The 288,358-nt window shown below is 42.0% G+C and overlaps 2 protein-coding genes across 4 annotated transcripts; one reads left to right on the plus strand and one right to left on the minus strand.

Annotated features, from left to right (window-relative positions):
- The first annotated feature begins 10,260 nt into the window (after nt 1–10,260).
- On the plus strand, nt 10,261–225,613 carry LRCH1 (leucine rich repeats and calponin homology domain containing 1). 2 transcript variants are annotated; one of them, XM_052649958.1, is made up of 19 exons: nt 10,261–10,552; nt 120,493–120,637; nt 143,331–143,457; nt 156,178–156,283; nt 161,557–161,693; nt 162,495–162,622; nt 164,594–164,657; nt 167,880–167,982; nt 170,517–170,644; nt 174,992–175,059; nt 176,640–176,726; nt 181,378–181,467; nt 181,567–181,603; nt 186,009–186,062; nt 186,825–186,897; nt 198,382–198,491; nt 202,631–202,768; nt 205,974–206,051; nt 225,033–225,613. In XM_052649958.1, the coding sequence occupies exons 1-19, from the start codon at nt 10,261–10,263 to the stop codon at nt 225,141–225,143; spliced, it is 2,076 nt and encodes a 691-aa protein (XP_052505918.1). In that variant the 3' UTR covers nt 225,144–225,613. The 2 variants fall into 2 exon arrangements, with proteins under 2 accessions (XP_052505918.1, XP_052505917.1); XM_052649957.1 differs by lacking the exon at nt 225,033–225,613 and adding an exon at nt 216,547–217,564.
- Nucleotides 225,614–243,497: 17,884 nt separating this feature from the next.
- ESD (esterase D) lies at nt 243,498–264,967 on the minus strand. 2 transcript variants are annotated; one of them, XM_052650163.1, is made up of 10 exons: nt 264,878–264,967; nt 261,658–261,706; nt 259,130–259,204; nt 258,465–258,553; nt 254,463–254,561; nt 252,904–253,028; nt 251,517–251,636; nt 250,717–250,815; nt 248,617–248,784; nt 243,498–244,536 (listed from the first exon to the last, which is right to left on the minus strand). In XM_052650163.1, the coding sequence occupies exons 3-10, from the start codon at nt 259,195–259,197 to the stop codon at nt 244,456–244,458; spliced, it is 849 nt and encodes a 282-aa protein (XP_052506123.1). In that variant the 5' UTR covers nt 259,198–259,204; nt 261,658–261,706; nt 264,878–264,967; the 3' UTR covers nt 243,498–244,455. The 2 variants fall into 2 exon arrangements, with proteins under 2 accessions (XP_052506123.1, XP_052506124.1); XM_052650164.1 differs by lacking the exon at nt 264,878–264,967 and adding an exon at nt 262,116–262,181.
- Nucleotides 264,968–288,358: the final 23,391 nt, after the last annotated feature.

Below are 288,358 nucleotides of genomic sequence, written 5' to 3' on the forward strand. Positions count from 1 at the left end.
ACTCCGTGGACCTGCCAGGCTCCTCTGTCCATGGGCTTCTCCAGGCAAGAATGCTGGAATGAGCTGCCATATCCTCCTCCAGGGGAACTTCCTGACCCAGGAATCGAACCTGCTTCTCTTATGTCTTGTCTTCTGCATTGGCAGATGGTTCTTTACCATTATCACCACTTGGGATCCCAGTAAATAGCTTATACCTCCTGTTTCTGCTTCCCTTGTCTTCTTCCAGTGTCTGCAGTCTGGATGTTCATAAGCTGCTCTGTATTTGCTCTCTCCAAGCATGGCTTTCTATGTCTCCTCTTTGCCTCTGGCATCTAATGTAAATGCAGGGTATAGATAGCATGTCCCTCCATCCACATCCAGTGCCTAGCACTGACCTGACTTAGCAGTGGCTCACGGAGAAGGCAATGGCAACCCAGTCCATTACTCTTGCTTGGGAAATCCCATGGATGGAGGAGCCTGGTAGGCTGCAGTCCATGGGGTTGCAAAGAGTCAGACACGACTGAGTGACTTCACTTTCACTTTTCACTTTCATGCAATGGAGAAGGAAATGGCAACCCATTCGTGTTCTTGCCTGGAGAATCCCAGGGATGGCAGAGCCTGGTGGGCTGCCGTCTATGGGGTCGCACAGAGTCGGACACGACTGAAGCAACTTAGCAGCAGCAGCAGCAGCAGCAGTAGCTCAGCAAACCTTAGCTGAAAACTGAGGCTCTGTCGCCTCTTCCAGGTATTTCCCATTCTGTGTCTCCTTGCATTCCAAGCCCTTCTCATCTCACCCCCCCATCACTGCAGCAATATTCTGGCTCACTTCACTTCTGATTTACCCCATAGAGCACTCTTCCTCAGGACTCACCAACAGTTCCCCAGGGACTATTGACCCAAGCTCCATCTTCTCAATGGATATTTTAAAAAATGTAATTAATTGCTTGAAAAAAAAAAAAAAAAAGAGTTCTGGAGTGGGTTCCCATTTCCAAGTGATCTTCCCGACCCAGGAATCGAACCCGAGTCTCCCGTGGCTCCTGGAAGAGCAGGCACCTTCTTTACTGTCTGAACCACCAGGGAAGCCCATGGATGCAGAAATGAAACGTTTAAACTGAACAAAAGGTACCAGAGAAAGATAAAATCTCTTTTCTACCCTTCTCCGAGCTTTCCTTCCAGGAGCAATCACTGTTGGCAGTTTCTTATACATCCTCGCCCGTCTTTGCAGAGATAGTTCGTGGATGCAGTGCTTCCTGATTGGCCTGCAGCTCACCATCGGGCCTGTGGCACCATCTTCCAACCACTTGGGTTGGGGAGCCCGTTGGCCTCCTGGACACTTCTCCCAGAGCTGGGCTCTACCAGACACACTCCTTGCAGCTTGCTTCAAGCTGCAGACCTGGAACTGTCCTTGTTCTCCCTCGATTGTCTGGGGCTGCCAGTGTCTGGGAGGGACCCTTAGACCACACGCCCCCTGTGGCTCCTGTGAGGAATTCCAGCATTGCTCACTGGAGTGAAGCTCCTTGCTGGTCAGGGGTCTAGTCTGAATCCCACTAATTCCTGACTTGGCTCTTTTTGCACCAACCAGAAACTGCCGAAAGTTCTAACTGGTTTTGCTTCTAAACCCACAGTCGGTTGCGCTCCCCATTGATATGGTTGCCAGGAGACAAGCCTGGGATGATACCGTTCCTGCTTTTGCAATGTCACTTCATCAAGAGGTCTTATTCCCGGGTCCAGGTCTGACCCCTCTTCAAATGATGCACTGGAATGATCTGAGCCAGAGTGCATTTCCTACTAAATTGGGGAAGAGCAGCCACTCTGGGACAAAACCCCTACCCCAGTTCTGCATCTGACAAGGCAGTAATGATAGCCTTGGCTTTGGAAAATAGCCCTGTAATGACAGCAAGGGTCTTAAAGCTGTCTCGAGGGAACATATAAATTACTGTTTTAGTTAGATGCAAAGTACCTTAAGTATAAATAGGAAGACTTTTTAGTTCCTTTAAAATCCACCTAATGAACAATAGGCCTGGAACGGTATTTACTGGAGGTGCTGCGTTAGTGACACTTGGCTTGTTTAAAATATTGATTTGGTGGTAAGTTCTCATCTATTATATACATAGTTATGCTATATATGTGTGTTATTTATTATGTATGTTGCTGCTGCTGCTGTGTGTGTTCTAGTCGTGTCTGACTCTTTGTGACCGCATGGACTGTAGTCACCCAGGCTCCTCTGTCCATGGGATTTCCCAGGCAAGCATACTGGAGTGGGTTGCCATTTCCTAATCCAGGAGATCTTCCCAACCCAGGGATCAAACTCGCATCTCTTGCATCTCCTGCATTGGCAGACAGATTCTTTATAACTAGCGCCACCTTGGAAGCCTCATTGTGTATGTTACACTTATGCTAACATATATAACTAAGCGGTAAAGCGTCTGCCTACATTGCGGGATACCTGGGTTCGATCCCTGGGTCGGAAAGATCCCCTGGAGAAGGAAATGGCAACCCACTCCAGTATTCTTGCCTGGAAAATCCCATGGATGGAGGAGCCTGGTGGGCTACAGTCCATGGGGTCACAAAGAGTCGGACACGACTAAGCGACTTCACTTTCACTTTCAAGCACATGTTAGACATGTTAATGTTATATATATTGAGTCAGCCAAAAGTTCGTTTGGGTTTTTCGTTTTCAGATCACAGAAAAACCCAAACGAACTCTTTGACCTATCCTATGTATTTATACATGTAAGTCATGTCTGACTCTTTTGAGACCCATGGACTGTAGCCTGCCAGGCTCTTCTGTCCATGCGATTTCCCAGGCAAGAATACTGGAGTGGGTTGCCATTTCCTTCTCCAGGGGATCTTCTTGACCCGGGGATCTTCTTGACCCATGGATCAAACTCCTGCATTGCTGGCACCCCAGAGATGTACGCCCCTTCTCCCTCTTGCATATTCACAATACATGTTAGCATATCAAAGTCTCTGAGAGGTCCTAGAGTAAAATAACTTCTAAACCTTTTGAACTCAAACTTATTTGGCAATGAAGCCCTTTATGCACGATTCCTGAGTGTTAGTTGCTCAGTCGTGTCCGACTCTTTGCAACCCAATGGACTGTAACCCGCCAGGCTCGTCTGTCCATGGGATTCTTCAGGCAAGAATACTGGAGTGGGTTGCCATCCTCCTCCAGGGGATCTTCAGAGGTACATATAGAGGATAGTGCTGCTTCAGTTTCTGCATGCAAGTTAAGCTATTTATTTGTAAACAAACAGCTGGTTCCCTTAAATATTTCATATATCCATTACACTACAAACTAATAACATAATAGGCATTATGTATACACCAATAAGCTAATAGAATGAATAGGTGAATTTTTAGAAAGATAAATCACAGTAACTGCTGCTGCTGCTACTGCTAAGTTGCTTCAGTCGTGTTCGACTCTGTGTGACCCCATAGATGGCAGCCCACCAGGCTCCCCCGTCCCTGGGATTCTCCAGGCAAGAACACTGGGGTGGGTTGCCATTTCCTTCTCCAATGCATGAAAGTGAAAAGTGAAAGTGAAGTCACTCAGTCGTATCTGACTCTTAGCGACCCCATGGACTGCAGCCTACCAGGCTCCTCTATCCATGGAATTTTCCAGGCAAGAGTACTGGAGGAGGGTGCCATTGCCTTCTGCAAAATCACAGTATAGCTATTATCTATTCCTATCTATTTTCTAACATTTATATAGTCACATCTTTAAAAAGTCAGTTACATAAAATACATTTCTTTATAAATCAAAGTCTAGTTAGCTGGGCCGCGTCTGTCCTTAACTGTCCGGTGACGTTTTCCCTAGTAGCCACTTAACAAACTTCCGGCAGGAACCAGAGGGTCAGCTGTTGGTCACTGATATTTTTTTCCTTAAGGAGATATCAACCTCATTAAGCCAAAGAAAGTCTTCTTATGACAGTTTCTCACCTGAGTGGTCCAAACTATATTTTCCTCCTAGCTTCTTTCCAAATGCTATATGTCTCATAAGCACTAGGTCAGAATGCTGTCTTTCTGCTACACAATTGGCTATATCATATATACATGTACTTTAAAAAATATTATTTAAAAATAATAAAAGTCATGCAAATTGGCATTCTATCCTAAGCCCAAGTATGTTTATGAACTAACACACAGGGTACAGCCCATAAAACCACTCATTCACAGATGGCTCCTCTCTGGTCATTCAGAGAGCCTCTTAGAGACTGCTATCTCGATGGCCCCGATTTTGTGGTTTTTCCATTTAATAGGAGTTGCCGTGGAAAGGAGGCCGTAAATAAAGACTCCCTGGTCAAGGACCTAGAGCTCTGCTTTATCTTGGAGAGAACTGTAAGAAACAGCTGAGCAGGGCCTGGCCACCACAGTCGCTTCTAAGGCTTTCTCGTTGAGAAGTGAAAATAAGCCCCTGTGAGGGGACTGAGGATTTTTATTAGGAGGTTGGAGTAGAAAGAAAGTTTTCGTCTGAACAATAGTCATCTGCGAAATATTTTTAAAATCCAATGGCAGACAATATTTTCTTTTGAGACTTAATGATAAACCCTGGAATGAGAACGCCTAGAAAATATATTAGATTATAGTTGGTGTGAGCAAAGCTTGAGAAAAAGCTTGAAAGCAGGTAGCTGGAGTGCAGTGTGACTAACTCTCTTTTAGGAAAACCAAGAATCTATTTAAAATGGAATACCAGCAACGTCCTGCTGTACAGCATAAGGAGCTCTGCTCAAAGTTATGTGGGAGTCTGGGTGGGAGGGGAGTTTGGGGAGAATGCATGGCTGAGTATATATGTATGGCTGAGTCCTTTGGCTGTTCACCTGAAACTATCACAATGCTGTTAACTGGCTATACTCCAATACAAAATAAAAAGTTTATTAAAAAAAAAAAAGAAAACCAAGAATCTAAGCAAGTGGTTTATAGACTTTTTGATTTCAAGGATAAGGAAAAAAATTCAATTAAAAAAATCGAATTTGAAAGCTGACTCTAGTAGCCCATTTTTCTTTATTTTTTTCCCCAAATAAGGATAGACTAATTTGGCAAGAATTTATTATTACCATTGTTTTATTTTTTCCACTAGGAAAAAAAATAGGAAAGCATGATGTCATATTTACATACACAGTTCAACATTTATATACAATTCTTAAAACTGAATGCATTTGGCTTTAATGAAAAACTCTGGACATTGTTCTAATTTTTCTCACGCAAGTTCGCTTTGTTAGATTATTGTTTTGGAATGCAAAATAGAATAAAATAATATCTCCTAAACATGCCAAGAAAGTATTGATAATCTTCAGAGAAATTCACATTGGTATTATTAGTTGCCTTATAATATAAAAATATCTCAGACTATATTATTTATTGAATTTCCTAGGGAAAAAAGAACTGAGCTCTGCATTTGATGTACTTAAAAGTTAATGAATGTACTTGAAAGTTAATGATGTACTTGAAAGTTAATGAATACAACCTACATACCCTGATCATTTACAGATAAATATTTACTGATAAATATTTACAGATACAGTACACAGAGAAAACTTCAGTACTGAGAGGGAGGGAGGGAGGTGGGAGTAAAAAGGGTGGTATTAATTAGGAAATATTCTTGGTTCTTTTTTAGGAAGGAGGGAGAAAACTGAAGCTGAGAGGTTAAAGAATAATATGAAGCAAGATAAAAGAGCTTTCCTGGTGGCTCAGACGGAATGAATCTGCCTGCAGTGTGAAGACCTGGGTTTGATACATGGGTTGAGAAGATCCCCTGGAGGAGGGCATAGCAACCCACTGCAGTATTCTTGCCTGGAGAATCCCCATGGACAGAGGAGCCTGGCAGGCTACAGTCCATGGGGTCACAAAGAGTCAGACATGATTGAAGCAACTTAGCACACACAGCACAGCCCTGATGCGCTGCCTTTGGAGTCAAAAGCTTTTTGTTATTTGCCTATAGTTTTGGAGTGTTTTTCCTTCACTTGTCAGGAGAGTCTGATGGATGCATTTATCTACCTGTGGTTGGAGGGGACAGTCAGGACTACGACAGATACACCTGCCTGGGCATATATCCAGAGAAAATTCCAATTTGAAAAGACACCCACACCTAAAAGTTCTTAGCAGAATTATTTATTAATACAATAGCCAAGACATGGTAGCAACCTAACTATTCCTTGACAAATGAATGGATGAAGATGATGGACACATATATACAATGGAATACTCAGTTGTAAAAAAGAATGAAATAATGCCATTTGTAGCAACATGGATGGACCTAGAGATTATCATTCTAAGTGAAGTAAGTCAGACAGAAAGACAAATATCATATGACATCACTTATATGTGGAATCTAAAGCAGAATGATATAAATGAACTTATTTATAAAACCAGACCACCTTTTACCTGCCTCCTGAGAAATCTGTATGCAGGTCAAGAAGCAACAGTTAGAACTGGACATGGAACAACAGACTGGTTCCAAATCGGCAAAAGAGTACGCCAAAGCTATATATTGTCACCATGCTTATTTAATTTATGTGCAGAGTACATCACACGAAATGCCGGGCTGGATGAAGCACAAGTTGGAATCAAGATTGCCAGGAGAAATATCAGTAACCTCAGATACACAGATGATGCCACCCTCATGGCAGAAATCGAAGAACTAAAGAGCCTCTTGAAGAAAGTGAACGAAGAGAGTGAAAAAAGTTGGCATAAAACTCAACATTAAAAAAATTAAGATCATGGCATCCGGTTCCATCACTTCATGGCAAATAGACAGAGAAACAAGGGAAAGAGTGGCAGACTATTTTTTTGGGCTCCAAAATCACTGCAGATGGTGACTGCAGCCATGAAATTAAAAGATGCTTGCTTCTTGGAAGAAAAGCTATGACCAACCTAGACAGCGTATTGAAAAGCAGAGACACTACTTTGCTCACCAAGGTCAGTCTAGTCAAAGCTATGGTTTTTCCAGTAGTCACGTACGTATGTGGACTATAGAGTTGGACTATAAAGAAAGCTGAGCACAGAAGAATTGATGCTTTTGAACTGTGGTGTTGGAGAAGACTCTTGAGAGTCCCTTGGACTGCAAGGAAATCCAACTAGTCCATTCTAAAGGAGATCAGCCCTGGGTGTTTGGAAGGAATGATGCTGAAGCTGAAACTCCAGTACTTTGGCCACCTCATGCAAAGAGTTGACTCACTGGAAAAGACTCTGATGCTGAGAGGGACTGGGGGCAGGAGGAGAAGGGGACGACAGAGGATGAGATGGCTGGATGGCATCACCGACTCAATGGACATGAGTTTGAGTGAACTCTGGGAGTTGGTGATGGACAGGGAGGCCTGGCACGCTGCAGTTCATGGGGTCGCAAAGAGTTGGACACGACTGAGCGACTGAACTGAACTGAACTGAAAGACAAAGCATGGTAAAAGGTTAGCTGCCATCATCCAAATAGTTGGTACAAGATTATTTGTGGACCATCCCAAAATGAGGCAATATTAGAAAACAAGGAGGAATAAAGACTAAGATAAAAGACTAAATATTTAGAACCTTTGGTTGCATTGACAGAAAAACCAAATAAAACTGACATAAACAAATAGCACAATGTATTATCAACACACTACTGGCTATCTCATAGAAACTAAAGATGTGACTTAGGAACAGTCAGAATCTAGGGTTTGAACAGTCAGGATCCTCTGATTCTCTGGATGTTCCGTCATTTGGTCAGAAGTCCCCTTCCAGAATAACCAAGATGGTTAACTGGGTTGATGTGATAACACAGCAGTTATCAGAAGACTATGTGCATGGTGTGGGGAGAGTAGAACAGGAAGAAGATTTTGTTTTCAGAAGAGATTTGTATCAAATAAATCAGAGATGTCCACCTTATTGAAAAAATAGTCAAGAAGCCAGATAGCAAGAAAACACGGCTTGATAGCAAGAAAAAACGGCTTGTTACGTTTCTTGACTGTATAAATAACCAAGATCAGTTTCAAGGGTAAAGTAACACTCCCTCCCCGCCCATTTAAATGAAAATTTTCTTCATTTAAGGACATCCTCTGAAAAATGTACCAAGAAATAGCAACCTGTAAGGCACTTGGCCTATTGCGCAATGCTTAATTACCTATCTTCATTGTGCACTCGTCATATGCAAAGAACTTTTCTGGATTCTGAACTATGGGAAAGAAGTTGCAAACATGACTAGGTCCCTCCTTCAAGGAGTTTACACTTTAGAAATCTGGAGAAGGAAAAGTTTAAAGCAAGCTATCATAACTAGATCAACCTAACATAAGGGCAGATTGCTATATCCCATATTTTCCTCTAAAAAAAAAAAGAATTTGTGGTCTTAAAATATTACACGATGCACCAGGATTCACAGCCTGAACTACATTTGAAGTCGGTCAGGTGTCCTCAACCATACCCTGCAGACTCATCACACACACTACCACCTGGATTTAGTTGAAGATTTTCAAATGAAATCTTTTTCTGTGTCTCTGTTTCTCACTGGCTTTTTGGGAAAAGACCAGAGAGGAAAGGAAACCTTAGGTTATTTTTATAAATATGCTTGCACATTCACCATCATCATTATCATCCAACAATGGCTAAGACTCCGAGCTCCCAATGCAGGGGTCCCAGGTTCAATGCCTGGTTAGGGAACTAGATCCCACATGCCCGCAACTAAGACCTGGCACAACCAAACACATAAATATTAAACAAAGAAAAAAATCTGAGGGGCAGAGGGGCGAAAAAGGAGCTGGTGAGAGGAGGTTTTGGCGGAGGATACCAGCAGGTGGCGCTTGTCTCCTCCTCCGAGGTTAGAACTTTGAACTCACCCTAGAATCCTGTAGGAATCAAGGGCTACTGAGCGCGCAGTCAGTGCAAGTGACATGGATCACGCGGTACTTTAGATCCATCACCTTTCCGCATCACCACTTAAAACACCATCTCCCCCTCCACCAAGGGTTGAATTATTTTCTTATTTGACCCGCATCCTCTTCCCCTAGCTAAGTCCCTCACAAGGTCGCTGCTCAAGACTTGAGTATAGAGCCTTAGAGAGTTGGAACCGAAACTTCAGAAAGGAGGGGGACTTTATTAACCTTCCAACTGTTCTACTCGTATGCTGTCAGAAGTTCTGATGCCCCTGGTGTTGGTCTGGGCAGAAGGTGATTTCAACTGCAGACTGGGACGTCAGCTCCCATGCCCCACAGGGGCTCGAAGAAGCTCACAAGGTCACCTTGACGAATACCTGTGCGCAGGCTCCAACCCGGACCAAGTTATTTTATAGTTGGGGTCGCTGCCTTTCTGACCCCTCCAGCTCCACCCAATTCCGGGCTCAGCCAGCCACAGCCAGCCCCTCTTCCTCACACGACCATGGGTTCTGTCCACCATAGAAACGACCTGCATCTTGAAAACTGCTTCCTTTCTGTGCCTGTACTTTTCTGCCATCGCTCAGAAAACCCGCTGCTCCACTCCTAAGCTGTTCGCAGCGGCGTCCAGCCCTGGCGTTTACAGAAGGAGCGCACCCCTGGAGTCCGAAGGCTCTCCTTTCAAACCCAGCTCCGCCTCTGACTGCCTGGGTGACCTCAGACGGGTTTCTTCACTTCCTCTGTGGGCTGACGGAAACAATTTTTCCGCTCACGGGGTCCCCTGGATTCCTGAGATCACGAACGCCGGCTACGGAGACCAGCGTCTGGCCCCCTGGAGGTGCCCAAGTGCTAGGGGCGGGGGTCGTCGGTTAGCCTGATCCTACCGTGAAACACTGCCTCTGGGGGTTGGGAGGGGACTCGAGGTCAAAGAATCCGAATAATTCGCAGAATTGAGAGAGCCTCTCGCCTACCCCGTGATCTCCCCGCGTCCAGCCCCAAGCGAGTACAGGGGCAGGCCGGCGCCGGCGCGCGGCCGCAGCCGGGGCCCGCGCCCGGGGCGGCGGAGGCAGGCTCGGGGCTGGACTGACGGCTCCGCGGGAAGGCGGAGCCGAGAGCGAGCGGCGGAGGAGGGGAGAGCAGCCGGGAGGAGGGCGCAGGGGCGGGAGGAGACACATGCGCGCTGCCCGCCGCCGCCGCCGCCGCCGCAGTCCTTAGCTTCCCGGGGACAGGAACCCTTCGAGACCGCGCTGCCACGGCCGCCTCCGCCTCTCGGCTCCCGGTTCCGCGCGCCTGCCACACCCTCCGCCCCTCCTCCGGCATCTCTCGGCGGAGCGCCGCGGGGACTCGGCCCCGGGCTGTCGTCTCCCGTTCCGGGGGTGGGGGGGGGAAGGTGTGACCTCCCCCCGCAGGAGCGGCGCGGCGGGGCGGGGGGGCCCGGGAGAAGATGGCGACGCCGGGAAGCGAACCCCAGCCTTTCGTGCCTGCCCTGTCGGTGGCCACGCTGCACCCCCATCATCATCCCCACCACCACCACCACGGAGGAGCCGGAGCTAGCGGCGGGGCCGCGGGAGGCGGCGGCGGCGGCGGGGGCTTCAACCTGCCCTTGAACCGGGGGCTGGAGCGCGCGCTGGAGGAAGCGGCCAACTCCGGGGGCTTGAACCTCAGTGCCAGGAAACTGAAGGAATTTCCCAGGACCGCGGCCCCCGCCCATGACCTCTCGGACACGGTGCAGGCAGGTGAGAGAGGGCCGAGCGCGGGCGGTGGGTGTGGGTGTCTGGCGGGCTGTCGTGCCTTCCCCGACGCGGTTGCCAGTCTGAGATCTGGCCTGACCGGGGGGTCCAGCGGCCCGTGCTGTCCCGAGGCAGGGACCCGCGTGGGCGGTCCGGCCCGAGGAGAGCGGGGCTGCTCCGGGCTGCCGAGCCCGCGGGCGCGTGGGTTCCCCCCTGCCGCTGCTGCGCCGGGGAAGTGGCCGCGGGGCTGGGACTTGCGGGCGCGTCGCGTGCGCGCAGTGGAAGTGGGAGGTTTCGGGCGGCTGCGGCCGCTTCCTGGGCCCGGCGCAGGGGCTGGGGACCCGGGCGCCGCGTCTGCGCCTCCCACCCGGGCGAAAGCCCTCTTTGCGCCGAGGCGCCGCCCGTCCGGGTTGGGAAGCCTCTAGACAAAGGTGGCGCGCCCTCCGCCGACCCGAGGGCACCGCCGCGGTTCCGCCGGGCCCCCCTCGGCGACACCACCGAGCGATCAGGCAGCTTGTGCCCGCGGCTTCCTCTTCCTGCGTCTGTGTGAGGAGGGAGCGGCGGCTCTGGTCGCGAAATTGAATTGCAGCCGCTTCGCCCGGCTGTCCGCTCGCTGGTTCTTTGCCTCCAGCTCACCGCCCACGCGGTTTGGTCCTGCCACCGAGGCTACCTCTTACTCAGTAATCCGATCTTTGCGGGGGCCCTGGAAGAGACGGCAGGGTATACTTAAAAAAAAAAAGTAATTAAAGTGCGCCGGTTTCCATCCGTGAGCCCGACAAGTTGTAACTCGCGCCAATGAGCATACAGCGTTTTCAAGTTATGTCATGTGTTGACATATTTCTGAGAGGTCGGCTTTCCCTTTGGTAGTTGGAGTTACTGGAGCAGGATCTATAAACAGGAAGGAGGGTGGTGGAATGCGATTCGGGCCTTGGGATCCTGATAGAACTGCCTGGGTTCCCCACCGTCTGGTTTCAGTTCTTTGGAGGAGGGTTTGTATCTTGCCGCCCAGCATTTCCCAGAGCAGTGGGTACCCCATTTGGGAACCACCGATCAGACCTCCTGGCGGTCATTGCGTCACAGGCCGAGTGTCAGACCCCTGGGATCCTGGATGGCTTGACTGTCAGCTCCAGATCCTGAGGGAGGGTGGAGGTGGAGAGAGGGGGCAGACAGTGGCCTTTTGGAGCTAGATTCCAGCGCTCCCCTCTTTAATTCAGTGGACGTTTATTAAGAGTCCTAATGAATATTTAGACAAGAATTCTGAGTTCACTAGAGGCAGAAAGCACTCTTTGGGGTCATTAAACTTTGCAGTTTGGATCTAGGGATAGTCAGGAATGGGCAGAAAGGAGGGAATTTCCAGAGTTGAGTTGTCAACAGCTGCGGAGATTCGTGATCCCACCACTTAGATGCAGTTTCTCAAGTGGAAGTTATTCCAAGAATTGCCTGAATCATTAACTTAGAAAAAAAATCCATTGTTAAGTTGGACTTCCCTTTTGCGGCAGATTTTAAGGTGAGCTATGGCAGGATTGGATATGACTGCCGAAAATGTAGCTGGCAGGATATTTATTTCATTGGATATGAAAATGGAGCTGGCAGGACCAATAACAATCTGTGTCTGTATGTTCAGAAGGAGGCACTGAATAGTGTTTCTCTGCTTCTGACGTTTATTTCAAAGTTGGATGAACTTGGAGTTCACCCTACTGGTGTTTCTTGGAGAAGACCGGTGCTTTTAAAAGCAGAGACCACCTCTTCATTTCAGACCTAACAGTGTGAAGCATGGTGGTGTTTAAAACACCATTTCCGCTGTCCACTCTTTGCTTGTTTGTGGTGAGCTGTGGTTGTGAGTTCTGCAAGTTTTTAATTTGAAACCTCACTTGCACATGTTTTGTGTGCAGAAAATGCTAACGAGTTAAATCTTGGAGGCTTAACCTTAGTGACAGTGAACTGAAAAGGTTAGTTCCTCAGTCGTGTCTGACTCTTTGAGACCCCATGGACTGGGCCTACCAGGCTCCTCTGTCCAAGGAGTTCTCCAGGCAAGAATACTGGAGTGGATAGCCATTCCCTTTCCCAGGGATCGGACCTGGGTCTCCTGCTTTGCAGACAGTCTTTACCATCTGAGCCATCAGGGTTAACTCCCTACGGACAAAGGCAGTGTTAATGACGGGAGGAGGAATGTCACTGGAGTTTGTAGGAAGTTAGGAAAACTCTTGAAGTCAAGAGTAGTCAATGTGACAGCTCCTTTACATGAAATTTCATGACCCAAATGTGTTAAAGAGTTGCTTGTGCAAAAACATTTTTGCCTCAGGTCAAAGCTGGGTGTAAACCGGTCGTGTTCTGCCCTTTGCTCTGTTTACCCAGAGCACTGTTCCTTATTTGGAAGAGCAAAACTCGAAATAAAGCAAGAGTTAAAATTACCTCCAGCGTGCAGTGCTGACATTTCCTGCATATAAAGAGTTTTAGAAGAGTGGAGTGTCTGAGTAGTAACATATACAATAAAGACAGTGGATTCTCTGGGGTTCATATTTAGTTTACAGAACATCTCTTAAAATCAAAAGGACACACAAAGATCCTTAAAGACCTAAGATGTAAAGTGGACTTTTTCATAAATTTTGTAAGACAGGGAGTGACAGAGAAAGCTTTATCTCCCTGTTCAGTTGTATAATTCAGGCCATTTGGTTTATGCCTTGTAAAAGTAACTCTTCTGGCAGCCACCCTAAGCAGAACTGCCCTCTTGGGCAATGTAGCTTGTCTGGCCAGGAGTTGAAAACCCAGATGTAAACATGGAAATATAGAAGCCCAGGGCTGCTCAATAGATGTTTAAGCTCTGTTAATCAAATGCATACATCCCTTTCATAGGAAAAAAACCCAACACTCTCAGGCCTTCCCCCTTACTTTGAGCCAGTCAGTTTATTCATATTTGAGTGCAAATAGTTTGGTTGTCAGGATCTAGACTTCTGGCCAGTGAGCTGGGGAAAGAAGGGCTGTGTGTTGGCACAGGTGACCCTGGCTGAAATGGAAGAAGAGCCACGATGAGCTCTCGGACTGGGCTCTGCATCACCCTCCTGGATCCTTGTGAGAAGCCCGTTCAGATCCTCCTGTACAGCTGGGGAGAGTTGAGTAATACATGCTCAAAGGTCATCGCTCTACTTCGATGCTAAACCAGGGATGGAACCCTGATGATTTCACTCTAGCATGTGTGTTCTTGACCATGGTGCTAGCGGTAAAGAATCTGCCTGCCAGTTTAGGAGACTTACGAGATGTGAGTTTGATCTCTGGAGGAGGAAACAGCAACCCACTCCAGTATTCTTGACTGGGAAATCCCATAGACAGAGGAGCCTGGGGAGGGCTACAGTTGCAGTGAGTTGCATGCGACTGAAGCGACTCGGCACACACGCACACTGGGAAGGGGTGGAGAGGAGTAGGATCCAGGAGGGTACCTGGAGGCTCATTCAACCAACATTGGTTCTGCAAGTTCCCACCGAGCACCGCTCAGTGCCAGGCACTGTTCGAGGCACCAAGGATACAGCAGAGACCAACAGAGACTCCCTTGACCCCTTCTGATGGAGTTTTCATTCTCCTTGTGGGTGAGGGAGGAGATAATTGAAGAAACAGGTTTTGAAGGATGAACTGGGAAGACTTCTAGGAGATGTACGCTATCTTGATTTAGAAATATGCACGCTGCCTTGTATTAAAGGTGACTTTCAGTAGCTTGTAAAATAGCACAAATGGTAGTGATAAATATGAACTGAAGCAGCAAGTCAGGTCTGAGAAAAAAGTACACAAATAGGTTCATTGGGAAAGCAGACTTTTTGTTGTTGTTGTTCTAGTGCTGATTTGTTAAATAGTGTCATTTGGGGATAAGGAGGTTCCAAAGGGTGTTTGTGTGACTGAAATGAAGTGAATTGAAAAGAGGAGTAAGAAAAGAAAGAGTCTGTCTGAGGCTGATTGCTGGAGGTCCTGGAAAATGAAAAGGAAAATCTTGGATCCGATGCACAGAACAGTTGTTGAAAGCTGGTCACATTAACGAGAGAGTGGGGTGTGTTATTGCTGATATCTTTTTTGGGGGTGGCTGGAAGCAGGAAAGGCGGTATGGGAAGTGCAGGGCCTGCCCAGGCAGGAGTACAGACGAGAAATTACTCAGTGAGGTCCTGTGTGTGCCGGTGCGGGTGCTGGACGAGGTGCAGAGAGTAAGACACCACAGGAGCACACGAGATGCCAAGTGACCTTTTTTAAAAGTAAAATCCCTGCGTCTTCTTTAAATATATATGTATGCATATATAATTTTTTATTTATGTGTTTATTTGCTTTCGGCTGTGCTGGGTCTTCGCTGCTGCACGGCCTCTTCTCTGGTTGCAGCAAGTGTGGGCTCCCCTCCAGTTGCCAGGCGGGGTCTTCTCGTTGGCGGTGGCCTCTCTCGTGGCAGAGCATAGGCTCGAGGTCATGTGGGCTCCATCGTTTCGGCTCCCGGGCACTAGAGCGCAGGCTCAACAGTTGTGACCCACCGGCTTAGTTGTTCCAAGGCATTGTGGGATCGTCCCAGATCAGGGATCCAACCTGTATCTCCTTCCTTGGCAGGTGGATTTTTTTTTTTTTTACCACTGAGCCACCAGGGATGCCCCCCTTTATTTTGCATCCTTTAATTTCGAAACAAAATATGAAAAACATGATACACAGCCTTCAATTTCCCCTGTCAAATGTGGGAAGGAACAGGGTTTGAAGTCCTGGTATCCTGCCTTAGACAGAAGGACAGAAATAAAACCACTGGACATCAGCAGAGGGGATCAGGTGGGCCAGGCCGCCGGGACTGCTGCTGGGGTGGCCACAGGAACTGGGAAGCCGTGGGGACCTCAAGGTGCGATGCTGGTGGCACAGATAGACATTGTCTGCAAAATTCAGAAAAAAAGGTCATTTTAGTTAAGCTGGCTAGGAGAGACTCTGCTAGCCTGAGGTGGGGTTTGGGTCAGGTTTTGTAGGCTGGCTTGGTTGTGGATGGAAGTCTGCATGCACATTCTGTGGTTGGAAAGATGGTGTGAACGTGGGGTGTGCCTGACAGTCTGAGATCTGCTGTGTGTACACGTGAGATGGGTGTTGAGGCCGGGACCTCTGGTCACGAGCTCTCACCCCGCCGTCACCGTGCAATGGGGTGACGCGGCACACACGGTGACGCGGCACAGGGCTCTTAGGACCCTATAGGGCACTGCGGATGGCTGGGGCCTGGGATATGTCAGCCTGTGGAACTAAGGCCCTGGTCTGTCTGCGACACCTCTCTCAAATATCTGCAGAGGCAAAGACTCTTCTCTGAGATTTGTGGCTTCTCTGTTGAAGCCTGAGTCCCCCTGCCCCACTCCCATTCTGTCCCAACTGAATCCTTGGGATATTAGTTTCCTTTAGTTACTGGGATGCACCCAAGACTTGATGAAATCTATCTGGTCTCAAAAACTATTCCGTACTTTTGGCCGTAAAGATTTTTCATTATGAATGTAATGAAACTTGAAGTCACATGTGTTTTTGTAGAACGTGATGTTCTTTTGTAGATACGCTTTGTTTCAAATTATGTTTCTGCTGTTGAACTGATTAGTCACTGTGCCGTAAGGATCATTTATAGTGGTAGTCACTCTCATTTAAGTGGCTCTGTTCATCACGTATATTCTGACTATTAATACTTCAAAAACAAGGAGTCACAGCTTTTCCTCCCTTTTATTATTGTTGTTGATCGGTTTCACTGTCACTAAGTTGTATCTGACTTAGTTTAATCACTAAGTTGTGTCTGACTCTTTGCAACCCCATTGTAGCCCACCAGGCTCCTCTGTCCATGGGATTCTCCAGGCAAGAATACCGGGCTGGGTTACCGTTTCCTTCTCCAGGGGATCTTCGAGGACCAGGGGCTGAACCCGTGTCTCCTGCATTGACAGGCAGATTCTTTACTGCTGAGCCACCAGGGAAGCCCCGGTTTCACTGTGGTTTAGTCTTTCAATCATGTCCAACTCTTCGTGACCTAATGGACTCTAGCTGCCCGGCTCCTCTGTCCGTGGGATTTCCCAGGCAGGAACACTGGGACGGGTTGCCATTTAGAGGACTTCTAGTAGTAAAAGCTGTTAGCGCTGCCAGGCCTCCGTGTGCCTGGTGGCTCTGCACCATAGCCACGCGTGCTCTCCCACGTTTGTGTGTGTGGCAGGAACAGTCTCGACAAACACGCCTGCATTCTCATTGCTTGCATCATGGGCTGCTCTTTATTGAAAAGGCAGGAACATGATAATCACGTTTCCAGAATAACAGCATACAACCACAGGCCATAAAACCTCTGGGGATTTTTGAGCCGTGCCAGTTTATAAAGGTCAGCCCAGGGTTTGATCTTCATCATTGAAAGTATTCCACCGGCTAATTTGTTAGTCACTGCGACATCTTATTTGTTTTTTTGGTGAGTGTCAGTTATTAGGCAAAAATTTGGCATAACCCCATTATTTAAACGTTTTAACCTCAATTGTTGACTAAGAATTTTTTTTTTTGAGTTCTGTTGCAACTTAAATTTTTCATACTGTGGTTTAGCAGTTCTTTGGTTTTAAGCATTTAAAGGGTAAGGTACCTTTTGAAATCCATGTTAGTGTTGATTGGTGCAGAGGTTAATTACCTTTGCTCTTGCTGTCCTGCTGATGTGAACAAAGGCTTAGAAGTTGCTAGTCAACTTTGTCATTACTTATCAATATTTAAACACAAGTTGCTTCCTTCTTTTGCGTGTGCTTTTCTATTTTTCCCCCTTTTCATATCTACCTATCTATATCTATTGACCTATCCATAGATATAACTATTTACCTATACCTATAGGTGTATTTATATACCTGTATTAATCGTTATATATCTATATACTTGGATGTCCCTGGTGCTCAAACGGTAAAGAATCTTTCTACGGTATGGGAGACTTGGGTTAGATTCCTGGGTTGAGAAGATCCCCTGGAGAAAAGAATGGCAACCCACTCCAGTATTCATGACTGGGAAATCCCATGGACAGAGGAGCCTAGTGGGCTACAGTCCATGGGGTTGCAAACAGTTGGACATGGCTGAGCAACTAACACACACACACACACAGAGATCTGTATACTTATATCTATATACATTTATATGTGTGTGATTTGCTTAGCCAAAAAAGAAAGCCCAACTATATTTACATATCCGATACTTTTATTTATGTACAGTTTATAAATAGTGTGGAGGCATTTACTATTGCTACAAATTTCTTGTTGTATGAAAGTTTTGTGGCACCAAATTTTTCATTTGCTATATAAATTTTTTTGGCTAGAGATAATAGGTATAAACACCTTTTATATTTATGCTGGGCGGCATTTACTCTCTCTTAATATCTTCCCAAAGTCATCTCCTCCTGGCGCTGTGTTATGTCTGCTTTTCCAGAGACTTGGTTATTTAAGTGGCAGAAATGCTATGAACTCTGCTAAAGGTGCTTATGGAGTCGTTGCTTGGGTCACATGACTTGAACTTTTGTCCGTGCCTCACAGAATTCTGTTTGTGATGCTACTTGCCGGATTTGGCTTAGCTTTTCGGAAAATTAGACTTCTGCCTTAGAAAGGCATTGGGGAAAAGTGGCCTGGGCTTAGGTCTGGTACTGCTACCACGATCACGATTTGTGAGCTCTTTCAGTGATGATGTCACTTGTTGGAATTCAGGTGATTTGGAGTTAACTGTGATATTTATTTCAAATATAAAATTGTGTGTGTGCTCAGTCGTGTCTGACTCTGCGGCCCCATGACTGTAGCCCACCAGGCTCCTCTGTCCGTGGGAGGATTTTCCAGGCATGAATACTGGAGTGAGTTGCCATGTCCTTCTCCAGGGGATCTTCCCGACCTAAGGATTGAACCCATGTCTCTTGCACCCTGGCAGATTCTTTACCAATAGCACCCCCCGGGAAGTCCCTATCATAAAAGGCTCAAGGATGTAAGACCTGAAACCCAACTATATTTACACAGCTGATGTATAATTTATAGGAAGTCAAGAGGCTTCTGTTTTATTGCTACTATTTTTTGTGTGTGGCGTGGAAGGTTTTTTGCAGCAGAATTTTCAGTTGCTATGATAGTTCAGAGAAGTTTTTGTGTGTATGTGGTGTGAATTGTTTAACCAAAAAAAGAAAAAAGGCAAGAAAGAAAAGAAAGAAAAAAAAGAAAAGAATGATCAGGATTCCATGTAAGCCTTAGGCCTGCCAATAGAGACGCAGGCCTGAATCGCGTCTGTGTTCTCTTCATCTTAATTTCAGAGTTCAGTAATATTGCTTCCATATACTGTAGTAAGAAGTCGTACATTTGGAAACCATCTGTTCCCACAAAGTAATTCAAAAATCGACTGAGATTGTTTACATGGATAGAAAGTCGAAGAACTGTGAGAATTTGGCTTCTCTTGCTTTTACTGCAAGCAAGTAGAAGTGAGATGCCTTTCTCAAAGTCAGATTTCTGGGTGTGCTCCTACCTTTTCCTATCTGGGTACTCCACTGGCCATAAAGGAGGGATACTGGGACAAAAAAAAAAAAAATTGGAGACAAGCAGTGTTTGGTTTGCATCATAGAAATGTTTTAATTTGGGGTTGCTGAGAAATTATTGCTCCTATATTCATAGGACATTGATACTGAGCCAGGTTAATTTATGGTACCTGGAACCCTTCCAGGATGTTCCAGGGTCATGCTTTATGATTTTGGAAATCTTTGATATTTGCTTTCTTCCTTCTGCTGTGCTACTTCAGTCTCTTTGCTGGTGGGGGGGCCCTAAGACCTTGTGACTCGAAACACAGTCCGTATCTCTCTGGCCCAGTGAGCCTTGAGGTTCCCCTTCACTGTTCTCCCCAGAGGGGCAGAGGGAAGCCCCATCTTGGTTATCTTAATCCTCTGGCTTCTCCTGTGGTCTTGCTTTTGACAGCTAACCTCTGCAGCTCTGGCCGTGGAGTTTTGCCACCCAAGGTATTCCTCTGATGTTCCTTTTTTTTAAAAAAAAAATTCTATGTATTTATTTTATTGGAGTCTAACTGCTTTACAATGTTGTGCTGGTTTCTGCGGTACCACAGTGTGGACCAGTTCTGTGGATGCATATGTCCCCTGCCCCTTGGGCCTCCCTCCCACCCCCATCCCACCCCTCTATGTCCTCATTGCCGCGTTTTCTCTCTGCAGGCAGCCACGATGTGTTCAAAGATAGCATCTCCCCTTGCAGACTGCCTGACTTGGCCTTCCTTCCCATTGCCCCATTTCCCTTTTCCAGGTCATTTCCCTCGCCCCCCCCTCCCCCTCCCCACCTTCTGCCCTGGAAAAGCCTGAAAGTGAAGTTGCTCAGTTGTGTCTGACTCTTTGCGACCCCATGGACTGTAGCTTACCAGGCTTCTCCATCCATGGGATTTTCCAGGCAAGAGTACTGGAGTGGGTTGCCATTGCCTTCTCCAGGGGATCTTCCCAACCTAGGGATCGAACCCAGGTCTGCCGCACTGCAGGCAGACACTTTACTGCCTGAGCCACCAGGGAAGCCCTTCTGCCCTGGACGAGTCTACTTAACCCCGCTCCCATTCAGGCTAGTCCCCAGCCTCCTCAAGACAGGGGGCTCCCTGGCAGCCCTTTCATGCAGATCTGAGCACAGAATCGGGCGCAGCTTTAAGACACTTTGGCGTTATTTCCTTATGGTGCTTTTTCGTTAATCATTGCCTTCCTCTCTGGTGCTTTCCCCATGCTTAAACTCTTTCCTCCTTGGCTGGCCTGTGAGGTCTGGCCCGGCAGGGATTTTCCCTTAGTTTTGTGTGTGCCCTCCATACGAGGGACAGAAAGTGCTAGATTAACATCAGCGCGCTGCTCCTCTCCTCTTTCCTACTCGCAGCCGTCTCTCAGTCCCTGCACTTTCAGTCCGTCATCTTGGATCTGCCGCGACGCAGGGTTTGCTGATCTGATGCCGTTTTTTTGGTCGTCACCTTCTTTTTTTTTTTTTTCACACCGCATCTTTTTGCTTCTCAGCCTTCGCCCCACTCTACTGGTTGGCTCAGGCTGCAGTAACAAAGTACTGCAGGCTGGGTGTCTTAACAGAGGTTTATTTCCTCACCGTTCGAGAGGCTGAGAGTCGAAAGTCACGGTGTCGGCGGGGCTGGTTTCTCCCGAGGCATCTCTCCTTGGCTTGTTGGTGGCCAGCCTGCCCCTGTGTTCCTGTGGCCTTTCCTCTGTCCTTGAGTGTCCCTGCTGTCTCCTTGTGGGCCCATATTTCCTCTTCTTATGAAGACACCAGTCACACTGAATTAGTGCCTGCCCATAACCCACTCGTATAGCGTTATGAGTGGTTATGCAACTTGAGAGGCCTCATCTCCAAATAGATCATGTTCTGAGGGACTGGGGCTTCACTGCACGACGATTCAGCCCAGCACACACTCCTCCTGGCCTGGATAAAGTGACTGTGCTGTGTGAGCCTGCCCTCCCAGGAGGCCTGGGCCAGGCCTGTCTTATTCCCTGCAGTAAATGTTTCTGAGTACCTGATGTGCTATAAAAGGAAGGGGCCACGTACACACTTAAAAATGGGTGACTCTGACTAAAGTCTGGGTCCCCCTTCTCCCCACCACCTCGCTCAAATTTAGAATCTTTTTGGTGGTTGGTGGGTCCCTAGAGTTATTCTTTTTCAACAGGTAAGATTATTTTCTTCAATGTTTGCCAAGTGTTTGATAAGCCAGATTACATCCAGAGGTCGAGTTGTCATGATTTCTGAGAGGGACAGGTGGGAGCTTTGTTGTATCAAATGTTGCTTGAAGTTAACAATTGAAGTGAAAGTAAACAGGTTTTGAGCACCTAGCAAGGGTAGCAGCTGTGGATGATTAAAAAAAAAAAATAGAGATATAGTTGTCCGTATAGATTTTGCAGAATTGGATAAGGACTAAAGTATCATTTGAAAGCACTGTTGTTGTTTTGTTGCTGATGTGTCTGATTCTTTTGCGACCCAGTGGACTGCAGCCCACCAGGCTCCTCTGTCCATGGGACTTTCCAGGCAAGAATACTGGAGTGGCTTGGCATTTCTTTCTCCAGGGTATCTTCCTGGCTCAGGGATCCAAGTCGAGGCTCCTGAATTGCAGGTGGATTCTTTACTACTGAGCCATCTGGGAAGCCCCGAAAGTACTGTATTCTCAGTAACTTAAGTGTCATTTTCAGAAAAAGCCTTTTAGTCCTTAGCCTAAGGGACTGTCTTCCCCATTGTGTAGCTTAGAGGTTAAAAATCAGCTCTCTTGAGCCTCAAAGACCAGGGTCCAAATCTTGGTATTGTCGATTATTAACTGTGTCACTCTGACCAGATAACTTAAACCAGGAGTATCAGTTTCCTGTTAACTGATGTCTTACCTATAAAATGGGAACAATGGATACTGAATCCTGCTGTGAAAACAATGGTTATAACAAGGATAGCAACGCTATTAAGAGCTTTCCTGTGCCAGGCATTGTTCCATGTCCTTTATATGTAAACAGATATATTAAATATATGTAATATATACATTTCCTCATTTAATGCTTGCTGAGTGTTCTGTTTTAACTGTAGTAGGAGTTCAATGTCTCCTTACCTTCCTAGCTGTCAGCTGGGTTCCACCCAACTTCCGATATCCAGTTGAAATCCACCTGCCTCTGAAATGCCTTTCTTGACCACTGTAGCCTGAAGAGGGAGTTTCTAGATAACTAGAAATCACCCCTTCACATCTCCCTCATTTAATAGCTGAGGACACTGAGGCTCAGAGAGCTTAAGCCACTTGCCCAAGGTCACACAGCAGGGTGGTGGGCACCTCCCAGCCAGGAAGCTCCCTCCCTCCTTAGATTTCTCAGGTCAGCCCCACCCAGACCATCCAGGAGGAAGGACGCTAAAAGAAAAAAAAATACTGTGAAACCTTTAATATCATGTGGTCCAAAGCTGGGGAGAGTAAGATAGGAAACGAAGCGCGGTTACAGATTAAACGTGTTAGTTCAGGATCTTACAGCATGTGGTTTGGAGGACATGCTTGGGCTCCATGTAAATTGGATCCCAAAGTACTGACAGACGCATGGGGCAGTCCCACCCAGATTCAGGCCTGGAGGTCCACAGCCGCCTGTCAGAGCACAACTTTTCTCAGCACTTGGAATCCATTTTCCTGTGAAAATAAAGTAGCAAGTGGTGGTTTGGCTCCCTTGCCAGTCCTCCCTTTAACCCTGGCAGAGCTGGGCCTTTGTGTTCACGGTGTTTTTTTGGACAAATGCAGACTCCCTTCTGATACGGAATTCTGCATCAGGATGTGAAACTCTTGCTTCTTGGCGATTGCTCTGAAATAGCGATTTCAGAGCAATGGCGATTGCTCTCTTCCCTGAGGCCATTCTGACCCAGTGTCAGAAAGCCCACCTCCCTCCCAGGCCCCTGGGTCAGTGGGCCCAGCAGACTGGCTGTCCCTTCCACCCGGTGCGGGGAGCCAGCTATGCGTGCTACGCACAGCCAGTTGTGCTGTGTGTGCGTACTCAGTCCTGTCCCCGGTTCTCTTTGCGATCCCGTGAATCGTAGCCCCCCAGGCTCCTCTGTCCATGGAATTTCCCAGGCAAGAATACTGGAGCGGGTTGCCATTTCCTTCTCCAGGATATCTTCCTGACTCAGGGATCGAACCTGCATCTCATGTGTCTCCTGCACTGGTAGATGGATTCTTTACCTTGAGCAACCCGGGAACCTCAGGTGGGCATAAGTCAGGGGTCAGCTCTGGGGCTCAGTGAGGCATCCAGACCTGAGACGAGTTGGTCTGGGAAATGCCCCGTGCAGGAGACGGGCAGGGATGGAAATGCTTCTCTGCCTAGTTGGTGCATTTTTTTACATATTATTCCCCCAAATTATTAATTTTAGAATTTGAAGCAAATTACTGAGTCTTGCTGAACTTCAGGTGGGTAATTTGTTTTAATGTTTATTTATCTGGGTGCGTAGGGTCTTAGTTGTGCCATGCAGGATCTTTAGTTGTGGCGTGTGGGGTCTAGTTTCCCCACTAGGAACTGAGCCCGGGCCCCTGGCACTGGGAGTGTGGAGTCTTAGCCACTGGACCACCAGGCAAGTCCCCAGGTGTGTAATTTGTTGATGGTGGAAATACTCTTTTCCAGATGCTCAACATCACTCATTATCAGAGAAATGCAAATCAAAACCACAATGAGGTAGCATTTCATGCCGGTCAGAATGGCTGCTATCAAAGTCTATAAACAATAATTGCTGGAGAGGGTGTGGAGAAAAGGGAACCCTCTTACACTGTTGGTGGCAGTACAAACTAGTACAGCCACTATGGAGAATAGTGTGGAGATTCCTTAAAAAACTGGAAATAGAACTGCCATACGGCCCAGCAGTCCCACTGCTGGGCATACACACCGAGGAAACCAGAATTGAAAGAGACATGTGTACCCCAGTGTTCATCACAGCACTGTTTACAGTAGGACATGGAAGCAACCTAGATATCCATCTGCAGATGAATGGATGAGAAAGTTGTGGTACATATACACAATGGAGTATTACTCAGCCATTAAAGAGAATACATTTGAATCAGTTCTAATGAGGTGGATGAAACTGGAGTCTATTATGCAGAGTGAAGTAAGTTAGAAAGAAAAACACCAATACAGTATATTAATGCATATATATGGAATTTAGAAAGATGGTAATGATGACCCTATATGCGAGGCAGCAGAAGAGACACAGATGTAAAGAACAGACTTTTGGACTCTGTGGGAGAAGGCAAGGGTGGGATGACTTGAGAGAACAGTGTTGAAACATATATATTACCATATGTGAAATAGATCACCAGTCCAAGACCCAGGGGGATGGGATGGGGAGGGAGGTGAGAGGGGGGTTCAGGATGGGGAACACATGTACACCCATGGCTGATTCATGTCAACGTATGGCAGAAACCACCACAATATTGTAAAGTAATTAGCCTCCAATTAAACTAAATAAATTAATTTAAAAAATACTCTTTTCCCTTCAGGGCTGTTGCGAGGAGGTGAGATACAGTCCCCAGAGCAGAATTTGGGTTTGGCTTAAGTGAGTGATCAGTAGATGTCACTTGCTTTTCTAGATTCCCAAGGGTTGACGTGTCATAGTTTGTCTTCAGTAAGATAAATAACTGGGTGTCATCGGCCTGTCATTGGCATAGTGGCTAAGGGCACACGTGGCTGGCTCTCAGTACTGGTTTCACAAGAACACGGCTAGTGCTTAACTTCCCTGAGCCTCAGTTTCCTTGTCTTGCAATGAGGGATCATAATCCTAGGATTATTGTGCAGAGGAAATGAATGAATATATGTGTAAAGTGCTCAGATCAATGCTTGGCACTGACATTTGCCATTATTATGATCACAGTGCGTTATCTTTAGAAAAGAGATTCAGTCTTCTAAGGCACAGAAAGACTAAATTCCTAGAAATATTGTGACATTAATGAAAAGATTGTGATATCCAGAAAGCTTCAGGATACCTGGTTGCACTGTGTGTAAGCATTATTTATATTCTTTTGACAGTCTTTGGAAGATGGTCGAGTAGGTACTGGCTCAGACGGTGAAGAATCTGCCTGCAGTGCAGGAGACTTGGGTTCAATTCTTGGGTTGGGAAGATCCCTTGGGGAAGGGAATGGCTACTCACTCCAGCATTCCTGCCTGGGAAATCCCCTGGACAGAGGAGCCTGGCAGACTATGGTCCATGGGGTGGCAAAGAGTCAGACATGACTGAGCAACTTAGCACACAGAAAGTAGGTATTATTTATTCTTCCAGAGCTAAATATTCAGATCTTAGGTGTAAGGAAACCCGGATTAGATGGTGAAATGGTTTTCCTTGGGTTGTGTTACTAGTTAAGTCGTTGAGCCAAGACTATATCTTCTGAGTTTTTATGTGTTTTCCATTCATTTCTCAAATACTTCTCCAAGGAGTGAGAACATGTCTGTGAGGACGCAGAGATTAAAGAATGAATATGTAGATTTCAACATGTGATTGCTTTTCTTACTTTCCTGGTGTCCAGCATCTGGTTTGAACTTTAATCAGAAGGCATTACACCCAAGGCCTGCTGATGATAGGTTCAGTATCACCCCGAAGTTACTGATAAGGGAACCAAAAGGGGAGATGGTCTGGGTCCAGGGTCCTTCAGGCTATTTCCTCTTTCAGTCCTGCCAATGGCCTTGCAAGGCAGGTAGTGTCCTTGCAGCCAGATGGAAACATCAGTTATGCAAGTCTGAGTACGTTTGCAGAGCCGGTAGAGCCAGAGCTGAAGCTGGAATCAGAACTCAGGCTGAAGAAGTGCCGGAGGCTCTTGCCATTAATAGGAGCGGAATCTGCCACCCCTGAAATAGGCCACTTTGGCATATTGATTATTTTGAAAAACTTTGCTGTTGTGGTTCGGTTGCTAAGTCATGTGCGACTCTTTGCGACCCCATGGACTGGTAGCCCACCAGGCTCCTAGGTCCATGGGATTCTCCAGGCTAGAATACTGGAGTGGGTTGCCATTCCCTTCTCCAAGGGATCTTCCTGATTCAGAGCTTGCACCCAGGTCTCCTACATTGCAGCCAGATTCTTTACTTTCTGAGCCACCGTTTGCTCAAATTCATGTGCATGGAGTCAGTGACACTATCTAACCATCTTGTCCTCTCCTGTCCACTTATCCTTTTGCCTTCTGTCTTTCCCAGCATCAGGATCTTTCCAATGAATTGGCTCTTCGCATCAGGTGGTCAAAGTATTAGAGCCTCAGCTTCAGCATCAGTTCTTCCCAGGAATATTCAGAGTTGATTTCCTTTAGGATTGACTGGTTTGATCTCCTTACAGTCCAAGGAACTCTCAAGAGTCTTCTCCAGCCCCACAGTTTTTAACTAAAGTTACTTTAAAAACATTCTGGCCTCCTTTGTCTCCCTGAAAACTAGAGCTAAACACCTCGTGTGAAAGAGATACCGAAAGAGACACAGAGATACCCTCCATAGCAAAGAGGGAAGAGAAGAATTCAGGGTGGAGATGGCTGTGTAAATAAACTTTACTTCTTCACTCATTTCCTACCCCAAGTCCAAACTCATTTGTCTTGTCAATTTTTAAGAGGTTTACTGGTTTTTTTTTTGAGGGGTTGGGCATCTAAAATATATATAAAACTGTCTGTTTTGGTTGCTTCTTTCAGTATCTTATATTTATGAGCTCCTATATGTAGGAAATTAGTTTTTTTCCCATTGTTGGATAGCAATTTAGTTACTAGGCCAACCAAGAACCTCGAAGGGAAGAAGGAAGTAAGTTTTCTTCTCCTGTGTTGTGTTCTCTTGTAGTGTCACTACGTATTTAGAGCTGGAGCTATGGATCCGTGGATGAGAGTTTTCGATGAGAATCAAGCCCAGAGCATTTTGATAGGTAGTCCCTGGGGTGACTCAGAGACTGATGAGTCAGATTCCACTCCAGACTCTCGTCTCCCATTAAAACGAGTGGATACAGAAGATCCAGGTGGATGCCTGGGGAGTTCTAGTCCTGATACTCACCAGTTTCCAGTGGCCAACTATCAGCTCCATTTCTAAGAATTGTGCTTTCCAGCAAGCACCAATACTCATTTAAAAAAAAAATCCTCCGACATTTCTATTATTTAAAAATTTAAGTACACATTCAGATTTTTGGTTTTGTTATGAAATTTTGTCAGACTTTATAGCCCATGACTTAATTGAACAGCCTATTTAAAATTTACTTGATTTTATTCCCTCCAGTGAGAAATGAATGAATAGTCTTCGAGTGAGTCATTAAGTAATATACTTTCTAGAGCGTTCCCTCTACAGTAGGAGTACTTACATTCTCAATGTTGGTTTTTTTTTTTAAATAACAATTGTTGAGTTGATTTCTAAACATGCATTTTATTTTGTAATGAAGATCCTTCAATGCATTAATTAGTTGCTTTTATAATCTTATAAATGAAATAACACAGCAGTCCATTTTGACTAAAATGGCAGCATAGCTTATGGCTAAATAACCAAAATTTTTTGTTAATGCAAATCAATCTAATTCAAAGGAATCTGATTGTACAATTGAAGGCAAACAGATCTTTCTTTGTTCAGTTCCTTTAGAAGGTGAGGATGATGATCTCTGCATGCAATTTAAGGCAATTATGTGTAGTTTTCAGTCTTTAGAAAGCCTGGATAAATCAAAGTTAATTTTAGTTGTACCAGTCCTTCCAGTGGCTATCGTCTTATAATAAACTTTCCGCCATGGTTTTTTCAGATATTTGCAATGAATGCTTTCTTGCGTCTGTGCAGTACTTTGAAGGGCACTATGCCATAACTTTATGTGTTCTAATATGCCAAAGTCTGATCTATTTTATGAAATTCACTTGGCAGCTGTGAAGACTTGCTGTTGCTCCCCCTCGCCCCCCTAACCCCTAAAGTCCTTGGAATCAGTATGTTAATGAAGACTTGATTTCTCAATATGAAATTTACACAGTGGGAGTTCCAAGGTAATGTGCCTTGGCAGTCCCCTTAATGTCTGCATTTTTAGAGAGTGAATGACAAAGACAGGCTAGCCCAGCTCAGCGTTTTCACCATCAGGCTGCCAGGGTCTTTCTGCGGTTGGTTCATATTTTCAGTGTGCACACCCTCTGGTCTCAGTGGCCTCAGAGGTTCTCTTAGAACCCTCCTCTTCTCTATCAGCCAGGTCTCCTTGATTGTGATCTCTTAACACAATTCGGTTGGACAAGCCCCATCACCTTTTTTTTTTTTTAATTGAATGAAAGATTCTTTAAATTCTGTAGTGCTTTACACTTTTCAAAAGTTTCATACCCATGACTTCATGTAATTCCATAATAACCTTTTTCTTCCCTACCCCTATATTCCCTCTCCCCAAGGGGACTCTTGCTTCTTTTTTGTTTTATTCACTAGTTGGTTGTATTTTTTTAGATTCTGTATGTGATATCATATAGTGTTTGTCTTTCTCTGACTTATTTCACTTAGCATAATGCCCTTCAGGTCCATCCGTTTTGCTGCAAATGGTAAAATTCCATTCTTTTTTATGGCTGAGTAGTCTGTTGGGGATGACCCAGGATGAGACGGCTGGATGGCATCACGGACTCGATGGACTCTGGGAGATGGTGATGGACAGGGAGGCCTGGCGTGCTGCGATTCATGGGGTCGCAAAGAGTCAGACACGACTGAGCGACTGAACTGAACTGAACTGAACTGAGTCTGTTGGGGACTTCCCTGGTGACTCAGTGGTAAAGAATCGTCCTGCCAATGCAGGAGACTCTAGTTTGATTCCTGGCTTGGGAAGATCCCCCAGGGAAGGAAATGGCAACCCACTCCAGTATTCTTGCCTGGGAAATCCCCTGGACAGAGGAGCCTGGTGGGCCACAGTCCGTGGGATCACAGAGTCAGACACGACTTAGCCACCAAACAACAGTATTCTATTGTGTATATATACACCACATCTTCTTTATCCTTTCATCCATTGATGGACACTTAGCTTGCTTCCATACTTTGGCAGTTGTAAATAATGCCACTGTAAACATTGGGAACCCCATCACCTTAGGACAAAAGACTTCAGCTTTCAAACATATCACTTTGTATGGTTCTGTGCAACACTCATTTCTCAAGAGAGCCTTAGGTCACTGTGGACATCACAAGAGGTGCTCTTATGGAACGCCCCTAAGTATCCTACAGACCAGGTTTTCTGGAGTCAGTCTGGTTGATACCATTTGTGCTGGCTTAAGGTATAATGACTGCTAAGTCACTTCACTCGTGTCGGAGTCTGTGACCCTATGGACTGTAGCCTGCCAGCCTCCTCTGTCTGTGGGATTCTCCAGGCATGAATACTGGAGTGGGTTGCCATGCTCCTCTCCAGGGGATCTTCCCAACCCAGGGATTGAACCCCATGTCTCTTACATCTCCGTCATTGGCAGCTGGGCTCTTCACTACTAGCGCCACCTGGGAAGCCCCTTAATGTATAATAGCACCTCCTTATAATGCATCCTGATTTGGATGATAAATTATGTGATCATGATACTCATGGAACCATAGGCACCGTGTTTTAAGATAAACTGAAATGGAGATGAGTAAAGTGACTTGCCCAGGCCCTCTGGTCACTGAGTTCAGTCAGGTTTAGGGTCTGAGCAGCTTATTCTGGTCATCTCCATCACCTGCCCAGACTGCTGCTCTTTGGTGGAATGACAGTGCTTGGCTAGTTTCTCTTCCTTTTTTTTTTTTTTTTAAGATTAATTTTTTTCAGTGTGGGCCATTAAAAAAGTCTTTATTGAATTTGTTACATAATTGCCTTCGCTGTTTATGTTTTTTGGTTTTTTGACCATGAGGCACGTGCAATCCCAGCTCTCTGAACAGGGATCAAACCCTCACCCTCGAGTTGCAACGCCAAGTCCCAACCACTGGACCGCCAGGGAAGTCCCTGGTTTCTCTTTTTAACTTCCACACCAAGGAGCCCTCACAGGAAGGTCTTTGGCATTTGTCGTTAATTTTAGTGGGCAAACACACCACTCATTTTAAAATCATGAAATATAGCATACATAGAAGAGTCTATACAAAATGTAAGCATGGCTTCAATGATGATAGTGAAATTGTCTTAGTGACAGCAGCAGGTAGGAAGCTGGGACTGGGGTGGGGACGTGATGACCTGGGGAGGTACAAGGGCTGATGCAGTTTCTGTCTTGAGTTAGCGGTGAATGCACAGGTAAGTATGCATTTGTCAGAACTCATCACACTCTACACGTAAAAAGGTTGCTTTTTGTTATATACTAATTGTACCTCAATAAGGAGAAGGAAATGGCAACCCACTGCAGTGTTCTTGCCTGTAGAATCCCTGGGACGGGGGAGCCTGGTGGGCTGCCGTTTATGGGATCGCACAGAGTCAGACACAGAGTGGCTTAGCAGCAGCAGCAAGGTAAACTGAAAATGCTTCTGTGTGCTCTTATCCAACTTGAGAAGTAGAACAACCAATTCCTCTTTAGCTCTCTGCTTGCTGCGCTATCCCTGAATAACAAGCTGTTTCATTATTTTTTAACTTTTCAACGTTTTTACTTTTTTTTTTTAATGTGGAACATTTTAAAAGTCTTTAATGGGCTTCCCTTTCGGCTCAGCTGGTAAAGTATCTGCCTGCAATGTGGGAGACCTGTATTCGATCCCTGGGTTGGGAAGATCCCCTGGAGAAGGGAAAGGCTACCCACTCCAGTATTCTGGCCTAGAGAATTCCGTAAGCTGTATAGTCCATGGGGTGCAAAGAGTCCGACATGACTGGTCAACTTTCACTCGCACTCTCATTGAATTTGTTACAGCGTTGTTTCTGTTTTATGTTTTGGTTTTTTGCCCAAGAGGCGTGTGGGATCTTAGCTACCCGACCAGGGATCGATCTTGCACCCCCCTGCGCTGGAAAGCAAAGCCTTAACCACTGGGCCACCAGGGCAGTCCCAATAAGCCGTTTGAAAACACAGAATAACTGGAGCTTTATGGCTGAATTCTCGCCTACTATCTGAAGACTGATGTTTCTCTGTTCTTTGACCATCATTTTCTTTATTTTGAAACAGCTTATTGACTGTCTATGTGCTGTGCTGTGCTTAGTTGCTCAGTCTTGTCTGACTCTTTGCGACCCCATGGACTCTAGCCCGCCAGGCTCCTCTGTCCATGGGATTCTCCAGACAAGAATACTGGAGTGGGTAGCCTATCCCTTTTCCAGGGAATCTTCTTGACTCAGGAATAGAACCGGGGTCTCTTGCATTGCAGGCAGATTCTTTACTGTCTGAGCCACCAGGGAAACCCAAGAATACTGGAGTGGGTAGCCTATCCCTTCTCCAGGGGATCTTCTCCACTCTCCTGCACTGCAGGTGGATTCTTTACCAGCTGAGCTACCAGGGAAGCCCAGCTGTCCATGTAGTCACTCTAAATCAAATATTCTAATTCTCTTTATGAGTGGCATTTTAGTTTATTGATAGAAAAAACTAAAACTGAGCTGACCTTCCGGGCATCCCCGGGATGGCGCTGACTGACGATCTCCAGGGTCTAAGAGCATTGCTGTGCACCTGTTGGGTGTCAGACACCCTGCAGACCTGATCACATTCTTCCCCTCGGGCTTCGGGAAAGGTGCCCAGATACCAAGACCCAGAGATGCCCAGCAGCTTGCCCAGGATTCCAGAAGCCAGGGTGTAACCCGTCCGCCAGACTCTAAAAGTATTTGCCATTCCCACCAAGTGCACTATCATTAGAAAGAACTGCCTTTTGCTGGGAGCCTTTTGGCGGGCTCCTTGCTTGTCCCCTGGAGCCTAGGACCCTATGATGAGGTATCACCTGCAGCCTTCCTTTGTGATAGCCCTGAGCCGGCTTGCTCCCCACTCTGCCTCCTTTGAGGCTCTTTCCCTGCAGAGCTCCCATGTCATTTGCTTTTGGGACCCAGCGTGCCCCTCCTTACCCACCGGGTTTCCCCTCACCCTTCTCACCAGTCTTTGTGGGTTCAGCTGCCTCTGTCTCAGTCCCCATATGTTCCAGGTTTAGCACCTCTATTTTGCCTTTGATCTTGTTTTCCCTTTACTCCTGGAGAAAGAAATGGCAACCCACTCCAGTATTCTTGCCCGGAGAAACCCATGGACAGAGGAGCCTGGCGGGCTACAGTCCATGGGGTTGCAGAGAGTCGGACATGATTGATCAACTGTCACTCACTCCCTCCCTTTCCTCTCTGCATGTGCCAAACAAAACACAACAGAAAACAGAACAATCAAAAAATCAGACTCCGGATTTCCAGTCCCTGCCAGTCACCCCACAGTCTTAACACCTGCCTCTTCTGTGATGCCCCCAACCACGGCCTCCCTCTCCTCACTCACCCCTAGCTTTTCTGTACTTCAGGATTTTGGTACAAGGGATTGAATTGATCCTTAATTGTTCTTTAACTTCATGTCCTTTCTCTCCAGTTATTGATAACAACAAGAAGAATGATAATAGCTTTTTTTTTTTTGAGTCAGGTATTGTATTAAGGATTTCTCTCGTTTAATCCCCCAAGTAATCTTAGGATGTAAGTACATGCATTCTCCCTGTTTCGCAGATTAGAAAATGGAGGCTCAGAAAAAATAGCCACCCATAGCTACTAAGTGGAGAAAAGTGAAAAAAAAAAAAAAAGGTTAGTTGTCGTGTCTGACTCCTTGTGACCCCATGGATTGTAGTCCACCAGGCTCCTCTGTCCATGGAATTTCCCAGAATGCTGGTGTGGGTAGCCTTTGCCTTCTCCAGGGGATCTGCCAGACCCAGGGATCGAACCTGAGTCTCCTGCATTACAGGCTGATTCTTTACCATCTGAACCACTAGGGAAGCCCAGAAACTGGGATTCAAATCCAGTTTGACTTGTGTGGTCTCATCTCACCCTTTAGCGACCCCTCGAAAATTCCTTGATGAGCATAGAAAAGAGAAAACATGGAGGACCGTTATTGTGCCTCTAGTATGGCATGTCCTAGAGGTGGCTTACTGTATTATTCTCCTGCTAAAAGTGAGATATTGTGGTCTCCAAAAACTGAGGCTCAGCTTAAATAATTTCCTCAAGGTCAAAGAGCTAATAAGTGAGACATCAAAATTAAAGCCGGTCTTTGGTCCCCTAGAAATACCACCTCTGGGCATGATGACCTCCTACTGTATGTCCCGTCTTTTATTCTCTGCAGGATGTTAGTGAAAGTTTCTGATTAGATTGATTGACCGTAAGCAGAGTTTCCTTTTATTCTGTTAGAAGGGAGCATGTGAGAAATAAGTCCACTGGGGAAGAGTAGACCCTGCAAGGGATGTTAGTTTTAGAGAAGGGACAGTGGAATAACAAAGGTGAGGTGGAATAGCTTCTCAAATGGCATGGTGCAACTGTAGAATTTTGTTTATCTCGAGAGGTGATTTTAAACCTTCCTGAATTTTACCCTAGTGGAGCAAGGTTGTCTGAAATTAAAGGACGGGAGAGAATGATTTCGTATTTCTGTTCTGAATTTTTTTTTCTTTTTTAAAAACAGGTTTATTTGAGATGTAACTCACATTCCATACAATTCCACTCATTTAAAGAGTGTAATCAGTGGTATTGGGCATATTCAGAGTTGTGAAGCCATGGGCACCATTTTCGAATATCTTCATCACCCCTGAAGAAACCTTGTCTCCACTAGCCGTCACTCCCCGTTCCTCCCAAGTCCGTCCTCACCAGCCCGAGGCAACCCATCACTAGTCTGTGATAGTGAATTTTGCCTCTTCTGGACATTTCATAAAATGGAATCATACAGTATGTGTTCTTTTGCGACTGACTTCTTGCACTGAGCATCACGTTTTCAAGGTCATCCATGCTGTCGCACGTATCAGTACATCATTCCTTTTTATTGTGGAATAAATAATATTCTGTTATGTGCATAAACCACATGGATAACATTCTTCAGCTGATGGATACTTCACTTGTTTCCCACTTCTTGCTGTTGTGAATAACACTGCTGTGAAGAGTTGTGCACAAGGTTTTGTTCGGAAGATCCTCTGTTGGTGGCTTTCTCTAATCAGCTGACTTCCTGCCCCTCTCAAGTACAGAATTAAACGCTAGTGGCCAGTTACCCTGGTTTCTTTCACTGGTAGATTCGGAGACTTTTGAAATTCTCCCTAGAGCTCACCTTTCAAATTAATTAACAACTAAAAAACTAAACAAAAAAGGATCCATTTATGTTCTAAAAATATGTTACAGTATGTTAGAATTTTGTTGATCAAAGCAAGCATCCTCTGACTACCCAGTACAGCTTGTGGTTAGTTCTTGTTTGTCTGGAGCTTCCCTGGTGGCTCAGATGGCCAAGAATCTGCCTGCAATGTGGGAGACCTGGGTTTGGTCCCTGGGTTGGGAAGATCCCCTGCAGAGGGGAATGGCTAAAGCTCTTCCATTCTTGGTGTTAGGATAAGTAACCCAGCGTGCAGAGGACAGGTCTGCAGCAGATGTAGCTCCTGGGTCTTGGAGTTTGTCCTCCACGTTTGTTTTTCTCAGCAGTGTTTCTGCTTTCTGCTGATTGCTGCATGCCAAGGGCACAGTTGGTGGTGGTATTCGCAGAGACGTGTGTTAGCGTGAGGGACAGAGGAGACTCAAGTGTGGACTCTTGAGCGATGGGCACCCCATCTGCCCTCCACACATGGCCCTTTGTACTCTCAGTAACTGGAGAAATGCTGGCTGTGTCGCTGGGTTTTCTCCAAGCCTGCTAGGGGTGGCATCTCCCAGGGCTGGCTGTGAGCTTCTTAGCATTCTACGTGGTGGGCGAGCTCTTCCATAATGAACCGCCGAGGGCTCACATCACCATGTCTTTGTCAGTGGCTTCCGTCTCTTGCTTGCTGTGACCATGCATGAGGTTTAAAACGATTATGGCTGTTTAGGCAAAGATCAAGGTCACATCTCTGCTCTGTCAGTTATTAGTTGGGTGACTCAGGGCCAGTTCTGAGCTCTGATTTTTTATCTGTCAAGGGAAGATACTAAAACTTATCTCCTGGGGTTGCTGTGATGATTCAAAGAACAATTTCTCAACACATGGTACTTGGCGCGTGTGTGTGTGTGACATTAGTAGTAGCTGTGCTTTGAGCTGTGGTGGCCCCCCTGGAGGAGCTATTTTTAGATAAGAGTGATCTGCTTGCTGTCTCCAGCCCCATCCAAGCTGGGGACCTGCATCTGTCTCTGTCACTAGTCTGGGAACATACCTCTTGGCTGATACAACCTCCCTTCTGCCAGTCCTCCGAGTCCTCTTTGCACCCGCAACCCAGGCACTGCCTGGGGACTCCCTGCTGTACACAGGGTGTCAGTGGTCCCGCCCAGCCTGGTGCTGGTCGCTTGTTGATGGAAGGTCTTGGGCTGTCTTGCACTGGGCTGCCTGGGTAGCTGCAGCTCCTCTGAGGCCGTGGCCCCCTAACCAGATACGTTTATCATCTTATATGAGCCATCTGGGGACTCCTGTAAGCACTGTGACTTTAATTTGAAAACCAGCATGTGATGTGGCATGGTGTCTTAGCTCTTGGTAAAGATAAAATGGGAGGGAAAGAGAAAGGGAGAGAGCGAGTGAGTGGGAGAGAGAGGGTGACGTAAAGGCCGATTCTCCTTAGAAATAGGAACATCTTAGGGTGAAGATGCTTGGTCTGCAGGGAGATAGTTTGGAAAATATATTTATGAGCATTATTTTCATTACATCGACTAAAGGAAAAGAGTAAACTTTTTCTAACCTTTCGGGGAGTAAGGGGAGTACAGGAGGCCGAATGAGAAGGCGGTGTACTGGGACACTGAGTATCCCAGTGAACTGAGGGTGAACTGAGGCAGTAAAACTTCGCAAGGACTTTAAAGGGCTTTTTAAGGTTTTTTTTTCTTTTTTTTTTGCTGGGCCAAACAGCATGATGAGATCTTAGTTCTGGGACTGGGGAATGAGCCTGTATCCCCTGCACTGGCTACATGGAGTCTTAGCCTTTATAAAGTAAGAAATGCTGTGCTCTTTTCTTCATTCATCCAGCAAGTGTTTATTATCCAGCACATGTGGGCTGCAGAGGACACGTGGGCTGTGGAGGGGCTGCCCCTTCCTTCTGCTCACGTCCCTATGTGATGAGGACAGCGACCCACACCATGACTTGGCCCTCATGGCCACGTCGAGGCTCCTGCTCTTCCACCTCCCAGTCTGGTGACCTCGGGCAAGCTCCATAATCCCTCTCATCTGTAACTAGAAATGATAATAGCACCTATTTCAGAGGGAGTGGAACATGTAAGTACCTAGAGCAGTGCCTGGCGTGAGGAACAGTCACTGCTAGTTATTATCTGAGTCTTCTTTATTTGTTCCCTTCTTTCTTATCATTCCCTCGCTCTGTCATCAGATGCAGGGAGAGACTGTTTTCCTTTTCTTGTTGTAACTAGTGTCCCTGGTTCCCAGGATCCCTGAAGTGAAGTGAAAGTGTTAGTCAGTCAGGTGTTCGACTCTTTGCGACCCCATGGACGCCAGCCTCCTCTGTCCATGGAATTCTCCAGGCAAGAATACTGGAGTGGGTTGCCATTTCCTTCTCTAGATCTTCCCCACCCAGGGATCAAACCCTGGGTCTCCTGCTTTGTGGGCAGATTCTTTTTCAGCTGAGACAGCAGGGAAGCCCCATATAACTACATATTGCAACCAGTTGGAATTTATTGTGGCTTACAGGTCCATGGGATTCCCCAGGCAAAACCACTGGAGTGGGTTGCCCATGGTAGGAGCTTAGTAAATATTCGAGCTCAAGAAATGAGTGAATGGATGAAAGAGTGAACACTGGGCTGGGCTGGCTGTTCCATCTACACTGGTGAGCCACATGTGGTGCTGGCCTTCATGGAGCTGGGGGTTAGTATAGTGAAGGGGAAATTGGAGATGTATAGTAACAGATGGTGACAGGGGGCATGCAGGCTGAGGCCCAGGTGGACTCTTTTGGATTATGTGGTCAGGGAGGAAGTAGCATCTTCAGACTATGTTGCGTGTGGCTCAGTGGTAAAGAATCCACCTGCGATGCGGGAGACCTGATCTCTGGGTCCGGAAGATCCCCTGGAGGAGGGCATGGCAACCCACTCCAGTATTCTTGCCTGGGAAATCCCATGGACAGAGGAGTTTGGCGGGCTGTAGTTCATGGGGTCACAAAAAGTCAGACACGACTCAGGGCCTGAGCACGCATGCATGCAAGCATGGTTGACTAATAAACGGGACCTCTTTTTCCCTTCCTCCATTTGGAGACCTAAAATAATAATTTGTGGCTTCCTTTCCTGACTTTTAAAGCATTTCTACTCTATTATTCCCTCTTCAAACAGATAAACTATTATCTGCATGTTCTAAAGTTTTTAAAAGGACGGCAAACAAACTTTTATGATTTAAGAGATTTTAAAAAGTCAACCCATGTAACTGAAAACTGATTATGAAACACTCACTCACTTGTTTACTTTTGGTTGCTTGGAATTAGTTTTTTTTTTTTTTTTTCCTATTTTGGTATACGGGTTATTTGTTGGTTTTCCTTCATCTTTCCTTTGTCTGTTTGGATAAATTCAGCTAGCAAAATTCTTTCTGGGTGCAGTAATAAAGATTTTGCTTAGTCTTAGGGTGAAGTTTACATAGTCTTAGGGTGAAGTTTAGATGTTTACAAGTACATTCTTTTCTTTTTTTTTTTAGAATTTAAAAATTTTTATTTATTTTTGGCTGTTCTACCTTTTTCTCTAGTTCTGGTGTGTGGGGGCTACGCTGTAGTTCCAGTGACTGGGCTTCTCATTGCGGTGGCTTCTTTTGTTGCGGGAGACCGGCTTTAGGCTTGCAGGCTTTGGTAGTTGTGGTGCATGGATTTACTTGCCCCGCAGCATGTGGAATCTTCCCAGACCAGGGATCACACCCATGTCGTCTGCACTGGCAGGTGGATTCTTGGCCACTGGACCACTAGGAAAGCCCACAAGTACATTCTTGAATGTTAGCATTAAAGTTTCTTTTGGCCAATGGATAGTGAGACAGTTGAAAAACATTAACCAAAATATGCCTGATGGGCAGGAACCATCTTCTTTTATTAGATGGGGGTCCTCATTAGGGTGGACTCTTCCATTCCTGTCCTGCCTTGGGAATGACTGACAGTGGGCAGCAGAGAGTCGGTAGAAGCGCTGACTCCGCGCCGCGTCTCCATCACCGCCAGCAAGAAGGACGGAATTCTCTGCTGCAGCCAGTACTTTTATAGGTATGGAGGCTAGCTTCAGCTCTGCACCCCAGACTGGTGAAGACTGACCATTGTATGGCTTAGCTTCTGGCAAGCAGGAGATGTGTGTGTGGTTAGCTAAAGAAAGAACCATGCTGGGGAGGGCTTTTCATTCATCTGCCCTGCACACAGAAGGTTCTCTCTCCAAGCTGGAGGAGACATTGCTCTGTAGCACAGACCTGGAAAACAGAAAGTTGTGCATATGTGTGTTTGGGAGGCGGGTACAGAGCCGTCTCAGTCCCGCGTTAAAAATCATCAGGCAGGGATTTTCAAAGTTTTGCCCAGGGCTGGTGATTTTCAGCTTCTTGTGTTGACTGTCAGCACAGTTTCTTGAACCCTGCCCAGTGCCTTGGAACAGTTGCAGATCACTTTGTGCTCAGGGAGTCCATTTAAATTGAATTGAAAGATTGAACCCATTTAAATTGAAAGATACAGAAACCATTGCCCGGTCTATATTTAGGTAAATTTATATTTAGGTATTTATATTTTCTTTCTCTCTCTGTATTACGTTTCTCTCGTGTCTATACGTTTTTCTTGAAATGCTTGCAGGAACCCCTTCTGGCTGAAATTAGAGAATGAAGCTGACTACTAAGCCCTTGAGCTCGTGCCTCTGGTGAGACAGCAGGAAATCTGCTGGGGAGTTCGGAGGGCACGAGGATAATTAGCAGAAGTTGAAGGAGGAAAACCCCTGTGATGCAGAACAGTATGACATCGAAAGTAACGAATATTTGACTTGGGAATGCATTTTTATTTTTGGCAGTGGATTTACCTCCCATGTTCAGCCTGGACTAACATTGGAATTAGTCCGCATTCCTGAAGCACATGCTGGTTGTGCGCTCAGTCGCTCAGTTGTGTCCGACTCTTTGCAACCCTATGGACTATAGTCTGCCAGGCCCCTCTGTCCATGGGATTCTCCAGGGAAGAATACTGGAGTGGGTTGCCACGCCTTCCTCCAGGGGCTCTTCCTGACCGAGGGATCGAACCCCCCGTCTCCGGTGTCGTAGGCAGATTCTTTACCACTGCCCACATGGGAAGCCCACATGCTGATTTTGGCTGAAGTCTGAGACATGCCAGCGACCAGGGCAAGGCCATCTGGGGTTTAGACATTTACCATGGACTTTGTGTTCATGTAACTTCTCCTTAAGCCGGAGAAATGAGAACTGAAAGGCATTTTCAGCGAGGTTCTCATGCACAACAGCCTGTTTTAATAATAGTGCTTCCTTAGTGTCAGCTTTAAATGAGAACATTGTTTTTCTTCTTCTGTAGGATTCAGGTTAAAAACTTGTTAGAATTCCCAGTGATCAGTCAGTTCAGTCACTTAGTCGTGTCCGAGCAACCCCATGAACCGCAGCACACCAGGCCTCCCTGTCCATCACCAACTCCCGGAGTCCACTCAAACCCATGTTCATTGAGTCGGTGATGCCATCCAACCATCTCATCCTCTGTCGTCCCCTTCTCCTTCTGCCCTCAATCTTTCCCAGCATCAGGGTCTTTTCAGATGAGTCAGTTCTTCGGATCAGGTGGCCAAAGTATTGGAGTTTCAGCTTCAACATCAGTCCTTCCAGTGAACACCCAGGACTGATCTCCTTTAGGATGGACTGGTTGGATGTCCTTGCAGTCCAAGGGACTCTCAAGAGTCTTTTCCAACACTGCAGTTCAAAAGCATCAATTCTTTAGCACTCAGCTTTCTTTATGGTCCAACTCTCACATCCGTACATGACCACTGCAAAAGCCATAGCCTTGACTAGATGGACCTTTGTTGGCAAAGTAATGTCTCTGCTTTTGAATATGCTATCTAGGTTGGTCATAACTTTCCTTCCAAGGAGTAAGCGTCTTTTAATTTCATGGCTGCAATCACCATCTGCAATGATTTTAGAGCCCAGAAAAATAAAATCAGCCACTGTTTTCCCATCTATTTGCCATGAAGTGATGGGACCAGATGCCATGATCTGAATGTTGAGCTCCCCAGTGATAGATTACTTTAAATGCCCTTCTGATAACGTGGAAGTCGTGGTTGGTGTTGAACTCGACAGGAATCATTGCATTCTTTTAGGCTTATTCTCTATATTTCGAGACCCAAGAGGATTTTCACTACATGGTCCCAAGGCTGCTGTTGGTGAGAGTTCTGAGTTTTAAAAGGTTGTCAAGCTTCCCAGGTCACTCAGATGGTAAAAAATCTGCCTGTAATGTAGGAGACCTGGGTTTGATCCCTGGATTGGGAAGATCCCCTGGAGGAGGGCATGGCAACCCACTCCAGTATTCTTGCCTGGAGAATCCCATGACAGAGAAACCTGGTTGACCACAGCCCATGAGGTCTCAAAGAGTCAGACACGACTGAGTGACTAACACTTTTACTTTCAAGTTTGGAAAAGTTGGGGAGCAGCCTGCTTGTTCACTACTTTGCCAAACCAGAATGAGAGGCTCCTTCACTGGTCCCATTGAATTCTGTACTTACCCTTTATCATATATATAAATATACATACCTCCCTTTGTTCCCCTTCTCTGTTTCTTTGTCCCAACACCCCAGCCGAGTGCCAGGCCCACATGGGCATTTGTGTCGGTTTTCTATTGCTTCATAAGAATTTGTCACAAAAGCATAGTGGCTGAAAACAGCATGGATTTATTATCTCACAGCCTCCCTGAGTCAGGAGTTAGGGCACGCTTTGCAAGGTCCTCTGCTCAGGGTATGCTGCTGCTGCTGCCGCTAAGTCGCTTCAGTCGTGTCTGACTCTGTGCGACCCCAGAGACGGCGGCCCACCAGGCTCCCCCGTCCCTGGGATTCTCCAGGCAAGAACACTGGAGTGGGTTGCCATTTCCTTCTCCAATGCATGAAAGTGAAAAGTGAAAGTGAAGTCGCTCAGTCGTGTCCAACTAGTAGTGACCCCATGGACTGCAGCGTGCCAGGCTCCTCTGCCCATGGGATTTTCCAGGCAAGAGTACTGCAGTGGGGTGCCATTGCCTTCTCCGGCTCAGGGTCTGATAAGACTGTAATCAAGGTATTGGCTGAGGCTGCTCTCATCTGAGTCTCCAACTCGTCTTCCAGGTTCGTGAGATTATTGGCAGAATTCAGTTCCTTGAGGTTGCAGAACTATAGAACTCATGGTGGCTTTTTTTTTTTTTTTCTTTTTTTAAAGAGAGGCACTTCTCTAGTGGTCTAGTGACTAATACTCCATGCTCCCAATATGAGGGTCCCGGTTCGTTCCCTAGTTGCGGAACTAGATTCAACATGCCGCAACTAAGAATTTGCATGCCGCAATTAAAAAAGACCCTGTGTGCAGTGGTGAAGATTGAAGACCCCACATGCTGCAACTAAGACCCGGCCCAGCTGAAGAAAGAAATACAGATAAATAAATAAGTAAATATTAGGGGAAAAAAGGGGCCAAGTCTCTGTTTTAAAGGCATCAACTGATTAAGGCTGCTGCTGCTACTGCTAAGTCACTTCAGTTGTGTCCGACTCTGTGCGACCCCATAGACGGCAGCCCACCAGGCTCCCCCGCCCCTGGGATTCTCCAGGCAAGAACGCTGGAGTGGGTTGCCATTTCCTTCTCCAGTGCATGAAAGTGAAAAGTGAAAGGGAAATCGCTCAGTCGTGTCCGACTCTTCGCGACCCCGTGGACCACAGCCCACAAGGCTCCTCTATCCATGGGATTTTCCAGGCAAGAGTACTGGAGTGGGGTGCCATCGCCTTCTCCATGATTAGGGCTAAATAAAAATAAATAAATATTAGGGGGGGAAAAAGGGGTCCAAGTCCCTGTTTTAAAGGCGTCGCCTGTTTAGGACAGGCCACTCCAGATTACCTTCCAGTCGATGAATTCAAAAGAACCCACCTGCCACAGTGCAGGTGACAGAAGAGACACGAGTTTGATCACTGGGTCGGGAAGATCCCCTGGAGGAGGGCGTGGCAACCCATTCTAGTATTCTTGCCTGGAGAATCTCGGACATGACTCAGGCGACTTCATGCAGGCGTGTGAGTCTTTCTCTGATCCCCTCTAACCACATGCACGTGCTCTTCTTGTTGTTTAGTTGCTAAGTTGTGTCCAACTCTTTTGTGACCCATGGATTGCAGCCTGCCAGATTCCATTGCCATGGAATTTTCTAGACAAGAATACTGGAGTGGCTTGCCATTTCCTCCTCCAGGAAATCTTCCTGAGCCAAGGATCAAACCTGCATCTCCTGCATTGACAGGCAGATTCTTTATCATCTGAGCAACGGGGGAAGGCCATGCCCATGCTGTATCCCCTTGGAATCCCTGGGCTGTGAGATGCATTAGGTGTATAAAGAAAGCCTTTCCTCCAGATCTCCTGGCTTCATTTCATATCAGTTGGCTGTAAGAAATCACACTGAACTGTGGTCGTCTGTGTTTAATTTGGAAGAGCACGAAGGATGTGTGCTGTGTGGTGCCCACATGGTATGAGTCTCCATGACCTAATACCGCCCTGCCCAGCCTTAGAAGCTTCCCCTGCAGACAATGGCCCTGCTTCCCTGACAGTTCCCAGGCGTGGGTGCCACCTTGTGTAAACATGGCTGCTTTTAGTGCCTGCAGAAGCTAAAGGATGACACATTAATAACAGCTGGAGGATCTCATTCAAATTCAGAGGAAAATAGATGAAGGCTAGAGTCTGGTAATGTCCAAACATAAGAGAGTCTTTGTCTCATCTCATTAACAATCGGATACATTCTGAGTGCTTTTCTGGATGGTAAGAACCAGCGTTTCTGCTGGAAGGACCACGTCATTCTTCTTCATGATAACCTACCCCTGTTTCTCAACTCTCCTTTCGTTTCCAACATATGTCGGTCCTTTGGACTCCGTTGAGAACTGAAGTAGCTTGGTGGCTGGTCCCCATGAGCTGGTGCAGAATTAGCAGTCACTCGGTTGGCTTTGGCTTTGGGAACGTCTGGAGTATGCAGTCAGATGCTAACATCCTGGGAGGTGGAGGCATAGGGCTTGGCCCTCCTGCCAGAAGGGAAGCACACTCCGGGGGAGCTCCCCAGGGAGAAGGGGTTGGCATTTACACTTTTATTAGTGATTTTAATCGAGGGAGCCACACCGCACCCTTCCAACTCTGCAGGGATAAAACCCTAATGCCGGCGAAAATGTCCTTGTTCATGAGCATGCTGAGGCATTTTCCCTAGGGTGAAGGGAGGGGACTTGCCCTGTGCAGGAGAAGGACAGGGTTTTCAAGAATTTGTATGTAGAATTTAGAATAAAAAACAAAATACACTGAAGGACTGTTCTTTTGAAACCCTGGTCCGGTTGACTCAGATGAACAGGAATGTTGTATGCTTGCCTGCAGCAGCTGATTATGGGCTGAGTTTACAGCCCAATTGGCCACCTGATGTGAACCTGCAGAGCACAACTTAACTGCCAGCCCTCATCAGTGTTCATTTCTTTAGCTCATCAGAGAAGTATTTATCACTATGGAAAGTGACTATACATGTAGCCCTCTAGAACTCCATGGAACAAGATGTCAATTTCAGATGGATTAATATGCCCTACGTCTTTTTGCCTATGGTTATTTTTTTCTTTCTTGGTAACAGTTTTTTCACATATGCCAACTTTTAGCTAGTTGGAAAGAAAATGATCTTCCCTTTCTGGCCAACTTGAGTAGAAGGTAGGGTTGGCTCCTTTTCTGGGGTTTATCATTATGGATCTGATGATGTGATCAATAAGGAGGTAATAACACCTCCATAGGCTAACAAAGTAGATAGTTTGTACTTTCTTCCCTTAATTACCTTTTCACCAGCTTCATATATTTCACAGTTATTTTTTCTGTAGGTTCATCCAAAGGCAGTTGCCTGCTAGTTTGTCCCTTTCTTACCGGAGCAATGTGAATATTGAAATAATTGTCAGTTAAAGAAGATCCAGTTTCAGAAACAGCTGTCCAGTTATTCATCATCTGGCAACTTAAAATGCGAAATATGAGGTGCTTGATCTTAAGATGCTCAGCATTGAGGAGAGAATGTGGAGAAAAGGGAACCCTTTTGTACTATTGGTGGGAATGTAAATTGATATATTCACTGTGGAGAGCAGAATGGAGGTTCCTTAAAAAACTAAGCGTAGGGCTACCATATGACCCAGCAAACCCATCGAGAAAGCTGCCATTCCAAAGACACATGCGCAGTGTTCATTGCAGCGCTGTTTACAGTAGCCAGGCTCTGTATCAACCTAAATGCCTATCAGTAGAGGACTGGATAAAGAAGGTGTGGTACATATACCCAGTGGAGTATTACTGAGCCATAAAACGGAGTGAAATTGGGTTATTTGTGGAGATGTGGATGGACCTAGAGACCGTCCTACAGAGTGAAGTAAGTCAGAAAGAGGAAAACAAGTATTGGATGTTAACACATACATGTGGAACCTGGAAAAATGGTAGAGATGATCTTATTTGCAAAGCAGAAATGGAGACACAGATACAGAGCACGAACATGGATGCCAGGTGGGAAGAAGGAGGGCAGAGGGATGAATTGGGATATTGGGACTGACATATATGTATACACTACTGATTCTATGTATAAAACAGATGACTAATGTGACCCTAGTGTCTAGCTGGAGAAGGCAATGGCACCCCTCTCCAGTACTCTTGCCTGGGAAACCCCATGGGTGGAGGAGCCTGGTGGGCTGCAGTCCATGGTGTCGCAAAGAGTCAGACAGGACTGAGCGACTTCCCTTTCACCTTTCACTTTCATGCACTGGAGAAGGAAATGGCAACTCACTGCAGTGTTCTTGCCTGGAGAATCCCAGGGACGGGGGAGCCTGGTGGGCTGCCGTCTCTGGGGTCGCACAGAGTCAGACACGACTGAAGCGACTTAGCAGCAGCAGCGGTGTCTAGCTCAGGGAACTCCACTCCGTGCTCTGTGGTGACCTGACTGGGAAGGAAATCCAAGGAAGAGGGGTATATGTGTACATGTAGCTGATGGACTTTGGTGTACAGCCGAAACTGACATAACATTACGAAACAACTGTATGCCAATAAAAATTAATAATAAAGAGTATGGCAACAGTGTTCATCTTGTGGGGCTTCGGGGTAGTTTGAGAAGACTCGCAGTCTGTACCTGGGCAAGGCAGGTCTAGAAGGAGGCTTCACCAAGGAGCGAAACCTCTCAGGCAAGCGGGGTGGGCCAGCGAAGCTCCCAGAGGGTTTTGGCATGGACGTCTGTTTGCGTTTCTAACTCAAGGCCTTTTTATAGCATTTCTTCCTCTGCCAGGCCCTCCTCCAACTGCCTCCAATTAAAAAAAAAAAAAAAATCAAGTCCCATCTAACTGAAATTCTTGTTTGTGAGTTAGCGCTGGAAAAGCTTTATAGGACTATTTTCAACAAAGAAGGAGTTTTAAAACTCATTTTATCACTTGTCTTCAAAGTATAAGCTGACTCTAGACAGTATCTAAAGTTCTTAAATCACTGAAAGGGTTTCAGTTATTTCACTCTTTCTTATAGGGCTCTTCTCTTCTCACTTCTTTCCCAGAATTGTGTTTTTAGAGTGAGGAGATGAAGTTATCTGAAGTATAATTTGCAATTTGCATCCTATGGGACAGTTGAGACAACACTAGCTAAACTGCTAAGAAAAAAGCAACCCGTGTCTTGTAATGCCAGTGTTTACTGTTAGCATACCCTGCTTTCTGTTTCAGGGGGTACTAACATTGAAACTGGGGACTTTTCGGCCTGGCTCAAATCTGTAAAATTGGTAAATCACCTGTTATTTAACATTTTGAAGTGGGGCTTGTTAGACGAACTTGTTTGTGAGACCAGAAAAAACGTCCCTTCACATTTTGCTATTTTTGATTCTATAATGTGCATTAATCAGTGCTGACATGGTGATAAAAGCTACTGTCGCCTGTCCAACCTTCCTGATGTGCAGGGCGGATTGAGATGGAAAAGCTTAAATATATGGGAATGAGAGCAGAAGTGACAGAGCTTTGGGATAAAGTTCTTTTTACGAAAAAAGAGCAGAGAGCAAAGAGAATTGGTTAAGAATTCTGTAGTTTTTAGCACTGGGTCAGTTCTGATGAAGCTCTAGGAAAGGGAATTTATGTACAAGGTCTGACTCTAGGCCTCTTTATTATTATTATTATTAATAGCAGCAGTAATATTTTCATGACACTTGGGATACTGAGGTATGTAGCTGGAATCCATCCTCGTGTTAATAGGTGTGTCACTGGTAAGCATCTAATAAGCATGGGCTCAGCTTAATGAAGTAAAGGAAAATACAGTCCCTGTGGCACGGTTGTACCAGAAAGTGGGTTCGTGTGTCAGCTCCCTGTTGACATTGGGAATCTTGCCGGTGAGGCTGTGTTTGCTTCTTTGCCTGCTGATTCTTTCATTGTCTCAGTCAACCCCACTGCAGCTCCATACCTTTTACTTCCTTCCCCCAATCCCCACCCCAGCCTCCCAATCTTCTGGGAGCTGAATGGAATATGGTGTTTTTGTTTTTGTTTTTTTGGTGTGTGCGTGTGTGTGTGCGTGCGTGCGTGTGTGCGTGCGTGCATGCGTGTGTGTGTGTTAGCTGTGCCAGGCAGCATGCATGATCTTAGTTCCCTGACCAGGGATCGAACCCGTGCTCCCTGCGGTGGAAGCATGGAGTCTTCACCGCTGGACCACCAGGGAAGTCCTTGGAATACAGTGTTAACCATGCCTCTGAAGCATCTGCAGGTTCGATCCCTGGGTTGGGAAGATCCCCTGGAGAAGGAAATGGCAACCCACACTAGTATTCTTGCCTGGAAAATCCCATGGATGGAGAAGCCTGGCAGGCTACCGTCCATGGGGTTGAAAAGAGTCGGACACAGCTGAGTGACTGACACTTCACTTCACTGAACCATCTGAGGGAAAGTGTGGGAAGGCCAGGGACAGAACGGAAGGCAAGGCAACAATAACAACAGCAGCAAAAGGGACGTGGGGGCTGGGGTAAAGGAAATGGAGCACGGAGGACTTGGAGGGGGAGATTAAGAGAGTGGTGATCAGTGAAGTAGCTCAGTCATGTCCAACTCTTTGCAAGCCCATGGACTGTAGCCTACCAGGCTTCTCCATCCATGAAATTTTCCAGGCAAGAGTACTGGAGTGGGTTGCCATTTCTTTCTCCAGGGGATATTCCCGACCCAGGGACTGAACCCAGATCTCCTGAATTACAGGCAGTTGCTTTACCGTCTGAGCCACCAGGGAAGCCCAAGAGAGTGGTTGGGGTAGGTAAGTCTCCCCAGCATCATCTGAGCAGGTACCACGTGCCAGGCATGGTCATCTCTGTCTCACTAGTATCCTAAACAGTTATTATTATCATCCTTGTTTTATTATTATTATTTTGATAGTGCCTTGTAGCTTGTGGGATCTTAGTTCCCTGACCAGGGATTGAACCCCTGGCATTGGGCAGTGTGTGTGAGCCCAGAGTCCCAATCACTGCACTGTGAGGGAATCCCTTATCCTCATATTAGATAGGAGGCATCTGCAGCACGAAAGGAAGTCATTTTTCAGTTTCACAGCAGCCCTTTCAGGGATCAAAACACAGCAGTCTTGGCTCCTGTTCATACCCCTCACCATTACACTGGAGTCAACAAAGGGTGGATGAAAATCACAGCTAAAGGTGGAGATTTTTCAGATTATTTCACCTCTCCCAGCCTCTACTCTTGCATTAGTTTTCCGTCTTCTCAAACCCAACTACTCCTGTCCTTCTTTTTGTTTTCGCATTCTCTCCATAATCGATTGCCTTCCCTTTCAGTTCGGTTCAGTCGCTTAGTCGTGTCTGACTCTTTGCTACCCCATGAATCGCAGCACGCCAGGCCTCCCTGTCCATCACCAACTCCCGGAGTTCACTCAGGCTCACGTCTGTCGAGTCAGTGATGCCATCCAGCCATCTCATCCTCTGTCGTCCCCTTCTCCTCCTGGTTTGATCTCCTTGCAGTCCAAGGGACTGTGGAGAGTCTTCTCCAATACCACATTTCAAAAGCATCAATTCTTCTGCGTTCAGCCTTCTTTATAGTGCAACTCTCACATCCATACATGACCACTGGCACAACCATAGCCTTGACTAGATGGACTTTTGTTGGCAAAGCAATGTCTCTGCTTTTTAATATGCTGTCTAGGTTGGTTATAACTCTCCTTTCAAGGAGTAAGCGTCTTTTAATTTAATTGCTGCAATCACCATCTGCAGTGATTTTTGGAACGTGAATGTAAACGTGAAATCGCTCAGTCGTGTCCGATTCTTTGTGACCCCATGGACTGTAGCCTACCAGGCTCCTCTGTCCACGGGATTTTCCAGGCAAGAGTACTAGAGTGGAGTCAGCCACTGTTTCCACTGTGTCCCCAGCTATCTGCCATGAAGTGATGGGACCGGATGCCATGATCTTAGAAGACTGGATGCCTTCCCTTTATATAATCCAGAAGAATTTTAAAAATTATTTGAAGAAAGTGGACACCTAGAAACTGCTCGTTCCACGGGACACTGGCAGTTTTAAATTGGAGTGCGCTTTAGATACAAAGGACCCTTGCTTGTGTGCTTACTCACACAGTCGTGCCCTACTCTGTGATCCCATGGCAAGCCAGGCTCCTCTGTCCATGGCATTCTCCAGGCAACAGTACTGGAGTGGGTACCCATTCCCTTCTTCCCCAGGTTCGTTCCTGACCTGGGGAACGAACCTCGTCTCCTGCATTGCAGGCAGATTCTTTACCATCTGAGCCACCAGCCCACAAAGGACCCTCATCACCAAGTTTTTCCACCAATGGGAAAACAACTGTTGTTGTCTTCTTTTTGTGCCATTTCATCCTCTCAGTGGCTGTGAGCAATACAAGACTCTCCGTGGTTGCATTGGGTTCCTTTGGATGTCTTCCTGAGGGGTGAGCCTGTTGCCTTTTGATGGAATTAAGCCATAATTGCTCCCAAACACTTCCAGAGATTTTCAGGCTCAAAATACAGTAATGGCTCCTACCCCAGCTCTCATACCACCTTATATCACAAAGCCTTGTGTTCTCAGAAAGAAAAATAGTGGCAGTTGTATTCAGTCAAAGGTGGAACCAGTAGCATAATACATTTTTCTGAAAAAGGTGTTATCCAAAACTCCACTTTGATCCAGGCCAGAGACCATCCAGTGACTGTGTCCCGCCATCTCAGATTCTCCAGGGATGGATCTTTTTTTTTAAATTAATTAACTTTTCCACCCAAACTTTAAACTTTTTGTTTGGTATTGGGGTGTAGCTGGTTAACAATGTTGTGGTAGTTTAGATGAACAGCGAAGGGACACAGCTATACATAAACATCCGCGGACGGATCTTAACGTCAAAAAAATAAATGAAAAACCTTTTTATTTATTTATTTTTTGCCAAACCACACGGCATACAAAATCTTAGTTCCCTGACTAGGGATTCGGGGATCGAACCTTCATCCCTTGCAGTGGAAATCTGGAGTCTTATCCACTGGACTGCCAGAGAAGTCCCCCCTCTTATCTTTTAAAAGCTACCAGTTCTCACATTATGCATTTCATTTGATCACTGCGAAGACAAATCAGTTCTAGCTTCTCTTAAAGATCTTGGTGAAATTTGCTGCAGCCACATGCCCATGTTGAAAAGCATGACTACTTTGTTCTTTTTTGGGTGCTATAGAATATATAGCCAATGAGAATACTGGCCAGATTAAAATGAACGAGGTTCACTGGATCAAGGCATTTTCCTTGCTGGATTAAGTCCATGACCTCTCACGTGCACTGGGGGTCCTGGTTGGAAGTATGGTGGGGTAGTTTTGTCTTCTTTGCAGTCTTCTGCCCCTGAACTCAGAGGCTACAGCATGAACTTTAGACTCCAAAGGACACCTTCAGATTTCTGGCTGTGTTTGCAAACATCAGTGTTGATTCTAACTCTGGGGTATTTCTAGTCTTTGGGGTACTGAGAATAACTACATTCCCTAGGTTTCTTTTCTATTTAATAGAATAAATGTTAGTGATGTGATTTGATCCAACCAGATTACTACAGACTTTTGACCTTGTCTTCCTTGGTAGCCCAGTTGGTAAAGAGTCTGCCTGCAAAGCGGGAGACCAGGGTTCAATCCCTGGGTCAGGAAGATCCCCTGGAGAAGGAAATGGCAACCCAGTCCAGGATTCTTGCCTGGAGAATCCCATGGACAGAGGAGCCTGGTGGGCTACAGTCCATGGGCTCACAAAGAGTCAGACATGACTAACACTTTTGACCTTAATTATTGGCTTGTATTTTTGTTCATGTTTCAACGAAGGTTTCTTGTTGTTGTTTTAGTCACCTAGATTTTAAATTCCATGAAGTTGGGAAACTTATTTTTCACATGTTTTCCCTTTGTGGAAAGGGAAGACTAATTTTCAGGTATTCTGTAGAGATGGTGTGGGTGGTGGCTAAGGATATGACCTGTGAAATTTCCGTATTTTATGCAGATCTTGGCCTGACTCTACTTGCTAGCTGTGTGGCCTTGGGCAAGTTCCTTAATATCTCTGGGCCCTGTTTTTCTGTTCTGTAAAATGAGGATAACAAAGGGATGCTGAAAGACTTAAGTGAGATAATCCACCCAAAGTACCTGACAGTCAACATTCAACAGATTGGAACTCATTACTCTTTCTATTCATGTTGTTTTTTTTTTTTTTTAGCTTTTTAATAGTAAACTGACGCACATAGAACAACACAACGATTTTCTGAATAGAGCAGCTAAAATAGTGAAATAAATCAAAACCTTATTATTCAAAGAATAGTCGAAGAAAACAGATGTTAAGCCTAAAAAGAAGAAATACAGAAGCTACGATAACTGTTTTCCAGTATCTCGGGGGAACACACGCCTTCCATTATAAATTTATTTTAACTATCAGACCACATAAGGTTGGAAACGCATAACATTTGTTAGTAAAACTTAATTCCTTTATCTGAAGTATGTATGATTTTGAAATTTCAGGCAATGGAACTTGTACTCAAAGACATGAGAAGAATGAAGATGCTTAAATTGTCGTCTGTTCAGTTCATCACTGGTGGAGTTCACATTTTAGTTATAGAGTGCCTTTCTTCCAGGGAACCTAAATTTCTTTACCCTCATAGCCTCATCTCTTCCCATAGTGTCCTGCTATGATAATCCTGTTTTTTTTTTTTTTTTTTAACATTTAAGATCTTACTCCCCAGTGTATATTCCCTGGACCAGCCTCATTAACATCACCTGGGAGCTCCCAGAGAAATGCAGACTCAGGCCCTGTCCCAGACCTCCGGACTCAGAGTCTGTTTTTTGTTTTGTTTTGGCCATGTGGCACGTGGAATCTTAGTTCCCCGACCGGGGATCGAACCTGTGCTCCCTGCAGTGGAAGCATGGAGTCCTAACCACTGGACCACTGGGGAATTCCCAGAGTCTGTGTTTTTAACAAGATCCCCTTATGATGCAAGTGCATGTTAAAATCTGAAAAGCATCTCTCAAGACACCAAAGTTAACTGTGTTTGGAATCACATGGCAAGCAGGTTTCCTGCCTAGTCAGGGTTTCGTAGCTTGTGCTGTTGAGAGAGCTGAGATGCCCAGTCTTTCTTTCTCACAATGCCCTCTGCCACCCTGGGGCTTCTGAGGATTCCTGTAGTTCATCTTTCTCTTATTAGACTTTGTAGCTATGCCCCTGTGTGTTTTAGCCTCTTAATATTTTGTCTCTTTGATTTCTTCATGTGCTCTTGAACTTCGAAGCTTTCTATACCTTACTTTTAATACGGTATTTCAGTCGGGTGACAATTTTATAGTCAGAGCCCACATGGTACATATTTAATAATGTCTTATAAAGCACCGCTTGTTACGAAAAAAAGCAGATGTTCTTGAGATGAGGCTGTAGGTAAAATATGAATGGAATTTGTGCCTCATCTGGGAACTGATGGAGAAGTATATTTTGGTCTGCTATAAAAGTCCCTGCCTCGAACTTCCTCCGTGCAACGAAGCCATGAAAAGCACAGGGAATTCACAATTTGCTTCACTACTGAAAAGTAAAAGGAAATTTATGGGGTAATAGTGACATTGAGAAGGAGTAGTTCTCTAAGAGAACTGCGTTTTTCATAGGTAACTGGAAACATTTCCAGCTTTTAAAGTGAACAGATGTCTTTTTCTCCCATGATTAGTAAGGTTTTGGAAATGAGTAGGAACACCTTGGTAGTGTTCCTGACATAGATTTCAAAACATTTTGGATCTACTTGTTAAGTACGATGTTTTAAAAGGCTCTGGCACTTGTATTTCTGCTACTCATAAGAATACATTCAGCATTCCTTTTTTTTTTTCTTCAACATTTCTGTAATTTGCAACAGTTTTGTAGAAATGAGTATGATCTGAGATGAGGGTTCTTGAACATGCTTTACCCACATAAGTAATTTTTGTTCTTTAGATTACATCTCTCTCTTTCTGGTTGTAACTGGATTTACTGGGGATAAGAATGAACATTGTCATTTTTCCCTCTAGGAATGATAAATGTAATTACAGTACTAAAAAAATCCTTTCCAGCTGAAGGAACAAACCATGAAGACTGTGGTTTAAGTCTTTGTAAATGTATTTTTCCCCCTTTTAAATCTAAACCATACATTTAGACTTGGTTGTGCTGTGCAGGTGTCCAGTTTTAGAGTTTCCGTGACTTTGTGATCTCCCAGTTCTCAGGCATGAATCAGTCCAGTTCTCCTGAGGGGAAAACTGCACTTTCAAATTTATTTTGACTTTTCAGTTTGAGTTTTTAAACCTTAAAAGGATTGTGCATTCTTCTCACCAGGATGACATGGTTATCACCAGTCTAGTATCTAGAAATAGCTTGACTTAGAGGAGATAAAAGTCAGTGGTCGCAAAAATAAAGAGATGGGAAGACAGAATGACAGACAGGGGGAAAGATTAGTGGGTATGACCACAGAGATGACACATTTTGCTAGACTCAACATTGTTATTGTTGCCCAGGAAGGTCTGAGGAAGGGCCACACACAGGGCCCAAGGTCGCCGGTCGCATGTGGTCGGCAGCCAAGGACAGCCCCCACAAAGGCCGGGGAGAACTCTGTTCATCTGTTTCTCCATTTGGCCAGCTTTGATTGAGTCCCTCCCTGGGCTTAGGAATTATATTACAGCTGTAAGAGTAAGTGCTGGGGGTCAGGATAGTTCTTGCCATATTGTGTTGTCTTGAGCAGGTTTTCCTAACTTTGAATCTTCCCAAGAAGAGACCTTGGGTCTCTCTTGGATGCTGTGTATAACGTGGTTTGTCTCAGCTTCAGCAGAGGGGCTGTGGGTCTCACTGGGTCTCAATTTCTTTATCAGGAAGATGGGGAGTTGGCCATTAAATGACGTCAGTAGTGGCTTCCAGCTCAGATCCTTGGGATGTCATGTGGCTTGTTGAGGATAAAACAGCTCATGACAGATCCTGGAAGAGGCTTGCAAATGCAGGCCTTTCTTTACCCATCCGAGTTTCTTAAGTCGTAAATGTTCAAACAACAGCACCTTGAGGAAGCTGCCTGCTGAAGGTGAAGCTTCAGATCTCCAGTCGCCCTGATTGTCAGGAGTGACAAACCTACACAGTGTATTAAAAAGCAGAGACATCACTTTGCCTCATGCTGGGAGGGATTGCGGGCAGGAGGAGCAGTGGGCGACAGAGGATGAGCTGGCTGGATGGCATCACCGACTCCGTGGACATGCGTTTGAGCAAACCCTAGGAGATAGTGAAGGACAGGGAAGCCTGGTGTGCTGCAGTCCACAAGATTGCAAAGAGCTGGACATAAGCGCCATCTCAGTCCTTGGCTCTGTGTACCACACTTCCTTTAGTCAGTGGAATGGTAATTCCTTGAAATGAAACCCCATCCTCAAGTTTGCCCTGTGCCTTCACAAGAGCCAGGTAGATTGCACTGCCCTTAGAATGTGCAGGTTGTAATGCTGATTAAGTGAAAAACGTGTTGAGGCTGGCAAGGGATTTCTGGCATTGATGGATTAAAGCAGATTAGACAGCCTTTCAGGACGCTTGTAATAAATTTACAGTATGTTAAAGACATTTAAGAAGAAGGATCGGAAGAAAATAAGGGAGTGGGAGCACATTATGGGTGCCTGAGAGAAAGTATTTCACTGAAGCTGAATTTTAGGTTGTCCTCAGCTTGTGAATGGACCTCTTAGTATGTGTTTTCTTTGGTAGTTTTGATTAGTTGGGAATTAGAGACAAATATTGGGCTTCCCTGGTGGCTCAGATGGTAAGGAGTCTGCTTGCAATACGGGAGACCTGGGTTTCTTCGATCCTTGCGTCGGGAAGATTGCCTGGAGGAGGGCATGGCAGCCCCCTCCAGTATTCTGGCCTGGAGAATCCTTATGGACAGAGGAGCCTGGTGGGCTGCAGTCCGTGGGGTCGCAAAGAGTCGGACACGGCTTAGCAACTAAACACAGCACGGCACAGAGACACATTTTAGAGGAGTGCATTGTTATTGTCATTATTTTATAGCAGTCTTTTGGTGGTAAGTTTCAATAAACGACGCTGGTTTTGTTGGTTAAAAGTTGAAACAAATCTGCCTTATTTTTAACGTCTGTGATAATAAAGACTCAAAACTATAACCTTAGCACAGATCAGAGAGCTGTGAGAAACAGTAAAAAATATATATATATCACTTTCATTATTAGGCATTGTGTATAAAATTAATAATCTCTTTCCTTTCCTATACGGGCTTCCCTGATTGCTCAGTTGGTAAACAACCTGCCTGTAATGCAGGAGTCCCCGGTTCGATTCCTGGGTTGGGAAGATCCGCTGGAGAAGGGATAGGCTACCCACTCCAGTATTCTTGGGCTTCCCTGGTACCTCAGCTGGTAAAGAATCTGCCTGCAGTGTGGGAGACCTGGGTTTGAGCCCTGGGTTGGGAAGATCCCCTGGAGAAGGGAAAGGTTACCCACTTCTAGTATTCCAGCCTGGAGAATTCCATGGATGGTATAGTCCATGGGGTCGCAAAGAGTCAGATGTGACTGAATGACTTTCATTTCACTTCACTCACCTCCTTCCTATGTCAATTGCTGAAATTAATCTTAGCATTTCTGTTTCGTTTTTAGTACCACTGAGTAGTTAAGAATTGGTGGGGCTGTAATTATTAGTGCTATGGGGATATTTAAGTATAATTTGATATGAGGAAATTAAAGGAATGTGCAAACTTGAGGCTGTGTTTTTCTCTTTGGGGTAAATCTAGTCATATATCTCTGTTAGAATTGTAAATGCCGAGTTATTTGATCTTTCCTGGCTGACTTGTCTTGGAGTAATTCACATTTACAACATGCTGTGTATGAAAGCGTGAAAACCAGAACCATACAGTTTCACTACCATCCACAGTCATGAAATGGTTTTTAAGTACATAGTAAATCTGGGATTGATTATAGTAGATGGAAGTGGTAGATACTGAAAGTGGTAGCAACTTTCAGAGATAAATAAGTTACCTATTAGTCTGATTAAATGTTTTTGCTAGTTACATGATAAGTAATATATGTTTCCTTGTTATTTCTTCTGAGTTTCCTCAGAGATAGATTAACTTTCCTTTCACATATTTAAGGTCTTAGCAGCATTTTCCCCACTCCTGCCCCACCTAGATTTTTATTACAAAATATGTCAAACATAGAGAAATAGAAAAAATAGTACATTGAACATACATTGAACATGCCTAGGCTCCTTAATTGTTAACCATTATGCTGTATTTGCTTTATCTGTGTGTGTGTGTGTGTGTGTGTGAATGTATACATACATGCATATTTTTTGCTTAACAATTTGAGGCAAACAGGGGTAGGCGAACGTTATGATACTCACCCGCTACGTTAAGTATCTGTCTTCTAAAAATAAGGACATTCTCCTACATAACCATGGTAATATTTCAAAATCTGAAAATTAACTATAATTGTCACTGTAATTGATTCTCGATAGCCAATCCATATTCACACCCCTCTCCCCCAGTTTCTAGAATGTCTTCTATGATTGTTTATTTTTTCTGTGAACTAAGATCCAGTCAGCGTTCTTGCTTTGCAGTGGTATGGCCCTAAGGGCTTATATTTTCTAGTCTAGAAAAGCTCTCATATTTTTTTTTTCTATGACACTGCCGTTTTTAAAAGAGACCAGGCCACTTGCCGTGGAGAATGTTCCACACTGAGGATGTGTCTGGTGGATTGTTTCCCTGCGGGCCATTCAGTTTTCTCTCGCTCCCATATTTCGTGCAAACTGGGAAAAGGTTGAAGGTTATTATTTCTTTTACTCTCTTTTGGGGGTAGGAAAGTGATTAGGGGGTTCCCAGGTGGCACTGGTGGTTAAAGAACCCTCCTGCCAGTGCAGGAGATGGAAGAGACTTGGGTTCAGTCCCTGGGTTGGGAAGAGCCTCTGGAGGAGGGCATGCCAACCCACTCCAGCGTTCTTGCCTGGAGAATCCCATGGACAGAGGAGCCTGGCAGGGTATAGTCCATGGGGTCACACAGAGTCGGAAACAACTGAAGCGACTTAGCAGGCATGCATGGAGGAGATTAAGAAAACGTGACGGTTGTCTGTTCAGAGTACGTTTCCCTCACACCCAGGCCCCTGTGCTGTTGAGTAGAAGGGAGAATAATGGCTTCGTTGAAAGGTGATATATATGTTTCTAGTCTTCAGCTGCTCCCACGTGAAGTGATGAGTAGACGTATTTATCAGTGGATGTCCTAGCTTTCGGGAGTTGATGTGTGTCTTCTCTGAACAGAGTTCTCTGCTGCCTGTGGCATTTTATTTCCTGTCAGTGTTCTGCCAGCTGTGGCTGTGAAAACACGTGGACTTAACTTTCACTTGCCCTGTTTAGGCGAAGCTCCTTCCTGCATGGACATTCCAATTGGCTCTGTGGCCTTAAAATGTCAAGTAAGTGTCCTTTTCTGTGTGCCCTGAAACTCAGCCTAAGCTTTGCTATAAATGGCAAAGCTACTGAGTTGCTGTGGCTACAGGCCAAAGGCTGGAAATAATTTTAGGATCTAAAAACACAGTTTTCATATGAAAATGTTTATTTTACGGGACGTTGATAAGCATGCATGTGTGCTATTCATTTTCATAATGAATTAGTTCCTTTTTTTTTTCAGTTGTAAAAATAAACCTTCATTAATATCTAATTTGTTGGGATGGAAATGATTCCAGTAGGGTTATGATGATTTCATTGTGACCTCCCTTCTGGAGAGGCATAATGAAATGGATACTTTAATCAAATTCGAAGGAAGATTCATCTGAATGTGCACTTGATCAACAGGAAAGGTGGCTTTCGGCTTTCACTTTTAAATATTGTTTTCTCAGTGAGGGCTCCAGACTAGGCCCCAGGTTCCAGAAGGCAGTTAAGAAGGAAGTCAGGATATTACAGAGTTCTTAGTCTCCCAAACCTAATTAAATTTGAGTCCTTAGAAGCATGCATCTCTTTGGATTCATTTGGATGCGTGCTTCTAAGAGGGAGTGTACAGAAAATTTAGAATATATTTATCATAAGTGAAATTCAGAATTAAGATTAGTAGTTTCATTCTTTATGCTGATGTGTGTTAATCAATGGACAACTAAGCAAAACTCATTTTACAAGTTTTCATTTGGAATTTTTGCTGCAGTGTCTGTTTCTTAAGTACGAAGTCACAAAGCCATTTCATTTCCTTCTTATAAATTAGCAAGTGTATATTATATATATATGTATAAAATTGAGTTCTTAGAGCTGAACAGGGCCAGAGAAAACCAGCAGGGCAAGACCCTTTCCTTTAGGCAAGTAATATATTAATTCCTGTTCCCAGGTAAGAATTTGGAAGCAAATGTTTTTTGAAAAAAATGAAGGAGCACAGGGGACGGCAGCCTGGGTTGTCTTCTTTCATTGCACTTTTTCTTCTCTAAGAATACTTGTATTTTCCATTCAATCCTAATTCCATTAGGCTAACATCAAGGAAAATAATATTGACAATTTGAGAGACTAGAGGAGTTCAGTCATTTGTTTGCAGCCCAAGTCTTCTCTGTGGAGTCCTTCTTGAACTTTGGATGGAATTGGGTGAAAAATGTCCCTGATTTTCAAGGCTTCCCCAGCATCTTGTGGTATTTGAATCAAAAATAGACTCTTGTTTTAAAAACTGTCAGAATAGGCACAGTTTCCACCCAGCCGGGCTGTTTGTGGCTCAGTCCTTGTTTTGAATGCAGCAGCGCAATGATGAGGCCCCTCAAAACTTTCGACTGGTGTGCACCCATTGGATGGACTTTTTTTCTGGTATTTAAAAAACTAAAAAAAAATTTTTTTTTTTGTTGGATAAATTTTTAAAGAGTATCATCGATTTCGTCAAAGCCTCACATAAATGGAGAGTGAAGGTCTCCTGATTTGGGGTTGCTAATTTCTATGATGAACAGGAGTGTTTCTGTTTCAGAGTGAGCCACAGCTCAGAGGCAGCAGTTTTAGGGAGATTGTATCCTCAGTTAATCACTTGGCGATGGTGGTTTAGTCACTAAGTCACGTCTGACTCTCTGCGACTGCATGGATTGTAGCCCGCCAGGTTCCTCTGTCCATGGGATTTTCCAGGCAAGAATACTTTCCTCTGGGGGATCTTCCTGACCCCGGGATCGAACCTGGGTCTCCTGCATCGGAGGCAGATTCTTTAGCGACTGAGCTTAGGGAGTTGAAAATGTGATGCCTGCGACGTGTCCCGGTGGTCCATGGCACTTTGTCGTTCTCTCTCTTTCACTCTGGGATTTACTCTTCCAGCTCAGAATAGGCAGGACACGGGAGGGAAGAGCTCTGTTACTTGCTCTGTGCCTTGAGGGACACTGTGCCCTCCGTAGGGACGTGAGGGTTCCCTGTGACAGTCAGTGCAGGACTTTGGAGTCACTGTGATCTGGATATTTTAATCCTCAAAGTCTCATTTTCTTATCTATAAAATGAGATTAAATTGGTAGAGTATATCAAGCATTGAGCAAGTATGCTACAAATGGTACCTAACATTACTCCCTATTGACGTTTGTCAGTTTTATTATTCCAAACCACTGATTCGATCGAATCCTTCCTCTTCCCAGTCCCTGGTCTTAGAGCTGAAGAACCTTTGGTGTCTCCCTCCTGCATGTGGGCTAAAGTTCAAACTCCTTGGTGGGTCCTGTGAGGCTCCCTGTGATCTGGCCCTATTCAGCTTTTCTAAACTCAGACTCCCCTTCCTGCTTGCATTGGACCAGTTGTGCTGAACACGATGCTGGATTTCTGGTTTCCATAAGTCTGTGTCTTTTCTCCACCTGAAGTTCCCTCATCACTTGAGTTTTCGTGCCCTCAGCCCCTCGCCCCACCATCCTAAGGCTAACTCTAACCCCTGATCCCTAACCCCTAACCTGCCATCCTATCCCTCTCCAGTTTCCGTCTTCTCAAATTCCCTAGTCCTTTTTGAGACTTGTGCCCCCAAATAGCCTTTCTTGTTTCCTTCCAAATTGGAAATACTGTCATCCTTCTCTGAATTGCTAACTCTATATTTATAGCCCTCTTAAAACCCTCGGAAAGTGTATTTAGAATTCAGGTCATTAGAAAAATTAAACAATGTTCTGGACTTCCATTTATGTAATATGAAAGTTTATCAATTTATTTTCAAACACTTTTTCAATGAGAATTGAAACAGCAATGTTTGTTTTTCCTTTAGGGGTTTACTTTACTTTAGGGGTTTGCTTTTATTATTTTTTTCATCCTGAATCTCATGAGACAGATGTAGTTAAGTGGAAGATGCCATTCTTCAAACATTTCTGGGAATCTCAGTACTTGGTAGCTGACTAGGTCATGCTCAAAATAGAAGGGCAGAAATGAAGAACCTACCCAGAGAGTTGCTGGATCTTAGAGCCAGGAGAAACCAAAGTGACTTTCGTGATTCATTGTTGTGGTCTGAATTAAGCATAACCTCAGATGAGTGAGGCCGTGTTCTGAAGAAATTGGTTCTGCCGGTTGATCCTAATGGCTAGTTTTTCTGGTGCTGCCTTGTGAACCAGCAGGCACACCTGTGCTTTTGCAGGGGGCCCCTGAGGCCTGCTGCCCTGCCAGGAACATGACCCTGGTGGGGACCGTTCTGTAGCTGGTGAGGCCCTGGGGTCAGGCCAGTGCTGCCCCTGTATCGAGTCCTAGGGAGCACGGGATTTCCTTGTGCTCAGTCGCTCAGTCATGTCCGACTCTGCGACCCCATGGACTGCATCCCGCCAGGCTCCTCTGTCCATGGGGATTCTCCAGGCAAGAATACTGGAGTGGGTTGCCATGCCCTCCTCCAGGGGAGCTTTCCAACCCAGGGATCGAACCCAGGTCCCCTACGTTGCAGGCGGATTCTTTACCATCTGAACCACCAGGGAAGCATGGGATTTCCTTGGGAAACCATATATCACTCCCAGCCTCTATCAGCTTCTACTCCTGCCCTTTTGGAATTTAAACTCACCTTGCTCTGATTTTGTATTTGTTTATTGTTGTAGTTTTGGTTCAGTTGGCTCACCGTAATGATTAGGTATTTTTATCATTTATTATTGCACATACCTCATGTTATTGCTTTTGATTTATTTACAGATTGAAGGTTTGTGGCAACCCTGCTTCGAGAAAAATCTATGAGCACCACTTTTAACATTTGTTCCTTTGTGTTTTTGTGTCACATTTTGGTAATTCTCACTGTATTTAAAACTTTTGGTTATTATTATGTTTGTTATGGTGATCAATAATCTTTGATGTTACTATTGCAAAAAGATTTTTACTCACTGAAGTCTCAGATAATGGTTATCATTTTTTAGCAATAAATTACTTTTAATTAAGTTATGCACATTTTTAAGACAATGCTATTTCACACTTACTAGACTACAGGATGGTATAAACATAATTTTTGTGTGCACTGGGAAGACAAAAAACTTGTGACTTTTGTGGTATATGCTTTATTGCACTGGTCTGGAATTGAACCCCACATGTCTCCTAGAGATATGCCTGTATAAAGCTAATTTTAATTTGACATGGTAAAATATAAATATATTATGAATTAAGTAGTATAACTTCAAATTACATAGAATTTGGAATGCTAAGATCATCATCATTCTCTAACCCGCTTATAGTATTTACCATATGACAGGAACAGTTTTAAATGTTTTACATATTTAGTTTACCCATTTAATTTTCACACTAATCCCATGAGGTCGTGGCTATTAGTATCTTCACGGAAGCACAGAGAGTTTAATTAACCTGACCAAGATCACACAGCCAGCAAGTGGCGGCGTTGTCATTTAAACCTAGGCAGTCTGACTCCAGGAAGCAAGTCAAGACATTCATCATCTTTCCTTTCTTACCTATATAGTCTTACTGTTTGGCACTGGACCCCTCCTTCATTTCAGGGAAAAAAGTGGAAAGTCTGCATTTAACAGTTAAGCAAAATAAGGACAGGATGTAGCAAATTTCCAAGCTAATAGGGAATTGTTCAAGAAGTATATTTATGGATGAGGCTTTTAAGAAAGTCATAGGATGAGTATGGGACCCTTGTTATCTGACACATCCTACTTACCCAGAGAAAAATTTAGTGAAGGGATCCTTATGGAATAGCAAGTGATTTTTAAAAAATCTCCCCAGAGAAGTAAAGACCCTTTGATTTAAAGCCACTGTCGTGCTCTCTGCTTGAGGCTGAGAATGCTTAGGGCCATGGGCCAGGGAGAGGGAGAGCTGACGTCCAGCAGAGTTTACAGGAGAATTTAATATTTCGAGTTTCTCCAGTTGACTGAATTCGTCCATAGGACTTCATAAGTGACTGCTTCCCTTAGCTTTGAATAATAAAGTCACCAAATCTTGCAGCTGCACATTCTAAAAGAGACACCCCGACTTTCAAGTTGGCACCTTTTAGAAATAAAACATATCTTGTCTGAAACGCGAAGACTGTAATAAGATCAAACAACAAGGGTGTCATTTCGAAAACCTGTTTGCCTCCAGGTTCTGTGGCTTCCCAGTCCAGAGCGGGCAAGAAAGTCTCATGAACAGCCTTTATCTGAGCCCCATTCATGCTGTTTTCAGCGCTGCTGCACTAACTTCCTCTAGCTGTGCAGTCGCTGCGTTTCTCCCGACCTTGTTCTAAACTTGCAGCCTTCATTTAATTACAGCCTTCAGGACGATTATTTTTAGGCTTGCTCCCCCCACCCCTGCCCAGTGCACTATAGGTTTAATATATCATCTCTGATCTTTTCTAGCTGTGCTCTCTCATCTCCCCCAGCCTCCGTAAGAACCTTATAACCATATTCCCTTATGGCAGATGGGAGTGAACGGAACAGTGGATCACACGTTTTCTCTGTCTGGGGAGCGAAGAGGATGGCTAGGCCTGGTACCAGCTGTGAGGAGGAGCCGTAGCTTTCCCCGTGATTGTGCTGCCTGGGTAATACGCTCACTCCCTCTCGAAAGACCCGCTTTGTGTCTCCGTCCCATTTCTGGATTCTGGTCCCGGTTCTGTCTGTCTCCACATGTCACGCTCGGATTAGGTAGGAAGCAACTGGGATCCGCTTTTAGATTCGAGTCAGCATTTTCACCTAGGACATGGGATGGCTATAAACCAGCCCTTGTTGTTCTCTGAGTTTATTACTGACATCCGTTCTGCCTGAACATCCCCAGCTGGTGCCGAAGCCACATGTGCACTTGAAACTTCCACCTACCTTTTTGCTTTAGATGTAATTTTAGATCTCGTTTGTTTTTAATGGTGAACTCAGGAGAGAAAGCGGGGTTCCTGCTGTGACTCAAGGTGAATTCCTATGTCCAAATTCTATATTTCTGGAGTGTTTACACCTGACAGGAATTGACTCAAGGAAACAAAAAGAACAGGAAAAGCCCTAGGCACATACTGGTCGACCCAGACACGGAATTTTACTGGTGACTGGCAAAATCGTGAAAGCTAAACTATGGCTCAACATTTTTTTCTTTGAATATTTGATGTAGGAAAGGGGATGTTAAAGGTGGGAAAGTAAGAATAAGCATGTCTTTAAAATAGTAAGTCATCGCCTTAATGCTCAAAAGCTTTATTTTTATTATTTTTTAAAATTAAATTAATTAATTAATTATTTTTTTACTTTACAATATTGTATGGGTTTTGCCATACATCAACATGAATCCGCCACCGGTGTACACGTCAAAAGCTTTTTTAAAGTGGATCATCAGCAGGGACCTACTGTGCAGCACAGGGAACTCTGCTCTGTGTTATGTGGCAGCCTGGATGGGAGGTTTGGGGGAGAATGGAGACGTGTCTCTGTATGGCTGAGTCCCTTCGCCGTCCACCTGAAACTATCACAACATTGTCTGCTATCGCTCTACTCCAGTATAAAATAAAAAGTTTAAAGAAGATTTTCCAGTTGTGATGTGAAAAAGTCTTTAAACAACTTTAGAAAAGACTCTAAAAACCAGCGTAACTTCTCCCCTGAGGTGTGGCAAATTGTTGACTATTGGAAGGATGTCATTTTCTCCTTCTAGGCTTTTTGAGAGACTTCATCTTCTCCTGACCAGTGTTTTATTAGATTCCATAGGAATAGAATGAAGGGGAATTTTGTTTGAAGAAAAGACTTTGAAGAAGTAACAGGTTTTGAGATTTTTAAAAAGCGGAAGTTTTGGAGACCCGGGCTTCCTTTTTTAGTGTGACTGGAAGGGGGCGGAGCTGAGAACTGAATGGTGGTGATGGGGGCGGGGGTATTGAAGTGGAAGGGAAAGTTGCTCAGTGGTCTTGGCGACCCATTCTCCAGGCCAGAATACTGGAGCGGGTAGCCTTTCCCTTCTCCAGGGGATCTTCCCAACCCAGGGATTGAACCAGGTCTCCCGCATTGCAGGCAGATTCTTCACCAGCTGAGCCGCAAGGAAAGCCCAGGGGTATTGAGACAGAAGCATGGGGTTTCTTTTCTGAAGAAAGTCTTGAGTTCTTACGTTTATTGGGCTAGTGAATTTTATACTTTCCCTGCGGCTCTGAAGAAATGCTGTGACCCTCATGAATTCCCAGCGCACCCGGGACATGTCTTAGGCCCCCTGAAAATTTTCAGCCTCAGAGGCAGCACAGTTTGGTGCAGTTTGGTTCGACGATGCTCAGTTTAGAGTCATTACTTCTCCGGAGACATAAAAAATCGTGTGTTATTTTGCAAGGAGCCTGTATTAGTTCTGTCTGTTGTAGGTTTCCTTTTTTTTTTTTTTTGATGGAAGACACGTGGTGTGGCTATGAAGAGTAAATAGGAAAAAACTGGGCATCTTTTAATCTTGAGTTTTATCTTAAGCATATGTATGGAAATGAAATATCTGAAACAACAGAGATATCTTTGTTGGAGTGTGAAAGAACGCCAGCGAATTTTAACTGGGAGTTATTTTCAGAGGAAACTTTGAAGCATGAATAGACAAAGGGAGTGATTTTGAGGGTGTGCCTGCTGGAGACAGTGGGAAATCCCGTTGTGGGCAGACAGGCGGCTGGTGATTGGATCAGAGTCCCTCAGACGTGGTGGCGGTAGATGCTGGTGGGCAGACTGTTAGGTCCAGTGATCGGTGCTTTGCTTGGCCTGCTGAACTTGGGGAACCAGAGGAGCATTGTCACTGCCTCTGGCAGGCAGTCACGTGTGTGAAGTATATGCAGATCAGAACACCCGAATTTTCAGATGACTTTCAGATATATTTATTTATCTGTTTGGCTGTGCCGGGTCTTAGTTGCAGCATGTGGGGTCTCTAGTTTCTGCATGCCAACTCTTAATCGTGGCATGCAGGACCTGGTTCCCAGACCAGGGATTGAATCCCAGGCCCTTTCCATTGGGAGTCCAGAGTCTTAGCCACTGAACTACGAGGGAAGTCCTTCAAATGACTTTTAAAAGGGCCACCATTAATGTGTTGAAAGACTTTGTATTTATCACCAGAAGTCTAGGAACGTTCCTAAGTTGGCTGATACAGTTGTTATTGTTGTTCAGTCGCTCAGCCGTGTCCGACTGTTTTTTCGAGCCCGTGGACTGTAGCCAGCCAGGCTTCTCTATCCATGGGGATTCTCCAGGCAGGAACACTGAAGTGGGTTGCCATTTTCTGCTCCAGGGGATCTTCCTGACCCAGGGATCAAACCCTCATCACTTGCACTGGGCAGGTGGATTCTTTGCCAGTGAGCCACCGGGGAAGCCTGGCTAATATAGTGGATGCTCCTTATTCAAGGATTGTGTGTTTGTGAATTCTCCTGCTTGCTGAGATTTATTTATTGTCCCCAAATCTGTACTCCAAAATAGTGCTTTTGGCTGTGAGTTCAGTGGTAAGGAAGCAGCATCATATATCAGATAAGATGTTTTTAAACCGAATCACATATAAAACAAGATGAGTTGACTAAAATGTGATGCCCAGAGATGTGGTATTCAAGGAGCCTAGTCCTTCTGAGTCCTCCAGTAACAATCGTTCAGTGTTTGGTTATTCAGTGTTCAAGGTGATTTTTCTAGAACAGAACTACCACACATACTGAGGATATATGTAGGAGCTCCTCTCCTTCCCCTGCTGCCCTGTTAATTCTAAAATTTATTTGAATGTAGTCCAATCATCAACTACATGACCTCATCAACAGCACCCAAAGTTCTGGGAACCTCGAGGAGGTTCTTTTTTTTTTTAAGGTTTTTTTTTTTTGATGTGGAGCATTTAGAAAAGCTTATTTATTTTTTTTGGCTTTGTCAGGTATCAGTTGCATCATGCGGGATCTTCGTTGCATTATGCGGCAGCTTTCATTGTCACACACAGACTCTCTAGTTGAGGTTCTTGGGTTCAGTAGTTGCGGCCCTTGGGCTTAGTTGCTCCAAGGCATGTAGGATTTTAGTTCCCCAACCAGAGATCTAACCTGTGTCCCCTGCATTGCAAGGTGATTCTTAACCACTGGACCACCAGGCGAGTCCCTCTGCAAGGTTCTTGATACCATTTTACAGTTGATCTAGCACTGTAAGTGTGGAGAGATGTTGGTGTGCTGGTTAAGAACGATAGGTATGGTAAAATCACAACAGAATTCCAACTTCACAGTTTTTGAGGCAGTTTCAAAGTCAGTATCTAGTGCCTTCTTTCCTCCCCAGTTTCCAGAAACACCATTATATCTTTATGTGTAAAATGGCCTCTTTTGAGCATCTCCGGGGTGGTTTCCTCTGGTTGTCTTGTAGCCGTGGTTCCCCAGTTCAGAGTAAAAATAGGCAAAACAGAAACTTGTCTGTCTAGGGGAGGGAGATGGTTGCATATTTTTGGAAGCTTTTGCATCTGAATGGATGATATGCCACCAGCTCTTAAAAGAAACCGATTTCAGAAAATTCAAGGGAAAAAGTTGTGTGCCTTTTTAGCCTCCCTAGGACTTTTTCTTTCATAGTCTCACACCCAATTCCCACCCCCGAAATAAAAAAAAAAAGAAAAGACACAAAACAGCCCTTTTCTGTGTTTTGAGGAAATGGTTTTGTGAGGCTGTTTGGTTAGACAATGAATTAAAGACTCAGAACTTCCTGGATGGGCTTTTGGGAAAGGAAGTGTGTGCAGCTGTGAAGCCTGAGGTTCAGCCTGCCTCAGGACACTTGAAAAGTTATTCTCTGCGCCCAGAATCATGGGTAACACTGTGGTGCACAAAGCCCCCAGAGATTATATATATATTTATTTATTTAAACTTGGTAAAATACATTAAAAAATTACCATCTTAACAATTTTAAGTGTACAGCTCAGCAGTGCTAAGTATATTCATGTTGTCCTGCCACCAGTCTCCAAAATTCTTTTCATCTTGCAAAATTGAACCTCTGTAGCCATTAAATACTAACACTCCATTCTCCTCGGCTTCCCTGGTAGCTCAGTGGTAAAGAATCCACCTGCCAATGCAGGAGACACAAGAGACATGGGTTTCATCGCTGGGTCAGGAAGATCCCCTGGAGAAGGAAGTGGCAGCCCACTCTAGTATTCTTGACTGGAAAATTCCATGGACAGAGGAGCCTGTAATCCATGGGGTCGGAAAGAGTCAGACACGACTGAGCGACTAAGCTCATACACGTGCTCCAGTCTCCCTGCTTCTCCAACCTAAGAAATCACCGTCTACTTTCTGTCTGTGTAAATCTGACTTCTCTATAGATACCTCATGTAAGTGATTTCATATAGTATTTGCTTGTGACTGGCTTATTTCACGTAGCACAACGTCTTCAAGATTCATCCAAGTTGGAGCATGTGTCAGAATCTTCTTCCTTTTTAAGACTGGGTAACATTCTTTGGAAGGAATGATGCTAAAGCTGAAACTCCAGTACTTTGGCCACCTGATGTGAAGAGTTGACTCATTGGAAAAGACTCTGATGCTGGGAGGGATTGGGGGCAGGAGGAGAAGGGGACGACAGAGGATGAGATGGCTGGATGGCATCACGGACTCGATGGGAGTGAGTCTGAGTGAACTCCGGGAGTTGGTGATGGACAGGGAGGCCTGGCGTGCAGTGATTCAGGGGGTCGCAGAGTCGGACACGACTGAACTGAACTGAACTGAACTGAACATTCCCTTGGCTAGGTACACTACGTCTTGTTTGTCTTTCGTCTGTTGATGGACGCTTGAGTTGCTGCCACCTTTTGGGTCTTGTGAAGAATGCTGCTATTATTCACAATACGAGTGTACAAATATCTGTTTGAATCTCTGTTTTCACTTCGTTGGATATATCCAGCAATACAACTGCTGGGTCATGTAATGATTCTTTTTTTGGCTTTCTGTGGAACTGGCGTGCCGTTTTTCCATCGTGGCCGCCCCCACCAGCAGTGCTCAGTTGTTCCAGTTTCTCAGCATCTTTGCCAACGTGTGTTACTTTCTGTTTTTGATTTGGATTTCCCTAATAATTAGTGATGTTGAGCATGTTTTCATGTGTTCGTTTGGCCACTTGTGCATCTTCTTTGGAGAAATGTCCGTTTGCCCGTTTCTTAATCGGTTTGTTGTGTTTGTTGTTGAGTTGTAGTTTTCTTTTTTTAATAGATTCCGAATATTAACCCTTTGCAGATCAATGAATATGACATATCGTCTCTCATCTCCTGGGTTGCCTTTTCATTCTGTTAATAGTATATACTTTGAGGTAAGAAAGTTTTTGGTTTTGATGAAGTACAGTTTACCTATTTTTTTCTTTGGTTTCCAGTGATTTTGGTGTCATATTGAAGAAATTATTGCCAGATCCAATGTCATGAAGATTTTCTCCTACGTAGGGTAAAAATGAGCCTGATAGCACCAGGTTACCTTGTACTACCGTGAAACTGTGACTGATGCCTAGTGGATGTTCAGTGAACTTCTATAAAACGAATGCCAGTGACCATGAGGTCAGTTGAGCTCTGTTGTCGTGGAGATGCATATTGAAGTTGGAAAAGATTTAGGATACTCTTTTTTTTAACTCCTTGGCTATCTCAAAAACATAAAAATGTTCACTTTAACTATTGAAAGACACACGTTTAATAGATTTAAAAGAGAATTTTAGTAAACGGATCCCGGCATTTCCCAAGGCTTCCCTGTGGCTCAGATGGTAAAGAATCTGCCTGCAATGCAGGAGACCCGGGTTGGATCCCTTGGACATGAAGATCCCCTGGAGAGGGGAATGGCTACCTGCTCCAGTATTCTTGCCTAGAGAATCCCATGGACAGAGGAGCCTGGGGGGCCACATTGCATGGGGTCGCACAGAGTCAGGCATGACTGGGCAGCTGACACACACACAGTTACAAATGTAACCCAACGTTAAATGTGTTGCTGCTAAGTCGCTTCAGTCGTGTCCCCGACTCTGTGCGACCCCATAGACGGCAGCCCACCAGGCTAAGTTATATTAAATATAAAATATGTTCATGCTTTAAAAAATTATTCCCTTCTGCTTCCTCACACTAGAACATTGCCCATGTGATGTTTATCTCTGGCAGCCCCAGGGGGCCATCATCATGTTTTTCTTCAGCATGCATTGTCTGCTCCACCAGGCTCTTAAACGTAGAAGCGTAAACATTTCTAGTAATATCTTTATGGTTTGGGAATGTGGCTTCCTGTCTTTTAAAACTTGATGTGATCCTTTGTGTGTGCTTTCTGAACACCTGCATTTGAAATCTTTCAGGTGTTTTGCAATAGTTTTCTCAGATAGTTGGATGCCATCGAGCCAAGACTAATAGAGAGTCCAGACTGTGAACTGTATGGTCAGCCCTTCTTAGGAAGTATTTCGTTCATTTTCGTCTGCCATTTCTTGGGTCTCTTTTGCTGCTCTTGCCCCAGGTTGAGTTTTCCAAGCTGTCATTTTATGTCCTGACCAGTCTCACACACAAGTGAACCTGAAGTATTTGTTGTAGTGCATACAGGTCTTCATAAGGATATGCGTTTTCATTTTCTTTACATAACATGCCAGTCACTGAATTGGTTTATCTTGTCCTACAGTTTGACAGACACTGAGCGCTGGCGCCGTAGACCTTTGCTATGCATATTCTGTAGCCGTAGCCAGTCTTTCTGCAGGTGACTGACAGTCTGTTGCTGTCGGATGCTGTCAGCCCCTTAAAGCAATTTGATTGTCGACATCATGCTGGCTCTGGCTGTACACTCAGTTTTACCTGTGCAGGCGCTCTGCGCAGGAGATGGGACTCTCAGAGCAGATTGGACTTTCCATAGAAACAGCGGTATATCTGGCGGCAAGGGCAGTGTTCCCAGAGCAAGACTCAGCAGGAAGGAGATCACGTGTCAGCCCACTGCAGCCCTCCAAAGCTTAGTTCCCGGCTACTAGGAATAGCATGCGTCACCTGCAGTCATCTGTAATCACCTATGATCATTTACTTCGTGGATGCTCTGAGCAGAGGTGCTGTGTCTGGTTTCTCTGTTATCCACAATCTTTAGCACGGTGACTTGGGTGGAGAAAATGCATCAGCCTCACATCTGGTAGAGTCTCTTCATTCTCCATCTTCTTTTTCTCCAGTGCTTTTTCTTCCTCCCTGCAGAAAACAGAATTATGTACAGTAAGAAATAATGTGGAATGACCTGGGGGGCGACTTGTTTGGGAGATGGAAACTGCTTGTGTTTGAAAGCTTGTGTTTGAGGCATACTGGGGCAAAAGACTCTTATAAATTAAGGAAAAGTAAGATTAGAAACATTTTAAAATGCAATAGTGAATACAGGAGAATGGTTAATAGTTATCTCGTTGATCGTAGGTAAATAGAGGCTTTTACAAAGTTAAATGACTTGTCTTTTAAGGTTGATTCAGGGTCCTCTTGCAATCTGAATTTTCTTATCCAGTCCTTTTAAATCTAGGTGGGGCTTGGCTCCATATGAAGTATCACAAAACCTTGAATGAATTAAGTCTTGGGTTAATAAGGCTAGTTGGATTTCCGTAGCAGTGTTCAGGTGGCCCACCATCCGGGACCTGTCAAGCCCAGCCCTGTTGAGTTTGTTTTCCTCCTGTGAAGATCCAGTAGGGCTGCCCTGCTGTGTGGGGCTGGGCCGTGGAGTGGCAGGTTCCCGGCAAGGTCACCAGGGCCTGGGACATTAGGGCCATAAGCGAGGCTTGCATCATGGCATCAGCACTGCTCCAGCTCTTGAAATCCAGCTGTGAGTCAGAGTTTTCATCTACTTTCTTTTTTACTGGGAGGAGAGAGTCTGTTCGATGAACCTGGGAATTGATAGCTGGTGTGTTGTGTGTGGATTTGTAGGTTGGATGTTTTCTGTTGACCAGTTTGCACCGTTGTCCGTAAATTAGAGATGATGGATCCAGCTGTGGTTTAATGGTGACTGCTCCTGAATGTGGATTCAAAAGATCAGAATTTGTGTCTCATTTCTTTCTGTTCTAGCTGTGTAGCCTCGAGGAAGGGTTAACCTCTTCACTCCTTAAAGGTGTCAGGAAGGTGAAATGTGACTAGTACTGCTGAACCTATACTAGTTAATTTGAATCCAGTGAATTTGGGGATCAAATTGAGTAGGGCCTGGATTCTGGATGTGGGGAGTCTTTGAAGACGGTCTAGTTTCATTCTGTAACTGAGAGTCAGAGAAATTTAAGTGTGTTTCCTCTGTTTACTCTGTGAGTGGTAGTGTCATGATTACCACCCAGAACACATTTACTCTGGGACGGGGTGTCTGCTCAGCGTTGAGAGTGTGGGTCTTGGATTGGTCTACCAAGGATCTGAATTATCCCCTCAGTTTACTGTGTCTGGAACCTTAGGCAAGCTACTTACTGCTTGCACTTAGTCTTCCTGTGAGGTTAAATAGAAGTAAGAATATTTTTTAACAAAGAAAATTCATATGCATGTGGTGAAGATTGAATGAGATAAATTTATGCAAATCTCTCAGCACTATGACAGCACTCAGAAAGCATTCAATATCATTATTGTTTCTTAATCAAAGGACATTACTGTTGATCCCTCAGTGTGCTTCTCTGGATTCTGTAGGCTGAAATTCTGCATTATCAGCAGGTTGTTTATTGATAGGCATTGCTCAGTACGTTAATAATAAGTAAGTAAATTTAAATAAATTTAAATAGTCTTATCTTGTTGAATAAATGGCTGTTTTTGTTGTTGTTGTTGTTGTTTTTTGACCATCCTGGGTCTTCATTGGGGTGCACAGGCTTTTCTCGAGTTGTGGCACAAAGGCTTAGTTGCCCTGAGGAATATGGGATCTTATTAATAGTTTCCCAACCGGGGATTGAACCCATGTCCTTTGCGTTGCAAGGTTGATTCTTAACCACTGAAGCACAGGGAAGTCCCTAAATGGCTGTATTTTTATAACAGAATGTCTGCATTCTGCAGCTCCGTCTTTTAAATGATTTTGTTCCTCTTGCACTTCCCATGGCCTACGAGGCTGGAGGCTTCTTCTTTATTACAGGCATCAAACAGAGATACGGACAATCTCCTGATTCCTCCTCCTTTGGCGTGGCTTTGTGTTTTGAGCTCGGGTGTGTCTGATCATTCAGGGAGGAACAAAGCCGCATTGGGGAGATCTGAGGTGCTGGGAACCCATCCAGTTTCCTGCCTCTGCCCCTGACTCAGGTCTTCCCTGAGATCTTCCGTCCATCCCATTCTCTTTCTGTCAGCCACCCTCCTTACATAACCCACATGGGTTTCTAAGGCCAAGGTCCTCAGAGGTGTTCTGTGTCTAGCAAAAGAATCTGAGGTGGAGGTGGGGGTCCATAAGTGTCGCCAAAGTGAGTAATGGAAGTGGAAAGTGCTGGATGCTAACGCCGAATGAAAGCGTGAAAGTGTTAGTTGCTCGGTTGTGTCCAGCTCTTTGCGACCCTGTGGACCATAGCCCGCCAGGCTCCTCTAACCTTGGAATTCTCAGGCAGGAATACTGGAGTGAGCAGCCATCCCCTTCTCCAGGTTATCTTCCTGACCCAGGGATTGAACCCGGGTCTTCCTCACTGCAGGCAGATTCTTCACCATCTGAGACACCGGGGAAGCCCAACACTGAGTGCCATCAACAAATCTGAACTAGGTTGTCAGACAACCTAGTTCATTGCCTTAGAAAACTTATTAAGTATTGGTGAATTTTAAGCATTTGAAAACACTTTCTAATCTATTTTCAGCTTTTTAATCAGATGATTTGATATTCAAAGAGGTTATGTTCTGCAGACCCCAGGGCCTTGTTTGTTTGAAATAATTATAGGAGGCCCTTTAATTTCCATGAGATTGAGATTTTGGAGGCCAGGAGGGTACAGGGATTACATCTAAAATTGTTTAACCTTGCTACTGTTGAAATTTTATTTATTTATTTATTTTTCTAACCAGCTCATTGATCCTCCCTCCCCGTTTGTTTCACTGGCAGTAACTAATTTTTATTCTTGTATTGCAGACTACCATGGAAGAGTGGTGAAAGGATTGGGGAAGGGGTTGCCAAATTTGGCCAAAGAAAAAAAAATTTCAGGACACCTCATCCTATTTGAATCTCATACAAACAATGAATTTTTCTGGTATAACTATGTCCCATGCCAGAGTTAAATTGGAATTTTAGTGAAACAAGGAAACGTATGTTTAGTTTAAGTATGTCCCATGCGATATTTGGGATATAGTTAAATACTGAAAAATTTATTGCTTCTAAACAAGAAATCGACCCATTTGTTTCTTAGATAGGAAAGGCAGTTTGATAAGCGTCTGCTTTCTTAGCACAGAGCAGCAGCCAGAAATGTGTGGAAGTCGTAATCCCAACCTACCCTTTTCAAGTCTTAACTCTTCTGAGTTTAAAGCACTTTTTTTTTTTGCTCAGGAAAGTTGGATTGACATAAAAAACACACGTGTCTGGAATTATCTCTGAGTCCTTTATAAACAAATGGCCAAGACTTGGGAGGGCACACCTTAGGTTACAGAATGTTTTCCTGGGCTGGGCTCCAAAGCTTCCTGACTCTGGAACAATAATGGGTTCTTTCCATGCTACTTTATGTATTTATTTTATGGCATTCTTATGCCTTTTATCCCTTCAGAGCCACTTGGAAAACATATTTGGGTCCTGCAGGAACAGACGTACAGAAATTGTGGAGTTGTTTTATGTTCAGAGGCTCCATGTGCTGAGGATGAGGGACCCCCTCCCCCTTCTTCCCCCTCCTTCCTTCTCCCCCTCTTTCCCCCCGTCCGCCTTCCTCTCCTGTCTCCCCTTCCTCCCTCCCCTCAGCCTTCTTTCTTTTTCTTTTTTTAAATAATCATAAGAAAAAAAATAATCATAAGGATATTATTCCTCATTGTAAATATTTTTATTGGAAATTTTTGACTGATTTCTAAACATCCTGATGGGGAAGTAGGGTATTTCTTCATGCGATAAATTCCTTAAGGAGAGATCTGAAGAGTTTTGACCTCTGAGTTTTCTTTTTTCTTTCAGTTTCCTTGCCGTCTAAAAATCTTACACTTCTCATTAGGAGGCAAAAACAAAGCTATCACTGATGATAATGACTAAAACATGTGATTGGAATTCACATTTTAAGTTTAGTGAAATGAAAGTCATTCAGTCATGTCTGACTCTTTGCAACCCCATGGACTATACAGTTCATGGAATTCTCCAGGTCAGAATACTGGAGTGGGTAGCCTCTCCTTTCTCCAGGGGATCAGCCCAACCCAGGGATTGAACCCAGGTCTCCCGCATTAAAAGTGGATTCTTCACCAGCTGAGCCATAAGGGAAACCCAGGAATACTGAAGTGGGTCGCCTGTTCCTTCTCCAGCGGATCTTCCCAACCTGGGAATCAAATTGGGATCTTCTGCATTGCAAATAGTCAAAGCTATGGTTTTTCCAGTAGTCATGTGTGGATGTGAGTTGGACTCTAAAGAAAGCTGAGCGCTGAAGAATTGGTGCTTTTGAACTGTGGTGTTGGAGAAAACTCTTGAGAGTCTCTTGGACTGCAAGGAGATCCAACCAGTCCATCCTAAAGGAAATCAGTCCTGAATATTCATTGGAAGGACTGATGTTGAAGCTGAAGCTTCAATACTTTGGCCACCTGATGTGACGAACTGACTCATTGAAAAGACCCTGATGCTGGGAAATACTGAAGGCAGGAGAAGGGGATGACAGAGGATGAGCTGGTTATGTGGCATCACTGACTCAATGGACACGAGTTTGATCAAGCTCCGGGAGTTGGTGATGGACAAGGAAGCCTGGCATGCTCCAGTCCATGGGGTTGCAAAGGGTTGGACACAACTGAGTGACTGAATTGAACTGCATCGCAGGTGGATTCTTTACCAGCTGAGCTATCAAGGAAGCCCCATTTTAATAGTGACAATTCATTTATAAAATAGAAGATGTCAGAACTAGGAGGAATCTTACATTTGATCTAGTTTTAACACTTTCCTTATTAGAGGAAATAGAGACTCAGAGATGTGAAGTGACTTCCTGAAAGTCACAGCAAAGTTAGTGGCAAAGTCTGAGAGCAGGTACCTGGGTTGCCTAACACGGCCGAGCTTTCTCCCAGCTGTTGAAGAAAAAGTTCAGTATTAGTATTTAAATACTCAAATGCCCAAACTCTGATTTTAACAGTTTTTTGTCGAAGTCCTTTCTGAAATACTTTATCTTCTGAGGTTAAAATGGATAGGGTAGCATGCACTTTAAGCTTTTCTCAGTCTCGCTGTTACCAACATTGTCTTTTGAACATCAGTTATCATGTGTGTTTAACTCCTAGATGCCCTTTGCTTCTGTAAGTAAAGTCATCCCCCATAGCTGAGGTTTTGTCTTCATTAGTTTCAGTTACATGTAGTCAACTGGGATCCAAAAATATTAAATGGAAAACTCCAGAAATTAATAATTCTGTTTTATTATTGTTCTTTTATTATCATCTTTATTATTTTATTATTACTTATTCTCCCTGCATTGCAAGGTGGATTCTTCACCTCTGGGCCGCCGGGGAACCCTTTGTACTTCTAATATGATATTTGCTGCTTTGGTTTTTTTCCATGTACATTTTCTTTTCTCTATGAGGCAAGGTCCTCTGTTGTCTTATGTTTTCCCCTTAGTGTCCGGTGCTGAGCTGGGGTGCTCAGTCTTTGCCCAGAAGTAAGTATTTGTTGAGTGGCATCTGTAGTGGCTTGTCATTGGCCATTATTACTCACCTGGTGGATATCAGAGTTGTCTTGATAGTTGACGTTGTCTTCTGAGTGACTCCTGGAATGTAAGAAGCTATGTGATACCTGTTCATTGGTCTAAATGTATAAAATGTTATAAGGCATTAGACAAGCCTTACTCACCATTTCTGGGTCTAATGGGGGTGCTTCTGCATTTTAGAGGTAGGGTAACTGAGGAGAAGGCGATGGCACCCCACTCCAGTACTCTTGCCAGGAAAATCCCATGGACGGAGGAGCCTGGTGGGTTGCAGTCCATGGGGTCTCGAAGAGTCAGACACGACTGAGCGACTTCACTTTCACTTTTCACGTTCATGCACTGGAGAAGGAAATGGCAACCCACTCCAGTGTTCTTGCCTGGAGACTCCCAGGGACGGGGGAGCCTGGTGGGCTGCCGTCTGTGGGGTCACACAGAGTCGGACATGACTGAAGCAACTTAGCAACAGCAGCAGCAACTGAGGCAAAGAAAGGGAGTTTGAAGTGACCAAGGACATATAATGAAAAACATTGACTCAAAAAGATGTCAACCTAATCTTATCCATGAGTAGGCAGAAATGATATTTTTCTTTGAGTGAAAATCCCCAATGCCAAAGCCTTCATGAATAACACTGAGCTGTAACTTGTTCGTGTGGTAGGTCAAATAATAACATTCTCCTGCCCCCTGCTATCAACCCCCCATAGATGTGCAGGTCCTGATTCCAGAACTTGTGAATACATTACCTTACGTGGCGTAAAGGACTTTGCAGACGTGATTAAGTTAAGGATATTGAGTTCTAGAGATTAGGTTGGATTTTCCCAGTGAGCCCAGCATTATTACAAAGGTCTTCGTAAAGGGAGGTGTTGGGGGTGGGGGTCAGTCAGAGGAGGTGAGACGGCAGGACAGAGACAGAGGTTCCGGTGATGCAGGGCCATGAGCAGCTTCTGGAAGCTGGAAAAGATGAGGGATGAGCCAGGAATCCAGCTCTGCCAGTTCCTTCATTTGTGGGCCAGTAAAACCCATTTCAGATTTGTGACCTCCAGAACTGGGAATGAATACACGTATGTTGTTTTAAGCTGCTGAGTTTGTGATCGTTTGTTACAGCAGCAGCCAGAAACGAATACAGTCAGCTTCAGAAGAAATTTATAATTTCCCAATTCCTGTTGGGCTATGAGTGCCCCCAGATGCTTGGACTGAATGAAAAGAAGAGAATCTCACATGGTCCCAAGCTTGAAAACTTTTGATTTCTACATCTTCTCCAAAGATCAAAGGAAGAGCTCTCACACAAACTCCCCCACAGGCTCTGCAGCAACACACACACTCTTTCTTTCTCTCTGTCTCACACACACAAACACACACACGCACGCCTGCACTTCAGAGGAAATGACTGAGAGAAAGAACGCATGTTTCAGTTGACTTTAATGGCTGAATGCTTCCATTGTGCAGATGCTGCCCAGATTCTGAAAGATGCTGTGGTAAAGGAAAGACCCAAACCCCAAACCTTTCCTGTACACTGTCAGCATTAGATATTTTCTGTCAGAAGTAACCCAACCCTTCCCTTTTAAAATGTCTGCTCTCCACGCAAGCATTTAAATGATGTTTGGCATGCTAAACACTTTTATCAGTATTATTGAAAGTATGTTATGAAATGTCCTCAGATGCCTTAGGAAAATGATTGTCATTTCTTGTCTGCTAATCAGGTGAGCAATTTCTGTGCAAGTGAGAGGTGGGGTGGGAAAGACCTCAAAGGCCTGGGGTTCTCAGAGAGGTGGGGTTCCCTTTGTAATGAAAAACTTTGGCTGTGGGAGAAGGCTACTGATTACTTTTTTTAAAGTATGTTTATTTATTTTTCAGCTTGTGTGGTCTAGTTCCCTGACTGGGGATTGAACATGGGCCCCTTGGACCACCAGGGAAGTCCAGCTACTAGTTAGTTTTGAAGCAGAGCTGAAGGCAGGGGCCTCCTGTGCTTCTGGGGGAGCAGTCAAGAGATGAGGTACTAGTTTTATAGTCAGAGTAGAAGGTGATGAGTTACTTTCTGGGAGTTGCTGGTGGATATACTCTGACCATGTGGGATCTTAGCTCTCCAGATTGAACCCAGGGGCTGAATCTGCACTTCCTGCATTGGTGGGGGAAGTCTTAACCACTGAACCTCCAGGGAATTCCCCATATGCAGTGGATTTTTAAGGGAAAATTAGTTTTCCCTGTAATCTATCACAATTGGTAATTCATGAAGTTATGGTCTAGTGATTTAAGTTCTTCGAGAAGTTACTACACATTGTATGTTGTTGTTGTTCAGTTGCTGAGTCCTGGCCGACTCTGTGACCCCATGGACTGCAGCGCACCAGCCTTCTCTGTCCTTCACTCTCTCCCTCAGTTTGCTCAAACTCATGTCCATTGAGTTGGTGATGCCATCCAACCATCTCATCCTCTGTCGTCCCCTTCTCCTCCTGCCCTCAATCTTTCCCAGCATCAGGGTCTTTTCCAATGAGCCGGCTCTTTGCATCAGGTGGCTAAAGTATTGGAGCTTCAGCTTCAGCATCAGTCCTTCCAGTGAGTATTTAGGGTTGATTTCCTTTAGGATTGACTGACTTGATCTCCTTGTTGTCCTAGGGACTCTCAAGAGTCTTCTCCAGCACCACAGTTTGGACACATATGTCTTTTGAGCAAGATGGACAGAACGCAGTGTCCTTCTGTCTTTTGAACTTGGTGTCCCCCTCACTCACTCATCCCATGGAAAGAAATGGTGTAGCATGTAATTGTGTGATCCCAGCCACGTAACCCTCTTGAGTGAACCAGGGAGAAGCAGCCTCTTCCCTATGGTTTCTTAGTGTCCACCGAGCCGTGTTGGCTTCAGGTTAGTTGTTTATGACCTTTGCCTTGTCACCATAGTTTAAAACAGGTCGATGATTTCTGCATAGAGAGGGCATTGAACTCCACCTTGTTGGCTGAGGTTGGCCATTTGGTTACATGCCCCACACTTGGGCATGAGCATAAGGTGTGAAGTCTGTGTGCCTTTCCTCATTTCTTTCCTTTTTAAAAAAGGTTTATTTATTTTTTAAAATTTCTGGCTGTGCTGGGTCTCTTGATTCATGCAGGCTTTGTCTGTTGCAGTGAGCGGGGGCGATTCTCTAGGTGCGGTGAGCGGGGGCGATTCTCTAGTTGCAGTGTGAGCGCTTCTCACTGCGGTGGCGTCTCTTGTCGTGGCTCCCAGGCTCTAGGGCACAGGCTTAGTAGTTGTGGCGCACGGGCTTAGTTGCTCTGTGGCATATGGGAACTTCCCGGGCCAGGGATCGAACCTGTGTCCTCTGCAGTGGCAGGTGGATTCTTAACCACTGAGCCACCAAGGAAGCCCTCCCCATATCTTGATGTTGTTCTGGGCTGGAGGTCTAGGTCTGTCGCCTTAAACAAGACAACTACATCCTTAGAGAGGGACGGTTTTCCCAACATGACCTGGACATCACTTTTCCCCAAGTTTTCATGCCACTTGTGTCCCCTTGCTATTCATAAGTAATCTTTAAAAACTTCATCTTGAGAAAGCTGCAACAAGAGTAACAAGGGGGAAAAGTCATGTATTTTTATAAACACTCAGCTGCTGATCTTTTCTCTTTTATTGGAAGGTGAAAGCTGGTTATGTAAGGAAGGTCTCATAGAGAGTTTTAGAATTTCAGAATGAAAAGAGGTCTCAGATGAACTCACCAAATGGCCAATTAATTCATTCAACCAGAAAGACTTAGTGAACACCCACTGGGTGGAGGATTCTGTGCTGGGAACTGTGCTTATTATATGTTGAACACCACAGCGGTGGTCCCTGTCTTCATGGAGCTCATACTTTGGGGGGTGATGGACAATATTCAAGTAATTGGGGAAGAAAAATCTCTAATCAGAAGCTTAAACAAACTACGGCAAGTCCACTGTAGGAGAGGTTAAGGAGCTCTAAGAGCATATGAGGGGAACGGACCAGATCTAGTCTGGGGGAAGGGGGCAGTGGATGTTTGAACAGATTAAGAGGATGATCGGGGATTAATTGGAAGAAGGAGGAGGGAAGTGGGGTCTACCCAAAGGTTTGGCAGCCTGGGAGAGGGATCCTCTCAAAGTCTTAAACCAGTGTCCTTATAGAAGGAAGTTGAGTGAAGAAAGGAGAAAAGGTGATATTTTGTGGGCTGTGGTTGTCAGAATGTCCAGGAGTCAATTTGACAAGATGCCCATTTCTTTTCCCCTCTTTTTCACGGCTGCCAGTTAGACCTTCGTACTGTTCACTGGCTCCACATTCGCATCAAACAAAATGAGAAAGAGGAGGAAGTGACATGCTCACTTCTTAGGCTTTACCTTAAATCCTGGTATGGATTTATTTGGGAGGGAGTTTGAAATGGCAATCCAAAATGATCCCCTCCTTGGGACATCCTAAAACTTAATCATTCAAACGTTGTTTTTAACACTTTGCTGTATTCACTTTTTTCCCCCATTGTTTTATGTTCAAAGGCATGCTTCATAGCGTAGTAATTGATTTCGTCTGCCTCTTTCAGACTATATCACTGTGTTGTTATTTTTTAATTTGTGAAAAGATATAGTCACCATATTTATATTTTTCTGTAAAATCTTTGACATTTTATTAATCTACCAAATCTCCATCCTGAGAAATAACACAGTATCTTATCTGACATGCTCTGCGCCATTCACCACAGGCATTTAGGTATGCAGTGTTCACAGAATTGACTGGAAATGGCTTAGGAAAATGACATGGAATATAATTTACCTCGTAAATCACTGATCCTATTAACATACATATTCAAGATGTGACTCTAAAAGGTTATTTGGGAGGCAGTTTTTAAAAACATTTTATTTTGTATGGGCTTATAGCTGGTTAGCAATGTTGTGATAGTTTCTGGTGACCAATGAGGGGACTCAGCCATAGATATACACTATAGACACCCACATCCTCCCAGCCTCTCCTCCTATCTGGGCTGCCACGCAATGCTGAGCAAAGTTCCCTGTGCTATACACGAGGTCCTCGTTGGTTACCCGCTTTAAACAGAGCCGTGTGTACCTGGCCATCCCAAACTCCCTAACTCTCCCTTCCCTCATCCTTACCCCCTGGGAGGCAGTATTACAGCCAAAGGTAGAACCTGCTCTGGAGATGCTGGGTCCAGGAGCCTTTGAGTCTTGGGCTCAGTTAACCACCTCATGCTTTAGGAGGTTTTAGGATCAGATTCTGGACCCACTGTCCGCTGTTGGCTTTGCCTCTCAGAGCCAGCTTTACAGCTGTCACCTAATGAGGTAGACCTCCAGTCTGCAAACGCCCATGTGGGTCCTCCAAGGGCCTTACTGTAAAGCACCCATTTAGACTAATGTGCTCAGTTGCGGGCAACTCTTTGCAACCCCATGGACTGTAGCCTGCCGGGCTCCTCTGTCCATGGAATTTTCTAGGGAAGAATACTGGAGTGGGTTGCCATTTCCACCTTTTGCAGCCTGCCCACATTGGTTTATCCTGTTTGGTTTATCAAGCTACCATAGCTCCCTTCTTCAGCCTCCTTTGGCTGTTAGAGAATGAAATAAAATAAGTCTTTTAAGAAATAGCTTTTATGTTCCCTGCTTTTTAAAGTGAATACCTTCATTAAAAATGTGTATTTTTCTAGAGCCTATTATACAGAGTGAAGTAAGTCAGAAAGAGAAAGATAAATATTGTATATGAATGCATATATATGGAATCTAGAAAGATGGTACTGAAGAGCTTATTTGCAGAGTAGCAGTGGAGAAATGGACATAGAGAACATACTTATGGACATGGAGAGAGGGGAGGAGACGGTGAGATGTTTGGAGAGAGTAACATGGAAACTTACATTACCATAGGTAAAATCGATAGCCAATGGAATTTGCCGTATGGCTGAGGAATCTCAAACAGGGGCTCTGTAATCAACCTAGAGGGGTGGGATGGGGCGGGAGATGGGAGGGAGGTTCAGGAGGAAGGGACTATACATATACCTATGGCTGATTTCATGTTGAGGTTTGGCAGAAAGCAACAACATTCTTTAAAGCAGTTATCCTTCAATTAAAAAATAAATTTTAAAAAATGTGTGTGTTTTATATACATGTTTATAAAGGTATGAGCAGGGCTTCTCTGGTAGTTCAGCTGGTAAAGAATCTGCTTGCAATGCAGGAGACATTGGTTCCATTCCTGGGTCGGGAAGATCCCCTGGAGAAGGAATAGGTTACCCTCTCCAGCATTCTTGGGCTTCCCTGGTGGCTCAGACGGTGAAGAATCTGCCTGCAATGTGGGAGTCCTGGGTTCGATCCCTGGGTGGGGAAGATCCCCTGGAGGAGGGCATGGCAACCCATGCCAGTATTATTGCCTGGAGAATCCCCATGGACAGAGGAGCCTGGTGGGCTACAGTCCGTGAGGTCACAAAGAGTTGGATACAACTGAGCGACTAAGCGTAGCATAAAGGTATGAACACATTAATGAGCTGAATAATTATGAACAGTTGTTTCTATCTTGTAGGGTTTTATTTTCACTTTTTAAAATATTTTAGTTTTTAATTAAAAATTTCAAGAGAGAGCCTTTTATTTAATAAAGCACAGCTTCATCAGTGTATGATTTGCTCTTCTTTTTAAAAACATTTTATTTGTATTGAGGTATAATTGACATACAACAACATTATGTTTCTATTCTGTACCTTTAAGTTGTATAAGAAAGAAGTCACTTGACACTTTGGAATTGGATCTGTTACAAAATTGGGCTGTATGTGTAAGTTCATAAAAAGAGCCCACAGTTTTGTTGAAACTCTCACCATGTAAGAGAGAGCTGGGTCTGTACGTGTTGATTTTGAAGCACCAACTCTGCCCCAGACCAGTCAGATCGCTCCAAGAACCATTCTGTTTTTAACCTTTGAGTTTTTTTTGGAGAAAATGAATAGGCTAGCATGTTGGAACTGTTCGTTTTAAGTAGGTTTAGTTTTGTGTTTTCAAAGCAAGATCAGAGAAACAGGAAAATTCTATACTACTAATGCATGGCGTCCTAGATAAGCAGATGATTTCTAAGAAACACTACAATACTGTTTTGAAGGATAAAGCTATTTCCGTATTCATCTTTAAGGCTGTGTATTTTTTGTTTGTTTATTTGGTCAATTAAGAACAGCAATTTAAAGAAGAAAAAGTTCATTTTTACCTATCATAGATTGTAATGGCTAAGTAATTTGAAGGTGCCTGGTTAAGAGTATAAATATGTTGGTGGATCACACAAGTTGGTGAAAACCAGTGTTTCCTACTCATTTCCAAGGCAGTGTAATTTGCTATTTATGCATTTGTTCGATTATGAAGAATCATAATATAAGGAAGCCACTTTCATTTTGACCTATTGAAATTATACAGTATAATGCTTAAGTAATCTTAAGTTTTTCTGGTTGAGTGTATATACATGTATGTACATTGATGGATAAGGAAATTATTAAGAGCCCTTGAAAAGCTGCAGACACCTGTTATTTGTGCATTAGTGTTTCAGATTGGCATAATACATGTCGTCAGGTTTTCTGTATTCTTGGGGGGCGGAACACATGACCCTCTACATTTTTAAGTTATCTATTTATTTTCTCTAGTTGCGGCAGGGGGCTGCTCTTCAGCTGTGTGGCATGTGGGCGTCTCGTTGTGGTGGCTTCTTTTATTGGGGAGCACAGGCTCTGGGGCGTGTGGCCTCCGGTAGTGTTGGCACACGGGCTTACTAGCTGTGGCTCCTGGGCTCCAGAGCACAGGCTCAGTAATTGTGGCGCACGGGCTTAGCTGCTCCGCGGCATATGGGATCTTCTCGGATCAGGGGTCGAACCCATGTCTCCTGCATTGGCAGGCAGAGTCTTTACTGCTGAACCACCAGGGAAGCCCCTAAACTTTTCCTTACCACTCTCTGCTCGTTCCCTATCGGTCGTCTCTTCCCCCACCCCCATCATTTCTTCCTTGATAATAAAATGCCAACTTTGTTCAGACCTCTACCCTCTATGCTCTTTAGGTAGGTGGTGTGAGGTCTGAGGGCTGAAACATGACTGGCTAGAGCTTTCATTGCTCAACTCTGTTCATTAGAATAGCTCTCGGAACTTTAAATACAGATGCTTGGGCTCTGCCCTAGGAGATTCTGATTTACTTCTCTGGGGTAGGACATGGCTTAAGCCCTTGAAATGGGTTCTTTGTAACTTGTAGCTGAAAGCATTGGAATTGACATAGCATAAGTAAGGTGACCACAGAATTCATCATTCAACTCTGAAATGTTCCTCAATGTCCTCTGAATTGCTACCTCCCACTCTAGGCTTTTGAAGTGGTTTGGGCCAACACACTTATATTCCAGCATGAAAACATTAGTGGGTTGTTTTGCTTCATCAACACTTTCTTAGGTAAACCAGGTTGTATGTGTTTTAAGCTCTCGACACTGACTTCATTAATGATAACCTTTGAAGTAACGTAGTGTGATGGTTCTCGGTCACTGAATTCTGGGAAGCTGTTTCTGGTTCCAGAGAGATGAAATTGATAAAGACTAGAGGGCAGAATATGAAAAGAGCTTAAAGATGATCTGTGAACAAATCATAAAACTAAAGTCATAAACATCTGCCAGACAAATCCACCTAAGGGAAATATGTTTTTAAAAAGAGCAATGCTGAATTCATAAAAGGCTAAATAACCAAAATGTTCTTAGAGGGAAAAACATTTAAAAAAGAGTCTTGATAAAATCTGATCTCTGGTGGTAAATGTTATTTCTCAATCATATCTAAAATTTTACCCTGAATTATGTGTTCTGGTTGACAGATTTGTTCATTTTTTCCCTTGAAAATGAATAGTCAGTGCATGCTAAGTTGCTTCAGTTGTGTCCGCCTCTTTGTAACCCCATGGACTGTAGCCTGCCAGGCTTCTCTGTCCATGGGATTCTCCAGGCAAGAATACTGGAGCGGGTTGCCATGCCCTCCTCCGGAGGATCTTGTGGATTCTCCTTATTTCAACTCCCTTATGTATTATTGTGTTAATTTTCCCTGCCACACTCAGATGAAAGGTATTCTGACATTCAAGATGAGGAATGATGTAAGGAGAACTTCCTCTACTGTTTATCAGTGCAATTTCAAAACATTCTGTCCCAGGAAGAGACGACAGTGACTCAGAAAATCCTGTTGGAGTTGAATGGTATTGTAAGAAACCATTTGGAAACCACCGTCCGACATTTGGGCACCTGGGCCTCTGACCTCATTCCATTGCCCCACCTCCTTATACATTTAATTTTGAGGGTGCTGTTCTTTTTAGGGCTACGTCTGGTTTCTTGTCCACACTGATGAATTCATTGCATGGCAATGAACCCGAATTATCACTACTGATGATTTGGTTCTTGCTCTTTTAGAAATGTTTCTTCCTTGGCTAAGTGGCCTCAAATGCACCTCTAGCAATTTTTGCTTTTTTAAAATCCATCTTTCAACTTCCATCTGTTCCTTCATCCAGACCTGCCTTGTGGGTATGTATGGAGACTGGCTTTTGTCTTATTGTTTTCCAAGAACAAAAGGGGCTTTAGGCACAGAATTTCTAGGAATGTTTTGGTCCCCAAGATTGCATATTTTTCAGTTGTGTTTTCTACAAGTATTTCTGATGTGTACAGACATGCCCAACTATGGTAGTCTGGGTGGACTGTCTTAAAAATGAATTATTATTATTAAGGGTTTGATGGAAAAACTTCCCAGGAAGCCTTCTGCTTTGAATGCTGGTGAGAAGAACCCATTAGATGAAGCACACCAAATATTGGTCTCTTTTCCTGCCTTGCCTCTCTGTTGCACCTCCTGTACAGGCAACCCTGGTCCTAACGGTTTGGGAACAATTTGAGTAGCTCCCTCATATTTCTCTCCTGGAGTAATTAAACATCGTTTCTTGGAAATGTAAACAAGAGACTTAGAATTCAGTTGCGGTAATGCATTTGGCAGAGGAATTGTGTGTTGGGAAAAGAAAAATATCCTGGAGTGAGTTTCAGTTTTACAGATAAGGAAACTGGCTTTATTTAGCCAATTGGAACAATACTGAACCTTGTACCCTGATGACAGTACTTTCTCTTCCCAGAGTCTACCTGGGCTTAAGACCAACTTCCAAATAAAACTTGAAAGTAAATGGCACCAGACAGAAACCGAGCCCCTATAAACTAAGTTTTTATGCTATGGTTCCATAAAAATAATTTATTTGCCTTCAAAATGAGCTTAGAACAGAAGCAGTGTCTGACAGACAGCTTTGCCTCTGCCCTTAAGATGACAAGCATCCTTCCACCCCCTGTCCTTGGTTGTAAGCCTGGCCTGTAAAAAAATAACAGGGAGAATGTGGTGCAAGTGCATGTTGGGACGGGGCTGATGCTTATCTATTATTTAGTGAGCTTCTAAAAATGAAAGTAAGTGTAACTTCTTAAGCCACTTCCAGGTTCCTCCCAGAGAACTTTAAGTGGCACTGTATTGAAAAACAGAAGTGAACTATTGTTTTTTAATTTATTTTTTAACTGGAGGAAAATCGCTTTACAATGTTGTGTTGGTTTCTGCTGAACAACAACGTGAAACATCCATCAGTTCAGTTCAGTTCAGTTCAGTTCAGTCGTTCAGTCGTGTCCCACTCTTTGGGACCCCATGAATCACAGCACGCCAGGCCTCCCTGTCCATCACCAACTCCTGGAGTTCACCCAAACTCATGTCCATCAAGTTGGTGATGCCATCCAACCATCTCATCGTCTGTCGTCCCCTTCTCCTCCTGCCCCCAATCTCTCCCAGCATCAGAGTCTTTTCCAATGAGTCAACTCTTCGCATGAGGTGGCCAAAGTACTGGAGTTTCAGCTTTAGCATCATTCCTTCCAAAGAACACCCAGGACTGATCTCCTTTAGAATGGACTGGATGGGTCTCCTTGCAGTCCAAGGGACTCTCAAGAGTCTTCTCCAACACCACAGTTCAAAACCATCAATTCTTTGGCGCTCAGCTTTCTTCACAGTCCAACTCTCACATCCATACATGACTACTGGAAAAACCATAGCCTTGACTAGACGGACCTTTGTTGGCAAAGTAATGTCTCTGCTTTTCAATAGAGACATTGATTCCAGCTTGTGCTATCTAGGTTGGTCATAACTTTCCTTCCAAGGAGTAACCATCTTTTAATTTCATGGCTGCAGTCACCATCTGCAGTGATTTTGGAGCCCAGACAAATAAAGTCTGACACTGTTTCCCCATCTGTTTCCCATGAAGTGATGGGACCAGATGCCATGATCTTAGTTTTTTGAGTGTTGAGCTTTAAGCCAACTTTTTCACTCTCCTCTTTGACTTTGATCAAGAGTCTTTTTAGTTCCTTTTCACTTTCTGCCGTAAGGGTGGTGTCATCTGCATATCTGAGGTTATTGATATTTCTCCCGGCAATCTTGATTCCAGCTTGTGCTTCTTCCAGCCCAGCGTTTCTCATGATGTACTCTGCTGCTGCTGCTGCTAAGTCGCTTCAGTCGTGTCCGACTCTGTGCGACCCCAGAGATGGCAGCCCACCAGGCTCCCCTATCCCTGGGATTCTCCAGGCAACAACACTGGAGTGGGTCTGCATAGAAGTTAAATAAGCAGGGTGACAGTATACAGCCTTGACATACTCCTTTTCCTATTTGGAACCAGTCTGTTGTTCCATGTCCAGTTCTAACTGTTGCTTCCTGACCTGCATACAGGCTTCTCAAGAGGTAGGTCAGCCCCTCCCTCTTTGGCCTGCCTCCCTTCCCTCCCCCATCCCGCCCTTCTAGGCCATCACAGAGCTGGAGCCGAGCTCGCTGTGCTATAGAGCACCTTCCCACTAGCCATCTGTTTTATACACGATAATGTGTATATGTCAATGCCACTTTCTCCGTTCGTCTCAGCCATAAAAAGGAACAAATTTGAGTCAGTGGTAGTGAGGTAGATGAACCTGAAGCCTATCATACAGGGTGAAATAAGTCAGGAAGAGAAAAACAAATATCATATAGTAAAGCTAATGGAATCTAGAAAAATGGTTCTGATAAACCTACTCGCAGGGAAGGAATGGAGATGCAGATGTGGAGAACAGACTTGTGGTCATTTGTTTTTTTTAAATACCCCAGAATAAATCTCCTTTTCTGTTGTGAGACTAAGTGATCTGAAATGTCTTTTTTTATGCATGTTTTTCAGAGGTGGTATCATGAAATGGTCAGATGGTCTGAGTCAGATGAACAGCTTTCCGGGCAGGCTTCTGGTTGAGGCCAGATGTCTTTGGGGTTGTTTGTATTAATACTTGAATGCTTTGGATGGGACGTCAAGGGGTCATCCTCTCAGGCAGAGGACTGTGGCGAATTTAGACACACCTTTGGACCCAGGGCCAGGAGAACTTGGTTCTCATCCCGGGACCAGTGACCTACTAGCTGTGTGGGCAAGTCAGTTCGTTTGCCCGAGCCTCCCTGCTTCCTTCTGTGAAGTTAGGGTGTCGGCTCCTCTGTGTGGTTGCCTCCAACACTGTGTTTTTGTGAGCTGGAGCTCACACATTTGAAGCAGAAAGTCACAAAGGGTCATCTGAGCTGCATTCCTGTGTGGCTGGGGAGGCTGAGAGAGGCCGCCGTGTGGCAGGGGCAGGGTCCTAGCAGGGCCAGTCTGGACTTCAGGTTCCCCAAAGGCTCCATAGTCTTAGGTGTGCCTAACCCTTCTCTTTAAAAGGCAGACTTCAAGCCTGCTCTCCGTTATAGTTAGGTGGTCTTACTGTCTTAGACTTATTTATTCAGATTCTCCTTAGAAATTGATCATTTTGAGATGGTTCCTTAAAGAAGATAAAAGCTCTCCTCCAAGATGGGCCCCAGAGATTTTTTTTTTTCCAACCTGATAAATTGTCATTTTCTTCAGGGCAGCAGTGGAGAAACAGACATCGAGAACAGACTTAGGGACATGGGGAGAGGGGAGGAGACGGTGAGATGTATGGAGAGAGTAACATGGAAATTTACAATGCCATATATGAAACAGATAGCCGATGGGAATTTGCTGTATGACTTAGGCAACTCAAGCAGGGGCTCTGTGACGATCTAGAAGGGAGGGATGGGGCAGGAGATGGGAGGGAGGTTCAGGACAGAGGGGATATGGGTGTACCTGTGGCTGATTCTCGTTGATGTGTGACAGAAAACCACAAAATTCTGTAAAGCAATTATCCTTCAACTAAAAAAATGAAGAAAGTGGCAAAAAGATGTCATTTCCTCACATCATATTGGTCTATTCACTTATTCTTTCATTTTTTAGATGAAAAAAATTTATTGAAGTATAGTCAATTTACAGTGTTATGTTAGCTTCAAATATATAGCAAAGTGATTCAGTTTTGTACACACACCCATCCACACACACATTTTTTAAATATTCTTTTCCATTATACAAGATATTGAATGTAGTTCCCTGTGCCATACAGTAGGACCTTGTTGTTTATCTATTTTATATATAGTTCAGTTCAGTTCAGTCACTCAGTCGTGTCCGACTCTTTGCGACCCCATGAATCGCAGCATGCCAGGCCTCCCTGTCCTGGAGTTCACTCAGACTCACGTCCATCGAGTCAGTGATGCCATCCAGCCATCTCATCCTCTGTCGTCCCCTTCTCCTCCTGCCCCCAATCCCTCCCAGTGTCAAAGTCTTTTCCAATGAGTCAGCTCTTTGCATGAGGTGGCCAAAGTACTGGAGTTTCAACTTTAGCATCATTCCTTCCAAAGAAATCCCAGGGCTTATAGATAGTAGTGTATGTTAATCTCAGGGCTTCACAGGTGGCGCTAGTGGTAAAGAAAATGCCAGACAGTAAAGAAGACATAAGCGATGGGCGTTCAGTCCCTGGGTTGGGAAGATCCCCTGGAGGAGGGCATGGCAACCCACTCCAGTATTCTTGCCTGGAGAATCCCATGGACAGAGGGGCCTGGTGAGCTACAGTCCATGGGGTCACAAAGAGTCAGAAAGGACTGAAGCGACTTAGCACCCGCGAATGTTAATCTCAAACTCCTAATTCACCTCTTCCCCCCTTTTACCATAATTTTGTTTTCTGTGTCTGTGAGTCTGTTTCTGTTTTGTAAATAAGTTCATTTGTATCTTATTTTTTAGATTCCACATAGAAGTGATATCATACATTTTAAAAATACTTATTTATTTAAAAATAACTAATTATTATTGGCTGTGGTGGGTTTTAGTTGCAGCATGTGGGATCTAGTTCCCTGGCTAGGGATCTAACCTGGGCTCCCTGCATTGGGAGCATGGAGTCTTACCCACAGGGAAATCCCCTTCGTTTGATATTCATTAAGTATTTTTGAGAGTCTATGGAGCTAGTTGGACACAAAGATAAATCAGACATAGCCCCTCTCTTCTGGAAGCTTTATACCCTGTTAGTGACACCCTCAGTGTATCCTCTAGGCCATGTATATGAGTGTTCCTCTACTAAAATTATGTGTGTGCCAAGTCACTTCGGTCGTGTCCTACTCTTTGTGACCCCGTGCACTGTAGCCCACCAGACTCCTCTGTCATGGGCTTCTCCAGGCAAGAATACTGGAGTGGGTTGCCATGCCCTCCTCCAGGGGATCTTCCCAACCCAGGGATCAAACCTGCGTCTCCTGCATTTCTTGCATTGCAGGTGGATTATTTACCACTGAGCTATGAGGAACCCCAAATTATAGCTACTTTGAATTTTAGCAGAGCCTGATGTGTAGGAAAATTATTCTCTTGTGTTGGCTGCACTGAATTTTGCTTTGATATTTTTCCCTAAACTTCCAAGAATAAAGACAAATTGCTGCCCCGACTCCTAAGTATAGAGGTGTTTTCTGCCTTTGTGGTGGAGGTGATGTTGAAGACATGGGACATGAGACCGCAGCAGCCTTTTAGGAATGTCTCACTGGGCATTTCTTCAATGCCTATGTTTAATAAAAAGCAAAACAACAACAGCAAAACTTAGTGTACCCTGAATACTTTATAGGGTTTCCCCCCCTCGTAACTGCTCATTTCCTACTTCATCAGTCATGCTTCTTTTTGTTTTTTTTAATTTTAGTTTTGGCCATGAGGAGGTGCAGAGTTGAATTCTCCTAGTATCCACGTAGAAACTCACTGCCTCTGTGGATCTTCCTCTGTCATGCTTTCCCTGTGTGGGCTTTATTAATTTTAGTGCACTGTTATTAGGTGAAATAATAACTGTTATATGGATGGTGTTTCATTCCACAGTTTACAAAGATGTTTAGGAAAATCTTACAGCATGCTTGGGAGTTTTAGCTTCATGTCCTAACTATCCATTTAAAATATTTTCTTCTGACTGCTTTTAGTTTAAGAAGTTGGTTGGGTTTGAAGCAGCGACCAAGTATTTCCAGATAATTAATTAAGGAATGAATTATTCAGCCAAACAGGCTTAAGATGAGGGCCCTGCTTTGAAAGACAGAGGCAAGGAGCTGGTAATGTTACAGAGAAGAAGATACATCAGTGTGGAAACCATCCTCGGGGTAATTTTTATTAAACAAAGATGATACACAAAAAGCTTGGTGTGTGAAGTCAGAAGAAAGGGAAGCGAACGCTTGGGTGAAGAGGCTGTTGGATTGGCATGAATTTTACTGCTATTTTTCTTTTGGAAGCTGGAGCAAATTGTGCGCCTTGTGGATTTCATGTGCTGAGAATTTTAGATAAAATAGATCCTTATGTTGCAACATTTCCTAAATTCTATACCCATATACTCAGTCCTGGTATTACTACTGGTAACACACTTTCCAGAATGCTAGAATTGCATTTTATTTCTTTTAATATTAAATGAAATATATTTCTAAGAGAAAGAGTACATTTAATTTCCTTTTGGTTCAATTACAGTTTAAATTATGAACGGAGATCATGTAATTTCGGTGTCTGTGTTGGGTTGGTAAACTGTTTGGTCTCAGTGATTCATTTCCACAGTTTCAGATTTGACAGATGCAAAGAGGTACAGAGTGCAAACTCCTCACCGGACCTGCCTCCAGTCACCCAGTTCACCTCCTTCCAGGCAACCAGGTTACCACATTCTCGTATATCCTTCCTTTGGTACCAACAAATAGGAAAGGTTATTATTATTGTTTTCCTGTTTTTACACTAATGATGACATGCTGTGATCACTCTTTTATGATGTATGCACTTATGTTCAGTAAACTCCTAAGGGAAGAAATGACAAGTGTGGAGTAAATTGCAAGTCTATAGTGTTCTCCAGTAGAAACAGGTGTGGGACCCCAAGGACAGGGTTGTAATCATTATAGGAACCTTGCTCAGGTAACTCATCAGGTGTGGAGCTGTGTAGCAGGGAAGTGATTTGTGGATAATCTGCCATATTTTCCTAGAACAATGATGAGTTGTGTTGTTGAAGTCTACAGGGACTTGTTGCTGTTGTTCAGTCGCTCAGTCGTGTCCAACTCTTTGCGACGGCATGGACTGTAGCATACCTGGCCTCCCTGTCCTTCATCTCCCGGAGCTTGCTCAGACTTACGTCCATCGAGTCGGTGGTGCCATCTAACCACCTCATCCTCTGTTGTCCCCTTCTCCTCCTGCACTCAATCTTTCCCAGCATCAGGGTCTTTTCCAGCGAGTTAGCTCTTCCCATCAGGTGGCCCCAGATTTCCTGCATGGCAGGTAGATTCTTTACTGTATGAGCCACCAATGGAAGGCCATGGGAGCTACTTTTTGCCTAATTTTGCCTTTGGAATTGAACATTTCTTTTCTCTTTCAAACTTTAAACTTTTTATTTTGTGTTGGGATATGGCCAGTTAACAATGTTGTGATAGTTTCGGGTGAACAGGGAAGGGACTCAGTCATACATATATACATATATACATTCATGAATCCACTCTCTCCCAAACCCTGCTCCCATCCAGGCTGACACACAACACCGAGTAGAGTTCCATGTGTTATACGATAGGTCCTTGATGGTGATCCATTTTGAATATAGCAGTGTTGGACGTTTCCATGCCTCCTATTTAAACTTTTTTTTTTTAAACTTTTATTTATGACTATACGCAATTTGCACTCACCCCCCCCCACCCCCCACACCCCCTCACCCCCCACCACCCACCCGCCACCCGCCCCAGGGCTCAGAGGTTAAAGCATCTGCCTCCAATGCGGGAGACCTGGGTTTGATCCCTGGGTTGGGAAGATCCCCTGGAGAAGGAAATGGCAACCCACTCCAGTATTCTTGCCTGGAGAATCCCATGGATGGAGGATCCTCGTGGGCTGTGGTCCACGGGGTCACAAAGAGTCGGACATGACTGAGCGACTTCACTTTCACTCCTCCCCCTCCCACCCCACCCCCCACTATTTTGCAGGGATACTGAGTAAATCATTAGCTGATGATAATTTTTATTTATTATTTTTGACTGTGCTGGGTCTTCATTTCTGTGCGGGCTTTTCTGTGGTCGTGGCGAGCAGGGGCTACTCTCTAGTTGGGGTGCAGGCTTCTCATTGTGGTGGTTTCTCCTGTTGCAAAGCACCGTCTCTAGGGTGCTTGGGCTCAGTAGCGGTGGTTTCTGGGCTCTTGAGCACAGGCTCAGTAGTCGTGGTGCACCGGCTTAGTTGCACGTGGGATCTTTCTGGATCAGGGATTGAACTTGTGTATCCTGCATTGGCAGGCAGATTCCTTACCACAGAGGCATCAGAGAAGCCCCTTACTTTATATCACATGCTGAAATGTTGTGGGGAAGCTTGCTGTCTTTCCTGGCTTTTGTAAGAAATGTATGATTCATTGGGTTCTGACGGCATTTAAGGGGAACTGGTTCTGGCATCGTGGGCTCTGAGAACAGCTTCTGTGTCCTGGCCAGCCATGCCCACACACACTCCTTCTCCCCTAGACCTTCCTCTTCATGCTCTGCACCTCAGAACCCAAGAGATTTGGGGGGTCATTAGAGCAGAGCTACTTGTGGGCACCTTTTTTTGGACCTAGCAGCCTTTTCATCCCACTTCATCAGCCCAGACAGAAGGTCTTCCAGGGCGAGTGCAGTCAGATATTTCTCCATGTGCAGAATGGCATGTGCCAGCCTGTGGGGGGTGCACGGCAGGTTCGGTGTGGCCTCTGCATCTGTCCCTTTCCCACTCAACCCCGAGTGGCTTCAGGGCCAGGGCTGTGCTCACCCCCAGTTTCTAGCCGTGCACACTGAGTGGATGGCGGCCAAGCCGACTCTCCAGAGGTCAGCTCTGAGCGTAGGCGGGTGAATGCCATATACACAAGTTTGGACAGCAAATTCCGACTTAGGTTTGGAAGCCAAAGTAGGAAACCATAAAAGGTTATTGAGCAGGAGAGCAACAGGCTTCCATGTGCGACCTCATAAGTTGGTTCTCATGGCATTAGATGAGGGGAGAGGTTGGGGTAAGACTTTTGACAAAGTCTGGATGAGCAGTGATGGAGCTCTGCAGTACTTATTTCCCATCACTCTAAGTGAATTTCTCAGGAAGAGATGAACCTTATATTAGATGTATACAAAAAGTTTGATATTATAATACCCTTCATAATATAAAATTATAGAAAGCCTAATATAGTAAGGGAATATAGGGAGTTAGTCACCACTTTATACTCAAAAAGGATAATATTTTTTAAAATTAATTTATTTTAATTGGAGGCTAATTACTTTACAATATTGTAGTGGTTTTTGCCATACATTGACATGAGTCAGCCATGGGTTTACATGTGTCCCCCATCCTGAAGCCTCCTCCCATCTCCCTCCCCATCCCATCCCTCAGGGTCACGAAAAGGGTATTATTTTTTAAACAATTGATATTTTTTACAGTGTCTTCTGATGGTAAAATAGAAAACTAATCAAGTGGATGGGAGTGTTGCTTTGAGAAGCTCGCATTCATGAATCCCGCAGAACTTCGTCTAATCCCTTCTGTATACCTGGAGAAGGAAATGGCAACCCACTGCAGGATTCTTGCCAGGAAAATCCCGCGGACAGAGGAGCCTGGCGGACTTTAGTCCATGGGGTCACCAAAGAGTCGGACACGACCGAGCAACTTTCATTTCACTTCACTTCTTTATGCTCGTAGAAGCTGGAAGGGTTTAGAAGGTGGATAAGATGTAGGCTTATTTTACTTGTGTTCCAGACATTGGACTTGAAACGTAAAGCAAATGTTGCATTTTTCTTCCTTAGGTGATAGAAGTTTCCATGCAATGTTGTGTATTGATCAGTCCTGAGTAAATTGAATGAAATGGAATGTGCTAACAGAAGTTGCTACTTAAAGAAGCCCTGGGATGGGAACTTCCCTGGCGATACAGTGGTTAAGACTCTGTGCTCCTGATCCAGGGCCATGGGTTTGATCCCTGGTCGGGGAACTAAGATCCTGCATGGCGTGCAGCCAAAATAAAAATAAACACTCCAGAAAAAAATTAAGTAAAACAAAGAGGTGACACTTTTGTGAAATAAAGAACTTTAAAACACTGACATCTAAATAAGCACACTTTCATTTCTGTGATTCTTCCCAAGGAAGGGTATCCTGTATCTTCAGTGTTGATTGAATTCTAGTTGCCCAACTATTTGCTTGGTTAAGAGAGTGTGTGTGTATCAGTCCCTCACTTGTGTCTGACTCTTTGCGACCCCGTGGACTGCAGCTCACCAGGCTCCTCTGGCCATGGGACTCTCCAGGCAAGAACACTGGAGTGGGTTGCCATTGCCTTCTCCATAAGAGTGTATCATTAACCAACTCAGTGGCACTGGAGCCCTCCAAAGGACGTAAACCATCCAACGCTGTACAGTCTCAACCATTAAATAGATTTACATTCTCTTCAGCTTGGGTGGGTGTGATTTGCATCTTTCTTAACAGACAAGCATCTGCAAGTGTTTTGCCTGCAGAAGCTCATTAAAAATCAGTGCAAATCCTGCCAGTGTCTCTAGCAGCAGGCACCAACTTGCAGAACCCTTGTAAGTGGATCGTGTTCCCAGGATCAGTGAAGATTCCACGCTCGTTTCATGCTGCCATGAAAGTTTCATCCTGGAAGGCATCCTATGAGTACACCGCTCAGGCAGTGCTGATTTTTCATAGACCCCAGGGGAACTGTCAAAGAACCAGACAGCCTGTCACATGAAAGGGCAATAAAAGTTCTCAGGTTGTTAATTTGTTGAAATTAATGTATGCTATGAATTAAGGTAAGAAAATGTACTTCCGAATTTGAACACCAGACAGCCTGCAGAAATTTCCAGCCATGTTCAAGAGCGCCATGGTAAAGCTGGCATTTATGCCTTTCTGTCAAGATCCTTTACCACTCCCTTTCATTTTTGTTTAAAAAAAAAAGTTTGCAATTAGTAATTTCAGTGAAGCAGCTTTCTTGTGTCGTATTGCTCATTGAGCCGAAGCCTTTTGGGAAAACAGAATTTGGAGAGAGACCCAGGGTGTCGTAGCTGATCCCCCTGGCACGTGTCCCAGAGAAAGCGAGGCTGGAAGCTCTCAGTGTAGTTAAAAGATGCCGGTCTGTAATTTGCATCCATTGAAACTGAGCACGAGATTTTAGACGGGGCTTTATATTCTGCTTTAGCCGAGAGCAGCTGGTGAAGGGCTGCAGATTCTGTGTGAGCTGGGGACCTGTCATCTGGTGTGTTTCGTGCAATCCTGCCTCATCTTGGGAGCAATTTCTTGGACCTAATAATGATAATAACGCATACTCTTGGGGAAGGGTAATGCTTGCGGTTATTTAGAATGTCCAGACTAAGTAGGGGCTTTGGCATAAAGATGGTTAGTGGTGGGAGAAAGATGATATTTAATAAAAGGATAGTGATGAGGAGAAGGCAAATCTTTTGGATAAGGAAAGCCACAAATACATGATTAACAGCCTTTCACAATGTTTATAAAGTGATAGCTTTTCAGTACTAGAAAGGCAAAGTGTCCAATCTCTAGCTTCCTTTATAAAAATCTGCTTCATCCTTGGAGGGTGACTCCTTTTGTTGTTCAAAGTCAGCCTTTTTCTCCAGGGATATGTTTAATTAATCCCATCATCTTCCATTAGTGATTGTGCCAATTTGATCATTCTTTTCCCTTCTGCTGCCCCACCCCCTTTCCTTGACTCCCAAGAATAATTAATGCAACCATGACTCTGTTTTTAACTTGCAGTACATTTTCTGCAGGCTGAGTTTATGTAAGATTATAAGATAATCTGTGTGGGCAAAATAGAGCACACCATTTTAAGAGCTGCTTTCTTTCGTTTGTGGAGTTTGAGGATGGATGTGTTCTACACCTTATTAAAGAAAGCACTTTGAGAAGCCACCAGAATCCACCAAAGTGAGTTTCAGAATGACCTCCCCTTGGCAGTCCCTCAGTTTCTCCCCATTCCTAGCCCATCCTTGCTCACTGATACATTTCCATTTTCAATGGAATTTTTCATTTTTTCCTTGGTAAGAGGACACTACTGTCTCTTAAAATGGTTTGGATATCAGGAGATCCACAGAGTTGGAAAGTCTTGCAGGGAATCGGTGAAGCCTGAAGGGATTCTGCTGTAAGTAGTCCCAGAACAGGTGCAAGACGAGGAGGGTGGGGGGAGGGGTGGAATTCCTTGCAAAGTTAGAATTCTGCTGCTTATCTTGGGGGCACAATCTGTTTTAGCCAGCATGAAGGGAAAAAGAATGGAAAACACATACTAACACCTTTGGAGTGACCTGGGGATATTATTGACGGGAAATATCTCAATGTGGTGAGCTTAATACAGCCACTCCAAATCTGTGAATTACTTTTTCAAGGAACAGTTTAACCTTTGTTGCAACAGCATTTACTTGTAGAGTCGAATGTTATACTAGGAAGGTTTATTACAATCAGTGGTCTTCCTCCCACTGAAACTCTTCCTGTTACTTTCTGTTTAGATTTATTTTTTTTTTCATTTTGGCTGCTCTGGGTCTTTGTTGTGGCACACAGGCTTAGTTGCCCCTTAGTTTGTGGAGTCTTAGTTCACCGACCAGGGATTCAACCCATATCCTCTGCATTGGAAAGTGGATTTTAAACCACTGAACCATTATGGAAGTCCTCCTATTACTTCCTTACTTAAAAGCCTTCAGTAGTGGCAGTCTAGTGGTTAAGACTCCACACTTCCTTTGCAGGGGTCACGGGTTCAGTCCCTGGTTGGGGAACTAAGATCCTGCATGCCTTGTAGCCAGAAAAACAAAAACCAAGAACCTTCAGTATCTTCAGCAGCCTCTGGGTCATGTGCATAGAGAGCCTTTGACTATCTATTCACCCTCACGTTCGCCATTACCCCTCTTCTGACCGGGTTCTGGTTGTACCTGCCGGCTTGACCTGTCTGGATGCCCAGGCTTCTCCCTGCCCACATACTCAGTGGTGCCCTGTGTGCATGTGGGGCTTAAGCTTAAGTGTCTCCTCGCCCCTTCTCCCTCAGTCCCTGTTAGGACCGCCTGCTTTCAAATGCCTCTCACATCCTCTGCTACTTCTGTGCTTCAGCGCTCCAGCACTATGAACAGATCACCCTAAAACAGCAGCTTAGATCAACAGCCATCATTTATTTTACCCATCAACCTAGAGTGTTGACTGGGCACACCTAGGGGGTCAGTGACTGGAGTCTCATGTGGTCCCAGTCAGAGAGTGCTGGCTGCTCACCAAAGAGGCTCTTCTGCTTGCAGGGCTGGTGCAGGGGTGGGGACAGTCCCACCCATGGGGTCTGGAACTTGTAGGGAATTCTGGGACCTCTCTTTCTCAGTGTCATTTCTCCATATGGCAGCCTTGGACAGCTAGATTTCTGTGGTGCATGAAGTGTTCTGGAGTCAGTGTCCCAAGAGAGCCTGGCAGAACCTGGCTGGCTTGTAAGTCACGCAGAGTGATGTCTGCCACACTGAATTCATCAAGGGGGTCACAAAGTGGGTGGGGGTACATAGACCCCATGTCTTAATGGGAGGAGTATCTTAGAATGAGGGAACATGTCTTTATTTTTAATTGTGAGAAAATACACATAAAATTTACCACCTCAACCATTTTTAAACACACACAGTTCAGTGATATTAGGCACATTCACGTTGGTGAGCAGCCACATCCACCCACAGGGCTCCTATCTCACAAATCTGAAACTCTGTACCCATTAAACTACCCAGCTACCCACTTTCCTGTCCCCCAGACCCTGGAAGCCACCATTCTGCCCTATGTTGCTATGAACTTGACTACTCTCAGTATGTCTCGTGAGTGGAATCACATAGTAGTTGCCTTTCTGAGTCAGGCTCTTTTTACTTAGTACAAGGTCCGTAAGGTGCATTCAAGTCGCAGCATGTGTTGGAATTTCCTTTCTAAGGCTGAATGGTATCCATTGTATGCATAGACGGCGTTGAGTGTATTCTCTGCTCCTGGACACTTGGGCTGCTTCCACCTGTTGGCTCTTGTGAACAGTGCTGTTGTGAACATGGTTGGGCAGCGCAAGACGTGTTTTAAACTCACCAAGCTGTTACGGTTCATTCTGTCTTTTGAGGTCATTTTCTTTGGACTGGAAATGCCTGAGAGCAGGAACAGTGAGTTTCCGTCTTTAAATCCCTAGGCCACAGCATAGGCAACAGAAGTATTTGTCGGATGAGTAATGTATGGGTGGGTGGATAGATGGTTGGAAGGATTGGTGATAGCTACTCTAAGTGGAAGGTGGAAGGTTTTAATTTCCGAAGCCTGACAAGGGCCATATCGGGTCATACTGAAGATGGGGCCATCCCATAATGTGCCAAGTCCTATTCTGTTGTTTTGATAGACCTACTGGCTAGGGTCTGGCACAGAGTCAGCTTTTATTAAATACAGATTGAGTTGAGTTAAATTGCCATTGGGAAATGGGCGATGAGCTAAAAGGCTACGTTTTAATACTTTTTCATCATTATAGTCTTCCACTGTGCTTAATACACGGTCTTGTATTGAGAAATTTTCTGGGTAATTCAAAGAGTTGTAAAAGTAGTCATTTCCTTTGTTTGTTGGTTTCTACTTAATTTCATTTTAAGCCTGGCAACCTTGATAACGACTGCCAAACCTTGATGTTAGACTCAATTTTTATTAGGTAAGTTTTAGTCCTTTTTGTGTGCTGACATGGATGGGAAAGAGCACATGTGTTAAATACAAAATTAATAGCGACTCTTGCTTTTCGTTGTTTTCTTTCATTATTTGAATGCCCCTGTAAGTGGGTTTATGCAAAAAAAAAAAAAAAAAAGAAAAGAAAGAAATCCCCTCAAAACAAAAACAAAAGTGAACCTGATTGTAATATCCTGACTTTCTGTTTTATTGTAAATTAGATGACACAAGGTTTATCGTAATAGAGCAGGGCAAGCGCAGCCCTTAGCATGCAGCCATTGCCGTGCATCGTTGTTGTTCAGCCGCCCAGTGGTGTCTGACTCTTTGCGACCCCATGGACTGCGGCCCGCCAGGCTTCCCTGTCCTTCACCACCTCCCGGAGTTTTTTCAGATCACCACCAGACACATCCACAGCCGAGTGTCGCTTCCGCTTTGGCTCAGCCACTTCATTCTTTCTGGAGCTATTATCAGTTGCCTTCTGCTCTTCCCAAGCAGCATATTGGACACCTTCTGACCTGGAGGGCTCACTGTTCGTGCGTTCTCACAGCCAGAATACCGGGGTGGTTCGCCGTTCCCTCCTCCAGTGGACATCATTACTCTGCACCATCACTAGGTACCGGGTCCACCCAGGACTCACTGGTGGTCCCCGCCCACTGGCAACCAGCTGTCAAAGATGCACCATTAGTGGTCCTATGCCAGAGTGGGTCCCGACCACTAACAACCACAGTTAGCGAGGGGGATTCAGACTACAGTGGAGTGGTGGTCCTGAGCTGGAGAGGGAGGTGAGGGCGGGCCCTGGCTTCTCCCTGAGGCCCCCAGCTCACCCGACTTCCGCTGTTGTAGTGCGGTCTGGCCCCACCGTGTGTGGGGCGCAGGGACTTGTGTTTTCGGGAGCAGTATTTCCTTTAACTTCTTCATATGTGTTCTTCAAATTAATGTTTGAGGAATTGGTTAGGAGTTTTCATCTATCTTACACATCTTTTATATGGACATGTGGTAAAATGGAATAAGCCTTGCATTTGGAGTCAGATGGGCTTAGGTTTGTGTTTTGGTTCTGTCATTTACTTGTAAATATACCATTTAGAGTGCTTCCCAGGTGGGGTAGTGGTAAAGAACATGCCTGCCAATGCAGAAGTTGTAAGAGATGGGGGTTCCATCCCTGGGTCAGGAAGATCCTCTGGAGGAGGAGATGGCAACCCACTCCAGTATTCTTGCCTGGAGAATCCCATGGACAGAGGAGCCTGGGGCGGGGCGGAGGGGTCGGGTTTGGTCTGTAAGATTACAAAGAATCGGACATGATTGACCTGAGTTTGTACACATACTATTTAGAAGAAGGGGGAAAGTAGAAATAATCATCTCTCTGGGCCAATTGGAAAGATTCAGTTCAATTCAACCAGCCCGTGTCTGAAAGTACATGTGTATATATGAAATTTGAAAGTAACATTTTGGATTTCAGCGTGCTTCTGCCTGTACTGGTATCTGTAAATGTAAATGCAATGACAGGTCCATCTTCCTGGAAAGTAAGGTAGTTAGAAGGGATGGTTCTATTTCTGACTCTTTGCTTTTACCATGGAGCTTTAGAGAAGGCTGGATTTTTATTTGACAGATGGGGAAATTGAGGCCCAGAGGATTGAATGAACCATGCAAGTCCTCATAACAGGTGAGAGGCAGAGCTGGGGAGCAGAGTGCAGTGAGAGGCAGAGTGTGTCCAGTGTTCCATTGTGTAGCTAGACTGCTGCCTGTCATGCTGTTTTCCCAGGCTTCCTCTCCGCTTCTTCCTCCTTCTCAACCTGGTCCACCATTAGTGTAGGCATATGTGCATGTACACACACACACACACACACACAGCAAAGGTCTAGAAGGATGCAGCGTCCAGTCTCCTTACCAACGGAAACTGCCAATATCATTCCTGGCTACCCATGGCCCATGTTGTTGGTCACTTACTACGATAACTTATATTAAAGGGCTAATTCTATTAATAATTCTTTTTTTTCTGGGTTTTCCTTTTCATTTGCAGTTTTGAGACCCATGTGAGATCTTTGAAGTACCCGCATTATTTTCTCTTTCTCTCAAGTGTCCATGGACTGAATTACCATGCCAGGGAGGCATCTCAGTAAAAGCTTGATACACACATACCTGAAAACCTCCCATTCCACAAAATCACACATTGGAAAGAATATGGTTTATAGGAAGTAGAGGGTCAGGGCATGTCTAAGACATGGGTCTCTACCTGCTCAGACCACGGGGGCATCTGGCATGGTGGGCCAGGTGCTGCATGGAGTGCCAGCTTCATGATACGCTGTGTCCAGCTCCTGTCACTTCCAGGTGCAATGCTGTGGTGGGGGCAAACATGCAAGAACAGTGTGACTCTTGTTCTATGCTGCCGCCAGTCCCCTATTGCCTGTCTGTGACAGAAAATGTCAGGTAGTGACAGACAATAACTAGTGTTACTGATGCCACTAAACATCACTGAACATGCCCATTGCATTACTCTTAGAGTAATGAAGACTCTTGAGAGTCCCTTGCACTGCAAGATCGAACCAGTTAATCCTGAAGGAAATCAAGCCTGAATATTCGTTGGAAGGAATGATGCTGAAGTTGAGCTCCAATATTTTGGGCACCTGATTTCAAAGAGCCAGCTCATTGGAAAAGACCCTGATGCTGGAAAGATTAAAGGCAAAAGGAGAAGTGGGTGGCAGAGAAAGAGACTGTTACTTAGCATCACTGACTCATTGGACATGAATTTGAGCAACTGTGCGAGATCGTGGAGGACAGAGGAGCCTGGTGTGCTACAGTCCATGGGGTCGCAAAGAGTCGGACATGACTTAGCAACTGAACAACAATGTTTACAAAACATTTTGAATGTTTATTCATTCTGAACATGACAGTGGCCTGCATTAAATATCCCCCAATACCAGAAAGTAAATATATCTCATTGGGTTTTCTCAAGAAATGTAATGCAATGTTCCTGGTAAACTATGGTAACAAAAAAGGCCAAAGATATAGTGCATAGCTTCTTGTGGGTTTTGAACCTGTGGTAAAATCAATGAGCTGAACTGCAGACTGGGAGACCAGGATAGGATCCTTCATAGGGACAGAAAGACATCTTTCCCCATTTAATAAAACAGTAGTGATGACAATTGTCTTCTCAGGATCTGTAGCCCATGTCTGTCTTTTACTTTTCATAGCTCACTCGTTATTTTTATTAATCCCGTGGAAACGTATTTTGTGTTATCTTGCATGCCAGTCATCATAAGATGACCCGTTTGTCTAATACTGCCTCTCTGGAGCCCCACAATCTGATCGGCGCTCCACCCAGAAGCCTGTTCTATTTTCTCACTCTTTTCTTCTCTGCTTGGCTTCTGTGTACATTAAGACGTTGGGAGTGGGAAAGGACCACGTTGTTTGTCAGATGGAAAGTACACTCTGCACTGAGGCTTTGAATGCATGGGGAGAGGGACGTTTTGACTTTCCTTCTTCCTCAAGTGCAGTTAGACTGATACTCAGAACAATGATGAAAAGGTTCTAATTAACTCAATATTTGAAACATGGTAAAATAAAGGAGATGGGCAGTTCTTTACAGAAGACTTTTATGAACTTCACTCTGAAACTGCAAGCTTTGGGGAGTTCTGGTTTTCTCTGGTTTTCTGTGGCTGCCTTCTAGTTCTGCTCCCTGGGTTTGGGAATCTTTCTGTCCAGAGGCCACTGGGAGACCTCAGCACAGGGATCTGTTCCCTCCTTCCTCTCACTGAACTCTATTTTAGATCTGCAGTCAAGTTCTGAGGCTTTTTGCAAGCTTTCAACTCTGAGGTATTTTGGAAAACTGTAATTGTGTTTGTTCTCTGCTGTATGCGTGTGGTTTCTTAAAACACGAGTGTGATTATTTTCTGCATCCTTTCCATAGCAAACACTTCCCCTTAAACTACAGGTTTCAAAAGTGGGTTCTTTAGTGCACTTGGCAGTCTGCCTTGCAATGCTCTCACTGAGAAACTGTCTCCACGACCAACAACTTGATACAATTTTGAGGCTTTATAAAAGGTGGCTTCCAGCCTTGTCTTGGGGTTTGCTCCTCAACAGGAGATAGACCTGCCCAAAGCATTGTATTTTCCAGCAAGCTCTGCAGTGCTATTGAGTGATTATGAAACTTAATTTGATGATGATCAGGGTGGTCTTTAAAATAGCACTTTGGGTAGTTTTTATCTGTAAAATAGCAATTTGTGGAAGACCATTAGCATGGAGCCTGGACTCTGAATCCCAGCTTTGCGACTTTTTTTTTTTTTTTCCCCTAGTACTTTTATTGTTTCTTTTTCTTGTTAAAATTTCAGTCTACCTGGAATTTACTTTGGTATGAGGAGTCAAGTTTGGCTATGCATTCTTTTTTAAATAATATTTGATGTTGGGGGTGAAATATTACACAATACACAGTTTACCATTTTAACCACTGTTCGATATACCGTTCAGTGGCATGAAGTACATTCACGACTTTTTTAGCCGTATGTTATAGGTTAAGTGATTTTCTTTTTGTCTCAGTTTCTTTATCTGCTAGTAGGTATCCCTGTCTCTATCCCTATGTACTATCGCTACATCTCCATTAATGTTTCCTTAAATTATATATTTTTGGAGTATAGTTGCTTTACATTATGTTAGTTTCTACTACACAGCAAAACGAATCAGCCGTACGTATGCATATACCCCTTTCCTGTGGATTCCATTCTCATCAGGTCACCACTGTGCGTTAAGTACAGTTCCCTGTTCTATCCAGAACGTTCTCGTCACTTATCTATTGTATCCATAGTATCAGTAGTGTATATGCGTCCTTCTCAACCTCATAATTCCTCCCGTCCATCCTCTCCCCTGTGGTACCCATATTTTTGTTCTCTATGTCTGTGTCTCTGCTTCTGCTTTGCAAATAAGGTCATCTACACCATTTTTCTAGATTCCACATATTTGTGTGGTTTTTCTCTTTCTGACTTACTTCACTCTGTACGACAGTCTCTAGATCCATCCACGTCTCTACAGATTACCCAGTTCTGTCCTTTCTGTGGCTGAGTGATATTCTATTATGTAAGTATACCACATCTTCTTTATCCATTCTCTGTTGATGGACATTTAGGTTGCTTCCATGTCGTGGTTACTGTAAATAGTTCTGGTATGAACATTGAGGTGCATGTATCTTTTTGAATTATTATTATTTTTTTTTTTCTGTGAGGTTTTTATGAGATGATGAATTCTTGGAAAACCCTTGGTGTGCCTGGGAGACAGTAAGTGCTGAGTAATGATTCGTGCTCATGGTGACTTGTAGTCCTGGCAGGCTCTGAGTTTGCTAGTCAGAACTAGTGCCCTGTGTGGTGCACACTTACAAATGTTTAGATGGGGCCGTTTTTGCTCACTGACTCAGCGTGAAGACGAGAGAATTCCCATTGCAAACGCTGGGTAATTTTACATCATTTTTGTGTCCACTTTAGCATGGGTCTAACATGCAGTTTGAACTTCAGGAGGACAAAAAGATTTTTTCAGATCAGGATTTCAAATTGTTTGCAAAGCCATTAATAGTGAAAAGATAAAATCTGTTTTGTCTTCAAGTTTAAGGCATAATTCAAAAGACTTAAGAGAGGGTAGACTTCTGAGTCTATTGTGTGTACCTTTTCAGAACCTTTGGTAAGAGCTCTTGCTTTGAAAATTAGATGTGAGCAACAATTGTTTGTTATGCCTGAACTCTAGATGAAGTAAATCATGTGACCAAAATGAGAGGAGAAAGAGAAGTCACACGAAAATAAGCGTGTTGTTTACATGCTTTCAGAAACATGTTTAAGTCTTTCAGAAACCATATATTGGAAAATAATATACCAGTTTAACATACTTTCTTAAATAATAAAAGCTGTATTTCTACTGTAGTTGCTAGTAAGTGATAACGTGCAAGAGTTTCTATCAATCTTATTACTTTTTAGTTCAGCAAAAAGCTTCCAGCTAGATCTGTAAAAAAAGGATACAGAAACCATCTGAAATAAACTATTTCTAGACTTAAAAACTCCATGTTCTTACAATGGAATCTACTATATTCAAACACCGTCACAAAAATGCCTTTCTTATCAGTGCTGCCCTAGCTAAATGTGAACTTTAAAAATTGGAAATCAGGCACTTTGTAGACAGTTCGTGCTTTGATTCATATTTTAGCATTAAGAAAAAAAAAATTGCCCCAGGAAGTGTTTCTGGAAGGAGTCAAACTTCTCAATTCCCTTGGTGTGTAGCCTACAGTATTTTTATTGTTTTAGGAATTGATCGTGACTCTTAAGTATAACTGAAAGGATACTCATTTCTAAAGCATGGATCCTGATCAATTCCTAAAAAGTGAGTGATAATATAGCAATTAGATGCTGTCATCATATTACATACACTTGGTCAAGGTGTCAGTACAAAACCATCATTATCACTGAACTGTGTAATAACATGTAGGGCAGAGTGCAGGAGTGGAAATAACTCTGGATTTTGGTTCGGTAAGTCTGGATTCCAGAATTCATCATGGCCCTTGGGCCATGGGACCAAGCCTTTAGGTTTCAAGAAGCTGTGATGGGAAAAAAAAAAAAAAAAAGAAGAAGCTGTGATGGGAAAGAGCAAGGCATTGGCTTTATGGAGGCAGCTGCTAGAAAGTCCTTTGCTAGCTCATTTTCTTTCCTCAGTTCTCATGTTTTTCCTAGGATGATGTCATATATGAACACCCCTTATTTACATGCTGATGTGTTCCAAACTACATTTTAACCAAGACCTTTATCATGGGCTCCAGACCCAAAATTTCATGGCCAACAGACCACTCTACGTGGTTGCTCCATAGATAACATTAAATCAGTGTACTGAAAACTGAACTCATCATGGCTCTCCTCTCCCGCCATTGCCCGCAAATCTAGTTTTTCCTCCCTGCATTCCTTTTCGAGTAGCATGCTTCCAGGCATTTCCCCAAGCCAGAGACCTCAAGATGCCCTCAGCTTTTCTTTCTCTCTACTTTCTGTATTTAACAGATCACTAAGCTCTACCAATTCTACCTCTTAAATATCTCCCTGATCCATTCCCTTGTATAATGATGTTCATTCTTCCATTGCAGATGACTTCACCTTACTCCTGCCCTTCTCATTTCTCACCTTTATTTTTATGTCCAGTCTCTCTAACTACTGTTTCCATGCATGCCTGCTGAGCATCAACCCCGTGTACCAAAGCCATAATGCCAGTGACAGTTCCTCAGCGAGCTACCCCCTCCTCCGTTCTTCACCTGGGCAGCATCTGTTAGTATCCGTTCTGCCCCTGGTGGTCTCCCAAACACCCTCCAGAGACTCGTCTTACAGGTCAATGCCTCTCTGAAGTCTTTCTCAGCCTGTCAGACAAGTTGGTATTTAACCATACGGATAAATAAAGATCTTGTGTATGTATTGTGCATTTTCATTGTACATTTTTCTTTCTCTTCTTCCCTTGTTGAACTCTACTTGAGGTTATGAACTGAGTCCTAAATTCATGTCTCTCTATACACTAGCTGCGTAATGTGCCCAGCTTATAGAGACCTCCTATAAATAACAGACTGAGTGTGGATGGTCTTCCTTGCCGCGGGAAAGCTTAGGGAAGATGCAGCTTAGCCGTGGGACTGCCCCCTACCTCCTCGCTCACCCCTGCCAGCATCTGGGACTTACTGCTGAGTAGGCTCACCTGTGCGGACTTTGCTTGGCTCTCCGCACTTAGATCCCTCACTTGTATTATGGGATGAGAGCTACACATGATAAGTCAATACCATTTGATAGGCACAGGCACTAAGGTTGGACATGACCAGGGGGACACAGGAAGCGTGCACCGTCTCCCGGGCATCTGTACGCACCGTGGCCATCCCCGCCACCCAGTCTTCAGATCACCGGGCACTCACTCTCCGTTCCTCTGGTTCGGCCACTTTCCTACTGGCCTATTGACTGCTTGGTACTTCCTCTCTCCTAAGATCTTGACCGTCTCCTGCTCCTTCCCTCCCAGCTGGCCGTGGCGGGATCCTTTCGGGAGCTGCAGTGGCTGCCCACCGCCCCGCCCACTCACAGCGCTGCGTCTGTGCCGCGGTCGGCTGCCTTCCCTCCTTTCCTGCAGGGGAACCGCCCGTGGCCCCGTGGGCGGCTCCTGTCCGTGCCTTCTGAAGATGTCACCCTCGTGAGCCCCGCTGGATGCCCTGCTGTCCCGGGGGTACGCCGCCCTTCTCCTACCTCAGCACTCTCCCGATCGATCGCTGTTTATCCTGGAAAAGGTGCCTCCCCCATGTTCCCGTGACTCCCTGTCTTCCTTCCTCCAGCTGTTCGCTCAGTCGCTTTATTTGTGAATTCTTCCTAATCATCCTGTTCAAATTTGCAGTCCCCTGCCTCATACTTCTGTTTCCTTATTCTACCTTATCGTTCTCGTTAGCGCGAACCACCATCGAACATGCTACGTATTATCCCTGTTAGTTTTGTGTAGATCACCCCACTAGAATGTAAGCTCTGGAGGGCAGGAATTTTGCCAGTGTTCACTGCTGTTTGCCCACCATACAGAAGTATTCCTGGCGCAGGTGCTCAAAAGTATTTTTTGAGTGGTTCTGTCAAGAAGGAGCTTTCTCAAACAGAAAAGAATAATAAATTGTCTGTTGCCCTCTCTTAAAACTATAGGCTTCCTCGGAAACTTCAAGTTTTTATTTTATCCAAAAGATAACAAAGCTGAATTTAAAATTCCCCCAAACACTGTGTCTGTTTTCAAAGAAAGACATGAAAATGAAATAATAATATAAGGCTTCTCTGAACATTTTTGTACACATAAAATGTCGTTAGTGATTAAAAAGAACAGTATTTCTATTATGTATAAGCAGGTTAGTGTGGATTTTCAAATGGACTGGTACATAAGATTGGCTTTCTTATAGAATATTACATTTAAATATTATACTAACTTTAGGTTTTCCGAATCATATCTACTTAAAAACATCACTGGTGATATCTTTAAGGTTTTTCCTGTCAAAAATAAAGTCTGTGGTAATGATTCCTTCTTTGACCTTATAAGCATATGGTGAAACCGGCTCACGACTTGTGGATAGCTTTTAAAATTTTGCCGCATTTGAGATTAATCACCATTGATATAATTGACACTATATGATATAAACTTTGAATTCTGTATGATTTCTGTTTCAAAGTGATGGCTATTACCCACACTCTACTTGACGTTTAACACAAGTATTTGGGGAACTTGAATAATGGATTATCTGGCTAGTGGACCGGTACTTTAGAATTAATAAAAGGAAAAATTCATTTCTTTATGTTAGAACTCTTTAAAAATGTACTAAATTTTTTTTTTTTTTTGCCATTTAGAAAGTCTCTTGGAAGGTCAATAATTTTATCTTTGATAAAGATCTTACATGGTCTCATGCCTGAGATTATTTATAGCACTGTAAAAAAATGATATTTCGTTTGCCTCTAAAAGGGTTCCTTTTAATGAGAGACCAAATCAATAATATATGTGAAAGGGCTGTTTAACTATAAAAACATTCCATCCTCTCTACTTTTGGTGGGGGTAATGTTAACTTTCTTAATGTTTTTATTTGCTATTTTTGAAGTTTACAGTAAAATAATCTGGGACTTCCCTGGCAGTCCAGTGGTTAAGACTGTGGGCTTCCAATGCAGGGGGCACAGGTTTGATCCCTGGTCGAGGAACTAAGATCCCACATGCTGTGTTGCATGGCCAAGAAAATATTAAATAATAATATCATCATCATCTAATTATTGATGATTGTGGTCATCTGACATTCACGACTGAGCACACACACACACAGACTCTTTCACAGTATATTTGATTTGTAAAGCTAACAAGTGTACAAATTCTGGAAAAAATTTATGATGAGGTCATTTTTTTTATAAAGGGCTTTCTTTCCACCAAATGACATTTCTTTTATGGTTGAGGGTTTTCATATTTATGTAATCAAGTCACAACAGTGCATTGTTTCGTTCTTGGTAGTAAACCTGGAATGATTGTAAGCTCCGGCCAGGCTGAGGCTGTGGAGTTCAGGGCTCTCTGTCCCTCCCTGCTCCCTGCTCTGTCCACAGCAAGACCACTCCTGTCCTTTAACTCCAGTATAATCATGTGAGTTTGATCCGTTAGGGCCCTTGGGACTCACTTTCTTTGCATTCCCCACGTTACTCATCTTGCAGCACTTGTCAGATCCCTTAATCACTAATAACTTTTCCTGCAATTACCGTGTGGCAGAGACTATCCATGAACTGGCTGGTGAGTGCTTGTCATCAGCTGCTCAGCTTTCGTCCAGCAGCAATCATGTGCTTTACTGAAGGGCCCCTTGAGCTCTAGAACCTCCCAGAGGAAGCTCCAGAGATTCTGTTCTCCCTCTTGCCATTCCAGAGAACCCAAGGTCTGCTCACAGCACCTGAGCAACTGCCCTGAGTCTGACCTGCCAGAGGACTGGCCCACACTCTCTCCTGTTCCCCGGAGCCCCTTGCTGTGTCTCCCTTGGGCTCCTCTGCACCCTGGGGGACCCCATTCCTGGGAAAGTCTGTGACTGTGTCTCTCCTCATGTCTGCCTAGAATTTAACCTTTCTGCTCTGCGAGATTATTCAAGTCAAAGCCATGCCCTGATTTCTTTCTTTTCTCAACTGTCATCTGTTGAGTTCCAGGCACTGCTATTCACTCTTCTTTCCAACATTTACGAGGTCCAAGTGTATCCAGCATGTACAGTGGTTGGCATTGTGATGAGTGAGGGTATCTGTCTATGTGGATCAATGGATGGAGCTAGAGAACACTGTTAGGTGAGGTGACTGCTGAGTTAGTGGTACTTGGTCATCAGTCCCTGGGTTGGGAAAGTTCCCCTGGAGGAGGACTTGGCAACCCACTCCAGTATTCTTGTCTGGAGTCCCAGGCCAGAGAAGCCTGGCGGACTGTAGTCCCTGGGGTCCCAGAGTTGGACACGATTGAGCAGCCACACACGCCCAGTCATAGAGCTGCCTAATAGCATTTATAGTGTAGACGTGCTGTCTGTCCTTGTGAGATTTCCCAGAGCTGTCCCTTTTACTTCTGCTTCCCACATGATAGGGTTAGTAATTTCTGTTACTCTGGGAAATTTCAGGTTCCAGGATAATGTTTGTATTTTATGATCATTTTAAAAAACATTCATTTTTAAAAATTGTAATAAAATAGCAACATGTCACATGAAATTTACCCTGTTAACCATGTTTAATTGTCCAGTTCAGTGGCACTGAGTACATCCACGTTGGTGTGTGCCATCGCCCATCATCCATCCACAGAGCTCTTTTCACCTCGCAAAACTGAAACTCTCTCCCCACTACACAATTCTGCCTTTCCCCAGCTTTTGGCAACTATTGTTCTAATTTCTGTCTCTATGAGTTTGACTCCTTTAGGAACCTTGTGTAAATGGAGTCATACAGTATTTGTCTTCTGGTGACTGGCTTATTTCACTTAGCATAATCTCAAGGATGACCCATGTGGTAGCGTGTGGCAAACTTTCCTCCCTTTTTAAAGTTGAATACTGTTCCATTGTATGTGTAGACCGCATTTTGCTTTTCCATTCATCCCTTGGTGAAGATTTGAATTAATTCTACCTTTTAACTATTGCAGTAATGCTACTTAAAGCATTCATGTTTCATAAGAAAATTAGTATTTTCCCTTTAAATTGGTATTTTTCATTTTAAAGATGAGCTGTTTTTATTATGTCTCAGAGCCAAATTTCTCTTAAAGGAAGTGGGAAATGATTCATTAGCTAAACAGAATCACTAGGGAATGGGTCATTTCACAGAAGCTGTAACCATTTAAGATGTTTTGTTTTGAGCAAATTTACATGAAAACATTAAAAAAAAAATAGATACTGCCCTGCTCTCTTGAACATTTTAAATTTAAGTTAGTTTAATTTTTGAATGTGTTAACTAGTCCTAGATTATTCAACATTGAGAGTATTATTTTGGTGCTAAAACTACATTGTGCTATAATATTTAGAAGGGTTTTGACCATTACATTTAGAATTTTTAAATTTAAAATACTGAAATTTTAAAATGTGTATGTATATTTTACTCTTAGTTAATTTTTTTTGTTGTTGTTGTTGTTAGAAGCACACTTTCTTATGACCGCTTTTCTTTGTAGAATCTATTTGTTGCTTCTAAAACGCAGTGGTGCTAAACAGGCAATAATATCATCTGCTAGAATTATGTTGAAGAGGAAACAGCCTCTGAGTGAGCCTTTTAGAGATTAAGTAAAATGATTATACTTTGGGACAGGAACCCCTTCCCCCACCAATTCTATCTATGGTGGTCTTTTACAATTTTATTTCCTAATTTTTTTGGCAATGCTTTGGATAGGAGAGGTACCATAAAGAAATCAATTTTTGCTATCAACATTTCAACAGTGCATCTGTTCTATAAAAGGCTGTGCGTGTGTGCTAAGTCACTTCAGTCGTGTCTGACTCTTTGCGACCCCATGGACTATAGCCCACCAGGCTCCTCTGTCCGTGGGGATTCTCCAGGCAAAAATACTGGAGTGGGTTGCCATGCCCTCCTCCAGGGGATCTTTCCCACCCAGGGGTCAAACATCTCTTACGTCTTCCTCACTGGCAGCTGGGTTCTTTACCACTAGCACCGCTTGGGAAACCCTCATTCTGTGGGCTTAAATAGGTATCTACTGTTAATAAATTCACCAGACTGAGTCTGGATCTGTCATATTTTTTTTGGCATTTACCAAAACTAGCTTCTATTTCTTATTTCCTTCTTCTGCTTGGGAAGGGTAATGTTCAAACTAACTTACAAATTTTTCACTCATAATGCACCATGGTTTTTGTCTATTGTTTCATCTCTGATTTATTGTTATGAAGCATTTGTACATATGGTGTACTTCTTGTGCTTGTCGGCTAGATTTTAAACTCCTTCCCAGCCCAGGCCATTTTTCCTTGCTAGAAACACTGTATTCGGAACCAGGCATTAGCTAACATAATGACAGAGACTGTTCTTAGAGACCCTCCCTCTGTGTGGATGCTGCTGTAAGGATTTGTGTGTATCATCTCATTTAGTCCTTCCAGTAACTCAGCGAAGCCAGTACTGGTACTATCCTCATGTTACAGGTGAAGAAACTGAGGCATAGAGAAATTAAGTAATCATTTCCAAGTGCACACACTAAGTAGTGGAATCAGGGTTTGAGCTCAAGCTGTCTGAGCGAAGAATCTCCTTTCCTACTACCTTCAATGAATATTTATTAAACTCTTAATGTATAGCAGTGAACAATGCAAAGATCCCAGCCTTCACAGAACTTATATTCTGGTTGAGGAAGAGAGAAAATGAACAACCAAAATACATGAATAAATGGTACCCTATGTTAGAAGGCTATCCAAGCACTAAGACAGGAAAGAAAATGTAGAACAGAGGAAGGGGAGGTAAGACAGACAGGTTGACATTTTAAGTAGATAATCAGGGAAAACTTCATGGTTCATACAGAGGAACTGTTGAACAATTCTCTAGTGTTTGACAAGATGATTTTTTTTTTTATTGATCTCTTAGAGATGTAGCTTGAGATCTTGACTGACTCACTCAAAACTTTGATGACTCCGTTTATTAGTTCTGCCTGTTTAACCCTGGAAGCGACGTGGTTTTGTCTCCAGAGTCAGGATGAGGCAGCCCCTGGGCTCGCTCCACTTCCTGGGGCAAGTCTCTTACCAGAACACTCCCAAGTGTACAGGTGTCTGGGGAATGGGCTCTGGGTGCTGAATCGTGGGGCCGGGTGTCATGTCTGTCCTGGAGTGGGGAGGAAGGGGTGGTTAGACCCCTGGGACATTGTGCAGCAGTTCTTTAGAGAAGGATATCGCTGAGATTCTTCTAGAGAGACCCCTGCCTGCCTAGGGGAGAATGGATACGGATTGTCCAGACAGGGCACATGGCCCCAGACCACCTTCCATCCAAGCATTGTCTCTGAATTGTGGACCCAGCAAGGGACCGAGCACAGGGCGAAGGGGGCCTGGTCCAGAGGTCCCTTCAGTGTTAGGAAGACAGTGGGGCCCGTATGCTTGTCTGTGGGTCAGGGGGTTAGATTTATGTTTGAAGGACACATACTTCACCCAGTTACTAAGGCATAATGGAAGGTGCTAATACGCTAAAATTAAACTTCTATTTCCTGTTCCTTTTGCTCAGTTTGTCAGTCGTGCCCTACTCTTTGCGACCCCCATGGATTGTAACCCTCCAGGCTCCTCTGCCCGTGGAATTTTCCAGGCAAGAATTCTGGAGTGGGTTGCCCATTCCCTTCTCCAGGGGATCTTCCCAACCCAGGGATCAAACTCGTGTCTCTTGCGGCTCCTGCGTTGGCAGGCAGGTTCTTTACCACTAGCGCCACCTGGGAAGCCGTGATCACATATTTACTCTCAGCTTAAAAGATGGATCGTTTGGTTTTTCTGGAACTGGGCATGATTGGATTCCAACAGGCCTTTCCTTCAGACCAGAAAGCGCGGACGTTGCAAATGAGGTTCCCAGCTGTCCTGGTCTGTCAGCTTTCTGCTCGTGGCTGTGGTGGCTGATAGATAACTCAGGATGTTGTTGTTGGAGGGGTGCGGCCGGTGGTGGTGGGGTCATCCAGCCCCTCCCAAGGCACCACTTTCCTTTTTTATACAAAAACAACACCGTGCCTCCGAGGGTGCCGACTGCACACCAGATTCCATTGACTGTTTTCCTATGCTCCTCTGCTTATTTTTATTCATTTGGCTACTTTATTTTAGGGCTTCGCAGAGCTTGTTTTGGCCAGGGTGAAACTTATTGTTTTATTTCTGGCTGCCCTGCTCTCATGTGAACGCTTCAATTAAGAAGCGGACGCGGGGAGGACGTGGTTCTGGGGTTCCGGTTTGCTGCCCGGCTGTTTGCCCAGAGCTGCAGTCGACCCCGCTCCCCAGGGCAAGCCGAGGCCTCTGGGCAGGTTTCCAGCAAGGACGGACTGAATCCAGCTCGGGATGGGCAACCAGGCCTTGATACACAGGCTCATCTCACTGGAGAAGATATTAGGACCTGGTCAAAGATCACTTGCTTCTAGTCCAGAGCTTTGATATCATTTCGTGGCTCCTCTCCAGGTATCAGAAATGGATTTTTTTTTTTAAAGAAGAAAATGGATCTGTTATTATTATTATTTTTAAAATTAGAGATACCCCACAAGAACAACTGACCTTCCCTAGCTGCAGTTCTACGAGGCTGAATCAATGATGTTTGAAAACAGGGCTTTGGTGTCCTGCCTACTGGTTTAGTTCTTGCCTATGCCACTTATTAGCTCTGTGTCCCGAGGCAAATTACATAACCTTTCTGGGCCTCAGTATCCACACATACTGGGGAGTGATCATTGCACCTGCTTTCCTAGGTTATGGTGAAGATTCAACAAGGAAAAAAACCTAATTTTCTATGATCATAGCCAACTGATGATATGTAAAACTCCACTGCAGATCAGATTTTTGTCACTCCAATCGTATCTGGAACTAGTTGAGCTGGAATTTAGACTAAGAATCTAATCAAACTGAATTGGTGTGGTTTTCTTTCCCAAGGCTGTTGTCTAAATCAAACTCTTCCCAGACCCAACCACTTGCCCCTAGAAGAGCGCCACCTGTTGGTGGGTCTTGGTTTAGATAGGAAGCTGAGAGGGTGAATCACCTGCGTTTCCCTTGGGATTATGGTTGTTCAGTCGTTCAGTCATGTCTGACTCTTCGTGACCCCATGGACTGCAGCACGCCAGGCTTCCCTGTCCTTCACCATCTCCTGGAGCTTGCTCAAACTCATGTCCATCAAGTCAGTGATGCCATCCAACCATCTCCTCTCTCATCCCCTTCTGCCTTCAGTCTTTCCCAGAGTCAGGGTCTTTTCTAATGAGTCGGCTCTTGCATCAAGTGGCCAAAGTATTGGAGCTTCAGCTTCAGCATCAGTCCTTCCAGTGAATACTCAGGGTTGATTTCCTTTAGGATTGACTGTTTGATCTCCTTGCAGTCCAAGGGACTGTCAAGAGTCTTCTCCAACTCCACAGTTCAAAAGCATCAGTTCTTTGGTGCTCAGCTTTCTTTATGGTCCAGCTCTCACATCCATATGTGACTACTGGAAAAACCATAGCTTTGACTAGACGGACTTTTGTTGGCAAAATAATGTCTCTGCTTTTTATTACGCTGTCTAGGTTTTTCATAGCTTTTCTTCCAAGGAGCAAGCGTCTTTTAATTTAATGGCTGCAGTCATCATCTGCAGTGATTTTGGAGCCCAAGAAAACAAAGTCTGAAAATAAAGGGATAGTGGGGATCAACTAGCCATCCAGGGATGACTGAATCACACCCCGATACTTCTGGCCATGGACCTCAGGCTTCAGGATTTTTAAAAACCTTCTTTCTAAGTGATCCCAGTATACTAACGTGGTTGAGATATACTAGGAAGATATTTTATTTAGGAAAAGATTTCATAAGTGGCTTCATTCATAGCTCCATGTATTTATTACAGAATTAGAGCAGCACACAGGAAAAATAAACACAAATTCTTCATCCCTGTTTATCTCGAGTTTAAGAACTGACATATTCTGTCATTCAGAAGTTACTGGACTTTTCACAGCCCCTGATTCATTTGCCCAAGCTGGATTGGGTTGTATTTCAAAATAAAGATACAAATTGCATTCTTAACTCTTGCCTGTTATCTGTGAACTCTTATTCTTCCCGTCTGTCTGTAATTATTACTACAACTGCCTGGCTCCTGCTTCGTTTCTCTCTGCCTCCAGCAAGGATCTGCCCTCTAAGAGTCCCAGTTAGAGACACTCATGTCTGTGCGGGCACTCTGAACTCTCTGCTCATGACTTTCATTACAGCTAAATCCTGGATTTCTTTCTCTTCTTCCTTCTTGTGTGTTCTGTTTTTGTTTGTTTGTTTTTGGTTCTTTGTTTTGTTTTTATTTTTTATTTTTATTTTTTTTATATTCAACAACCTTTAATGGAAAAGAATCTGAATAAGAATATATACACACACAGTTCAGTTCAGTTCAGTTGCTCAGTCGTGTCCAACTCTTTGCGACCCCATGAATCACAGCACGCCAGGCGTTCCTGTCCATCACCACCTCCCGGAATTCACTCAGACTCACGTCCATTGAGTCGGTAATGCCATCCAGCCATCTCATCCTCTGTCGTCCCCTTCTCCTCCTGCCCCCAATCCCTCCCAGCATCAGAGTCTTTTCCAATGAGTCAACTCTTCGCATGAGGTGGCCAAAGTACTGGAGTTTCAGCTTTAGCATCATTCCTTCCGAAGAAATCCCAGGGCTGATCTCCTTCAGAATAGACACACAAATACAAACATTCATTATTCATTTTTTGGCTGTGGTGAGTCTTCGCTGCTGCATGTGGGCTTTCTGTAGTTGCAGCAAGTGGGGGCTATTCTCCAGTTGCACTGCACGGGTTTCCCACCACGGGGGCTTCTCTTGTTGCAGAGCGCGGGCTCTAGGCACATGGCTTCAGCGGTTGTAGCAAGTGGGCTCAGTGTTTTCCGGGAGGGAAAGGGGCAGGGCACAACCTTTGAAAGAATGACACAGCCTGGCAGTAATGAGGCAGCATCTCCTTTTCTTAGCCAGTATGGTGTCAGAGAAAACCATCGCCATGGAAATCCCTGGGGCGGGCTACGGAGGGGCGTGGTCAGAAGCGCTGTGCTGCTGCTGCTGCTGCTGCTGCTAAGTCGCTTCGGTCGTGTCCGACTCTGTGTGACCCCATAGACGGCAGCCCGCTAGGCTCCCCCGTCCCTGGGATTCTCCAGGCAAGAACACTGGAGTGGGTTGCCATTTCCTTCTCCACTTTGTTTTGTTTTTAAAGAGGGATCCAACCATATTTTATTTCTTTGTTTTCAGATGACAGGAAAATTTTTGAACAAATTTTGTGAGACATTTTTCCTCATTGTTTATAATTGGGTTATCCACTCTGGATTATCAAAGTCAAAATGTCTTAATCCAGGCTGACTTTCCTAGCCTTTCTGGGCATCTTTGCCATGGTGAGTTAGTGGATGTCCAAGGGTACAAAATAATGTCTGCAGGAGCCTCAGTAAATCATAGGAAAGCAAACCTGTTCCTTTTTTTTTTTTTTTTTGATACCCTCTTTCTTCCAATAAGAAAGTTAGTTGAGAATTAGATGATATTCAGACCCAAGTAGGAAAAAATAAGTGACGTATTTGAAAACTCATTCTAACTCTTCAGTGAAACAGAGTGCTTATGTAAGATTAGGATAACTGGCAGTTTAAGCCAGTTTCTCCTTAGCAAGTTTCCTGTAACCACTTCCAGAGTTTAGTCCATCAGGTGCCGTTGTTTTTAGTACTTTCTTTTTTGAATGTAATGTTTCTGACTTTCTTGTCCTCTGGGTTTTTACACAGGACCTGTTGACTTGATTTTTATTGTATTTTGGACAAATGAAAATGCAGTGAAGATTTAATCGCCATATCTTCCTAATAATCTAGCTGTGGGCTACATGATCTGGCCATTACTCCAAGGAGCAAGGGTGGGCTCTTGTGGGGAACTTGGTCAGCCTTGGAGTTAGATATACTTAGCTGTGAATGTGGTTACTGATTTCTGTGGCTTTGGGCAAGTCACAGAAGCTTTCTGAGCCTAGTTTACTTATCTGTAGGTTGGTGGTGCTCCTTCCATTTGTTTAAATGAGTTACTAGATGCAAAGCTCCAGATACGGTGTCTGGCTCAGTGGGAGTGCTCAAGGGGCGATAACAAATACCCACCTGGCTTTTGCCTCTTCATTTCTATCTTTTTTTTTTAAAGCCCAGTAGGAACCTTTTACCTTATGGTTGAGGGTTTGCCTCCTTTTATCTATCAAATTATAAACTTTAAAAAAAAGTAGTCCTCTGTGTTTTTCTCTTCTACAGAAACCATGTACTTAGTAAATGTTGATGAATCCGTCAATAATTTATCATCTGAATAGTGAATCGAAACAAACAGGAAAGGAAAACTTGTGATTTTTCTGTATTTCAGTTTTGTTTTAATTTAACCTAGGCAACTGTTTCTCTATAGGGATTGAAAGAGTCTAAGCTCCATGTAGGTTTTGTTATTTCCTCCCTTTGTACGCAGAGACTGGAACCCAAACCCAGGATGATAAGGGTGTGTTACATAGGTAAATTCTCACTAACTCATTGGACATGGAGGTCTGTTCATTTGGTCTGTTCATTGCAGGCTGGGCATTCATGTGCCCACTGTTAACACCTTATACCTTTATTTATAATCAATAATACTCTCAAAAGAAAAAACTGGAAAAATCCAAAATAGCTCAGTTAAAGGATTGGGGTGATCCTGTAGGCCAGATCCTGGACAGCTAATGGTTTTGCATGTGACTTTCCTATTGAAACTCTCAGAGACCTTAAAGATGTTTATTGTAATGTGACTCATAGGAGAAGGGAAAGAAAGACGTTAAGAGGAGAGATGATCCTATACCACTGCATGTTTCACTCTTTATTTGATGACGTGTTTAAATAATTTAGAAAATACTTACATTTCTAGGATGAATCCCATTTGATCCTAGTATGTTAATCTTTTTAGCTAAGTGTTTAATTCTGTTGATTCATTTTAAATTTAGATTCACACATGTATTTAGAAAGGAGATTCATATATAGTTTCCTTGTTGTGTACTTTTTTGTTAGATGATGATATCAGTATCATCTGTTACTATTTAAATAAGAATTTGAAAACTTTCCTTCCGATCACATGGTTTGAAATGGTTTAAATATGATCAGAATTGTCCCTTAAAATTTTCCCAGAATTCTTCCTCTGAAGGCATCTAACCTGCTTTTATTTATTTATGTGTTTATCTATTGGAAGGTCAGTTGGGGAGGTAGGTTTTTGATTTGTGTTTCATTAGTATGCACAACAGGTAGTGTGACTCCTTAAGTAAATCTGAAATATTATTTACTGAACATCTTCAGCTCATACTGATGAAGTCCTGCCTAACTGAGGGCAAGGTGATTTGTTACTGTTGAGTCACTGTTTTCCAGAGTGGCAGCTCTTGTTTGTATTCAGTGCTTTATGGCGTTTTACAGTCATGCACACCATTCCTAGATTTGGACGCTAAGGACTATTGCATATTTTTATTGTTGAGATGGTGATGCTGTCAGTTGTATGCTTATATTACTGTGTAGACTGTTATTGCTCTTTATTTTAAACTTTCTTTATTTATTCATTTGTTTGTTTGGCTTCATGGACTCTTAGTTCAGCATGTGAGCTCTCAGTTGCGGCTTGTGGGATCTCGGTCCCTGACCAGGGATGGAACCCGGGCCCCCGGCGTTGGGAGTGCACGGTCTTAGCTAGTGGGCCACCAGAGAAGTCCCCGTTGCTACTGTCTTCGGCACACTTGGCCAAGGGGGCCAGTTTTACCGCAGATCATACAGCAGACACGGTATCCATCCTTAACAGACAACAGGGTTGTCTAATACATTGCAGGTATTTAGTAATTCTGGTGAATGAAATACTTGCTTAGTATCTACTATGTGTTTGTTTGGGAAAGGATTAAAAGACAAGGTCTGAGAGACAATATGTTATGAATGCAAAATTGAATTAAATATTTGAAATATTAAGGCAAACGTGTGTATTCAGATATATTAAAGGATTCGATTTACATACTCATCTGGGGGAGAAACCATTTTCAGATGGAGAAAAAAGTAAATATTGATTCAGTTACCCTGTACCTGGCCTGAATTTACAAACTGATATAGACAGCTAGAACTTTCAGTAGTATTTTTGTTTTTCCGTATGAATGGGGCTATAATGCTAGGAAATGGGAATCACAACTCTGTAGGAACAGTGGTACAAAAAATAATGCTGATCTGAATTTAGATTATAATATTTATTTTAAAATGTGTTAAAGGTATTGATAGTTGATAAGATTGTATTGGATTATGTTGAAGATTTATTGACAAAATATTCTTTCCTTTTCTCTTAGATTTATCTAAAAACAGACTGGTTGAAGTTCCGATGGAATTGTGCCATTTTGTATCACTGGAAATTCTTAATCTGTACCATAATTGTATCAGAGTCATTCCGGAGGCCATCATTAATCTACAGATGCTGACTTACTTAAATTTAAGGTAGGTTGACACCTTTTAGGTAACCAAATTTAATTAAAGAAGAAAAAAGATCACTTGCATTTCTGTCAATTTTTTTCTCTCTGATCGTTTGTGATCACCCTTTGAAATAAATCACATGAAGATTATTGAAGAAATATCTTTTAGAATACGTTTGTAGTGCCGTTAATATTGTTTTTGGTGCTCGACTTCTCAATGTCAATAGGGCAAGATGTTTTGGCTTCTTAAGATAATTGATACAGCATGATTTATACTTTTTGTCTGTTTGATACTTGGAAGGTTGTTGGTCTGTTTTCTTCAGATATTGACGTAGATTTTGGAGGAGGAAGGCTGAAGGAAGTGAGAAAGGATTGATGGTTGAGGCAAATTAGGGCCTTCCTGGTTCTGGAGGTAATTGGAACCATTGGATTTGCTACCCAGAGGTGACTGAACCTGTTCACCTTAGGTCACTAGAGAAGGTTGAGGAGGAACATTGAGCCACTCTTGCAAGATCTGACTTTGCTGTCTTTAGCCCATTAAATTAGGTCAGTGTTTGCTGAGTCTGGATCAGTGGTCTGTACCGACTCTCTGATTAAGCACAACACAATGTAACCTATTCATGTACTGAGTAGCCCTGAAGTTACAAAAACTAAGAGTTTTAAGGCCTAGCTTTTAGACTTCCACTGCTGTGACTGTCAGCTTTTCTGGCCTGATTTTGACTCCTTGATACTCAAATCCTGGCTCACATCTGGATATCAGGAGAGGGGGAGCTGTTTTATCAAGTCTGTCCCTACTATTAAAACAAAGTTGCAGAGTTCAAGCCTGAGTAGCCATCACTCTTGTCAGTTGTGTTATCTTACTGTGGAAAGGATAGAACCTGACTAGCAGGGTTGGTGCTGTGTAACAAATATGGCAACCTTCAAGGAGCAAGATTCTCAGTAAACCAGGTATAGTATTAATTTATGATCGAGAATAATGTCACTTATATTTTAGAGTTTTTATTTGTTTGTTTGGTTTGGTTTACCACTGGTAGTTAGTTAGAAGTATTCTGCAGCTTTCTTTGTTGTCAAAAACGGGTTTCCTTTGCATTTCATTAGGACTGTATATCTTTTCCCTTGGGAGTGAAAAATAAATCCTAGTCATGTTTTTAAGTGGCCTTTATTTCATTTTTGGTAAATAAGATGTAGGCTATTATTATTATTACTACTAGAAGCTCAACAGAGCCAACTTTCATATTTTCCAGGTTTCTAGTTCATTTGAGTTTTCTTGTATAAGAACCATTCATACCATTTCTGCTGCAGCAGAATATTAATTACCTGGAATTGCCTGATGGAGCCAGCATAGTGATGTCTATAGATATGGCTTATTATCTCCCTAAAACATCTGTCTTCTAGTCCCAGCCCACATAGGGGAAATAACCCAAGAGCATATGTAGTTGGTCTGTTTATTTTACTTAGCTACCCCTGATACTTTCACCTCCAGCAGCCTGCTTGCAACAAGTAAATAGATTTAACTTTGCATTGTTGTACAGTATTAAATATATATACACTGAGAACCTTGGGGTAACAGATGACATATTTCTTCTGGCATGATATAAACTATAAAATTCTACAAATACTAGGGAATCTAATCTCAGCATTTATATTTTGCTTTAAAAGCAGTAATAAAATTGTTTTTGATAGGATGATTTTTATGTTGAGGCTAGTTGAAGGCAGAATAATGTTACTGTTCTCAGATGGTAGAAAGACTATATTGGAATATGAATCTCAGGAGTCTTTCAATTAAGAACAGAGAGAATTTATTGGAATTGTTAACGGTTGAAGTTGTGTTTGGCATATTGTAAACAGAGTTTTGTGATGTATTTCTAGGTAAAAGAAAGGAAAGAAGTAAAGGGGTCATTAAGCACCCAACTTTTTAAACTTTGTTTTCTTCTTATAATGGTCTCATTTCTCATTTGATTTAATTTCTCTATTTTTGGTCCCATTTATATGGTGGTGGTTTAGTCACTAAGTCGTGTCCGACTCTTACAACCCCATAGACTGTAGCCCACCAGGCTCCTCTGTCCATGGGATTCTCCAGCCAAGAATACTGGAGTGGGTTGCCATTTCCTTCTCCAGGGGATCTTTCCAACCCAGGAATCATTTATATAGGTTATTTTAATTTTGTTTTGGTTTTCTTTGCTCACATTTCCTAATTTAATATTACCATCTTTTAAGACGTATTCTGTAGTGTTGAATCATAACTCTTCAAAGGAATTGATAAATAAATGGAGGAAATTAAGAAAAATATATCTCTTACTTTTCAGAGATACTCTGAATATGTCAAGGTGTATAGAAAAATGTATGTGTCTCCTCTAAAATCTTTGAAAGTCTGGTGAGATATATATATATATATATATATGTGGTTTTCTTTGGTGATTTCTGTCACGTTTACTTTAAGAATGTAACCTGAAATAGCAACACTATTTAGCAGTTTTTAAGGTGAGCAGGAGATGGTCATCTTTTCTGTTCATTTATAAGGCCTTTAACTCCTGTTTGATTATTAGGTTTTTGAAATGAAAATTATAGGAATAAGACCTTTGGAACTGAGTTTTTTCTTTGTGGGAGAGATTTGAGGTAGAATGTTAACTTTGCCTAAATGGTTTATTGGTAGCTTCTGAAATGGTGGGTGACTGTCACATCTATTTATCTATAAATGTGTAATACAATAATATCTAGGAAATGCCAGTGGCATCTAGTTAAATTGTAAGTCTTCCAAGAGATGTTGAGTAATAACATCCCATGATAGTAGTGTTGTCTGTGTGAGTTCTTCCTGTCTTCAAGCTACCATCTCCACTCCCAGCCACCACCACCCCCACTCTGAAGGCAGCTGGTAACCAGAAGGAATTTAGAATGTTGTGCTTGTCTGTGATCATGACAGATGTCCCCTTCACAACAACCAGGGTTGGGCACTGTGGCCTCTTCGTGTCTTTCTCATGAAAACTTAAGTCAACAAAATAAAATGAATGGGTGTGGTAAAGAGGCATGGTAGAATTCTGTTGACTCCTGGCCTTCAGAGAGAAGCTGCCAATCCACTTCCTAGGAGAAGAGGCAAGATGCTCAGGATGCTGCAAAAAGTACTGCTTTGTAGGAGAGCTGCCGATCCCCTTTCAGTCCAGGTTTTGTGTGTGTATGTGTGTGAGATAATTACAAATTGGATATTATGCCAATGAAAAAAGCTCTTTTTCAATAGTCCATCTAATCGAGTGATTACTTTTTATTTGAAGTATAGTTGATGTACAGTATTAGATGTTACATGTGTACAACACAGTGAGTCACAATTTTTAAAGGTTGTGCTCCATTTATAGTTATTATAAAATATTGGCTATATTCCTTGTATGGTACAATATATCCTCATAGCTTTTTTATTTTCTAAACTCTGTTTATTTGGCTGTGCTGGGTCTTGGTTGCGGCATACGGGATCTTTGTTGCCATGTGCAGGTTCTTAGGCATCTGAGATCTAGTTCCCTGACTAGGGATAGAACCCAGGCCCCCTGCATTGGGAGCTTGGAGTCTCAACCACTGGACCACTGGGGAAGTCATGCTTATTTATTTTATACATAATATTGGGTGGGCCAAGAAGTTCGTTTGGGTTTTCCCGTAAGAAGAACCTGAACGAACCTTTTGGCCAGCCCAGTAGCTGCTGCCTGTTCATCTCCTAGCCCCGCATTGCCCCTCCCCATGCCCTCGTCCACAGGTAACCTCTGGCTTGTTTTCCATATCTGTGAATCTGTTTCTTTTTCATTATGTTCACTAGTTTTAGAGTCTACATGTAAGTGGTATCATATGGCATCTGAAAAGATATCTTCTAGAGAGAAGCATTTAATCAAATCAAGTGTTTAATCTAAACTGTAACTAATTTAGATGTGTTGGGGAAGTCAGTATACATTTCAGAAAATTAAGAAAATCCTGTAAATTACTTTTGAGTGCACAGTGTAGACTGGGTCAGATATAGCACGGTCTGAAATACCTTTAACGGATAGGCAAGCCAGCAAACTATATCCATAAATACCCCAAACACTTTCTTTTCCATAGTACACTTAGGATTTTTCCTCTTACTAACTAGAAAGAAAGAGCTGCTTGAGAAAATAAGGCAGAGAAACTGCTTTTCAAATTCCACAGATTTCATGTTTCTGTGCATAACATTAGACATGGTCTCACTGTATTTTTTAATTGTTTTCTTTTTTAAAATAAATCACATGGAGAAACTGCTGATTTGTGTGTGTTCCAAAACAAGAGACATGTCCTGTGAAGCCACTTTGAACGTATGGGAACCATTCAAAATTGATGACACCCTCTGGGATGCATTGCATATTCCAGCCGAGTAAACAGTCATAAATATTTGATGGCGTTGTGATGAAGCCAGTAGAGGTGATGGTGGTGGTGTGTCACTGCGTCTGTAGCTTCTTGGCTGGTAGGCTCTCTCAGCGGCATTATCTTTAAATGTCAAATGGCTGTTTGGTGCCAGCAACCCAATTCCCATCTTAGACTAGAGATGGGTTTAATTAGTACATGGAAAGAAAACCTTTATTGTAAAACACAGTTAAAAACACTTCAGTGTTTCCTATTTTTGCTCTCGCCGTAGAAATGTCCTGTTTGTGGAAAACATTACTTTATTGCTGTTTATGTAGTGCGCCTTTGAAGAAACTGGGCTTGTAATCTTTTCTTCTTGGTGTTTACAACAAAAGGGTATGTTGATTTAATATATGTGCCACTGTGTGTTTTCCTGTTAGAAAGTGTCTTAATCCAAGAAATGTGGCCAAGAACAATATAAGTGATTAAGCAAGACTTGTTCCTATATCGGAACAAACACTTTGAACCTGGTTTACACGGGAAGACCTCACAAAGTGTAAAACCTATTTTAAGCAGTTGGAGAGGTTGTTGTTGATGAGACTCATGAAGAAAATGTACCTTAGAAAGTTTTTAGAAGAACGCAGAGCAGAAAAGCTTTTGGCAAGTGTCTGGGTGTTGTGAATGAAACTAAGAATAGGGAGCTTAGCTTCAAAGTTTCATCTCAGAGATTTGGGGGAACAGAAGCTGCCCCCAAAAGGCGCAGAATTTGATCATAGTGTTTCCAGAACTCTTGGTTAGTGGTTTTACTTTTCTGGGGTGAAATGCAGAGCCAGGAACTGCTTTATTCATTAGAAGCCCTTTTCTCTGTCAGCATCTTAGGTATTACTTGTAAAGAAGGGGGCCGTCTCTTGAGCAGAATGTTATCACACCGTACAAGGAATCTTTTTTGGCTATTTTTTCTGAAGCCTGGCATCCTTTTTGGCTGTTAAACAATGTGCAGAAAGAGCCAGCTTCCTGATGGCTGTATATAACCTGTATCCCCACATTCCTTTGGGGGCTCATTTGGAGAATAATCTTTAATCCTCAGACTGTAGCTCTCTATCTGAAGGACTTGGGGGAAGCGTCCTGCATGCTAGGTTTGCCTTAGAAAGCATAGATTTTATAATTTTTGTTATGAACAAAAACTAATTTCATTGTTTCTAAGAATCTTAATTTTATCCCTGAGAAATACAGCTTCTCCTTGCATTGACCTTCCTGAAGAAACTCTCAATTACAGGATAGTATTTTTGTCTTTCTAGAAACAGAGAAAATGGGTGATGTCTTCTTAAACTGGAAAAAAGGAGAGAAGTTTTGCTCATTCAAGCTTGTATCACTCTTTCTTTTATGAAGATCATAGGAGCTTTTCTCATTCAGACTTGTATTGCTCTTTCTTTTATGAAAATCATATCTGGTTCAAAGGGGAAAGGGGAATATTTAGGTATATATATATACACTTTTATATATATATATACACACAGTTTTAGGTATATATATATATATATATATATATATACACACCTTTGGGTACACACACACACACACACACACACGTATTTGGAACTGGCCTTTGGTAACTGGGTTGTGCTTTGTGAAATGACTGATCAGCAGGAAGACACCAAAATACAATGAACCATGTTGGAATTTGGAAGTATCATCTTAAAATTTGAAAATGTTTTCCATAGACTGCTGGAGGGGGGCTGGTGCATGGGGATGACCCACAGAGATGTTATGGGGAGGGAGGTGGGAGGGGGGTTCATGTTTGGGAACACATGTAAGAATTAAAGATTTTAAAATTTAAAAAAAAATAAGTAAATTCAAAAAAAAAAAAGAAAGTGGTCATCAGAGGCACCCATCGCAGGAGCAGCAACTTGGGGTTTAAGCCTTGCCTTTTCTAATGTGTTTTCTGGGCATTTGTTTTTAAGGTGGAACCTTGAGGCAATAGCCCTTAAAATTTTTAGTTCATATTTATAAATTATTGTGCTGGGAAAGTTATTAGCATTGGTAGTTGAAGGGCTTTATTAAATGTGAATATGTTCATAATAGGTATTTCTTATCAGACTCCATTCCTGTTAGTATAGCCTAAGCTTGGCAAGACTTCCAAAAGGGATTTTTCCATTCTACATATCACCTGCTCACAGACGTGGTTTTAGATCAGTGTTTGTATTAAAAAAAAGAACAGAGGAACACAAAAGGGGCATTATGGCTTATGCTAGCTAGACTGCTGTCAGAATTTGTTGGGTTTGTTTTCAGTTCTGCTTCTGATCTTAATAAAATCTTTAAGATCTTTGTGCTGCAGATTTGCTTTCTGAAAATAGGATGAACACTCTCTCCCAATGCCCTGTATAAATTTTCTTGTTTATGTTCATTCTCAACGTTTTTTCTGTTAGCCCCAAATGAACATGCTGCAGATTACATTTCTATTTCTCATCAGATGGACCAAAGCTCTTTGAAACATTGCCGTTTCATCAACAACAAGCTTATAGTTCTTCCAAGAATGTTACAGTTTACCAAGTTTTATAACAGGTGTAGTAGATGAAAAAATTTTCACCATTGTCATCACCTCCGCCTCATCACTTCTTAATAGCTAAACATGATTGAGCTGTTACACTGTCATATTTGAGCCCTTCAACAACTCTTTACTTGAGATAGGAAATAGGAAAGTGATGCATCCCTAAAACACGTTATTTCATAAATAAGAATCGTGGGCATTAGGGAAGCTTATTTCTGTGGCCTTCACTGTTTGCTCAGCACTTTCCTGTTCTCATCTTGTTTGCTCTGCTGCATTCCATGCCCTTTGGACCATTTCAGAACTGTAAACATAGTTTATGAATTAAAACACATAGTTAGAGAATTTTCCAGTAGGCCAACCTAAATATTTAAATAAGGGAATTAAAAATATTCATGCTACTCTATCCATGCTTTAAAAATTTTTAATGCCTATAAATTTGTGCCTTTTTCCCTTTTTATTTTTTTTCAGAAGTCTGTTTTTTGTGTATGTTTTAAAATTTCAATAACTCTATTGATATTTTCTTTTCCATGAATTTCTGATACTGTCATATTTCCTTTGGTCTACTTTCTAATAGTTTTAGTCTTTTTTTAATTTAGGAGCTTCCAGTTATTGTTCTTTTCATATAGGAGCATTTAAGGCCCTGGGTTTCTATGTTTTTAGTGTTTTAGCACTCAAGTTTAGGTGATTCCTAGAAATTTTGATATATAGTATTTAAAAAAATCACTCCTTAATCATTTCTGATTTCCTGTATTTCGTTTTTGACCCATGAGTTTTCTATAGAATAGATTTTAATAGTTGTCTTTTAAAATTGATTTTCAGTTGCAGTACATTTGGAGGATGTTTTGTTTGACATTGTTTCTTTAGGTTGGTTGATATTTGCTCTATAGCCCATGCATAGTTAATTTTGTAAATATTCCACATGAACTTGGAAAGAATGTATGCTAAGTGTTGTGGACTGGATTCTAGTAAATCCACTAAGTGTAACTTACTGTTGCTTTTGCACCTCACTTATTTTAGGGGTTTGCTCTTTTATAGCCTGCATTCTTCAGTAGTGCATTCAGGGAGAGTATATAAGTGCAGCCTTTTTCTGAAATGACTTTCTTTACTCATTTTTAAGATTCAACTATTTGTATAAAATTTTCATTTGTATTAATATAAAGTTTTAAGTTGACAGCTCTTTTCTATTGTGTTTCAAAGATATTAGATTTTCTGGCCTCTGTTTTACGTTTGTAGAAAATCTATATTTTTTCATTTGATTTCTTCTCATATCTGTCTTTGGTGCTTCTGCACTTTATGCTGTGATATGTACAGAGATATATTATTTAGATTTATCTGACTGTACACTTAATTTTGCTTCCTAAGTCTAAAGATTCATGTCTTTCATAATTCTAAAAACAATTAGTTATTACCTTTTTAAATACTGCACCTTCCTCTATTTCTCTGTTACTTCTGTTTTTTTAGTGTATTCCCTGTTGGTTATATGTCAGACCTCTCATTCTGTCACATTTTTAGTCTCTTTGTTAGTTCTCATTTCTTTATATTTGGGTAATATTTTTTAAGCATGACTATGCCTTTAACATATCGAGAGTGAAAGTGCGGTAAAGTGTGAAAGCAGGAAAAATGGTAGTATCATGAGATTCCTTAATGGAAAAGAGTCTTAGCAATTGAGATGCATGGCCTAAGAACTGTGCACTTGACTCATTAGTGAAATCTGATGCACTTTCTTCTGCTTCCAGTGGGATACTTTGTTGGTTGCCTAAAAACAAATCGATACAGTAAGTTCCCTGCCTGCAAAACTTCAAGTCACTAACTTTCAAGTATGCGAACTTGGGTTCGCGTGTTCAGTCCTATGAATCGGTTGTGTGTCTGGTGCTCAGTCCCGTGAATCAGTTGTGTGTCTGGTGCACGTTGTCATGTGCCTGCATCCTCTACAGATGGCTGCAGTTTTGTGCACTCCACAGTACTGTGTAGGGTACAGTAGTACCATCTCCCGCCTCCTCCCCTTCCTCTAGTCCCTAGCTCTTCCTTCCTGTTTACTCGATGCCAGCCCCCGTATGCCAGCTGTTGTACTCTACTACTGTACTTTTCAAGGGCCTGTACGATAAGATTGAAAATGTTTTCTTTTTTGTGTTTGGTTTTTATGCATTATTTATGTGAAAGGCATTGCAAGCCTATTACAATGCAGTACCATATAGCCAATTGTGTTAGCTGGGTACCCAGGCTAACTTTATTGATTTTATGAACAAATTAGACTCAGGAATGTACTTTTGGAACGCTCCTCATTCATTTGTGAAGGACTCTATGGTGCTGAATTTCTTTGACTTTTTTTTTTTTAAATTATAAAACTTGATGAGAACTAGTCTTGTTCCTTTTGGCTTTATATTGAAGTTTGTGACAATTTGACTTCCTAATCTTCAATCTTGTCTTTGTTGAACTCTGCCCCACCCCCCCACCCCCTTTTTAAAAAATCTTGTCAGCATCCTCATGCCTTCGTCCCTGAAATTAGGGCTTGAAGGAAGTAGGTTTTGACTGCAGTGTGGAGGTCTAGTGGCCAAGCCAGGGTTCTGCTTTGGTTCTCTTTGCATTCTTACTTGCTTGTAGTAACAATTACAGTAACTGGACAAATACAGTTTTTGTAAGAGTTGTTTTTGAGAAAAAGAGACACAGTATTGGTTTCCTTGGGTTCCCAATCCAGATCTAAATGCATCACTTTATGTTCAAAAGCAATAAAACGTATGCTGTAGTGGCTAGAAACATTGCAGAATATGATGTTAAAAATATTATCCTATTTCTGAAAGGAATGCTTGTGCTCTAAGAACTTAGGAAGGAGAAATGTTGATAAAATAATGTAGCCAAGAGTTTCAGTGTATTTAATAGTCTCAAATGACATTTTTTTTCAGGGATGAGAAATAAAGTCAAGAATAAATATGTATTCTGTAGTTCTTTATCTACAAAGAGTTGAGGGATTGGGTGCTTAGGATTCAGGAGGACTCATTATGAAGAGGGCAGTTTATTCTGTAAGGCTTTGTATTTCGTCCTCTGTTATTTCTTGGAATACCTTTATACTGTCTGGAGCAGACGGACTGTCAGAACAGATGCCATGAGATGACCTCTCTGAATTCAGTTCAGTTCAGTCGCTCAGTCGTGTCTGACTCTTTGCGACACCATGAATTGCAGCACACCAGCCTTCCCTGTCCATCACCAACTCCTGGAGTTCACCCAACTCTTGTGCATCGAGTCAGTGATGCCATCCAGCCAACTCATCCTCTGTCGTCCCCTTCTTCTCCTGCCCCCAATCCCTCCCAGCATCAGGGTCTTTTCCAATGAGTCAACTCTTCGTATGAGGTGGCTAAAGTACTGGAGTTTCAGTCTCAGCATCAGTCCTTCCAATGAACACCCAGGACTGGTCTCCTTTAGGATGGACTGGTTGGATCTCCTTGCAGTCCAAGGAACTCTCAAGAGTCTTCTCCAACACCACAGTTCAAAAGCATCAATTCTTTGGCACTCAGCTTTCTTCACAGTCCAACTCTCACATCCATACATGACCACTGGAAAAACCATAGCCTTGACTAGACGGACCTTTGTTGGCAAAGTAATATCTCTGCTTTTGAATATGCTGTCTAGGTTGGTTATAACTTTCCTTCCAAGGAGTAAGCATCTTTTAATTTCATGGCTGTAATCACCATCTGCAGTGATTTTGGAGCCCCCCAAAATAAAGTCTGACACTGTTTCCACTGTTTCCCCATCTATTTCCCATGAAGTGATGGGACCAGATGCCATGATCTTAGCTTTCTGAATGTTGAGCTTTAAGCCAACTTTTTCACTTTCCTCTTTCACTTTCATCAAGAGGCTTTTTAGTTCCTCTTCACTTTCTGCCATAAGGGTGGTGTCATCTACATATCTGAAGTTATTAATATTTCTCCCGGAAATCTTGATTCCAGCTTGTGCTTCTTCCAGCCCAGTGTTTCTCATGATGTACTCTGCATAGAAGTTAAATAAGCAGGGTGACAATATACAGCCTTGAGATACTCCTTTCCCTATTTGGAACCAGTCTGTTGTTCCATGTCCAGTTCTAACTGTTGCTTCCTGACCTGCATACAGGTTTCTCAAGAGGCAGGTCAGGTGGTCTGGTATGCCCATCTCTTTCAGAATTTTCCACAGTTTATTGTGATCCACACAGTCAAAAGCTTTGGAATAGTCAATGAAGCAGAAATAAATGTTTTTCTGGAACTCTCTTGCTTTTTTCCTTATGCTTATTCTCTGAATGGTGAGATCCAAATAGCTAGAAGATTTGGGTCATTTTTGAGAGTTGGATCATTGGGAACTGTGTTGTCTTGTAATCTCAGCTTATCTACCTTATCCTCCTGAAATCAGGCAGTGTTTTTCTGAAACTCCACTTGGCAACTGGCAAACCTTTGCAGAAAGGGATGGGAAAATGATATAAGAAAATTGATCCATTCTACTGAGTGTGTAGTCCTTCTGTTCATAAAAAGAGAATAAGAGAACCAGAGAAAGTCTGCCTGCCAAATTCCCTAGGAGAAAAGAAGTTACTTATTTCCAACCACAGTGAATGCCATTAGCTCCATTAGAGTATAAGTGGAACATTGTTGTTGTTTAGTCGCTGAGTCATGTCAGACTCATTACAGCCCCATGGACTGTAGTTGGCCACTCTCTTCTGTCCTTGAGAGTTTCTAGGCAAGAAAACTGGAGTGGGTTGCAATTTCCTACTCCAGGAGATCTTTCAGACCCAGGGATCGGATCCACGTCTCTTGCATTGGGAGGTGGATTCTTTACCACTGAGCCACCACCATTTCCTAAAAATATATTCTATGGAAAAGCTTCTGTTGGATGATAACAGGTACACCTACTTAAGAAAAGTCCATGTATCATGCTATCAGAACTCTTCTCCTTTCTTTGGTGAAAATGAAAGTGTTAGTCACTCAGTTGTGCCCGATTCTTTGCAACCCCATGGACTGCAGCCCACCAGGCTCCTCTGTCCATGGTATTTCCCAGGCAAGGATACTGGAGTAGTTTGCCATTTCCTTCTTCAAGGGATCTTCCCAACAGGGATTGAACCCAGGTCTCCTGCATTGAGCTATAGGGAAGCCCCCTTCTTTGGTGAGGTCTGTGTATGAGCATCTCCTAGAAAGTGCTTTTCAGAACATCTGTTTCTAAACAGTGATTTAGCATAATGCTGTATCACCTAGAGAACTCTTTGGGAACTGACCTCATGCCTAAAAGAGAATGAGGTTAAAAAGCATATGCCTTAGTGATGTCTTGTTCAGAGGCCAAGGAATCTGTATGGACTGGATGTGTTGAAAGATAAGATGAAATGTGAGTAGAGAAGAGAAAGGCCCTGGGAAACACTATAACATACAGTGTGTTCACAGAGCTGCCACCCAGGCTGATTTATTCTTTATTTAGCACATTTAAAATATGTATTTATTTATTATTAATGATTATTAAAATAGGCTCCCCCGTCTCTGGGATTCTCCAGGCAAGAACACTGGAGTGGGTTGCCATTTCCTTCTCCAATGCATGAGAGTGAAAAGTGAAAGGGAAGTCGCTCAGTCGTGTCCGACTCCTAGAGACCCCATGGATCGCAGCCTACCAGGCTCCTCCGTCCATGGGATTTTCCAGGCAAGAGTACTGGAGTGGGGTGCCATTGCCTACTCCTTAGACTCACCTAAAGTGATTTTTTTTCTTCAAGTCTGAAACTGATGATTCCACAACAAACAGCTCAGTTTAAACTCTGTGCTAGGGATTATGCAACAACAGTGTATCCTGCTTGAGGACAGTTTCTCCTTCCTGAAAACCTGCTGGCTAATCCTGATATTTTAGAATGCATATTATGGGAGTGGGTCTAGTAGGATCTTTCTACTGTTAAATTCTAATCCTGTTATCCTAAAATGTAAATTGTGGGAGTGGGTCTGATAACATTTTCACAAACTTGAGACATTCTTTTGATTTATTGTAAACCACTCCGTTGCGGATACTAGTGAAGGGGGCGTTCTCCGTCCCCCTTCTGATGTCTGTGTCAGAAGCTTTCTGTGTTCCTTTTTCACTTTAGTAAAACTCTGCTACACAAAAGCTCTTGAGTGATCAAGCCTGGTCCCTGGTCCCGAAGCTCAGTCTTTGGGAGGTCACGAATCCAACATGGTTCACCCTAAGCTGTCGCTATTGATAACTGTGTATCAAATAGATAACTAATGAGAACCTGTGTGAAACACAGGGTACCACTCAGTGCTCCTATGGTAACCTAAATGGGAAGGAAATCCAACAAAAAGGGGATATATGTATGTGCTGCGCTGTTCTGTCACTTCAGCCGTGTCCGACTGTTTGCGACCCTATGGGCTGTAACCTGCCAGGCTCATCTGTCCCTGGGATTCTCCAGGCAAGAATGCTGGAGTGGATTGCCATGCCCTCCTCCAGGGGGCCTTCCTGACCCAGGGGTTGAACCCAGGTCTCCTGCACTGCGGGCGGATTCTACACCCACTGAGCCACTTGGGAAGCCTGAATATATGTAAACGTATAGCTGACTCACTTTGCTGTACAGCAGAAACTAATACAACATTGTAAAGCAGCTATAGTCCAGTAAAATTTTTAAGAGTCACTAAATTTTTAAACGCAGTGAAGAAATATTGGTTGCTCCAACACTTTTAAAATACCTGATCCACGTTCAAGTCGGAGGTAGGGGATCACAGCTCAGAGGGATGTGGCCTGTCTTGGTAGGAGTTACACTTTAGCATTCGTGTACATTTCACATTGTATCAGTGCACTCAGGCAGCACAGCACTCAGTAGGTGTAAAAACTAACTGGATTCCTTTTAACATTTGACACCATAGCATCTTCTTTCTTTGGTTTGATCACATGGTTTCTTGCCCACTCTTCTCCTCCTTTCTGTCTCTTCTCTATTCCTGTGTCTGGATGTTCTTTCTCTTCCTTCACCTAAATGCTGCTGCTGCTGCTGCTGCTGCTAAGTCGCTTCAATCGTGTCCGACTCTGTGCGACCCCATAGATGGCAGCCCACCAGGCTCCCCCATCCCTGGGATTCTCCAGGCAAGAACACTCTAGTATTCCCCAAGACTCCATCTTTGGTCCCTAAATCTTGTCTCTCAGACCTCATGCCTTATGTGTGTGTGTCCAGTACATTCTCTGTCACTTTGACTTATTTTAACACTAGTCCTCATTTTCCCAGTTGACTAAAATCCAGTTTTTCTTAGATGCCTTTCAGTGCCTCAAAATTGAACATGTGTTAAACTGAGCCTATTCTTTTCTTTCCCAAATCAGTGTATTTGGAACCTTGTTCCTGGCCATGCTCCTACGGCTTTTCTCTGGACCCCCACCCCCCAGCTTGGAATCTCAGAGACTATCTTTGACCCTTTGCTCCATTGCTTTTTATATGAAACCAGTTATTGAATCGCCAGCCTAGCACCTCACTCCATCTTGCTTAAAATCCAGAGGCCTTTTCCTACTGCTTTCTTGGTTTGCCTTTATTATTTTTTAATTAATTTATTTTAATTGGAGGCTAATTGCTTTACAATACTGTAGTGGTTTTTGCCGTACATTGACATGAATCAGCCGTGGGTGTACACGTGTTCCCCATCCTGAACCCCCCTCCCACCTCCCTCCCCATCCTGTCCCTCTGGGTCATCCCAGTGCACCAGCCCTGAGCGCCCTGTCTCATGCATCAAACCTGGACTGGTGATCTATTTCACATATGGTAATATACATGTTTCAGTGCTATTCTCTCAAATCATCCCACCCTTGCCTTCTCCCACAGAGTCCAAAAGTCTGTTCTTTACATCTGTGTCTCTTTTGCTGTGATTTGCCTTTATTTTTTATTCCAAAGTAAAATGAGCAGAGGCTATATTGTGTTGAGGGAAAACTACAGACGTTGACCTGAAGCCCAACCTGCCTGATTTCATATCTTAGCACAGAGTGACTCATTAGTTAGACAGCTTGAAGCAAGTGGTTTAAATTCTCTGAACAACCTAGTTTTGTGTCTGAAAAGTGTGTGCCCGTGTGCTCAGTTGCTCAGTCGTGTGTGACTCCTTGCGACCCCATACGCTGTAGTCTGCCAGGCTCTGTCTGTGGGATTTTCCAGGCAAGAATACTGGAGTGGGTTGCTGTTTTCTCTTTCAGGGGGTTTTCCTGGCACAGGGATCAGACCCGTGTCTCCTGTTCTCCTGCGCTGGCCGGCGGATTCTTTACCACTGAGCCACAGGGGGGCCCCTGGTCTGAAAAGTAAGGGGATTTGATACTTTATTATAGGATTATTGCGAATACAGATAAGATGATAGTTGTCCTGCCTAGCACAATGCCTTATCCGTAAGAACCACCCAAGAAAAGTCCATTGAATTGTTGAATGAAGTTTGTAGCATGCTTTGTCTAACGAATTCCAATGTGGGTTAAGAAAAATAGTAGTAAGAGGTCTTGAGTATTTGAGTCAAGTAAGTGGATTTTATAGTATTTTTAGGAATGAGGCTATGTTGCTGATTTATTGGGTATTAGAGCAGTTAAGTTGAACTGTATTATTATTGACTGTCATGAGGGAAGCTTTCTGAAGGCTCACTTCCTTAGAAGGACACATGGGAAGAAAAGGGTGTACAGAGACTTATATTCCTACAAGTCTACCTGTATCAAACATTCAAAAATTCCTGGAAATAGATAGAGAGGCTCACATCTTCAAATGATAAACAAAGATGTTCAAGCACTTTAAATTTTATTATGAATATGTTTTGTTAACTCGGTGTCCCTGGGTATAAGTTGATCTGGGCAGCCAGTTCTCATTTAAATCAGTGTCAATAGCCTTTTCCTTTTTAACAGGGAAAAATGTTAAAGTAAAGAAAAATGTATTTCCTTGGTTTTGGTGTGGAGTGGCAGAGAGGAGAAGGCAGGTAACTGAGGCGCACCTTCTTGAGAGCAGAAAGGTGGCGTCCATTCTGCATGGAAGATGGTTCTCGAAAGTGGGAGAATTTTCTTCAGTGCTGATACATCTTTCCCAGCCACTTAGGGATCATTTCCCTGGTTGCCAGCGACAATGTTTTACAGAAGGCTATGGCCTCTATACTCTTAATACTTAAAACCTCAAATCCATGTTGTTGCCTCTGGAGGTGTCTGGCCAATTAATATTCTTGCTGGTGTCAGGTTGCAGAGTTCTCGTTGAAATTCAAAACTTCCTTGGTTTTGAACATTTAGCTCCATTTTAGAATGAAGGAAGGACATGATCAATATTATAGAGGAAACTTAAGGAATAGTTGTTAGAGCCTTGTCGTTTTAGAGTTGAAGAGCTCTTAGAAAAAAGGAGAGGAAGTAACTGAGAAAGGGACAAGTTATCAATAACTGTACTCTGAAATCTAATTACAGACATTAGTAGTGGTTGCTAACCATTAGGGGTGTCAGAAACCAGAATATTTTAAGCAAGGGTTTATTTATACTCAAGAGGAGGCTGATGGCTGTTATTGTGGGAAACCAGTTCAGTTGCAGAAGCCAAATATGGTGCAGGTATGCACAGCAAAAATGCACAGCGAAATGGCTGGTGCAGCAATTTGCCTGAATTTTGAACTGCTTTTTGTTTCCTCCTTTTCTTTTAGTTTTCTGAAGTTCAGTTTTACCTTCTCAGAGCATGGCCCTTATTGTGGAGGGTGTGAAATGGATTGGTGTAGTGTTCAAGAACTGGTTTAAGATTCACTTGAAATGATGACCCTCTGTTTCTAGTTTTGCAGCATTTTAAGTTTTCAAGTGATTGTCATCCTCACGTGGTAGGTAGCAGAACTCCTTTCAAAGTTAGCTGTAAATATAGACTCCCAGATTTTATGCGCATGCAGAGTTTCACATTTCTATCTAAAAATACCATGTAAAATATTATTAAAATTAAATTATATTTGTAGAATTTATATTTTTAAAATTAAAGTTGACCAAGATATCTCCAGGCCACTTAAAGCCAGGATCTGGTTGCTGTTGGTCATTGGCTCAGGCATGTGAGGATGGTGGGAATGAAGGGGGCGGGCTGGCCACGAGGGGAAGTATTAAGTCACTTGGGGAAGTGAGGGTGAGAAATTTTGCTGTGGTGGGTTTTCAGAATGAACCAAGCCGGAAAAAGGAAGTCGTTCTCTATGGGTATTGTTCACTGTTGTGTGGACATGAAGACAATTAACAGCCAAGTGTCATATACACAACAGAAAAAAACGTTACTCTGCCTTTGATGAAAGGGGAACAGGGTATGCAGAAAGAACATAAAATTAAGAGAGGTGTTCTGTGCAAGAGGAAGCTTACTTGGCTCAAGTGAAGTAGCTGCTTTTCACTGCAGTTCAGGCACAGACAGTGCATTCAGAGAAGCAGTTATATACAGTAACTCCTGCGTCCTTGTTTATTCCTTTCCTTCACGGAGACTCACGTCGGGTGAGCCTGGGGCATTCTCACCATGAGACCGACCCTGCTTTCTTTGTGTCCTTTAGCTGCATACTGTGACATTTTCTTCATAGGTTTGTGATGGTTAGTGATTTCACATCATTATTTCTGTTCCTTTTTGGAATGTGTGTGTGTTCAGGCTCAGTGGTGTCTGACTCTTTGCGACCCCATGGATTGCAGCCCGCCAAGCTCCTCTGTCCATGGAATTTTTCAGGCAAGAATACGGGAGTGGGTTGCCGTTTCCTTTTCCAGGGGATCTTCCCAACCCAGGAATTGGAACTATGGCTCTTGCATCTCCTGCATTAGCAGGTGGATTCTTTACCACTAGTTCCACCTGGGAAGCCCTGGAAACCAAGTAGTAAACAGAGATGATGATCCCTGGGTATTCATGTTCTTCCAGAGAAATGACAGGATCCTAGAGAAGATGGGAGGGAGAAGGTCCGTTGTGTGATGACACGTTTTAGTCCTGGTTCTCCAGGCTGGAACAAGTAACTTGGTTTGTTTTGGTATGAAACTTTATAGCCCAGCCTGGTTCTCCACAGCATGCCTTTGAATGGTCATCTTCAATTGGCTTACGTTTTTAAAAAATAGAACAAGAAGCCATATTTTACCAGTGGCTGAAATTTTAGCAATCAGGAAATAAAATACATGGCTAAAACCTAATTCAGTTCTTTTTGATCCCTCCCATTGCTTTTGCCACATTAGTGGTGTTGGGTATGGTTTAACCTTTATGTACAGATTAGGTATTGGGCCAAGTACTTTTATATCCATAAACTAATACATCATATTAGGTAAGTATTATTACCTATGTTTTATGGATGACAAAGCCAGCGAGGTTAGTTACAGAGACGATTATAGTAGAGATGAGATTTGAACCCAGGTTTTCTCCACAGTTAGTGACCTCTTTACCAGTTGCATAGGTGAATCTGTTATAGAAATCTTTCTATAAATAATTTTCTGTTAAGTGAAAATTCCATGTTTCATGTTGAAGTGAACCCATTCACTTACAAAAAAGATACATTCCAGTAGAATAAAAAATGTATATGCTGCCTGATAATAAAATCACATGTATATAGCCATGTTTTTATCATCACATACATTAAGGAAAATAACTGATAAACCAGTAATAAATAATGTCAAATACCAAAATTAGATCTGAACGTATTGATATTAATAAGGAAGGCCATAGTCAAAAATGTATTAAAATAAGACTCTGAAAGAAGCCATACAGAAGTGACTTGGTTTGTGAATTCTTTAATTTAGGAATTAAATGAAGGGAGTGATACTTGAAGAGAAATTTAGCCTGCAGACTTAGGCTATCAGAAACATTCAGATTATGGTGAGCTGCCTTTTTTCATCCTGAAATGGGGAAACAGATCATTAAGTCTGGGAAGAAGTCATTTGGCTGAGAAAGATGACGACAAAGCCTTAGCAGTAGTCACCGACTCGCAGGGCCCACTGCCCTCCTGCCCCGTGCCCCCCGCCCCTCCTCACGCCATCGTCCACCTTCATCATCTCCATCTCGGACGCCAGGTCCACCCAGCCCGGACAGGGAGAGAGACGGGAGGCGCTGGGCAGCCCTTGCTCTGAGATGGCAGCAAGGCCCAAGCCACCATGGCCGAGTCTGTAATTTCTACTTCTGAATAAGTGGCCCTCTTTTCCCCCATTAATTTACTGTTTTGTAATGAGTGAGTGTAAAAAATCGTTTTTTTTTAATATTGCTTTCAGATGTGACTCCAGGCTGGATTTGAAAATAAATGTTGGCCGTTACCTTATCGGATGCTGTTACGGCCTTATTTTTAAACCCCCTTTCCTCCGAGGGCCTGTTCAGAGTGCAGAGGGCTGCCGTAGACAAGTGGGGGCCGGGAGGGTGGGTTGTGGCCTGAGGCACTTATTTGCTTGAGAAAAATTGCTGCCAGATGAGTGGTTTTTAGAAAGCTCTGGCTGCTGATGTGGTCTTTAGTAGGGAGAGGATTAAAGGAAGTGCAGTTTCTCCTGTTCTTTATAAATATTTGCTGGAGAGCTAATGGGTTTTCGTGTGCCTGTGTATTTCCTTTTTCTATTGGGGAAATTACCAGTAATACAGCAACATCCTGTGATAAAATATACGGAGTACAGGCTGAGGGAATGGATGGATGAAATAGAGGAAATGTGCCCCGGGCCTGTGGCACGCCGTAGTATGACTAGTCCTGGCATCTTGATTTGCTTACAGGTGATTAACGATAGTATAAATAGAGGAATGTGTAGGGCATAAATAAATAGGCTCTTCCATCAGCTGCTTTTAGCAGAAAAAGCATTCATCCCCATCAAAGAAACCACAAATGCTCTCCCAAGCCTAAATTTTATTTTCAATTAGTTACCCAGCCTGGAAGAATGCCAGTGGGAATAATCCCATGTAACTTCAAATGCTCCCGTGTCTGAAGGAACAGAGCCTTCATCACATCGCTTAAATGGTATATAGACGCTCTGCCAGTGCCATACCTGCTAATCTGATTAGATGCCTGCATTGAGGTAGTGAGACTGGGAATACTGTAAATCTGAGTTTCCAGGCAGACAAACACAGGAAAGATCTCCAACTGTAATCGCTGATTCTGTGGAAAATAGGAGCGTAGAAACTTCTAAAAATACTTACCTTTGTTCTCCTTATCCTGTCTTCAAAGGGGAGTTCAAATATGGCTCCAAAATGCAAGGATTAGCTTACTATGTTTTAATTTACCAATCCTCACTATGTGAAATTATATATTAATAAATATTTTAAACCACAAATTGCATTCCAAAATATTTACTTGTTGCCTTTTAAGAAGGGGCTTCCTGGATGGCTCGGCGGTACAAGATTCCGCCTGCAATGCAGAAGACGCAGGAAATGTAGGTTCGATCCTTGAGTCAGGAAGATCCCCTGGAGAAGGAAATGGCAACCCACTCCAGGATTCTTGCCCAGGAAAATGCCATGGACAGGAGCCTGGTGGGCTACAATCCATAGGATCGCAAAGAGCCGGACACGACTAAGCAACTGAGTATGGATGCATTCTTTCCAGAAGGAGTGTGAACAAAGCTTGAAGAAGGCTCTCCCAGCAGGGCATGTGGAAGGCCCCCTCCTCCAGCCAGAGGAACGCTGCTGGGTTCCTACAGGAGTGCGAGGGCAGCAGGAGGGCTCTGAGGGCAAGAATCACAGGCTGGCAGCCCTGGTCCCTTTGTCAGGTGCCCCCACACAGCAGGAGAGAGTGTCAGGGCGAGCCCACCACCCCAGTCCAGCCTGTTATCCTCGCCGGCGGAGCTAAGAGCTCTCTGGTCCTTCTGGTGCCAGGATACAGCCCCCAGGCTCTCACTCTCCTCCCCTCTTTGCTGGACCCTCCTAGAGAAGGCCGTGCCCCTCTCTGGAAACAGCTTTCTTTGTAGGCCTGCACAGTGGAGAGACGATACGGCTGTACGTTTTCCTGCTAAACCCTGGTTACCTGGCATCGGGCACCTGGTCAGGGTGGTCGCTGGCGGGCACCCAGATTGGAGAGGTTATTTTGACAGCACAACCCCTGCTTTTTCTGAGCCCATAAGTTAGAGACACCCTTTGACTAACCAGCTACCCACCCCCTCATACGGTAGGGTGAGGAAGTAAAAGATTCAGTTGAAATATAACATGGAAAAGTGCACAAATCTAAGTGTACATCTTAATGAATTTTCACAAGTAGGAACACCCATGTAACCAGTATCCTAGTGAAGTTTCCTTTTATAATGATTTCTTCCTTAATTATAGAAGCAATTTGTAGGAATTTTTGAAAAATACAGCAAGGTATAATAAAGAAAATACAACCTGTGCATTGTACCTATTCCCCCTAAAATGATCACTGATTAACATTTTGGTGTGTTTCCAGCCTGTCTGTTCCTCTCATACACACACAAAGATATATATATATATATATATGCATGTCCATAAATACACACACAGTCCTGCAACCTCTGAAGCTTCATACATGTGTGTGTGAATAAACACAGAAGTTACAAATAATTGCAGTAACATGCATAACCTCTGAAGCTTCATACATGTGTGTGTGAATACACACAGAAGTTCCAAATAATTGTAATAACGTGACCTACAGATTTGTAGATACTCAACTGTCTGGTGGTTGGCTTCCTCAGCAGAGTAGCCAAGATATAAGGGGAAACGAAAAACCATTTGTCTCCTTACTCGATAGCAGGAAAAGAGCTGCGTATGGTGGAGGGGATAAATAGATGGCTGACACACACTTATGGGTGATTCATAGGTTTCATTTATTCAGTATTTTCCTGCTCTCTCCTAGCACTGACGATAGGAAGTGTAAAGACTTCTTAATGCAGACCATTAAGTAGAGACCTTTTCGTGCAGAGCAAGAGTGAGACCTGGACTCACATTTTTCCGGCTCCTCCGTGAAACTGAACCCCTTTTGGCTCTAGCTTCACTTTTACCAAAAGGCCAACTTTCCTTTTTCTTTTTTTAATTAGCTCTCTCACAGATAGCCAAGCAGAATTTAACCACAGAGCTCTTGCTTTAACAAAAGGAAGCGGAATCACAATGTTGGAAATGGGCCCAGTGGTTTTGTGAGTTGCAGTGAAATGATCTTCCCCATCATGACGAAGATGGATGCGATGGTGCGTCACTGCACTGAAAAGCTGGGGGCCTTGGTGGTCGCTGAGTCTCCGCTCACACTCTGGGGAAGGGAACAGTTGGCACCAGCTTCCCGTGGCTCTTGGTTGAACAGCCTGTGCTGTCCATCTGCTTTCGGGCTGGCCAAGTCTGCAGGGGGCTTGATAGGGTCCCTCGTGCTGAGAGAAGCTGCCTCCATCAGAACTGCCTGCCGTTCTCTTTTTTACTTATTTTTAAATTTTTTGTTTTATTTTTGTTTTGACTGCAGTATGCAGAATGTGAGATCTTAGTTCATCTGGGATCGAACCTGTGCTCCCTGTATTGGGAGTGCAGAGTCTTAACCCCTGGACCTCCAGGGAAGTTCCTGCCTCTCGTCTTTTAATGTCTTTCATATCCTTATGCACTGGGGATTTGAATGTTTACACATTTAGAAAGTTTATTGGACTTTTTATATTTGCAAAATGTTTTCTTAGATCACACCTTTCTCCTTGGTTGTTAAAAAACATGTTCACAGGAGCATCCATGGTGGTCCAGTGGTTAAAACTTCACCTAGTTCAGGGAGCGTGGGTTCAATCCCTAGTTGGGGAGCTTAGATCCCACAGGCTCCCCCCCAAAAAACAAAAGCAAAAAAAAACATAAAATAGAAGCAAGCAACAGTGTAACAAATTCAGTAAAAGCTGAATAGTCCATATCAAGGGAAAAAAAATCTTTAAAAAGACAGTACGAGTCGAAAGGCATTAAAAATAAATATGTTCACAAACAGTAGGAAGTAGCCTGCACGTTTACCAAAGTTCTTATGTTTCTTTGCAGTCGGAATCAGCTGTCTGCTCTGCCGGCCTGCCTGTGTGGTCTCCCTCTCAAAGTCTTAATCGCAAGTAACAACAAACTTGGATCGCTGCCTGAAGAGATAGGTCAGCTCAAACAGTTAATGGAGTTGGTATGTTACTGATTTTTCAGATGCCCTTCTTGTTTGTTTGCTAATCATAGCCCATCAAGGTAATCAGAAAGACTTCTTCCTACAAGGGGTCAAGGAGAAGATCATGTTGTTGGAGGCCTGTATATGATAAAGACATTAAGTGGGGAAGGGAATAATCATGGCTTTGCTGTGACAAGGAGTTCCTGAAATTTACCGGTTTCCTGTAGTTTACACTTCCTGAAGTTTGCAGGATTTACAGTTCCTCAGGTTCACAAATTACGCTATGGTAGTTAGACCACTCTTTTTTTCAGATTGGATAAGTAAGTTTGTAATGAAATATGGATACACTGGCAAAATAATCTGCAAATTAATTAGTAGGCCACACTTTGTGAAGGTGTATAATTAAGTCAGAAAGAACAGAGTGCTCTGATTCTGTAAGGATTTTAGTAACCATTGCCCCCAATTGATGTGACTTTAGAATGTGACCATAACCCCAGGGATAAGAAAGAAGAGCAAATTATAAATAGGCAGAGATGGGTTGGAAGTATGTACCTGAGGCCAAGAGGTCAGCCTTTTCACCACTAATCGAGTTACTGACCTTGTTTCTAAAAGGGGAAAAGAGTGAGTTCTTTCTCGACTTCCATTGAGCTAAGGTATCTTGGGTGAATGAAGAGGCGAGAATAAGCAACTGGGCTCAACCATAATCATCACAATTTATCCTCCAACAAGAGTCCTTGTTGTCGTCCAGTCACTCGGTCATGTCCAGCTCTTTGCAACTGTCTCTGTGTTAAGCACAAAGCAGGGTGTTCTGATTACAGTCATGAAAAGGGCACAGTACCTTCCTTGAATCAGACTCCAATCTAGGGCACTGATGGCCCATAACTTTTCTCTTGCATGCCAGTTCCAGTGAATTTCTTTGTGGCTACCTGGAACACTGGGGTGATGGCTTATGGGGCCCAGATAGAGCGTGCTGGGACTCCACGGTCAGGTGTGTGTCTGGAATTGGCTCAGAAAGGAGCGGCACCCATGTCACGTACGTATCCACTTTGACTTTAGGGAAGAAGTGAGTAGTTGCGGTATAAAGGCAACAGAACTCTACAAAGAGTGCCTTTTTCTGTGACAGCAGAATCTGAAGCTCATGCCCACTAGCTCACACCAAGAGCTAGGAGTCACATCACTGGTACCACGGCATCTGGTCAGGGATTATGAGTGACCAGCAGAAGACACTGGAAAGGTATTGAGAAGCGTGGTGGCCATTGGTTTTCTTACTCAAGCTTTCCATACTTCTCTGTACAGTGGAGAGGTTGCCTCGCCCACAGATCCCAAGGTTAAATGTTCTTAAGCTAAAGTATTTAGCAGGACCTGCTAGCATGTTTCAGCCCTGATGTCTGAGTGAGAGAGACGAGATCTGGATCCAGTGTCCTCTCCTGACCTGGTCAGCGATGCCCAGGGCCTTCGGCCATGCTGCTTGGACATGGCTGCTTGACTGCCGCCACCTAGAGGGACGATTCCGAAAGAAGACAGATATTAATTTGGGCGGATACACTCCTACAAAGTCTCTATTACAAGAAGTAAGTGCTTGGCCTGGGGTCTGATTGATTCAGTCCTGGGTTGAGAATGGTTTGTACGGGAAGAGACCTTTGAGAGTCTCCTTACGTAAGTCCAGGTAAGGGACAGACTTGTGAGCACTTTTGAGCATATCACTGTTTCTGCAAGGACTGTTTCTTCCTTCTCTTCTTTGCTTGGTCAGTTTTTAGCCAAATTGATCTCACTTCCTCCAAAAATCCTTCCCAGATTCTCCAAGCCAGAGTAGGGTGCTCCTAAGGCCAGCACTGTCTACATAGCACGGAATTTTCGTGGAACCGCATTTGTCTTCTCACTTGGCGTTCCCTAGGTCAGTACCCACTAAACCCAGAAAGCTGCTTTAGCACCGGATCAGCATGTTACTTGTTGTATCCCAGTGCTTAAGACAAGACGTTGTTGTTTAGTCATCACGTTGCATCTGACTCTCTCTGATCCTATGGACTATAGCCCTTCAGCTCCTCTGTTCATGCAGTTTTCCAGGTGAAAATACTGGAGTGGATTGCCATTTTCTTCTCCAGGGGAATCTTTCTGACCCAGGGATCAAACCCACATCTCCTACACCAACAGGATTTTTTACCCTTGAGCCACCAGAGAAGCCCCTGACGCAAGATTGACATCCCCAAAACATGATTGCTAAGGGCTACTATTAGGTCGGGGAGAGTGGGCCAAGAAGGTGGCTTGGGTTAGATTGGGAAGACTCCCACGTGCCATGCCAGTGAGGGGTGACTCTGTCTTTCAGTCCAAGTTAATTCAGAAGTTTCCATATTAACTGATCCCAGAAAACAAAAAGTATACCAAAAACACTTGGGATGAAACTGAGAGTTATATGCCTTTAAAAAAAAATGCTTCTTTTAGGATTCTGATAAACACCCAAATCTAAGTTTACTAGAATTTGGATTAGGTCTTGCCAATCCAGTGTGAATAAGGAGCTGGGTTTTTTCCACTGCCCAGGCTCCCATGGAGTGGATGGGTGGCAAGTCGGTGAGGTCAGTCTTTGGCAGCCAGCGTATGTTTCGGTCCTGCTGCACCCGGGCTTAAGCTGACAGCGTGCCCGCCCTCAGCTGTGTGGCTACCGGCCTGCTCATCCGCTGAGAGGGGGCACACGTATTGAGTCCTGGAGCCAGCCCCACACGGAGCAGGGCTTTCCTGGGGTATTCTTGTCAGCTGCTGAGCTGGCATGCGGCAGAGGTGGAAGACCACCGTCTGCAGCCTCAGGGCACACGAGCTGCTGGCTGGCTGTAAGGGGGTGCTTTGGGGCTTTTCTTTGCTCCTGGACCGGAGCCCAGCTCCCGAGAAGGCCGCTCTTGCTTCCTGGATCCAGCACCGTCATCAGCCCCCTCCTTGTGTCTTTTCTCCACTAGCAATAAACTGTTGAACCCCTGAGCTCTGGAATGTGAGAGCCATAGGGGTTTTTTTAAAGACATCTAGTCCAAACTTTGAACATCTTGCAAAAGGAGAAATCCAAGGCAGGGACATCGTGAATGACGCCCGGAAGGTCACCCTGGTGTAGCTGACTTACAACCCAAACAGAAATGCACTCACCCAGCACGGTTCTGTGAAAAGACCATGCAGGCAGCAAATGTCATTTTATTTTTTGTTTTTGCCTTAAAAAAAAATATTGGGATATAGTTGATTTACTACTTTTTGCTGTATGGCAAAGCGAATCAGCTGTACATATATCCCCTCTTTTTAAGGTTCTTTCCCTATATAGGTCATTACAGAGCACTGAGTAGAGTTCCTTGTGCTGTACAGCAGGTCCTTATTCGTCATCTATTTTCTATTTAGTAGCGTGCACCTATCCCAGTCCCAGTCTTCCCGTGTATCCATCCTCCCTTTTCCCCCTTGGTAATCATAAGACTGGTTTTTACATGTGTGACTCTATTTCTGTTTCGTAAATAAGTTCACTTGTACCATTTTCTTTTTTAGATTCCACATATAAGTGATATCACACGATATTTGTTCTTCTGGAAATGTCATTTTAAGTGTGCTAGTAGCCACATTAAAAGAACAGAAGCAAGGGAAAGTCATCTTTACAGCATATTTTAGTTAACCTTAGATAGCCAAAATATTGTTTAAACATCTCTATAATATAAAATGGATGTACTTTACAGCCTTTCTTTCACCCTAAGTTTTTAAGGTCAACTGTGTGTCTTCCACCAGCAGCACATCACAGGTGCGACTGGCCACACTTCTGTTGGCCAGTAGCCACGTGTGGCTCGTGGTCACCCTTCAAGGGCGACCCTGTATTCTGTGCTCTCTCTGCTCTATGAGCAAGCATGATCTTTGCAAAAGGCATTTATTTGCAAAGTTGATGAATATTTAATAAGTTGCCATTATTTACCCACAAAGGGTGACTGGGCCTTGCTTAAGATCACAGACTAAAAATGACTGGTTTCCATCCGTTCTTATTTATCTTTCATATCTTTTTGCTTAAAATAGTACTGATACTACAGGTAACCACGTCAGAGGATTTTTAGCTATCAGTTGGAAAAAAACTTCCCTGGGGAGCCAGAAATAATTCTGGAATTGCATGGCAGGCCCCTGTTTTGTAGTGACATAGTAACCAACTTGCAAAAAGAAAAAGAAAAACATTTTGGGAGCTCCCCAAAGCATTCAGGTTACATGAAGCCACCTAAGTGCTGATAAAAATCTCACAGTTTATTATTAGGCTCTGCAAGGAGATCCAACCAGTCCATTCTGAAGATCAGCCCTGGGGTTTCTTTGGAAGGAATGATGCAAAAGCTGAAACTCCAGTACTTTGGCCACCTCATGAGAAGAGTTGGCTCATTGGAAAAGACTCTGATGCTGGGAGGGATTGGGGGCAGGAGGAGAAGGGGACGACAGAGGATGAGATGGCCGGATGGCATCACTGACTCGATGGACGTGAGTCTGAGTGAACTCCAGGAGTTGGTAATGGACAGGGAGGCCTGGCGTGCTGCGATTCATGGGGTCGCAAAGAGTCGGACACGACTGAGCGACTGAACTGAATTGAACTGAAGCATTGTTTAACTATTTGGAAGAAATATTTTGAAAATGTTCATTTGAACTCAAAGAGTATCCTAAACTGAGTTGTAAACCCTTCTCTTCCAAGAGTCATCATTGGCTTAAAAGGCAAAAATGATAGCACTGTGGCCATCTGTAAGAAAGGAGATGCCCTCTCTAATTTTTGAGAGGAGTTGGAATACAGTATCTTACCTTCCTGAATATATCAGTTACCTAAGAATCTTAAAGCATTGGCATTTAGTGATTGTGCAAAGATATGGATAAGCAATTTTTCCTCTTTCCCTGAAGACTTTCGTTAAGAAGTACTTCTGAGATTTTTTTCCCTTAAATCCACAGGAGAGGCCAGGATGGATTAACACATCGTTTCAGGTGCTGGAAAACTCAGGGAGCCTGAGCCTAATCTCTGCTGTGTTTCTGCCTCAGAGCATCATTTCTGATGGGAATGATGTAGGACTCTTTGATCTCCTTGGGCACTGCATTACTTCTGTACTGCTTATATCCTTAGAGCTGTAGCTGTCTGTGTTCCTTTGTTAAGTCTTTATATCTGCGTGTTCTTTCTATCAGGGACAGAGATACGCGGCACTGGCATTTACTGAGCACTTAAATTGTATGCCACACACTTCGCTGGGTATATTTATCATTCGATCTTGACAATCGCCCAGCAAGGTGGATATCCTGTCTACCTTTCACAGACAAGTTTGGGTTTCAGAATTACTTACCCAAAGGCATGGGCCTACGATGTGGTGAAGCTGGCGTGGAAACCGAAACCTCTGCACAGCACAACGGTGGTTGAGCTCACCGGGCCCTCATCTGGACTGCAAACCTCTCATGGAGAGAAGCCCTGGTTTCTTTCTGTGGAGCTTCCTTGTTTCAGCTTGTAGTGGTTTTCCCATTAAAGTTGTGGCAGGCCATGAACAGCAGGGAGAATGTTACAAAAACAGGGTGTGGTACAAATGGACAGTGTCTGTGAGAGTTTCCTCCTTGAGGAACCACAAGCCAGGCACAAGGGTCAATAGACTTCTCTTGAGTTGGCTAAACGTCATTTTATTCTTAAAGATCCTGCAAACGTGTCTTTTGTTGTGTGTGTGTTTTTGTTTTGTTTTGTTTTTTAATTTTTATTTTTACTTTATTTTACTTTACAATACTGTATTGGTTTTGCCATACATTGACATGAATCCGCCACGGGTGTACATGAGTTCCCAATCCTGAACCCCCCTCCCACCTCCCACCCCATATCATCTCTCTGGATCATCCCCGTGCACCAGCCCCAAGCATCCTGTATTCTGCATCGAACATAGACTGGCGATTCGTTTCTTACATGATAGTATACATGTTTCAGTGCCATTCTCCCAAATCATCCCACCCTCTCCCTCTCCCCCAGAGTCCAAAGGTCCGTTCTATACATCTGTGTCTCTTTTGCTGTCTCGCATACAGGGTTATCACTTGTCAGATCATACATGAAGGATACGGTGTGTTAAATATTTGGTGAGAAATACTGTGTGAAGCCATGTTGTAATTAACAGATGTCTCTGAAGAAGACAGGCACACTAAGAACACAATAATTTGAGAACCTTTTATGGGGTATTTGTCAAAAGTCACTATCTTCCCTGGTGGCTCAGACGGTAAAGCGTCTGCCTATAATGTGGGAGACCTGGGTTCAATTCCTGGGTCGGGAAGATCTCCTGGAGAAGGCAATGGCACCCCACTCTAGTACTCTTTCCTGGAAAATCCCATGGACGGAGGAGCCCGGTAGGCTACAGTCCATGGGGTCGAAAAGAGTGGGACACGACTGAGCAACTTCACTTTCACTTTCACTTTGGTCTCACTGGTTTTCTGATTGTGCTGACTCACTGGGGTCCGCAGATCGTCCATCTCTCGTTTGGTTTTTCTCAATCCTGTCTCCTCTCAACTTATGCTAAGGGTAAAAATTGTGTCTTCCAGTGGTTAGCTTCACGTAAGAGAACATAATATCACTCTTTTAGAAACCTGCTTTTTCAACCCCAAAACTCACAGGGTCTGACTCAGGTAATAACTGACTAGAAGGTGCATATTCTGGCCCTGAGTAGACACACTATTGTTTTTCTTCCCTGTTTTTTTTGTGTGTGTGAAATGTCTGGTTGTGTGGAGTTGGAATTCAAGGATAGAGTAGACACTGGATGTATTGAGCAGCTCCTAAGGAAAATCTCTTCTTCATTATTTTTATGTGTAGCATTCCCGTCTCTGAGATAGATGTAATGGAGACAGGAATTCATGTCTAATCAAATCTTAGGTCCTTTCATAGTCTCTGCAGATGCCTCCCAGCCTCTCTGGTTTCTGTTAGAAAATTGGAGAACCAAGGCCTGTTCAAGGTCCCTTCTGTTGTTTCTGTCTCTGCATTTCTTATAAAGAGCTGGGGGATGAGGTATGTGTTTGTGGGAATGTGGAAGGGTGTGAACTAGAGTTTTATACTAGGAGACGCTCAGTAAGTGTTGAGAGGTAATAATTTATCATACCAGAGGTTGCTTGAAAAAATTTTGAATTTAAATGAACATACCAATTTGTTTTAAAAAGTTCTTACTACAGGCTTTTAGATTTTTGATTGCTAAAAAATCAAAATTGACATTACTCCTAAGTCAGTTAAGTATCTATCTTTCAACAGATTTCTTCATTATTTCTACTGTGGTAGAAGGGTTTTCCTGATGTTGTAAGGAAATTAGAGTGATCTATAATCTCATCTCTTCTTTTTACATAGGAACAGAGAGGTTAAGATATTGCCCTCAAGTTGCACAGTGGAAGTCACACAAAAGACATTTCCACAAAAGGACATGGCCCCATGATGGGAGGCCAGTAGTATTAATAGCTTGTATTTCCTGTCAGAATGTTCACATTTTCTTCTGTTAAATAAAGAGCTAGATTTTAAAATATGACTTAAGCCACAGTATAACAACACTAAGATTTTGAAAACCCAAGAGTCAGGGGAAGATAGCTCATGAGAATACCACATGTAGTTTTGCAGCGTAGCCTGGTCTCCTAGGAAACCTTCTCTAACCAAAAATCATCTTGTCACACTTAATTATGTTGGCTTTCATTAAAAGTTACAACTTGAAAAAACAGGTCTAGTCTTTCTAAAAATGTTATATTCTGAAAATGAACCTTTCCTGCTTTAATAATCTTGAACCTACGCTAATATTTTAAATCCTTGTCATTTTTGCATTCTGAAGGTAAGTTTGCAACTAGCAGTCAGTCAGCTAAAATGTTTTAATCTTGAACACGCATCTAACCCTTCTAGAGACTTTTTTGGTAATTGCCCAGAAGGGTTGTGATGAATGAGAATCTTAACTTCTAAAGTCTTTCTTTGGGTTGCTTCGGAGCATTTTGATTAAACCAGCGGAAAATATGTGTATTTTAAGTCATTGCTGAAGTTCTGAAGTTCTTTGTTTTTTTAATCTAAATGAGAAAATTGGCTGGCCCATAAAACTTGCGTTTGAGTGTTTATGTGATTATGTAATGCATAACGATTAGATTCATTTCTGTTTCAAAAAGAATAGATTTAGTAAATATTTATGACACATTTAAGATTTTTGCTTTTGGTCCTTTCTGTATACTTATAATATTATCATGCTAAATATATAGTAATTTGGTTTTTCTATCACTTCATCGGAAATAGATGGGGAAACAGTGGAAACAGTGTCAGACTGTTTTTTTGGGCTCCAAAATCACTGCAGATGTGACTGCAGCCATGAAATTAAAAGACGCTTACTCCTTGAAAGAAAAGTTATGACCAACCTAGATAGCATATTCAAAAGCACAGACATTACTTTGCCGACTAAGGTCCGTCTAATTAAGGCTATGGTTTTTCCAGTGGCCATGTATGGATGTGAGAGTTGGACTGTGAAGAAGGCTGAGCGCCGAAGGATTGATGCTTTTGAACTGTGGTGTTGGAGAAGACTCTTGAGAGTCCCTTGGACTGCAAGGAGATCCAACCAGTCCATTCTGAAGGAGATCAGCCCTGGGATTTCCTTGGAAGGAATGATGCTAAAGCTGAAACTCCAGTACTCTGGCCACCTCATGAGAAGAGTTGACTCATTGGAAAAGACTCTGATGCTGGGAGGGATTGGGGGCAGGAGGAGAAGGGGACGACAGAGGATGAGATGGCTGGATGGCATCACTGACTCGATGGACGTGAATCTGAGTGAACTCCGGGAGCTGGTGATGGACAGGGAGGCCTGGCGTGCTGCAATTCATGGGATTGCAAAGAGTCGGACTCAATTGAGTGACTGAACTGAACTGAACTGGTAGCTTGCAATAATTATTCTGTGAAACATAGCTTAGGGCTAATAGACAATTCAGAAGGGATTCATTTGATTATCTGAAGAAGCTACTGGATCTGGAACTTATAACTTGATAAATTATCACTACTGAAGTAATATGGGGCATTAATGTTTATTTTTAAAATTTATTTTTTAAATCATATCTTTTAAAAGTGAACTCTCCCCCCTAAAAAACAAAAACAAAAAACATACTTTCTTTTAGACCAAATGGGGAAAGACATGTTCTAAAGAACCAAGCTATTCTAGGAATGTTGCTTTTTCAGTTTCTAACCTGGAGTATCTTATCCAAAAACATCTAGACTATTTTCCTCTCTGTCCTCCTCCTCATTCCCCAACTAATTAAGACATAATTACCTATGTGGTTTTATTTTTGTGACAGAATTCATAACCTCTTTAAAACCTGGCAGAGTTTAGTAGCTGAGAAGGAAGAGGTTAGCACAGTTTTTGCAGTATTGATCATAGAAGAGTGAAAAGTCTATCTTGCTTTCCCCTCATTATTTTGGCAGAACAGGAAGTAACTGATGGCAGTGCAGAGTATTATTAAAATAATTTGACCTTCACCATATACCCTTCAAAATGTGAATGGACAATTGGACTTTGTGTTTCTAATGGTCTACAGATGTCCTCTCTTGCAAGTTAGAAGGAAAAGCTTGTTGTTAACATTATGTGAAGTTCTTTAAAAAAATAAATTAAGAAAGCATTTCCCCTGCTGGTAAGTAAGTATTTAAATATAGCTGAGGGGAGTCTACTTTCTTTGATAAAGCCATTTAGAAATATATCTTGGAAAAATTACCTATATTTAGGGAAGCTTAGGGAAACAGCAGACTCTTAATTTCATGACTTAACCAGCGGTAATCAACAATGTGCAAGATGAATATAGTATACAGAAAAGAAATAGAATAAAAATGCATTTTATCTCAGAGTATTTCATAATGCTGCCTAAATATATCTGGTGTCTCTTGGCTTGCCCTTCCCACCTCTCTTGTTTTAAGAGAAAGATTTTTAAAAAATTATGTTTGAAACGTCTCAAAATCAGTTTCACATTGAAAAATCTGCAGTTCCCATATTCTGCAAAAATATCTTTCTCATGCTATCACTCACAGACTTATAAAAACATTTCAGATGTCATCATAAATTCTCCTTAAAGGTGGAAAATAATCTCACTAATTCTTCCTCCATGACCTTCCCTTCCTGTCAGCCATCAACAATCTGACTGTGCCTGATCCTGAGTCCAATAAAATAATTTAATTTCATATATTTCTAGGGCTCACCTGTGTACCATTTGTGTGAAGGCTCTTAGATTTTAAAATGGTACTTCTTGTGAATTTGTAACTTGGTTGAAGCAAAGAAAGATAAAACTTTCATTGCACAGGTTTGGTTATTGACTTCTATGGCTGATGAGATGCAGTAATAATTGGGAAAAGATGGCATTTCACTTTTTACTTCTCATACATGGAAGTATATTCAGAAAGGCAGAATAATTTACTGACTCAGTGAGGGGGTAAGAGCAACTGAACCAATCTCTAGACCTCCTTTATGTAATTACTTCCTTAGACTTTTATGTCTCTGCAGATGTGCTTGTGGGTTTTTTTTTTTTTTTTAAACATTAGGGAAGCCTTTCATGAAATTTGGTATGACTTTTCTGGGCCAGAAGCAATGCAGCAACAGCCAGCTTGGGGGTGATGCCATCAAACATCTAATGTTCTTAAACTATCACATGCCAGCCCCCCACCTCTACCCCAAGTCAGACTGCTGAGTGCAGAACAGCATGGTGGGCTGATTCCAGTGTGTGTGCCCAGACTTCATAGAACAGCTTAAATGCCTTCAGTAGGAGTGATGTTATTCCTTTTCATCAAGTGATATCCATTTAACACCTTCATGACCATGACAGATTGGCAGGTCACCTGAGGATATTGAAAAGAGATGGGATCAGAGGACAGCGATCCACTGTGTTCTGTGCAGCCCTGCTCTTACACAGAGCCTGGAGGTTTCAGGGAACTGGTCAATGAGTTGCTCTCATATAAGTGATTATGAAACGAGGCTTTGTTCCTTCTAAAAGGAGGAGTGAAGGGGGAGTTTTTTGGTAGATTCAGCAGTGGTGTGCGATGTTTATGGACTTGATCTCATTCGGATCATTTGTAGTCCAAATATACCTATGGTTCTGCGACACCAAGCAGGATCTGCAAGAAATTTGGTGTGTATATTGAGGCCTCCTGGGCTCCCAGCCAGAGACAGAATAAACCTCAGCATCATGGAGCATCAACATGAAGCAGCTTAAGACGTTTTATCCAATATTTATTGATCTTGTACTTTCTACCTGGCATTCTGCTTGGCACCAGGAGATCAAAGTGGCTAAGAAATAGTCTCTTCCATCTAGGAGCTCGCGGGCTCACAGGAGGAGGCGAACGGTTGAGCGGTTTTGAGCTTGGTACTTTATCCTAGAGTTTCTAAGGAGCTGCTGCAGATGTTTGAGCTGGTGGATGACACAGTGAAGTTCACACTGACTGTGTGAAAGATGGATCCAAGGAGGAGCTTGATGCTTGCAGACAACCGGGAGACCATTATAGTGTCTGGCTGAGAGATACTGCTGGTCTGGACTAAGGGGGTAGCTGGGGTGAGGGAGGTGGAGAGCAGGGCAGAGCAACCAGGGACAAGAGGAAGAGTGAGATTAGGGATGATAATACGATAGAAGATTAAAGATATCATGGCCACCATTTTGCATATGTCGAGGTGGTTCTAATCAATGATTCAGTTTAGTTCAGTTGCTCAGTTGTATCTGACTCTTTGCGACCCCATGGACTGCAGCACACCAGGCTTCCCTGCCCATCACCAACTCCTGGAGCTTACTCAAACTCCTGTCTGTCGCGTTGGTGATGCCATCCAACCATCTCATCCTCTGTTGTCCCCTTTTCCTCCCACCTTCAGTCTTTCCCAGCATCAGGGGCTTTTCCAATGAGTCCGTTCTTCGAATCAGGTGGCCAAAGGATTGGAGTTTCAGCTTTAGCACCAATACTTCTAATGAATATTCAGGACTGATTTCCTTTAGGATTGACTGGTTTGATCTCCTTGCAGTCCAAGGGACTCTGAAGAGTCTTCTCCAACACCACAGTTCAAAAGCGTCAATTCATCTGTGCTCAGCTTTCTTTATAGTCCAATTCTCACATCCATACACAACTGTTGGAAAAACCATAGTTTTGACTAGATGGACCTTTGTTGATTACCAGTGGAGTACTATTTTTTCCAAGGCAGAGAAGACATAGTCTCCATCCTCCACAGTCTTGCTTGTAAATGTTTATAAGCATGTTCCAGTCCAAAGTTTTCAGCCTTCTGATAAGAATTACATTTAAAATAAATAATATATCTAAACAATGCATTACTATATATAGTTATACACTGTAAATTGTGAGCCTCTGGTGAGGTAGGCTGAACAGTGGGTTGGAAATTGGTTCTGAGTGTTTACTCTGCAAGCCTTCGACAATTGACAGAACTTCCCTGGGCCTCATTTTTCTGATCTGTGCATATTAGGCCAGTAATATTGTCCCATGGATTTGTTGTGAGAATTAAGTAAGACTGAAGCACGTAAACGCAGCAGCCCGAGAGTAGCTACCAAAGGCTACTAACATGCCTCTTTTCACCTTTTCTCTCCCCAGAGGATGTTTTTAAAGCATTGTACTTTCTTCTTTTTCTCTGTGCTAAGCTTCTCTTGGCCTCGGACCTGGAGACCAATATAAAAATGTACCTGTATAGTTATCCTAATGTGTAAATTCCTTAAGGAGATTTCCCCTGAAACGCTTGATTTCCCAGTGAAAGGCCTTTATTGTTTCTCTTTTTGTTTGCGATGCAGGACGTCAGCTGCAACGAGATCACAGCCCTGCCTCAGCAGATAGGGCAATTGAAATCCCTACGAGAACTGAATGTCAGAAGAAATTACCTTAAAGTTTTACCACAAGGTAAAAAAAAAAAATAGAGGGAAAAATGAATCAAACAGAAGACTTTTATTATTTTTTAATAACCTTTGTGAAGGTAAATCCAGTCATGTTTGTGTGTACCTGTTAATATTAATTATAATTTGAATTTCATGTGTAGCTAACAGAGAAGTTACATTCACGTTGTAATTTTAGTCAAGGGTTTCAGTAACAAAATCATTCCCCTGTATAAAGCCGTGTGTGTGTGTGTGTGTGTGTGTGTGTGTGTGTGTGTGTTTAATTTGCTCAGATTCCCATAACAAAGTACCAAGGACTGAGTGACTTAAACAATGGAAATGCATTTTCCTGCAGTTTGGAAGCTGTGGGTCTGAGATCGTAGTGGTGGTCGGTTTTGTCTCTTCAGAGGCCTCTCTCCTTGACTTGCAGGGGGCCATCTTCTCTCTGCGTTTTCATGCCGACTTCCCACTGTGCGTGTCCTAACCTCCTCTTCTTGTGAGGACACCCATCATATTGGGTTAGGACCCTCCTTCCCTAATAACCCCATTAACTCACTTATTCTTTAAAGGCCCTGCCTGCCTCCAAATACAGTTACATTCTGAGGAACTTTGGGGGGGGGTGGTCACGGTTCCAACATAGGAATTTGGGGGGCACATAATCCAGCTCCTATCAGGAGGCAACATGAGTTGCTGTTGGTGTGGACGTCTGATGTCCTCAACTGTCCAGCCAACAGTCAGTTGCTGTGCTTGGTCCTGCAGATCCAGGAAACACCTTGTGTCTGGGATCCATGCTTCAGGCCAGGGTATGCCTCTGCTGAAGTGAAGTTGGGACCCCTATCTCTGGTGGTTTTGAAGAATTTCTTGAGGCCTGGAGCAAGGATGTCTTGGATCCATGCTTCAGGCAAGGGTGTGCTCCCTGAAGTGAAATTTGGACCCCTAGCTCTGGTTGTTTTGATGAATTTCTTGAAGCCTGGAGCAGGGATGGCTCTAGAGACTCAAGTCCCCAAAGACACAGCAGAAACTCAGAGCCCTACAGATAGCACCGCCTAGGAGCTAGACTCAGGCAAACGTTTCTCCGCATCTCTGGGCTTCCATATTGTGCCCTCTGATGCGATGTTGTGTTGAAGTTCAAGTAAAAAGATACTCAATACAAAAAAATTGTCAGTCAACTTTACTTCAATATAATAAAAATAAATAAAAAATTAAAAAGATATATATATTCAGAAGTGTTAGGCCATTAAGAACTTTGATAAGCAGCCTTGTAGGTGGTGCTGGATCTGAATTTCACATTTTGGGATCCTCATTTGGACCTGAATCAGGGATGAGTTGATGAACAATGTGGCGTTGAATGCTTTCTCTAGAACATACTCTGGTTTTCCAAGATGACACTGGTTTCTGTCATTTTTCATTTGAGCACACTAGACATGCCCTATTTCAAATTTACATTTGCAAATATACCTCAAAGCTAAAGTGTATATTTGGAAACAGTCAGCATTTGGTTAATCAGACCCTCACACAGCTATTTTAGAACTGCCTGATTTTTATTATTCTGTTCCTGTTTCATGATCTTTGGCTTGAAATGCTTCGTTATTCAAAGCAAGAAAATGGAGCTCATGAAAGGGAAAGAACTTTATAAAATGTCATCTGCTTTAAGTGTTATCTTCCATCTTCACCTTTCTCATCCTGACTAGTATTTTAAAGAAGGAAAATTAGAAACTAAGCATAAAGATTTATCACTTTATTACTTGAGATGACTTGGCATAAAAACAGTGATGTTTCATTTTGTCATTATGCAGTTCTACTTTTCAGTGGATGAAATTGTTTCCTTGATTTGAGCAAGTACAAAGGAAAAACTCTTGTTACATAGACAGCAAATCTGTAAGCATATAACCTTTCATAGCATTAAAGAAAACTTTCATTTAAACTTAAGCTTTTATGTTAACTATTGAGAAATCATCACTAATTATTGAACTCTTTTTATAAAAATTTAATCATTTAACAGTTTTCTGCAATAGAAACATGAGGGAAGAAAGTGCATCTGTAAAATCAAGAGATTTGTTTCTGACACTGTTCCTTGCTCTCTCTTAACTTAAAAGCATTCCTTCTAAAAAGATCGGTTACAAATTCCTAAGCTTTCCATAATTCTGTTTTCTCAGGTTCCATATTTTAATAAACACCAAGAGCTAAAGCTTTAGTTTACTGGAAAATCTTTCTTTAAAAAATAATTTCCTGAATATCAAGTGTCTTTTTGCTTCACTCTGGAGAACTCTGTTAACAAGAGAGCATTGATAATGCTCTGAGGCAGTGAATTTAAAGACCTTTAGTGTTTACTCATTTACTTTTCCTCTTTAGTATCCCTCCTTATATACTTTCAATCTGAGGAGGAGGGGAAACGTTTGTGGCCTTACTGCCCAGATCAGTTTTATGGTGTTTTTCCTAATGCAGTAGGGAGACTGACTTTGTACTTTCTGGGACCAGAACAGACAAGGGTGTTAAGGCAGTCATTCATTGCTTCTCTTTGCAGTGGACAGAGAGCAGTGGGATTCATTGTTCTTTGTTATTTCTTACCACCTCTTTTCCTATTCTTTTGACCTTTTCTGAGCAGAGTTACCATTTTCTCTTCCATTTCCTTCTGAAACTGTCGGGTTCTTGCGTTCCTAAACTAAGATGGTAATTGTGTCCCCAACAGACACTAACAGGAATAGTCATTATAAAAACCATCTTCTATTTTAAGTCACCTTCTCTCCCCTTCTGCTATATCTTCCATGAGCTTAGCTCTCTAGTCTTGCTTAAAAGTCTTCATTTTAAGTGACAGTTTGTTGAAGAGCCAGAGTCCGGTTAAACTTCGTCCTGATTTGCCAAGCTAACTTGGTGAGAGTCGAGTCAACCACTGGAGAGATGGATTCATATTACTGGAAGTTACAGCAAAGAGATATTCTTTTTATATATAGTCCCCCTAATTCTCAGCTCTGTTTTCAGAAACAAAAGGAAATGGAAAGAGCTCTTCCTTTTAAGTTTCTTGATTCTGTGCAGTCCCAGGGCTTACCTCCTGCCTACCTCCCACTGCTGTCCAAGCACTTCATCAAGGCAGCTGGGCCAAGTGAGGCCTGGGGAATATCACTTATCCTGCTACTGGTCAGAGAGATGGGTTTGAGCAGAGAATTCCTTGGGGGCAATTTAAAAAAATACACATCCAGCTTGAATTAGATTTCAAAAATTCTGATTAGAAAAGATCTGTGCACCCTAATGTTCACAGCAGCACTGTTTACTATAGCCAAGACATGGAAGCAATCTAACTCTCCATCAACAGATGGATGGATAAAGATGTGGTGCATATATACGATGGAATATTACTCAGCCACGAATAAGAATGAAATAATGTCATTCCCAGCACCATGGATGAACCTAGAGATTAGTGAAGTCAGACAGAGAAATACATATACCTTATGATAACATTTTTATATGTGGAATCTAAAAGAAGATACAAATGAATTTATTTACAGAACAGAAATAAACTCACAGACATAAAAAAGAAACTTAGGGTTACCAGAAGATTAATTAGGAGTTTGGGACTAGCTTATACACACTATTATATATAAAATAGGTAAACAACAAAGCCCTGCTCTATAACACAGGCAACTATATTCAATATCTTGTAATAAACTGTAAGGGAAAAGAGTCTGAAAAAACATACGTATATAGTAGTTGTTCAGTCACTAAGTCGTTTCTGACTCTTTGTGAGCCCAGGGACTGCAGCATCTCAGGCTCCCCTGTCCTCTGCCATCTCCCAGACTTTGCTCAAATTCATGTCCGTTGAGTCAGCGATGCTATCTAACCATCTCATCCTCTGCTGCCCCCTTCTCCTTTTGCCTTCAATCTTTTCCCAGCATCAGTGTCTTATATATACATACATATGTGTGTATAAGCGAATCACTTTGCTGTACACCTGAAACTAATACAACTTTGTAAATCAACTATATTCCAATAAAAAAACATACACATCCTGGGTTTCTCTTACACAACTGCCTGCCTATCATGGACCTGAGTTTGGGAGCTGATGAGCAATGATCCTGTTCCACTGTGCCAGCATTTCAGTTTCATGACTCTTTTCTTTAATATAGAGCAATTCACTAAGGTATGGAAGAGGGAATGTCCCTCCACACCGAGAGCAGCTTGACTTCAGAAGAGGGATCAGTTGCTAAGCTTTTGTTGGTGGAACATGAAGTAGTCTAGCTGAATAATGTGAAAACCCTCAGGCAGTACAGGGGGAGTGGAGGGATAGTGTTATTAGGAATACTTTCTCAAGGTAGCTGCCTTTGGTTCCTCTTCTTCTTATAGTCCCTGACCTTACCAGGTTTCATAATAAACGTGGTGAGGCCTGTTCTGAAAGGAACCCTGTGTTGCCTCTCGTTCAGGGATCTTAGTGATTTGCCCCGTGTCATCCTACATGTCTGGCATTGCTCAGCCTCTTTGCTCTATGGAATATATTTGAGTTCGTTTCTTGCAGCTGCCAATGTCGGTTGGAATGCTTGAAATTACTGAGTGTTTGCTCTGCCACTGGGTGGGGATTTTATGCTAAATATAATGTTCTGTCTTGTTTGTGGAGCTACAGAAGACCTCTTTTAAAGCAGTAGAATAAAGCCTAATCAAATCAGAATTACAGGGTCTGTTGCAAAATTCCAAATTTGATAGCATTTATTTTTTAAAGTGGTGTTAAAACAATCATGAACATATTTCTAGTAACTCATTCTGAGATTCTGCCAACCCACATACACAGAATACATAAGGATATGTTATAATTAGCATGTTATTCATAAGCTAGCAAGCTGTTTGAAAACAGTTGGAAGTTAAAACATAAGCATGTCTTGGTGTGGTGTGACTTATATGATTGTTTTGCTGGAAAAAAAAGCTTTTTTAAACAATAGATGTTGTGCATGTATAACGTTTGCAGCTCTTATCAGAACTAACAATAAATTAAAACTTTTGGGCCCCCAGTGAAAGCTTTCCTCTCTTCTTTAGTAAAATGTTATATTGAGCTGGCCAAATAGTTTGTTTGGTTACTGAGTATGTTGTTCAATAAAGTTCTTGATGAAAATGAAAAGTATGTCTTTTAGTTTTGCTGAAACCCAAACGGACTTTTTGGTCAATGCAATATAAACATAATGTATATTCCTCATGCACAACTTGATTTTAATTATGCTAAATGATATATTTCCTGATAAGCAGAAATTTTTTGAATGTTTAGCCACTTAATCTTGTTGCTTTCTGAGTTTTTTTTCCTTTTTTTTCCTGTTCTTTTAGAACTAGTAGATCTTCCCTTGGTAAAGTTTGACTTTTCCTGCAATAAAGTGCTCGTGATTCCCATTTGTTTTAGAGAGATGAAACAGCTGCAAGTATTACTGCTTGAGAATAACCCTTTGCAGTCTCCTCCAGCACAGGTGAGGGGTCTCACAGCAAAGTTGTTGTTGATGGGGGCGGTGGGGTCTGCTATCAATAGCACCTAAGCAACTCTAAGCGGAACCATTTTTTTATGTATTCTGCAGAATTGATGTGTGAGACATGATCATAAACAGTCACAGTTTTTTAAAAACTGAACCCTCGGGTACATCTGACTACAGTATGTCATCTTCTGTGACATCAGATTGTTTACCAGCATTTGCCTCGCTGTTCTGGTCACTGCAGCTCCAGAATTATGATGTTTGATTATTTCACTTACTCAGTTGTATTGATCATTTGTGCATGTGTTTGAAACTTTTTCATGGAGTGTATAGTTTATGAAAGGAGTAATAGAGTCTTTAAAGTTAGCTGAAAAATGGAGTTTGACCATTTTAAAATATGATTGTCAGTTATTTAGAGATAAGATTCAAGCTCAAATATTAAACTATGTGAGAACAAAATTAAATGTATATGCTTTCAGAATTGGAACATTTCTAGGTCAGTCATATGACATACATACTTTTTATACTATTTTTACATTAATATATTTCTGTTAAAATTTTGCAGTTTAGTGCCAAGAAACTAGAAATTTCTTGAGCACAGTTTCCTGTTCAGGTAGAATTTGGAGGAGATGATTGCCTTAAAAATCTTATGTGTTTTAGAGACGTCAAATTTGGTGATCATTGTTAACATATTACTTAAAGTGAAAATGCAAGAACTGAGACATAGGGAGTGAGATGTCTGATGTTTGCATTTTGTTTTGTCTTTAAAAAAGGAGCTACTTATTATTAATTTTCCCTTAGATTTGCACCAAGGGCAAAGTGCACATATTCAAGTATCTGAGCATCCAGGCATGCCAGATTAAGACAACAGACTCCCTTTATCTCCACACCATGGAAAGGCCACATTTACACCAGCACGTGGAAGACGGGTGAGTATGACAGCCCTCAGTGGAAGCCCCATTTATAATCTGCTTAGCCCAACACACTCCCAGTAAATAACCCCTCAGATTCTTCTGTTTCACTCAACCAGTACAGTTTTATACATCAGAGTCTCAGCCACTTTTGGAATAAGAAAGGGAAAATTGATAATGTTGATAATATTTTGTCATCTTTGAATCTCATCTACCCTCTCCTAATTCAATAATCAGTCCTTCTTGAGTGCTGCCTATGTGTGTGTGCATATGTATATACACACCTGTTTATGTATAGCCTTATAAATAAGATCTATAATATAAATGTTCAGTGTGAACAAATGTATCAAACTGAGACATGGTTTTCTAAGTTAATTTTTACTGTGCTTCTGGAACATTGTTAAGAAACAGTGCAGGCTTTATTTTTTTAATAGTCTTTTAAAAATGCACTGTGCATAGTTTTGGACGTTTTCTGTTTAGAATGGAAACTTTACAGTCATTTCGTGTGTCCTTGACCATTTTGTGGCATGAATCGGGCCTTGAATTTTCAGAGAACAGAATTCTCACACTGAACACATTTGTAGACATGCAGGTTGTTTTTGTTTTTTTTTTCCACATACTATTGTTTTTATTTATTTATTTATTTATTTTTGTGAATAAGAACTAACATTTATTGAGTGCTTATGAAGTGCTGTGCTGAAGTGGCATATATGTAATACCTCTTTGATTCTTTTTTTTTTTTTTTTAGTTTTTTATTTTTTTAATTTTAAAATCTTTAATTCTTACATGTGTTCCCAAACATGAACCCCCCTCCCACCTCCCTTCCCATAACATTTCTGTGGGTCATCCCCATGCACCAGCCCCAACCATGCTGTATCCTGTGTCATAGACTGGCGATTCAATTCTTACATGATAGTATACATGATAGAATGCCATTCTCCCAAATCATCCCACCCTCTCCCTCTCCCTCTGAGTCCAAAAGTCTGTTATACACAGCTGTGTCTTTTTTCCTGTCTTGCATACAGGGTCGTCATTGCCATCTTGAGATGTATTAATTGCAGAAATATTTCCTGAACTTTTTACTAAAAAGTAAATACAGTGACTTAAGATCTCAGCCTACCTTAATGGTACATTTATATAATGCTTAAAAGAAGTATTCATTATTTTATTGTTTTAAACATACTATCAAATTTATTTAGTCACTGGATCAAAGTTTACAGAATTACTGAAAGTTAGGACTTTTTCATAACATAAGAGGTAAGAGCAACTGACAGATTTTGCTTTTTTATATGCTAGAATTAATAAAATGAGAAAATTTGTTACCGGATTTAAAAAAACGGGCCACTCAGGTAGAATGTAAATCCATGAAACTCTGGACACAAGGAGTTTATTTTACATTCTATTTTAGACATTACAGGGACTTCCCTTGTGGTCCAATGGTAAGACTCTGCTCTTCCAATGCAGGAGTTGCTGGTTCAATCCCTAGTCAGGGAACTAAGATCTCATGTGTTGGTGGTGAGGCCAAAAATACATTTTAATTAATTAAATAAAAAAATTGTCCAACAAACCATTCAAGTATCTGATTTTCATTAGGGCCTTGTCTTGGTGGTGGTGGTTTAGTTGCTAAGTCATGTCCGACTCTTGTAACCCAGCGGACTGTAGCCTGCCAGGCTCCTCTGTCCGTGGGATTTTCCAGGCAAGAATACTGGAGTGGGTTGCCATTTCCTTCTCCAGGGGATCTTCCCGACCCAGGGATTGAACCCGAGTCTCCTGCATTGCAGGCAGATTCTTTACCAACTGAGCTGTGAGGGAAGCCCAAGTTGAGCCTTGTCTTAATATCCTTTAATATTCAACTGATTTGTTGCCTTTGGATAATAATAAAAATTTATAAAGCAAAGTCATTTTGATATGAGTTCATGTATGTTGTTCTGAACTTTGTCATTTTGATTCTTTTCTAAATGAATTCAATATCGATGGCGTATAACCCAGCAAGAAGGATTCTGATTCGGGCGTTGGGAGTGATAACGGAGACAAGCGATTGTCTGCCACAGAGGTGAAGTTTGGGGTCAGATTCTTTCCTTTCTGTGCCTCTAGGTACATCTACTTGCATTCACTGGACTCTTGGATAAAGGCAGTTGCCTGAGAACATGTGACAGTGTCTGTGAAAGTTATTTGAAATTTTCCAAGTGTTCTGTACATATTAACTGTTGTTAGCTTTTTCTGCATCTTTAATATTTTGTAAATGTCTCAAGAATGAGTCCCTGTTTCCTTCCCCTCCTCCCACCCCCCTTACATTATCTAGAATATTCTTGCATGCTTAATAAATATTATAAAATGACTAAGTGGTGTGCAAGTACTCAGGAAGTATTTTTATAAATATCAGTGTTTGTTTTTAAATGACAGAGTAACTTAGGAAAAAGCTGTTAATATGCCTGCATAAATGTTAAGCAATCAAATGTACATTGCATGTTCCCCACAGGAAATGCATTTTTGAGTAGCCATAATTTTTACAGCAATATTTGTTTTTCGGAAATTCTTAGATTGTGTTCTTTTCAGATAATATTGGATAAAAGTTTGGTGATTTGTGACTTAAGAGGCCTCCCACACTAGAGCTTTGTAAAGTGATTATAAATAACTCATTTAGAACATTTATTATATGTAGTTTGTTAGGTTCCCAAACTCTTTCACTAATAAATCATTACGTGAGGTTTCTTGACCAGCAGAGCTAAGAGGGACAGCTGGGGTAGGGATGGATGTGTCATGACCCCTTCACACACACACACACACGCGCGCACACACACACACACGTGCGCGCACACACACACATCATGATGCCTTCCCTTTTTGAGGGAACTTACGGAGTTGGACTGAGCGACAGATACATACCCACTCACACACTGAGTTTTTGTGATTATTGAATTCTGAAACATTGTAATACTCTTTTAAGGGCTTCCCTGGTGGCTCAGTGATAAAGAATAGCCTGCCGATGCAGGAGAAATGGGTTTGATTCCGGGGTCAGGAAGATCCCCTGGAGAAGGAAATGGCCACCCACTCCAGTATTCTTGCCTGGAGAATTCCATGGATGGAGGAGCCTGGTGGGCTACAGTCTGTGGGATCGCAAAGAGTCAAATATGATTTAGTGACTGATAATACTCTTTTAAGATGTGATTAATAGCTCAATTACTCTAATAAATCTGAATTTTTACTCTTTGTACATATAAATCCAGGAAAATTGCCTTTTCCCTGTTCTCTTTAGGCATTTGAGATTTAATATGTAGCTAAGATGTTTAAATTTATTTCCCACAAAATATTTCATAAGGCAATATATTAAAAATTAGTATACCTTAATATTTTTCATATAGCATATTTCAAAAGGAAGAAGAGTTTATAGGCAGAAAAAGAAGGCCAATATCAATAAAATGAAATTACCCTCATGAACCTACATGAGTAATTTACTGTGGTTCCCTGGGGGAAAAAATACTCAACACATTGCTTTGTAAGTTTTATTTAATTCAACTCCCTTAGCTGTATTAAAACTCATAAGTCCCCTGAAATAGCCCATTGTTTCAGAAATTACTCACCCGACCTTATTTTCTATTAAATTAAAACAGGCTCTGCTTTATCCTTTGTCTGTCTTCTAAGGATAATTAAGTTCATTAATAAAACATTAAACAAAGAACTTCATTATCCTTTTGTTCCCACTTAGTATAAGTAGGATGCTAATATTCTAAAAGGAGGCCAAGGGTTTATTTTCTCCTTTTAAACTAGATGCATATCTTGAAATTTTGCGAAGTTTTTAAAGGTGGGAGGAGGGTTAGAAGGAGGGACTGCAGAAAGGATTATGTTCAGTAGAATGAAGTGTGCACATTTCCCTTTGGGTTTTTGTATTCCTGTTTATTGCACATTGTAGTCTCGTTACCTGAGAACACCTCTAAGAAATGTGTGTTTTACACGGATAAAGGTTCTGAATTATTCCATGCAACTTTCTCTTTTCACTTTATTTGGCGAATATGTTACCATCTGTGGTCAGTCAGTCTTGCTCCCTGCTCAACATCTCCTTGTGAGGCTCAGAATTCACACCTCATCCCCTCTTTGGCTGTTGCCATTGTCCGATTAATTTCAACATTTGTCACTCAGATGGATTTAGCATTTATCACTCAGATAAACAAGCAGAAAGCAAATGTGAGGCCCAGTAAGGAGCTGGGTAATGAATGAAATGCACATTTGTTTCCTGCCAGTTTCTGAACAGTCTGTGCGTGTGTCCAAAAGTAAGATGAACACGATGTGGTACAAGTCACAGCCTCGGGAGTTTAGGAGCAAGCCACAGTCACCTGAACTTGTGGGGGTTCCTGATCCCTGTGATTGGAAAAGCTTTTCACGAAATAGTGAAGCTAAAGCGGAGACGTGAGGCTTCATATTTCACGTGTGACAGAATCATAGATTATCTGAACAAGCCTCATCAGTTAGTGTGGGAAACACAACCCCAAGGGAGAACTAAGTCTGATTACTAAATAGAAGCATTATTCTGAAAACTGCACAGAACCCATGTTCCTTTTAAGTACTATATTTAAAGCAGCTTCTTATATATTTAAAACAGCTTCCTCTACCTAAACAGGGAAATAAACTGAAGCTTGATGTTGTGTGTAAGATGCACTGTAAATAAATGAGATGTTTCAGGGGCTGGCTGCCTGCCCTCTGTATTTGGCCCCATGAAACCTTATTAATGTACTTTTGGTAAATCAGTGTTGTTGTCAGATCTCAGAGCACCATTACTATGATAGCAATCGATTAGACTTAGGGCTAGCTTGGTAGTGGATTTCCAGTTATTTCTTTACTCTATCAGGTGTTATCCAGTCCTTCTCAGTGTCCTGACTCTTAGATTAGAAAATATCATTAGGTCCCTGAAAAAATTTCAGATCAAAATGTACGTACAGAGAAGTGTGTGTGCGTTAGCTTGACGAATTTTGAACAAGTGAGCACACTCACACAAACAGTTCCTGGTTAGAGAAACAAAACTGTACCAGCCACCCAGGAAGACCCCCTCATGCACCCACCCCGCAACCCAAGAGCAGCCACTATCCAGACTTCAAACACCATAGATTAATTTTGCCCATCTTTGAATTTATATTTCAGTGGCATTGCCCTTTGGTCTCTTTTAATCAGTACTATGTTTGTGGGAATCACAGTACTTTTTTTTTTTGATCACAAAACATTCTCTTAATCTGCCTTGATAACGCTTCTCCCTTGAATCAGACAGTGCCTTGTTTCTTTTCAGCCTTCTGATGAAGACACGGTTAGCCTCAATGTGCCAATGTCAAACATCATGGAAGAAGAACAAATCAAGGACGACTCCTGCCATCGCCTTAGCCCAGTTCAAGGTCTGAGAAGGAAGGATGGGAAGAAAGTGCTTGTTTTGTTTTGTTTTCAATATGTGTCCAGTTATTTGGCTGCACTTGTCTTAGTTGAAAACCTGGGGATCTTCCATCTTTATTGTGGCGTGTAGGATTTCGTTGTGGCATATAAGCTCTTACTTGTGGCATCAGGATCCATTTCCCCTACCAGGGATCGAACCCTGGACTGCTGCACTGGGGACATGGAGTCCTAGCCACTGACCACCAGGGAAGTCTGGTGAAAGTGCTTGTTTTTAGTTCCAAATGCTATGTTTAAAATATGTAGAAATATGGCAACAGTAATACAGTAGTTACTGTTTATTGAGCATTCATATGCACCAGGCACTGGCTAATCTGTGAAGGTGATCTCATTTAAAATTCAAAACTCTGACATGGATACTCTAAGCACTCTATTCTATAGCTGAGGAAGTTTGGTTCAGTTCAGTCAGTTCTTTGCATCAGGTGGCCAAAGGATTGGAGCTTCAGCTTCAGCATCAGTCCTTCCAATGAATATTCAGGAGTGATTTCCTTTAGGATTGACTGGTTAGATCTCCTTGCAGTCCAAGGGACTCTCAAGAGTCTTCTCCAACACCACAGTTCAAAAGCATCAATTTTTTGGCACTCAGCTTTCTTTATGGGCCAGCTCTCACATCCATACATGACCATTGGAAAAAACATAACTTTGACTAGATGGACATTTGTTGGCAAAGTAATGTCTCTGCTTTTTAATATGCTGTCTAGGTTTGTCATAGCTTTTCTTCCAAGGAACAAACATATTTTAATTTCATGGTTACAGTCACCATCTGCAGTGATTTTGGAGCCCAAGGAAAGAAAGTCTGTCACTGTTTCCATTGTTTCGCCATCTATTTGCCATGAAGTGATGGGACTGGATGCCATGATCTTAATTTTCTGAATGTTGAGTTTTAAGCCAGTTTTTTCACTCTCCTCTTGCACTTTCATCAAGAGGCTGTCTAGTTCCTCTTCACTTTCTGCCGTAAGAGTGGTGTCATCTGCATATCTGAGGTTACTGATATTTCTCCCAGCAATATTGATTACAGCTTGTGCTTCCTCCAGCCCAGCGTTTTACATGATGTACTCTGCATATAAGTCAAATAAGCAGGATGACAATATACAGCCTCAACATATTCCTTTCCAATTTGGAACCAGTCTGTTGTTCCATATCCAGTTCTAACTGTTCCCTTTGTTCTATAAGTGGCTGTTTTTTGCTGGCTGGATGTCTTTGAGGTCTTCCCAGGTGGCACTAGTGGTAAAGAACTCACCTGCCGATGCAAGAGACATAAGACATGGGTTCAGTCTCTGGGTGGGGAAGATCTCCTGGAGGAGGGCATGGTGACCCACTCCAGTATTCTTCCCTGGAGAATCCCATGGACAGAGGAGCCTGGCAGGCTAGGACTCGTTGGGGTCGCAAAGAATCAGAAACGACTGAAGCAACTTAGCAGGCAGGCAGAAATCCTTGAAGGTGATGTGATCTTACTTAGTTCTTTCCAGTGTCCAGAGCAGCTGGAAGAGATCCGCCTTTGCTCCTTTCTCCTGTCCTGCAGCATCTAGAGCACAGTCCGGTTGGATGAGCTCTGACAGACAGCACTTTCCCCTCCATAGGGCCCTCATCATAGTCGCTTCTCGTGTTATGATTTTGGATCCTTATTTTTGTCCTTTCCGACGCTTTCTTACCATGTTCACCAGTTTTTCAAATTCCTAGAATGTTTAGCATTATACCTGTCATTTATTTAGTAGTTGCTCAGACACTATTCACTGAATTTTGAATTTGAAATACTTACTTGTCACATGTTGCTGGGAGCGCAAAAAAGCCCACTTTTATATTTTTCTCTTCTCTGTTCCTTAAAAAATATTACAGCAGATTTCATTTCTTTCATATGAAACTAAGCCATTAAGAGGCCATGACTTTTTAAAATGTTATTATTTGGAGGATAATTGTTTTACAGAGCTATGTTAGTTCCTGCTGCACAACGAAGTGAATCAGCTATACGTGTATCAGCTATACGTGTACCAGCTATACGTGTACCAGCTACATGTGTACCAGCTGTACGTGTACCAGCTGTACGTGTACCAGCTATCAGCTATATGTGTACCAGCTATACGTGTATCAGCTACATGTGTACCAGCTGTACGTGTACCAGCTGTACGTGTACCAGCTATCAGCTATACGTGTACCAGCTATACGTGTATCAGCTATACGTGTACCTATATCCCCTCCCTTTTGGACCTTCCTCCCACCCCACCCCATCCCACTGCTTTAGATCAAGAGGCCTTGATGATTAGATTTTGGGTTTTCTATTTCTTTTACTTTTATTCCCCTTCTTTCTGTTTTTCACCTTGTTCTCACATCATATAGGGAAGATAAAACTTGGGTCACCATATACCTCCAGAAGAGATCGGGGAGAAGATTGGGAAGCTAGATGATGTGTTTTAGAGTCATCTATGTTTTTGTTCATCTGTTTATTAAATCATGCTTTGTCTCTCTCTTTTTATTTTCCTAATAGGGGAATTTCATCAGGAATTTCAACCAGCACCTTCACTTGTGAGTGACAATGACAACTCAGGAGAAGACAGAGGCCAGTTTTCCCATGGAACAGATGTGCTCCATTCGGAATTTATAAACTACATGAAGGCAAGTTGAGGGTCAGCTGTTAATAATTTCTTAACTTACTGAGTTCTGTTTGGCGCCTTAGAGTTTAAGTTCAAGGTGTCCAACCCATCACCTTCACTCTCGGCTTATTGCCACCTTCCTCAGGCCTTTGTACCATCTTCTCGATGCCTCGCGTGTCTGTCTGCTGATATGAGGACCTGATCCCTGCCATCCATGCCTATGTGTCTGTGTTTATGTATGATTTTCTTTTGTATTTGGAAATTACTAAGCTTTCCAGTGGTCAGTGCATCGTGTAAGTCAGGAAATTTATCAGAATTGCTGTGACCATCCAGTAAAAGCTAAAACGAAGTTTCACGTGCTTTTCTATGTATCCTAGGAAAATGCTTTTCTTGGGAGCGTATTTATAGTAAAAGAAGAAAAAATGAAGACTTTTAAATGAATATGTTCCCTTTTTAGGAAGGTTCCTCTGAGGTCACTTATTCCCGAGCAGGTTTAGTGGCGCTGAGATGTTGAAAGGTCGGATGAAGTCACTAAATTGTCAGACGAAACTCCATCGGCGGAGCGGCAACGATGAGGGGAGAACCAGCCCTTTGCAAGGCTGGCGGTTAAGGTTCCACTTTTGTGACAGGATTTCGTGTGTTGGTTTGTTCCTTTCAGTGCTTTGGCGTTGGTCGTGGCACCCAAGGATCACGAGGATATTCTTTTTGGCTTAATTCAGATACCTTGTGGGTTGTGAGAGACGGTGGTCTCTGAGTTGCTGTGTTAAAGTCAGGCCTGGGGCCTTTAGGTGCTGGTCCTTATTTCCTGAGGATGGTGCTAGGATGGCCGGGCTCTATCTAAACGAATGTCTCCGAGCATCACCTTTGAGGGAACTGGGAGAAAAACAGCTGAACGGTACACTGTGGGAGACTCGGGTGTGCTCAGAACAAACACAGTGATCCTGGCATATGACGCACATTTGCAGAAAACCTAATTCGTTATTCTGTATGTTTAATCCATCAGCTCTTATATCAAATTACCTCACCCGCGCTGCCTCCTTCTGTCCTCCGCCTCCTCTGATGTGGCTTCAGTGCAGCCTCATCACTGCTTATTGGGATGACAGCAGGAGTCCCCCAACCCCTGCTGAGCATCCAGCATCCCACCCCCGCCAGGCATTCTCCTAAAGTGAGAATCTCAGACTGTGACTTTCCTGCCGGTGGCTCTCACAGGACGCTCCCACATTTGATGCCTGTCTGTCAACTCTGAGACAAGTCTGTCACCAAAACGTGGAAAATTGGGCTTTGATCTTTCTTTTATGAACAGTTCAAGTTGAGGGTCTAATGGTGGAAGCCCTGAAGAAAACAGTTAAAGTGATAGTTAAAAAAAAAAGGCATGTTGTTTCAGAAAAGCAAGTTTCCTAGATTTAGAGATTTCTGGAGGCACCGGGTCCATGGAAATGGCTACTGTACAGAATAGGTCCTGTGGGCAGAGTCTAGGGGAACAAAGGTGAGTGTTGAAATCTACTGCAAATGTTTCCCGAGTAAACACTCCTGCAGGAGGCTTCTCTTGGCAGGTGGAGAACGCTAACAGTAAAATAAAACCTAAATCTACAATGAAAAGTTGTACACTGAGATCAGGCCCATTTTAGCCTCGACTTGCATCTCTTTTAAAGTGTGAGTGTGTTTGACTGCCATCCAGTGTACTGAATTACTCAGCCCTCGACCATCAAGAGCTCTGTGTTGTATGTAATCGTGTCTCCTCTCCTTCACTGAAGTAGCATCTTGTGCTTTTGTAACTACAGTTGATCCTCATTCACATAGTTCTGTTAATTAGTCTCCTCAAACACTGAATTGTCTAATCCTGAACTGTTGCTCCCGTGGGAAATACAGGGTCAGGTTCCTACGAGCCGCTGGTCACACATTTTTGTTAGCTGGTTGGTACATAACCTGGTTTTATGTGTATTCCTGCCTCAAGACACATTATTTAATGTGGATTGTTGGTTTGTTAACATTGAACTTGCAGCCAAGGAAGACCCTGTAACTCATACAGAATGGAAGCTTACCTAACACAGGTATTTTCTCCTTAGGGTACATCATAGCCTTTTCATGCTTAGGATAATAAGACAGCACTCTGGTACTACGCTCAGTTCAGTTCAGTTCAGTCGCTCAGTCGTGTCCGACTCTTTGCAACCCCATGAATCGCAGCATGCCAGGCCTCCCTGTCCATCACCAACTCCCGGAGCTCACTCAGACCCACCTCCATTGAGTCAGTGATGCCATCCAGCCATCTCATCCTCTGTCGTCCCCTTCTCCTCCTGCCCCCAATCCCTCCCAGCATCAGAGTCTTTTCCAATGAGTCAACTCTTCGCACGAGGTGGCCAAAGTACTGGAGTCTCAGCTTCAGCATCATTCCCTCCAAAGAAATCCCAGGGCTGACCTCCTTCAGAATGTTAGGGGGCATTTTAAATGCAAAATCACCAAAGAAAAGCCTCAAAGTGTGATACTAAGTAGACTCTGAAAAGGACACTTTTTTACTGAATACTGAAACAAAAAAGCATGGATGACCTCACCTTGTTCAGCCTTAACTACGAAAGTGTATGTTGGGGTTGGGGACTCTGGTTTTTCACCAGGTTCTGCGTGTGTCTACAAAATCACCACAAGTATTGATTTGGGGGTGATAAATAGATTTCAGATAGTAGACAAATTCATAAATACCAAATCAATGAATAATGTTTGTTGACTGTATAGCCATCTAACTTAGCAAAAGTAACCCAGAATGTCCCTGTTTTGTGTAGTGAAATAGATGTTTTATATATTTTTTGTTTTATATTGCTTTATAGTGGCTACTTTTTATTGTGAAACTGAAACTTAGAAGGAAATACCCATGGCTCCTATAGTTGAAACCCAATAGGAGGAGATAAGAACATGTTTTCTTGGTTATTTCTGGTTGTATATTTTCACCCATAAATTTCACTATCACTTGGATAGAGGTGCAGTAATTTATATGTTGACTTTTATTATGCACAAAATGTGTAATCAATATAGAAAAAGTCTTAAGTGTTTTTCTTTTTTTTTTTTTTAAAAGGAGTCAGTGTTTTTCAAGCCAGAGGTTGACATCAAGCAGCTAGATCCCTCCTTAGAGGGAGACTTGTTCTCCATGACACATCTGGAGAGTTGGCTGGGCCTGAGTTAGTTAATAATGTGTCAGAACTTTGACACAGAAAACAGTCCTTCTGTCTGTTGTACCTTGCTTGCTAGGGGAATGTTCCCACTTTCAGGGATGGCTTCCATTTTAGCTGTCAGCCTAGTTAAAGCAGTATTTCTCTGTGTTGGAGATCAAAGTGGAGAACAGCGCATGGAAGTTCCAACAGTGGGAGAGGCCTTTCTAAATACTCCCACCAGAGCGCTTCTTTGGGATCATAGGAGAGGAGTGTGTTTCAGTGAAATCTGGATGTTTTACACATGAAAACTGTCAAATGCAATTTGAGGCATTTTTTTGTCGTTAAGTCTTTTATGCTTCCCTTTTTCCTAATAGCACACGCAAGCACGCACGCGCACACACACAGACACACACACACGGTCCTCACAAACAGTAGAATGCACATTTCCATGTAACTGACAAGCTCAGTGGAGGAATCTGTCAACATCAGGAGGTGCTAAGAGGGCAATGAGGCATCGAGTTAAGCTTGGCATTTCTGACTCTTACGTTGTAATCCAGAGCCAGGCTCTCTTTTTAAAAATTTTAATGTTTTGCTGTTGTTATTGTTGAGTTGCTAAGTCGTGTCCGACTCTGCAACTCCATGAACTGGCAGCCCACCAGGCTTCCATGTCTTTTATTTTTAATTGTGGTAAAATGCATATGACCTAAAACTTACCATCTCAGCCATTTTTTTAACTGTACAATTCAGCGGTAAGTGTATTCACCTTGTTGTGTAACCATCCCCCCCATCCACCTCCAAAGTTCTTTTCATCTTGTGAAACAGAAGCTCCTTACCCATTAAACAGTAACTTCCCAATCTCTCTGCCCTCTCCTCTGGCAACTACCATTCTACCTTCTGTCTTTATGAATTTGACTCTTCTAGGGACCTCATGTATGTGAAATCATACAGTGCTTTTCTTTTCGTGATTGATTTATTTCACTTAGCATGATGTCCTTAGGGACATCTATGTTGTAACATGTATCACAACTTCTTACATTTTGAAGGCTGGACGATACTCTATCGTATGTCTAGACCACATCTTCTCCGTGCATCCACCCACGGCCACTTGGGTTGTTTCCACTTTCTGGCCGTTGTGAGTAGTGCTGCCGTGAACATGGACGGAGGCAGGTTTAGACTGTTGACTGTCACAGCCAGTGGCTCTCAGAAGACCCGTGTGTTCTGTTCCATAGGAAAAGACCGAGGCCTGTGAAGAACTGTTGCGGATAGAAGAGGATGCGCACTGGCCATCCGAGGGGACGTGAGTACCCAGAGCTGGGGATGAGCCTCCACCCTGGAAAGTGCATGTTTCAAGTGGAACAGCAGCTCTGTCGTGCTAGAATCGTGGTTCACCTTTTTGGGGGGCAAGTTGATATAGTCCTATCCAATGATGTTGATCAGAAGGTGCAAGTTTATCCGCTGGTGCTTATTGTCATAGTCTTGGGCCAACACAGAACTAGGACATACCTCTTCCTTGGCTGTGAGTTTTATCTGATTTGAGGCTATGGGTAGAATGTGATTCAGGAAATGAGACAGAATTTCTGGACTGAAGATTTCAGCTGACTTTCCTTTGTCTGAACCAACCAACCGCTGGACCTAAAATGATATATGGTCCTGTTCCCACTTCTTTCCCCAGAGTCCTCAAGGCCTGAGAAAACCATATACTTCTGAGGTCTTGGTCTTAAGTCTAATAGCTGTGCTAGCTAATGTTTGTTAAATACCACATGCCACACACTGTCCTAAGTACTTCACAGGTCGTAACTCATTTCCTCTTTACAACAATCCTATGGGATAAATTCTGCTTTTATCCCTCATTTTGCCGATGACAAAACTGAGGCACAAGGAGACTGATCATCTTGCCCCAGGGTTACGGAGGGCTAGGATTGCACCTGAGGAATCTCGCACCAGATGGCCATTCCTTCCAGTCTATCGCATATAAAGATTTACTCGGCTAGCTTTACGCAGGAGGGCATGAGTTATCTGTCAAGACAGTGAACCTCTTCCAGGGGGTTGAGTTTGGACCATATGGCATAGCGTAGATTTTTGGTTCCCAAGATTTTGTTTTCCATGATCCAGCGTATAGGCCTGGACCTTCCGTCAAACTTCATGAGGGTTTTCCTCTTAGTGAGAATTTACTCCATCATTAAAAATTTCTCCACTTACAGAAAGACATTGACGTATGTTCTATAGTGGAAAGCATTAACTGTGATCAAATCTCTCTTGCCTTTTAAAAATATTGCAGAGTTCCTTTCAAATTAGTCTAGTACAGCCAGCTCTTCATTGGATATGCTGAGGAGGAGGAGGGCTAGCTTGATTATAGAATCACAGAATTATAGGGAAGTGGATTTTATAGAGAAAGAGTTTTTAAACTATGTAAATCTTTGGAAACCCCATTTTCAATCTTATATCTTTTGTTCCCAACTCTGCCTGTAAATCAGTATCATCTGTAGACCTTAATAAAATGTTCATAGCCCTAGACAACCTGCTTGGAAGTATCAGACCTGGCATTTTTTTTAAGCACCTTAGATGATTTTACTGCTTAAAGAGCCTGGACTGAGAGCCACTCAGCTTGCCCGTTGCCCTCATGTTACAGTTGAGCAGGTGGGGGCCCAGGGGCATTGAGACTTTGAATGATGTGTTTTACAGCCAAGCTGGCTCCCCAACCCCAGCAACAGTGGAAGCCCACCCCACAGAGTTCTGACACAGCTCCATGAAAATGCTGAGTTTGTAAAAGTCATTTTTGTATGTTATGTGGATTTTTGTAAGTTTGCTCTTAAGAACCCAGGTGCTGTTCGTGTTTTAGTGGCGATTTTCAGTCTCATGCTTGCTTTCGTGCTGCAGAATCAGTGCATCCAAAGACCAGGACATCGATATAGCAATGATTGAACAGCTGAGAGAAGCGGTGGATTTACTGCAAGATACCGATAGGTATGTGTCTTTTCTTGGCCCAGCTTCCGTGAGTCCATAATGTACACTGATTTATTGAGTGCATTTTCTCAGTTTTTAAAGTATCTGTGCACACAGTATGGGCTCACCACTAACCACTGAAACAGAAAAGTTAGTTTTAACTGTCTGTTTTCCCAAGATGCATAAACAAAAGAGTCAAACTTCGGGAGGGATTGAGAGCAATTACCCCCTGTTTGTCGTTTCTAGAAATTCGTTCATCCCTCATGCAATTCATAGGGTGATTTTTGTATTATGTTTAGACAACAGAAATAGTCAAAGTGCATATTTTATATTAATGAAGTTTAAACCCCTGGAATATATAAATATAAGAGATTTTCTAAAAAAGGGCAAGTATTAATTTATCATGTGCTACCATATTTATTTCTTTTTAGAATTTTTTTTAATTTCTGTTTAATTTGTTGTGTTTAATTTCTGCTATACAGCAAAGTGACTCAGTTATCCATACATATGGTGCCAAGTATATGTTAACTAAATTAAATATTTCCAAAGATTTGGGTGATAATTTTTTAATTGAATTAGTCATTATCAATAATAGGCACTATATGCAGTCAGTATAGTTTTGACTTTTTAGCTGAAGATAATAGAATGCTCATGGACCAAGTATTTTTCAGTAAGGCAGTATACCTAGTATCAGGTATAACGACTGTATTGATGGGGAAATAGATCCAAAGGTTATCCCTGGTAAACTGTTCAGGGTTTGTGGGGATTTAAATGTGAAGATGATGTGGTTTTGTAATATGGTGGGTGTGGAAATCACACCAGGTTCTGGGAATTTATGAAAAGAGTTATTAGTGAGTCCCAGAGTGCCAGGGAGAGTACACCACCACCCTTGCCTGGCTCTGAAGGAATACTCACAGGTCGGGCTGAGCATGGCTGGAAACCTTCAGCAGTTGATTTGAAAAGCATTTCGATTCTGCCAACATTAGATGAGTGCTGTGAGCATGGAAAGATGTGCAGTGTGTACGCTGGGGGATATAAGGATGAACAAGACACAGCTCTTCCTTCTAAGAACTTAAACGATTACAACAGATGTTGCCTTGAGTAGTGATTTATAAGTGTAATGGATTTAAGAGCTTGAAGTGAAGGAAAAAAGTGATAGCGTGAATGCCTGGCTCCGGATGGAAAAGGGGAGGTGGCTCAGCCAGCCTTTAGAAGTTGAGAGTATTTCACCTGGGCCTTTAACAGCTAGTACTTTCAAGGAGAAAGTGAATTCTGTACTGAATTAAAAGCTCATGCAAAGGCATAGAGGTCAAGAAGAGTGGAGCAGGCTTGGAAAATCTCAGGGAGAAAAGGTGATCTCCCACGCTGGCTGTGCTTCAGTATCATTTGTAGAAGTTTCAAAACACAGACACTCTGCCTGACACTGCCAGTGGTGTGGGGGGGGTGGGGTCTGGCCATTTTCCTTTTTTAAAAAGTTCTGCTGGTGCTTCTGATGTGCAGCCAGGAGTGGGACTTCCCAGAGGAGCTGTTAGGAGTGATGCAGGTGTGACTTCAAACTTGGGGTTGAGGAGCTGAGATTTTATTTCATGTGTAGAAGGAGGCAGCGGTGGCTTTAACATGTGATGATTCGTGTTCATAAAGAGAGAGAGAGAGACACACACACACACACACACACAGAGTAATTACATGGGGCAAGGAAATTGTACAGCTGGAGGAGAACACGCCTTGGTCAGCCAGACACTGGTCGCAAGCCCGGCTCTAGCACCAGTTACTCTGGATGAGTTACGTAAATTCTCTGCACCCCAGTTTTCTCATCTGTAAGATGGGCTATAAGTACTTGTCTTTTACTGTTGTGAGGATTTGAAATAATAAATAAACTGCTGGTGGAAAGGTGCACGGGCAGAACCATTCTCCAGAAGGCATCCTGGTAGTTTGTAGCCATAGCCTAAAAATAGACATAAAGCTTTTGAATTAATTCCAAAAATGTATCCTAAAGGACAAAGAGACATGAACAGCAGTTGTGAGGGGAGAGAGGTGTTTTTCCTAGCAAATATTTGGGAAAAAGGCAATGATGTAACAGTTTGGAGATACTTAAATTATGGTCCTTAATAAGATGAAATATGCAACCAATACATTTTTTTAAACTTTCCAATGTATTTTAGGTTGCTCACTATATAATGTTAACTTTAAAAAGTGTGAAAGTACATACTATTTGTTCCCAATGATATAAATAGAATTAGTGGATAGTGAAAGTTGCTCAGTCGTGTCTGCCTCTTTGCGACCCCGTGGACAATACAGTCCATGGAATTCTCCAGGCTGGAATACTGGAATGGGATAGCTCTTGCCTTCTCCAGGGGATCTTCCCAACCCAGGGGACTGAACCCAGGTCTCCTGCATTGCAGGTGGATTCTTTACCAGCTGAGACCCCGGGGAAGCCCAGGAATACTGAAGTGGGTAGCCTATCCCTTCTCCAGCAGATCTTACTGACCCAGGAATTGAACCAGGGTCTCTTGTATTGCAAGCGGTTTCTTTACCAGCTGAGCTACCTGGGAATCCCCAGGTCCCATTAACAATTAAAACTAGAAACAAATATATCAAGATGGAAGTTTTCTCTTAGTGTTTCTAAATTACAGTTTTTATCTGTACTTTTAAACATTGGAGATACTCAGTGGTAGATACTGTGGTAGTTCTTTGGTGATTGTTTGAAGTCGGGGTGAGGATGGAGGGAAACAGTCCAAGGTGTTTTAGACCTGACCCCTCCTGTCTCCATCTGAGGTGGGGAACCATGGGGCACAGCCAGTTTGAGAAGGAGGGTATTGGGGTCAGTTTAGGACCTGCTGCATAGAATCCAAGGTGGCAGTGTGATAGTGTCCATTCAGCTGCTAGATGTTTAGGTCTGGGGCTCCAAGACTTAGACTTAAAAGTTACTTTCAGGGACTTCCCTGGTGGTTCAGTGGTTAAGACTCTGAGCTCTCAAGGCAGGGGGCCAGGGTTCGATCCCTGGTCAGAGAACTGGATTCCACATGCTGCAACTAAGACCCAGTGCAGCCAGATAAATTTTGAAAATAAATAAAGTAAAAGTCACTTTCATAAGGTATGTTTTAATGGAAGCAGTATTATAAATGGATGGAGTTCCCAAGGGTGAGCCTATCAACGGGAAAGGAATTTGAATCCGAGATAGAGCCTCGAAGACGTGATATGGCAGAGAGGAGACTCCCACTTGGGCTCAAACTTTATATTGTTTTAATATTTCTGCCTTGTTACACTTTGTATCATGTTTCCAGTAAACTTTGCTTACAAATTTGAGATGAATACGTGAGCCCCAAAGTAGAAAGGAACGGCTTCGTTTGGTGGAAATAGCAGTGGCCAGGGAATGTGGGACTGGAACCCAGAGTAAGATCGGGGTGGCCTGGCGGGTGTGGCTCCCCGCTCTGGGCCTCCGTTGCATCATCCTTCATGAGAGGCGGATGAGCTGAGGATCTGGAGATACTGCTCCAGCTTGGAAAGGTCTGAGGCAATAAGTTGCCAAGGATGTCGAGCCAGTCGGCATAGTTGGTGGGTGTGAAGGAAAACGGCCTTGAGTAACCGTCCCAGGGATGGTTGATTTACATCTTTGTGGATTGTTATTTTAAAATTATATTATGTTGTAAAACTTTTTATGGATTTGACCTCCTAAAGTAATCGCCTGCTTTGGCTGCTATAGATCTTTGTGCGTCCTGAAATAGATATTCTGCTACTACAGTTCTAAGTTGATAATAATGTGTCTGTGAGCCAGTGTAATAGAGATAAAGAAAGAGCCCTGTTTTTGCTTCTGATAAAAAGAGGGCACTTCAAGAGGTCAGTTATTTGTAGCTGCTTGAATAGTAGTCATAAAAAGTTTATATACACATTAAGATTTCCCTTTATCTCATTTCCTTGAACCAGGTTGCTTTGTTTGTTTTAATCAAGTCACTGATCACAGGATTAAATTTTAGAGCTTTACCTTTCATGCAACCGTAACATCAAATAATTTAGTTGAATATTGCTTTCCTGTTTTGCCTTTGTTGATTTCTTCTCTCAAGGATTTCCGATTGTTGGTTAGATATGATTTTCAATAGGATTGTATACTATGAATGCATACCCATCTTTTAAAATAGCTTTGTAACTTTTATATGACTTTTAGAAATTCGTGGTTTTATAGATCTTAAAAAAAATTCAACTCTTAAAATTACAGAAATTCAGAAAGTGTAAGACAATTTCGGAGATAAAATGCATACCTCAAATTGCTTTTGAAATTTTTTATTTTAATATTCCTATTAAACAAATGCCCTTGGTGCATATCTGTAGTATAGTGTATGTACAATATAGTAGAGAGAAACTTTACTTGTTTCTACAAACTGATCAAGTTCTTAATAAAATTTAGTGTGTGCTACCTGTGACTTTTATGACCTCATCAGAAATTACTATTGTATTTCAAATAAGTTGGATTTTGATACCAAAGTAGATTGAAAATTATATTTAAAAAAATATATATAGTCATGGTGAGGAAACTATATAGTTTAAAATTTCTACCATAAACCTTTTATTACTCAATTCTAATGATAAACACAACTTTTAAGTATGTAACTAAAAGCAGTAGGATTTATTAAAGTTTAGTAATTTGGTAACACTTTTTTCCCCCCTTACTCTTTAGATTAAGCACAGATATTACAGAGAGAAGCATTGTAAACTTTTACCCTGTGAACCCAGCAGATGACTTGGAATTGCAAGACTCAGCACTAAAGTATGTTGACCTTTCTATAACAGCACATTTTCTCTTTTTACATTGAAATAGTTTTGCTTTAAATTATATTTATATCTTTTTATTCTGTAATTCCTACAGTGGTCAAATACAGTTGGAGAGGTCTCCAGAATGTGAGGTAAGGCTGCTTGCTCTTGGATGAACCAGAGTTCTGGTGCAGTATTCTGCCACAGAAGAGTGGCTGCCATATTCTATCAAGATGTATCATGGGGTGGAACATTCATTATAACACTTTGGCCGCCTGATACAAAGAGCCAACTCGTTGGAAAAGACCCTGATGCTCGGAGAGATTAAGGGCCGGGGGAGAAGCGGGCAACAGAGGATGAGATGGTTGGGTGGCATCATTGACTCAATGGACTTGAGTTTGAGCAAACTCCAGGAGACAGTGAAGGACAGAGAAGCCTGGTGTGCTGCAGTTCATCACACGACCGAGTCAGACACGACTGAGCGACTGAACAGAACTTTCATTAGTGAGATCAGTATTCAAATTTGGTCAAGATCTGGTTTTCAAATTTTTTGTACTTTCAGCTTCTTTAGTTTTCCTGCTTATCTATTCTATTTCACCTCCCATTGAAGATAAGAGTTGACTGTTTCCATTGAATTCTCTAAATCTTTGTCAGACAGTTTTAAGGCAGGCCACGGCAAATAAGACCCACAGGGAAACCTGGCTCTGTCAGAAACTGGAGGTAGGACCAGCCAGTGCCAGCAGCCTATGAACCGACCAGCTGAATGTAAACTAGGAAAGACTTGAGAGATAAGGGTAAGTGATTTGAGAAATGTCTAGGAGGATTAAGAGACTAGCAAAGATAAACTGATGGGGAAATCTGGGGACAGGGTAAGGGCAGGTTAGGTAGCTATGTAGGGTAAAATTCAGGTGGCTGCAGAGAAAGCAGTTTGGACATAAAACTAGAGATAAGCTTGGAAGATCCCAAGGAAAACAGGGAGGAGAAAAAAAGGTCTGAGTTGGTGGCACGGGAGTAAAACATTGGTTACAGCCTGTTTCATCCCTTCTTACTGAATGGGTTTAGGATGGCTAATTTCAGTACAGCTAACTTATGTTCCTTGAGGTATCTGAACAGGTACCGTAGTAAAGCAGGCTCACACTCTTAACTAGCTAAGTCTCTATGTTAAATAAGAAGGAAAAGAGCTATAGTTTAAAAACCCATGTTCCTAGAGAATATGGTTTCATAGTTGAGTATTGTGATTTGGGATTACGTTGAGTTTTCTTTCCATCTCAAAGGCTTGCTAGCTATGGACTCCCGTGGGCTACCTCTCTAACTTCTTGATTTTCTGTAAGTTAGGATCCACCTTATAGCCCAGGACACCTGACTTTAGCTGTGACTGTTCCTCCGCTCTGTCCTTAGGGTCACTGCACTGCCTGCTCCCCAAGTGGAGGGTCACTCAGTGACCCAGGAGTGGGCCATCAGGAAGCCTCTTATGTGAAGGCTGTCCCAGGTCTATTTCATGAGGCTCTCCTTTTGAGACATGCTCCTTTTGATTCTGTGCAGACTGACTTTTGTATTTAGCTTTTTACTTGGAAATAATTATAAAAGGTTAAAAAATTACAGAAGTCTGCAAAAAGTTACAAAAAATTATAACCTTTTACCCACATTTTCTGTGATTAACATTTTACCACTTTTGGGGTATTTCTGCCTCTCTTTTCCTCCCCAGAGTTCTTTTTCTGAAAATCAGAGGATAAGTTTTGTACGTCATAGTCCTTTTCCCTAAACATCTCAATGTCCCTTTCCTAAGAATAGGGATTTTATCCTATATAACTCGACTTCAGTTATCAACTTCACAAATTTACACTGATAAAATAGTTTCGTCTAATCTGCTCTCCATACTCCAAATATTTAGATTGATCTAATGATGTTTTTCACAGCACTTTTTCCCCTTTAGTAGGATCCGGTTTAGAAGCAATAGTTGCCAGGTACCTATAGTTTCCTTTATTCTGGATATTTCCATAACCTTTCTTTGATTTTTTTATGACCTTAAAATTTTAAAGAATACAGTGCTCTTCTTTTTTAAAGAATCAACTGCCTCTTATTTTGTGGGACAGAAATCCTTCGTATTTCCTCATGATTAGATTGAATCTCCATGTTCTTGTCTGGGATGCTGCCCAGGTGATGTGGTGTCCTTCTCAGGGTATCACCTGCAGAGGCTCATTGTGTATGTCTGTTCTTCACTGGTGATGGTAATTTGATCACCCAGTTGACGTGGAACTTGATTTCTCCACCATTTAAGTATTGTTTTATTTCCCCTTGCAACTAGTAGTCAGTGAAGAGATACTTGGAGACCACGGTAGGATCCTGCTGCAGACCCACTTTTTTTTATCTTTTGTTTTTGGTTGTGCTGCATAGCACACAGAGATTCCCACTAAGATGTGGGATCTAGTTCCCTGATGAGGGGTTGAACCCACGCCCCCTGCATTGGAAGTACAGAGTCTTAACCACGGGCCTACCAGGGAAGACCCTGCAGAACCACATTTGATTCCAGTAAAATAGATGCCCTCCTGTGTGCATGATACCAGGAGTATCAGGAAGACACCAAGCCTCTAGGAAAAAAAAAGATCTCCATTCTTTCTCTGATTTACAGTATTAAATTTTTTTTTTTTTCCTTTTTGGTGGAACGAGGAATCACGTTTGGTGTAAGGAATTCTTATTGCTTGTCTTCCTTCTTTGGGCAATTCTCTGTCCATGACAGATATGTCTTCATGATTTTAAAAAGGGAGGGAGAATTTCTGGCTCTGGTGGAAAAAAAAAGTCACAAGAAGGAGGAATGGAAAAGAAAGTGGTGAATGAGCAAGGCCAGTGCCGATGACATGTGGAACTTAAGTGGGCCCCTCCTTTATGGTCTGGTTATTTCTGTATTATTTCTTCCACCCGATTCAGGAAGAAACCAGTTTCATAAGCAGAGTCTTGCATCAGTTGGCCAGTCTGTGTTGAGTCCTTGTGCTGGATGCAGCCTTGTTTTTAATACTCAAGACTGGAATAGGAAGGAGATGAAGTTGCCCTCACTTTTAAGGCATCTTAAAAATTGTGGAGGAAAGAAGCCATAGATATTGAGAAAGCAGAGAAGGCTATGAGATGGCCCATAATCCTGGGTGTTTTAGGAACTCTGGGATGGTAGGGGAAGGGATAAGAGTTTAAGGAAAGAGAGATTAATCTAGATTTCAAGGGTGATTTGCATTTGGATGGGTCCCAGGAGGCTGTGCTGAGCAAGACAGCATGGGCCTGATGGAATCAGCATAGAGCATAAAGCAGACAGAAGCACCAAGAGAGAGGCTGTGCCCAGTTACATGGTGAGACCAAGATTGTGAAATGGCTTGTAATTAGCGCACCACATTCTCTGCTTTTTAACACACTGTAGCTGACTGTCCCCATTAAGTTTGGGTAGCACTTGCATCCATCCAGGAAGAACTGCCAAGTATACTCTCATACATAAATAATGTCCAGTGGGGAAGGATGTGGGAGGAACACAGGGAAAATTAGAGAACAGAGTTTCTGATAGAGAATCAAAACTGCAAGTTACTTGTTAGCAGTTAAGACATTTAATTGGGTACGGAAGTCAATGACATTTTATTCTAAAAATATGTTATTCCCTTGAATTTGTCAGTTGGGAATGTTTTTAATAGCAGTCCTCAACAATAGGAATAGACATCTTAAATTTATACTAGTTTGGTGATATGTATGAACATGTTTATATTCAGTTCAGTTCAGTTCAGTCACTCAGTCGTGTCCAACTCTTTGCGACCCCATGGATCGCAGCACGCCAGGCCTCCCTGTCCATCACCAACTCCCAGAGTTCACTCAGACTCATGTCCATCGAGTCAGATGTTTATATTAGTTATCACCAAATTTTTTATAGGGTGGATCAATGGGGTTTTGTTGTTGACATTGGCCATGTCGCAAGGCTTATAGTACCTTAGTTCCCTGACCAGGAATCAAACCTGGGCCTTCGACTGTGAAAGCGTAGAGTCGTAACCACTGGACTGCCAGGGAATTCCCTGGGGTTCTTGATTACCTTATAAAAAGGGCAGATCTGGGTAAAATAAACTATTGAGTTTTCTCATTGGTTGTCAAAACAAACTGATGTTGAATTGATAGCATAAGACTTTGCTAGGTCCAGGCATGTTCGTTTATAGAGCTCCCAGTGAGATCGTATGTATTTGGAAACTCCTGCCTTGGACCATTTCTGAAAACCCATATGCTCCCAGCACGTGGGAGCCTGCAGGTCATTGGGTAACCTGGCAAGCTGATGTTCACAGGTACTTTGGGCTGAGCTCTTTGTTCTGGGAAATCCCTTTTCTCAGTCTGTATATTTTAGATGTATTTTTCTGTGAATATAGCTGCATGTTTTTAGAAAGTATACAGTAAGAATGGCCTACTTAACTACAAATTAATTCCATGCATTAGGCATTGTATCCCTGTGTGCCAGAGATATGATAGCAGTCAGACTCAGTTCTTGCCTCAAAGAATTTATAGTCTGATGGAACATACCATGCATTTTTTTTCTTCCTTTAGGTACAAAATGACCTAACATTACAGAGTAATGGGAGCGAGTATTCTCCCAATGAGGTAAGTTTCCTGATGATTAATGAAAGCTGAGGTGTTTTGTGAAACCTGAATTGGAATATCTTTTACAAAAATCTGTTATCTGAGACTGTTGTGATTCATGAGTTAATTGTATTGCAGAATCTCGGAGGGAATCTCTTATTAGCTCTCATTGCCTGATCCAGCCCTATCCATAATTAAAGACTCATAAGATATATTTTGAAAATTAAATATAGCAGCATTTTTATAGAAACCAGAGTGAAAATAGCTCAAATAGGCAACATTTAGAATGTCTTGTTAACCATAAATGATTCAGCATGGGGTTTCCATCTAGCTGAGACATCTGCTCAGTGTCGTCTGTTTTCTCATCTCATTGTGTTATGAGATTCTTTATCAGATGTGCCCTCTGTGAGGTGATGTATGTGTGTGCTTGTGTGTGTGTGTGTGTGTGTGTGTGTGCGCGCGCGCGTGCACGCATGCATGCACGTGCCTGCACTTGAATGCACACGTTTATTCTGGAGCAGAAAAGGAATACCAGTATCACACGATTATGAACTCTTACAATGAGCATATAAAAGTTGAATAAATCTCCCCCCAAATAACATTCTGTTGATTCTACCACAAGAATTTGCAATGTGAAGATGCATCCATTATCGTATTTTTTAGTCAGGACTTCTTCACAGCAGCCAATGCAAGGAGGTCGTGGTTTTGTTACAATCCTTGATCCTGGAGAAGCATGCATAGTTCTGCTTCAGTTCTTTTAAAAATGTCCTTTCCTTTTAACAGATGAGAGAGAACTCCCCCGCCATCTCTCCGACCAACACCAGCACAGCTCTGTTTGGCCTGAAACCTCGATCAGGTAAATGGAAACCTCAGTGTTCTTGCCCATGTGAAACAACTCCGGAGTTTCTCTTTAGCCTTTTACGTGCATATATTATAGCGGGAGCAGCCTTGTTGACGCTGGTGAGTTTGAGTCCTAGCATCAGAACCTTGCTACAGCTTGGGGAGGCCACATTTTCAAGCTCCGTTGTCAGCGTATCTCCTCTTAAGGCTGTGTTATCAGTAACAGATTATCTTACCTTCTTTTGAATCAGAGCAAAGAGAGAAAAATGTTGGGGCATGTAAGTGGTACAGAAATACTCTGTGGATAAAATAGCCACCCCTTTGCCTCGGTGGTTGCTGGTACCTTGCTGAATTAAAGATGGTGACTCTTTTTGTGAGACACCTTCATTTGCTCTCTGGACCTTGGTAAGGTCCGTGTGTTGACTCCTGTGACAGGGTAGTCATTCCAAGACTCATGTGAGTGGTCAGGAGAGATTTTAAAGGCCTTTTCTGCTTATATTACCTACTTTTAAAACTTACTGTTAGTACATTCACAAATGTAAATTATAGCAATGGGCAAAATAACTACTGATTTTAAAAAGGAATATATATAGAAAATTTTGGTTCTTCTGATGTCTCCACCTATTTAAAGTCCTAGCACTATCTACCTTCTTTTAGGTGCTTCTTTGTTTTAATATTTTTGTTAGGTCTTTTGCATATATTCTGTACCAGTGCTTTTCAGTTAAGTGCTAAGAAGGCACTCAGATGCTTTAAGCAAAAGGTAGTAAAGAACTTAGATATTCTTGGGTTTATTAGTAAAGCATTTTGGCAGCAGTTACAGATACACATATGTATAATTTTTTACCCACAGGGAAAAAAAAGATAATTCTTTTATAAAGGAATTTTTTTTCATTTTTGGAGGAAGTTGGTCGATGGGTAACGTGTGGCCAGATGTAACGGTTTCCTGGCATTTTGAATGGACTGTAAGACACAGCTATTTGAGAACATGCTTGGGTGCGTGGTGGGGCTTAGGAGGTGTTTTATGGAGAGTCAAACTGTACTTGAAATTGGACTCAAGTGACTGGCCTCACCATTTACAGACCTGGTATATGCAGCCAGATATGGGCTAGGGTTCAATTTGCAAGGTCTCAGGTTGCGCTGGGAGGAATGGGGGCACCCATGCCTTGAGTGGTGATCTGCCAGGAATGTTCTCTACACACCGAGGACCTCATACTTGGCTAGGCTTTCTCCTGTCCCTTACAGGCAGTTTTAGACAATTTTAAAAGTTCTTGTAACTGAGCAAATCAAAACTTGAATGAATCGATACAGAATAATATTCTTTTGAATGTACATCTTTGTAGTTTAGTCATAAAATTGTCTCCATGACTTTTCCAGTTCTTTTTATGAGGTCCAAATTCATCTTATCAACTTTGAGCCTACACTATTGAACCATTTCTGATTCTTTGCAGTGGTGAAAACTAAGTGAAATATTCATTTTGAATAGCAGGAAACAAAGATTATTTCCTCTCCTAGCTTCCAGCCTTTCTATAATGCTGACTAACCTGTATGGAAATTGTGCTAGCTGTTGAAAGCTTTGTGGAGTTTGTTGTAAATAATACTGATTTTTCTTCAGGAACATCAGATGGCATGTTGGAACCTTATGAAACTAGCATCATCTGTTGGGAATGTTTAAATTTTTATTTATTAAGTTTTCAATATTACAGTATGTATTTTTCACATTTTCTGGAAAAATATATATATAGTAATCTTAATTGAAGATCATATCATTCTTTTTGATTAAGTAGCTTTGGATTTTTGAAAGTGATTTTTATGTTAAAATTAAGTATATGAATTCATGTGATTTCTGTGTTATAAGTAAAAACAGACTTCTCAAATCAGAAAGTTGGAATAGAAACTTAGATTCTTCAAGTTGGCTGGTAGTTTTTTTCAAAAGAAAATTTTTTCTATGTTTTCCTCCAAGGAAAGACAAATGTATATATACCCAAATAGTCATTCCTAGAACCATGTCCAAGTATTTTACCAGCCTTGCCCTAAGATTGAATAAAAATTGTGTAGGTATTTTCTAAATATCAAAAACTACTATATGAATAGTTAGTGCCCCCAGAAGAGATGTTATTTCATAAATGACCAACTTAGAAGTGCTTTGAACTGGTTGATATTTATTGGTTAATTAGGTTTGTTGTTAAGGAGACCCAACTAGTGTCCAAAATTGGTTTTATACTGATCAATATCTAAGACAATATTGAGAGGCATATCTATGGTTCAAGGGTTGAGCAGAGCTGACTAGATTCAACTATCATTATAGATGTCTTTAAAGAGAAATTTTACACTACCTTGGGAAAAAAAATTCACCACCTGTGAATGCTGATTCTATATTCTATATAGAATATATTCTATATTTATTTATAAGTAATAGGCATATTTACACATATTAAACTTTGCATAGCCAACTTTTATGGTGAGTCATATTTGCTAAAATTGTTATTTAAAAGGTCTTTGGAAAAGGTATCCGGTAGGGCTTTTGCTTTTTATCTGCATAGTCTATGCGGGCCCCTTCTTTCCGCTGACATGATTCATTAGTGCTCTAAGTCTGTGGGCTTGAGAACTATTAACGCTGAATGATATTAACTGCATGCAAAGTGTATGATTGGTAAGTACTAACACTCAGTTTTTTATCATTCTTTTTATTCCATGCGCCATCTTTCATTCTTCTGCTATATTGTACATTTGAAATTAAATCCCATAATGTGAAATTCGCTTCATTTCCATACAATCCTATGCCATTTGTGAAATGCTGCCGCCCCTTTGGTTTTTCCTGGTCCTTGTGCGACTGTACGCGGACTGGCTCTCTCGCTCTCCTGCAGACCCAGCCCTCACTCTTCCTCCTATCTCCTTCAACAAACTTACACAGGCACAAACATGGGACAACTCTAGCTACTGTGTTCCATCTGAAGGAGACAGTGACAATGGTAGGTGGCTTTGTACCTGTTCTTCAATGTGCTCATTAATAAGCCAGTGAATGAATATGCTGAACCTTCGTTTTTGTGCAGCTGAAGATAGAATGTATTCTCCTGCATGCCTGACTTAAGAGATAATAGGAAACCTGGAAAGTCCAGAAAAATGCATATGCATTATTCTCTGGCAGTTTGTTAAACTATGTTTAATTATCTTCACCATTCTGAATTTTGGAAGGACTGTACAGTAATTTCTTCTCTATTTTTTCTGCGTGGGGTTTTTTTTAGTGTGTGTGTTTGCTTGTTTATAAAAATTTGGGTTTTTGTACATTTGGATAATCTCTTCTGAACTAATGCTTTTGGAGTTTCATCTTTTATTATCCAGGCTTTCGATAATGAGATTTTTAAAGTGATTAAGATATACTATGACTGATCTGAAAGGAGTACACTGCAAATGGTTAGAAGTAAGGAATTTCTAAAAATGAGGAGAAATCACTTGCTTTTTTTTTTCCTTTGTAAATTGTTTGCACATTTTGACTTTTGATAACTTCAGCCCTTTCATCTGTATAATACTCAAGAGGGCTTCCCTGGTGGCTCAGTTGTAAAGAATCCACCTGCCAATGCAGGAGATATGGGGTCACTCCCTGGGCCCAGAAGAGCCCCTGGAAAAGGAAAAGGCAGTGGACTCCAGTATTCTTGTCTGGGAAATCCCACGGACAGAGGAGCCTGGCATGCTGCAGTCCATGGGGCTGCAAAAGAGCTGGACACAACTTAGCAACTAAACAACAACAGATATTCACGAATGGTAAATTGGCTTGAGAATCAAATGTGCAAATAAAAAATTGAGGACACTCAGCTAGGATTAATGTGGATATTGTTTGATCTCATGCCACTATATATCTAAAGTAGCCTAAAAGATGAAAATAAAATACGTATAGTTATTTAGATATACTTATTACAGATATCTCAGTCTCCATATTGGTCTGTTAGTTCAGATCGTAGGCATTTTACTCCAAGATGCAAAGTAATGAAAGTAACGTTAAATGAAATAGAGTATGATTTATAGGGAAGAGAAGTGACATGTGGGGTAAAACCACAGTGCAAACACAAGAAGATCTATTTTCTGATGTTATTTTTTTAATCTCAATATCAATATGTTACATGTAATGAATAGAAACCATATATGTAAAACATTTGTTGTGATTTCTGGTCAAAATTCAACCAAAAATGCTTTTTCAGACTTCATTACATAGAAGGATAATGTATATTTTGGCAGGTTAGTTACAAAAGGAATTTTATTATTTCATAGATTTCTAAAATTTCAAACCAAAAGCAAGTGTGATTAAACAAGAACAACAAGGAAAACAAAATTCCTTCTTGTATCACCCCACTTTAAATCCTGGAAATTGAGGAAGGCTAAGTAGAAACTTGCTTGATAAACTATTCCTTTACTTAAAAATAAAGGGGAGAGAATCATTTTCGTTTCTCAGAAAGCATGGCTATTTATGGATCTGATGATGTTTAAAGGAAATAAGGCCTAGAATGAAAGATTTATGTGTGATTTGGTATTTCCTTAGGAATGATATCTGAAAAAGACTTTTTAAAGCTAGGTAAGATTTAGATGTAGCAGTAAGATTTCTATCTTTATAAATGAACCAACTAAAACAAGAAAGGTGAGGTGACCTGCCTGGCTTGCCCTGCTAGATAGAGGGGGAGCTGGGCCATGCCCAAGGGTCCAGTCTCCTCTCCACCATATCTACCTTCTCATCTGCAGCTGGTTATTGAGGATTTTTGTGCAAGATACTTTGTGCCAGATAAAGTCTTAAGATTTCCATAGAAAATAATCATTGTGAAAATCTTCCTGAAAATAAAATAACCATGTAATACTTATCTGATATTTTTTCTGAGTGAAAATTCTAGGGATTCATATGTAGCTATTATAGTGTACTACACACACACACACACACACACACACACACAATAACAAAGGGATGGTTTTCAGTATTAATCTACCTGGGTCAGACACTGGGTAGTTGTTATTTTCCCCTTTTTGCAATTTGTCTGCAGTATGCCCTAGGGAAGGGATAATTTTCTGTTAATTATCTGATAATTTTCTGGCAGCAGAAGTCTTTTCAAATATTTGTGTAGGTTCCCAAATCTGACCTTTCAAATACAATCTTCATTCTCTTTGAGCTAAATGTTGCTTAAAGAGCAATGTATTTGAATACATTTTCCAATACATTTAATATTTTTTTCAAACTTTAAACTTTTTGTCTTGTATTGGCATATAGCCGATTAGCAACGTTACGGTAGTTCCAGGTGAACAGCAAAGGGGCTCAGCCATACATATACACGTATGCACTCTCCCCTAAACCCTGCTCCCACCCAGGTGCCGCCTAACATTGACTAGAGTTCCACGTGCTATATAGTAGGTCCTTCGTTGGTTATCCATTTTGAATATAACAGTGTGTACATGACCTCCCCAAACTCCGTGACTATCCCTTCCCCTCCCCCAGCAACCATCAGTTCATCTTCTAAGTCTGTGAGTCTCCTTCTGTGGTTTTATTACTATTATTTTAATTGGAGGCTAATTACTTTGCAATATGGTGGTGGTTTTTGCCATACATTCACATTCTCTTTCTGTTTTGTAAGTGTTCTTTCAATTAATGAAGAAACACTGTATGTATCCCCAAGTATGTGAGCTAAAGTTGGAAGAGGGAAATAGCCTACTTTTATGTTGTTCTTCCTGGTTACTCTGAAACAGTAGATCCCATTCAGTGGCCCCTCATGGCATCTCAAAGCCGATTACCCCATCAGTTTTGTTTCCTCATATTTGCGCCATTGTCCAATATCTGTGGTTATCTCAACCTGTGAAAATAAATGGCATCATATTCCCACTCTACCCAGCATGATGCAACTTGCCTTTCATTTATGGTTTTTGTTAATTACTTTTGGTAAAGTTGGCATGTTTATGCCTTGTTCACTGTCATGCTTTGTATTAAAATTCCCACTTTTTAAAAATGACAATATTGCAGGAAAATATTTAAAGAAACACATTTGAAATAATAAATATTGCTTTCTAATATTTTGTTTCAAATATATGTCATTTCAAATTCCCATATCTTCCCTAAACTCATTCTTCGAAGAAATTAAAAATGACAAACTGGCTTAGGAAGTCCTCGGGAGTTTGTGTTTCTACAGTCCTCAAAGTCCTGCCTCCTAAAACGGATGGAGAAGGATGTGGGCCTGTATCTCTGTCTGTCCGCCCCCTGGGGCTGGAGAGGGCAGCTTCAGTTCAAGTTGTTCTTAACGTGAACCCGTCACTTCCGCTCCTTCTCTTGCGCCCTCTTACTACTGTGCCGCTTTCTTTCCTTTCCCCCTTCATTTTGAAATTAAAATTGTTCCTGCCTTCCTTTGAAGTATTTTCTCTTTTTCATTTTCAACAAATTGGTGGGTGCTAATTTATACTTAACATTGATCTTTAAACTATCACTGGAAAGTGAATGAATGGACGGACATAGCTATCTTGGGCCAGTTTTCAGACATTTTCTGGAATTGTTTTTACCATAATCTTACACTTCTAGGTATTATTTTCCCCATTACAAAAATGAGGAAACTGAAGCTGGGAGGGGTTGCTTCAGTGGTTCTCAATCCTGGCTTTATATTGGAATCACCTGGGCATTTTTCAAACAATGGCTGCCTGTGCCCTACACTCAGAGATGCTAATTTATTTGGTGTACCGTGGAGTCTTCACACTGATTGTTTTGCTGATTTGATGTTCTGTTTAAGCAGGTAAAGACCCCTGGGTTAAATAAACTGCCCAAGACAATAGAGAGGAAATTTGAGCCTTCTGAGGGCAGAGAATTTATCTAATTCATTTTTAGGTACCAGAGGGAATAAATGAATGTATTAATCAGACTTCTGATTCACATTAACTGGATCCGCAGCTCATGATACTTTTTCAAAGCCACCCTATTGCTGCCCTTGAATCGGTATGTCTTTAACATCACACCCTGTCCAGGTTTTTTAGTTTTCAAGGGGAAGTGGAGAGCTGAATTCCGAACCTCATCTGTCCACAGAGAAGAAATCTGGAGTTAAATTTAGATAATAAAGGTTAATAATATCCACTAATAATTTCTATGCAAAATGCTTTTCTTGTAATAAATAGCATTTCAGGGAATTTTTAGAGGAGTGGGCTTTCTTTGCTTAACTGAAAGATACTTTTATAACAGAAAAAATAACAGTTTCTTGTGCACATCCTTAAATATCTGTTGAAAGTTGCTCAGTTGTGTCCAACTCTTTGCAACCCCATGGAGCATGCCAGGCTCCTGTGTCCACGGAACTCTCCAGGCAAGAATACTGGAGTTTGTAGCCGATCCCTTCTTCAGGGCATCTTCCCAACCCAGAGATCGAACCCAGGTCTCCCACATTACAGGGGGATTCTTTACCATCTGAGCCACCAGGGAAGCCCAAGTAAACTGGAGTGGGTAGCCTTTCCCTTCTCCAGGGGCTCTTCCTGACCCAGGGATCGAACTGGGGTTTCCTGCATTGCAGGTGGATTCTTTACCAGCTGAGTTACCAGGGAAGTTCCAATATCTATTGAGTGCCTACTGTGTGTTAGGCATGATGCACTTTACTGTGGACTCCGCTCCGAAAAAGACAGACTAAATCTCTGCCTTTGTGAAACTTTTTATTTTGCAGTCTAAGGCATTCAAACCTGGAAACTAAGCTTTAGGAGATTTTTGAGGTGACTGCTTATATCAGGGTAGGGTAATCTCTGCCAAGGTACTCTCCAGATAGACTGATCTTTGTTTTCTTACTTGTTTGTGTTTTAAGATGTTTTGATGTGGACCATTTTTTAAAGTCTTTTTTGAATTTGTTACAATACTGCTTCTGTTGTTTATGTTTCTTTCTTTCTTTCTTTTTTTTTTTTTACCATGAGGCATGTGGGATCCTAGCTCCTCGACCAGGGATCGAACCCATACCCCTTGCGTAGGAAGGGGAAATCTCAATCGCTAGACCACCAGGGAAGTCCCAGATTGTCTGATCTTTGAATGAGGGAGTTTTTGAAACACTTTTTTTTGTTGTTGTTTATTCATCGAACAAGCTGCTTTCTTGGACAGGGGTAGAGGTTTAAATTGGAAACAGACATAAACTCTGTATTAGGGAGTCCTATGGAGAAAATCAGATCTATGCTGTGAGACAGAAAGTGATGAGTGCCGTGAGAGGCACAGATAAGGAACCTTGTGCAATCATAGCTGACAGACCATTCCCAGGTCAGGGATGAAGATGATGAAGAGAGTGAAGGAGGAGGTGGAGATAAGGGGAAAAGAGTAGAATTTGACCTGTACCTGCAGAATGAATTCGATATTCTGCCTAAGCATATTCATCATTCCCTGCAGAATTTTTGCTTAGAAATTTGATGATGAGCAAACCATCCTTTTCATTCTTTGAATGGTATTTGATATATCGTAACTAACCAGCGAAGCAGGACTCATTTTTTTCCTGCATCTTAAATCTCCCGTTTCCTTGCCTTTTCCTGCCCCTTAGGCATATATACACGTGTGTACACACAGGCTTCCTGGGTGGTTCAGAGGTCAAGAATCTGCCTGCCAGTGCAGGAGCCCCAGGAGACATGATTCTATCCCTGGTCAGGAGGATCTCCTGGAGGAGGAAATGGCAGGTCACTCCAGGATTCTTGCCTGGAGAATCCCATGGACAGAGGAGCCTGGTGGGCTACAGTCCATGGGATCGAAAAGAGTCGAATATAGCTGAGCACACACACACACACAAACACACACACTCTCACTTCCTTTATATATACCCTCCCTCTGCTCACTTGTCCCAGCTTTTTTTCCTTTTTATTTGCATTAATCAGTGTGGCATTTGCTTTGAAAAATATTTATTATAACAGGGCGGCTCTTGTAGTCCCAAGTTAACTTTTATTCCCCTGAATTAAGTAGGGGAGTTCTTAAATGTAGTGATAGAAAATTAAGGAAAGTTAGAATAATTGCTCCATAGATCAATTTTCTGAAGCTTTGACCAAACTGGTCACTGTATTTATTATTTAAATATGACTTGAAAAGAAAAAAAATTGCAGATAGTATTATCAGAGCTACCATAATGATCGTATTAAAATTATTGTCATAACAAACTTATGTGCTTTGTAGATTTATTATCAGTCTAAGTAATTCATTTTAAATTCTCATATATTCTACAATAATTAATCTATTTAGAAAACTAGTAGTAGTTAAGTTTCCAATAATTTTATATACATTTGAAGTATTCATTTAAAAAATAACAGTTTGCATATGTTTTAACATTTTTTGACTGCTTATATTCATAAAGCAAATACCTAAGCATGCATTTTGTAATTTTTGAGATGTATGGGCATTTAAGATGAAAAGCAATACCAGGTATTTAAAACCCAGACACCATTGCGTTGTTATCTCACATAGGGCTCTAACAGGGCATAGATACTTGAAGAGTGTGCTGTTAACCAAAAGCTCACAGTTAATTTAACTTCCTGATAGCTTCGTATTCAGAATGAAGTCTGCCAGTAAAAACATATTGGAAATATTAAATGTGTAATATTAGATAAGATTGCCCCCAGAAAAAAAGCCGAAGGAAAATAAAACCCCCAAAGAAAACATCGGATTTGTTTAAACGGAGCTGGTGCTCCCCCTTGCGGACAAGTATGTGTATTACTCAACTAAGTCCACATTCCTTGACTTTTTTGGTAAATTTGGTTGATTTCTTTTCTTTGAGGGTGTGGATTTTTTCTGGACTTTCCATTTTAATGTATGCTCTTCTGATCACTAAGTTTAAGTGGGTAGATTTTTTGACTGGGCTCTATATGCTGCAAAGGCAACTTTATCTCCCCCTCCTGGTTGGTCTACCCTGCTTCCTTGGCCTGCCTTGCCTTTATTTTTGAAACAGTTGGTCTCACTTCCTGTGGGGTTTGGTTTTTGTGGGTCTTGGTGACAAGACTTTGGCTCTTTCCACCTGTGACTTCCTTAGGGGACTTGAGACAGAAGCCCAGGCCCCAGGCTGACTTCTCTCTGAAGTTCCAGGTGTTTTATGTACAGTAGTCATCCCGTTGCCCCATTGACTTCTGTAAGTCAAGGATTTTTCAAGATGTGTCAACTTGCTGGTCCTCTGTAGAGCACCAGAGTGCTGATTCAAATATCCTAGAACTGATTTAGAAAAAAAATACCTAAATGTGAAAAGCATAGTGTAAGACATTCATTAAGATGTTTTGATTCAAATATACAAATTAGGATTAAAATGACATAGTTGTATGAATGTAGGATAATTGATTATATGGTGGGCCCCAGTTTTTAATTCAAAGTATATTTGTAAACCATATTTAACAATAAATAAATTAGCTTTTAAAGTGGCTCATAGAAAATGTTTGTCAGAATAGACTAAATGTCGTATAATCTTCTTATTCTATATTATTGAAGACATGGTGATTGAAGCAACTAGAATTGCAGTATGTCGGTGCAGCCTTCTATGTGGTATTGATTTGTAAAACTGGAGTTCTCTGCCCCAGATTTTCTGAAGCCCTGCCCCCCATCCTCCCATCCCCACCTCTCCCAATCTGAAAATCTATGGGACACAGAGAACCAATGACAGCTCTTAACCATTCTTTGCTCCCTCTAGTGTGCATGGAAAGTTGATAGTCTTAATAAGAATCTAAAGGAAGAAAAAGATTCAAGTTTAAATCTGCCCTGTGCTTTGTATGCTAATATAAATTGTTAGAATCACTGCCCATATGTAGAATATTTCATGTTTTCTTGATAGTCTTTAAGAGATGTTATCCTTCAAAGTTTGAGAACATTCATTTTGTCTGCAGTCCGAGACTTAACTCCTTCCAGAGTTGCCACTGTGAGTTGCTATTCCTGGAAGGTTGTAATTTTAAGGACCTGCAGGCAAAGATGATCTCTTAAAACCACCTCCCATCTTGACAGCTTTTCTAGAAGGAATCTGCAGTCATCTCTGAAGAGCTGACTTAGGGATGCACGTTCAGTGACATGATAGAAGCCAGAATTTCCCCTGTACACTCAGACAGATAAGGTTTGGGAGTGGATAGTGTGTAGTTCTTAATCCAGGCTGAGGAAAAAACCTCAGCCAACAACATCATTAACCTGTGCTTGTTTATAACATGTACAGAGATTCTGTCTTATTACTTGAAACGGAGTATTCAAGTTTAATGAAAGGATTGTGAAACCTGGCATGTAGATGAAAGCTTGGGATAGAAGCAGTGGAAAAATTACAGGAGGGGTCTGGAATAATACCAAGGATGACCAAGCCCTTTCCTGGATTCAGCTGATCGTTTGTCCACACAATGCAGAGTAATTGAAAACATAATCTTCTCTAGAATATTTGAATCAAGCTTTTCATGTGAAGTCAGAATTTCCTGTTTTTGTGAGTGGTGAATGAATTATTTGGGATAAATAAACTATTTGATTCAAACATGAGCAGCCCGATACGGCAGTCTTGTACTAGATACTCCATAAAGGCTTTCCCCCTTTCTCTTCTAGTGTTTCTAAGACCACAGAGAAATTTGGAATCTATAGACCCACAGTTTACGATTCGGAGGAAAATGGAACAGATGAGAGAAGAGAAAGAGCTGGTGGAACAGCTCCGAGAGGTACCGGGAAGCATTGTGTTACTGAATAATAATTTCCAGCATTGAAGCAGCATTCTGTATTTTTTAAAAGTAGATTTTGAAATACTTCAAACAGACCTGGTTTCAAATCTAGCCAACTTGCCTACTGACTGTCTGCTACTGGGCAAGTCCTTTCACATCTCTGAGTTTGAGTTTTTTCATATATTAAAACAGTGGTTCCCATCTACCTTTGTGGGATTTTGTGGGGAATCTATAAGGTAATATAAGTAGAAATACTTAATACCTATGTATAAAAGTTAAAACTTGTAAAAATGTGTTGTTATTAATGTATTTAATAAGATTACATGACTTTAAAGGATGTTTATGGTTATCCCTGCTAGGCAGAATTTTCGAATGTTATTTAGTAGGCAAACCATTTGAGTTCCTACCAAGAGTGAAGTCTCATGCAGGGCGCTAGGGGAGATTTTAAGCTTGGGGATGGCAGGAGCTGTGGCTGTCTTATTCCATGTTGTGTTTCTATCCCCAGCACAGCTCCTAGTGGCAACTGTGTATACATTTGTCTACCCTCATGGTCTTTGTGTCTGGTTAGGAGGATCTCACATAAGTATGTGGAAGGTCAAACGGCAGCCCAAGGATCAGTTCCCAAAGAACACACTGATATTAGTTATTAAAGGCAGCATGTCATGAATTACTACAGAAGTTCTTTTATGTTCAAAGAGAAGTACCATAGCCATTAGCTAGAAGAATACAGGAAGCTTCTCGAAGAGGTGGATTTTATACTACAGCTTCTTTCACTAGCCAGTGGTTACTGATTGCTGCTCTGTGCCAGGCCGTATAGTCTAGGTGATGGAGAGAGAAAAGAACAAAAAGGTCTCTGCTTTCATGAAGCCTGTTGAGAAGAGAGGATAAGTAAGAAGGAAACAAATAAATATACAATTTCAAATCACAGTGAATTTTACGAATGAGCAATGAATGCTATAAGTAAAATTAAAGCTGAATTTAAGGTCGGTCAGAATCTTTTTTTGTTGTAGATGATGCTTTATATGTGGTTATATAAGTCGCTCAGTCGTGTCCAACTCTTTGCGACCCCGTGGACTATAGCCCGCCAGGCTCCTCTGTCCATGGGATTCTCCAGGCAAGAATACTGGAGTGGGTTGCCATTTCCTTCTGCAGGGGATCTTCCCAACCCAGGGATCGAATCCGGGCAGATGCTTTATCCTCTGAGCTGCCAGGGAAGCCCCAAAAGTATATATAGGTAGTCAGGTGGCCAGAGATAAAAACCCGGAAACTCCTCACCACCACTTTAAGCCACTGTGGTTGACTCAACAGTCACATTGGGCAAGTCAGACCTCTGTCATTTGCCTCGAGCTGTAAACTTGGGCGGCGAACTTTCAGAGATATGTGAAAATAAGATGAGAAGTTGAGACAAGCCTCTCAAAGAGTGATATCATTTTATCTTAAAGCCTGGGTCATATTGATAGCTTATGTTTTAATTTAATTGGAGACTGAAAGCAAGCTTAGGAAAAAGAAATGTGATGTCTAGACACACGACAGTTCTGAAAGAGAATTATGCAACACTGTTACACACACTGATTTTCAAGTGCTTTACTTATTGCAAATCTCCAAATTAAGTCATCCTTTCTTACAGTGTTACCCAATTATGAGGAGCTTTTGCTGTAAAGCAGAAATTTATATTTGAAGTTTAAAAAATTGCTTTTCCTGCTTTTGAGGAGCTGGAGTAGATACACTTTTCCCCATTCCTCTCACTAAGTACAACTAAAACCCTTGGCAATTACATATAAAATAAGCATAAGAGCACTCTGAAAGGTAGAGAGAATAATTCAGACCAGCTGGGCTCCTTGGGACTAGGAATGACTCGGTGGTGAGTCCAGTGGGTTTTCTTTTTTTGCTTCATCTTTCTCAGACTTGGAGCTGAAATAGCTGGAAACTGGAAATGCTCATGGGAGCAGTTTTTTTAAAAAAAAGTCCCAACAAAAGCTTGCTTACTTTACTCAGAGGACCAGAAAAAGGACAGCCTAGGGAGACAGAATGGAGAAGGCGATGGCACCCCACTCCAGTACTCTCGCCTGGAAAATCCCATGGACGGAGGAGCCTGGTGGGCTGCAGTCCATGGGGTCGCTAAGAGTCGGACATGACTGAGCGACTTCACTTTCACTTTTCACTTTCATGCATTGGATAAGGAAATGGCAACCCACTCCAGTGTTCTTGCCTGGAGAATCTCAGGGATGAGGGAGCCTGGTGGGCTGCCATCTCTGGGGTTGCACAGAGTCAGACACGACTGAAGCGGCTTAGCAGCAGCAGGGAGACAGAAAACTTTTAGACAATAAATGCTCTACTCCAGCTACAGAAAACCTGTGGCCCCATCCCTACCTATGGCTGCAAAGATGGAATAGGCAGCTGACTTTCTCCTCTGCTGGGATGATGTCAGAGAAGGCCAAGTTGGGAGCCAGGAATTTCATCCCTACCAACTAAAAACAATCCCATCCCCTCCCACGGTGTCAGTGGGACCTATACATGGGGATCCTGAATTTCTATCCCAATCCCAGTCAACTGACACCAAGTGACAATCTGTGTTTACACAGCAGTAGCAAGGTGTTGCCTTCCCATTCCCTGCCAGAGCAGTGTCCAAAATAGCTAGCCAAAAGAGAAGTTTAAATAGGATCCAAAGTCTCATAACGTAATACCAGAAATGTCCAGTTTTCAACCAGAAAAAAAAAAATCACTCATTCTACCAAGAACAAAAATGAATGTGAAAAGGTAACCAATAGATGACAGCGCTGTTACGGCAGAGATGTTAGAATTATCTGACTAAGATTTTACGGCACTCACTGTGAAGATTCTCCCACAAGTAGTTATGAACATGGCTGAAACGAAGGGAAAAAATTGAATGCCTCGGCAGAAGAATAGATAATCTTAGCAAAGAAACAGAAGACATTAAGAAGGACCAATGGAGATTTAGAACTGGGAAATACATTATCTGCAAAGAGAAGCCCAGGGGATGGGCTCAACAGCATCACAAAGCATCAGTGAACTGTAGGAAAGAACAACAGGGATTACCTAATCTGGGCAGCAGAGAGAAAAGACAGACTGAAAATAAGTGAGCAGAGAGCCTCAGGGACCTTTGGGAGTTACTGTAACCAATGATCTACATTCTGGTCCTGGGAGTCCTGGAAGGGGAGGAGAAGAGAGCAGGGGCAAAGAGGTACTTGGGGGTGGGAGGAAGTGGGCGTGACTGCAGAAGGGCAACGCGAGGGATCCTTGCAGTGAGGTACATGTTCTATCGATGTCACTCTCCCAGCTGTGTATGTACTTTAGCAGGTTGCTCCCTTAGAAGGAAACTGCGTAAAGTGTACCTGAGATCTCTCTGTATTACTTCTTATAACTGCATATGAATTTATAATGACCTCAAAATAAAACATTGAATTTTTTTTTTAAGAAGGGAGAAAAATTGCCTTCTGAATGAAAGCATGCTGCTGCTGCTGCTAAGTCGCTTCAGTCGTGTCCGACTCTGTGCGACCCCATAGACGGCAGCCCACCAGGCTCCCCCGTCCCTGGGATTCTCCAGGCAAAACACTGGAGTGGGTTGCTATTTCCTTCTCCAATGCATAAACACCCCTAATCTCTCTTCTGCCCCCTGCAGGCTACCTGAGATACATTACCTGAAATGTAATGATTGGGTTGGACTAGGGATTTTCATTTGATTTTTGTTTATATTTACTTATTTTATTTACTTTTTGTTAAAATATAGTTGACTTACAATCTGATTTTAGTTTCATGTGTAGAGCATATTGATTCACTATTTTTGTACATTGTAAAACAGTCACCACCGATTTGGCTTTTATTTCTCAACTCATTCTGGTTTTCTATTTTAATTGCTAAGCCTGAGGCAATATTGAACTCAAGAAGTGATTCCATTATTTTAAAAATTCAACCGATTAAAAATTTTTGGCATAACTGAATTTATTTTTCTACAGAGGGATTTTTATTTAATATCTTTTGAAAGGTTTAAATCATGTCAGTGTTTTCCAGGTGTTCTTATCCTTTATGGTGAAACTTAAACCTCAGTTCATAAATACTCATAGCTGTATTTTACCCTCAATTGCCTGAGAGCAATTGACTTCCTGTTGATCTCTTTTCAGAGCATCGAGATGAGACTCAAGGTCACCCTGCACGAAGACCTGGGGGCCGCCCTCATGGATGGTGTTGTCCTCTGCCATTTGGTCAACCACATCCGCCCACGATCCGTCGCAAGCATCCATGTCCCCTCACCGGCAGTTGTAAGTAACACCATTTAAGGAAAACTAACTCTTACATAAAACAAACTCCTTTGGGACAGGACTGCTGGTTAAAGACACTAATGGGGGTCACCAGGACCCTGTTCAAATCCTCTCTTTTGGACCCCAAACAACTCGAGAGAGCAGAAAAGAAATAGCGTATCTGTTTTGTCTTTGTTTGGGGACTTTTTGGCCATGCCGTAGGGCATGCAGGATTTTTAGTTCCCTGACCAGGGATCAAACCCATGCTCCCTGCCGTGGAAGTGTGGAGCCCTAACTACTGGGCTGCCAGAGAATTCCAGGGATAGCATTTCTGAATGAAGCAACATTTTTACTATAAAAAGGGAAACTATTTCAAGTAAATATGTAAATAAGAGAAAATGAACTACTTTTCAAATATAAAGCAAGTCATGTTAAAGAAATGACTGTTCTGCTCACTAACTTTAAGACTGTAGAGACAGAGATTTATTCCTCACAAGCATTTATTTAAGCAGCGAGAAGTCCTTTTGGAAAACATTTTTTGGTTGGTAGGTTCTCTTCTAATGGAATCTATTATTTTATAATTATTGAAGATTTTAGGGTCACTCTGAAAAGATGTAGGTTCTATGTAAAATATCATTAGTAACCTGTCAGGCCAGAGATTGGTTAGCTGGTCATTAATTCAGTAATTCCTTGACTGCTAGCTGTGCTCAAGGGTCGGTTGGAGATACCAAGGAAATGGAAAAGATCAGAAAGAGTGAGTGAAAAAAATCCTTGTCTCACTGTTGAGGAGATAAAGCCAGCACTGGAATCTTTTCCCTGTACTTCATGGAGCATGTTACCATCAAGAAGAGAGGAATCAAAGATAAGCTTGTCTTTGAAGCCCACACAGGTTTCACTGGACAAGTAGAGAAGAACTTCTTCCACACTATTGCTGTTAGATGAAGCAGAAAAGTTTAGGGGCTAAGAATGTAGTTGGGATTCCAGTTCCACATCTTTATGAGCCACATGACTTTGGGAAAGTTATTTAACCTCTCTTGAACTTGATTGGCTCTTCTCTGTCACAGAACTGCTCTCATGAGGATGAAATGAGGTCCCGTACATGATAAACAGGAATGCAAGCCACTGTGATCATTAGTGTTTATGAGCAGATTTGCAAAAGTCAGAGCTCCCAACCTCAAGGCACAGTGTTCATAAAAGGTCACACACAGAGTGTGTGGAATGAAAGCCTCATGTGAAGCTGCCCACTCTCGACCCCTCAGGGAAAGCCTCTCGGTGGCACTATTTGTCTTACTTTCTTTTCTCTTGGCAGCAGGAAAAATAATCCCATTTCAACTCTCAGTTTTCTTTCTATACAGTTAAACATAATTTTTGCTTCCCAAAGACTGACCACGTTTTGGCTTCAGAAAACACAGGGGAAAAACAGACCAATTTGTCTTCTGACTTAAATCTGCTTTATCTGCCTTAGTTTGGACAGTAAATGCTGTCCTGTAACCTAATATGCAAAAGTTTTCAAGTCCAGACAGCTTTAAAGTTTGAACTGTGAACCAAATTCTCATTCAGTGATTTTCCTCAAATTATAAGAAAGAAACTATCATTCTTCAGCTCCCAATTTAAATATACAATTATGGTTTTATAAGGGATGAGACACTGGGAATCATGTATCTATACACATTTGTATATTTTGTCCTTCTTCAGGGGAAAAACATGCTGCATTCTTTGGTTGTCACTTTTTATCTTTTTCCAATAAAAAACTTTAAATTGAAAATGTCATGTGAAATAATGCCTGATTAGAGAAAAAGAGATAATGGAGAAATGCAGGAGGAAGATAAATAGTGTCTTATCCCACTCCCACTGTTTACATCTTGGCTTTTATGCTCCTAGCATTCCTCCAACACAGATGTTGTTTTGAACTGTGAGCTTCACATATATACGGTTTAGTAGTTTTTAAAATTTATGGAAACCTAAGTATCTCCCTGAATCATTAAAATTCCTCGTAACCATGTATTTTAACAACTGTAAAATATTTTGTGCCTCGTCACTCAGTCGTGTCTGACTCTTTGCAATTTGCAACCTCATGGACTGTAGATCCCCAGGCTCCTCTGTCCATGGGGATTCTCCAGGCAAGAATACTGGAGTGGGTTACCAAGCCCTCCTCCAGGGGATCTTCCCAACCCAGGGATCAAACCCAGGTATCCTGCATTGCGGACGGATTCTTTAGTTTTCCTTTTTAGAAATGTTTCTGAATCTAGTCCGCTTCTTAGAAATTCTTCACTGAGCATCTTGAGCCCCCGCTGACCAGACCCAGCTGTGCTGTAGCCGTAGAACCTGCGTCTGCCTCTTCTGCGCCTTCACGCTCCACTCCCGTGTTTGCACAAGCTACTCATTCTAACCTAGAAGGCTGCTCCCCACCGTGCCTCTAAATTTAGCCTTCTAATAAAACCCATTGCTTTGGGGAGAAAGACAGTCATTAGCCTGGTGAATCAACCCTTAATATAGAAATATATTTGCCCATGGGAAAAGGTGATGTTTATGGTGTGCTTTTGAAGAAGGCAGTGGCAACCCACTCCAGTACTCTTGCCTGGAAAATCCCATGTATGGAGGAGCCTGGTAGGCTGCAGTCCATGGGGTCTCGAAGAGTCGGACACGACTGAGCGACTTCACTTTCACTTTTCACTTTCATGCATTGGAGAAGGAAATGGCAACCCACTCCAGCGTTCTTGCCTGGAGAATCCCAGGGACGGGGGAGCCTGGTGGGCTGCCGTCTGTGGGGTTGCACAGAGTCGGATACGACTGAAGCGACTTAGCAGCAGCAGCAGCAGCAGCAGCATGGTGTGCTTTTAAGTAAACTAAAGGAGGTTACACAACAGTATGATCTTATAAAAATAGTGTGTGTGTATCCACACATATACATTCACATACATGTGCAGAAATTTTGCACATGGATGCAAATATGCAGAAATTCTACATAGAAACACATATCTGTGTGTGTACACACCTGTTATATCACACATGTACATACACAGTGTCTAGAAAAATATAATCCATATATTAACAGCTGTTCAGGTGGATGTTCCTGGATAATTTTTTTATTGTCTTCTATTTGTTTATGTATTATTTTTCTCCAATAAACACGTATTACTTGTGCCACTTAGAAAGCTTAAAATTTAACCTGTTATTTCAATTATTCCTCTTAATAACTAATTACTTTTGAATGTTGCATTTATAGCCTAAACTTAGCATGGCCAAATGCAGAAGAAACGTGGAGAACTTTTTGGAAGCATGCCGAAAATTAGGAGTACCAGAGGTAACATCAAACTTAGTTCCAATAACTATGTTTTAGTAACGGTTTTATTTAATATATGTTTCAACCCACTAGGTATACTTCTTTGTCCATCCTTGTTTTTGTGTCCGTCTTTCTTGAGGAATGATATGAATAAGTTATAAAATTTTAGTTTAAATTACTCTATTGCAGTGAAATAAAAATGGCTTAAAATGGTATGGTCAATTCTGAGGAAAAGGGGAACATTAAGGTTTTGAAATAAATGAGAAATTCCAAACTTAAAAAACGATTAGTCAGCATGATTCTCCACTCAGAGAGCAGCAGTGGCTGAAGCTTCAGGGAGCCTTCTGTGAGGTTACATAGGGTAGAATTTTGGAGATGGTGTTTTTCCTTATCCAGAGTTCTTAAGCAGAGCAGATCTGTAGTTGACTTTTCACACTTTTGGGGAATGTGGATCAAAAGAATCAGCATTAATTGAAAATATTATAATTATTCTTATTATCATTAATCATTACCATTAATAATAGAGGTGTTTGTATATTGTTTTATAGTTTATTAACTGTTGCACTTATGTTTTCCCCTTTAGTCCACTAAAGGAACATAAAATGATTTCTTAGGGAGATAAAAGCCAGTCCACTCAATTTGGGTGTAATTTGACAGACTTTTCATCATTGTGATAAACAGAAATGGGCAGAAATTACATTTCTTAAATGTTCCAGGATAAAGTAACTACACATGCTATCATGAGAGAATGTTTTTGAGCATGTGAAGGAATCATATTTTCATGTAGTTCTACTCAGAGACAACAGTTAGCTATTGGAATTAGGGCTTTTTCCCCTCTTCCTCCCTTCTTTCCTTCCTGTTTTTCAACTTGGTGAGGTTTGAAGGTGAGGGTTAGCAGTGGGCTTCTAATCTTACTTGAGGAAAAAGGGAAAAATTTTAAAGCATCTTTAAATCAAAACTGTATCAATTAAAAGAAGCTTGCAAATTCATTTTTAAAAAGAGTATAATCTTTATATAATGTACTAAATGCCTTTATGATCTATCCAGAGGTCTTTCAGCAATGTTAATCTGTGTGTCTATATTGTATGTGTACATTTTACTATTGCACATACATTCCTGGCTACAAATGTTTGTGAAATTCTCATACATGTACCTCTTTTAATAATTTGATTCCATCATGGGTTAATAAGATTTCCCATGTGTGAATCAAAATTATCATACCAAGTTTCAGACTGTAAATTATTCGTGTCTGTACTCAAAAGCACTGATGAGTTATCACCTAATTCCTTGTGATATTTTAAAACTCATCAGCGTTTTCTTGGCTTACAGTGATACAAAATGAAATGGGAATGCCCTTAACTATTTATTGTGGGTAAAGGTTGGTAATTATGGTTTCCTTTTAAAGTGAGGAAAAGGAAATTAAATTAGCATCAAAATGCAGAGAAAATTTTATCATAATTTCTGAATTATGCCGCTAGCACTAACAGGCAGCTGATAATTCCTGAGATGATTGAACTGCAAGGAGTAAATCATCTTTTTTTTTGCCAGTATTTCACTTAACTATGCTTAGTAAGAAATACATCATTAAGGTTATTTTTGAAATTTTTTTTTAAGATTTGAGATGATTTTCAAGTTCACGTGGTGTATGTGTGTATGTGATTGTGTGTACATCTATCTGCATCCATCCTGACGGATAATCCAACAGCATTTTACTGGTAACTGGAGTTATAATACATTAAGTCCATTGCTACTAGCAACAGTCTATTGACTGGCTAGCAGTTGTACTTCTTTAATAAGATATGTTAAAGGGAGGGTGGAATATTCTGATGGAAACCAGAAATTGCCAGTTGGAGAGAGCAACTGGCAAATCTTCTGTACACAGAAAGGAACATGTTTTCATCTCTTGGAATGAATGAGGAATAAATTATTGGAAATATGGAAATGTTTTTGTCTAGTAATATGATACTAAGTTGGGGGGAGGGTTGGAATGACTCCTTCCCACTTAGATAAGGATCCTTCTTCCACTACTTAAGATGGCTGATGAATTGCAGTGTGTATGTGGCACACTGCAGTTCATGATTTATAGTGAAAAGGAAGTTATATCCCAAATCGAGTTGCAGAAATTTCCCCTTGCAATCAGGTGTTTTAAAAGGCTGGTACTTAAGAGCAGAGGCCCTTTAACATTACATTTTCTTTTTGGTTTCAAACTTAATACTTGGGTAAGAAAGTATTCACTGATTTCCCAGTAGCTTAATGAATTGCTCCTAATGTACAAGCTTGTCCTCTCTTCTCCATTCATAGCTTATCTACATAAACATACCCAGAAGTCACAGAGATTGGGAATTCTGTATTTTTAAGCTAATCTAATTGACAATGATAAACCATCCTGTAGAGACTGAAAAGCCACAGCTGTGCTCTAGCCTGAGTTTGTTGCCCTCTGTAATAGAGTTACAATTTGAAACTACAAACCAGAGTCAGGGGCGGCAGCTTATTCACTTTTATTAGGTTTATCTGGATGGAATGTGGTTGTTAAGTTAAAACTACTGCACATAAAGCAATACAGTGGGAAGAAAACCATTTTTAAGTTGTTCCAATTGTTATAGTTTATTATATTTTCTTTAGAAGTCTCCAGGGACACAGTCCCAGGTATCTGCCTCGGGGTTGGTCAAGGTTCATGGAGCATTTTATTGTGTTCAGTGGAGTGGCTTACCTATAAATGTGGCTTCTTCAGATGGGCTGCATTCAGAATTGCAGACAGTGTAAGCAGCCTGGTATCTCTGCAGAAGGTCAAAGTATGTAGTAGATGTGTATGGTGACCCTGCTGCTGCTGCTGCTGCTGCTAGGGCACTTCAGCCATGTCTGACTCTGTGCAACCCCATAGGCGGCAGCCCACCAGGCTCCCACGTCCCTGGGATTCTCCAGGCAAGAATACTGGTGACTCTAGACAGACGTCTAGTGATGTTTGGATTAGGCTGGACCTATATGTTTCCTAGTCTAGGGCACAGTTAGGATTTGGCACAATTGATGCCAATGATAGGAGTTGACATCACAGAAGGTAGTTGGTTTGGAGTTCGGGAGAAATTCTGTTAGGGTTACACCTGGCATGTTTGCCATCTCTGAGGGATTCTGGGATGAGGTAGAGGTTTGCTAATGAGAATGCCAAGGAAAGATCCTTAAAAACAAATTGGAAATGGCCCTCCCTGGCAAGTTTCTTTCCTGTTGGCAGAGTTAATATTTCTTCAGGTAGTTATTTCAGTCTGGGTCACTTCCTGCTTCCCTGTGCCTTAGGTTTTTGTTTTTGATTTTGTTTTCTTCTGTTTGGGGCCAATTCCCCAACTAAAGGGACAGCACCTGGAAGGCAAGGCATGAGTGTGAATGTAGAGGGTCTGTGAGCAGAGGGAGGCACTCTCGGGGTTCGGGATCAATTAGCCACGCCTGTGTCGTTAACTGGTTATGTGCCCAGGGGCGAGCCTGTGGCAGCCTAGAGCCCTTAAAGCCATTCGCTGAGAACTTTTGACACCTGCCTCATCTTCTTGAGTGCTCACTGTTGAGAATTAGAAGTATTTTATTCACCTACAATGAAGAAAATGAGGTCCAGAGAGGTTACACAATTTCCTAACCTCACGTTTGCAGCTGGGAGGCAGCAGAGCTGGCTTTTGAACCCAGGTCTGTCGGGTTCAAAAGCATCAAGCGCCTGCCTTCTTTCTGGCTTACGTGGAGGGTCCCTTTGATGGAGTTCCCTGCTCTGCAGACTGCAGGTGTTGGACTTAAGTGATAGATTAAGCCACGTTCTCCAGAGCCCTGGATTCTTTTTAAGGCCCCACCTGGGAGGCGAGGAAAGCCACTTGGGGAGGTTACGGATCATAACTGCTGCCTTGCTTCAGCTACAGCAGTTTCTCCCTTGCTTGTGGCACATACTGACTTTCCAGTTAAGAGTTCCTTTGGGGGACAAGTGTTCTCTTGCTAATTATAGTTTTAAAATCACTGAACCCTTAAGGTTTCTTTTAGCCAATAATCCATGGATGCTCTGCAGCCCTATGATTTCAGAATTGTTCCAGTTGCTTTCTGCCATCAGCTGCTCAGCTGCAGGAAAATTATCTCATGGAAATCTGGGAATTGGGAGATTTTGCTGGCTCCGTCCCAAAGACACCAGTAATGTTGATGCCAGTCAGACTGTGTGCTGTCTCTGACCTCTGGTGCAAGTGTTAACTTGATCTTGAACACAGGCTTACCCTTGGTGGGCTTCCAAGTTCTTCAGAATATACTCTCAATCACCAAAAATCTGACTTCAATTAAGCCTCCAGGTCATGAGGCATTTTGTGAACATATTGAGGCTTTCTTTGCCTTTTCTGAGTCATCTTGGTCATTCCTGGTCTCTGACCATGATGCAGAGAATTCACAGTTGGCTACTGGAGGGTTTCCAAGTTTATCCAAACTTAGGGCTATTTTGGGACTCTTACTAGTCTCAGGTCAAGAGAAATCTCTCATTTGTGAAGCATCAAAAATACTAGAAAATATTTTTTTTCTTACCAGGAATATTTCACCTTGATTTTTTGGGGTGGGGGTGTGGTTGGAGAGGGAGACACTGAAATCTTTATCTGGAGAAAGATCCTGTGGTCTCTTTGTCTGAGGGAAACAGCCTTATCTTTTTCTGAAAGATAGTGCCCTAGTCTCTCAGCCTGCTGGGAAGCACCCATGTCTGTGTCTGAAGAGAGAAACGGTGGTCTTTCTCTGAGAAAGGTCCCTTAAGTCTCTGAATGAGGGGAGACGCTCTGGTCTTTCCTGGGAGAAGTCTGCGGGGGAGACACCCTGGCCTCTCTCTGGGAAAAGCTACCCAGGTCTCTGTGGGGAGATGCCTTGGTCTTTTCTCTGGAGGAAGTTGCCTAGGACTCTGACTGAGAGGAGATGGCCTGGTTTTTCTGTGGGAGAAGTCACTCAGGTCTCTGAGGGGAGGCGCCCTGGTCTTTCCTAAAGAAGTTGCTCAGGTCTCTGAGGGGAGACGCCCTAGTTTTTCTCTGGGAGAAATTGCCCAGGTCTCCCTATGAGGAGAGATGCCCTGGTATTTCTCTGAGAGAAGTCACTTAGTTCTCTCTCTGAGGGGAGACACCCTGGTCTTTCTCTGGTAGACGTCATCCAACTCATTGTCTGAAGGGAGAAGCATCCTGGTCTTTCTCTGGTGGAAACCACATGGGTCTCTCTCTGAGGGGGACAGCCTGATCTTCTCTGGGAGAAGTCACCCAGCTCTCTGTCTGAGGAGAGATGCCCTGGTTTTTTCTCTGAAAGGAGTCACTTAGGTCTCTGATTAAACAGAGAAGTTCTGGTCTTTCCTGGGAGAAGTCGTTCAAGTCTTCGACTGAGGGGAGAAGCCTTGGTCTTTCTCTGGGAAAAGTCGCTCAGGTCCCTGAGGGGAGAAGGCCTGGTCTTTCTCCGGGAGAAGTTGCTCAGGTGTCTCTGTGAGCGGAGTCACCCTGGCTTTCCTTACGGAAGGAGTGCTTGGGTTTCTGAGGGGAGCCACCCTGGTCTTTCTCTGGGAGAAATCACTTAGGACTCTGAATGAGGGGAGAAGCCCTGGTCATCCCTGGGAGAAGTCACCCAGGCGTCTCTCTGAGTGGAGACACCCTGGTTTTTCTCTGGGAGAAGTTGCTTAGGTCTCTGAGGGGAGGCTCCCTGGTCATTCCTGGGAGAAATCACCCGACTCTCTGTCCAGGGGAGATGCCCTGGTTTTTCTCTGAGAGAAGTCACCCAGGCCTCTACATGAGGGGAGATGCCCTGCTCTTTTTTTCTGGAAAGAGTCCCTCAGGTCTCTGAGGGGAGATACCCTGGTCTTTCCCTGGGAGAAGTCCCTCAGGTCTCTGACTGAGGGGAGATGCCCTAGTTTTACTCTGGGAGAAGTCTTCCAGGTCTCTGACTGAGGGGAGACAGCCTGGTCTTTCTCTGGGACAAGCTGCTTGGGTCTCTGACAAGCGGAAAAGCCCTGGCCATTCCTAGGAGAAGTCGCCCAACTCACTGTATGAGGGGAGATTCCCTGGCCTTTTTCTGAGAGAAGTCTCTCAGGTGTCTGAGTGGAGATGTCCTGTTTTTGTTTCTTTTTTTTTAATTGAAGGAGTGCTTGGGTCTCTGACTGAGTGGAGACACCCTGGTCTTTCTCTGGGAGAAGTTGCTCAGGTCTCTGTTTGAGGGGAGAAGCCCTGGTCTTTTTCTGAGAAATCACTCACATTTCTTCTGAGCAAAGAAAACTTATTCTTTCTCTGGGTCAAGACACTCAGATCTCTGACTGAAAGGAGATGCCCTGTTCTTTTTCCGAGAGAAGTAGCTCAAGTCTCAGTCTGAGGGGAGAAACCCTGTTTTCTCCTGGGAAAGAACAGGTCTCTGTCAGGTGTCTGTCCAAGGTGAGACTCCCTGGTCTTTCTTGAGAGAAGTTGCCAGATTTTCTGAGGGGATTGCCCTGGTCTTTTTCTGAGAGGAGTTGCCCAGGTTTCTGTCTGAGGAAGGAACCCTTGGTCATGTTGAGAATGGACACGTTGTTTTCTGTCTCTCCAATTTAAATGAGAAACCTTGGCCTCCAACCTCTTTGTGGACCAAGGTCCTTCATTTAACAGACTTGCTCTCTTTAGAGGAAGAAGGAACTTAGAATTAAATGCACCTAGCTGCCTAGCGCTTCCTATTCATTACTAACTCCAGGGAGGAAATAGGGAAGAGTATTAGGGCAGCAACTCCACGTACTGTACAGGGCCTCTGCCTGCCTGGGCAGCACAGAGGCCAGGGGTCCTTGCTGGACTGTGGGAGGGGAATGTTTTCATTCCATGTCCACAGGGCAAGTCACTTGGTGTCAGTCCTCTGCCTCAGGCAGATGAGTTAAAAATAAAATCCTAAAATATACTGAGAAGCTAACGATGACTGTGTTGATACAAATGGAATTATGATTGAGTCTTCTTGTCAGTACCTTTCATATTTGTATTTTTTTTACTTTTATATGAGGTATTATTTTTGAAAATAATTGTAAAACCTTTCCTACTTTACACCTGTTTTGAGGGTTTAGGACACTATACTTATAAAAGTGATCTGAAATTTTTAATTGAAACACATTTTATACATTGACGCTACCTTTTTTGTTTGTTTTAATCTTAAAATAGGAGATATGAGTTCCTTTGCCTCTTTGAGCCCGATGCCTCTTTTCTTCCCCAAATCAATGACTTTAGTGTCAATTTAAATCCTAACTAATAAACACTTTGGAGGGGTGGTGAGATTCTTATTATAAGCTTTATGTTTGTATTTGCATTGATTATCTCTGAGGTTGGATAACCAAAGGTGCAGGCCCCTGATTATACACCTGATTATATTAAAATCAGTTTTTAAATTCATAATTTATTAAATAAAGCTAATCTCTAGCTTAGAAAACCAGTCATCCCTTAATAGTTAGTAGGTGTTTATCACCGTTCATGTAAGAATCCTCTCCCACTGGGTGTCTCCTGGTGGCAGAACGAAGTCTGGTCAGTGGTCTGACAGCCTTTCAGATGTACATGGTTGAAAATAAATATTTTATTCCAAAAGCTTAAAATTACATTTCTAGATAAATTATCATACCAATGTTAGAGTTACTCTCTAAGTGCATAAAATTGGTGGTTAGTTCTCATATCTGGGGAAAACTCTGGAAACCTTTTCCTAATTCACTCTGCCAAATTATACCTTGTCAATTAAGACTTTAAATTTTCAGAATAACCATCAACGTTCCTGTGCTATGATATTTTAGATTCAAAGTACTTTGTATTAATAAGTATACTGCCTTTAAAGTTAAATGTAAATAAACAATATATTCTAAATTTCTTAGGATTTAGTCTGTTACACTCAGAATGTCTGTAAATTAAACCTTTTGCCAGATCCATCTACATATCTGTTTATATCTGTAGTATTTTGGGGAACCTGAATTAATCTTTAATAGTAATTTTAGCTACACACATGTTGCCTTGTATCAGAATCAGTTAACCTCTAGTAATGGTGATTTCTGTTCACTATAATGGAAATTAGTATTTGCATTTGCCTCTGGGGACTCTTGAGTGTATTAACTATGTTTTTCAAACACCTTGCAATAATTACTAGTGCTCTGTAAATATATGGTGGAATTTGGCCTCTTTAAATTTCCTTCTCTTTTAGTGCTTTCTGATTTTAATTATAAGAAAAAATAAAGCATAATCTGTAAGTCCCTCTTATTAAAACTGAAATTGGGGAAGCACAAGGGTTGGAAAACTCCCAGGTTCTCCTGGCAATTTCAGCCCTGGTTCCCGTCATGGCATCCTTGAGGGACTGATTTGATGGCTGTTAGCTGTGTGACTTGGGTGGAAGCAGAGGTGCCCGTACTCCACCCATTATGATTTTTGCCTGTCAGCCAATCTTAGACCCATGCCTTTTTCTTCAGAGATTGTGATTTAATTTAAACCACCCGCCACAGATTGGCTAAAAACAGCTCTACCCATCATATCTAAATAAAACCCAGAATCTGTGGCATCATGAAAATTATTTCCAGAATGAGAAGAATGGTCTGTGTTGCCCACCCATGTGAGAAGTGTACTGTTGGATAAATACACTGGCTACCATAGACTATCTGAGTTCTTTGATGGAGATGCAGGGAAGCAGACCAGACATTTTCCATAGGGTTCTGGGAAATGTATTGAAATACATAGTGGAGATATATACTGCTTTTACCCATGGAAATACCACTTTTGTGACAATCACATTTCAATGTGCATATGCCTTCTGTCTTATGTTCGTTTTGTTCAGAGTTCACTGATTAAGCACAACGTTGCAATAGAAAATTGTTATTGCAATAGGAAGCTACTTCTCCTAGATGTTTCCCCAACTGTTAATTCTTGACTCCATCACTGTCCTAGTGAAATACATTCTATTAGTAGCCTGGTGGTTCAGATGGTAAAGAATCTGCCTGCAATGCAGGAGACCTGGGTTCAATCCCTGGGTCAGGAAGATCCCCTGGAGAAGGGAATGGCAACACACTCCAGTGTTCTTGTCTGGAGAATCCCATGGACAAAGGAGCCTGGCGAGCTACAGTCCATGGGGTTGCAAAGAGTCAGACATGACTGAGCAAGTAACACACATACAGTAGCTGTTTTAATTCTTGAGAAAATAGCAGTGCTGACTTGATTCCTCCTAATGCACTGAGAAAAGATGCATGATCCGAATAGATGTAACATGATTTGTTAATTTCCTTAAACGTCTTTTGTTGAGAGTATCTCTACCTTCATAAATTAAGATTGGGAGGCTTATAATCTTATTCAACCCATTTACACTGAGTTTGCCTCCTTATCAGGGGGCATCAAGCTAACTTCAGAATATATGAGAAAGACATAGTCTTTTAGAATCATCTTTCAGTTGCTCTGTGATTTGCCTCTGCTTAGCAGTGATGCTAAAACAGAGGGCAATGTTGTTGCAAAGTATATCATAAAATATATATTATATATATATATTTAAATGCTTTGCCTAATTTGGACATAAAGCTGCATTTATGAAATATATTACAAATATTTTCAAATATTTTCTTTTTCAGTTTGGAAACAAAACTAGAACTTTGGTTTCATACCAACATATCAATTATAATTTTTAAGTTGAAACTGTGGTCAGGAATTCAGGGTATCAGAAAACCATTTTTTTTTCTTGAGAGCAGTAGGGATCCAGAGGTCAACTCAAGACTCAGCACCTAATTTTTGCGTTTAGTTGAGAAAGGAAGAGTTTTGCCTCCTTGCATGGTGACTGTCACGTAGACAAAACCTGAAGGTTTGTGCCCCAACCATACCTGTTTAGTGGTGAAGAAATTTATATAATAATGCTATGCAGGAATGTACTATTATTTAACTGCAGATCTAAGAAGCTCTGCTAGGCTTTTGGTTTATGTCAGTAGCAAAAATGTGAAATTTAATGTACTTCTGGGGCACATGTAGGGATATAATTAGAACTAGCAATGCCCAGAGTTTATCAGTAATTCTAAAAGAAAAACAAATTAGGTGCATTCATTACCTTTCAGAGAGAAATACTTTATATTCAGTCTTCATAGACCAGGATAAAAAATGCATTAAGAGAATGGTGAAGAAAGGGCTTAAATTTTAAAGTTTATATTTTTCCCTTTAGTAAGGTGAAGGCCTAAATGTGTCCCAGGTGAAAAGCTCTTATTTTAATGCCATTGTTGACTTATGAGAACACTTGAATATTAAAACTCTTTGAATACCAGAATGACATATAAATTACAGAACATTCTATTCCTCATTAGCAAGATTGGGGGTAAAGAATTTCTTTGTCCTATTTGCATAGAAGTCCTTGGGTATGCTGCTTTTCTTTTGTAATAAAAAAAAAAAAAAACTTTGGTGAAACGGTTTTTACCTGCTTGAAATAAGGGGTTACTCTTGCCATTTGCTAGTTAAGTAAAAACGTGTGCTTCTTTCCAGCCATTGTTCTGTGTATTTTTAATTGTATGCACTGTCTCTTTCTGTTCTGATGGCTGCCCTCGGAATAGGCTGACCTCTGCTCTCCGTATGACATCCTGCAGTTGGATTTTCGTCACATTCGAAAGACTGTTGACACTCTGCTGGCACTTGGGGAGAAACCCCCACAACCAACTTCTGCCCTCCGCTCCAGGGACCTTATAAGCTTCTGTCTTGTCCATATTCTCTTTATAGTGCTGATCTATATCACTTACCGCTGGAATGCTCTGCCTCCGTAACGCCTGCATGTGCATCCTTACGCTCTGGTCTGTGCCCTGCTCTGTGGCAGGGTCCTTCCTCCCTCTGAGCCTTGGCCTTGCAAACTTCCATCCCTGTCATCTCTTCAGTAATCTCAAGTTTTGAAGCTGAACGTTTATACATCAGATTTTCCAGAAGCACAAACTTTATAGACTGCGGTTCGCATTAAATAATTTCACTTGCTGAGAGACAGTGAGGACTCGGTGTACCCACAGCTCGTGTTTCCTTGTCCATGTAGTGCCAGCAGCAGTGCTATGCAGGGCCTCTTCTCTCTCCCAGTGGGCTTTGCTGCCCTGGGTAGAGCGGAAGAAGTTTCCAGAACAGGAGCAAAGGGGATTTAGCGTATGAAAATCTTCCCATTGGGTCAGTATTGAAGCTGAATCCTAATTCGGGATTGGGCAGTTGAGCTGTAGAGGGGCTGCCTTGCTAAGAAGACAGAAAGCAAGCATTTGGGGTCCAATTTGGTCTATAAAAATCTTTAATAATAACCACTGTTGACCAAGTTGAAAATTACCATCTGGAAAATGACTGCTTTGCTGGCTGTCCACTTGGCTTCCTCCCTGCTTCCTGCAGCGGGAGCTGTGAAGGGCATCAGGGAGGGTGACCGTCCACTTCCACCCTGAGAGAGCCCCTCTGCCCTGCTGCATGAGAGCTGTGCTGAAGGGTCGATGGGGAGAAGGGGGCTCACACTGTCAGAGTGCCCCCTGGAGGATCCACTGCACACCACTCTTTCTGTATATTTTTACTTATTCCTTGTTTGGTCTACTCTGAGGCTCTTAGAAAGGATTTTCCAGAAGGGATTTCTATTTTTAAATAATATAATGGGTCATTTTGCTTTTTTTTTTTTTTTTGCTACATCACATCGTAACTTCAAGTCTAGAATGTGATGGATTTGACAGTATTTATTTCCAAATAAAGCCATGAGTCATGGAATATTCTTGGTCCTGGGGCTTGGGTTACTATGGTAGGAGCCAATGAGATTGCTTTTATTTTAGAAGAATGTAGTTTCTCCAGTGACTTGAAATTTCCATTTAACCTTTGATTTCCAGTGACATTAGCAAGCTACTTCTATATTTAATAAACTTAAAGGATTATATGTTAATTATTATATCTGCTTTCAGAAGAATGTTATCAGTTTGTAATTAAAGAAAAAGACATTGTGATCTTATCTAGACCAAGATATTCCTGGTTTGGGGATGTCATTTTATAATACGAGAAGGCCCTGCTCCAAGGTGAAGACAGACTCCCCAGTGCTTCAATTTACGTCCGGCTGCCAAATATCTTTTCTTAGGTTGGGTGGAGGGGGAGAATGGAGTTCACTTCCTCAAGATAAATTTCTGAATTTACTCAGATAGAAGCAGTATTTATAGATGGCTACTAAGAAGATAATTTTATTTTTCTGAACATTTCCATGAATCTAGGGGAACTTGAGAATGTGGAAAACTGACATAGTTAGAAGAATATATTTTATGAAGATGCTTTGTTGGTAAATCAGATCAGATTTTCTAACAGGAGACAGTCTTTACATGGTAATATCTTGAGTTAACTGAGCCTTTCCCTCCTGATTTTGTGTTGATTGGTGAAATACGGGGTGTGTGGAAGTTGTCTAATTCACATCGGTTGTGTAATAAGTAACCTGCAGATGTACTGAATTGCCTTTGGTGCTGTCTTGTACTCATTAACTTGTAACACAATAAAATCCCTTTGTACAATGTCTAACGAGCACCATGAGCCAAAAGTTGTTAATAAACACATTTTGGGTGATAAATCCAAGTTTTTAATCAGCCCATCAATATATTAATTTGTGCACCCCCAGAGTTACACTCAGCACGTAATGTCCAGCTCTGCAGTGCGTTGAGACTTCCCTTCCACGGTCATAGCTCTTTGGTTTTTTTCTTCTTAATTAGGGTGGGGGCACAGAGGAAGAAGAGAGATGACCTACTGGGTGGCCACCTGAAATAAAATTCTGTCAATAAAACCTAGCACAATCCCATGAGAGCAGATTTAATTTTCGACACTGACCTGACATCATTCTTTGGCTGCATTCCTTTTTCAGTTCTGGCTTCCGAAGTAGTTTTTTGGAGGCGCTTTCATTTCTTGGGTCCTTAATGCATCTGTACCCTAATGTGCTGCTCCTCTGGGGATCTGTTAGATGGTATTTTTTTTTTTCATCAAATAGTCTGGTAACAAGCAGAACACAATTAATTTAGCCCTCTAGGCAAAACTTGGAATGAACTCTCTTGCCCATTACTGTTCATTTCTATTCAGAATATTATTAAACCTCCCCGTGGTTCTTCCCCCAGGTACCCACGCACCAGCTCACATGCTAGCATGGTGCCTGCCACTGCCATATAACTAGGGATACTTGGTCAACCCACTTGTTATCTGAGAGGTGGTTGGGGATTTAGTTGTGATTTATATATGCATACTAAATCTTCCTTTCACAAGAAAGACTTGTATTTTTTTTAGTTATTTCCTTCTAATACCAGATAAAAACGATCAAGTATTTATTTACACATCCTTTTGAAATAGATCTATTTGAAATAGAAACTTCTCTTTCTCCAGTTCTTCCAGTCGGTGGCAACTTGCCACTCAGTGTCGGGATTTCCAAAATCTGTGACACTAAGTGAGTTCTATTAGTTTGTCCTACTTATGGATTTGTGGTTCCTAGGTAGCTCACTGCCCTTGGGAAGAAACACTTAAAAACGGTGCTGATGAAAGGGGCCCACAGAACTCCAAAACAAAACCACTGAGTAGGATTTTCATCACTGAGTAGATAAGTAAAGGCACTCACAAATAAAGGCCAATTATTTGTGAGTAAGAAATTAAATTTAGTGTATGGTGGCCAGGGTTATGTCTCTCAATTCCATGCTGGTCTCTATTATAAGGAGAAAGGATGTTTTACCTACAGGGTAAATGTAATGGACAGTAAATTAAAATTTTATGATTTTGAAAATGGTTCTGGATTAGGTAAAAAAATATTTTAACGGGATTTTATTTCAGGAGATTTAAGTTTTTTAAAACATGTATTGAATTTGTGCAATACTGTTTCTGTTTTATGTTTGGGATTTTGGGCCACGTGGCATGTGGGTTTTTAAAATTTGGCTTCAGATTTTGAAATTAGTTCTCAATAAATAATCAGGTATATAGAATGTTTGCTTTTTCCCTTCAGACTATCAGGATCCCGTTCTGTGGCTTTTTCTCTGGATTTTGTTTGCGATTGTGTTCATTCATTCACTCTTCAGATATTGAATGAAGATTGTGCAGCACCCTACCTTGGCAATAAAAAGGTTAACCATGACACGTGACTTTGTCTTAAAAAAAACTTACATTCTAGACTGGGAGTTGGTGAACTTTTTCTGTAAAATGCCAGTAAATATTTTAGGCTCTGTGGGCTAAACCCTATCTTTAGGACTCCCCGGCTCAGCTGCTATAGTATGAAAGCTGCCACAGATGACGCATAAATGTGTCTCAATAAAACTTTATTTACAAAAACAGACCACGGGCTGGACTGGCTTACAGGTTTTTGGACCCTATATAGTGGACTTAGTGGACAACTGAAGAGGAATTCAATGGATAAGTTTCTGTGATAGGTCAGGTACAGGATTCTGTATGTGAAACACATAGACGAGGGGGACTGACCCAGATGAGAGTGTGTGGTCTTTGAAGCCTTTCTAGAACCATGATGTCTACACTGAAGCCTTAAAGATGTGTAGGAATAGCCAGGTGAAGGGGGTATGGTTTAGAAGCATGAGAGAAGGGGTGGATATGTATAGAAAACAAACATTCTAGACAGTAGCTGGGCTGGAAAACAGAGAACCAAATGAAAAGTTGACAAGAAATTCTCTCGGTCTAGAAGCGGTTGACATGATCTGTGTTTCACGTCGGAGGAAGCAGCCCCTCCGAGTTCTCACGTGGCAGAGCAGGAACTGAGGTTCTCTTACCCACGCAGACAGTTTCAAGGTTCAATCATTTAGTGCCAAGACTTTACGTTTTAGCAACAGACTGAACCACATGAAATGTGCTGCCTGGGTGACTTCATTTTGTCTAGTGGGTGGCCTGGCAGGAGGCAACGTGCTTCTTGGGGAGCGTAAGAAACTAGAGAAAGAGGAGAGCCAGGTAGGGACAGCGATCCGCCTGCTCCCACGAGGCATTTTCTGCGAGAACAAGACGTCTGTCGCTCACTACAAAGGAAACTAAGTGAGCTAACCAGCAGAGCTAACGCCTTTCCTGTGTTGAGTGTTCTCTCATGCCCACCTGATGCTGAATTTGGTGCGACTTACCTAGAGAGAACTCCAAGGGGCCAGGGGCCGTTTCCTGTCTCCTGGACACAGACGGAACATACTCATTTCTCAGTCAAGGACCTTGGGGGAAGCAACATGATGTTGTGGAAGGGGCCGCTTCTGTAAGATGAGACACGAGTTCAAATCCTACTTTACCTACTGTGTGACTGCAGCCAACTTAAACTCTCTACATCTCCATTTTCTCCTCTGTAAAGCAGAATATTCTGTTTATTGGATTGGCCAAAAAGTTCATTCAGATTTTTCCATATGCTGTTACAGAAAAACCCAATACCTCTCAGAGTTGTCAAAAAGAGGAAAGTAAAAAAAGCAACGTAAATCTATAGCATTGGGACCAGACCTATAGGAGGTACCCCAGAAGTCTTGCAGAGTTGTAGGTGAATCTTTATGGCTCACCTGCCTTTTTCAGCCCTACTTGTTGTGGCTCAGAAGAGGGATGGGTGAAGGGATAAGAGTGAATAATTGTTTCACGATTGGACAAACAATGCAAAGGATAGGATGAGTTCTTCAGAGTATTTGCATGCAGGATACTACTTTATGATTCTGCTCTGTGCTTTGAAAAGAAACAGCAAAGGAGAGCAGTCTGCTACTACATTCTCAATGGAAGCCGTTCATCTCCTCTAACAAGGAGATTTTTGTGCATTTAAACCCAGTGTAAATGTTCACCTCTCACTCTTTTAAGTTTATTACACAGGTTAAGGTGAAATCATTTCCCATCCAGCTATAAATTCACAGCAATTCCTTCCCATCACAACGTCTATAGGGATTCCCTCCCTGTGGGATATGCAGTGATAGGACTAGTGTGACCGAAATGGCCTTCTGGCCACCCTTGAAGCGCCTCCGTATTTCTGGCAGACTCGTCCTGTCAACCAGCACCTCAGGTTGTAATTCACATCAGAGATATCCTCCTAGTCCTGTAATAGAATAACTACAACTTCTGATTGTTTTTATGAGGTTTCTATGATCTGATGCTTGTCTTCCTGGGTACCTCCAACCCCATAATGTAATCGGAGGGCACCTCAGGGATTCTTAGAAAGTCTAAATGAAAAGAGAAAGCCAGAAAGGATGCAAGGGGTACCTTTTGTATCTTCTGTTTGCTCCTTGTCACCACCTGCAAGGGTGGAAGGAAGAATCTTGAACTCTATGGGAGGACTTTGAGCTCACTTGGTGTGTGACAATTCCAGTGTCCTGTCAGCAGGCAGCCAGGGCCTCATATCTTCCCATCCTGTTTCCCTGGAGCCCCAGCCCTTCCCAAGCATGACTTCTATCTTGGAAACTCAACTCTGCAGACACTGGAGCCATCACTCATCAGTGGAACTGGGCAGTCACTGATGGAGACATACAGCTCATGCAGGACTCAGGACAGCCCTGCTGAAGCCATGTTGCACACAGAGGTTAGGCTTTGTCCAACTATTAGTTGTAGAATTCAAGAATATTTGCTGCTAAACATAGGTGAACACTGAGGATAAGATGCAAAATATCTTGTTCAAAATGCCTTGGGCAAATCCCTTGTTTTTAAACTTCTATTCATGTTCCTTCCTCAGTGCTTTATTGATTTCTTAGTGTTTTTTTGCAATGATTTGTTGAGCTTATGTGCCAATATAATCCCTTTGTAATTTGATACAGCTGATTTTTTTAGTTTGTTGTTTATCCTTTAATTGAGTATTTGTTTTTAGATACACAGGAGCTTTACACTTTCAGGTGATCAGTTGTTTTTATCTTTTGTGATTTGGGTATCACATTTTCATCCCCATCTGCTTTTCAGAGAAAATATTAAATACATACCTATATTTGATTGGAAGGAGTGTTTGGGGATTTTTTTTTTTTAACTTTTCAATTCATCTCAAATTGTTCTTGGCATCTGGTATAAAGTGAAGATTTCTTTTTTTCCCAAGGAATTCCTTGCACCAGGAGCTTAACCATAATTAGTAGGCATTTATAATTTCCTGCTTGGATTCTGTGGAAACCATAAGAATGAGGAAAATACATTCCTGTCCCTGTGGTATTAGTCTTAGCAATGAAATGAGATTCACAAGCCATGGCAAACAGGTGTTGGGCGCACACTGGCCTCAGGCTGTGGTGCAAGGAGCAATCCACTGTGGCCTAGGGCCCAGTTCATAACTTGGACAGAACCTCCTATTCTTTCTCAAGTTGACATTTGGCTACTAAGTTGGCGAGCAGCATAAGCTTGCCTCTCCACCAAACACAACATTGATGATGACAACATAATCCTATTTGATACACACCAGCTGCTTGAAATAACTGTTCAAATTGTGTTTTAAAGAATCAGCTGTTTTATATTGACAAATAGCCATTACTTAAAGCCCAGAGTCAGAGTTTGAGACACTCTGAAGTTTACTGTAAGTTGGGGAAGTGAGAGGGATGGGGGATGCTAAGACTGCGAGATTAGAATCTACAGACATTTCGAGGTTGTGGAACAGGTTCTTGCATGTGTCTTTTAAAGATCTTTTTAAGAGCAGAATGCCTGTACTTGGGATAACTTAATGGAGATTCCTGCATTGAGGCAACAGGAAGATCTGGTTCCTCCAGGAAAAGTCACGTGAAAGGAAGCAGTTCTGACCAGTGACCCCAGTTGGCTTCAAGTTAAACACTGTGTCCACCACCTGGGGCTTAATACAGCTTTCATTTCAACTCTTCTTAAAAACAGTGGCCACTGAGAAAGGAAAAAAAAACCAATAATATGCATATATTAACGCATATATGTGAAGTACAGACGAGTGGTACAGATGGACCTATTAATTGCAGGGCAGGAATAGAGACGTAGGCAGGGAGAAGGGACATGGACACTGCGTGGAAGGGAAGGGTGGGATGAACTGGGAGATGAGGGTTGACATAGAAACACTACCATGTGTGAAATAGCGAGTGCGAGTCTGCCGTACAGCACCAGGAGCTCGGCTTGGTGCTCTGTGATGTCCTAGAAGGGTGGGAGGGAGGGGCTATATACACAGACATGCGGCAGATTCACTCTGTTGTACAGCAGAAATTAACACAACGCTGTAATGCAGTGATACTCCAGTTTGGGAAAAAAAGTGGTTACTGGACTGTGGAGAACACACCATCTTCGGGTACATGAGAGGGAGTGTTTGCTGTGGAGTCATTTCCCCGTCAGGCAGACAGTCTCTGGAAGGAGATTCCCTTGTATGGTATTAGCCCAGGGTCAAACGACAGAAGTATAAAAGTATTTTGTCTTTGCTCTTTTGTAAACCGTCAGTTGAGCATGCAGGGTGCTACACACAGGGAGTGAGTCGCCTTGATTATCTTCCTTGAGTAGGATGTGCTGGACATTTCCCAAGAGCAAAAATACAGCGTGAGAAAGTAGCAGGACATTTGTGTCTTTGACAGTTTTATAAGAGTCTTAAAAGGGAGGCTATTAAAGGCTGTGGTTAAAATTACTTATTTATAAGGCTGTTTGCAAACTGTGAGAAAGGATGCCTCCATTCCAGAGATCATGGGAAATAAAATGAACTAACTCAAGATTAATGGCCAGTTTAAAAAAAGATTTGTAAAGGTTTATGGTCAGTAGAACCTTGTGTGGTCTGTATAAATGAGTATTCAAGTTCCCTTAAAATGTGTGAGAGGCTGTCTGCAACTTTGCTTTGTAAGAGTATAAGCTAATATGTTTCTGGTGGGTGGTTTCCAACTGTATGTAGCTCAGTTATTTAGTGTCAAGGATTTTTTTTTTAATGTTTAGATCTTTTGCACATTTCAGGATGCCTGGAAGTCTTTCTAGAGCAACCCTCACTTGTGGAAAAAAATCATTCTTTTCTTTGCCAACACAGATAAGGTCTTTGTAATGGGTTGAAAGCTAGGGAGAGAGCAGTCTGAGGTGATCGAATAGGCAGACGACAGAGCTCGACTTAACTCCTCTCAGTGGTGTCTCGAGGTTTTATCATGAGATTCCAGTCATCTAAAAATCAATGCTTTGTTCTTCCTTTTAGGAGAAACTGTGTCTACCCCATCACATCCTTGAAGAGAAAGGCCTGGTCAAAGTGGGCATTACTGTTCAAGCATTGCTAGACGTAACTGTAACAAAGGCTCTGTTCACATGAGAACAACTCCCTCCTTTGGGTCCCGCTTGTCTGGTCAGAGACCCTGGACTCTGCTCTCAGCACCTGTCCTGTCCCCCCCACCCTCCCCCTCCCTGCTCGTCAGTTCCCCAACTCGAGTTGAATTGACGGAAGAACATGAGAGAAGATTTCCTACCTTTCGTAACTGACTCCGACATTAAGGTGAGACAGGTAATTACCTAAAACCCATGAGGGAGCTGGTTGTGAAGAACAGAGCAGCGCATCAATGCCTTCTACAGCCTCCTTCATCCCTTCCATGCTCATCCACAGCCATTACCAAGACACCAAGCACAACCGTTTTGCAGCAAGATGCATTTGTTTTTATTAAAACCAAACACATTGTGTATTTCGTGGGGGAGGGGGTGGAGGGAATGAAACTCAATCAGGTTTTTCGCCACCAAATTTTTCAAGAAGTTTCTTGAGACCATTGCCTTTAAAAAAAAAAAACTATTTTCGACATACAAAATATTTATATAAATATTATTTATTAGTGAGTTGTTATTCATCCTTTGGATGCAAATTGTAAACTAGGAAACTATTTTATTACTGCTTTTTTGTGGTTAAACACTTTATTTTAATATTATAAATATTGAGTTATTTTCTATCCTCTTTGGTGTGCAAGTAGTTCCAGGTCTCCATAGTCATGTTTTCTGATGTATATGACTCAAAAAAAAATTTAAGCAAAAAAAGCAGGTGCTTCTGTGACAAGAACTGTTTTCTGGGGAGCCATTATTTACACTTTGGTTTATGGAACATTGGTCTTATTTATATTTCTGCATTCCATCCAGCTTCCTACATTCCAGCAGCCCTGTTGTCCCTTGATATAATGAACTGACTGAAATCAAGAGAGCACCCCGAAGTTATTTGTAAATAGCTGTGATGGAAAAAAGACATATTAAACTTGAATATAAAAATGTGAACAGTTCTTTTTTTGGGTTCATACTTATTTTGCTATGCACAAAACATTCACGTTTTAACACAAAGAAGTAACGAGTGTTGGCCCTGTGTCTTGTTGTGTAATTTTGCACTGTAACCTGGGGAAAAGTCTAGCACCAAAGGTAGGTAATAAGCAAGTGGTGTAGGAGAGTGGAGAGGAGAAAAAGATGATTCTGTAACCAAAAAGTTTTTTAAGGGCAGCTTCTTTGAAAAGTGATCAAGAAATAACTTGAGATACAGAGGACCTAGGTCAGGAAACCAGCACTTTCTACAGCTGCCCGTTTTAAAAGAGGCAACAATTCTGAGATGTAGACGTGCTTATTTTATTGCAGCTTAGCTGGTGGCTTTTAAAGTAGCCCATAAAACACTGTAAGACTCGTGATGTCTGGTGTGAAACCACAGAAGTGAGTCAGTGAATTGGTGGGGCAGATGGATGCGGCACCAAGGTGGGCACAGGAGAAGGTGAAGTAAGTAGTATTTGTGAGCCTGAAGGGCCCAGGAGGGAGCAGGTTCAAACAAAACAATGACTTGAGAAAACCCAGCGAAGGAGAGGGATCCGTGTTGGTCTGAGGGAGTCACGTAAGACTTCACAGACACACAGCCTATTTTAGGCAGTTACAAGCGTGTGCACTCACCCTGCAGGTACAGATTTCCCAGGAATTTGTCTTTCCAAGTCTTGTGAATGCTGACTGCATCTTTGCCTCTGTCAAAAGCCATTGTTGAGTTTTTAGAGCAGCAGCAGCCACAAGTTGTAAGACAGATGTGAACACAAAGAGACCAGGAGGACAGTATGCGTTGAACACAGACTTACATCAGCCAGTGCCAGGGCTGCCCTCCCATCTGGGCAAGCGGGAAGGGGACGCTGAAAACAGTCGTTTGGATTGGCAGCTAGTGGTTACTTCCTATCAAATGTACTGTGCACTTTAACCTAATTGAAAATATATTTTAATGTTTTCCTGTACTGCACAAATACCTGTTTTGTCAAATAGCATAATGATGTAAAAAAAAAAAAAGAAAACACTTGGAACAAAGAGCGTATTCAGTGTTAGCCACCGTCAAAGGTTGATGATAGAAATAGGAATTCAGATGACTGCACCTTGATGGGCATTGAGAATGCAGGGTCCTGAAATATTTTTTTTAACATGTATATATGGCAATATGAAACTCTGTAATCCTTGTTTTGAAAGGTTTTTTTTTTCAGAATTAAAATATTTCTTTTGATACTAATTTTCAGTATTTTCTTGCAGTTGGCTGTATAATATGAATGACTTCAATATTTTGTAAAATGCTTTTTTTTTCTTCAAAATGGAATCCTTTGTGTGGCTGAGATGTCTTCAAGATCTTTGTCCATTGCTTATATGTGCAATAAGATGTGCATGGCCGGCTGACAGTGCCCTAAGTAGACAGAATATGCGCAGTGCAAATATCCTTCCTTTTATGATTTAACAGCCATTAAAACTTTGAATCTGTACAGACCATCTTCTGATTGACTTACCCATCAGATACAGAAAAAAAAAAGTCATACGTAGAGTGTCACTGATGAAACAGATTGTAGCAATCATCTAGTGTATTTATATGATTTTATGTTATGTATTGTGAAATATAATATGCATATATAGGATAGGACAGTTTTTACTCAAACTAAGATCTCCCCCGGAACCCACAGAACGTACAGCACTCAAAAGCGGAGTTGCTATGATTGGGAGGGGTTGGTGAGGGAGGGCAGATGGAGTCCATGTGTACATCAGCCCTCTCTACTTGCCCCTTGGCTAGTGGCCCCAGAAGCGTCCTTGAAGAAATCTGAAGGTTCTGTGGTGCTTGCTGTGAAATCCTGGGGTCTGGTCCTCCCAACTGTCTACTGAGGAATCCGACCCTCAGGGAGTGCAGTGGCTTCCTGATTACACCTCCCATGAGTCCAGGTCGGTGTTACCATTTCCCCCACACGTTCAGCCTGCCTCTGGGAGAAGAGCAGCTGTTTTGAGGGATTCAAGGGAAAACAGGGACAGATCATTTCTGCTTTCTTGCCCCAACCCACACACAAGAGCCAAGACCCCAGCCTGAGCAGGGATGACTGGGACTGTATCTACCTAGTCAGGAAGAGCTATGCCCGGCCTGTGAGGCTCTTGACTGGAAGTGCTGCGACTGTAGCCAAAGCTTAGCCGTCTTGGTCCCCTGCACATTACAGGAGTCCAGTGCTTTGCAGGTGCTTTGCATTGTAAGTTGACTGGAACGACTGGGAATGTGTGAAGGACAAGGGGAAGGATGGAAGCGAGAGCACTGGGGGGAGCCTGGCAGGGCATGTTTGCATTAGGGTTACCCATGCAGTTCAGCCACACGGCACTGACCGCAGCTGGGGACTGTCCCAGAGACTGAATTCTAGTCACCTGCTGTATCTGAGCACTTCTGGTTTCTTCTGGGGTGAGATTAGGGCAGCAATGACACCAGTGGGACTGGTTATCTAATCTTCTGTCTTCCACTGGAGGTCAGCTAGCAGAGATCAGGTCCCGTTGGCTGTGGGTAAGGCAGGATTCCCCTCTAAAGAGCTCTCTGTACTTCCCACACTCACATGCTAATGGGCCACCTAAATGGCCAGAATTTATGGAGTGGTTCCTGTGAGTCCAGTGTTTTTTCTGAACTTTCAGTTCAGTTGCTCAGTCATGTCCAACTCTTTGCGACCCCATGGTCAGCACGCCAGGCCTCCCTGTCCGTCACCAACTCCCAGAGTTTACTCAAACTGATGTCTATTGAGTCGGTGATGCCATCCAGCCATCTCATCCTCTGTCTTCCCCGTCTCCTCCCGCCTTCAATCTTGCCCAGCATCAGGGGCTTTTCCACATCAGGTGGCCAAAGTATTGGAGGTTCAGCTTCAGCATCAGTCCTTTCAAGGAATATTCAGTACTGATCTCCTTTAGGATGGACTGGTTGGATCTCCTTGCAGTCCAACAGACTCTCAAGAGTCTTCTTCAACACCACAGTTCGAAAGCATGAATTCTTCGGCACTCAGCTTTCTTTATAGTCCATTCTCACATCCATACATGAACACTGGAAAAACCATAGCTTTGGCTAGACAGACCTTTGTTGGTAAAGGTCCTGAACTATAAAGGTTCTGAACTATAAGCTCCATTAAAACATGACTGCTTGTCTATTTGGTTCTCTGCTGGTTCTCCATTGCCCAGTACAGTGCTTATCGTGCAGTAGGCATTGGAGAGATGTCAGTCAGAAGAATCAATGAATTTTACATATATTATCTCAAAATCTCTTACCAAGAGGCAATCAGGAAGGGACTTGCAGTAGACACCCGTGGTGCAATGAAAGTCACTCAGTTGTGTCCGACTCTGCGACCCCACGGGATCTATGGTCCATGGAATTCTCCAGGCCAGAATGCTGGAGTGGGTAGCCTTCTCCAGGGATCTTCCCAACCCAGGGATTGAACCCAGGTCTCCCGCACTGCAGGTAGATTCTTTACCAGATGAGCCACAAGGGAAGCCCAAGAAGAATGGAGTGATTAGGCTATCCCTTCCCCAGCGGATCTTTACAACCCAGGAATTGAACCGGGGTCTCCTGCATTGCAGGCAGATTCTTTACCAACTGAGCTATGAGGGAAGCCCAGACACGCATAGGGTTGTCCCCTAATACCACATGCTTCTAGGAGCTAACCTTACCTTGTATACCATGAGGTTTTCTGTGTTTGTTTTTTTTTTGGGGGGGGGGGGCTACTCCCAAGTGACATACCCTGCTTATTTAACTTATATGCAGAGTATATCATGAGAAACGCTGGGCTGGAAGAAACACAAGCTGGAATCAAGATTGCTGGGAGAAATATCAATAACCTCAGATATACAGATGACACCACCCTTATGGCAGAAAGTGAAGAGGAACTAAAAAGCCTCTTGATGGAAGTGAAAGAGGAGAGTCAAAAAGTTGGCTTAAAGCTCAACATTCAGAAGACAGATCCTGGCATCTGGTCCCATCACTTGATGGGAAATAGATGGGGAAACAGTGGAAATAGTGTCAGACTTTATTTTTCTGGGCTCCAAAATCACTGCAGATGGTGACTGCAGCCATGAAATTAAAAGACGCTTACTCCTTGGAAGAAAAGTTATGACCAATCTAGATAGTATATTCAAAAGCAGAGACATTACTTTGCCAACAAAGGTCCATCTAGTCAAGGCTATGGTTTTTCCTGCGGTCATGTATGGATGTGAGAGTTGGACTGTGAAGAAGGCTGAGTGCCGAAGAATTGATGCTTTTGAACTGTGGTGTTGGAGAAGACTCTTGAGAGTCCCTTGGACTGCAAGGAGATCCATCCAGTTCATTCTGAAGGAGATAAGCCCTGGGATTTCTTTGGAAGGAATGATGCTAAAGCTGAAACTCCAGTACTTTGGCCACCTCATGCGAAGTGTTGACTCATTGGAAAAGACCCTGATGCTGGGAGGGATTGGGGGCAGGAGGAGAAGGGGACGACAGAGGATGAGATGGCTGGATGGCATCATGGACTCGATGGACGTGAGTCTGAGTGAACTCCGGGAGTTGGTGATGGACAGCGTGCTGCAGTTCATGGGGTCACAAAGAGTCGGACACAACTGAGCGACTGAAGTGAAGTGACATGCAGGATCTTAGTTTGCGACCAAGATCAAACACATGCCCCAGCAACGGGAGTGCAGAGCCCTAACCACTGTACTGCCCAGGCATTCCCTTGGTGGTTCTTACCTGATGCTGCCCACCTGGTTCAGGAGCAGCCCCGTTACTCACAATTGACTAATAAGTCTCCTCTAGGACTCAGACTCTTTCCTAGTGACTGAAGACAGTAGACACAAAACCTGGGAAACACCTAGAGTATAAAACTGACCTGCAGGGAGAAGTAACCCAAAATGCCCTGCTGTTTGCATTCTTAATCCAGTAGTAAAGAGTTCTGTATTTCTGAAGCTTGAGTTGGCAAACCTCCCATGAATGTTTTCAAGAGGCAGTGACTGCATGGAATCATTTGAGTGCAAATTAACTAGGAGAAGCTGAGACTCAGAGTATTCAAATAACTCATTCAAGGTCACAGCAGGTGAGAGAGCAGGGCAAAGTCAAATTCAGCCATCTCAGGCCTATGTCCTTTTCACGGTACAGAAGAAGAACTTCCCAGCAGAGCTAACCCACGTGAAGTTTCTAGAGTTAAAAGAAAAAAAAAGTTCTTGACAATACCTAAGATGTTTGGAGATACAAAAGAAAGTATATTTATAAAATAAAACCTGGTAAGCTGAGCCTGTTGGGACCAGTGCAAAAGCTAGCTAAAACAGATTAAGGTCAGAACAAAAAAAATAGGAAAAAAAGATTTATAAGATAAGCACAGTGAGAGGACACATACTTCACTTTGACATGAGGTCTAGGAACAAATCTCCATTTTCCTTGCCATTTTTTATCCCAATTTAATAAAATATTGCTACGACTTTTTAAAATTTGGGGATTCTTCTCTCTGTTTATCAAAGTTATACACGTTCATCATAGAAACTTCGGAAAGTATAAAGAGGTTGGGGAAGGTCACCAGTAATCCCAGCTTAAGGAAACTGTTAAACTTTCAAAATATTTTCCTTGAGATATTCCTATGCATTTTTACAGAGTACCACCTTATATACTGGTTCCCTCCGCCCCCGGCCCTTGTTAATGGTAGAGTATATTTGTTTTCCAGGATAGAATTGTTTCCTGAAAGAAACTATGGTCTCTAACAGGCATAACAGAATATTTTAGAGGCTTCCTCTAGAAGCACCTAGAAGCATGTCTAGTTCCTAGAAGCACGTGGTATTAGGCAGGCAATACCTAAAAGAAGCAGAAAGTGAAAGTTGCTCAGTTGTGTCTGACTCTTTGTGACCCCGTGGTCTGCCCATATAATTCTCCAGGCAAGAATACTAAAGTGGGTTGCCATTCTCTTCTACAGGGGATCTTCCTGACCTAGGGATCGATCCTGGGTCTCCTGCATTGCAGGCAGATTCTTTACCAGCTGAACTACCAGGGAATCCCCAAAGAAGCAGCAGTGAAGTGAAGTCGTGAAGTCGTGTCCGACTCTGCAACCCCATGGACTGTATGTAGCCCACCAGACTCCTCGGTCCATGGGATTTTCCAGGCATGAATACTGGAGTGGGTTGCCATTTCCTTCTCCAGGGGATCTTCCCGACCCAGGGATAGAACCCAGGTCTCCCGCATTGTAGGCAGACGCTTTACCATCTGAGCTACCAGGGAAGCCTCAAAGAAGCAGACATACTTGGAAATAGGGTAAGGACACTTCGGTCTTTGGTGAAAGGGAGCCTGCAAGAAAATGGGGAAGTACAGGGGGATGGGGAGGGGAGGGAAGTGCAAGAGGGAGAGGATATATGTGTACTTATAACTGATTCACGTTGCTGTACAGCAGAAACCAACACAACATTATAAAGCAATTATCTTCCAATTAAAAATAAATTTAAAAAAGAGAAAGCGGTGATCACTAGGGATGCCTTCTAGAAAGTGGCCACTAGGGGGTGCGTCCTTAAAGCAGCTCCGCATTGAGCTGCTGAATTCCTCTCAATCCTGGAGGAAGCTTTGAGAAATGGTATGGAACACCTCCGGCCTTCCCTGGTGGCGCTAGTGATAAAGAAGTGAGTGAAAGTGAAAATGAAGTCGCTCAGTCCTGTCCGACTCTTTGCGACCCCATGGACTGCAGCCCACTAGGCTCCCCCGTCTCTGGGATTCTCCAGGCAAGAACACTGGAGTGGGTTGCCATTTCCTTCTCCAATGCATGAAAGTGAAAAGTGAAGGTGAAGTCGCTTAGTCGTGTCTGACTCCTAGCGACCCCATGGGCTGCAGCCTACCAGGCTACTCCATCCATGGGATTTTCCAGGCAAGAGTACTGCAGTGGGCTGCCACTGACCTGCCTGCAAATGCAGGAGATGTAAGTGACTCGGGTTCAATCCCTGAGAAGATCCCCTGGAGGAGGACATGGCAACATTCTCTAATACTCTTGTCTGGAGAATACTATGGACAGAGGAGCCCTGGCAGGTACAGTACACAGGGTGGCCAAGAGTCGGACGCAACTGAAGTGACAGAGGGCAGACAGACAATAGAACAGCTCACACTTCAGAATTATCCCAGTCAAGCTCGCTGGAGGGAGCTGCAGTATGCATAGCCCAGAAACACCTCCTCCAACAACATGCCTAGAAATGCTTAAAAAATAAATAATACACATTGAAGTGCTGTGATTATTATAAGAAAATAAGGAAATCCATAGAGAGCTGGAGCTCAGAGTGATAAGACAAAGGTGGAGCCACGGCTGTACTGGGATCTTTTGTCCATCTTGATGATGACCAAGAAAAGATATTATTAATAGGTCTTCTGTGATGGAAGTAAGTACATGGACCCATTCAAGGGTAACTCCTGAGTCAGATGTGAAATCTCTGCACAAAGCTAGGATCTGTATAAAGCTGCCTCATCATTGCAAGGATAGGGGAAAAAAAAAATATCTGTTCATCTCCAAAGGAAACTAGCCATTATTGACTGAGAATAGATGGGGAAATATTATCTCCTGTGACTTTGTCATTACAGCTCTCATCTTCCATAGGTTTAAGATTTGAATTTTTACCACAGATACAGTCTGGGAAACCCGAAGATGAAGCATGTTTACTTAAAGTTTTTCAGATTTGTCACACTCCAGGATACCAGGGAGATAAAAAAAAGCAGTTCCTTACTGAAGGAAGATTTCCACCACCAAGACCCTAATTTCTCGGGATTATACCCAACCATGCATGGGTTTACCATTCAAAGTGACAAAGTTAGCTCTGAAACTTGAAGCCTGAAAGCTTCTTCTGCAACTTACTTGGTGGCGGGTCTTGATCTGAACTGTCAGGAGGCTATTTGATTTTTTATTTTTATTTTTATCATTTATCCTCAGTATTCAGAAGAGAATAGATATAAGAGAGGCAATATATAAAGATGGTGATTGAGAACTTTCCAGAATTGATAAAGCATTCGAATGCTCAGATGGAGAAAGCATAGTGCATTTCAAGCAGGATAAGTAAAGACAAAGACAATCCTAAAAGGGAAGACAGCTTACCTACAAAAAAGAAGAAAAATCCAATTGCATTGACAATATAGACTTCTTGATAGTACAATCAGAAGCCAACAGACAGTGAGTAACCTCTTCGAAGTGCAAAGAGAAAATAAATATTCATAACTCGAGACAAAAAATGAATGACCATCAACTCACCTTCATTGAATTAATTATTTCAGGGAGAAGAAAGGTCTAAAATTCAAAAAAGTATGGTTGAGAAATAAATATAAAACTATGTAAGCATATTGGAATAAGCACTGGCCATAGGACCACTGGTGTCTAATTTGGAGTAGGAGGTTGCTAAATAAAGGACAGTGGAAAGAAAGTACCAGCTGCTTATTACAAAAGACAGGAAGGCATTATGGAAGTTCAAATACTTTAATTCCTTGTACTTCTTTGGTGGAGGGTAGAGATGTTGATTTATTTTTAATTGTGTTAAATGTAAATTTGGACATATTAATGTAAGAGTTTATTGCTTTTAAATCAGTAAAGAAGAAGCTATGAAGTTAAAAATCCCTTCTGAAAGTCACAGAAAGGAAGTGGATTGGTAAAAAGACGCAAAAGAAGCAGAACACGCAGAGTGGCTCCAAATAACAGAGTAGAAATAAACCCAAATATATCAGCAATTACAGTAAATACTAAGGAACTAGATAGCTAAAAGGCAGGTTAAAAATCCAACTATATGATATTTACAGACACCATGAAATATAAGGACACGGATTGAAAATAAAAGGACCACACATTGATTTGTATGTGTTCCACAAATATAAATAAAAGGAAAGCCAGTCAAGTTATATGAGTATCACTCGGTAAAGGCAGTTGAGGAGAATCATCTGAATAGCTAAGCAGAACCCTCTAGCAAGTGGTACTTGAAATCTGTGTCAATATATATCCAGGACAGCTGTGTTCAACCAAAAAGTCTTTGTGTTAAGAGGTACACGTATTAGTGGATGGAGGACACTGGTCTGTCAGGCAGGTCTGGAGCTGAGGATCATTGCACTGAGCACAAGGTCATTGAGGAGACAAGACGAACGTCCTCAGACGGAGGGCAAAGAGGCCTTTTCTGACTCAGAGAGGTGATGAGACTGAAGGAACTCCATCTTATGACTGTCCTCTGTGATTCAAATGCTGGACTTGAAGGTTGATTGGTACAGCAATACTAATGGAAAAATAAAGTGCTGAGGATTTAGAGAGGACAGCTGACTATTTCTGCAGGATCAAATAGGGTAAGGTGGGGAGGGATTGGGGAGAAAGCGTAAGTAGGGGTGAGCTGCCTGTTCTCCCCTGCGATTCAGTTCAGTTCAGTTCAGTTGCTCAGTCATGTCCGACTCTTTGCGACCCCATGAACTGCAGCACGCCAGGCCTCCCTGTCCATCACCAAATCCCGGAGTTCACTCAGACTCGCATCCGTCGAGTCAGTGATGCCATCCATCCATCTCATCCTCTGTCGTCCCCTTCTCCTCCTACCCCCAATCCCTCCCAGCATCAGAGTCTTTTCCAATGAGTCAGCTCTTCGCATGAGGTGGCCAAAGTACTGGAGTTTCAGCTTTAGCATCATTCCTTCTAAAGAAATCCCAGGGCTGATCTCCTTCAGAATGGACTGGTTGGATCTCCTTGCAGTCCAAGGGACTCTCAAGAGTCTTCTCCAACACCACAGTTCAAAAGCATCAATTCTTCGGGGCTCAGCCTTCTTCACAGTCCAACTCTCACATCCATACATGACCACAGGAAAAACCATAGCCTTGGCTAGACGGACCTTAGTCGGCAAAGTAATGTCTCTGCTTCTGAATATACTATCTAGGTTACTCATAACTTTTCTTCCAAGGAGACCTAAGTAAATAAAATTGAGCACTTGGCCGGTAGATGCTCCCTAACAACTGTCGCTTTTCTTTGAGAGGTCAAAGAAATTATCCGATCTCTTGCAATGTGAGCCCCACATAAGTATCTGCTCTAGTCACAAGAGCTGGGGGCTGGGAACAGAGAAGGAAGACACATCTTCTGTCTGAGGAAGACACGCACGGCGGGGGGGGGCTCTGGTGAGGATGAACGTGCAGACGTGAATAGCACTGCACCACACACATATTCATTGCTTAGCTGGATACAGCTCCGCTTGGCAAATGGTGTTGACGCTGTGTCGTTTGGCTCTCTTCCTACTTCCTGCTTCCGTTCTTCAGATTGCGGTCTCAAATCTCCTTTGGTCTGCTCTCGGCTTGTCTCTTCATTTACGGGGAAAACGAAGACCGTCAGATGTGAACTGTTGCATCATTTCCTGTCTTGGAGGTGAACATGGCTGCTCACGCTTCCAAGGCTAATCGCCGGCTCCACAGCTGCGGGGGGCTCTGTGTGATTGGTCTCTGTCTGTGTGTGTCTCTCTCTCTCTTACTTCCTCCTTCCTGCATCTTCTCCAATCTCTCCTCTGTCTATCGCGATTCAGCCACAAACTCCAGCCTCACCAGCCTGTGGGAAACAATTCCCTTGATTCCACCTTTCCGCTCAAAAAAACCCGGCCAGTCTCTTGTCCTTCCAGACCCTTCGAGAATGTTCTTTGAAGGGCATTCTGTGAACAATGCTGGCATGCAAGCTCCATGCACAGGAGTCTTTGTTTCCTGCTGGCCGGGGCCGGTACAGTCTAAAATATAGTAGGCACTTGATAAGCGTTTGTTGAACAAATGAACCAACGCCCTCACTTTCCATTCATTTTCCCTCTTGTCCTCACCACTCCATTGAAAACACACGTAATAATGTCATGGATCCCATCCCAGTCGCTTGATCCAGTGGCCTCTTTTGAGTCCTTGTTCTAGTGGATTCTCTTGTAGCATTTGGGATATTGAGCCCTTGCTACTTGAAACCCAAGAGTTCTGTCCTGGTGCCATTTTTCTCTCTCAGAGTGTTCATTTTCCATTTTTTCACAGTCTCCACCTTTTTTTTTTTTTTTTTTTTTAAAGGAGGAGTGTTGACACTCTTCCATTCATGTGAAAGATATCTGGTGGTTCCAACAGCAGCAGTGATGTATAAATAAATTTACATATCTTCATAATTCTAGGCCCTGCTTCCCCTCTGAGATCCAGAATAATGTAGTTCTGAGTATCTTCACTTGAATGTCCTTGTGAAAGTCATCTGCTTAGAGGTTCTTCAACCTTAATGTATTTGAAATTGGACTCCCTACTATTAATACCTCCCAAAACTCCTTTTTCTTCTCATGTATCTCCTAATTCAATGGTTTCATCACCTTCCCAGTCTCCCAGGCTAGACACGGTAGGGTCATCACTGATGCGTCCCTGGCCCTTTCAGTTGGTCACTTAACAATGTAGATTCTTCCTCAGAAACATCTCTCAGCTCCAGCACCGCCTCTTCACTTCTACCACCTTAGTGCCAGCCTCATCAACTCTTTCTGAGATGAGTAGTCAAGGGTCCATTTGATCTCCCTGTCTACCTTATCTTTGCAACCGTCTCCTATGACCATAATATGAAAAAAAGCACAAGTCTTAGCACGTCTCTTCCCTACTAGAAACACCTTCACTGCCTCACGGTTACTTGTTCGCAGGTCTCAATGCCATGCATGCCTTTCCAGCCTGTTGGCAATTTATCAGTTGGTGCAGCCCCGCCAGTCTCCCGTTACCACCAGGGGCTCTGATGTTTTTGTTTCCTAGGCTACACGTCCTGCTTAAGATGTCCTCTCACCTCTTCTTGACTTTGCAGAGTGCTACCCAGGCTTGATGACTGATGGTCAATGCCTTTCATTTCGGTGAGCTTTCCCCTCCCCCTCCAGATGATGTCTTCCTCCCTGGTACTCCTGAAAAAAGAACCCATTCTGCTGTAGTTGAAGGTTTGCTTCCCAATAAACCTCTTTTATCAAGCTCATATTAGACAAAGAATAATTTCAGTGGGGAAAGGGACATAATAAAACACAATAATTTATTTGTTCTCTTATAGAAATCTTAATAACCAGAGTAGTCACAGATCCAAGTGACAAAGAAAATTAAATACAATAGCTGAAGTTTATTGAGTACTTGGGGCTTCCCAGGTGGCGCTAGTGGTAAAGAACCTGCTTGCCAGTGCAAGAGACATAAGAGACATGGGTTCGATTCCTGGCTTGGGAAGATCCCCTGGAGCAGGGCATGGAAACCCACTCCAGTATTCTTGCCTGGAGAATCCCATGGACAGAGGAGTCTGGCAGGCTCTAGTCAATAGATCACAAAGAGTCAGACACGACTGAAGCAACTTAGCATGCACCCAAAATTGAGTAGTTATGACCTGACCAACTCTGTTAAAGGTTTGTATTGTAAATCTCACAGCAACCCTGTGAGAAGCACCTACATAATCCCTCTGCCTTGACTTTGTGCAATGAGCCAGATCAGACTAACTGAATAAAGCTGGCCTGTTAGCAGAATTACCTTAGAATCTATATTTAAAAATCATTCCAACAGCTCGGGCAGCCTCTCTGCACTATGCAGCAAGAGATGGGCTACATTATTTTACAGTCAATACAGGAAATTTCTATACTCCATCAAGGTTTCTGTGAATGTAACTAAGAAAATGAGTTACTTGCTGTTTACTCTGGGAAACTGTCAGTGAATGGTCTATCGTGCTTCTCCTAATCAAGACACTAGGTGGCAGTGTTTTTACTGAAATGATTTTAGACGAAAACAGGACTAGGTTTTCCTCTTCTGAGAATAAAAATTGTGCTTATGCAGCAAGCACCAAAGAGGCAATGCATCTTGAATCCAGCACTGGAGCAGCCTGTGCTCAATATTATAACGCTTCATGCAGGGGTAAAACACACACAGACACCTGTCTAGATTTCAGAAAGATTTCTGAAATACGATCTTGAAAAAAATGAAAAAATAAAAAACAAGTTCTCTCACTCAGTTCCCTCCTCCAGAGCACGTTTTCTATTCATATTTGAATTTGTCCAACAAACCCAATAAGATAAATGTTCACTGATTTCACTGGTTGAGGACGTGCTGCTATCGGCCCAAAGGGGAAGGGCTGGCTTCTCATCGGCACCTGCTGCCACTCATCAGGTATCACCAGTGGCGGAAGACTGACACCCGAGGCCAAAGAGGCGAGGAGGCCTCCGTGCTCTTGGATTGGAGTCCTGGAATCAGGCCAAACGGAACACAATCGAATTCCTTTTATTATCTCTTAAGACCAAAAGGACATGTTCTCCTGGACTGCCCAGGACTACTGAAGGAGGTGAAGAAGTATACAAACTATGTCTTCCTGGAGGGAGGTATTTTATTTTTAGAAAAACAAATTAATGGCACAGCAGATATTCTTTGTTGGTCCTCACAAATTCTTTTTGCACTAAAGTTTGCAGTTGGGGACTTCTGAGGGTCTCATATTTGCATAGGCATCCTCAGCCTATGAACTGTTATTTACAGTTGCCTATATTAATTTACCAATGCATTATGTGTATTATAGGGCATATAGAAAAATACAAATATAGATTTTAATAGGGAATGAAATGAAAATAAACAAAGGCAGAAGCTCTATGACATTCCTCTGGGTGACCGCTAAGGAAAGGACACCTCACTCAGGAGTCCTCTGACAATAGTGCAGTGGTTACTAATATCTGAGTGGGATGAGAGTGATTTCATATGGGTATCTTATCTTGCTATGCTCCACGGTTCTGTGAGTTAGAGGGTGAAGGGGCTCTTGTCTACACATTTTCAGATGAGAAATTAGACTTATAAAGATGAAATGAGCTGCCCATGTTACCTTATGGAAGCAGAAGACATATCAGGTTAACTTTTTCTGAAAGTATCATAATAATTCTATCTTTAAAGTGTTTTTGAATCAGAACTTAAATTCTCAGGGATGTAAAGAAAGTGAGAAGTGCATGGGACTTCCCTGGTGGTCCAGTGATTAAGAATCCACCTTCCAGTGTAGGGGACATGGATTTGATCCCTGGTAGGAGAAGGCGATGGCACCCCACTCCAGTACTCTTGCCTGGAAAATCCCATGGACGGAGGAGCCTGGTGGGCTGCAGTCCATGGGGTTGCTAAGAGTCGGGCACGACTGAGCGACTTTACTTTCACTTTTCGTTTTCATGCATTGGAGAAGGAAATGGCAACCCACTCCAGTATTCTTGCCTGGAGAATCCCAAGGATGGGGGAGCCTGGTGGGCTGCCGTCTATGGGGTTGCACAGAGTCGGACACGACTGAAGTGACGCAGCAGCAGCAGCAGCAGCAGCAGCAGGGGAACTAAGATCCCAGATGCCACAGAGCAACTAAGCCTGTGCTCTGCAACAAGAGGACTGTGTGCTGCAACTCGAGAAAACTGCTCACCGCAAGGAGAAGCCTTTTTGCTGCAATGAAGACCCAGCACAGCCAAACACACACACACACACACACACACACACACACACACACACACACACACACACACACAAAGATGTTGACATGGATGGGTGTAAGCACTGTTATTTCTTCCTGGCTTTCAACATTTATTAAACATTAATGTTTAAAATTCATGTTTTCCAACTTAAACTATGCTATATGCACAAATTTCTTGTTAGTAAAGTTGACCGCGGCCATCAAAACTAAAGCCACTTTGTCTCTCATCCAGTGTGTATGTTCATTGTGGTCAAATACAAGAACAGCATTTTTTCTGATGAGACTACGTTAAAAAGCTGTTTGGATAATTTGAAATGTTTATGAACCCTTCAAAACAAAAATTCACGTCTACTTGTCACAGTTTATTACACATATTAAAAATATTTTTTAAATGTCAGTTTGGAATTTTTCCACTGTTAAGATTTCAATAAATTTTTATCTGGACTCCACTTGCATCTTCAAAATTCAGAGAGCTCACAAGCCATCACACATCACCTTCACTTCTAAGTGGTTTCTAAGTGAGATAACATTATTTGACTCCATAAAAGATGTGGCCACTGAAAATTGTATTCTCCCAAATAAACATCCTTGTATAACATCAAGAATCTTTTTTCTTTTTCATGCAGTAGTATATTTATGATCTCCATAACATGGCTACTTCAGAGATTTTAACCCAATCTTCACTAAAGTATAACACATATGAAAATGTGTATAAATCTTAAGTGTATGGCCTGATGAATTTCCAAGTAAACATGCTCATATACTAACCCAAATGAAGTGAGCATCACTAGTTCCCTGAAGGACCTTGTATGCTACCCTCTAATCACCTCTGCCCAGGGCCGCATACTCCTTCTGCTGTAAGTAATCCCATCCTGACTTCTCACACCACAGATGAAATCTGCCTGGCTTGGACTCTTTTATGAAATGGTACATAATGACATATACAGTCGATTGTGTTCGAGGGATTTCCCTGGTGGTCCAGTGGTTAAGACTCTGCACTTCCACTGCCAGGGACACTTGTTCCAGCCTTGGTTGGGGAACTAAGATCCCATATATCATGTGGTATGGCAAGAAGAAAAAAAAAGATTGTGTTTAATGTTTGAGACTCTGTTGCTGCATCTAATTTTAGTGTGTTTCTCTCATTGTAGAACATTCCACTGTATGAATACACTGATTTTATGCATACTACGGTAGATGGGCATTGGGGTTGTTTCCAGATTTGGGCTATTATAAGCAGTGCTGCTACGAACATTCTCATATAGATTTTACATACATGTTTCTGCTGGGTACACCTCTGGTGGGATTGTTGGGAAGGGCCGTTATGTTGACTTAAAACTCAACTTTCAAAAAACTAATATCATAGCGTGTGGTCCCATCACTTCATGGCAAATAGATGGGGAAAAAATGGCAACAGTGATAGACTCTACTTTCTTGGGCTCCAAAATCACTGCGGACAGTGACTGCAGCCACAAAATTAAAAGGTGCTTGCTCCCTGGAAGAAAAGCTATGACAAACCTAGACAGCACATTAAGGAGCAGAGACATCACGTTGCTGACAAAGGTCCATACAGTCAAAGCTATGGTTTTTCCAGTAGGCATGTACAGATGTGAGTTGGACCATAAAGAAGGCTGAGTGCTGAAGAACTGATGCTTCTGAATTGTAGTCCTAGAGAAAGTGAAAGTGAAGGTCGCTCAGTCATGTTCGACTCTTCGCAACCCCACGGACTGTAGCCTACCAGGCTCCTCTGTCCGTGGAATTCTCCAGGCCAGAATACTAGAGTGGGTTGCCTATCCCTTCTCCAGGGTATCTTCCTGATCCAGAATTCGAACCAGGGTCTTCTGCATTGCAGGCAGATTCTTTACCACCTGAGCTACCAGGGGAGCCCCTGGGAGAACAGCCTTTGAATCCTTTGGACACCAGGAAGATCAAACCAATCAATCCTAAAGGAAATCAACCCTGAACAGTCATTGGAAGTACTGAGGCTGAAGCTGAAGCTGAAGCACCAGTACTTTGGCTACCTGATGCAAACAGCTGACTCACTGGAAAAGACCCTGATGTTGGGAAAGACTGAGGGCAGGAGGAGAAGGGGACAACAGTGGATGAGATGGTTGGATGGCATCATCGACTCAATGGACATGAGTTTGAGCAAACTCTGGGAGTCAGTGAAGGGAAGGGAAGACTGGCGTGCACAGTCCATGGGGTAGCGAACAGTTGGATATGACTGACTGACTGGACATTATGCTGGATCTCAGCAGACTCCCATTAGCAGGCCACCATACCGACAGGCCAACACTTGCGATTTCTCCCAGCTTCAGCCATTCAGGGAGGTGTATAGTGGCACTTCCTTGTCGGCATTTCCCTGGTCTTATGAAGTTAAACACATTTCCATGTATTTATTAATCATACTTACATCCCATTTTGAGAAGTACCCAATCGAATCTTTTGCCCACTTTTCTGTTGGTTTATCTTTTAAATAATTAATTTATGGAGTTCTTTATATATTCTGGATGCAGGTTCTGTCCAATCCCCATTTTGCAAGCACCTCCACCCATTTCATGGCTTGCCTCTACTAGTAATGGTGGCTTTACTGTATTGTTTTGTTTCGTAAAGGGAGATTAAAGAGAGCTTTTACAATATCTACAGTGATCCAGGAAATGAGTCAACTCCTTTGCCTCCTTCTGTCAGGTGACTGCTAGAAGCACACAAAACTAGTATTAGGAGTTCATTTTTAGGTTATTTGTTATTATAAAGTCATGGAAATGATTTCTTATTATATGAAGGACTCATGGATTTCAGACTTGGTTAGCCAACTCCCACAATGACACAGCAAATTCCTTGTAAAATGTCTCTTATTATACATGTCTACCAATAGTTCTGCTTCTCTGGTTAAATCCTCAACAAATACAAAGATCATAGGATCACACAATTATTTTTCTTTATAAAGGAATTATCTACATGAAAAAATTTGTGAATTAAAAAACTTTTCTTTTTAGAGGACACAAGTTTGTTCAGACTTAGAACCATTTGGGTGCAGTTCATTGCAGGGTTCAATCTTGAATACTAATATTTAAATAGTAATAATTTTAAAGAAGTTTAGTCTAATTCACATTTACATAGTACTTATTTTATAACTTTAAAACCCTGATGTCTTCCTCTATCACCATGTAATATGCACTCTTCTTGAATGTTTAAAATGTATAATTTTTGTGCTCTTCAACAGAAAAATATATTTCTTTTAAAACAACCAGAATTCACCTATCATGTTTCAAAGGTATGTCCATTAAGTTCTCGAAGGAACACACTCTGGTACTTACAAAGAGAATCATTACTTTCCTTGGCCGAGTTTATCAAGCTACATTTCTGCATGTAACTAAAGGAAAATATCTTTCACAGTAACATATGAAACAAGTTTCCTTATCTAATTTCAGATCTAATCTAGTATTTAATTCTTGTCTCTTGAGAGAGGTCCATAAACCAATGTCCACAAATCCATTTGACTCAACAGATAAGAAATATCCTTGACTGGGTTCTGTAAATCTGACTTCTAATCTTAGCTCTCCCACAAATAACTGTGTAATGATGGGAAATTCACTTAATCTTTCTGAGTCTATTTCTGTATTCATCAACTAACAAATACTTTTTCAATTCAGTGACCACTAGAAGCCAAGCAGTTGTTAGACACTAGATACAAAACAGGAAAAAAGACAGCCCATGCCTCTGAATCATTTCTAAATGATCTTGAAAAAGCTGTTAAGTATCTAATATTTCCCAAGTAAACACTGGTAAAGTAACTTTTAAAATCAGAAGCAGGTTTGATATATTTATGCAGTGAGTGATTCAACTACAGAATGAAGCATTTTTAGCATTATGAAATCCAAAGTTTTAAAATCTTATTTCCTTGCAATTCTGTTTATTACAATTTTATAATCCTGAAGAGATTCTCTTATCTGAAGTTTTTCATGCATTCAGATATTTTGCATGATGTCTGATGTGATCAGCAATAAAGGTTGCAATAAAGTAGTAGCTGTGATCATAACCCTAGAAGACAAAAGAGAGAGATGATGTTTATCTACCATTCAGAAAAGTTGATAAAGGGACATTAAATATATCTTGCATGTCACTTAATTTGCTTGTAAATAATTAAACTATCACCATATGTGAACAGTTTCTAATCAAAGCTTATTACACTCGTACTTCAATATTTTCACTGAAAAAAGAATAGCAAAAATGTAAAAAGAAAAAAAAAGAAACATTCTGCATAGCCTAGTTTCTAGATGCTGCCAGTAATACACGCAAAGAAAAGAAATATCACATTAATTAAATGCACAGAGTAAACGTGGTCAAATCAACAAGGACATAAAAGACTCAGAATTTAGAGAGCTTAGGAACACAGGCAAGAAGTTTCAAATCCCAAAGGAAACACACACCCACCGATAAGAAAATGGTAAGATACAAAATAAGCGCACATAAACAATACAGAGAAAGAACTTGTGCACAGCCAAATGCCCCATCCTGGGAAGTTAAACAGGGCCATTGTAAATCACATTAAGAATTTGACCTCCTGTGCAGTAAAAGCCTACTACAGCTGAGGAAAAAGGAATAATTAATTAAATGCTGACATCTCTCAGCAATAAACCAAATTGGGTAAAAAGTCAGTAAACTTTTAAAAACTACCATGCTGCAGAGAGAAAATGTAATTGAGTTGAAACAGATTTCTATCTGGTCAAATAAAACCAGTAACAGGTGATCAATGGCAAAAGGAGAAGCAACCCTTCCCGAAGGTGTCCTCTGAGTACAAAGTAAGTACCTTTCAAGGGAAAAAGAAATTAAAAATAGGATGGGAAAAACTTGAGCGTGTTAAGAAACAGGTTAATTTTTAGGACAGCCCTTACCCTGCCAGAGGCAATTAAAATATAAAATAGAATAAACCAGGAAAGATAAGAGTCTAAGAAAGTTTAGCCTGATCAAGCAAATGGTCTGACTGCAAGAAAAACAAATTTTTCTAAGCACTGAAGAAACAAAACTGGACCTAATGAAAAATATCATCTGCATTTCAGGGAACAAGGCAAAATCCCTAAGGTTTTGATGAATCAGTAAACCTTCTCAATCTCTAACTTCCAGCAGTACGCAAAGCATATCTTGGGTATACCCGTTAATAAAGAGTTCTACTTTAAAATCATCAAAGAAACTTAAAAGCAATCTGCTTTCTATTTTCAGTGGCCAAACTGTAGAAGTGAATCTGACAGGAATGCTGTCAAAATTAAGGCTGAGCCTTGGAATTATTTGGTTTCACGTCACTCAATGATTAGACCAGTCCCAGTTAATTAGTTAATTTAGAGCTGAAGGACAGTTTCTTATATAAAGAAAGTAGGAGATGCGCATTTGGCACCCATGTAATTCTTGGTAAGAGGTCAAATATACCCACGATTTTTAGGCCACAAAACCTGTGAAGCATTGTACCAAGTAGTACCTGCCAGTTTTCAGATAAAAAATGACCGAAAACAGGTATGCATGTATGCTCATTTGTGTCCGACTCTGCGACCCCATAGACTGAGCCCAGCAAGCTCCTCTGTCAATGAGGCTTTCCGGGCAAGAATACTGGAGCGGTGGCCATTTCCTATTCCAGGGGATCTTCCCGACCCAGGGGTCGAACCCGTGCCTTTTGCGTCCACTTGCATTGGCAGGCGGATCCTTCACCACTGAGCCACCTGGGAAACCCTAACGATAAAGCAGATAGTAAGTCCCTCAGACCTGAGGTAGTCTGCAGCCAACGGAAGTTGGCTTGAAACTCTGAAAAGTTGCCTCTCTGGAGCCACTGCCGAGGAATGATTGTGCTGCGCATTCAGCTACAACAAACCTAATGCAGACCTGCTCCAGACTGTGCATCACTCAAACTGCCCATGCTGGAAGGAAAGGGAACAGAAAACTGCGCCTGAGCTAAAAAGTGTGACTGACGATTTCAACACTTTCTCATCGTTAAATAAAAAAAGGAAAAGGAATGCTCTGTCCTCACTCTTCGTTAACCACAGACAACTACGTTTTTCAGTTGCTTGGGATATAGGCATTTTAGAAATAAAAAAATTGACTTATTTTTTCCCCTCAAGAATTTCATCAGTGTTCTAACCCTGCTGCTTTTATAACAAACTCTAGAATTTTTCAGTCTTTGTAGGAAGGCTGAAACTTTGCTGTTAGTGGTAACCACAAAATTTCCTGGCATAAACTCAAGGGACGCAGAAGAGGCAACCAACAGCACTACTGCCAAGAAGTTAAAGTCATTTGGGAAAAAGCACGCTTTGTTACATCACTTATAGCTAGAATTAATACAATTCAACACACTGTTATCTTTATAATCAAATTTCTCAAGGCTGATCATTGATGTAAAACATGTAATTCTGATGAGAAATGTTCAAATTAATCTATCAATAAAAAATTCTATTTTTAAATGACGGATAGTCACAAGAAAGAAAAAAGGAATGTTGGGGAGGATGTGGAGAAATTAGAACTCTTGTGCATTGCTGATGGGAATGTAAAGTAGTATAGCTGCTATGCAATATAGTATGAGTTTCCTCAAAAAATTAAAAACAGAATTACCACATGATCCAACAATTCCAATCCTGGGTATAATAACCAAAAATAACTAAAAGCAGAATCTTCAGGAAACATTTACACATCCGTGTTTATAGCAACATTATTCACAAGAGCTAAGACTTGGAAGCAACCTTCACGGTTCATTGACAGATGACTGAATAAGCAAAATCTGGTAACATGCATAGGATGAAATATTATTCAGCCTTAAAAAGGAAGAAAATTCTGGCACACGATACAACATGGATGAACCTTAAGAGGATTATGCTAAGTGAAATCAGCTAGTCACAAAAAGACAAACACTGTATGAGCCCACTTATGGGAAATCCTCAGGGCAGTCACAGAGACAGGAAGTAAAACGGTGGTTGCTAAGGGTTGGGGGCAGGGAGGCACCGGGGGTTAGTGCTTAACAGGAACGGAGCTGCACTTTTACAAGATGAAAAGAATTGTGGAGAGGAATGATGGTGAAAGCTCCACAGCATTATGCATGAATTTACACCACTGAAACGGACACTTACAAAGAGTTAAGGCAGTAAATTTTATGTGGTATTGTGGTATTTTACCACAATTTTAAAAAAGCTGAAAAAAATTAAAAAAAACAAAACAAAACAAAAAACCCAAACAGGAGGACAGGATAGGAATGGTCTCTCATCTGGTCATATAAGGATAAAATGAGTTAATGCTGTGAAAACAGTTTTGTAAGCATACACATTGATCTAGATAACACTTATCATTATAAGTTTTAGATCAAAGTGCCTGGAACATTACCCATAAACATATTACCCATATGGCATATTACCCATAAACATGAATAAAAATGTTTTCAAAAAGCCTGGCCATGTATAATTTTCAGGGTTCATTTTTCATCCTGAAAGAAAAATTTTGTTTATGTTATGTTCTGAAGTATATGATTATATAATTAAAAAAAAATAAAGGCAGAATTTCTTTAATTGTAACTATATTAGCATAGAGCTAGGTGAGTAGTGAATAGTCAAAAGTATTTTAGCCAAGGAAAAGGAAAATCTGCAAACCAATTGAAATCTAGTAATCGCTCTTAAACAACGAGCAAGCCGCACAACAGATAGGTCAGCATCTAACTCAATATACAGTGCATATGTGTGTGTCAGACACAGCTTCCGAGACTAAGAAGTGTATCTAAAGTGAACAGTAATTAAGGTGTAAGCTTGTCTTTTTATTTGACTGCAACGATAGCTGCATGTGTAAAGAAAGATACCCGATAATGTTGATGATTAAGTACCACCCAAGCATCAAACTTTGAGCTATTTACTGATTTTACATTAGGACAGAAAATTGTAAATACTTTTCACTGCCAAATGCTTTCCTATTTCTTTGTAATCTGGTCTTAGATATCATTAACTTAATAGGGAGGTTTTCACTTTGTCTGATTATAATTAGAAAATATCTTAACTAGAGGTACCTTTTCAAATTCTAAAATCAAATTTTAAAAAGTACTATGGAATCTTGTTTTTTTAATAGTGAATTTAGACCAAGGTATGGTTTCCTGGTACTTGCCTCTTGTAATCTGAAAACAACAGGGATTTTCTTTTCTGTACAGGCAGCGATGAAGTTATCAGGAAGTAACTGTCCATCGGAAAGGAACTCGTCCTCTTTCCCTTGATCAATTAGTATATCCAGCTGAGAATCTGGATAGGACTTCACAAGACAGGTAGCATCATAAGCCTATAAAAAGAGGAGAAATAATGAAAAATAAATTCACAAGTGCCAGAAAGATATTCTTCAGAATATCCTATACTAGAACTGAATAGAATTTTAAGTCATTCAGGCTCTAAGGCTGATTAAGTTGGCTTGTCTGTTTTTTATTTATAAGGTCTTCAGAATGCTATTCTCATTACAGCCTCCTCCTTACTTTCAAGCAGTCCTAGACCAACAGCAAGGATTTTATATCTCAAGTATTTTTCATTGTGTAGCCTTTTTTCTTCTAAATCATCAAGGTTATTAACCACCTCTCAACTCCAAAAACCTTGATTTTTTTCCTTTGTAAATCCTTTCACAAATTGACTATTTCTTCTATTTCAAATAAGCAGTCTATTTTTGTTTCTGCTTTTTGACTAATTCCAGACATAAATCTCTCTTTTTCTATCTGCTGAAAACCACCAAATATCTACAATCTCCAGGAACTTTCAGGAAGACGTGAATAATCTGAATCATGTTAACAACTCAAATTTAGTATCTGAGGAGCTGCCACTAGTTGCAATTTTCTATTTTACTATCCATCTTTAAATGTTGATCACTCATGTATATTCACTAACCACACTGATGGATTGATCAAGACAAACAAAAGATTTTCCCTTCTAAAGTATCATGCTTTTTCAGACTTGCTTTCTTTAGTCTTAAAAGGTGAAAGGAGACATATGAAGTCCAACTAGTTTAAAGTTCTTTGATTTCATAATTCTGCATAGCCTCCTTCTTCCAAGAGTAAATTAAATGCTGGCCTAAACACAGCATCATTAAGACAGTAAAACCTACGGCCACTTAGAGAAAAAGGATCCTTTATAGGCTACCTCTCCCCTACTTCTCTCAATCAGCTGGTCTTTCACTCAAATCTTCTATTAGACCGTAAGGCCCCTGTGCACAGGAAAGGATCATCACCTTCTTCACAGATTTCAAAACTCCACATAAACTCTGCATATGGTGAAAACTCAAAGCACTGATGAGCAAGCATTGTCAGCACATTGTTTTCCAAGTAACTAATGGTAACAATTTTTGGCATTCTTCCAATATAATGAAAACCTAGGCCTAAGCAAAACTAAACTTTAATCTAGTGACTAAGAGATTAACTTTCCAATTCTGTTAGAATTTCAGTGACCAAACTTAAGAAAAACAGGGGTCCATGAGTACATGATTTTGAATTAACAGCAATGAAAAAAGGTTCTTTTTTTCCCCCTACTCAAGTATCTGCTACTTGCTAACAAGCACATGGTGATGAGCTCATTTGTAAAATATTCAAATTCTTGGTAGGAGTTTTCAAATAGCCCATTTCTGCACAGTCTTGGAAAAAAGGGCCTGTTTTATTTTCATCTAGAAGCATCTGCTCCTATGCTTTAAAAAGCAATCTCACTGTTGGAAATAGACTCATAAATGTACATTACATACACCGTATCTATGTTTAAAGGCTGTTAAGCCTAGAATTAAAAATCTAAACCTGAGAGACACTAGATTTTGAAACAGATACACAAAATAAAAACCCAGGCCTCCTGGTTCTTACCATACAATCAAGCACATAGTTAATAACAGATAAGTCTAAATTTAGTAACAGGGGGTATTTTTTGTAATGTTAATTTAGAAAATAAACATATAAATTAATCATTAGCAGAAAAAAGATGTAGCCTCAGAATATCTGCCATAATTGAATACAATTTTAAAAAGATCTTCATGGGTGTTGTTACTGTTATATGTATTCACTTTTGTTAATTATTTTTAGCTCTGGATGTTTGGGCTTCCCTGGTAGCTCAGATGGTAAAGAATCTGCTTGCAATGCAGGGGACCCTGGAGCCTTACTTGAACAAGTTAGGAATATAATGTCTGTAGAGCAGCTTTTCAACAAATTTGAAAACTTATGAATGAGTATTAAGAGAGCCATCCAGTACCTACCTCCCATTTACTTTGATCTGTTCCCAAATATCCGGTAAAGGCTTTTTTGCCCCAACGACAGAGCACTGGGTTGCAAAGTGGAGCAAATGCTGACACAGACTTAAGGCACAAAAATAAAATAAAATTTACAAACAAGTTATATTTTCGTAAGTTGGCTATGCACAGATATTTGCAACTTGCTTAAAAAGTCTGACTTGCCGTGAAAATCCCTGTGAACAATTTTTCTTCTGCTATACTATGAGCTTAGATTATATGCCTCTCCAAGATCCATCATCCTTTGTGTATTCTATTTAAAGAGCTAATAAAATATAATTGCTAAAGCAACAAAGCAGTACATTACATTTTCATTAAATAAGGCACAAATGAAAGTTTATGATGAATTTCTACTCAGTTTTTGCATTTAAAACAAAGGAAAATCAGAGTAAACTTTATGTGAGAATATTCTTGATAAAAATATAAGGAAATCATAACATACTGCTACAATAACATTAGTCAAGACTAACTTTTAGAATAAAAGAGCCTAGAAAACCATAGTTTGAATAGAAGCTATGAAAATTTCTTGATAATACCTCTAGCAGACCAATGAGAAAACACTGGGATACAAGCCTATTCTTTTGAGTCTGTAGCATATATTGTATGGTCAATTTAATAGTCTTCCCCCACAATCTCTTGAAATGCCCAACACTAGAAAAGTTTAGTCCCAATACTAAACAATAGTATCTAATTTCAATCTCTGTAAGTTCCTAATATTATATTATTCAAGAGAAATATCTGTTACTAGAAGCTTAGGTTAATCTTACTTTGTATTTTCCAGGATTCTTCAAAGCACAAATCAGAGCTCCATGGCCTCCCATAGAGTGGCCAAAAACAGACATCCTTTGGGGGTCCACTGGAAAATTGTCATTTACGAGTTGGGGAAGCTAGGGAGAATTTAATGGTGGGACAGAAAATATGAGAGAAGTAAGTTTAGCCTCTTCCTAAGTTGTATAAAAAAATCAATACTTCCAAATCACAGTCTTAAAATGGTTTATACCGTAAAGATTTTTTAAAAATGCAGGATAGACAATGATTATTAATATATCACTGGAGAATATATGATACATCACCCTTAGAAAGCAAATTTAAGACGATAATGCAGAAAGAAACTTCCAAATGTTCTAAACTTTGATCCAATAATTTCACTTCCTGGAATCTATTCTATGGGAAAAGTTCTTATGGGTAAAAAAAATTATATGCAAAGATAATCAATGCAATAATACACATTATGGTAAAAGACATATGTAAACATATAAATAGCTCCATTAGAAAAAAGTAAATCATGGCATATGATGGAATACTATGCAATTCTTAAAATTATGTTACAAATAGATCAGAATATTATAAAATATTTGTTTTACATAACTAAAAAAGAACAAGATAAAAATGCTTCACAATTATATGAAAACTAGTCATAAAACAAAATCTGGAATATACCAAAATATAGTTGTCTGGGGTGACAGAATTACACATGATTAAAATTTTATACTATTATTTCTGAATTTTTATGATGTGGACATTGTTAAAATCATAAGATTTAGAAAAATGCATAAACTGTACACAAATATTATTAATAGAAGCAATGCTTTACCACTTATCCTTTCCGATTATGATTAATCCCTGTGAAATATGTCTGAATGAACCAACTACCAGAGAAATGCAAAGTGTTTTCATATACTATTTGCTTTGTATAAGCTGGTCAATGTGAACAGGTATCAAGATAATTATTAAATTCTTTACAATTGTACTTAGTGAATTTAAACTGTAGAAAATAGGAGTACCAGTAAACTTTGGAATCTTTGCAAAGGTAGTTAGTAAATATAGACTAAATAGGCTTCGCAGGTGCCACTAGTGGCTAATGCAGGAGATGCAAGAGATGTGGGTTCAATCCCTGGGTCGGGAAGATCCCCTGGAGTAGGAAATGGCAACCTACTCCTGTATTCTTGCCTGGAAAATTCCATGGACTAAGCAGCCTAGTGGGCCACAGTCCACGGACTGCAGAGAGTTGGACTGAGCAACTGACCACATCATATCACATATACCAAACAGATCAACAATACCATACCTTAGTTTAAAAGACTAGAGGGACCTTGTGTCCAAAATCAAACTTTCACAGTCATCGATTAATAATTACAATGTAAATTAAATTACCTCCTTTGTTACGTAAGAGTACATTCTATAGTTAGTTTTCCAAAGATCTTCAGTAGCATCAACATAAAACCCAGCGCCAGTGCCAAAGTCCCAGCTGTCCTCTTCTCCTTTAATATTGCAGCCACCTAATTAAAGAAAAGTCTCGTGGTTTCATCTACTCTGTTAGTAATGGCCCACGTTTAATAATACACTTTAAAATGAACCTGAATATTCAGTTGCATCAGAGCTGTTCACTGGACATTGTGAGCTCTCTGGCCTTTGGGGGCACATACTTCCTTGCCCTCTTGAGTGCGGTCCTGTGACTAGTTCCAGCCAATGAGGTAGGAAAGGGAGGACATGGTCCTCCAGGCGGGGTATTCACTGGCTTTCTCTATTGATGTTAGAAGCTCCTAAGTGTTCTGAACACACCCTCACTCTGTTTTACCTGTCAAAGGGTTTCGACCTTCTTTTTATCCTTCGTAAATGTGTTGAAATTTCTTCTCTGATGACCCTCCTCACTACCCCAACACTTCTTTGCTTCTCTGTACCACTGTGATCTCAGAAGGGAATGGGGACAAATACTTGTGTTCAATTTGCAATCTTGAACTGACAGCGAAAATGTCTTCTTATATACTCTGGAATCATTCCATCCTGTTTCTTCTATTTATCCATCCCCCCAGTGGAATTTTCTTACATTCTTTTTTAATTAGTTAGGTTTTATTTTATATACTTGCATGCAGTTTAAAGTCAACCACTGGGATTTCGAATAAAATCATAGTGATATATAATTGGATGGAAATGACCTCTTTGTAAGAGTCAGTCTGCTCATCCAGGAACATGGCACTTTTCCACTAATGATCATTAAGAATTTCTTATGGTTTTTACTTAAAAATAAACCTTATTTTAAAAGTTTATTCTGGAGACATGTTTTTGATGCTCTTCTGAATTAAACATTTCATTACATTTCCTGTGAGACATGTTTTACTTTTTGTATCATAGGGACCATGAAAGGAAATGCACTGCTTCCCAAGGCCGGTCACTCAACTTCCCGATAGATTTAGCTTCCATTTAAATGTCATTTCCTGACCTTTCCAGGGTCACAAAACAAGTTTCAATAATCTGATGGACTGAGTTCTCAAATACCTGATAGCCTCATTTCTCTAATGTATACATTATAATCCCTTGTATTAAAACTAGTATTTCTTTAACTGCATGACTGTTTGATGACTAACAGAAATGAGAAAAGATAATTACTACATGACAAGACAGGCTACCCAAGGAACAAAAAAATTATTTCCTATGCATTGTGAGTTATTTTGGTACTAGTGCCAATATGACAAAGATTATTTGAGTTGCTCAGGATCTGCTTTAAAGTGTCAATCTATGAAACGGGAATAGCAAAACTGTTAGTAAAATTCAGTGAGGAAAATATATAGTATGGCATTTTAGAGCCATGCTGTTGCTTGAAAGATTAGTAAATAGCAAAGATACAAAATAGATTGTGTATATGCTACTCTGCTTGCAACTTAGTCTTAAAGATTTATACTTTTACAAAGGCTCTCTGGAATAAGAACACTTACGAGGGCTGGTATCTGGAGCGATGACGACAAGGCCATGTTCCGAAGCAGCTTGATGATACCCAGATTTTGATATAAAATTTTGTTCTGTGCAAGTTAAGCCTAAAGATTAAAAATATTGTTATCCCATGCTATACTGTGAACGGCTTATAAGCTTTAATTTTTTTACAATACAAGAAAATAAGCTCACTTATTATTAAAAAGGTTTGTTGTTTTTTAAGGAAATCATGCTGAAAAAGACACTAAAGTTTCTCTTTTCATAAAATTTGTAACAGTATCAATCTAAGAATTGTCTTACGTTAAATAATCCCCCAGCTGTCTTTTCAAAGTCACCCACTAAAATTTCAATTACGGAGATCGTTTGGACTAGATGTGTTTGGGAATTCAGAATTTTTCAAACCGTAGAATGGCAAGATGGTGCCTAAACCAAATGTTATAACAATCCCAATGGCGTGTTATCAAGTATGCTAATACTACTCCTGCATTAAAACGTAAATGTTCAGTGAGATAATATTATGGTCATCATAGTACTATTTTTATATACAAATAGTTCTCAGCAATAAAATTTGGACTAATCATCTTTGAATTTCTCAGTGTACTAAGAAGAGAACTGCTGCTGCTGCTGCTAAGTCGCTTCAGTCGTGTCCGACTCTGTGCAACCCCAGAGATGGCAGCCCACCAGGCTCCCCCGTCCCTGGGATTCTCCAGGCAAGAACACTGGAGTGGGTTGCCATTTCCTTCTCCAATGCATGAAAGTGAAAAGTGAAAGTGAAGTCGCTCAGTTGTAGTCGACTCTTAGCGACCCCATGGACTGCAGCCAACCAGGCTCCTTCACCCATCAGATTTTCCAGACAAGAGTACTGGAGTGGGGTGCCATTGCCTTCTCCAAAGAGAAAAATGGTCACCAAATATCTTCCTTAATTGAGTTTTAGTTTGAGTTTTTACAACTGTTTCTGCCAGTTTTCCTAGCTCTTTTTTTAGTCACGTGATAGAAGAGATGACAATTCTCTTATTAGAGGGAGCCTAATACTATTGATATAATGATGTAAGAATGGCCAAGAATGAACTGGCAATAGAAGCTTGAAGTTAAACACCATTTAACCCAATAGCCCTTTTCTAGTTGCTGCTGCTAAGTCGCTTCAGTCGGGTCCAACTGTGTGCGACCCCATAGACAGCAGCCCACCAGGCTCCCCTGTCCTTGGGATTCTCCAGGCAAGAATACCAGAGTGGGTTACCATTTCCCTCTCCAATGCATGAAAGTGAAAATTGAAAGTGAAGTCGCTCAGTCGTGTCTGACTCTTAGCGACCCCATGGACTGCAGCCCACCAGGCTCCTCCATCCATGGGATTTTCCAGGCAAGAGTACCGGAGTGGGGTGCCATTGCCTTTTCTAGGAGCCAATGCTAAATGTCCCAATACGCCTGATAATTAGCAAACTAAAACTTACTGATTTGCATGAAGCAGAATAAATTAGCTACACAACATACAGTTTCTGTTTATTCCCCAACAGCCCAGCACAGAGTTATGAAATGGTTGCTCAATAAAGATGTGCTAAATTAATAATTATAAGAAAGTTACAAGTGTCATTGGATAAATGTTACTAGAGTTTATGGTTAAATAAACCATTAGGACATATATATTTTCACTAGTTATGGCAAGGGAACAAGGTCCTTGTTCGTTCCTCTCAGAATGCCTTTCATAAACACTGGAGCCAGATCATGGTGGAGAACTGCCTCAAATACTGATAAAAGGTCAGCAATTTTAATTAAATGTAAATGTAATACAAAGCAAATCAAATGTAACCTTAATGTAAACGTGTTCAAAGGAGGCAGGGTAATATGCAGACTGCGTGAGTTTGGGATTTCAAACAGTATCTGGTTGTAAATGTCATTCAACTCCTTCTTAACCAAACTAAGTTAGTTACTTAACTATGCAAGCAACGAATATTCTGAGCCTCAGTTCTTCCATTTGAAAAATGACAGGGATGATATTACCTATTTTTACCTCATAAGGTAGCTATGAGGATTAAATGCGATCAGGTGTAAAGGGTCTTAAACTGTGTCTGAAACACAGTTCAGAGTTGTGCATTTGGGAAATGGAAATGTATTTAGAGATCAGAGAAAAAAAAATTTTTTTTTCGTTAGTCAGAACACAAATTTCCTGATTAAGATAGTAGGGTGTGAACAGTACTCAGGGAAATGAAGATACTTCTACTAGCAGAATTGTGTGCAAGCATACGAAGATGCTTACTATTAATAACAGCTATTTGGTCAACTATACTTATTTTATATGAAAAGCTGGGTTTTTTTGGGGGGGGTAACAACTTTATTGACGTGTAACTCAGATGCCATACAATTCACTCCTTTAAAGTATACAGTTCAGAATAAAGATAGTCTGATTTCAGTTAATTTGTAACAATTGATGCTATCTTTCTGTCACTGTTTTCCTCCAATTAACTGGGATGTAAACCTTCCAGTATTCTTCTGTCACTTTTTCTCAAGTGTGCTGGTCAATCTTACCTTTTTTCAGAAAATCAAGCCTTAATTTCCAAGGTTTATCTCTTCTTTAGCATCTCACTATGGAAAATGTCCTGTCATTTGATGTAAACAAACAAACTATTTTCTATATTCATAAAGCTCAGATGATACACCTTGATAGATTTCAATTACAGTTAAGAATTTAGGACCTTATTATTACAGTGCCTATTATACAATACCCTGGTACATTTGGCCTGGTTTATTATTCTTTTAACAAGAGATATGACTGAAGTAGCTCTCACAAGAAACAAAATTCCAAAAGAACAGGAGAAAAGAATGAATACGGCTTTGGCCCATGAATCAGAAAACGTGTTCACTCCTGTATGTGATTCTGAGTAATATATAATATCCTGGCCATGCTTACATGATTTCTAAAGCATCTTTAGCTGTACAATACTATGTTTCTAAAACAAACATGGGATCTATCACTGCTTTTGGCACTGCCCAGTGCTCTTCCAGCAAAACTGGTTTGCTTTCTCCAGTCAAAGAAATAAGATGCTGAGTTAAAGTTATGTACGTACTTAATTTTTACCTTTTAAAATGAAATTTAATTCTCTAAGAGTGATAATTTGGTGAGAAAACATACATAAGGGAGGATTTAGTAAATCAAAGTTGTAAGAAGCAATTTTAAAGAAACAACAATACAACTCTATGACATAATTCCGTTTTCTGTGAGTCTCTTAAAATGTTTGCTTCTAAAGATGAAGTGCTAGGATCTTGTGAAAGAGCTCTCACAATCCACTGGACAGTCTTTGATATTCACCAGTGATTAAGAAGAAGTCTTCTGTGATGTTCCAGATTGCTGGGGGAGAAGATCTGGGTCCAATTAAAACATTCTAGAGAACACTGTAAGAAGTTACTTGTCTGTGGTTTCTAATTACCATATCACAGGGGTCCTGATTTTACCTAACAATGTTCTATTTGAGTGGTAAAGTCTCTAAGAAATGTTTGGTTAGGAACAAACTAAATAAGTTTTCTAAGCTTTTGCCAATGAGTCTATAACTTTATATTTTCTGCTAAATTATGTGGTCTAACTGAAAAAGAAGTAGATTTCCCTGGTTGGCTCAGTGGTAAAGAATCAACCTGCCAATGCAGGAGACGCAGGTTCAATCCCTAGGTCGAGAAGATCCTCTGGAAAAGGAAATGGCAATCCACTCCAGAATTCTTGCCCAGAGATCCCATGGACAGAGAAGCCTGGTGGGCTACAGTCCATGGGGTCGCAAAAGAGTCCAACACGACTTAGCAATTACACAGTAACAACACAGACATGAAAAAAGAAGTAATGAAAGAAATGTAATTCAGTAGGTTTGAAATTATTCTCAGGATAAAGTAAGAGCAGACTACAGGCTCCTAAAGTCTTTATAAATGGTTAAGAAAGCACAACAAAAAGTCAAGATGGAAGAGTAAGATAAGCCAGGAAAAAAAAGAAAAAGAAACTCCTTTACAAAACTCAAACGCATAACACTTACCAGACAGCCAATATAGCACAGGGCACTTTCCAGTTTCTGCCTTTGGTGGTAAATAGACAGCAAATTTCATTTTGCACTTCAGTTCAACACTATAATTTTAACAGACATCAAAAAAAAAAAAAATTGCCCCTCATTAGTCAGAAAGAAACACAAAACAAGTGATCTGGTGTCCAGAATAAGTGATCTCATCAACATTTTAGGGATATACCCCTAGCCCGTAAAGAAAGAATGGGGCCAATTTAGCATACTAATCAACCTGAGCTTATGCTGTGCATGATACACAGTCATGTGGAGAAGAATGAATTAAAACAATAAATATAATACCGTCAATATGAGCACGACAATTTTTAAAAGAAAAATTGTTTCAAAGAAATGTATGAAATAACAAATCTAAAGATCTTAAACTACATGTTTGCTCACAGACACTGAAATGGACCACACCCTTAATTCTCTTTTCATATAAATATGAAATTTATATGTAACTTATAAGTAAATATCTTATTACTATCACCAATGTCAAAACTAGGTAAGATAAATTTGATAAAAACCACAGGTTTTCCATGTAAGCAGTTATTTATGCAACCGTGATCTTTCATGGGCTTATTTAAAGATTTAAGTAGGTGGAAGCAGACAGAGATCTAAAATTGTATCCTCTTTGTAGTTACCTGTCATGTTCAAAAACTTTCTGCAGTCCGCCAAAGCACTTGCTGCTGGAAACCTGTTTCAAGGCCATTCTTCCCCTATTAGTGAAGAGGGATCTCATCAATCTCCAGAGAATTAGCTCTTAGAAAATTTGCAACAGAACTGTTTTCAGATAAAGTATCTAAACATATGGCCGTCTGCCACCTCGAATTTTTTTCACGTGCTAATTTTCTGATAAATCGTTATTATGAAAGTGACTAAGTTTATTAGGTATACTTACACTTGTTACATTCACTTTAGAAAACTTAAGTACTCTGGTATGTCATTAACTAATTTATTAACAAGCTTCATGATGTGTATGTCTGTGGACTGCCCCAAATTCCTTTTAGAAAGCGAGAGAATACAAATAAGTTATTAACTGATTACTTTAGCTTAGAAGATTAAACATTGTTAATAGTTTGCTGTGAACTGTAACAAAAGAGTCAATGGTATGACTGATTATGGCTGGTAAGAAAATGGGAGGAAAATGATGTAACAGTAATGGTTTTGATAATAATAAGAAAGAACATGTATTCAACACTTAGAGCATAGGCACATTCCTATACATTAAACCAGATCAAATTCCTCATCCTAGCGGAGTATTTCAGAGAAAGTGCTGTACAACTTTCAGATCAACATTACGGCTGTCCTAAGTGAATTAAAAGTGAAAGTGAAATCGCTCAGCCGTGTCTGACTCTTTGTGACCCCATGGACTGTAGCCTACCAGTCTCCTCAGTCTATGGAATTTGTCAGAAAAAAATTTTTGAAGTTTGGTTAATTCTTTTCTCTCCAAAACATCTGAAAGTTTTCATGGATAATTTTAAACTTAAATGTTAAAATACCACACATTATTAATTTTTAATAATAATACCAAAAAAAAACCCCCACAAAAAACGGGAACACCATCTTTTATGTATGGTTAAGCACCCACTGAGCAAAGAAAAACCAGACTGATTCTGATTTGTAGTTCTCAAGGAAGGATTCCCTTTCTCTCCTTATTACAAATCAGTAAATCACACACACTAAATAAAAAAATCCTCGGATCCCAGGAACAGGCATTGCCACTCCGGTGGTCTGCTCGGTGAAATCCTCTGCTGTATACTAGTCCAGCTGTGCTGCTACGGTTACTCTAAAAAGACATGTAAAAACAATCTTGGAAAGCTTATTCGGGAAATGTCTTTGCAAAAGGTTAGTTTCAACCTTACCTTTAGGTAACCTCCTCGATAAATCCAAACACTGAGCTTCACACTGGAAATCTGGGGTGTGACCCAGAGAGTCTGACCTCAGAGCCCCTCTGCTGCTCTGCTTTCCTGACTCACCAGAGGGTTTTTAAATACTCTTTAAAAAAACTTTTTTTTTCCCCCAGAAAAGATTGACTAATTTCACAGCATTAGGGTATTACAATTACAAACAGAGGCATTACCTTCTATTCAAAAGTTTATGCTTTTAATCTTCAAAAGGCCAATTTTTAGAAAAAATGATGTTATTAGTTACTGAATATTAATTTCAGCCACTCTTGTTCATGACTATATCTTAAACAGTGAATTAAAAGAGACAGAAGTACACTTTTAAAATATATGCACATGAGACCAAAGAATAAAATTTACCTGGTGGAATTATTCTGCAAGGAATTCCTATTTTTTAGACCTGATAAGTTGCTTCAGTTGTATCCAACTCTGTGCGACCCCACAGACGGCAGCCCACCAGGCTCCCCCGTCCCTGGGATTCTCCAGGCAAGAACACTGGATTGGGTTGCCATTTCCCTCTCCAATGCATGAAAGTGAAAAGTGAAAGTGAAGTCGCTCAGTCATGTCCGACTCTTAGCGACCTCACGGACTGCAGCCCACCAGGCTCCTCCGTCTATGGGATTTTCCAGGCAAGAGTACTGGAGTGGGGTGCCATTGCCTTCTCCCTTTTTAGACCTAGCAGGGACTATATCTGCGTTACCAAAACATGATACACTGAGCATATATCTAGTACATGAAAGATATCTAAAAATTATTTGTTGAATTAATGAATACATTTTAAACTTCTAGCTACCAAATTATGTGAAAGTTTTTAAAATTAACTTAATCTTTACCTCTATTGTTTTTATACTTTGTTACTCACCTATTTTAGTAACTTATCACTGGTCTATTTCTTCTATTCTTTGAATGCTCTTTTTAATTAAAACTCAAAATCAACTACTTTCCGTTTGGGCAAAGAAGACAAAGTGAAAATACTGTTTTTTAAATTGGTAGAATGAATTTTTTTTAAAGCTTTTAAAGTTCTTTTTCCCCCAACCACCCATTTTAGAAACTCTCTTCAATTATGAATGAAGAAAAAAGGCTCCATAAAAAATCAAGACATAAGCTAAGAAATAGATATGATATACTTTGATATATGATATACTAGGTGATTACATTTTTCACTAAAATTTTCCTATGCTAAACACAGCATATTTTAAGCCAAGTTACTAGATTTTTTACATTCAAGTTCAAAAGTAATATATCAAAAATAAAATTTAATGTACCTGTCCAATCACTACTTGCTTTTCGGTCTGTACCAAAGGGTAGATGATCCTGAAAAAAAAAAAGACCAAATGATGTATAAATGGGACATACTTTTTACAACCAAGGCAACAGTCCACTACACATTCTCAATAGAGGTATCTTCCTTTCTTAAGGTAGATGACCATCCACCCTGGGTGTGGCAGAATGGGAAGGCCAGCTGACGGAGCAGCATCGTCGCCTTACCCAGGCCCACAGTCTAAGTAACCTTAATGCCTACTTTGCCACAAGGCCTCGTGTTTGGTTAAAAACTTTTCCTGGAATAAGATTCCAATGAAGAAAGGTGTTTTGTTTTTTTTTTTTTCTTTTTAAATAAACAAAAAAGTTCTAAATCGTAATTTGGAAGCATGAGATATGATCAACTGCTGAGAGTGAGGAGCCTACAAAAGCAAAGGAAGGTAAGAGGGAGCTCTAAGCCCACCTGAGTTGCAGGTCAAACTTGTCACGCAGGGAGGATAAAGCAGGCGAGAGATGAGAACTTAAGGACACTGGGCTGACTGGCTAGAAAACATGAGCTGGTGAGAAAACTGACTGGGCTTATGAAAGATGGTGAAGCGAGTGCAACACAGGAACCAAGAGAAATGTGTGCAGCAATGCACACTAAGAGACGTTTGTCTGACAGGTGTTTCACTTCAGTTCTAGGAAGAGATCTTGGGGGAGAAATGAAATTACTGAGTGCAATAGAATAATAAAAACACCCCTCTCTGAAACCCCAAAACGAAAACCAAACCCCCCCGCCAAAAACCCACAGTGCCAATCTTCCTAGAAAGTCAATGAAATGTACCTCAATAGCCTTCAGAGAACAAAGGTTCTCTCAACTGCATGGTATCAACACATGGAACGCCAATTAGGTAAAAACTATTAAAGAGAAAGGTGTCTTTATTCACAAAGCATCTACTCCTCCAAAAGGCCAAACTGTCAGATCTTACTTTTGTTGCCTTTACTCATTGCGGCTATCTCCAGAAATCTGTATTCTTTGTATTTTACCCATTCTTTCTTCTCCTCAGCATCAAAAGTTTTCTGCCCATCTCTACCTGGATTTCCGTTCCCATCCTCTCATGGACTTTGATCCATTTCTCTGTCTGCAAGTGTGTCCCCATCCCACTGGCTCTAAATGACCTGCACAGGTCTCCCCAGCATCACCCAATTATGGCATTGCTCACCAGCACTTCTTCGTAAAAATCCTTCTCCCTGACGAAATTACAGGATCTGAGTTCTTCTCTTCCATTCTTTCCTTCTCCTCCCATCTCCCTTTCCTTTTTTGTTTACACTCTTTCCTTAACTCCCATCCCCAAAGTTTCAACTACATTTTTTGTGTGAAAAACTATAAATCTGCCCCTCTCCACACAATCGTCCTCAAACATTGGTGCCAGAATTTAAATTTCCTGTTGAACCCATCTCACCTGATATGCCTCTGGCTAGCAAAACTCAACACATCTGAAGTTAAGTTCAATCTCCTACCTTCAAACACGTTTTTCTATTCCTCTTTCTGCTCTCTTTACATCTAGGCCCATCTTACCCAATTCTGTTTGCAATGTCTTAAAGTTATCCCGTCTTTGAATTCCCATTACCACCATCCTAATTATATACAAGAAACTAAAACTGAGGTTCCTACTTGGTTTTCTTCTTTTATGTCTCACAAAAACTGATCCTGAGTAGAGGCCTAGGGCTTTAATCCATTTACCTTACTGCTCAATGGAGCCCTACACAAGTCACAGTCAAGTCTAACATGGTCTACTTGGAATCACTCATCATTTAAATTTATTTTTAATTTTATTTTAAAATTGTGATAAAAACATAAAGTTTTCTGTCTTAACCATTTTTAAGTGCATAGTTCAATAGTGTTAAGCTGTATAGTGTTAAGTATAGTCTGTCCATTTGAAAACATGGTTAGTTTGCTCACATTAACTAGCAGATGACAAATGCTGGCCCACAGCCAGGATCCTGCTACAGATGTAGAGAGTTAATCCCACCCAACTATCAGGCCAGTATCGGAAAACCAGTATGTCACTGAAATGGAAGACACTGGCATTAACTATACGATTTTTTTCAAGTTTGATTCCATTAAAAGTTCACAAAATTCAAACTATGAACTGACAAAAAGAGCAGGATGAATAAAAGGCCATATATACTTCGGTCGTATTATTAACTGCGTAGTAATCATAATCTCTTTTCCTTCATAAAAATTCACATGGCTTGCCCACAGAAGAATTTTTAATCCACACTGGGGAAAAAAAGAGGATTCATCAACTCCAGACACCTTAACTTAAATTGTCTTCAGTGATCCCACACTATTTTTCTGGGCTTGTTTATTTTAACTTAGTCAAACTCAATCATTCTAGTATAGTCTGGATGTTTCTACTGGGGGCCATGGTACAGTGATTTTAGAGTAGGTTGTGGGGCCAGCCACTCCAGGTTCAAATTCTGGCTTCACTAGGTACTACTTCCTGATAGTATTCTGGTCGTGGTAGTGACTGGGGGCAAACTTTCTATGCCTCATTTCCCCATCTATAAAATGGGGATATTAATAGGACCAATCCGATAGGGTTATTAATTCATGCACTTACAACGCTGCTGGCTATGATTACTCACACTATTATTTCTGCAACCTCCAAGGCCCTCAAGGTCCGTGCAAATGTCGCCCCCCTGGCCACCCCATCAGAGATGACCTTCACGCCCCGAGACAATTCTGACAAAGCATTTACAACACGATCGGACTTCCCAAGAGCTTGCAACTGCATGCAGAGAAGCGGGTTCCCCCTCCCGTGGGGACTGCGACCGTCTAGGGTCTGCTTCCTACGTGAGTGGGCTGCACATCAATTTCACGCAGAAACAGCTACGGAAACGCAGTGGGCACTTGAGAAACAAGCAGCTGCTCAAAGAAAGAGACTGCAGGCCCGAGCGCCCGGAGTTACAATTCTTGGAGGCTCACTGGGGAACAGGGGTTTGGGACGAGGCGCCGAGCCTGGGGACAAAGTCCTCCGACCAGCGCCCCTCCCTCGGCCTCCAGCTCCGGCTCTCCGCGGCCGAGCCCAGCGGCCGCGTTCTCAGCGATCGAACCCACGCGACCCGCCGTAAGGGCTCAGGAGAGTCCGCCCCCACCAGAACCCCCAGTGTCACCCGTGCGACACAGGACCCCGGCGGCCCGAGGACGACCAGACCTCTGCCTAAGCCCAGGCTCACCTCCGGTGGCGGCGGGAAAAGCAGCTGCACCAGAAGGGAAGTGCCCGGCCTAAATATGGCCGCGGGAGCCTCCGCCGCGGCCCAGCCCCCTTCGGGCCCCCCCACTCTGGGGTCTTGTTTCCAAGTCTCTTCGCAGCCCCACCCTCCCTTGGCCACGCCCCAAATAATCCCCGCCCCCTGTCCCCTCCCCTTCCCTCAGACTTGCCCCTCCCACAGCGCTTGCGGGCCGCTCTCCCTTTCCAGGACTTGCCTTGTGGGCGTTTAGTGGTAAAGAAGCCGCCTGCCGATGCAGGAGACGTAAGAGACGCGGGTTCGATCCCTGGGTCAGGAAGAGCCCGTGGAGGAGGGCGTGGCAACCCACTCCAGTATGCTTGCCTGGAGAATCCCATGGACAGAGGAGCCTGGCTGGCTCCATACAGTCCATGGGATCGTAAAGAATCAGACACGACTGAAGCAACTTAGCCCGCAGCCCCCTGTCCTAAGATAAGACGCCCCCGACCTCAAGGATAGGCCTTTCCCTCTATCCCCGCCCTCCCCGACTCGCTCCCACCAGACTCGTCCCGGAGGACGCAGGATAATGCCCAGGCTTGAGAGAACCTAAACTCTGGCCCTCGCTTAACTTGTGTAAAATGTTTTCGTGTAATCTTTGGAAGTTTTTTTAGAAACCAGGAGATAACTTCAAGTCCCTAGCCCCCCACCATCCCAATCTTTCACCTGCTTGGTTGCTGGAGTGAAATAGGAGCCATTTAAAAAAAATCTATGCTGGAAACATAGTAGGAGCTTCGCCTGTGTCCTGTTTTCTCCCTTCTCTCAATGTTAGATGAATTGAGCAACAATAGTTGCTGGTTGCTGACTTAACAACAAATACTTGCTTGACCTTCTGCTTCTGTTGCTTGTTTGTTTTAACCAAATTGATTATTAGTGTACTTTGCCCATTGAGGAAATTAAATATGATTACATAAAAAGCTTACGATTTTTTTTTTTAGCCAGTAGTTATACTGACAAATGTTAATGACATCTTCTAAAAGACAAGGCTGGCTTTGGGGGCATGCAACATGCCCAGTGGAACAGGACGTCAAAAGGAACCTGCGCTTAGTAGAATTGATTGCTATGTCACAGTGTTGGCAAAGTAATATCTCTGCTTTTGAATATGCTGTCTAGGTTGGTCATAACTTTTCTTCCAAGGAGTAAGCGTCTTTTAATTTCATGGCTGCAGTCACCGTCTGCAGTGATTTTGGAGCCGCCCCAAAATAAAGTCTGACACTGTTTCCACTGTTTCCCCATCTATTTCCCATGAAGTGATGGGACTGGATGCCATGATCTTCGTTTTCTGAATGTTGAGCTTTAAGCCAACTTTTTAACTCTCCTCTTTCAATTCCATCAAGAGGCTTTTTAGTTCTTCTTCACTTTCTGCCATAAGAATGGTGTCATCTCCATATCTGAGGTTATTGTTATTTCTCCTGGCGATCTTGATTCCAGCTTGTGTTTCTTCCAGTCCAGCGTTTCTCATGATATTCTCTGCATATAAGTTAAATAAGCAGGATGACAATATACAGCCTTGATGTACTCCTTTTCCTATTTGGAACCAGTTTGTTGTTCCATGTCCAGTTCTAACTGTTGCTTCCTGACCTGCATACAGGTTTCTCAAGAGGCAGGTCAGGTGGTCTGGTATTCCCATGTCTTTCAGAGTTTTCCACAGTTTATTGTGATCCATACAGTCAAAGGCTTTGGCATAGTCAATAAAGTAGAAATAGATGTTTTTCTGGAACTCTCTTGCTTTTTCGATGATCCAGCAGATGTTGGCAATTTGATCTCTGGTTCCTCTGCCTTTTTAAAAACCAGCTTGAACATTTGGAAGTTCATGGTTCACATACTGCTGAAGCCTGGCTTAGAGAATTCTGAGCATTACTTTACTAGAGTGTGAAGAAAGCTGAGCGCCGAAGAATTGATGCTTTTGAACTATGGTGTTGGAGAAGACTCTTGAGAGTCCCTTGGACTGCAAGGAGATCCAACCAGTCCATCCTAAAGGAGATCAGCCCTGGGTGTTCATAGGAAGGACTGATGCTGAAGCTGAAACTCCAATACTTGGGCCACCTCATGCGAAGAGTAGACTCATTGGAAAGACCCTGATGCTGGGAGGGGGCAGGAGGAGAAGGGGACGACAGAGGATGAGATGGCTGGATGGCATCACTGACTCGATGGACATGAGTCTGAGTGAACTCCGGGAGTTGGTGATTGACAGGGAGGCCTGATGTGCTGCTATTCATGGGGTCGCAAAGAGCAGGACATGACTGAGCGACTGAACTGAACCGATGCCACATTGTTAATGAATTTGGAAAGGGCTCCTGTATTTCCGTTTTACACTATGCACTCAGTGCGAATGATGTCTGAAAGCAGTGGTAGGTGAACTGTTGCTCATAGAAGAGTGGTAGTTGGAACTGTTGTTATAAGTAGAGATGCCACACAGGAGATTACCCATCAGCATTTTTCCAGCGGCTCAGGCCCCTTTGGCCATAGCGAGCTGTGGATTAAACTAATCTGAGCAGCTGTGGATCCAGTGGAATTCAGGCTGAAGATAGTATTTATTTAATCAAAATGATGTTTTCATTCTGAGAAAGCATTGAAATGAAAATTTCAGTTTACTTTCTACTGTTTTTTAATATAAATTACTGAAAAGGGAATTTTCTTCAAACTGAGTTTTACAACTAAAATAGAATACCCAAACTTGCAAGTTATTTAAAATTGATAGGAAATATTTGGAGAAAGTTAAGGGTATTTATTTGATAAATTGATTGCTGTAGGGTGCAGACTAGCCTAAGAACTGTGACATGAAGTCTTCTACTGAAAGGTTCTTGTGTTGATACAGTGTGATGATAACCACAAGTGAAATTTAAAATACCTTTTACTCAACATGAATACAGCTATAATTTATAGCTTCAATAAATTTCTGTTTCTTCTTTAATACTATATGTATATAATTTTGTAATATATAATTTCAAGAGATAAATGTATGCACCCACCACATTTATTGCAGGATTATTTAGAATAGCCAAGACATGGAAGCATCCTAAGCGTCCGTTGATGGATGAATGGATGAAAAAGATGTGAGATTTTTATGTATATATGCACAATGGAATGTTATTCAGTCTTAAAAAAGAGGAAAGTATCAGTCGGTACAAGGTAAATGAACCCGAGGGCATTATGCTAAATGAATATATCAGACAGAGAAAGACAAATAGTGAATGATTTCATTTATATGTCGGATCTTAAAAAAAAAAAGACAACAACCGAGAGCTCCTGGATATTAAAAACAGATTGATGGTTGCCAGAGGTGATGGAGGGGAGCGGGGAGGGTGCGAGTTTGGGGATGGACGGGTGGGGATGAGCAAAATCATCCAGATTTCTAGACTTTCCAGACTTCCAGTTATGGAAAACGAGTCCTGGAAGGCAGTTCAAATGACAGAATAGAAAAAGCTTCGACTCACCTCCTCCGAGGGACACCCCTAGTCTACAGCTACTGAGGGTATAGTTCACTCTGAAAATGACCTGAAAATTATCTGAGCAACTCCTTCACATCAGCAAACATGTCCAGGCAGGTAGGAAAGGCTGAGACAGAGTCTTGCCCTAAACCCCACTCCTGCGTGTCAACCCACAGTCTGGAGGGACCTCGCAGAACCTGACCTTGCAGAATCTGAGTTTCTGCGTGGGAGAAAGTGTTCATCTCCTGCTTTAGGCACTCCAACCTTTAAGACCTGCATTTAAGAAATGAGCCCCCCTGAAATGTCTGGCTTTGAAAACCACGAGACCCAGAAGGCTGTGCGAGCTGAGAAGCAGCCTCCAAAGGGCTGGCATGTTTGGGCTAACCCGCTCCGGGGCTCAGGGCAGAAGCACCCAGTGGTTGAAACGTTCTCAGACTTTATGTGAAAGAGATTAATTTGCTAATCTTAAAATATCGCAGGTTGGCTTGCGGGGAGGGGGGAGGGCAGGGCCTGTCGAGATGCTCTCCTGGGCAGGGGTGCTGGCAAGGGCAATTTTCATGCTGTCCCTCTGTCTTGCTAAAGCCGGTGGGTGCCATTTTATTTTTAAGCTTTGGACTTCTTTTGTTTTCTGGGGGGTGTGGAGGGCACTATCTTCCAGCTCTTCCTGACACACTCCACAGTGGCAGTATCTCCTGGAAGGGAGCTTCTACACACATCTAGAGCCCTAGGTTTTGCGGCTGCAGCCCAGGGCATGCCCACTGGCCACTTGTCTCTGGAGGTCAGAGCAGCAGATGCTACCCCAGGGCCCTGCTCACACAGACTGAAGCATAGCCCCAGTCCTTCTGAGAAAGAGGCTGATTTGTGTGTCCTGGAGCTTCACCTTAAGGGGCAGGCTACATTTCTGTTTTCCTCTCTTCCTAACTATCTCAACATCCCCAAACTGATACCACTTTCATTTTACTTGTCTTTCACTGATTTCAAAGGTTTCATAAAGTAAAAAGTACATATTTCCACTTTCATGATTTCATTTCTTTTCATCCCAATGTTTAATACATTTTAATTACATTAATATATATAGTATTAATTATATTAATATACAAGAATATATTTGAAAAGAGCACTTACAAATATAAAAATAAGTAAAAATAAAATCACCAATAATTTTACTGTTTAAGAGAGAATTTCATTCAATTTTTCTGCTAGGTCATCTGGTCATTTAAAGTTTGAAAACACTTGCCTGCAAAGCTTTTGTGCCTGATGAATTTTTGGAAGCAATAGTGAAACCTTTTTTACTTTCTAACATGATTGTTTAGATTTTAAAATTCCTTTCAGGTAAATTTTGATCATTTATGTTTTCCAAGAAGTTAATCTCTTTTATCCAGATTTTATATTTTTTGTAGTATTTTCTTTTTAAAAATAAAAATCTCCACACCTGTGTTTATCATACTTTCCCCCTTGTTAGCACTGTTTGTGTTCATTCTCATTTAGCTTTGTTTTTTCATTCAGAGATGATTCTTTTTAGGTGGTCTTTCCAAAGAACAATACTTAGATTTGTGTATGAATTTTTAAATGGAAATTTAAAATATATTCCTACAAGAGGGATTATTGAGTCAACTAAATAAATATTAAGTCAACTAAATAAATCTTAAGATTTTTAGTATTCTTGAGATACACTACAAAATTGGTTTCTAGAAAGCTCATAAGATTCATGTGCAGTGTTTATTTCTCCCTTTCACAGACTGGTCATAGTGACCCAATTATACCTCAATAAACTGGGAAAAAAATAAATAACAGATTAGGGTCATATCATATGATCTAAAATTACTTCATCTTTTCTTTTTAATAGCAGTATAGTGCTTCATGGGAGAAGGAAATGGCAACCCACTCCAATATTCTTGCCTGGAGAATCCTGTGGACAGAGGAGCCTGGTGGGCTGCTGCCCATGGGGTCTCACAGAGTCTGACATGACCTAAGCGACGCAGCAGCAGCAGCAGCAGCAGCAGCAGCAGCATAGTGCTTCATTCTGTGGCTATACCATACTTTATTTAACTGGTGCCTTTTTGCTCTGGTTATCTATACTGCATAAACATGACTCTAAAACTTAGTCATGTGAAATACCATTTTTCTGCACTCTCTCTGTGGGTTAGGAATTCAGACAGAGCACAGTGGGGATGTCTTGTCTCTGATACATGATGTCTGGGGCCTCAGCTGGGGAGAACCAAGAACTGAGGTGACTCAGTAACTGGGGAGTGAAATCATCAGTAGACATTTTTACTTACATGCCTGTTGGTTGATGCTGGCTCTATACAAAGCACCTACCTCTGCGTGTGGTCTGACTTCCTTACAGTATGACAACGAGAGTGTAGTTGGACTTCTCACATGGTATCTGAGGGCTCTAACGCTGAGAGTCCCAAGAGAATCAGGCAGAAGCTGCAGAGCCTTTTCTGTTGAATAGTAGTCACAAGCCTTCCTTGATTTCAGGAGAGGGGAATCTAGACCCACCTCTTGATGGGAGAAGAGTCAAAGGATTTGTGTGTGTGTTTTAAAACCACCACACCTGTTACAAACATGTAGACTGTCTATGGTTTTGTTCATTACAACAACACAACAATGAAGATGTGCATACGTATATCTGTGTGCACACAGCAAGGATTCCTGCAGAGTGTTTCCCACAAATAAGGCATGCATATTTAGAATTTTGATAAATGTACTTCATAACACTCCTCTAAGAGTTTACCAAACGTGTGCAGCCTTCAGCGCAGGAAAGAAACTATTTCCTTATCCCTTTTCTAACACCAACTTATATTTGAACATATTTCCAAGAAAAAAATATTTTTCTATGAAGGAGTTTTTAATGGATGACTAATTTTCCATATAATGCATTTTAGCACTCTCATTGCATGTTTAGATTGTTCTTGATTTTTCATTACTATAAAGAACTTGATGATGTATATTTTGTAAGAAGTTTGCGTACTTTTAAAAAATGAAACTTATTTATTTGGCAGTGCTGGGTCTTAGCTGTGGCATGTGGAATCTAGTTCTCTCAAACCCGGGCCCCCTGAATTGGGAGCAGAGTTTTAGCCACTGCAGCACCAGCGGAGTCCCTGCGACTTTCTTGTTTCCTAAGGACAGAATCTTGGAAATGGAATCTCTAAGTCGAAATTCATTCTCCTTTTTAAGCCTCCTGATGTGAAGTGAAAGTGAAAGTGTTAGTTGCTCAGTCCTGTCTGACCCTTTGCAACCCCAAGGACTGTAGCCTGCCAGGCTGCTCTGTCCATGGGGATTCTCCAGGCAAGAATACTGGAGTGGGTTGCCATTTCCTACTCCAGAGGATCTTCACATCCAGGGATCAAACCTGGGTCTCCCACATTGCAGGCAGATTCTTTACCGTCTGAGCCACCAGGGAAGCCCTAAGCCTCCTAATATGTGTTGCCAAAATATCAAACATTTATGCCATTTTACATTCCCATCAATATGTTCAATCTCTTTATGCTCTTTTCGTTAGGCAGTGTTCTTCACCAGAGGGGCACTTTGCATTTTATAGTGTGTAACCTGAGCACATTTCATTACAAATTCCCAATGTGAAGTCAGAAATCGCATAGAATAACTGTCTAGTTGTAATTCTGTATGAATGAGATGTTTTGATGAATGCAGTATCTCTTTGATGAGTACCATGTGTTTAAAAAAATTAGAAAACTCAATACCTAGACTACACTACTATAGTTACATTTCAGAATGATGTTTGGCATTATTGTCTTAGATAGATAGCCGAAATGAAAACAAGTAACATTTGAGATGGCTTTATATAATATTTATAAAGCACAGTCTCTACACAGTCTCCTAAAATTGTTTCTCTTAGCACTAGGGGTCTGAATAAACATTTGCTTTCCCCAGTAAACTACTCTACTTCTGTCCATCAGTAAGTGCTATGTATTATATTTCCTTCTTTGTCCTGTTTTTTAGGATGTTCATAACTATGTTTTACCAAACTACTATCACATTCTTTAATCAATATTTTTATAAATACAAATTTTGTTTTCTTCTACTTAATTTTTATTTTTGTCTCTTTTTTGGAATGTTTGGCTCTGGCTACAACTAATATACCCTCAATAACTTTTAGATGATGGAGAGGGAAGTTCAAGTTTTAAATCAATTGATAAAAATTACATCTTTAATCATATAGATGATTTGGAGGTGGGGCTTGCTATGTATTAATTTTTGTATTAGTATGATCTCAGAGCAATTTAAAAGTTAGAGTGTGAGTTATTTTGCTCTTCACCTTTCTGTGCCTAGCAAAATAATATAGATATCTGGAAGTAATCAAAGTCTTTATTTTAGGCTTAATCTAATTTTGATTTCATAAATTGTATTTAATAAGACATCCAATGGATTCTTTTACAACACAGAACTAGTGTAGAAGAGTTTTTAAGACAATTTTATTGGAATATAATTGCTTTACAATGTTGTGTTAGTTTCTGCTTTACAATATAGTGGATCAACCATATGCATACATATGTCCCCTCCCTCTTGAATCTCCCTCCCACCCTACCCCCATCCCACCCCTCTAGGTCATCCCAGAGCACAGAGCTAAGCTTCCTGAACTATACAGAAGATTCCCACTAGCTATGTCTTCTACACATGGTAGAGGATACATGTCAATCACAACTGCACATTTTAATATTTTGCATTTATCACGGTGATAGATCTAGCATCCTTAGATTGACATTCTGAAATAATCTGTCTCCAATTCTGTATTTTTGAAACATTATTGTGTTTAGAATTTTATCTTTCTAGTACTATGCGTTAGCTTGAAGCAGACCAGGGTCTTTAAGAAAGGCAACATCAGTCCCACAGAATGAAATCCAGAGTGTAAATGACTGTGGCTTTCAGCCCAGACTAGCTCAGCTGGATTTAAGAAGACATAGCTAGTATCTCTTGATTCTTTTAAATTCTGATTTTTTCCAGTCTCCCTCCAACTAAATCAACCTAGAACATGGAAGTCAGAAATGTTACGAAAACATTATAGAAACTTTACCTTGTGAGTAGGGGGGTAATGTGCCGGTTCTAAAAATGTTTTTGTTGGAATCAACAAGTGAAGAAGAGCATTGTTTTAAAAACTCTGAGAAAAGGAGTGAGTGGAGAATAAGAATAAGAAGAGAATAAAATATGTGAAGAGGAGAGATTTTTATAGAGTGAAACTTGATTCAAAATGAAAGAATTGAAGAAGAGCCAGGACCATTTTGAACTTATTAGAAATGGTCATAAAACAGTGATAATTTTATTGTCATATCTGGATAACCTGATATACAAAAGACTGTTCTTGCAAAGCTGACAAAGTTTTGGAATGTTCATCAACTAGTTATATAAAATCATAGGCTAGGATGTTTCAGGAATATACTTAGGTGAAATCAGAGCTTAACATAACAATTTTTATCTCACTTTAAATTTTATCATCACTTGACAAAGCTTGATTAATGAATAGACTTTCTTTATGAATCTGGTGCCATATTTCTCCAAATGACACTGGGAAATTCTAACTCCTTAGAATTTTATTTAGATTCACGTTTCTAGGATTAAATATGAGAATGCTAGGCTAAATGAAGGACTTCATTGACTCTTTAAGGTACTAAAGATTTAAGGAATCTTTAAGGTATGGGTTATGAAACTCCCACTTGGTGATACAGCACTGGTTTTGTCCTAGAGTATTCTGGTAGATTCGTGTTGTCTGGAACGTAATTTGGGAAATATCGATCTAGTTTCCTATTGGTCATGTTCCTATTGAATTAGACCCCATTATAGTCTTTCCATACTTGTAATTCTCCTTTCCATCTTCTCTCTCTATTGTCATTGGTTTCCAATTTAATTCCCTTGTAGTCAGAGACTGTACTGTGAAAGACTTCAATCTTTTGAAATTTATTGAGATACTTTTATGACCCAACATAGTGTCTATCTTCATAAATGTTCCATCTGCACTTGAAAATGATGTGTATCATGTGGTTGTCAATATACAGTTTCTAAATATTCATGCAGTCAAGTTAGTGGATAATGTTGCTCAGATATTACACATCTTTACTAATTTTTGTCTAGTCTTAAATGTGTCCTATTAATTATTCAGGAAAAAGTGTTAAAGTACATATCCATGATTGTGGAATTGTCTGTTTTTTCCTTTAGTTCTGTCAGTTTTAGCTTCATGTATTTTGAAACCCTGGTATTAAGCATGGAAACCTTTATTATTATATCTTTTTGGTATTATTATTATAATTTATCATTATAAAGTAACTGGGATGTTTAGTCTATTTATATTTAATATATGTATTGATATTATTGGATTTTGGTCTTTAGCTATTTATTTTCTATTTGTCCTATCTGTTTTTTTATTTTTCTAATTCTTCTTTATAGATTTTTTTGGATTTGTTAAATATTTTTCAGTATTCCATTTTCAGTGTTTGGTCAATGTTTCTCTATTGGCTCTTCAGTTTTACCCTTTTATATTTTTTAAGTGGCTTCTCTAGGAATCACAATATATATTCTCAGTTTATCACAATCTACTGGATTTAATATTATGCCACTTCATGAAAAAAAAAGTGATAATTTTGTAACCAGTATTGTTCCATCTTCCCACTCCTCTTCCTTTTAACTCATTATTATTAATATTTTATCTACTGTACATATACTAGAAGCCCCATGATATGACTACAAATGTGTGAAATATTATACATCCATATTAGTTGCAGCATTGTTTATAACACCAAAACAAAAGAAACAACCGAAATCTCCATCAGTTAAGGACTGAGTAAGTGTACTTTGGTACACCACAAAATGGGATACTATGCAGCCTGCTATCAGACAAAGTTCTTTTTGTACAAATGTAAAATGACCTCTAGTCCAAAGAAAAAACAAGCATAGATCAATGATCAATGAATGTAGTATGCTAGCTTTTGTATTAAAGTGAAAAATTACAAATAGGCATTTGTGTGTGTATAAAGAAATACTAGGAGAATGCACAACCTACTAGAGTATACTATGTAAATAAATTGTAGAGGATATGAGGGACAGGAAGCAGTGAGATTCCTAAATATATTCATTTGATTTTTGAAATACCTGAATATGTTTACTGTAAAATTAATTTTAAAGCACAATGAAAACATTTGGATTCTGTGTTTAGCTATAAAGCACATACATCATTTGTTTAAAAGTTCTGCTCATTTGTAGTTAAATCAAGGACTGTGACTAAAGATGACTTTGTGCTGCTTAAAGTATGTGCCATGTAGCTCTCCACTTGCGTTTCTATTTTAGATGAAAATGAACATGTTCTCACATGCCCTCTCTTTTATCTTTGCTTTTAAATAACCCACCTATATATCCCAGATTTTTACTCTCTCTCAAAAGAAAATGAATGGTTGATCCAGGAAATGAATACTACCAATTATTGAAGAAGGACATAGGTTTACTTAGGGTTATGAAATTTTGTCAATTGCCATGTCTTTTACTCCCTTGACTCTTTAACTTATTTTGAATAAATTGTTCTTTTGTATATTAGGTTAGCAAAAGAGTCAATAATTACTGAGAAAGATGTCTTTTCTTGTGAATAACTTAAATGGACTGTTGAGAAGAATGCTAATTTGTGTGTATAGTCTTTCCCTCTGATCTCAGCCCTGCACCTGGCACTGTGAGCTCGGGTTATAACGGAGTCTTGGATAAGAGAAACATACAAGATGAGCCAAGTCTCCGTTAGGGAAGAAAAAAAAAAGATGAAAGATCTGGGCCACCAATTAGAAACATAAGATGGTGGTGGCTGGGGGAAGGATATTCACATCACATTAAAATACCTAAGAATATGTTTAATCATAAATTGGCAAATTTCCACTTCCATGCGAGTGGAAAATACAAAATGCTCAACACAAAACGTTACTGAGAGTATTTTCTGGAAAAGAGAACCAGATAATTAAACATGTAAATTCCTTTCAAATTTATTGACAAGTTTTGTGTAATGCCTATCAATATTCCAAGAGTATTCTTGTGGAACTTGGAAAATGATTCAAGATTCATCTGGAAGAATAAATCTACCACATCTTTTAAAATTCCCAAAATACAAGATGGATTAATAGGAATGATTAATGCGGGAATGATTAGATAGGGATAAAGCAAACATGCTGACACGTAAATTATAGAATCCACACGATGCATACAGGGTGTTTAGCATATAGCTCTTTGAACTGGTTTTGATGTTTGAAAATTTTCCAGATAAAATGAGAAAAAATCTGGCACTGCTCCCTATTCTTATCACGTCAAGTCCAAATGCCTGTGTCTAGCTTTTCCAACTTCATTTTCTCCTGCTTTGTATTAAGCTCTGTTCTGTAGCCAGACTGACTGTTTCACTGCCCCTCATTTCTGTTGTGATCATTTTCTTTTCCACACTTCTGTTTCTCCTGCCTACGATGTCCTATTATCCCCTATTCACGAACCCCAATCTTGCCAGACCTTCCACCCAGGTCCTGCTGAATTCAGCCTACCACTGGTCCACAGACCTTTATCTCTCGTTATCCTTATGATTTAATGCAAACTCTTCAATGCCTCACGCTGTTCGCTCATTAAGTTCTGGTCTATTAGTCTGGTCTATTAGCACTACTAGAGTGTGCTAACTATGAACAAATTATAGGGAGTGGATATGTGCTTAGCTGTGAAACAGATATATCATTTATTTAAAAGTTCTGTTCATTCATAGTTGAATCCAGGGCTATGACTACAAGGAAAGATGTCCTTGTACTGCTGAGAGTATGTACCATATAACTCTCCACTTGTTTTCTATTTTAGGTGAAAATGACATTTTCTCACATTCCCTCATCTCAAACTCATCTGGATGTTTCTTTGTGTTACTTAGCATCTAGCATAATACTGAGATGATTGATCAAGAACTGCTAGCTGACTGATGAGTGGTCAAGCATCACAGCCATGAATTCAATCGTTAATGAATCAGTTTCCTTCATACCTTTGCACCTTTTCCTCCTTTTCCTTGTCTTTGTACCTTTCCTTTTATTAAATATATAATAAAAGGAAAATTATATATGAAAAACAACTGAATTCTGCCTTTGAACTACTTGAGCACAGGAAAGGGTGGGGAGGGTGAGATGACTTACCAAACTATTAATATTATCAATGGCGAGAAGTAGGAGAGCCTCAACATTTGGAAAGGAACCTTTCCATTTGGCTGTGTGTGTGGCTATGAATTTGAATGTTTTACAACAACAATATAGCCTTAAGTTACTTGCTTAAGGGTTTTAAAGTTTATGGGTAAGACCAACAGCTTTTACTAAGGATACGTTTCTTTTCATTTAGGCAACATGGCTTCCCAGGTGGCTCAGCAGTAAAGAATCCATCTACTAATGTGGGTCTGATCCTTGGATCGGAAAAAGAAATACCCACTCCAGTATTGTTGCCTGGAGAATTTCACGGACAGAGGAGCCTGGCAATCTACAGTCCAAATGGAGTTGCAAAAGGTCAGACAGGACTCAGTGACTAAAAAACAACCAACAATGTCATTTTAACATGAGCTTTGCAGAGATGCACATTAATCAAGAGAAATAGTTGGCATCTACAGTTAGCAAGGGCACTGCACAGTGCCATGGAACCATTTGATAAATAAAGCATTAGAAAGGACAATGTAATCAGGAATGGAAGCGTTAAATTTGTTATTGCCTCAAGAGATTGATTGGGCTTCCCTGGTGACTCAGACAGTAAAGAATCTGCCTGCAATGCAAGAGACCCGGGTTCAATCCCCTGGAGCAGGGAATGGCTACCCAATCCAGTATTCTTGCCTGAAGAATTCCATGGACAGAGGAGCTTAGTAGGCTACAGTCCAGGGGGTTGCAAAGAGTCATACACGACTGAGCAACTAACATTTTTCGCTTTCACTCAGGAGACTGAAATGTAAGTACTATTGGGGGTAACAGATATATGATTATAGATTGTGATGCATTATTTTTAGAAGGGAGAAAAGTTTATTGATTGAAAAGAAAATAGTGGTCAAAGCATACTGTTCGAATGCTTGAAGGGAGAGGGGTGTAGGCTGCCCCCCACCTTCTTTTAACAGCAGTCCCATAGTGCTGTATTATTTGATTAATTCGGTATAGATTTCCACATTTTTCACACTGATATGGAAGTACAACTAATTAGAATGCATGTGGCTCTGTGGACTCTTTTCCCTAGAATATTAAGCTTTTCTCTGCACAGAGGCTTTTCTGGTATTGAGTATATTTTTCGAAGCATAACGTATGTAAAAATAAACTGAAAGATTTTTTTTGAAATTAAGATTTGGCTAAATGTGAGCACATGCATACAAAAATGCATTGCGGTTCAGAGGATTCAGTGCAATAATTATAGGAAATTGCTTGATAAGCTCTAAAGCACTACAGTGATTTGAAGGCATGGCGTTTGTTCTCGCTTAACTGCTTTAGAAGAGGTTTTAGATATTCCAGACACGTAGATTTCTAGATATGTATAATGATGCCTTTAAACACTGTTATAAAAGATGAATAATTTGAATTGGAAAATTCTTAAACTCCTATAGAACATTCCTTAATTTGGGGGGGCTCCTTCTTTGTCATTCTGGAAAATTCTTAAACTCCTATAGAACATTCCTTAACTTGGGGGGCTCCTTTTTTGTCATTCTGGATAGTGATAATCTTTATTGTCCTAAACCCAAACCCAAAATGAGTTTTTTCTTTTTCTGTCTCCACTATATTCATAGATACCTCTTTGGGTGTCTTCTCTCTGCTGCTAGTATTCATGAATTTAGACTGTTTTGGTTTTGGAAAGGTGATCCAAACCCAATACATTCCATAACATACATCTCCAACAGGTTCTAGATGAGCTCTCAGGAATCACATACTTTAAATTTCTGCAGTGAAACATATGAATAGTCACACCAAGCAGTTAACTAAAAATTATGCCACCTCATTTCAACTCAGGGTAGATTTTGCCACAAAAGACTTTAGGTCAGGTCAGGTATTGCTACCAAATCTGTTATTAAGAATTATTTTTTAATGTCCAGAACTTTAGGGCGTTAGAATTGAAGATAAAGAATTTTGGAATTCAGGTTAAAAGGTGGTGAGCCTGTTGTATAATGGTTTCCTGAGGGCTTGGAGCTACAGTTCTCCCATCTCTACTTCATCCCTTTTATTAGCGAACAATTTCCACATTTTGTCCTTCTTCATCTCTGCTACCACTGCTTTCAATAAAGCCCTGGGCTGTATAGTTGCAACCATCAGAGCCTCCACCTTCAACACCACTGGGTCTCCCACTGGCGCCTGAGCGATCAGAGTTGCAAATTTGATTACCTTTTATCTCACTAATTCATCAGTAGCTCCCCACTGCCCACTGGAGAGATTCCCAAAGTGAAAGTTTCCAGTTTAGGGTGTCCCTGATAGCTCAGTTGGTAAAGAATCTGCCTGCAATGCAGGAGACCCTGGTTTGATTCCTGGGTCAGGAAGATCCCCCGGAGAAGGGATAGGCTACCCACTCCAGTATTCTTGGGCTTCCCTTGTGGCTCAGCTGGTAAGGAATCCACCTGCAATGTGGGAGACCTGGGTTCAGTCCCTGGGTTGGGATGATCCCCTGGAGAAGGGAAAGGCTACCCACTCCAGTATTCCTGAATTTCATAGACTGTAGAGTCCATGGGGTCACAAAGAGTCGGACACGACTGAACCACTCTCACTTCCCTTCACTTCTCTTGGGTGTCTTTGGCCCAGCCCCCATCTGTACAGTTGCACTCAGCCCCCATCTGTACAGTTGCACCCAGCCCCCATCTGTACAGTTGCACCCAGCCCCCATCTGTACAGTTGCACCCAGCCCCCATCTGTACAGTTGCACCCAGCCCCCATCTGTACAGTTGCACCCAGCCCCCATCTGTACAGTTGCACCCAGCCCCCATCTGTACAGTTGCACCCAGCCCCCATCTGTACAGTTGCACCCAGCCCCCATCTGTACAGTTGCACTCAGCCCCCATCTGTACAGTTGCACCCAGCCCCCATCTGTACAGTTGCACCCAGCCCCCATCTGTACAGTTGCACTCAGCCCCCATCTGTACAGTTGCACCCAGCCCCCATCTGTACAGTTGCACTCAGCCTCTGTTGCTTCTCTCTCCCCTTCGCTCTCAGTGTGAGACTTTCGGGTCACTGAGCTTCCTCACTTTCCCACCTTTGGGCTCATCTAATATTTAAGTGCCCTTCCTTGAGGTCAGCTTGGTGAATTCGTCCGTACTGTTTACGATGCAGATGAAAGAGGTCATCAGTGAAAGTTTCTCAGCCCTGCTGAGTTAGAGTGTATCACTCCTTTCTTCACATCACTAGCGTGGCCGATGCTATGCTAGATAGATGCTTGCGTAGCTCTGATGAAACTCTTGCGGATTTTATTTGTCTGTGTTTCTAAGCAGGCTCTGGTCTTCCTGAGGGCAGGGACCGTGCCTCCATCATCTCTGTATTCTCAGCATCCAACTCAGTACGTCAGTGTGTTTTTAACAGTTAATTGAAGGAATGGATAACTGTTGTGCAGTCATACTTCCAGGTCAGTATTTTCTGGAAAGTATCTCAAGGACTAATTGTTGAAGAAACAAGTTCTTATACAAACTTTAAATTCCTGGGTCCAATCCTGCATGCATGCTAAATCGCTTCAGTAGTGTCTGACTCTTGTGACCCAATGAACTATAGCCTGCCAGGCTTCTCTGTCCATGGGATTCTCCAGGCGAGAATACTGGAGTGGGTTGCCATGCCCTCCTCCAGGGGATCCTCCCGACTCAGGGATGGAACCTGTGTCTCTTAGGTCTCCTGCATTGGCAGGCAGTTTCTTTAACTAGCGCCACCTGGGAAGGCCCTATACAATTGAGGGGAAAAAAAAAATCAAAAAAATCACCTGTTTTTCCGAATAAAAAGAAATCTGTGCCTGATTTCCCCTGTCAGAGGCTGGTGAAAGTCCAGTTTTGCCACTGATGCTGGGGAACAAGAATCCTCTTACTTCAGAAGAATCCAGAGGTCGTAATTCAGAAACCGCAAGATGCTCGTGTCTGCGCTGTGCAGTGAGGCCGGCTGGGAGGTTCTCTCTCTCCATGTCAGCATCAGGCCTGCTGTTCTTTCATCAAGGTGCCTGGTTTTCTGTTCTCTGCCCTTCGGCGGCAGCCTGACAGAGGCCTTCCTTACTTCTTCTTGTATGAGCTTGTATGAGCGCTCATCCCTTTAGTTCCCTGAGTCTCAGGGAAACCTTGGCACAGGCTGTCACCCCCCAACTGCAGTTTAAAGTGTTGGCTCCCAGCCTCTCTGCATCTGATGTGACATGCCTCAGTGGATTAAACAGCCCTGTGGACCAGACCCCTCTGGAAAGGAGCCTCAGACCTTTAGAGATAGATGCAGGTAAGAAAAGGAGATGCCTTCTTTTTAAGTCCACATAGTTGAAAGAACCCCAAATTACAGTAGGTTAGTTTTCTTTTCCTTGATAACTCACCCTATTATATGAACACCAAGGGAAAACCAACAAGGGGATAGATTAGTTTGATAGGCTGTCAGACATCATGTGGAAATTTTGCCTATGGTTTTTAAACATATTTTTATTTGGCTGCACTGGATCTTAGCTGCAGCACGTGGGATCTAAATCCCTGAGCAGGGGGGAATCAAACCCGGGCCCCCTGCATTGGGAGCATGGAGTCTTAGCCCCTGGACCACCAGGGAAGTCCCATAGTTTGTTAGCTCTAGAGATACCTTCAGCTTCACTTCTGTCCCTCTTTCTGTGGGGTATAGTCAGGTAGGTCTTCCTAACAAGCAGTTACCTCTTTGCTCTTTAGCTAGTGATGTTCATGTCATCACATGTTCTGTAATAGGCAAAATCCTGTTCAAGGCTCTGCCTCTAATTCTGACAATGCCACAAGACATTATCATCTCCATTTAACAGATGAGGCTTACAGAGGTTAAGTGATTCTTTCTTTTTTTTTTTTCTTTTTCATTTTTCCGGTGTATTCACTGCAGAGACAGACTTGGAAGCAATATCTATGTAACTCTCAAGCCTATGAAATTCAAGCACTCTCCTAAATCTTTTAGCATTCACTTTAAAATATAACCTTCCCTTCTTCAGTCCCTGGTGGCTCAGATGGTAAAGCATCTGCCTGCAGTGCAGGAGACCCTGGTTTGATCCCTGGGTCTGAAAGATCCCCTGGAGAAGGAAATGGCAACCCACTCCAGTATTCTTGCCTGGAAAATTCCATGGATGGAGGAGCCTGGTAGGCTACAGTCCATGGGGTTGCAAAGAGTCAGACATGACTGAGCGACTTCACTTTCACTTTTCCCTTAATAGCCTTCCCATGCACTTTAAACCATTGCAAAATTCACTAACACAAGATTCCCAAGCTCTGTTATGTAAATTCTTATTTTTGTGAACCTAAGAAGTTCTTAATTCTCAGCCTCAAACAATTCTTGCATGGCAGGGGGAAATATTTTATTAGCTTGTTTTCACTAATGTCCTATAGTTAATTCATTTTTTTCTCAGAGTTTTGGTTTTTAGGTAATCACACCCATGCTCTTCTCTACTCACAGGTGTAAATTTGGCATCTGGCTGAGGGCTGCAGTTCTGTGTATCATTTTGTGCCTTTCCTCTCCTAGGTAATTCTTCAAAACATCAGGAGACTAGATGGTTGAAGGACTATGTCAGCCCAATGACATGAATGTTTCTAATTCAGATACTAAATGACTTTCTCCTTCCTGAGGCTTGGCAGATTTTTCCTCCTGAATTGCCTAATTTTCTTCAGATTGTAACATGGCTATTTTAATCACAATGCACTATGATTGCTTGTTGAGGTCATCAAATCATGATTCCCAGGGCAAGTGTTGGAGAAGCATCATTGAGCTTAGTTTATCTCCTGTCCATTGTATTTCCTGAACTTCACATTTCAGCTTCTGTATATTTTTAGCAATGACTCTTTTGCAGATTGTGCCATTAAAGAAAACTTGGCTGGCTCACTTTTTGGTGACTTTCTTTAAAGTGTGAATGTTCTGTTGTTATAGATTAGGCGACAGAGGATGAGATGGTTGGATGGCATCACTGACTCAATGTATATGAGTTTGAGTAAACTCCGGGAGTTGGTGAAGGACAGGGAAGCCTGGCGTGCTGCAATCCATGGGGCTGAAAAGAGTTGGACATGACTGGGTGACTAAACAGCGACAACAGATTGGAAATTGAAAATAGTTGTCCTGGAAGGTAACAAAAAGTGAAGTAAGGGGAGGGAGGTGGGAGGGGGGTTCATGTTTGGGAACACATGTAAGAATTAAAGATTTTAAAATTAAAAAAAAAAGTGAAGTAAGAAATGGGAGTGCTGTTTGAAAGAGACAACAACCCTTAGCAGAGTCAATAGGTTCTCTTTTTTTTTTGGAGAAGGTTTTGACCAGACACAGTACTGACATTTCTTAGATCCTTGTGTGAAAACTTTTCTTCTGTCCAGGGATCCAGCAGAGAAACACTCTGCTCCACCCACCACAGCTGGTTGGACTGGGGCATCTGGCCAAACTCTGGCGAGAAGGCTATAAGAGAGGCTCAGAACAAAATCTCTGCCCCGACAGAGAGAACCTCAACCAACCTGGCCACCCTCTGTTAGAAATCTGAACACAGGAGTATGGAAATGACTAAGTGATGAGTGGCAGATGTGGAAGACAAATGCAGTCACGGTAGACCATGAGTGAGGACGTGAGAAGGAAGGAGAAAATGGAGGAAGTCAGTGTAGGAGCTGGAGAAGCAAGAGGGGCACAGAGAGGAGCGGCCTGGGAGAGAGCAGCTGACTCCCATGGAGGTGCCCTGTGCAACCTCAGGCGGCCCTAGGTTTCGTACAGAGCTGGCTGCGCTTTTCTTTCTGGGATTCTGCGGGGCCTCTTAGACATCAGTGATTCCTGCTTGCTCGTTCCTGTGTGTATCCTGACCATAAACTCCTTTATTGATGGAGGAACTTGATGGAGATTTTTCAACAAATTAGCAGGTCTAACCTTCATTTTAAATAGTATCTTCCCCCTTCAGGTTTTATTTGTTAGTGCAAGAAATAGAATGGATATACAAGAAAGTTATTTTGGGGCTTAATTTTACTGAATGAAAGGCATAGGGTTTATTTGTTTTCCCCTTTAAGAGGAACTTAGTGTTATATTCTGTGGGCATGAAGGTGAACCAAGAGAACAAACAACAATCCACCTATCACAATTGTATCACGTAAGATCAAGAACCATCATTTATAGAGAGAACTAATCTTGTTGATGGTGAACTGTCCTTATGGGTTAAAATTATGTTTATTCAGCAAAGTCTAATTTAACCTGTATTGTTAGTTAGGTACTTTGGGAAAAACTGTGCCTTCACAAGGTTTAGTTCAGTTTAGTTCAGTTACTCAGTCATGTCTGACTCTTTGCAACCCCATGGATTGCAGCATGCCAGGCTTCCCTGTCCATCGTCAACTCCCGGAGCTTGCTTAAAGTCTCAAGATTAGAGTTCTGTTAAGCTTCATTTTTCAGTTTAACTTAAGCCAGGCAGACTCAGGCCTGATGGTGCTGTGCTCCTGCATTTTTTTTTTGTTTTGTTTTTATTTTACTTTATTTTTCTGGCTGTGCTGTGTGGCATGTGAGATCCTAGTTCCTCAACCAGGGACTGAACCCATGCTCCCTTCAGTGAAAGCACAGAGCCCTAACCACTGGACAACCAGGGAATTCCCACTCTTGCATTCCTGAATTAGGGAAGAAATAGAACAAATAACTGAGAATATGAATATTGATTCAAAATCTGACTCTGTTAGTTACTATGTATGAGCTGGGGCATGTCACTTAATCTCCAGTTTCCTTACACACAAAATGCAGATGATGGTGGTATTAAGCATATATCTTTGATCTTATGAGAATTAAATAAAATGATATATTAAAGACCTAACACAATACTTGGCTTTCAATTAGGGCTCAAATACACAGTTACGAAGTTCGTAGTCTGTATTGCTGTTGTCGTTAATTCGCTAAGTCATGTCGAACTCTTGCAACCCCATGAACTGTAGCCAGGCTCCTCTGTCCACAGGATTTCCCAGGCAAGAATCTGGAGTGAGTTGCCATTTTCTTCTCCAGGGGATCTTCCTGACTTGGGGATTGATCCCACATCTCCTGCCTAGGCAGGTGGATTCTTTATCATTGAGCCAGCATGAAAGCCCATAGTGTTAGATATAATTGCTTTTATTGTTCTTGAATGGTGTAATTCAGAGATTGGCTAACCATGGCCAGTGGGATTTGTCTGGACCACACCCTGTTTCTGTAAATACAGTCTTTCTGGAAGACGGCCTCATCCTCTCGTTTGCTTATTGTCTGTGGCTGCTTTCACGTTACAATAGCAGAGTTGAACGGCTATGACAGTTTACATGGCGTACACAACCTAAAATATATGCTATTTGAAAAGAAGAAAGCGAAAAGCAAAGGAGAAAAGGAAAGATATAAGCATCTGAATGCAGAGTTCCAAAGAATAGCAAGAAGAGATAAGAAAGCCTTCTTCAGCGATCAATGCAAAGAAATAGAGGAAAACAACAGAATGGGAAAGACTAGAGATCTCTTCAAGAAAATTCGAGACACCAAGGGAACATTTCATGCAAAGATGGGCTCGATAAAGCAAAGAAATGGTATGGACCAAACAGAAGCAGAAGATATTGAGAAGAGGTGGCAAGAATACACAGAAGAACTATACAAAAAAGATCTTCATGACCAAGATAATCATGACGGTGTGATGACTTACCTAGAGCCAGACATCCTGGAATGTGAAGTCAAGTGGGCCTTAGAAAGCATCACTACGAACAAAGCTAGTGGAGGTGATGGAATTCCAGTTGAGCTATTTCAAATCCTGGAAGATGATGCTGTGAAAGTGCTACACTCAATAAGCCAGCAAATTTGGAAAACTCAGCAGTGGCCACAGGACTGGAAAAGGTCAGTTTTCATTCCAATCCCAAAGAAAGGCAATGCCAAAGAATGCTCAAACTACCGCACAATTGCAGTCATCTCACACGCTAGTAAAGTAATGCTCAAAATTCTCCAAGCCAGGCTTCAGCAATATGTGAACCATGAACTTCCAAATGTTCAAGCTGGTTTTAGAAGAGGCAGAGGAACCAGAGATCAAATTGCCAACATCCACTGGATCATTGAAAAAGCAAGAGAGTTCCAGTTCTATTTCTGCTTTATTGACTATGCCAACGCCTTTGACTATGTGGATCACAATAAACTGGAAAATTCTGAAAGAGATGGGAATACCAGACCACCTGACATGCCTCTTGAGAAACATATATGCAGGTCAGGAAGCAACAGTTAGAACTGGACAGGGAACAACAAACTGGTTCCAAATAGAAAAAGGAGTACGTCGAAGCTGTATATTGTCACCCTGCTTATTTAACTTATATGCAGAGTACATCATGAGAAATGCTGGACTAGAAGAAATAAAAGCTGGAATCAAGATTGCCGGAAGAAATATCAATAACCTCAGATATGCAGATGACACCACCCTTATGGCAGAAAGTGAAGAAGAACTAAAAAGCCTCTTGATGAAAGTGAAAGAGGAGAGTTTAAAAGTTGGCTTAAAGCTCAACATTCAGAAAATGAAGATCATGGTATCTGGTCCCATCACTTCATGGGAAATAGATGGGGAAACAGTGGAAACAGTGTCAGACTTGATTTTTTTGGGCTCCAAAATCACTGCAGATGGTGATTGCAGCCATGAAATTAAAAGACGCTTACTCCTTGGAAGAAAAGTTATGACCAACCTAGACAGCATATTCAAAAGCAGAGATATTACTTTGCCAATGAAGGTCTGTCTAGTCAAGGCTATGGTTTTTCCTGTGGTCATGTATGGATGTGAGGGTTGGACTGTGAGGAAAGCCAAGTGCCGAAGAATTGATGCTTTTGAACTGCAGTGTTGGAGAAGACTCTCAAGAGTCCCTTGAACTGCAAGGAGATCCAACCAGTCCATTCTAAAGGAGATCAGTGCCGGGTGTTCTTTGGAAGGACTGATGCTGAGGCTGAAACTCCAATACTTTGGCCACCTGATGTGAAGAGTTGACTCACTGGAAAAGACTCTGATGCTGGGAGGGATTGGGGGCAGGAGGAGAAGGGGACAACAAGGATGAGATGGTTGGATGGCATCACCGACTCGACGCACATGAGTTTGGGTGAACTCCGGGAGTTGGTGATGGACAGGGAGGCCTGGCGTGCTGCAATGCATGGGGTTGCAAAGAGTCGGACACGACTGAGCGACTGAACTGAACTGACTGACTGCTGAAAATGTTTTCTGATCTTCGGCATAGTAGAAACAGGATACAGTACAAACTGAAATCATACAGATCTGCTTTTGAATTCTGCTCCTTAGTTTGGTGAAATTGAGCTAATTTCCCTCTCAGATTCAGTTTCCTCATTGGTTATGATGAGATAAATAGATGGTTGTCAGAATGTAAATAAGCATTTACATCTGTATCTTCTTTCTGCTTTTCTTGCCTATAGTAAGGAAGGTTGGGTGAAAGTTCTGGGTTTAATTTCATTGTTTTTCCCCAAAATGTTAAAACATTGCTAATTTATCATTTATAGACACACCTACCCATCTACCTATAAGTGGGTAGTTGTACTTTATTTGAATTCTTAGAACCAAGTATGACTGCTCAAAGCCATGAGCAATAGAAGCTGTTACTAAATTTAAATAAAAAGTATTCTTCTCCAAGGGGAAAATAGTTTGTCTTTCAAAGTCATTAAAACAAATTTCTTAAAGAAAATTAGATAAGTACACCCATAGCTTCAATATTTTTTTTATATACTTAATATAAATTGAAGTAACTTGCTATTTGCATCATGATTACGATTTGAACTCCTTTCGAGTGGTCTTAATGGGTTTCTGGACTCGGTCTGATGTGTCTGGTGAATGGGTAGAAGACCGACTGTGAGTAATAGCTTCCACTTTCTACTTCAGACAATTGCAGGGATGAATTAAC

The sequence above is a fragment of the Budorcas taxicolor genome, chromosome 12 (genome assembly GCF_023091745.1).
Source record: "Budorcas taxicolor isolate Tak-1 chromosome 12, Takin1.1, whole genome shotgun sequence".
In the NCBI taxonomy this organism is placed as follows: Eukaryota; Metazoa; Chordata; class Mammalia; order Artiodactyla; family Bovidae; genus Budorcas; species Budorcas taxicolor.

Coding starts and splice junctions, on each gene's coding strand:
- ESD (XM_052650163.1), bottom strand. CDS start 259,197: ATGGCCTTGAAACAGGTTTCCAGCAGCAAGTGCTTTGGCGGACTGCAG. Junction 258,554..259,129: donor AAAGTTTTTGAACATGACAG/GTAACTACAAAG, acceptor TTAAAATTATAG/TGTTGAACTGAAGTGCAAAA. Junction 253,029..254,462: donor CGCTCCAGATACCAGCCCTC/GTAAGTGTTCTT, acceptor TTCTTTAATTAG/GTGGCTGCAATATTAAAGGA.
- LRCH1 (XM_052649957.1), top strand. CDS start 10,261: ATGGCGACGCCGGGAAGCGAACCCCAGCCTTTCGTGCCTGCCCTGTCG. Junction 10,553..120,492: donor CTCGGACACGGTGCAGGCAG/GTGAGAGAGGGC, acceptor CTTTTCTCTTAG/ATTTATCTAAAAACAGACTG. Junction 202,769..205,973: donor ATGTCCCCTCACCGGCAGTT/GTAAGTAACACC, acceptor TTGCATTTATAG/CCTAAACTTAGCATGGCCAA.